The sequence below is a fragment of the Oreochromis aureus genome, linkage group 19, assembly GCF_013358895.1.
Source record: "Oreochromis aureus strain Israel breed Guangdong linkage group 19, ZZ_aureus, whole genome shotgun sequence".
Classification (NCBI taxonomy): domain Eukaryota; kingdom Metazoa; phylum Chordata; class Actinopteri; order Cichliformes; family Cichlidae; genus Oreochromis; species Oreochromis aureus.
The window spans coordinates 8,052,745-8,296,025 of record NC_052960.1 but is presented as its reverse complement, the minus strand read 5'-3'; the positions used below and the strand labels follow the sequence as shown (position 1 = coordinate 8,296,025).

At 40.5% G+C, this 243,281-nt stretch overlaps 7 protein-coding genes across 19 annotated transcripts; 3 read left to right on the top strand and 4 right to left on the bottom strand.

Annotated features, from left to right (window-relative positions):
• The first annotated feature begins 282 nt into the window (after positions 1-282).
• On the top strand, positions 283-111,277 carry daam2 (dishevelled associated activator of morphogenesis 2). Of its 5 annotated transcripts, none has more exons than XM_039603454.1 (26): positions 283-459; positions 40,728-41,013; positions 53,277-53,366; positions 64,144-64,218; positions 70,392-70,486; positions 80,334-80,667; positions 81,297-81,407; positions 82,026-82,129; positions 82,559-82,625; positions 82,720-82,837; positions 82,970-83,108; positions 85,834-85,892; positions 86,001-86,185; positions 86,292-86,594; positions 87,368-87,475; positions 88,828-88,857; positions 91,568-91,674; positions 93,514-93,598; positions 94,050-94,156; positions 94,896-94,984; positions 98,068-98,236; positions 99,148-99,255; positions 99,490-99,550; positions 99,855-99,986; positions 106,722-106,892; positions 106,982-111,277. In XM_039603454.1, exons 2-26 carry the CDS (start codon positions 40,846-40,848, stop codon positions 107,192-107,194), a joined length of 3,228 nt encoding a protein of 1,075 aa, XP_039459388.1. In that variant the 5' UTR covers positions 283-459; positions 40,728-40,845; the 3' UTR covers positions 107,195-111,277. The 5 variants fall into 5 exon arrangements, with proteins under 5 accessions (XP_039459388.1, XP_039459386.1, XP_039459389.1 ...); XM_039603452.1 differs by having other exon boundaries at positions 86,289-86,594; XM_039603453.1 differs by lacking the exon at positions 283-459 and adding an exon at positions 26,183-26,426 and having other exon boundaries at positions 86,289-86,594.
• A 3,096-nt stretch (positions 111,278-114,373) lies between these two features.
• mocs1 (molybdenum cofactor synthesis 1) lies at positions 114,374-125,460 on the bottom strand. 5 transcript variants are annotated; one of them, XM_031733433.2, is made up of 11 exons: positions 125,167-125,460; positions 123,651-123,762; positions 123,162-123,329; positions 121,295-121,459; positions 119,863-119,924; positions 118,880-118,991; positions 118,667-118,779; positions 118,183-118,293; positions 116,780-116,900; positions 116,648-116,695; positions 114,374-116,396 (listed from the first exon to the last, which is right to left on the bottom strand). In XM_031733433.2, exons 1-11 carry the CDS (start codon positions 125,359-125,361, stop codon positions 115,327-115,329), a joined length of 2,277 nt encoding a protein of 758 aa, XP_031589293.1. In that variant the 5' UTR covers positions 125,362-125,460; the 3' UTR covers positions 114,374-115,326. The 5 variants fall into 5 exon arrangements, with proteins under 5 accessions (XP_031589293.1, XP_031589294.1, XP_039459531.1 ...); XM_031733434.2 differs by having other exon boundaries at positions 114,374-116,393; XM_039603597.1 differs by having other exon boundaries at positions 123,651-123,759.
• Positions 125,461-154,914: 29,454 nt separating this feature from the next.
• Positions 154,915-156,621, bottom strand: kcnf1b (potassium voltage-gated channel, subfamily F, member 1b). The gene has a single exon (XM_031733412.2). The coding sequence runs from the start codon at positions 156,523-156,525 to the stop codon at positions 155,206-155,208; it is 1,320 nt and encodes a 439-aa protein (XP_031589272.1). The 5' UTR covers positions 156,526-156,621; the 3' UTR covers positions 154,915-155,205.
• Positions 156,622-160,408: 3,787 nt separating this feature from the next.
• Positions 160,409-204,044, bottom strand: LOC116315213 (V-type proton ATPase subunit C 1-B-like). Of its 5 annotated transcripts, none has more exons than XR_005609379.1 (16): positions 203,967-204,044; positions 197,553-197,632; positions 171,896-172,042; positions 171,544-171,715; positions 171,067-171,134; positions 169,264-169,346; positions 168,987-169,049; positions 168,727-168,821; positions 167,550-167,641; positions 167,360-167,455; positions 167,208-167,276; positions 165,424-165,516; positions 165,245-165,332; positions 165,140-165,163; positions 164,858-164,981; positions 160,409-161,398 (listed from the first exon to the last, which is right to left on the bottom strand). XR_005609379.1 is itself a non-coding variant. In XM_039603213.1 (16 exons), the coding sequence occupies exons 4-16, from the start codon at positions 171,673-171,675 to the stop codon at positions 161,309-161,311; spliced, it is 1,191 nt and encodes a 396-aa protein (XP_039459147.1). In that variant the 5' UTR covers positions 171,676-171,715; positions 171,896-172,042; positions 197,553-197,632; positions 203,967-204,044; the 3' UTR covers positions 160,409-161,308. The 5 variants fall into 5 exon arrangements, 4 of the variants coding, with proteins under 4 accessions (XP_039459147.1, XP_031589287.1, XP_031589292.1 ...); XM_039603213.1 differs by having other exon boundaries at positions 165,066-165,163; XM_031733427.2 differs by having other exon boundaries at positions 165,066-165,332.
• Positions 175,175-192,865, top strand: nol10 (nucleolar protein 10). Its single transcript, XM_031733425.2, has 21 exons — positions 175,175-175,328; positions 176,716-176,761; positions 176,858-176,956; positions 178,081-178,158; positions 178,243-178,280; positions 178,396-178,532; positions 179,038-179,103; positions 179,216-179,276; positions 179,764-179,849; positions 180,056-180,134; positions 180,558-180,707; positions 180,812-180,878; positions 182,152-182,204; positions 186,568-186,694; positions 188,152-188,231; positions 188,345-188,443; positions 189,088-189,180; positions 189,325-189,501; positions 190,999-191,315; positions 191,526-191,628; positions 192,118-192,865. Exons 1-21 carry the CDS (start codon positions 175,263-175,265, stop codon positions 192,256-192,258), a joined length of 2,163 nt encoding a protein of 720 aa, XP_031589285.1. The 5' UTR covers positions 175,175-175,262; the 3' UTR covers positions 192,259-192,865.
• Positions 204,045-204,118: 74 nt separating the features above from the next.
• odc1 (ornithine decarboxylase 1) lies at positions 204,119-209,460 on the top strand. Its single transcript, XM_031733424.2, has 11 exons — positions 204,119-204,266; positions 205,064-205,212; positions 205,430-205,567; positions 205,678-205,851; positions 205,997-206,169; positions 206,248-206,464; positions 206,550-206,633; positions 206,750-206,912; positions 207,005-207,120; positions 207,208-207,422; positions 207,516-209,460. The coding sequence occupies exons 3-11, from the start codon at positions 205,466-205,468 to the stop codon at positions 207,652-207,654; spliced, it is 1,383 nt and encodes a 460-aa protein (XP_031589284.1). The 5' UTR covers positions 204,119-204,266; positions 205,064-205,212; positions 205,430-205,465; the 3' UTR covers positions 207,655-209,460.
• An 11,579-nt stretch (positions 209,461-221,039) lies between these two features.
• Positions 221,040-237,673, bottom strand: LOC120434959 (extracellular calcium-sensing receptor-like). The gene is made up of 11 exons (XM_039603644.1): positions 237,654-237,673; positions 237,277-237,571; positions 236,344-237,105; positions 235,347-235,550; positions 235,153-235,267; positions 231,173-231,721; positions 228,755-228,820; positions 222,793-222,907; positions 222,415-222,709; positions 222,217-222,310; positions 221,040-221,109 (listed from the first exon to the last, which is right to left on the bottom strand). The coding sequence occupies exons 2-11, from the start codon at positions 237,535-237,537 to the stop codon at positions 221,051-221,053; spliced, it is 2,520 nt and encodes an 839-aa protein (XP_039459578.1). The 5' UTR covers positions 237,538-237,571; positions 237,654-237,673; the 3' UTR covers positions 221,040-221,050.
• Between the last annotated feature and the right edge of the window lie 5,608 nt (positions 237,674-243,281).

Genomic DNA, 243,281 nt, shown 5'->3' with positions numbered 1-243,281 from the left:
ACAACCTTTTCCAGGCTCTTGCACAGCCCGTGTTAGTTTTACATCTTTATGAAGAGCTTCACGGGAGCATAGAAATGTTGTCCAGTTAGTATATATGGAGTTAAAAACAAAAATTTGAATTATACGATGCTATTGCATTTGTATTATTTTCGTGTAATGAGCAAGCTATGATTTCATGCGGTCGTGTTCGCCTCTCACACACGCACACACCCACACGGATAGGCAGGCAGAGCGCGGTGACTTTAAGACAGGAGGCGTGGTGCTGCTGTTTTGACCGACTTGTCAGTGCCTTCACTCTCCACTATCATTCAGCTGAATGAACCTCCTCGTACTGTCAGCACAGCTCAGCGGTTCTCTGTTTATCCAGCCCGCTGTGATTTCTCTCCCGTCTGCCCGCTGACAACCACACGGGATTATTATTTCCGAGCAGCGACTGATTCTCCGCAACGCGTCTGCAAGGTAAGTTTACGTTTCCTCTGCCAGGCAGCCTGAGCTGAGCTGGAGGCTGGGATGGTTCTGCTTTCAGCAGCCGTGGAGGCAATCGGGGCCATCGGTTTGGATATATATTTATATATCAGAACCCCTGGATGTGGAAAAGGGGCATTTTGATGCTACAGTCTCTGCTGAGTAGGAGAGATTAGAGTTTAATTTTAAATGTGATCAAAGAACCATTGCTGTGGCTTTACCTGACTGCCCTTTTTTCCTGCTCAACATGCCAATTAGGATCCAGCACCTGATCTAAAGCCTGCTAGTTCGCCTGCATTAATATTAAAGGGAGAAAATGATTAATGGCTTCAATTATAACAGATCACTGGTGCCATTAGGTGTATATCAGTGCATTTATATGCAGTTTTGCGCAGGACAGCCAACCCCCACCTATTATCTTTGATCTGTTTGACGGTTTTCTCACAGTGATGTGATAATTTTGAAATAATAATGTCGCTCTGTATTATAATGATGGACTGCAGTGAGTTTTACACGATGCTCTATGCGTTTGACCTCGATATTATCCACCTATGCGTTCACTGGGCCACACGAGCGCTGATATTACTTCCTGTCTCCGCCTATAGAGGGCGCTGCGTCACCTCCACTGCTGTGTCATCACCCACACTGCAAAGAAAGAGCTTCTCATAAGAAGATCTGTTCAAATCAAGTGATTAAAAAAATGGAAAGGCATTTAGACTTGGAGCACAATTAAGACCTCTGATTTTTACCAAGTTATTATAATAAGTAAATTAAATGAAATGGAAAATAATTTCTGCTTGTTGCACCAGATTCAGACTCAAACCTGTCGGGGGACTCCTGTTGATCCATACTTCTTTGAGTGGATAGGAGTTCCCTTTCTCTTGGACTAAGTCTGGCTACACCAGCTGTTCAAGTTCATTAATTTATTCTCTGTTAAATGTATTAATTTTGTAACATTTCGCCGTTTATTGCCCTAAACCTATTTATTTCTACATTTCTTTCAACATTTCTTTTCTCATTCAGAGTTATCTACCATTCAAACTATCATGTGATGGCCTCTTCACATACTTCTTCATTGATATGTTAGTGCAGATATCGACATGCCTTTTATTTTTAGTCCGTTTAATAGGATTTGTGAAGTAATGTGTTTAGTCTTGATTGCTGTCATTTTGTTTATCTTCCATACTGTTTTACATCCAGATGTGTAAAAACTTGACAACCTCTCCATCTCTAACAGAAATCAGGCCATTCAAATGACAGAAATTAATGTGAAGGATAAATGGGAAGTTTTTGTGAATCTTGCATTGCTATTGGAAAAAGAAAACTGCATTTTTATAATCAGGAGATTTAGGCATCCCTACTTCTTAATGGCCACACTGCTTGTCAGAGGCATCACGAGCTGTTTAATCCGTCTGAACATCTGGCAGTGATGCAGCGTCGGCTGCTCTTGGCCAGTGGTTGAGGCTTTACAAGCACAGCACCATGCTAAGCACAAAATGATCCCCTCCTTCTCATCCTCCTCTGCCTCCTCTTTCTCCTCCTTACCCACATGGCTTAGCTTCATTCCTTCTTCCGGATCAAGATTGTGCTGCATCAAATAAAGCCACAGTGATCCCCAACTTTTTGGCCATGGTTCTGAGAAATAAAAAAGAAAAAATGTGTGTGTGTGTGTGTGTGTGTGTGTGTGTGTGTGTGTGTGTGTATATATATAAAAAGGCCATTATTGGTGAAAGGATTGGGGTGGATTATGGCATAGAAATTACATTTTAATCAATGGTTAAGTAAGTGGCTTGGAGGATTTATGCATGTAAAGCTGCTGAAGGATTTTTTTTAAACAATGTGTAATGCACATACGTCACAGGCAGCAATAGGCTGATCGCTGAACCGACAGGCTTGTGTTAAAGGATGTCAGCGATGGATGGATTTATTCAAAAGTCCTGTCGCATATCTCTGAGCAGAGCTGAGCTTTTAATACACTATAAGCTCTTTCACAGGCATGCAAAAATTCACATATAAAGCAGGAATATTTGTCCCGTTTAACCTTGAATCAGACTAAGGTAGCAATTTTCCTGGAGTATTTTTGAGTCCACTGTTTTGACTGTAGTGCACAATCCTTGTCCAGCTACCTGTGTGTTTTTAGAGGAGGTAGGGAAGAAAAACACATGTGTAATCCAAGAGAAACAGGCCCGGTGGGCTGAGGTGCTCGGCTTCTGGCTGTGCCCCTGCTGACTGAGCAGAAGCTGGACTACTTTTGGATGTGTATGTTTGTTTCTGTGGCCAGAAGCATGAGTAGCAGCCTTGCTTAGCTTTGGGTGGTTGTGTGTGTTTTTACCTGGTATCTGAGTTGCCACAAAGCTGTGGACTGTGCCTGGTCTAAGCTAGGACTGTTTGCCAGCTGGGGAAAGACAGGACCATTGTTCCTGATGAGCAGTTGAGGGAGAAGCGTACTCTCTTCTAACACAGCCAGATGTTTTGGTTGGCTGTTTCTGCTCGTCCAGACTGTGAGGTGAGACTGTGGCAGTGAGGATGGGGCAGGAGCGAGCCTGTACTTGGTCATGGGAGAGCATGTCGCTTCTCTTTTCTGCAGCCTGCTGACTGATGATGTGCTTTGTCAGATGTTCAGACTCGATCCAAACTTTAAATAAATCACTGTGCAACAAGTGCTGATCATCTAATCATCTAGAAAGGAGCGACACCCCCTTGTGCACCCTTACAGTTCATCAACAAGTGTTCCAAGTCAATATATTTGTCCCTGTCTCCCCTCATAAAACTTTTCATTTTCCCTCTTTACTCGTCCCTCATCACTTACACACTGAATGGCTGCAGTGCATGCATTAGACCTTCTGCCAGTCTCTCTTTTTGTGTGGTGGAGAGGCAGCGTGCTGACTTACTGTATCTGTGCAGAGTTTCTGGCGCAGAGCTAAGGAGTCTGGGAGTAATTAGCTGTGAGGTTATAATCCAATACCAGACACAGTTTTGGGTCTGTTGGATGCCCACCCGCCCCCTTCCTCTCCTTCCAATCCTCAGGCACAAGTGGTTATGAGACCCCTCTTCACTCCTCATCCTCCCATTTCCTACTTTACTAGACCTTCATTTATGAGTACATGTGAAGAAAGTGGAAGTGGTTTGATTCTGTGATTTGTTTTTACAGCAGGAGGTAACCAAATTTAATGCCATGAATACAGTACAGCCAAGGGTTTCTTCTTCTTCTTCTTCTTCTTCTTCTTCTTCTTCTTCTTCTTCTTCTTCTTCTTCTTCTTCTTCTTCTTCTTCTTCTTCTTCTTCTTCTTCTTCTTCTTCTTCTTCTTCTTCTTCTTCTTCTTCTTCTTCTTCTTCTTCTTCTTCTTCTTCTTCTTCTTCTTCTTCTTCTTCTTCTTCTTCTTCTTCTTCTTCTTCTTCTTTCTTTCTTCTTCTTCTTTCTTCTTCTTCTTCTTCTTCTTCTTCTTCTTCTTCTTCTTCTTCTTCTTCTTCTTCTTTTTTAAAGGTTACAGCTGTACATATGTCCAGAAACATGTTGAAATCCATGCAAGGACACATAAAATGTCCTCTTAGTAGAAAGTTGTGCAGTATCTATGCTTCCTGGAATTTCACACCAGTTCACTATTGAGTTATGCAGCCATCCATCACTACCTGAGGCTCTGCCTATGGTTCCTCTTGAGTTGTCCATATTGTAATCTAGATTAATGTTGGTGGCACAATCTAACCACATTCACTGCAGGTGTGTAGATGTCAGAAAAAGATGCCACACTCCGGTGTTGTCTTTTTTTCAGACTAGTTGATTAGCCTAAATTGAACTTCCTGGGACATACTTGCCTTCTTCCATTGTTTTTTGGGGGCTTTTTTTCACAAGGGACTTGATGAAGGTGACACATGAGTGTGCTGATGATGTGCTGATGTTGTTGGCAAACTTGCACTTTGGAGTGTTTTCCTCCTTAGCCAAACCCTTCTAGGTGCAAACAGTGCACACAGGTTTATACATGTTGTGTGGTCACCTTCACCAACAAAACGAAACCCAAGTTACACCCAAAAACTGCAGTCGTTTACTTCTATTACGTGCCACAGTTTGAAATAAATCAGCATGCTGTTTATATTACTCAAGTAGTTTAGAGCCCATCCAAATGACTGTGGCTGTGGTAAATGGTTATGGACAGTTAATGGATCCTGACCACCCTGTGTGTCTTTCACTGGACAAGCAACATCTACATCATCTCCAGAGAGATGTAGAGATGCAGAGTCTTTGCCATATCATACCACAGTAACTGCATTCATTTTCCATTTAAATTATTATCTATATTATTTTAAAGATGATTTTGGGGGATTTTTGCCTTCATTTGATAATAGGGTAGTGAAGACAGACAGGAAAGAGGGGGGAGAGAGAAAGGGAAGCTGCCCAGCAAAGGGCCACTGGTCAGACTCAAACCGATGCTGCTGCATTCTAGTCATGTGGCATATGGTCTCCTGCTCACCCACTGAGCTAAACCTACTCCACTATTTTGCATTATCTGTTTAAGTAAGCACCTTCTTCAGTGCAATTCTTTACTTTTCTGTCCTAGGTTTGTTTATATATTTTTTTGCTCATGTAACACTGTTTTTATTTTAATCCCAGTCATTTTTATTTAACAGCTCACTGAGCTCAGCAGAAAGCAAATGAGTGCATGAAAGTTGTCAGAATAAACTCAACTGGTGCATCATAACGAGATTCAGTGCTTGACCAAGCATGCGCATTGTTATTCTGAAAGAACTTAAATAAGCATTGAAAAGTATAAGTAGATAAATGCATATGGATCTCTTGCACCATTTGAGATTCATTCTGTTTGAGAGACTCTTTAAGAGTACATGTCTCGTTGACTTCAGTCAAAAGCCTGATTTCAGCTTTTCTAGTACAGCTCCTGGCCACAGAGGCCCAGTGTGCAGGACTTGTTGATGAGCGGTTGCAACAGGCTCTGGTCTGCTTCACCCATACAGTAGTGAGGTTGTTCTCTGCTGTTAAAAACCTAAGTTTAAAAGGAACTCCAGCATAGCAGGAATGCTCCCACTGTGCCAGAAACCATTGGCATTCAACCAACATTGGTGTAACCCGACTGTAAAGGAGTGCTATGATATGATCTTAATACACGTCAGTAATTTACTTTCTCTTTCTCTTCTGTGGATCCTTCTTGTGTTCTCTTTTAATTATTGTGGTTTGTATGTAAACCACTTTAAATGTATTTATAAGAGTTTACATACTTACAAAACCCCCCAGCTTGGCTTCATGTGTCAGACATCTTTGGAGGAGTCTTCACTGTCCAGTGGAATCAAACAGTGCAGGACATGTTTCTGCCTTCTGCTGTTCTTCCTCCTCCTTTTATGTCCTCCCCCTCAAGCTGCCACTAAAGTCTTAATTTCCTGTCATTCTCACTAGCAACAGTCACAAGGTAGAAATGTGGAGTTACACAATCATGTGTTTATTAAATATGGAGGAGACGCTTTGCTTTCTTGACCGTTTTTTTTGCACATTGTGCCATTGCAAACTTGTTTTTGTGCACTAGCGCTGCTATAGTGTTTGTAGTGGAAACAGTAGCCTGCTGCCTTGACTACCTGATCAGACTTGCATGTTTCCACCACTGGTGTAAATTGAAGGCAATTTAAGTTTTGGTTTCACCATATGTTGTTGAGCCTCTACGGAGGGGAGTTTGTCACCACAATAAAGCTGGTATTTTGGGTGATTACCTATTCCATCATAGCAGGACAAAAGGAGCAGGTGCATAGCGAAGATTGCCTCTTTAATGTTCTGAGGAATTATTTTGCCATGGGTGGGAGTGATTTAGCACTAGGGGTAATAGAGGTTGAGAATATCCCCATATTTCTTAACTTACTGACAATTCCCTCCCCCAAATACCTCTCCCTCCTTGGTCTCAATCTCCGTCCACATTACCCTGTCCCCCCCCTTCTGCCATCTAACTCAATGCTGTGGTTGTTTTTGGTCCACTGTCTCTATGTAGTCACAGGCAATTAGATCCCGTCAAAATAGGCTGCAAGAAGGCGGACTGAGACTCGGGCACCCAGACCTTTTGCTCCTGCCACTTACACTTGGCTAATATTACCCTGACCTGCTGAGAAAAGGCCAAATAGGTTTTGTCAGTAGATGGAACAGAAAGAAGGGGAGGGGTATGCACTTGGGACCTGTGCACGTGCTACCTCAGTGAACACAAAGCAGCTCTTTCACTGGGGATCTGGAGCACATATGGAATCATTTATCAAACCTCCAGTGCGTCAGCCCCACCATATTCTCTTGGCTGCAGGTCTCCCCTCACCTCTGCATCTCAGGTTCACTTTGCCTCTAAAATTATGTTGAAAAGTGGCGCCTGGAGATGTTCCTCCTTCGCTCTCCTTGGTAGTCCTTGGTAAACCATAAATACACTTTGATTTGCAGTGGCTCGCCATGTAAAGTCCTAAAAAGGTTGGCAAGCTAGCCTTGGCTTTCAAAGGCCAGAAAGAAAGCAAAATGCTTTAAAAATGACACATATGGAGTTTAATGTGGTGTTTGTGTTGAAATATTGCTGGACATTTTTCGAGATTATTGACTGGTGAACTCCAGTTTTAAGTTAACACTGGTTAGTTTCTGTTGGTGCTGCAGGGGAGTTGAATGAGACATTGTGGCAAGGATCTCAGGAGCAGGCACATCTGCACATCTGCACATCCATGACCCGAATCGCCACATCCCAAAATTGCTCTATTGGATAGCAATCTGATGATTTTCAAGGCCACTTGAGTACAGTGAGCTCATTTTCATGTCAAAGAAACCGGTTTAAGATGATTTGAGATTTGTGACATGGCATGTAACAGTGCTGGATGCAGAAGATGAGTATATTGTAGTCATAAAGGGATGGATGTTGTTGGCAACAATACTCGCATGGTATGTGGTGTTTAAACAATGCTCGACTTGAACTAAAGGGCCGAAAATAGATCTCCCACACCATAAGATCACCACCAACAGCCTGAAGTACTAATTCCATGCAGGATAGATGGGGTCGACTTAACGATATCTGCATGCCTGAATGCATGTGATTAGCTGATTAGATATTTGCAGTTGAGCCAATGTATCTAATAAAGTGGCTGCCGAGTGTATATAGATCTCTTTCAAAGTGATGCATTTGTTCATGCCAATCTTAACTGATAGTGATAATTTTATCTTTGGGTGTTTTTCATTCAGGTTAAGGTTGTATGAACTCAGTTCAAGGTCTGTGCTAACCTTGAGTTAGGTTCACACACAGGGTTTGTTGGCTACTACTTGAATGAATTAGTATCCACTCTAAATTATAAGGACAGTATTTTAACAGTAACCCAATGCCAAAGTGACATCATCTCCAAGGATTGGGCTCTAAACTGCACAGCTGGGTGTAGATAACGGAGCAGCTTGGATGTTTATTTTTTTCCCTTTCTGCATTCCAGCTTCTTATTTATAATGGCTTTGATATCCAGCTCTGGGGGCTACTTCTATAAAAGGAAGTTTGAAGACTTTTACCGACCCACTCGAAAGGAGGCTTGCATGCCACATTTTCGTAAGATGTAACCTTTAGATTTTCATTAGAAAGTAGACATGAATCACACAGGAAAAGAATGTCGTGTTTGGCTTTGGACAAAGCCAGAAACCTAAAAAGCTATCAGCGCCCTGAGTCGGTTTCTGCTTTTGTGTCATCCAAGAGTGTCTTCAAAGTATTTAGTTGTGAATGTTTGAAGTTCGTGATTGTGATTGCCACACCTCTTCATATTACAGGTCAAACTTATGGCTTTGTTGAAAATATACTCCGCAGAGTTTGATGATAGGTGACCTTTGACCTGTGACCTCATCCCACTGCTTCGCTTGCCCTTCAGGAAATTGATTTTGTTTACAAAGGCCTAGCCATTTTGTGCTTTAGATTGAATTTTCCTGTTGCATTGGATAGCTGAAGTTATCAATATCCACGTCTGTAGCTTTGTTTTGACTGAGCTGTAATGACAAAGTTAACCCCGTTCCTGTTTAAAATGGGAATATCCTCTGTTTGCAAGCTGAGCAGATTTGATCTCAGTGGCCAAAATGATGCTAAATCTCTTGGTCTAGATTGTCAGTCTTGAGTTTTTATCTTTATGCTGTTGATTCTCAAGTTCAAACGGTGCCTAAATTAGCCTAAACTTTTCAACGATAGCAATCCAGATGTCCTCTGTGGCTTGACACCCTGTTTAATGCGTAGCAGATGGTATTTGTAGTGGTGGATTGTGCTGAAAACAGATTACCTTAATGAGGTCATTTACCAATGAACTGTGCAGAGGCGTGTCGAAGCCCTCTGGGTTTCTAAAATTTACTGAAGGTTACCTACAGGTTAAACATCCTTGGAATACTGTTGAGACCTCACTTGGATCACTGAATATTCTTTACAAAGCAGTGCATTCTCTTTGAGGGGCCTCTTTACAAGAGATATGGCCTAGCATGTACTTCTATGGGTTGTGTTATTGTAACCATCAGCTCTTTCCCTCCCTCCCTCTGTCTCCTTGGTGGACAGGGGTCCTTCTCGCTGCCCTGTGCGGCTCTGTTTGTGTTTGATTGTGGGAAAATTTCTCAACTGTCCGTGAGAGTCCCCCGCTCTCTGGACCGGCTTTTCCCTTGGGGAGGTGAGGGGGGGTCCTCTGTGCTCAGAGATGCTGAGCCCCAGTACTCCTCCAGGACCCATCTTGCCTCAGCAGACCCTAGTGGTAGAAGTGGTGGCAGCATTCCTTTGCCCAGTTTTTAGATTCCCAAACTGGACTTATTTGCATGATCGTCAGGCTCAGCAGTAGGGTTTATCTTATCAGGTTTGGTGGATCCGTCAAGCTTTTCAGCACAGTGATGAAGAAGCCTGGTAAAAGAACTCACTGCCAATAAATCACTTCAGATGGAGGCCTGAGATCGCGACGTGGATCTTGATGTGACACAGAGTTTTGAGAATGGGCCGGACTGTGGCGGGTTTACTTTGGCTACCCATGCAAAATATGTTCTGGCTCCAGGGTTGGATATTGAACCTGAAATATGTAAAGTTTATAGCTTGGAGGTTGCTGGGTTTTTTGTTGTTTTTTTTTAAAAAGAGACTTTTCCTGGTTTGTGTACAGAATGTGTCATTTGGCTGGAGGAATTACCTCATTAAACTGAGTTTGTGGCTTTTTATATTTAGATTTTGAATTTCAGTTTTCATTTAATGCATTCAATTGCCGTTGGCAATGATTTGTTTCCACTTTTGCATATGGATAGTGATGCAGTTTTATTTTCACATTTGCTTTACGGGAAATCCCTGAAACACAGGTTTTGTGTATTTATTGTCATGGTGACATGCTTGTTATGTGTTTCGCTTGTGTGTGTGGCACTTTATATTGACCAACAACAACAAGATATGACAGGCTGTCAGATAGCCAAGCCTCCTACCCTAATCCTCAATTCAATTTAGTCTACTGTAATTCACTTTGCTAGTGTGACAAATGAGCTTTATTGAAGTGATCTAAGGCTGGAGCATCTTAACAAGATTTAAGAAGTAGCTGAATCACATTTACCCCTCTTGTTTTCCCCCTCTGATCCATCTGAATAATTCTTATCCTATCCTCACCTGCAGCGTTTGGAAGCCATAAGCCTATAAATAGTCTGACCTGAGGAAAAAATATGGTTCAGAGATACAGTATCAGACCAAACCTCCCCTGTGATGTCACTTTGTTTAAAACTAAAGGCCATTACTAAACAGTAAAACGTTTTATAAGCTCAACGCCATCATAAATCTCGGGGAGAGTCTTGGATTACTAAATTTGGCTTCTGTATTTTCCCATGCATTTCTTTCTAATCATGTAACGACTTTATGGTGCACTTCAAAGCTCCTAAGCAGAATAGAAAGCTGTGACAGGCACTTTTACTGTGCTCTACAGCCTCTCTCCCAGGCCCTAATGCATCATCCAAGCTAACTGCCATCTTATTGTGTTTGAGCTCTGAGATAGATGAGCAGATGCAGTCAAGGATCCAAGAACAGTTTTGTCCCTTTGCTACTGAGTAACTAAACAGACAAACAGAATCCGAACAGTGGACCTGAGCCATAGATCCTTCATCCCCGGCGAGTTCTTTTCAAAAACTCTTTTTCGCCAAGTGACAAACCGCGTGGTTGGCAACAACTAAAGCATTCAGAGGAGGAATGAATGGGGTTCTGTCTCTGGAGAGGCCTGTTGAAATGGGGTCTTTTGCTTTTATCCCTCCGGAGAACAGATTGATCTTGCGCAGGTTTGCGCTGGCACTGCACTTCAAATGGACTGTTGAAAGGCAGGAAGGCAGGACGTTTATTTGTGCTGTGTTATAAACTGTGTCCTTTTTCCAGATTTTAAGATTTTGTGGGTGTTCTCCATCGTCTAAAAACACTACCAGGCCATCGCTCGCTCCCCGCACTTGTGTTATTCTTAAATTCACCTGTAACTCTAACCCAGACTTTCCCTCTCAACCTGCTCTGTGGTGTTTTCCATGTGTGCTTGCCATAAGTGACAACAGCATCCTCTTCTCATCTACTCTGCTTTGTCCATACTGATGAAAAACACAGGTACTCGTGTAGACTCTGGGTCCTGTTTTATAGTTGTGCAGATGGAGAGGAAGCCTCTTAAAACAGATGTCATCCTCCTCTGATATACGCTCCATCACTCCCCTGTGGTAAAAATCACATGTGGACATCAGGTGACCCTCTTTGTGCCGTTCACTCTGTGAGTAAGATACTCCCTTCCTCTTCATGCACCTCCTCGTCTTCCTCCTTTGCAGAGAGTGTGCTGGTTTTCTTCTCCTTCCACTTATGTAAACTAGGAGGTTGTCTGCCATCAGCATTCAGGAAGTGTGGGGATAAACAAACGACAGAAGCCAGTAGGAAAATCTCAGATGACCCAAGAGTGTCTTAGTAACTGTGAAGAGGAGGTTATTTTTGGTTAGTGACTGATTCAGCCACAACATTAAAACCACTGTCAGGGGAAGTGAATAATATCAGTCATCCCATTATGATGAAATGTTCTGCTGGGAAACCTACAGTCGCGGCACTCATGTGGTTACTACTTTGCCATGTACTAACCACCTGAATGTTGTGACGGACCAAGCCAACTTGTTTGTGCACTTGTGAGATTGCATGGTTTGGAAAAATGACACTGTGATGTCCTGACATTGAACATTTAGTCATTATAACTATGTTCACTCCCATGTTTGAAGTTCTTTAGTTGTGTGGTTTTGTAGCTCTGTGTGGTGTTTTTGCTTTCCACACATCTGCTCCAACTGGTGGCCATTAGGGTTGAGAGACTTTTAGTATTATTTTCCTGTTCTTTTTTGTACCACCACAGGTTATTTTGAATGTTTCAATAAACAGTGGCAATGTGGAAGTCCCCATTTCCTTGTCTGACAAACTAAGTAACATGCTAACATGTAGCATATGTAGGTAAGCTAGCTGTATTTTTAGGTCTTCGACCAATGTAAACACACATTACAGGTATCTTTCATTTGCTGAATTTTGGTCCATCATAATGTAGGTTTGTCCGATTTGAGGGTGTTTTCTCACACCTGTGCTGTGTCCATTTAAATTAAAAGTAAATTTTCCTACTTCGCACTCGGGTGTGGAACCAACCAGACAGAGACTCGCTAGTTTGTTTATGGTGAGATCCGACCTCATACTGACCAGATGATGTTGCAAGTTTGAGCTGAATGTCTTCCTGTAGCCAGGTATGCTTTGCATGCTGGGATGGAACAGGGTACCATAGACTAGCCCATACAGTTTTGGCTGATGTATTTCCCAGATAAATGCAAATGTTAGGAATATATCAATTAGGTCCTGTATTTGCTTTTGTTGCTCCAATCACAGATTACACAAAACAGTTTTTTGTACCAGACAGTAAACACATACACTTGGACACTTCAACATGCGAGTCTGTGGAGCGCCACTCAGTTTTGGAGCCAGCTTCAAGTGGCCGTTAGAGGACCTGCACTGTCTCATGACGTTTTAATTCAGCCCTGGATGTTTCAACAGCCTTCTGCCTTTATATTAGCAAGCGCTAATTATTAAATGTTTGTAAAATTTGAATGTTGTCCAACCATTGTGTCCGTAATGGTGCGCCTTTTTAAAAGCAGTTTTGAAAACACGAGAATTTATGTGAGAGAGACGCAGACCCAGAATGCTAAAAGCTCTTGCAAATGTACGCGTGTGTGTGCACACATGTGTTGAAGGGTCCAGGCTGTCAGCAGTGGAGTGATGGAGAGATAACCCATAAGCCAGTGCTCTGTGTGCCAAGCCATCTGACTCAGTGCAGGAGTTGGCCTGCATTAAAGCTACTGGAGGCTGATATATTTTCTCTCTGTCGCTCTCTCTTCCTGCAGAAGCTTAGATGGGCTGCCCATTTTCAAAGTCTTACAGCCTGTATTATTTCTTCAGGCAGTGATCCATCTAGAAAATGGCTTCTTAAAGTCCAGTCAGCTTCATCCTCTTCTTTACCTCCTCACTGGTCACATGGTCCAGGAGCCACAGGGATTAACTGTGCCCTGTAAAGAGGAGACTCATATTGTGATTATCAGAAGGAGAGAGCGAGGTGAAGAAGGGGAATAGGGATGCTACTGGACTGTAACCATGCCCTTGACTCTTTTGGGGTTGAAACTAGTAGCAGGGGGTGGATTAAAGGTATTACTCTGACAACCTGGACAACTGGTGCAGACATAAATGCTGCTATATCAACCCATGCACACATCACTGCCCTCACAACTCCCAGCACCCACCCTGCTGTGCTGACAGACAAAATCCCCAAAGTGCACAACTAACTGCGAGTGACCGTGACTATTTCAGCAGTACGGAGATTAGCTTTAAAGAATATAGATGTAACATTTGTAAGTTGATTTTTAGTGGCTGTGGGAGGAAGGATATTTTAGACAAAACCTGCACTGTTTTTGCTGAAATATTTCCAGAACAACGATTCACATTAAATTAGTGAGAATTAAATGGGATTTTCCAGTTGACCTGAGGGAGGTGGGTGGGTTTTGAACCTCCTAATTGAAAAAAAAAAAAAAAATAGGACTGATGTTCCTGTAATTGTGAATAATCTGTAGTGCAGAAAAAGTGTGCTGTCTCAACTTCATGCTCAAAGATGAAAGAATTGGAATAATAAATATATTTTATGTTGATACTTTTGTTATTTTTCACCTAATTTTCTCCCTCGCTCACTTTTCCAGTCCTTGGATGCCTGCCTCTCTTGTGCTGTGCCCTCATTTGCTGCCAGGTTTCCTTGACAACAAGCTGCAATACATAAACTGGGCTGCGTTCAGGGAACGTAGCACTGCAAAACAGAAAGTCGTTCTTGTTATCTCTCATCCCTTGCATGGTGCTCCAATGGTCCTCAGCTAGGAGCAGGAATCTCACAAGCAAATGGATTGTTTTTCAGTTTACATCATTTTAAATCAGAGAGAACAAAATCTTCATCCACTCATTTTTTTTCATTCAGTGAGATGATGCACTTGAACATAGTTTCAATACAGAGCATGAAGCTGATGGGCTGCATACAGAGTTTAATTTTATTGCTAATTTTCAATCCTACATTTTATGGTCTTCAAACTCATAAAAAAGAACACACTCTGGATAGAAAACTTCTATAAATACAAAATAACAAAATTACAATGAATAATGTCTGAACAACAATTTCTGCAAATGCTGAGGAGAGGATGAAAGGTAAAAAAATAAGTGAGGAAAAAAACAGTAGTGTATTATATATTAATTTTTAATTGAAACAAAATAACTAATACATCACTAATGTTACTTAATTACTCACTAGAGTAATTTGTTACATTACATTTGCATTACTCCAAAACATAATATAACAATATAAAACTTAGGATACAGTCTCACACATGAAGACATGCTCAAGATTTTTTTCTTCACACTTCACACCTGATGGCTCATCACTTCCTTTGTTACCTGATGAAGGTCCTGGCTCTTAGCTGGGGTGAGCATACGCTCAGCTTTAACATCAGTCTGGGTTCTTCAGTAGCTTTGTGTTTGCACAATGTCTTTGCACGTTTTGCAGAGTTCTGGCTGGGCACAGTTTGCACTTTGTCGTCACTTTCTTTCCTGCAATAAAAATGACAGCAATATTTATATCTCCACTCTGCAAGAGTTGTGCAGCAGACTGCTCGAGTACTCTCCTTCCTGCACACGTACGGAATCAGGTGATTGTAGTGCAAGCTTGCAGGAAAAAAGGTGTGTTTGATTTTTTTTTTCTATTCACCCATATTGATGCAAGTAACAACATAATTGCTTACTGTAATATGATTAGTGAACTTTATACAGCAATGTGTTAAACTGTTACAAAAGAAAAAAGTTTGGGGTCACTTAGAAATGCCCCTGTCAGACTTCTGGTAATTTCTAAGAGTATGAGTTCTTTTATGTCTCAGAAGAATTTTGTTTGTAGCCATCTGGCTTCTTAATCAGCACAACAGTTTTTAATTGTTCCAATATAATCTTCCTACTGATCAACTGATAAACTCATATTAGTAAACACAACATGCTATTGAAATATAGGATTTATACTTGCTGAAAATGCTAATGGAACTGCGTTGAAAGCATAAAGTGACCCGAACTTCTGAGTGGTGTTGTACATGAATGAACACACACACATACACCCACCGTACCTGATGTGACCTTGCTTTCCTGACATTCCTTCCAAGGTCTGGGGAAGAGGAAAGGTATCTGCTGATTGGAGGTCTGGCCCATGAAACTGAATGGATGGAAGAAGCCCTGCTGTGATTCATTTGCACACACAAACTCTGTTAGAGTGCCACTGACAAAGTATTAAAACAGGCGGTGAACATAAATCTGTCTGAATTCGTTTGGCTACTGGTCAGTGCTGTGCAGTACATTTCCCAGACTTGCCTTCTCTTCCTTTTAATCTTCATTAGAAGCAAACCTTCAGACATGATGGTGCATCAGTTAGTTTTACTGTAGTGCATTTTTAGCTGTGGTGTTAGACATTGCAAACACCTCTCTGGCTTGCGTTCCCTTTTTCACAATTGTTTCCTATTGAACTAGAACACTAGGCCAAAGCCTAAGCTCTCCCACAGAAAAAGCCTTTAAACAGGAGGCTGTTGACAGGTGAAGTCCTTTACTCCCCCCCTTCATTGATCGACTCCATCCTTCCTCTCATTACATTCTCAACAATCGATGCTCATAATTATTGAAATGGCTCCTTTGGACTGTGTTTTTAAAAGGTCACCGAGTTCTCTTATATCACACCCTGCATCGCACTGAGCGGGCAACTTGAGGTCTGAGTGCTCCACAGTGACCACCATAATAATGCCAGTTCTCACTACACGTCCTGCTGCCGTGGAAAGAAAAGAAAAGTCAGACTTATTGTTCTGTGAAGGAAACTCAGATGCAAGGAGAGGAAAGGCTGCAGGGGAAGAAGTACTGACCCACATTTTTGCTACAGCGTGCAATGGGATTCGAGGCCCAACCTGACCGTTTAACTTTAATAGCACGTAATCGGAACAATGTGTGTTGATTGTATGCCGCCGGAGCAGATTAACCCAGATTTGTACTGCAGGGGTCAAGGGTTTGGGTTTTTTTGTTTTCCCCAGTAGGTTTTCATCCCATTGGTGCCTGTGACTCAGACACCTGTATATTGTGTGAGAACTTCTCTTTACTTATAACTTGAACCCATATATCTGCAGTGATATACACTAAGGAATGAGTGAGGAAACATCTGGTTTGAATTTAAATAAATACAGTGACTTGGTGATGACTATAGTTTGTCAGTGTTGGTGGATGCTACATATGACTACAGTGAGGATGGGCCTGACGCTCAGGGAGCTTAGATCTGCTGAACACTTCTGATTGTGTTCATCATTTCTGTAACTGAAGGCAATTTAACAGTGAAGGAAAAATCCCTATAAGAACTTGTATCAAAACTAGCAGAAATAGTGCTTGCAGCATTGGTGGTGTATTGGAGAATCCGCCATCAATACCTTGCAGCGCATGTGTGTCCACTCCAAGGTCAGAGGTGCAGAGAGACCTCGGACTGCAGGATTTCCTTTTGATATCTCTACGTGAAGACCTGTCGTAGGTGACACCCCGGCACCAGTTGCTCGGGATTGTTGGGAAAAAGTCTATTTCCCCAGTGGTAGGTAAGTAGCTGGTGGAAGTAGTTGGCAGTTGCTAGGTCAAACTGGTCACAAAGAACTTTGTGGTACTGCTCAGCAAACCTTGTAATTGGTTTTCAGATTTCTGAGGTCACCCATTGTTTGCATGGAAGATGATGACTTGTGTGCAAGCACTCATTAAGTACTAAAGTAAAGTTGTGCCCTTTGAAACATGTTGGTTGCACCAGTAAGGCCACTTGGAAAGTTATCAGACTTTTATGAAACACATTATAAACTGTGAAAAGCTTGAAACAATTTAAAAACTTGCCAAGTGCAGTGCAGAAAATTTGGACATTCAAGCTGTACTTAATACAGTATGTGGCATCAAAGAGTTGGTAAGGTAGTGTAACTTTGAGTTAGTGTAAAGATTGAAACTTGAAAGCTCTGTCCCAACCAACTTTAACATGAAAATGGCTGGTTGTAGACTTGTAATTCCAACATGGATTAAAAGGGTTTGCGAGGTGATCCATCAAGCATGTATTTAGAACCATCCTGATCCCTTTAGCTGGGATTTACACCAAATAAAAGCCCTTGGTGAGGATTTGTTGTTGAACATACAGGTGAAACAATATAGGTTACAAAGAAATTAAACACTAAATCCATCATTTCTTTGTTCTGTCGAATATGGAACCTGTTAGAATAGAAGAACTGCCTCTATTGAAATGTATGAAAGGACTGCATATTCAGACTGAACGTGGTCTCATTTTGTGTTTTTTGTTTTTTTTTTCAAGCAAAAGGAATGAATTTAATCACTGGAAAGTCCTAATCAGCGTCTATGTGTAGAGTGGGCAGATTACAGCTGATGAGCATTGTAGGGAAAGACTTGTTTGTTAGCTTGATTTCATAAGCATGGCGGGTGTTTGGGTGTGTGTTTGTGTACACTTTTAGCTGCAGAACATAAAGCACGCAGTGCTCGATGGTAAGCATGTGTTACTGAGAGACCAGATGGATTTCATGGGCACATGGGGCTGTGCGTGTGTCTTCTGCTACAGGAGCTACCCCGGGCTCAGCTGGCTTTAATCAACACAATCATTTGGCCCTCGTGCGGGCAGTCGGTGCACGTTGGAGCCCCTCAGCAACACTCCCTTTCACCTCTGCTCTCTCAACATCCCTCTGCACCACATGGTGTGATAGCATATATATTTACATTGTCTCTCTTGTGCACACAGCAGTAAGAAGATACACATGCGCGATTCTACACTCATTCTCACTCTGTTCATTCACTCAATCCAAACACTTACACGGCTTGTAGTCTATACTCAGCTCCAGGGATAATCAGAGGTTATTATAACTTTACGGAATCACTCATAATTTGTGCATGTTATAACCATCTAGGAAAAAATGCTGAATTATTATGAAATTATTAGGAAGTTGGAGCAAAAGTGAGTGCATCCTGTAAGACAAGTAAAGCCATAATATTATTGCTATTATACTCCTACAAAGCTTGCACACATACCACATGATGTGACCACACAGTATTAAGATGTATCCATAATTTAGTTATTATGCTGCTACGCCTTATTAACTCCTGACCATAAGTTATTGATCCTGTAATTTTTTCCACCCACCAGATGATAGCCGTGACGCACCAAGATCAAATGTCGGTGTCTCAGGATAACTAATAATAATTAATACTGATGTGTAATAAACAATTTTGGATTGCTGTTTCCTATTTAATGGGCTATTTGGGATTTTTGTGGTTGAACACTGATTTGGATGTTGAATACTGGCTGGAGTTTTGAAGCTTCAGTATGTTGCTTAATCAGGCTTAATAGTAGATTCAGTGATTCATTACTATAGAAACAAATGACCAATTCAACTGTTTATAGGTTTCAGCTTGTACCAGATTTTAATGTTCTAGGCTGCATAGCACAGTACTGAGAGGGTATGTAGGGTGAGACTTTTATTCTGCAGCCACAATATGTCTTTGTCCGCTGTTACATAGATGGGAAAGAATGGAGTGAGAAATTAAGATTGGGTTTTTATCATTTTAGCCTGGGTGTAATCTCCTCTCACTTGTTTGTATATGTCTCATAGCTTCCTGCGGACAGGGCTGAGTGTTGCTTATCAGCCGAAGCACCAGGACAGTCCCGACCCAGCCCTGAAGGTATGCATCTCAAGGACCCTTTGCCTCGGTATCTAAACCGCTAAAGGATGTAACCCACTGGACAACAGTGTAATCCATGTGACCGTACGCTGCAGGATAACTTTTACGGCACCCCCTCTCAGCTGGGGGACAGGATGTTGCAAAGGAAGAGCTGCTTGATTTAGGGGGGGAAGTAAATCAGTGTTACAACATGTCCGACCCTTCCCACCATATAAGAGGCAGCTGGACAGGGAGAGTGACTGTGTGGCTGGATGTAGCATGAGGCACGTGTGGTTCACTGACGCTATATAGTTCTCCACACAGACCTGTTGGATGCTTGTGGAGAAAAATCCTTAAAATCTGGTGCGTGCTTGCTACCTTTTATCCTCATCTGTCCATGGATGTGTTGACAGGTGTTCTGCTGCCTCTTAAATTTGCTCTTGCTTCTTGTTTTCTAAAGCATTAAGACGTGATAACCACTGTTATTTGTGTTGGAATGAACAGTGGCTCAGAACAGACTGTTCTAACTTACTGTAGTGATAAACAGGAAGTGTTTGTTATTACTCTCTTATCCCGGGAGAGCTCGGAAGATGGTTTCACTGTGGTATAGTGCAACACCCAGCTGGGGCGTCATTCCAAGCATTACATTAAGTAAGAATGAGAGAAAAAGTTTTAAAAATGTCATTTATTCTCAGCAGCGGATCTCGGAGTAAACTGTGGCTTTAGCTTTGTTGGAGCCGTCATGGCGAGCCCAGACCAAAGGCTTTGAGAGTAAAATTGGTGGGCTATTTTTAGGCAACCCACTTCCTATGGTTTGTGATTAAAATCTTTAGAGAGAGGATGGAACTTTATTTGCTTGGTCACTTTGGCTTCAAAGGTTTGGTCAGTTGTTGCTTTTGCTGTCACAGCATGATGCAAGTGCATAATTACAGCAGTATTTGATTTATGCGTGCACCAATCATTGCAGATCCTTGGGCACAACCTATTATTAGCTAATTAAAACATGGAAGCATGCTTTCTGTTTGTTTGAAGCGCTAACGTGATCACTGCCACCTTCGGTCCAATGCAACGTGACCTTGGCTGATCAGACAGCACTGTCTGTGTCCAGTGCTGCCGGTGGGTTCAAAGAGTTCCCCAGCCTTAACTAGAGGTGAAGGGTCAAGGAAAAAGGGTATGAGGCCTCGGATGCAGACACGCACCTGTTCACAAGGGGCCTCTGTTAGGCGAACAGATGACTCCCAGATGTTTTTATCCAGACACTATGACAGTCGTGACCATGTATGTCTGTGGGGTCAACCCCTTAAACTGCACTGTTTAGAATTGGACTTATGGTTTCATTCACATGACTCTGACATTCACCGCCATACATGGGCCTGTGCAGAACGTTTGAAGCGTGTAAAAGCCTTGATTTATGTTGCTTTGAATGGATACTAAGAAGTGACATTAAGGCACCTGGAACAGCTCAGGTGAAGGTATTAGTTTTGGGTTCAGTGAGTGGTCAGATTTGTGCTTTTTTTTTTTTTTAATTTTTATTTTTTATGAATGGCAGGATAAGGAATTTTGATAAATTGTAATGTCATACAGCCACAGGAGGAAAGCCCCATGTTGCCAATATAACAGCAAGAGGAACATATAAAATTTGATTTTAAATGGAAGCATCTGGAAAAAGAGCAAAGGCCTTTCTTGTCTTCTTTTGTCATTATTTTTTACTGACAGCCTGTATTCTCACTTTTACAGTTCACACACCTGGACTCATTTTGGCAAAAAAGAGCTGTGAGAAGTGAAGCCGCCTTAAAAGCATGACCTTTTATGCATCTTTATATTTTCCATCTCATATTTCTAAAATTGAAGAGATTTGCTTCTACTGATATGGACTCTTATAAGCTGATGTTTGGCACCAAATACTAAAAAGTAATAATATAAGCAAGTTGCTTAGATGGACTGTACATCCTTCCAGGTAAGAGAGGGGGTAGAAGTCTTTTCTGGTTTCTGCTAACATATACTTGAAACATAGTCACGTAAAAGCACATTAGGGTTAGCAGATGTGTTTTTTAAACTAAATCTTTCTGTAGTGAACCGTATTTCACGTAGAGACTTCCAATGTTAACCTGGAAACTTTGCAAGCTTGTTATATAAAGATGTCATAAGATGTGCGACTTATTGCAATATCTGATACATGCCTTCAGCAACCTTCAGGCTATTGATTGTGGCGTGAAACCAATCATTTGCTTTGGGGGGGACAAAGTGTTGGTTGCACACTGACGTCAGTGTGAGAGGGGCTAGAAATTCACAGATGGTTTGCAAATAGATGTCTCCCATGTTTTTTACCCAAACTTCAACATCTAAAGTCTTGGTCACACCTAGAAACTAGTTTTCAACACCAGATGGTAGGGGAAAAAGTGCATTTGCAAAGAGGTTGGTAAGTGGTTGCTGGAAGTTGCAAAAATTATAGACTGCCAGGGGGTAAATGGCTGGTCTAAATCTGTGAGACTGGGGCTTAACATCCTGCCCATCATAGGAATTGGATAAAGTAGAAATAGCAAGGCTAATGATCTCACTACTCAAAAGGTACATCCCTCTGGTTATCAGAATGTCCATGGCTCCAGGAGTTCTACTTCTTCTCTGGTCCAGTTAGCAGTGTCCTTTCTATCCTTGGTTAGTTTGATTTAAATTTGAGACAAAACAAATAGAATTATACAAAAAAAAAAAATAAATATTAATTAAAAATTAAATAAGTAAAAGGGAAAAAAATTAAATGCAAAAAGTGAATGAACCTACCAGCTTAAATTCTCGTATTTCCAGAGAAAACAGCTGAAAATAGTAACCAGTCAAGAAGAAGAAACACGCCATTGGCGCATTTCTTTATGGTTCCACTATGACATTAATTTATAAGTTATTCAAAGTCCAGTAGTGACGGCCTTCATGCCCAGAGATCAAGGTATTACATCATTGGTTAACAAGATGAAGCTGTCATGAGTCAGTCAGTGGAAAGCTAGACCATTGTCTAAACATGACAGCATGTAGCTGGCACATATCCAAGCAGACACTAGAGCCACTGTGGAAGCAGGCAGTTGGTTGACCTTTGACCCTGCCCAGTCTGCCTTTTAAACAAAAGAGCCATTCAGATACAGACTGCTTTTGCAGAACACAGAGGGGAAAAAAAGCACTTGGTACAAATGAGAGGTAATTGTGTTGAAAAGCGTGTTTACGCTCATTTGAAGTTGGTAAAAGCAGGTGGATTGTCAAACATTTGTGATGGAAAGCCACAAAGAGTCGAGCTAGAAGAAGAAAGCATGAATTCATGCAACAGGGATATAAATAATAAGAGCAGGAACAAATGTCACCATAAAAACAAAGTGAGTTAAATTAGATTTATGGTTGACTGCTTTGCTGTGATTAGGTTGCTTTTGTGCAGAGGCTTTTGAAAGATGGATAGTATACCGTTCCCCTGTATCATGATTTATAGCTAACATACAATTACACCATGTATAAAAATGTGCACTCATATTTATGCTGTCAAGAGTTCAGGTTTTTGAACAGCAGAAGTATTTTTCTCAGGGGCAATTTATTTCTGCGTGGGTGTGAAAGAAAGTGCAAAGTGCTGTCATAAGGAATTCCTCGCCTAAACAAAATACAGTTAAATGAGAGCTGCCTGGTCAAAAGAAGCCCTAAATAATACATTAAGGAACAACACATCGTAAAGCATGACTGTTTGCCATGTTAGCTCTGGCAGCTGCTGGCTTGGAGCGCTGCACCAGCCACTTCTCTTCAGTGACAACCCTGGAAAGAGTCCTCCTGATGCCAATATCTGTAATTTCAAATGCCTCTTTACAGGCTTTCCTCTGGCTGTTATCAGGTTTGACTGCTGCTGCGCGTTAGAGGGGTCTGCAGGAGAAAGTGTGGTTTATGAGCCTGGAGGAGACCACCTTGGGTGACCCACTTCTTCTCGTCCAATATTCCATTCACCTTTTGTCCAGCGTAAGACCAAGTGCCAAGTTCCCTTTTTTCTCTCTGACTAAATTTAGCACTTGTTAGCCAGGCTGTGACTGTTTCTGTGATATGATGGTGAATTCTTTCTTATAATATTACTTCATGAATGCTCCACGTGGTGGGCACAGAAGGGTTTAGACCAATGGCTTCTGATTTTAATTGTTAGACAGACTTTTGACAAATTATTTCAACCACTGTTTCCTTTTTGAATCAACATTCAGTCATTTCAGTCTCTATAAATTCCTCAGTATGCAAATTTCTTCATTTCCATTAGTTATAATTATCTTGAATGAGCTAAACTGTCATTTTTAATTCAGTTGATTTCCTTCGATACTTGAGATAATTTGTCCATTAGCTCCCGGTCGTGCATTACCACTCCCTGGGGTACTCCTAGCTGGGAATCACTGATTTGGAAAGCAGCTCAGTAAGTTTCGCCCAACTGACTGACTGACAAGTGACAGGCAGGTTGTGGAGAGCTGTGTGTCTTTTCACAGCACACAACCCAGCAGAGGGGAAAGCTCCCTGCCTCTCTCTTTGCAGCTGGTTTATCAGTCATGACATTTGCCATTCACTGTGGGTAAAGCCTCACCCTGCTTGAGTTGATATGAATATCCCAGGGTGAGGTTCACTGAAGCCAAGTCAGTAGAAGCTATGATCTGCAGTCATTTGTAAATGTGGAGGTACACATGAGTGTCTAAGCCCCTCTTTTCTTTCTTCCTGTAACATGCGTGCTATTCAGGGGTACTGAAAATCAGCAAACCCTAAAAAAGAAAAGGAGAACAGATGGAACAGAGAGCTTGTTGGATCTTTCGCCCTCTCTCCTCTTTTTTAAAGACCATGATTTTTATCACATGCATGCCAGGCCCATTCCATTTGCGTCAATTATCAGGCTGTGATGGATGATACAGGGGTTACTGGTACACTCAGCTATACTGGAGCCTGTGCTTACCCCACATAACCCCTGAGGAATAGGCTATCTTCCCTTATTTTGGTGATGGAGAAGTTACCCTCTAGAGAGAGAGAGCGAAAAAGAGAGAGAGAATGGAGAAGTGATGCAAACTAATGTCACTTTGACATTAGTGAATATCATGGAAACAAGCTGGTTCTGGTGCTCAGCTGGGTTAATGGATGTGTCCCCAGGGCTTGCTCAGGAATGCACCCAAGCATTACCGCCAGCAATTTGGTGTCATCTGTCTTCTGTCCCTAGAGAAAGATGATAAATGTTATTGTGACTGCCCCTTTCTCCACTCTTTAGCATATCAGTGGCTCCAGTTTGAGTGTGTGAATGTCTAAACAATAGTTTCAGTGGGTGGTGGTTCTGTCACACAGAGTATAATAAATATAATAAATGAATAAATATAAAAGTATAATATAAAAAGTATAAAAAGCAAATGTGCTGGATTTTAAATGTGCCGATTGCCAAAAATGTATCTAAGGGTTCAGTCCTGTAGGCCTAGAGACAGGATGGCGAACCCTTGGCAACCACAGGTCGCAAGGGAATAGACAAATGGTTGCTGAGTATTACAAAAAAACTCCCTTTGATTGTTTTGGTCCCAAGCTACAACCAAAATATTTCAAACTATGCTTGACTACAGCAATCTGCTAGTGACCAAAGCATTGGCAAGGAGGTTTTAGTGCAGCACCATATACCTCTTTTCAACTGTTTCCACACAGTGATTACCAGCAACCACTAGGCAACTGGTTGGGGACCATACATTACATCTCTCCTGATTGACCTGTGGTTGCCGGGGGTTGCTGACTGGTCTCTAGGCCAGCACTTTATCACTAAACCTAAATATGTTAATTTTTTCCTAAATCAAACAATGAAAAAATAGATGGGGGGGAAAAGTATTTGGTATACTCTAATGGCCCCAAAGTAACAGTCCTTGTTTAAAATGTGGTCAGTTGCTCTCATTTACAGTATATGCATGCATTTATACTGAAGTCAATATTAGAGACAAGCCAATACTTTTTCCAACTTGGTCAGCAGACAGGCAGTCCCATGAAAGATAAGACAACATCATATGACCTCAGTCAGCATGACCCGTGCCTTTAAAGTTACATCAATAGTATTGATCAGTCAGTTGTGGTCAGGAAGCTGTCGATGTCTAAAGATTACGACTGATATGTAGATGTTTTTTCAGACATATTGATCACTTTAGAATGCTCATACTCAGACACTATTTATTATACTAGAAAAAGACTTGATATGTCTTTAGGAAGACTTGTCACTGATGACGAAGCATACCATACTTTATCATATAATTATCTCTACAAGCGATGATAGTTTGCTAAATGGATATCATGCTGCATACAATACAGCTGTTTTGTTGAGGTAAATTTTCCAGTTAGCTGCAGTGCTTCTAAATGTAATTTTAGATGTAATATTATTTTATTTATTGATTTATTTTTTGCAATTAGAAGAGTGGCCCCCTGCTGATAATTAATGAAACTTGGATTTTTGTGGTCATCGACTTTATTTTCTGGTGTTAATCTGGTGCCAGAAGCATTGGAAGCATAGTTGGTGATAGGAAAGGGCGGGGCAGGGTGGCCATAAACTCTGATAAACTGCTGCATAGGTGTTTTATTTTGTCTGGCTGAAGGTTTGGGTGTAAGGAGGGGTGGAGATTAAGAGATGATGGTGTCTGTCTCTCCAGACTGGTGCACAGGGAGTCTCCGGTGTCTTGAAGTTTATGTTCGCACTCTCTTGCCTCTCATATTATCACAAGTAACATACTCCACTTCTTTGAACCCTCTGGTGTGGCCCTCCAGCTGATTTCCTCCCCACCCCTCAGCTCCTCTCCACCCTTCCACACATTATATTTGGCTGAGCTTATACTGCGAACTTGACCAAGCCAAGAGATCTTTGTGTAATCAAGGTTTCTGACTCACCTTCTTCTCAATGAACACTGACGACTAAATCACAGGGAAATCCTTTTCCTGTCTGTGTCAAAGGGGTAATTCCTAATGGACAACGCCATATTTGGCACGTCAGTGTATGGGCGTGTGTGCTTTTATGCATGTGTTAAAGATGAGAGGACGGGGCAGGAAGGTGGTTTCCTTTGGGCACTGTGTGTGATATCCCTACATCGACTGCTCATTGAGACCTAAATGTGTTGGGTGGAGTTAGGATTGCGGGCAGACATGGGAAGCACAGGCTGTTGAGGGTCATTTCCTTTTAGCTTGCCCTCTCACACCAGACACGCACAGATACTATACTATAAGGTAAATGCATTTATGGTATATTCACTGAAAATCCATCACATTTTAGCTGACATCCACATGGATGCTGTCATATGCTGGAGCTGGAATCCAGAAGGGGAGGGGAAGGTAGATTAGTGATCCAAAGACAGAGAGACAGCGAGAGAGAGAGAGAGAGAGAGAGAGAGAGCAGGAGAGGGAGGGGAGAGAGTGAGAGAGAGAGAGAGAGTGGGGACAATGTCAACAGCTCAGCTCCCAGCACAGTCAGCTGAAATCTAGAGCTCAGCTCAGAAGCTCGGAGAGGGAAGCAGACGAAACTAAGCAGCGTCTGTCAAACTCGGCAAACCCATGGAATTTGGTCATGAAGCTCCAAAAAGCAAAAACGGTTGCGTAGAAGCAGAAGATGCAGGATTGCTTTAAATTTTTCCTGTAACTTTTTTTTTTCTTTTGTGGAGTGCTTTTTTTCATTTGCTAGTGAGGCAACACAGAGACGGTTCATCTCTTAGTGCAACCGGTCTGAAGTGGGTAAGTAGGCGATACTTGATCTGGATACTGATACTCTTAACCCTTCCCGGTCATCGTGAGTATTAGCTATTCCGTAGTCTTGTTCACCCATGACAGGCTACAGATGCTCAAGCTGCGTAGTCCAGGCAGGAAAACCGAAGATTTCTGCAGGCAATAAAATAAACATTAGGTAGGAGTGCTCATAGAGCAGGAGGGGGGAAAAAAAGACCTGGTGGGCAACAAGGGCTGCTGTTCCCCTGTGATAAAGTTTCCACATTTTGTGCTGTTGTGATTGGAGGGAAGGGCAGTATTTTACAATCCTTTTTCACTACAGTGGCTTTATAGGTCATAAACGGGAGCAAAAGTTGGGTTGTGAAATGAATGTGGTCTTGATGTTTGGGCTTGTTCTCCAACGGTGCTGACAGGACGTCTTGCTGTACCCACATGTGTGCTGTTACACTGTATAAGCAAGAGTTTTGACCTAATAGCGATGCTTTTGGGTTCAGTTTTGACACTAGATGCTAGAAGTTTTGAGTTTTGGGAGTTGCATGATTTCATGGATGATCGGAGGTTCAGTGTTATTGCTGCTGCTGCAGATGTGAGTTGGAAGACATCCACATCTAGTTTAAACCAAATCACATTACAAGATGTCTAACATGCATTTCTGTGGAACTGTTCGCATTTAAAAGACTGAAGGATGATGGGATATTATCATATGTGAAATGGACCCTATTTTGGGACCTAGATGATGACTGATCACACATCTTCATCAATCACACAGTCATCTTCCATTCCATATTCCTCCCAGCCAACCTATTGTAGACACTGGGGGCTGAGTATGTATGAAAGACAGTTCTTTTTAATTGACAAGGTTTCCTTAAGGGATGCCAGTACATGGCTACATGGCCCCTCAGAGCAGTGAAAACGCCCAACTTTACTCTTTTTGTGTCCGTAGGCTTCTATTTCTCAGTGGAAGCACTGCTTGTGCTGGTTGAACGTCTGCCAGCTGTAAATCCTATGCATGCATTGAAAGCATGGGGATGGGAGTTCATTCACCAGCCCTCCAAATTTCCACCTATGAAATTGATTAGGGATCCCTTCTTAGTCTCCCTCAAGGTTAAGGTTAGGACTAGGTGTAGGTGTGGGATTTGTTAAAGCTTTACCCCCTTTTTTTAAATAAAATTTTCACCTGTTTGGAAAACTCAAAATGAAAAACGTGCAAGAAACAACTTGTCTTACGACGTGTAAGATGTCATTTGAAACCGGCTATTTAGCATGTGGCTAAAACAAACTTGACCCTAACCTTAGATGGATTGGTGGTGACATGATGGATGTGAAGAGGTTAGGGTTTACCGAGGCACAAGTTTTATTTATGGAAAGTCTTCCAACTAGATAATATAGCATTTTAGAGTGATGTTTTCTTTTCTGGAGACTTGGCTTTTATACAGCTAATGCAGCAGTAAAACCAATATGAAAAAACACGAGACACGTGTTATTTCTGTAACACTCATGTAATTCATCCCTTTCGGTGTTTTGCATTTTAAGGTCACTGAACCAGAGGCAAAACTCATTTATACAGTCAAAGGGCCGTGTGTGTTTTTCTTTGATGTCTTTTTGCAATGTGAACAAGATAGTATTTATTTCCACCACATTAAAAGCTTACTCTGCAGTCTGCTGGAAGACCTACATCCACGTGCGCTGGGGGGCAAACAGAGCGACAGTACTAAAAGATTCAGCGTGCCGGGAGAGCATTAACGAAAGTGTACATACACACCCTCTGCTGCCGTCAGCGCTCTCGGGGCTTTTCATATTTTATCGACCATTACGGATGCATGAACTGCTCTCTCAGGCTAAGCGGGAGTGTGAGGGGGAGTTATTAAGCAAGAGTTGGCCTTTCATCGCTTCAGCCCTGCTGCTGACTGGCAGCTCAATGTCCTGCTCATTAGGATGGGGACAGAGAGAAAAAAGAGATGAGCTCTGTAAAGCTGCTTGGACGTCAACTATCTGATCTTTTGGCCAGGATCATCTTCATGTTGCATTCACATTAGAGTAGTTACAGTGTCTGGGGGACAAAAGCCTGGAAGATTTTAGGAAAAATGCTGCTGGTCCTCTCCCCCCTTCACTGGAAGTCCCCACACAGTGTGTGTGTCAAATGCTGCTATTGTATTTGTGCCAGTGACACACTTTCTGGGGCTTATGATGTGTAAGCATATCTCCTCTTTACAGTGCTTCAGTTCAGTACAGTATTACCGCAGGCTATTTTAAAAGATGCTCGTCACTTTGGAGAGCTGTTCCTGTCTTCTTTGCTATAACTGTCCCAGCGGAGCATTCCAGACATTACCCAGAAGGCCTGTGTCCTCTATGCTGCAGCTGTTGACCTCTCACCCAGGCAAGATTAGTAGCCATTCACATTGTAGTGCAAAGCATGAGAAGTCAGATAATGGCAAGGTGTCAAAGGCACATCTACTTAATCAGAGAGCGTAGTTGTGAGCTGTAACATGTATGAAAACAAACTGGTTCAAGAGAATGATCTCTCTCTGTTTTAATGATGGAGATCGCTCATCCTCTCAAGAAGACACGACTGTGGGGTGTTTGAGGAGCACAGAGTCTCTGAGAATTTCTGCATCTTTTCCCTCTTGAGAGTCATGGTAACTAGCTTTAAGATTTTACTAGTGCCAACTTTTTTCCCGCTTATAATAACACATCTTTAGCTAGACTGGGAGCTCGTGACTCTGGAACGTTCCTCCCAGATGAAATAAGAAAGCGATTTGACATGGCAGGATGGCGTTTTGGAGTTTGAAGGGAAGGGATGCCAAGTATTGGATTTCATTCTGAGCCCTGTTAATATGTGGGAATGTTGAGGCCTTTGGAATGTGGCGTGGCTGACTTTCTTCTCATTCCCAGTATTAATAGCATAGATATCCCAGTGATCCGGTCTATTTGATGAGCAGAGATGTGCCCATTGGCTTTTTGTAGAAATGGGTCAACAGCATGGCTGTATTTTCTGATGCTGGCCTCTGTGCTTGATAGAACCTTCACCCGGAGCCAACATTAACATCTGCATTGTTTGAGTTCCACAAAACAACTGGCAGACTGATTTTTCCTTGTGCAACGTGGATGACTTGCAGAATACAGTTACTAATCAGGGTTGAGCGACTGGATAAATGTATCTATGAATGTCAGTGCATAGCTGTTTTTATTTTCTTTTCCTCTGTATTTTTTCATTAATTTTCTTTATCATTTTTTTGGTTTGTCTTCCTGGGGTGGGGGGGGGGAGCACACTGTCAAAATGTCTTTGAAAAGGATGCACTCTTCCAGTATATATGTTTGTGGTGCTAAACTAAAGTGATGCAATTCTAGTACAGAACACCCAACAGTAAAAAAAGACAGGACTTTTGGGTTACCTGATGTAGCTTACCATCTTTGTTGACATGGTTGATCATTTTGTAAGTGCTGTCCTTTATGCCTTTTGGTATTAAACACTGAGGGGAAAAAGTCTTTTTCTCTACCAAATCTCCAAAACGTGCAGACAGGCTTTCAAAGTCGTGTTAATCCCTTGTTAACGTGGCCCAAGATGTCTGTTGCTGGATGGCTTCTTATTTCAGGTTTCTTTTTTTTCTTCATGTAACCCGTGTCTGTGGTTCGTGGCTTCTGTGAAGGGGTTTACCATGTTTCTAATAATTTGCTTCAAACTGGAACTGTACATGGTTGGGTGCTTAAAGGGCGCCCTGCACTGCTCTATGGAGCTGCTAGATTTGTTTTGGTTAAAGCAACAATTTAAAAGCATAGTTGTAACAACCCCCTGGCACTTTATGTGGCCTGCACTGTTATAAATGTTCCTTGCATCAGGAAATTGCATTTTTTTTAATGAATCAGACTAAATGAAATGGCTATTAATGACATCCCTGGAGGATTGGAAAAATCTCCTACCCCCTCCCCTTTTTCCAGTGGTTGAGTTGAGGCATTTCCGCTTAATGGGTGAGATGGGTTACTGTGCCTCATGGCCTTGTTAAAACCAACTATGCTTATATGTTTGTTTTCAATGAGGCTAGAAGCCAATAGGACCTCTGAGAATTTCAGCTGTTAGCTATGAAAGAGATTAAAATTTACAATGTGACGGACTGATTGATTGGTAACGTGGCACAATGTGGACACCATGGGTAAGTTTGACGATTCTATTGTCTAGAATAACCAATTAACAGCATCCGAGTCCTCAGTTGACATATAGATGTAAAACGTAGGCTGCTCTAAGATGGTGTGTCTGGTTCATGTACATAACCAGTAAGGACTCTACAAACATGGGCCAAATCCATATAATTACCCCATCCTTGCATTGGCTGTCTGACAGAGCTGTTTGTAAACAAAATAAAATGAAAAATGCCTCTGTCTAAATTTGATTGCATTTGCCTTGGAGACAGTCTGGAAATATTTAAGCAACACTATTAACCACAAACTATTAAAGTAATTAATAATAATTGTGGTTGTGGGTAGTTTAAGTGGAGGTACTTTGTTTTTTTGAGGGGGTGGGTTGTCCCTATATTATGTGTACTTCTCACTCTATACTGTATGGAAGCTACTTAAAGATGCCTGCTTTGTGTTGTTCCGTCTTTGTTAGTTTGTTGCATCCATGGTGAGAAATGTGAGGGCGGCCATGAAATTCTTTGTACTTGTGGGTCATGTGTTTCAGACGTGTTAGTTCACTACGAATTTTCCCAGTGACTCAGTCTTGAGCCACGCTACAGTCATGTGAAAAACGAAGTCTTTTGGGGCAGTGGGCCAAAAATGACCAAAGTTGGTCATAATACAAACATCACAACACAGCACATTATACTAGCTGTCAAGCACATTGGTGGAAGGTTGACAGTTTGGGCTTGTTGTGCAAACACGGGACCTGTTCATCTTGTATTCATTGACTTGATCATGCATTCTACTGAATACCAAAGTATTCTAGAGTCAAATTTGAGGCAATCTGTTTGACAGCTAAAGCTTTGGTGAAATTGGGTCATGCAAAAAGACAATGATCCCAAACACAGAAGAAAATCTGAAGCAGAATAATTGATAAAAAAATGAATCAAGGTCTTGCAATAGATTCCAGAAATTCCAGATCTGTCCAGTTCAAATGCTGTGGCAGGACCTTAAGAGAGCTGTGCATAAATGAATGCACGCAAACCTCAATGATTGCTGCTTAAGGTGGGTCTACATGCCACTGAATCATTGGGTGTAGTTCACTTTTTACATAACTGCATAGTCCTGTAAAAACTTTCTTTTTCACACGACTGTATGTCCTGGCTGAAGACATAACATCATTGAATCAGTCATCAGCTGTCTTGCAGCTTCCCTTATCTGATCGCAGGACAGAAAGGAAGTGACTAAAGGGAGGACTTAGCAAAGAAATCAAGAAGGTTGTGAAGGAATTAGTTAAATTAGTAGGGGGTGAAGGGAAGGGTGGGTTTCCTATCTTCCGATTCTGAGCTCCTTTCCTGAAAGATGCACGTAGGCATACCAGCACAGACAACCCTAATCTGTAATGACCTTAAACTCTTGATGGCCATGTGTAGATCAAGGCTTGACTGTAACATTGTAGAGTCCATGAATCTGGCTTCAGTATTGTGTGAGTTAAAATGTAGGAAGACTGTGTTGCTATCAAAAGTCACTCTTTATTTCCTTGTTCATTTAGTTAGCCATGGTAATCAATGGGGATTTAACCAACTTTTTGACACTGTGGGTGGGGTTTTTATTCACACTGTTTGGAACTACTCAATGTATATATAGTATGATCAAATACAAAGTGATTTTTTTTTTTTTTGTATTGCACAATTTCAGTCTAGGCAAATAGACAACAGTAGAGGCAAAAAATGAATATCTGTATGACTCACAAAGTCAAATTTTGCAAAAAGAGAAGAAATTCTTTTGGTGCTGAGTTGGAAGAGTTTAGTGGCTGAGTTTTTACCACAGAGTCTTGATGCCTCTGATAGTCAGACTTCACTTTTATACAAAGCCAGAATAAAAAAAGGAAAAATGTGGTCAAAAGGTGACCAAAATCATGGACTTCCTGCTAAGTTCTGAAAATATCCAACTGGGAATTAAATCAGCTAGTGGGTGTACTCTGTTGTTGGTTGCAGAATAAACTAGTCATTCTGTTGCTTCTACTTTTCTCTCTGAGTGAATATTTTCTGTAGCCAAAAATACAGTACAGTCTCCATCTTTAAATTCCATGGTGGTATGTGTTTGGTTATCTCTATCAGGTGACTTCTTCAGAGCCCAAAACATGCTAATTAAGGACAACCGTCCTAATAGAAAAGGCCATTTATACTGGACAGGGAGAGCATGCTGTCATAGCTAAAAATAACTGTCCCCTTGAAGATCAGATGCACATTCACTGCAGTCTTCTGACGGAGACTGCACTAACCTACCCCGTTGGGCCCCAGCAGAATTGTTCCAACCAAATCTGACCCATTGTCCAGGTCCACATGAGAAAGCCACTCAGTGTACAGACTCTCATGAAAGCGCTGTTGGCCAACATGAAATCCCTCGCAGAATGTGTGCTTTCAGAACAAGCACAGGAATGCAGCGCATGCAAATGTGCCGTGAAATAATGGCAGCTCCTCTGCTGTCAGCTCTGGTCATTTGTCAACTGAGGCTCTGCTAACCATGGAGCTCTAAACTGGATTTAGATGGGTGATGTCATGCCTCGGGAATGCATGTCACAATGTGTGTGGTGTACTGTGTATTTCTAATTTACAGTTTACGTTATTTAGATCACCAGTGGATCCTGTCTGTTATTCATGCCAGTTGTTTCAGATTAATCATTATTTATTTCTATAAGCTGACCACCCATGGTGCTAATCTGCCTGTAATTGAGGAAGTGATGCATTAATAAGATGACTTTGTTCTTCCTGCCAACAGAGATTAAACTTACATTTACGTGTTTGCATGTATGTCTCTTGTAATGGAGGCGGGGGGGGTTTCTTGCTTATATGTCACTGTTAAGTAAATGATTACACCATAACCCCTCACTCTAACAGAATAAGATGTATGTGGTGTACATGCCCTCCCTGGGGCAGGAGCATGGGCCGTGGGTGGGCCACATCCTTGAGAAAGTGAATTTTCAGTGTCCCAGGTGATTTGGTTTGCAGCCAGTGGTTTTAGTGTGGGGAGAAAAGAATCAAAGGGTCGGCCCATTAGTCATAGGACAAACAGGCAGACGATAAAAGGGGAGAGCAGGGCATGCTGCAGAGGGCATGTCTGGGGCAACAACAGCCAAGGCTTTATTGTCTTCAGCGGCTGGGGTGAATCGCTACTTCCTGTCAAATTAATGAGCATGAATAGTTCACATCCATAGGACAGATGCAAGTTTTACATATGGAAATATGACTACCAAGAAATATGGAGACATGCAGCTAGGACAAGATTTCTGTTGCATTATCACACTTTGTGTTTGCATGTCCAGTTGACTTTTGTCAAACATTTGCTCTTCATTGTCAAGAAATCCAGTGTAAGGATTTCTTAATTTCTGCTTATCTAGCCAAGTCTTTTCTTTTTTAGAAAGATGGAATTTTAGGATTTTCTGTGTGCAGCCGTCCCATTTGCTGATTGTTCTTGGAGCTAACCTCAAGTGGTTTCTTTCTTTACTATGATAAGTAATCAAGATGAGGTTGATTGAGCCATGTTTACTACCTCCCAGTAGATGATGCATGTCATTTCCAACACCAAATGGGAAACTATATAATTAAAATTGTAATTAGAGTACCACTGGAATTGAATCATGGGTGTTCCTCAGCATTTATTAGTGTCACTACATCAAGTAGGACAAAGTAAAAGTTTAAACCTAATCCCACCTTTCCCATCTCTGTCCCTGCAGCTTGTTACAACAATGCCACTTTTTCAGTCAATGCTTCATCTTGTTCCTGTCTGTGCCAGCGTGGCACTGCTCTCCCATCCCTGGTACTGGCTTACATAAGCCCGCCTCCTGCATGGCCCAGCACCCCGAAGGAATGGTCCTCATTTGTGGGACCCAGAAACAATATGTGTGCAGAATAAATGTGCACCACACGCTTCCCTCTGATCTTTTATTCATTGCCTCTGTAAAACATAGTCAATGGCCTATCCTGCTTGTTATTTGTCTCGACTAGTTTTATTGTCGCTTTTTTTCCCTCCTCCACCAGAGCACATTTGACTTCCATTCTTTCTCTCTAAGTATCTCAACTAGAATTCATGCATCCATCAATGTATTCACAAGCAAATGACAAAGATACTTGCAGATGCAGATGTAAAGGTGGATAGAGGAAAAAAAAAAAGAATGACAGGGGAATGAAAGAGTTGCAGGAACTGACTGCAGCATCTTTAAGGAGCGTGTATTGTGCAGAGTAAAAATGACCTCTAGGAGTAAGTGGATAATTCAGCTTTTGATATGGAAGAGGAATGGGTGAAAAACAGATCTTGATTTCGATCTGATTTTGCATTCAGTTCGGACAGCTTTGTGTTGTTTGGCAGATGTTGTGGAGAGAGTTGAAATTATGCAGGCACAGATGTTTGATCTCTGCACAGATAGCCAGTGCTTCTCTTCTTCGGTCTTTTGCACACACAGAAAATCCTGCAGCAGCAGCAGCAGCAGCAGCATGTCTCTGCTCACTGCATTCCCCTCCTCCTCATCTTCCTCTTCCACTGACCTACTTCCCAACACTGTGGATGAAGGATGAGGTAGCAGGCTCAATGAGAAGTGGCAGCAATAGTATCTCCCTTCTTCCTCCCTTCTTCCTGTCTTTCCTTCCCTTGTCTCCTTCCCAGCTCTCTCTTTCTGCTCAGACCCTTCAGAGATAGGGGAGCAGGTTTCTCACTCTCCTTGACATCTCTTGGTTTAAAGTATATGCTTATATTTGAATCTTATATTTGATTTTATTACATGAGTGTCTGGCTATATAAATGCCATACAGCAGAATATGTCTATTTTCATACTTTTTACAGACATGTCTGTGTGCGTACAGAAATTCTCTATCTTGACAAGCAGTGACAAATCTCTGCGCACTTATTCCCATTTCGACACAGATGTTTTGAGTCCGTAGAGGTCCACAAACTTTTTGCTCTTCAGTGAAAGCTTCCTTTTCCATACATGCATCTGTTTCCCAGAGATGAGCAAAGGCGTGTAAGGAAGTCTCTGTGTGATTTTAGGGTCGACATTTCTGGTACAGCTTCACCTGTTTCCAAGAGAAGAGCATGGACTCTCATAATGTTCTTAATAGTAAAAGTGTATCAAATATTTGCTTATTCTCAGTTTACTTTTATTCATTCTTTTATCATTTTAAGCTGCATGTCTCCAGGTTATGCATATTTTTCCGCTCAGGTTTCTATAGTTTAGTTCTAATTGCAGGCACAGCAATGTGGCTTTAAGCGACATGCCCATAAGTCTAGGGCATCCTTGTTGGTACTCCACTGGTAGACGTTTATGTGGATGTATAGGAGCTGGTATAAAAATAGGGAGCACAGCAAAAGAAAATAAATCTTAGATGATAATGTTTCTTTTTAGCCAACCATGCATTTAAATAGATAATTCACTCCAAAAAGTTCATATTTTTCTGTTTCACATATTCCTTTCTTCCCTGTTGTGCTACATATTGGCTGCCTTCTCCTACCAAGCTACTCAAACCAAAACCAGCGAACAGACTGAGAGCAAGAGAGAAGCAGCTTCATTCTTACCAGCTCCTCTAAAACTGCATTGTTTACATTTCCTTTCAGCTATACATTAATAAGCTAAGCAATAAGCTAAACATTTCCCGACTGTTGCCCAGAAAGAAAGTAAAGTGTACATATTGAGAGATGCTTCCAGGCAGAAGTAACAGCTGGTCAAGGATGGAAAGCATTTAAATGGAAGGAACAGAAGAGCAGAAAATGGGGATTAAAGATGGACAGAGTAGATGGTGAGCAGTGGCAAGGACAAATGACAGATGTTACTGTCAGAGGGGGGTTGATGAAGGGACTCTGTTCACCCTGAAAGAGAGGAATAATGGGAGATGACAGGGAGTGAAGAAATGAAAAGCTGGGGGATGAAGAGGGGCTCTCAGGTCACATATGGCAGTGGACACGGTCAATTTGGATTGTGTTTGTGTGGGGACTCCTTCATACAAAGCATAGTAAAGGTTACACAAATAGTCATGGGTATATTCTTGGTTCTTTGTATTTGCCATACAGTATATACAATATTTTTTCTGTGTATATAATGTATGTGTGTGTTTGGATTCCTTGGCCCACTTTCCCGGGGCACAGGCTGGAAGCAGGCCAGCAGACCTGGTGCTGAGTGAAGACTGGCCGCACGTGGGGCTCAGTGGGAGAGTGAAGATAGAAACACTGGACAGTGCATTTTGCTGAATGGCTTTAAAACCCCTGTAGAGCGGCCTCTTTTCCATTAGGCTCAGCCAGCTGTCGGCAGCAGCTATAACTAACTCCATACAATAAAGCTTTGGCACTGTGCTTATATCTTATACTAATAAAACTGATAACAAGCTGTCACTGTTACAGTCTGAGGTAGACCAATCTCCTTGATTTATCTCCCTGATGGAGCTTTTATTGAAATTCTGCCACCTTGCTTTTTTTAAAGTGCTGTTCTCTCCCATTTTTCCTCCTAACTCGCCACAATGGATTCTCATCTAAGTCCATATAAGGTGTGATCAAAAAGTGCTTGTAAAGATCATCATCTTGTGCAGCTCTGGACCATTTTCTGTGCAGCTACTATTCTTCTAGTCTTTTTATTCCCAGTTGTATTTGGGCTTCTCTGATATGTCAAAACGTCATCATTCAATTTGATTTTCATTTTCAGGAAGTTGCGGGGAGGAAAATATGGCTAATAGGGCAGGTGGCGAACAAAGATTGTGTTGATGTGGGTAGAAAATAAAGTTTTCAGGCCACTCACAGCTGGCACCACCACATTTCAGGACATTTCCTGTGAATGCTCCCCCTCAGACGTTGCAGTAGAACTCCACATTGACGGTTTCCCCCTTTACAGTACACAATCCTGTGATGAGCATGCCCCTGGCTCACATCATGTGTTGCCTTCAGGCTTAAAAAACTCTGCACTCTTCAGGTTGAAACAGAAGTTGCTTTTTCCTCTCAGTGAGTTTGCAGAGTGCTCAGTGTAAGCGGTTTGAACAGTATGGAGGACCACAAGAGCCACGCGCATCGATGTGGTCCTCCATAGAACAGGGCTTCCAAGGAGCAATCTAAAAAACAGCAGTGGAGCTGAAAGCTGTGTAGACATGACACAAATTGCACAATAAATGGAAATATTGTGAGGATATTCCTGTTCCAGTGTGTGGTGACTAACACGTCTCTTCTGTTTTGTACACTTTACTGGCAGAGTATTACAGGTATTGTTTGTATGTTTAGAACTGTAGCTTTCTTTGTAATTATGCATATCATTCCATGATGTCCTTCAAAGTAGGTTGTTTATCCCTGAATGTAGCCTGTTAAAGTATCCCTCGTATATGAAATATATGGAATCGGCTCTTGCAAATGTTTTTCCAACTGTGCATCTTAGTTGTGTTCACATGGTGTGTGTAAGTGCAAGTGGAATTGTATGAGAAAGCTTCAAAAGTGCATTTTGGGTGAACCTTAAATTTGAAACATGGTGATTGGACTGGTTCTTATAGTGCTTTCCGACTCTACTGGAACATGCAAAGCATTTTATACAACGCGCCTCATTCACCCATTCTCACCCATTTATACAAGCACTTTTTTCTATGCCTAAGTGCTTTTTGTCCAATATTCATTCTCCAATAAGCATAAAGCAACTTGAGGTTCAGGATCTTGCCCAAGAATACTTTGGCATGCAGACTGGAGCAGCCAGGGATTGAACCACCAAACTTTGAAATGAATGGATGGACTCTTTTTAATGTAGTCATCTTTTACTATTCTTGAATTTGGTATATAATGTACATAATATATATTGATTGGACATATCACATCACTAAGGGGATTTTGGCTTGGATTGTGACTCTTGGAGTGGGTGTAAAAAGCATTTGGTTGTTATATAGGATGATCCAAACTGATCGAGAATAATGAATGGGAGATATCAGAGGTGAATAGGTGCACATAGCTCATTTTTACCCTTGAGCCAAGTTCAATCCCCTCCTGATTTGAGGGGCGGTGCACTCGGGGATTGTCACCTCGGCTATCATAACACACATGCCGCTGTGGAGTCAAATATACTGCACACACAGGCACACGCATACAAGATGCCACACATCCTGGAATTCACATTCGAAGTGCTGATGCAATGACTACAAAACAGTCCAACTACTGGAAGGTGAATTACATGGAATAATTCTGAAAATAAGCCCACTGTTGGGCACACAAGCATTTCCATGTTCAACAAACCAAAGAAAACTTTAAGTTGCTTTTTATTTAAAATAGCCGCCGGTTCATTCGTAGGTCTGCTCCTTCTGCCCTGAGAAGGATGACAGGTTCAAGGAGGCGGAAAAAAGAAATGAGCAAAAAAGACGAAAAGGGCAAAATGGAAATGTGGTGTTTTCTCTCTTCATTTTTTCCCCTTTAAGCGCTTGTCATGGGCCCAGGGCATTCATAAAGAATTTACCATGTGGCTAATTTTAGACCGTGCAGTGAGAACTCCTTCACTGAGCAAATCTGCATGTGAGAGAGTCATGATGTAGTAGATTGTGGCTTCTTCTGGAAACTGAGGTCATAAAGTTTCACTGCCATATTGAACAGATGGGTGCAGACCTCCAGATATTATTTAATGCTTGTCAGGATATGTGAGAATATCAATAGAAGCATAACACATGGGAGTAGTTGCTTAAAAAAAAATCTGGTCCTGCTTCTGTTTTCCAAACATCTTGGACACTTTTTGTAGTTCCCATAAATGGCTCCCAAATTGATTTCTTGGTCAAATGTTTCTGCTGGATTTGCATGCCTAAGGGTTTTGCACAACAGGCCTGAGGTCCTTTCATTCACAAATGCAGTTAACTGTTACATAAAGAAGCGCTCTGCCAACTGTGTGTGCATCTGATAGGACATAATACAGTGTAAAGAGTGTGTTATTCACACAGTGAAGACCACCCGGATTCTTTTCGTAGCATCAAGGAAATCCTCCAGGATGTTTTACACCATTCGATCCTCGCTCATGTTGGTAGAGGGTGTCACTCACTGTTGTCTAAGGGGGGGAAGGCACTGCCGGGGCACAAAGACACACATGCACACAGGCAACAAATACCGCACAGTTGCTATTGTACTCATGGACAAGAGCTTTCTTTGTTGTGGCATAAGAGCAACTAATGTCAAGACTCCTGGTGCCACACAGCGAGAATATCTCTGCAGTCCTTGGGACATGTTTTTAAGGACACAGTGAAGGCAATTAAAAAAAATCTGGATAGAGAATAGGCTTGGATAAACTGTAAGTTAATGTGCATTTCCAGTCATTCTATCAGTTTCTGTACATGGAACTGTATTGTTTATTTATGTGGTGGCTGTTGCTGCTCATATCTTCCTGTATTTATGCCAAACAAACAGGGCTCTGGGAAACATAAATGGCTTCACTTCCTGTGCACTACAAATAATTTCTTTGCAAGGAAACATCAACAGGAGACACAGGGCGTGTAGACCATCATAAGGCCTTCAAGATCTGGGAACATCATGAATCTTGTGCTGTATTTGACTGAGAATCAAATCAATAATTTATTGTGTGGGGAAATGTCATGCACACTTGTCTTAGCGTGTTATAAATCTTGAACTGTAGGAGAGCAGCTTTACATGATTCACAGCACAGAATAACGGTTTTTGTCTTATAAGATTTAGCATCTCGGTTCCTTCTTTGACTTAGACAAGCTGCTTTAGCTCCCTCAGCCCTCACCTGTAGTTTGAGCCAACTTTATTCTGATTGGCTGCGTCTTTAAAACAGAAGATTTGAACAACAGGCTGGTGGGGTTCCTGTGGTCACAGCCGCAGATGTATTTGAGGAGTGAGATGGAAGAAAGTGCATTCACTGTGTCGCAGATGTTGTAGGGGTACCAGAGAGTTAGGAGGTTTTTGGGGTTAGGGATTAGGATTAGGGATTGATTTTAAAAATTTATTTTTCCCCATTTTTCCCTGTTTCAATCCAAGAGTCGAATAGTTTGGAATAAATTATTATAGATTAAAGGCACTGCACGGGCCAGTGCACATCACTTATAACTTCCCAGATGCTGTGTTGCTCACCAGAGGTCACATGCTGTCCATCATTAAACTTTTGAAGTGTGTTAGTTAAAATTCCAGGAAACTTTAAATCCACTTTAAAGTAACTGAGAGTCATTTGCTTTGTCCTCTCTCTCTCTTTTCCAGATGATGCCCCCTAGATAGCAGCCTTGTCCTCTGCTCCACTCCCCCTCCCTGCCCCTTGGCCCCTTCCTCTATCTTCCTGGACCTGCACCGCTACTGCCACCTGGTTACCACAGCCATCATGCCCCCCAGGAAGAGGACACGACAGGGCCTGGGCTTCCTGTGCTGCTTCGGCAGCAGCGAGCCCCCGGAGATCAACCTGAAGGACACCGTGCCACTGCAGCTGCTGGAGTTCAGTGCGCCCATGCCGCCTGCTGAGGAGCTGCATGCGCGTTTCTCTGAACTGGTGGTGAGTAAAGATAGATTCAACTTGATGCATGATTAAGTAAGCTGTTTTAGCAGTGGAGCAGATGTTTTCACACTCACACGGGGCTGCCCTGAACTTTTCTAGGACTTCGTTTTTGATGTTAGTTTTTGTGACGCTGAATTGCGTTGATTTGTGAAGCAAGTAGGCATCACGTGCAGTGCCTCCTGCATGCTATCAAGCCAGCATCCTTATCTAAACCAATATATGTAGTTGCAGGAGTACATCCTGATGATCAAGTGCAATCAAGGAGGGCTTTTCCTCTGGATGCTGCAATACATTAGTCTTGCTAGCATTAAACGTCCAGGGGCTTCAGCAGGGGAGGAAAAATTATGAGTTTTTCATCTCTAAGTTTTTCATCTCTAAGCAGCTTGGAACTGAAGAAGGTTTTTGGATCGGAAATGAAACATCTTTAGAAAACTTAACAAAGTCTAATGTCTTTTTTCTCAAGCTCTTAAGACTACCATAACCTGGATGACTGACAACCTACACAGACAATATTTATCCTGCTTTCAGACTGCTGTGCTCCTCATGTTTGTTTTTTTGGTGGAGTTGAATTGGCTTCTTAAATCCCATGTAAAAACTGGAAAAACAGAGAGAAACACTGCAGACGGTTCATACACCAAATAGTAACATAAACTTATATATTAGTCTCCATGAAAGAGATTTGTGCGCTATTTAGTGGTTTCTCAGTCTCGCGGCTGTTGAACAGAAGCTTGCCCTTCTCCAAACATTTTACAAACTGGATAGTTTAAAGTGAAATCACATCTGTCATACGAATTAATCCAGGATTTGTCCAGCCCAGTTCTTTTCCTTTTCTTGCTGCTCATTATGCCAAACAATACGAGATCAGTGTCTCGAATTAGAAGGGGATTTCTTACAGAGGATGCCTTGATGGTTGGGTGAGGCCATGTCTCAATCGCCACTACAAATTCAGAAGCTCATCCTCTCCAGTATGCAGCCCACCCTTGCACTACAGTCCCTATCGTTGTTGGCAGAGGTTGATGGTCTGGTCTCTGTGCCAGACTAGGATAACTGTACTGACATGTGCCCATGGTGTGGACATGGATCAGGTCACAACTGCGTCAATGGAGAAGGCTGCTGTTGGTTTCAGCTGCCCTGCAAACAGGTCATGGCTTTACAGCTTGGCTGTTTCTGTCTCTCCCTTTGCTGACTTCCAGTCTCTTGGTTGGTTTTGTTCCTGTCTGTCTCCATCACTCTCCTCAGATTTCCTGCTTCTCTCTGTCTCCCAACAATGTGTTGACTGGTGTGGCCACAGGACTGCTTCTGGCACTGCTGAGTGTTTGGGAATGCTAAACTTTACTGCCGGCAGGATATATCACTCCACTGTTAAATTCAATTCAGGGGATCAATGGAACTTCCGTTTATGATAAGAAAATTATTCACTCTTATCAAAGCAGATGTTTCCCCAGTAGTGATTTTTTTTCAAGCTAACTCACAGAATTATACCCTGAATTTGCTCTTTAATAATGCATGAGCCATTAAAGCTTAGCTGCCTGTAGCTGAGGCATATTTATTGGCTTGATTGACGAAAATTCAAGCTTAAAAGCAATCAAGACACTGATTATCTCAATCAGGAGAGAGAAAAGCCTTTCATATTATACAGCTGCGAGGTCAACACAGTAAATTCTGAGGGATTAACAGGTTGCCCTTTGATATGTTGTACATGGCCGTACAAAAAAAGTACTAAAACAAATTAGGCTGTGACATTAACGAAACCTCTTTAATGCCAGCAGAGACCAGTATTTCTGGGGTAAATTAAAAACATGCCGTCATATGGGAGCACTTAGCCAAATCATGGCAGTCTTTATAGTTGAGAGGACTAAGTGATCCACAGCTTATTGTGGGGAAAATATTTCAACAAAAAATGAAACTTGCAGATTGACGTGCTGAATGAGAAGTAGGGACCAAAGATTCAGCCCTGAGTTTAAAATCACTTGACAAGTGCAGAAAGATGATTCAGGGTTTTCTCATCGGACCAGAGCTCGTCCACTTCTGAAAAAACTGTATACAGATAGTTGTTAGAGGTCTACTTTTGATGGCCTGTTTGCTGAGAACTTGGGTTTGTGCCTCACTGTAGATTTCCATAACTAGATGCAACACTAAAAAATGCTTTGTGCAACAATGCAAATTAATTTTTTTATGTTAAATATTTTTAAATTGGCAACACTGGCGCATTAGTTGGGGCTACAACCCCAATTTGAGGCAAGTGAAGTTATAGCATCTTTGAACAAAAGGCAGCAGCTGTTATATGTTAATAAAATAAAAATGTATTTAACCGACTAGCATTTCTGATACCACCTATAAAGAGCAGCAATATTTGAATGCAAGTCGACTACTGTGCAGATCTCTAATTGAGAAAAGGTGCTGGATGATGAACAGAAACTTTACATCCTGGGATTTTCCAGGAACATCTAGCCTATAAAAGTGTCCGCAGGATATTCTTAGGTAGACAGTCAGGGAACACATTTTTTTTTAAGTTACTCTTCACATATTAACAGTAAAGAAGCAATTTACACATGAAACACTTGTTGTAGTTGTGCACACAGTAGCGTTAATATTTAGAATGTCTTAAAATTCAATAAGGAAAAATGATGCTCCAAAATAATGATCCCTCAGCCTGTAATAGCTGGATTCATGTCTAGTCTGACCAATGTACGCACTGATTCTACCTAATAATGTACGTCTGGGTGAGCTATTGGTTCTGCACATCTGTTTTACTGATCCAGGAACCGACATGCTGACACAGATTTAACTGGGCATCCAAAAATCTGTAGTACCAGACCTCTCGGAGTCAGCCATCCTGGACACACTGATTGTTACTCAGGCAGAGAACTGATGTGGAGAGAGGTGGACCTATGTTGCATGGGAGGAAATAAAGAAAAATGAAGAAAAACATAACATAGTGTGTTTCTGTGGCAACGGGCGATGGGGATTATTGTTATATGAAAGCCTTTCCTGAGAAGGAGAATGAGACTCAATGGAGCCTCTGGAGTGGGAGCGACAGATCTGGGCCAAACGGAGGAGTAAACCACCTCCATGTGTCCTCACATTCATAATGGAGTCTTCTGCTGTGTCGAGAGACACGCGGTGCACACTCGGCTTACTCTGTGTGTGTGGAAGGAAAAACTTCAGCTGACTTTTGGACTGCTGTCCAGTTTTGGATGACAGTGGACTAGAATAGATATAACAGACGTATAACTGTGGTGATGAACTCTATTACCTCTTATGACATGTACAGTATTTTGGCCACTGTTGAAAGAAACAATATGAATTTGTGGCATTTCAAACCTACAGTATCCATGCCTGCTTTCAGCAGCAGAATGATATAAAAATATAGCAAATTATGCACGGTTTAATACTGTACATGCTGACGCCTCTAAGGAAATATAATGAGAAAATATTACTAAAAGGCAACTGTACCTATTTTTGCAATATTTTTCCTTTGAGTGCAGAGACTTGTGATGATAAAATACAGTAAATTTTTCAAGTTATTATTAATATTTTTTCTCATTTACAATATTTAAGTCTGTTTACAAAAATATACTAGAAGCTTCTCTACAGTTTTTTATAAACACATGAGAATAACAACTCATGCAAGTACAGTTTAATTTTTGTAAATCCAACGAGGTGCTGGAAACATTCCTCAGAGATTTTGGTCCATAGTGAAATCATAACATCACATAGTTGCTGCAGGATTGTCGGCTGTACATCCATTTTCCTCTTTCACCACATCCTATAGGTGCTCTAGTGGATTGTGGTCTGGGGATTGTGGAGGCCATATAAGTACAAAGTCTTTGTCATTGTCAGTAAACCAGTTGATATGATATGACCTTTGTGACACGGTGCGTTATTCTGCTAGAAACAACCATCAGAAGATGAGTATTGTTGTTGACCACGTTCATCCCTTTATCACCTCAGTATACCTAAGTACAGTAAGAAGTGATGCTGTGATGCAGGCAAGGGTTCATCACCTCTCCCAAAGCCATGTTCAGAGTCACTTACATTACTTTTCTTCACCATTCTGATGCTCAGTTTAAACTTTAGCAAGTGATCTTGACCATGTCCATATGACTGAGTTCACTGTGTTGCTCACATGTGTTTGGCTGGTTAGATATTTACATTAACCAGCAGTTGAACTGGTGAGTATGGCATGTATTGGATGATTATGTCAGTTGTTTTGTGTTAAGACTTTGATGTTGTGTTTGTGGGACTGCCTGCCAAACAACAAATAATCAAGTGAGACAATGGTTCATCAACCCTGGCAAATCTGACTGGGATGTTTCTTACAGTCTTTTTTTTTTTTTTTTTAACTTTATTAGAAGCCTCTGCCAACATTCCTGCTGTTTCATGATAAACGCAGGTGCTTGGTAATGTAGAAAAACACAGATGACATATTGTCTCCAGTTTATAGCTCACTAAGCTAATTTTTGCAGAATAAGCACATGTGGGATTCATCCTTGGTTACCTTGAGTAAACACGGACTCTCCTTTTTGAAATGTGGAACATCTCAACCCGGAGAAAGCCTGTAGGAAAAAACAGTTTCCAAGTCTCTCGTGGAGCCTCCTGTTCATGATGAAAAACTCAGCAAACCCATGCAAATGAACCTGGAAGCAATCCCTACGGATTCTGACACAATAAGTAAAGACCACATCTGAAGGGACTAATGGATCACATCAGTTAAAGTACACATTTGCAGCTGGCTGCACAGTTTCCTGATAGCAAATGCGCTGCAGTCCTGGGTTCTGTTTTTTGGATCTGGGTGCATTTTAAATGGCTTTTTTCCACCAATGCTTTAGGACTCTCACGCATAGTTGATATGTAGGCCATGTGGGATGTCTGGCTGCGCACCAAAAACATTGACAGCTTTATTTTTGTTTATCGGGGCAATTCTCTGCTAATAACTTTTTATCAACAAACTTGAAATTACTCTCGTATTTGGGTAATTGAAAATGGGCTCTCCCTAATCATGTTGGGCACATTTCTCAGTGGTGGCAGTTCACTAAATCAAAATGAAAGTTTGGTTTCTACAAAGAGAAACCAAGTGTGAGGTTGTTTGGGGACAGCTAGACTTGGATTTACAAGTGTCAGCTAATAACAACAAACATTTGCCGTGGAAAGGTCGGCATATGGTGACAATGTGTGGACACATTTGCAGCTACAGAGCTCCACTGAACCACTCCAAAGAAAAAAAATTGAGAAAACCGAGCAAATGCCACTTCATCATCAACATAATACTATTTATTTTTGCATACAAGTTGCAAAAAACTTGCATGCCACTCAGTGTGCTGTTATCCATGTGTTTTGAGTTGAGATGAGAGAGGATATATATACAAGTTGGTGCAACTGGATCAGGTCTACTAGTCGAACATCTGGCGAGTGCAGTTCTGGCAGGGTCAGATTAGTGTGCGTCTCTCTGCCCTCTTTTTGTCTGCTTTGTGTTTGTCTCTCTGTGTGTGGGAGCCTCGTTCCTTCTTTCTCTGTCCTGAGATTTGGGACAGTTTTAATCCAAACCGCACTGATCAGTCGTCCAGCTGTCCGCTGTCAGTCAATACATCTGGATGAACCAGCCTCTATTATCATCCTCTCCATGTGACTCTCAGTTGCTGATTTTAGAAGCAAGTAAATTTCGCAATGGCAAATTTGTGTTTCCAGGAATAGCAGACTCGATAAAACATAAATGCTCTCTCCAGTGTGGCTTTTGAGCCCGGACGCAGATCAGAAATGGATTGCGTAACAGGAGGGAATGGAAATGTTCTTGTCCCTCTGGGCCACTGGGAGTGTGTTTCCTTCCCAGTGCATGCCCTGGATGCACCCTCTTTCCTCTCCTTCCTCCCCTCCTCCTTCCTTTGCATTTCTCTATGGAGCGATCTTCCCAATTCTGATGCTCTCTGTTGTAAAGCCAGTGCTCACTGTCCTGTGCCAGTCTCATTATAAAAGTGGTCAAGCCCTGTTTGTATGAGGGGAGAAGCTGTAGGCTACTAACAGCTACTGACTGACTCATCAAAGCAACGATACTCTGACTCATCTCAGTGCTCCTAAGTGGAGCGAGCCCAATATGTGATGGTTTGTAGAGATGAGTGACGTGACCAAATTAATTTCTCACCACGTCTTAAGACTAAAAAAGTCCATCTTTGATCTTTTCTTTGTTGTTGTTAATAACAGTACTGGTCTTTAGGAGTAATCAAGAGGCTGCGTGTGGTATATGAGGCTGACATACACACACAGGCAAACTCACTGAATCTTGTTTGGTCAATAATGGCAGCTATAGCTTCCTGTGGGTCCCCTTGAGGCCTCTTATAACTTCCTGCCATCTTGCATGTCTTTCCTCTGCCTTCCTGTCTCGCCCAGAGATTGCTGGAGGATATATACGCACTGTACGCATGTGTGTGTGTGTGTGTGTGTGTGTGTGCACGGGCGTGTGCGTGTGTGTGTGTTACACCAGACTAATCCTCTGAGCCAGCACTGTAAGACTTCACATGAGGTAAAGACATTCATATCCACTCTGGAAATGCCACTTCATAGACGCACATGCATTGGAGAGGATGTCATTATTGGATTCCACATTTCCCATTTAGGTGGAACCCCACACACTTTCAGTCACAAAGACACACCCACTCCCACTCCAATGCCAGGCATTCACACATTGTAACTCACTGACCTCTCATTCTTCCTGTACATTTTGCTTCCCTCCGCTTTCAGTGTCACACCTATAGTCCACATGTACACTGGTCATTTTTTTTTTTTTTAAAGCAGAAGAGGTCTGCTTTAAAAAATTTTATCTCCTATTTAAATACACCAAAGTTTCTAATAATGAGGTGAGCATATAATATAGTACAAGTAATTAGCCAAAAGCTCAGACTTGGGGACTTGGGGAACTCCAGGCCTCAAGGGCGGGTGTCCTGCAGGTTTTAGATATCACCCTTACCAGGCCTCTGTTTAAGACATGTTGAGGAGGTAATTTAGCCATTTAAATCAGCTGTGTTGGATCAAGGACACATCCAAACCTTGCAGGAGTTCTTCCACCCCTGCTCTAACCCCCCTTTTTTTCTGTATCATGGGGCTCCACCCACCTGCTCTCCGAGCGTTCTGTTTGCGAGGTAAAGCAGAAGATAGTTGGCTTAAAGTGGGAGGAGCTACAATGTCTTGGATCAACTTAAGGGCTTTACCAAGAGCCAGAATTAGATAAATAGAGATTATTTTGACCTCTGAATAATGCCACAGTACTCTAGAGTGCAAGAATAAAAATATGGAGCTGGAAATGAGCAGACTGGGTCCACTTCAAAGGAGGCATTTCCTCCTCTGTTCTTTGTCCACACGGCACCATGTCGACATGTATACTCAAGCATTAAGAACGTGCCAAACCAACAGGCTTTGATGTAGCCCTAACCCCCAAACCATGCCGGCCTATTAGTTAAAGCACTGACACTATGACTGCACAAGGAATATTTTTAAAAGGTCAGTTGTTAGTTAAAAAATGTCTTTCCTTACCTTTTTTCGCTCCCATTCTCTGATCTGTACCCTCTGCCTCCACTCCCACACTTAATTTCTCTTCACTTAACCTTCTCCCGTAGCAGTACGGCTTTTATAGTTTCATACACAGCTTAGACTTCAATCGCATGACTCATCCCTCTGTCCTATTTTACACTCTTCCCATATGGTGGAGATAAATAATTCAAAGTCCCTGCAGACGTGTTTGAATCATCTGATGCGTGTTATTTCATACAAATTAATTTTATGTTGCTGTAGAAGCCTCAATATGTGCCAAATGTTTAAAGATATCTTCATCATTACGATTGCCGGCAGTATTGGAAAACCTTCTGCATCTATTTGCTTAAGACTCACTTAAGTTTGTGCATCACTCCTAATCTGAAGGGATGTTTTTTTTTTAAAGGAATAGTTGAACATTGCTTTGATTTTTTTTTTCCTTGTGTTGTTGTCAGTTTAAAGTTAGAATGATTTAAATAAAACCTTTAATTAAGTTAATTTGTTCCATTACATGACTGGAATGGAAACTGAGCAGACAGCAATATATCTGACAAGTTTGTCTGGGTGTTTGCAATACACATAAAACACTGAAATCTACTTTACATCCATTTTACACATTACATTTTACATATTTTCTGGAGACTCTCCTCTCATACTGATTCCATAAAATAAAATACTGCTATATTCATATTTTCTGGATGTTTAAATAATGCTGCCGCTGGGGAAATGAAATGATTATTAAAGCAAAGGTCATTGCCTTCATTAGCTATGATTAGTTAGCTAAAAGCTAATGCACACCTTGCATAAAAAATTAATAATAGAAGACCAGGCTACTTTTATATTTACAGAGTAGATCACTGCAACACATATTCACGGTTCAGGCGCTTTTTCCAGGCCTGAAAAGTGAAACCAATGTGGAAGTGCCTGAAAACCTGCAGTCTTGCATTTTGTGGATGAAGGAGGCTACCCAGGGTATAGTCATTGGCCAATGAGCATTCAGTGTCCCTCGATAACACAGTCAGTTCTGCCCTGCTGTCATGATATTTGGATTCAAAGCACCATGATGATGACAGCAAAAACTGTTAGTTTGAGACTTCGCTAACTAATGGGTCACAGCAACTGTGCCCCAGATGTCATGTCACCTGACATCTATGATGAATGAACTGTTCGTTCATTGCACTTTGCTTTGTCCTTTTTATGCCTTGTTTCTATATTTGTTCTCATTGTGCAGCTCTTAAAAATCCAGTTTTCTTCATTTGTATGCTGAATATGGAAATAGTTTTGCTTTGAATAACTGTGTGGGAACTTCCACTCCTCTTCATTTTATCTCAGGACATTTGAGAAACCCAACAGTCTTTAGAAACAGGAAATTGAGTGACAGAGCTATCTGTCTGCATGCCTGCATGACACTCAGAGATTGCAACTGTAGCACTTCTTCAAAAAAAAAATTTTTTTGTCATATTATTAGATAGGGAGCTCAGGGTGAAATATGAAAGAAGGGCTTGGGAGGCCTTAGGTATGTATTTTCCCCTCTCAGACAGCAGGTGTAACAATATTAGCTTTGCTTTTATTGAATTTCCAACTGAAGCTTGCTGGAGTGAGAAGACTGAGGTACATCATGAAGTGGAAAGTAGTTTGGTTGTGTTTTGGAAAAATGAGAAAGGGACCGCATGCTCTTTGGGTGTTGTACTGGTCATGAGGAGATGCCATGTGATGTGGATGTGGTATTGGAGCACGTTTTAAAGGTGATGGGGGAAAAAAACGATGGGAAATTGCATAACTGGAAAGTGAAAAGTCCTCCTTACAGCTGGCATGACATGAACATTCCTACACCCAGTCGATGTCCTCACTTTCAACTTCATCTCTTTTTCCCTTTTCCTTGATTCTGACGCAGAACAGCACCAGCAGAGCCTGAGAACGTCAACATTATCCTGTTCATAAAGTGTTATGTAATCAATGAAATATATTTAAATGGAATACTATTGTAATCTATGCTCTTATCACATAATTTCTTTTCATATAAGACCTTAAACTGAGAGGCCTGAGGAGTCTATACAGAGAACACAAAATAGCACAGAGATCAGCTATGAACTGAGACAGGCTCAGCTGCCATCTGGTTCAAATCCACGGGTCTCATTCTCATGATTTCCCCACCGGCTCTCTGTATTAGCTCCTCCAAAGACCAACAGCTTGGACAGCAGGGCTTTGACCCGGCGCGCAGGCGGCAGGCCAGGATGAGCTGCTTTCTTGTAGCCCATGGTTTCTAAGCCCAAAGATCTTTAGAGTGGACTTTGGTCCAAACCATAGCCAAAATCTGTAAAGATTAAAGGACGAAGTGTCAGAGGTTATCTGCCACAAGGTCGCTAGTTTTCTAACAGCAGATTACATTAAAGGGATTAATTTAGAATGCATACTTCCTTTTCACGCTTCTTTATGTGTCTGCTTAATGAATAAAGACACAAATGGTAACAGAAATATCAATTTATGTCCCATTTTAGAAATTAAAAAATATTTTTTCTTTTCAATTTATGTAATAGCAAATGAAGTCATTTATTTAAATGTGAGTTATGTTTTTTGATTTCGGCTGGGACTCTTTCTGTTTAGAGTTTGTAGTCTCCCTGTACCTGCACGGCACAAGGACATACATATTTAATTGGTGATTCAAAATTGCTTGTAAGTGTGAATGTGACTGTCAGGTCTCCACACTTGTCACTCTGTGACATTGTTCACAAGGTAGGTGCAATTAATCCACCAAATAAATAAACAAAATAAAATAAAAAATACACACAGGTAGAGTGTGCTACAGGCCAGAGGAGAAATATGTAAATTAGATGTCGGGGTGAGCTTCCCCCTTGATACAGCCGGCCTTGTAGACCCACGATGATGAGCTCTGGGTGTGAATCATGCTGCTGAGATGAAAGCCACTTGAACTAAAGATTCTAAGGCTTCATTGTGGTTTCTACTTGTAATAGACCCTCTTGAAATTCACACCCATCGGATTTTCCCTTCTTTTTTTTCCTCTCAAACCCACAATAATGCTACTGCTGGTTAGCCCATTGAAAGGACGAGAAATGATGTCATCCTTCATAGTGTCCGATTCTTGGAATGCGAGCCACCTCAGCCCACCCCGTCCTACTGAAAAGCGATGAAAGCAAACCCTACGAATCTGCTGGTCGGCTTTAAAGGGGCCCCACCTCTGCCACTGGTGGTCATCTTCATTCCGGGGGGCCCCAGGAGGCTCGCCCACTTCTCGTTGACGTCATCGTAGCAAAACTATTATGGTGAGATTAGCCTGAGCCAGAGCACAAAGCCCTGGTGATGTAGCCTCTAGTTGTCTCTTCTGTGCCAGCCCATTTCCAGAGCCACATAGCCTCCGGGTCTCTAACCCGAATGCATTTTTCTTTCTGCGTCCTTCCTTCATCTGACTCCCCTTCCTTTAAACTTTTCCTCCCTTGGCACACAGAGACTCATTTCCTGGGCTCATATGCATTTCAAAAGGTGCAGGAGGCTCCTTGTACTGAGCTGAAGAATTGAGTAGAGCAGCAGGGTGAATATTAAAACACTTGTCTGTGGGAAGGAGATTTAAATGTGGCTGTGTAAACTCGACTCATTGCTTAAATGTCTGTATTGTTATAGGGATAAGGAAACAACAGGGCTTCTAGGAATGTGTCCCGAGGGACGGGTTGATTATATTATGTCAGTCTTTAAATGCTACTGGGCTGTTATGTTTGTTTATTCTTAATCACTGTTTTTCTGCACATTTATTCTTGACGAGCTGCAATAAAACATGAGCCTGTTTTCAGAAATGTTGGGATGTGTGCTGTGGTGAATGTTAAAAAAAAGAATGCAATAGTTTGCAAATCATTTGAAAGTTGTTGTTTTTTCTTAAAGAACATCAAATGTTAACACTGAAAAAAAATTGCTGGCATATTTTGGAAAATATTTTCTCATTTTAAATGTGATACTAGAAACAAATCAACAAGGCAATAAAGGCTGGAAATGTCTGTATTGCAAACCATCACAATTTATCACTACATCCACAAATGCAATATCAACCTCTTGCATGGAAGCTCATTTGAGGCTCGTTTTGGGCCTGAGCTCATTTGAGGTGGAGGCCAAGTGGAAAACTGTCCTCTGGTCTGACCAACCAGAATCTTAAATTCTATTTGACAGTCAAAGATGCTGAAGAGGAGCGGAGCCTTGTTGTTGGCTTACAATTCAAAGTGTACATTATGATGGTATGGGGTGGGGGTGGATGTTTATGCACACTGAATGGGTAACTTGTAAATGTGCGAAGGCACCATTAATGCTACATGGCAATATAGGCTGCCATCCAGGTGATGTGTTTTTCAGGGATGACATTGTGTATTTGTGACATTCTGTATTTTACCAAGACAATACAAAACCTTCTGCTTGTATTCCAACATGCATGGCTCTTCATTAAAGGAATTTGAGTTCTAAACTACTTGCAATCCAGACTTGCTTGTAAAAAGTCTGGCTAAAAAAAACTGTGATAAAAAGGAGCAGCTGAAATACTATGTCAAATAGAATGGGGAAAATTTGGCTAAAGAACTTCAGCAAATGGTCTCCTCAGTTCCCACTCATAGGGTATTATTACAAGAAGATGTGATGACATGTAGTGGGAAGCATGCCACTGTCCCTGTTACTGAAATATATCCGTAGCATCAAATTGAAAACAAAAACAAACTTTTTGTTTCCTCTGTTTTTGTTTTTTGCAGGATGAGCTGGATTTGACAGACAAGAACCGTGAGGCCATGTTTGCTCTGCCCGATGAGAAGAAATGGCAGATCTACTGCAGCAAGAAGAAGGTGAGTTGGCCTCTGCCGTTCTTTTTCGTACATCGGCTCTGATCTTTGGCTGGCCCTATATTGACTGGCTGCCCGATCCCACAGTTTAGAGCTAAACTGTCAGCAGTGAATGTTATTGAAGGCAGCCTTTTAACAATTTTCAATCAGCTCAGCCACACAGGCCACCTCCTTTCCAGCTTCTCATTTCTGCATTGACGCAAACATATGGACATATTATGCCAGCTATAGATTACACAATATTTTCTGCAGGTTGTGGTTACATGCCACAACTTTTTTAAGACCCTAATTCTCTATACGCAAGCAAGCAATTTCCTCATGCTGCCTATGAATTGTCCTCATACCGTAGAGCACAAGAAAAAAATGGTTAGCCCTCTCTTTCACCCCTTTCCCCTCGCCAAAACAGCGCTCGTTTTCTTCATACCCTTCAGCGTGTCTCTCCACAACAACTCTGGTCTCACTTTGTGGTTAAACATCCACCAGGAAATTACATTGTGCTTTAGGAGAATTCAGCCCCATCTCCATCCCTCAATAGCAAATTGAATAAATAGTTGTAAACCCTCTCCTGTGTTATTTTTTTTTTTTTTTTTTTTTTTTTCTGATTTGTTTTGTTGGCTGAGCGTTTGGTGTTGGAAGCAGAACTAGACCACTCCTTCCACTTTCCTGGGCATGCAAGCTTGACTTCGCTGATGTGATATGCTCTGACAACCTTTTTTAAAAGGGGTAAACACACCGCTTTGTGTGTGTGTGTATCTGTGTGTCTGTCCGCACCTGCGTGTGTAAAAGTCTCTGCTTGTATTGAGTTTCTAGGAAAAAGAAGAGTAGTGGAACTGTGGCGTGTTCAGAGGGATGTCAAGGCGAGGATGGAAACTGGAGCACCGCGACAGTTTACAATGAAATGAAATGCCAGTTAAATTAATAGCAGAAGAAGTGGTAATCTTTTTATTTTTGTTATTATAGTTAAACCCTAATAAAACCATATTAAAGCCTTTATGAAATCATGCCAAGGGACACTATCTATCTATAGATGGAAGAGGCATGTGTATGTGTTATCATTAGGTTTATTTTTGGCACATTAACATCTTCACATTAGTAAGGGCCAGTCAGGAACTAGATCTGTGGCGTAGGCATGGGTTCGGATCCTAAAGGGTGCTAATCGGGGAATAACCTGGTTTGCCCACATCATCAGTGTAATTCCCCCTTTTTATTTCATCGATTGAAGGACCGATGAGCTAATGCCATGGCAAAGCATCTGTCATCTGTCCATTCTGCCACAGTTCACAGTAAAACTTGCGCACACTGATCCCCTAATGGGTCTTCATCCAAACTGCTCTAGGTCAAGGTTACATCTCTCTTTTTATGGCCACATTTCCATTTTTTTCACAGGAATCAATACTCTTCTTAGAGTATTGGTCAGATTTTACTGAAACTTCCACACAATGATCATCAGAAGAATAAAATCATGCTCATAAGTGTTCACTGAGCTGGGAAAGTATTAGATATGAAGTTTGAAAAAGTGATACAGAAAATGAGATATACATATGATTTCTGTTACACGTGTATGAATCCAGAATCGAATTGTGTTAGTGGTAGCGGGGCCATCAAGAAGAAGCCAAATTACACAAGAAGAAGAATGAAATCAGCAGCAGGAGGTCTGAGGGATTGATAATACAAATGTGAAATTTTTGGTTTGTTGGAGTACGGAGGATGTAAGCAGAGAGGTACCACAGTAAGTGTGTACAGCCATCTGTAAAACATGGTGGAGTCTCTGTCGCGGTTTGGGGGCTTCATTTAAGTCAGTGGCATTTGAGATCTTCTCAAAACTGATGGAATTATGACCATCAGATTTTAAGCCACCATGTAATCTGGAAGCATCTGATTGGCAGCAGCTTCATTTTTCAGCATGACAATGATTCCAAACACACTGCCAATGCAGTAAAAAGCATATCTGAATAGAAAAAAACAAAGGATTAACACTTTCACTGCGCAACCGGGCTCCCCAGAGCTCAGATCTCAGCAGTATTGGAACAGTGTGGGATCATCTTGACAGAGAACAGTACAAAAGGCAGCGGACATTCAATAAGCTTTGACTGTTCTTCAAGAACCCTGAAGAACTAGTCCTGAAGACTGCTTACAAAAATCAAGAGGATTCAGGCTGTGTGGAAGAATAAAGCTGGCCTTAACAAACATTTCAAGCTTCTCAGAATTGACTCTGTTTTTCTTTATTGACTGTATATCCATTTATGTTGCACATTTTAATAAATTGCTGGTCGTATTTTCCCAGAAAAAATATGAAGATACGAAGACTTTTGCACTGTATTGTATATCAAATGCAGACTGTAGATCAGTGATGCTTAGGTTAAAGGAAACACCCAGTGACATATATTTAAAATGCCATCTGAGTAAAACTGTAAAGATATGGGTGGTAGGAGACCTGACTTGATTGATAGTAGGTAGATCTACAGCAGTTGCTGTGCTATGATATCATATAGGATCTCTGATATAACCTCAGTATGCTTTGCACTTTAAATACCCTTCATAGTAAGGAAAGATTTGAATTTCTGGCAGAATGTGAACCCACATAAAAGTTTAGTAATCCTCCGTATCAGTTATTGAATATCTCACAGAATAGCCACAGACATTTATAAGGATTCACTGTACAGTTGTAGAAGGCAGTGGAAACAAAGTTTTGGCAACAACCTGGGCATATTGGAACTCAAATGGTTTGCACTGTGCGGGTTCAGATGTAGGATATATTAGTTTGTCATTCCTCCCCCATCTCTGCTAGTCAGAAATCATTTCCTTTGTGAAGCTAAGGTAAAAAAAAAAAAAGAAACAAAAAGAAATCAGCTGTGTATCCAGGCCAGGAAACAGAGAGCAAAACCAGGGTAACACTGAACAGCGGAAAGCCGGAGGAAAATCCAAACAAACCCTTTATTCATGGATGGAGGCGGCATAATGGAGAATGAGGGGAAAAAACAACTGGTGTGCAATATCAGAATAATGACCTGTGTGTGTATGTGTGTATGTGTGTGTGTGAATGCTGCCCTCACATGCACGCAACTGCACAAACATGAACCACCATATAGCAAGGAAAAATTGCATGTTATTCAGACACAAGTACAACATACAGCGTTGCCTCTGTTGCAGAGAATTACAGCATGACAGTGATTTGAATGGAGAGCAGCAGCGGACAGCAGAATTTCCCCTCAGTCTCCTCTCTGAGACAAACACTACTCCCCTTGTTTCCTCCGGCCAACTGTCGGATCCAGTTGTTGTGGTTAGATAACACTTGGAGGCAGCCACTGAGGGCACAACAGACTAACTTTGTTCACCTGCAAAACAAACCGGTTAACACATTTACAGCAAACTGTAATTAAAAGTTCCATTTTGACACAGTCTTTTACTTCAGCTGAAGAACTGAAAGCTTCTTTGTGGGATAACAAATGCGACTACAGGTCTAATAACAACGACAGATAGTCATGGATCACTTTACTGGGAGCTCCTGTGCTACAGCTTTATCATGCCGTTATCTAATTGGGCAATCATGCGACAGCAGGGCAATGCCTGTAATCATGGAGATGCAAGTCAGGAGCTTCACATAATTACTGTTATTGCCAAATATCAGAATGAGGAAAAACATAGTGTTGTGGATAAATTTGACCTCTCCTGATGGCAGAAGCTCAGCCTGGTATCAACCTGCTGGCCTGTAGTTCGTCTAATGGCCACTCAAGGCTAGCTCCAAAAGTGAGTCACTCCTCCTAGGCTGTAGGCATCATGGGTGGTGTGACACTGAGTGCTATTTTGACATGAGAAAACACATTTTCTCAGCAGCAGTGTTGGAATTGATGGCCTTAACGCGACCCTGTGAAATAACATCATTGTTTGTTGCTAAATTTAGGGCTATTCATTTAAAGATAAACTCAGTTTGTTATCACAGATTTCATCATAAATGCTCCTGCTGTGTAAACAAAGAGCTGAACGAGATCATAAAACAGACAGCGCCAAACTTTTTATGGACTTGGAACACTTTTGCCGTGAAATAATGAGATATATAAATAATGGAATTCAGAACATTATAACACAAAAATTTGGATTAATGCAACCTTAGCGTTAATGTTAGGTAGTTAGACACTTCTCCTGTAACAGGAACGTGCAAACTTCATGAGCAGTGATCTAAGAGAACTGGACGTAATTATGGTCTAGTGCAGAGTTCATCAGGCTTTACAACGATATCTGCGCTTCTGATCTCAGCCACCCAGTTGGCCACAGCTGGAGGTGCTCGGCATTTATCTGTGTGTTTATCTGCAAAACATGGAGAGAGGGATTTGTTTTTGGTGCTGAGTACAAGTGAAACAGAAATGGCATGTGTAAATCCTTATATGAGAGTACTGCATTCCTTGCTTATAGTCGGATTTGTGTGTGTATGCTTGTTTTTGCAAGCCTGACTTGTATCCTGCAGCCCTCAGGTACAGAACACGATGTAATATCTAATAGCTCCTGATAAGCGTTCAGTGCTGGGAGCCAAACAGGGTCTCCTGACTCCTATTAGTTGCACTGCACTGACACACAAACACACACACACACACTCATGCTGTGTTTTCAGCTGATGATCACACAACAAGTCCCTTTATCGGGGGAAAAACTAACAAAAGTAGTTACAAAACTTCGTTTGTTAACAAAACTGTCCTAAATTTCCATTAAAATAGGCTTTTCTGTGGGTTCCCCCAAATCACGCAGCTGGATGATGTGCTATGACCCCATCTCCTGAAATGGCTTCCCCGTCTGTCTCCAATTATTAGCCACATGTGTTTTATCCCCATCACTTAATGTGACCCCAGGCAAAGAATTTGGCTTACTCTTAACGTTTGCTACCTGCAGAAGTGTTACATAATCTTTCAGAATTCAATATCCTGTCCGTTTCCTGCCTCTCTAGGTGAGACTTTATATCGCGGCTTCCACAGATAAATATTCCCCTCGGACAACCCGGTTCACTGGAATGTCGGACGATCCTCTCTCATTCCACAGGCGGTAACATATTGTAATGACAGCTGGAGGAGAAAATATGGAGAAAATATTGACTCAAATAACTGCTGTGGATAGACATGTAGGCATTAACAAAGTGCCGTTGTAGTTACTGGGCAGCCCATCACTTATGTCCTCTACGGTACATTACAGGAGGTACAATGCAAAGAACTCAACACATGCACTTTTTTAATAACACTTCCTGCACAACCTCTGGGAGTGAAACGGTGAAGTGATGAGTCTCTTCCCGTAGACATCCATGTCCACATGTCAGCTTTTACCGTCTGCATTATTTTGACTGACCTGCTTCCTCTAAGCTACCTTGTCAGCTAGTTGGAGTCACTGACCTGGACCTCTCGGTGTTGGTGCCGTTATTATGACTTACTGTGCAGTTGGTGAAATTCTGGTATTGTATTGTACATCCTTATAATCTATTGATGCAGTTTGTTAACTTGGCACGTCACCCCCCCAAAATGATGATGCACTAGATGAAATGGTCAAAAAGACATATAAATGTATATTTGATTCAATGGATATGTCTTCGAATCTTGGATTATTAAGTTACCAAAAAAAACCCCAAAACGTTGCAAAGAAAAAAGAATATGAGATGGTGGAGGCAGTTTGGCATAATTAATTGATTATCAGTTTATTTTACTGAACACTTGAATCGACAGAGCTCAGCGGGATGGCCCTGTCCAAAGCAAATGAATGTTTTTGCTAATGTTTTGTTGCAAAAAACGCATGCAGTGTTTTGAAATCAGTCTTCTGCAGTGTGCTCCTTATTGCTTATAAAGTTGTCTTTGAATAAAGGGTATTTCACTCAGCACAGAGCTGCCTGCTGGTGCTGTCGGGATTTTGGATGGCTCGTGAGAGTCCCCACATTACAGCCAGGGTCCCCCAGGGCCTCTCTGAGCAAATGGGAACAGAGTGTGAGGCGCCTGACAAGCAGTCCAATCGCCAGAGAAACTGGAGACCTCGTGGAAACATGTTAGCATGTCTCTCTGAGCCAATCTATAGATTCTGGCCCTGTCTCAGACCCAGAACAGTTGGACTGCATTGAAATGAGTGACTGTGCCAAGATGGTTGCCAAAGCCAGGAGAAAATAGTTGGAAAATGTGAACGTGCAAATGTGCTGTTGTCAGATGTGTGTTGGGCAAAACATGCTAACACGAGTGATGTTATCAGTGAGTCTTTGTAGCATGGTGTTATTTCTTTGTACCTTCCTTCCACACTCCTGCTTATCTTTAAAAATTAAGAGCATTCGGTATAAGGTTGCCATTACACTTCAAAGTGCTTTGGATTTAACTGTGGCCAATTGAGTTTTTTGAATTCCACCCCCTGTTGTATGTGAAGTTGTGACTTGAAAGGTATATGTGCATATAAATCAGTGAGCTCAATTATCATCGTCAGTGAAACCTTTTTAAGGGGTTTGAAATCTTAAAGACAGCTCGTTACATGACAGCAGGGAGGCTGAAATATGTAATTTCATCCTCTCTTTCAACAGGTGCCTCTGCAAACAGTACAGCCTGCCAAACAGACAGGGAAATATTCCTGAACGCTGGCTTTAGGCGGGTATTAGGGCCTTCAGAGAAACGATATATACCTCAACAGATGGTTGTAACAAGAGGAAAGGTTTACAGATACATACCTGATACACTGTTGGGGATTCCTGTCCTCGTGTGCTTCAACCTGGAGTGTAAATCATAGTTAGTGTCACCAGACGTGGGTAATGTGTAGTGTAAGTGTGCAACTGCTGCAGCAGAGTGATGGAGTTGACCTTGAACTACTGCAACTGAGTACACGACTGGAATGTTTTTACCAAGGAGGGGACCAGAAGATCACTTGCATACAAAGATGTGCACTTACTCTCAGGGATTTGGGGTCACTTAGGAATGTTGTTGTTGAAAGAAAAACATCAAACTTGCATGTTTTTTGGCTGTGGAGACCTAAAGGAAACCACCGCAGTCACAGGGAGAACATCTGGTTCAAATGCAGAACCTTCTCAATATGAGGGAACAGTGCTAATACATGATTTTAATGACATATGTAGGTAGATGTAAATATAAAAAGTCCAGCTGAAATCTTTGCTTATCATCTCAAATGACCTTAAAGGTCATGAGACTATTCTTTTTCTAAGAAATGAAAACTATTCCATTCATTAAAAAGACCAAATAACACAAGCTTTGTGAACACAATGTGCACTACCCACTTTACAGAACAGCATAAACTGGCCATTACTGATACAACAAAAAAAATTGAATAATTGAACATTAGGAAAACCTTAAACTGCTTATCTATTTTTCTCCACACAATCATCTCTAGACTTTACAGAGGATGGTCCAAAACAAAGTGAGTGACAGTTCTCAGGCCCTACTAACTGTACCAACTGGGTATTGTTAATAATCACTTTATGGCCACACCGTGCCCATCTTCCGATGGCTGCTTCCACCAGGATAACAAGTCACAATGCTCACGTCGTTTCAAACAGCCAACTAGAATGCAATCCAGTAGAGCACCATTGGGATGTGGGGAAACAGGAAATTTATATCATTTTTGTGCAGCCAATGGACCAAAATCTTAGGGGAACGTTTTCAGTATCTTGTTGAATCTGTAGGTGTATTTGACTGGTTAAATGTGTCTGTGAAATCAGCACAGTGAACTTCAGATGACTGGATGCCCAACAGTTTCCAGCTTTTTTTAAAAAAAAAAAAAAAAAAAAAAAAAAAGCATAATTAGAGAGTAATTTAAATGTGTATTAAGCGAACTTGCATTAGGAAAGACAGCATGTCACTGGAGCCCATTAGTAATGCATCCAAAAAATGGGCTTATGGGAGTTTTACATAAACGATTTATGATGAATGACCTCAATAAACATTAACAGCAGGTTTGATGATTTCTTGCTATATTTGTTTCAAAGCAAAGACATTTAAAATTGACCCCAGACTTTTTAGTAGTAGTGTAATGCAATAAGCACATTCATGCAAATGTTTACTCATGAAGACAAACACAATCTTCTCTTTCATATCCAGAGCCTGCTGTTCGCGCCATTCAATTGTAATGAGCACCAATCTAGGAAGTCTGGCTTCTTATCACAAAGTTTTAAACAGTCATCAAGTGTGATTAACTTCCAGAATGATTTGATCAAGCATACAGAGCACAAGAACAAACTTACCATCGCTTCACCTCTTAGAAATGTCGTTAAAAGGGCAGAAAATTGAGGAAGTGTGTGCACTGATATGACTAGACTGGCAGAAACAAACCTCATGCTGTCACTATTTTTCATTTGTCCAAAAACACGACGCAAATTATAGTACTTTACTTCAAGCTCATGAAACTGCCAAAGTAAATGTTACATTGGACTGTTTTTGAGGGTGTGTCGACGACTGTTACTCGGCTCGAGGGTCAGAAGGAGGCAGTTAAGTTGTTAATCTCAGCGTCAGGATCTGTCTGGCATCGCGTCCCGAACGTGTCAGCAGAACTCTGGAAAACACAGTCTGAGTAGCACACTGAGTGCTATTGTTTTTGTTTTACCCTAGCTTTAAATCGCATGTTGGCAAAGAATGCTGGGGATCAGAAACAATGGTTATTATGAAGGCTGAAATCCACTTTGACCAAACTTAGACATAAGTATAGCTGCTAGAGCGTATGCGATTCATAAATAAGTGGAAATGCTGATTCTGCAGCTCTTTTTTATGCCCACATTTGAGCTTCAATTAGTTTCTGTAGATAATAAGAGGATTTTATATCTGGTGCTGGTCCCAGAAAAGAGTTTTTGTGGCTTAATCAACAGAAATGTGGCCACCATGCAAATATTGAAGCAGGGAATGGGTACTATAAAATATTGATTTTTTTTTTTTACATCAGGAAGGAACACAGAGACAACTGACTTCTTTCTACTGCAAGAATGCCCTTGAAGTTAATAAAGTTAGAGCAAAAACAGACAAAGCATTAACTTTTTTAAAAAATTAGGATTTATGTCTTAAACGGATTTACGGCCTTGTAAAGTTTTATTCTTTTGTATTGGATTTATGCAGGTTTAATACCTTAATGTGCAGAAAATCTGCCTATATGAACCTCTCTAATGCAGTGTTTGACCCTGCATAAAAAATCATTAAAAACATTTTTCCTGAAATTTGCAGCAGAAGGAAAATTCTAATATGTATGTAGATATTTAAAATATACTTTAACCTTTGGCAAAAACTTTACTTTATCATGTAAAGCTGTTCAAATTTGAGTTAATTTGGCACACTTTAACTTTCCAACTATTTTTGGCATACACACAGTAACAAAAACAACAATAATGCTCCACCAGTACACTGAGCTTAGGCTAAATAAGACCAGATGTGAATGAGGAACGTGGTCTCTGTACTCCCCCTTGTCTTGTTTGTTTGTGGCATCATGCATCCTCGAATTGTCCAGGACAAATTGATCTCAGGCAGAACTATTTGAAAACGATTGTGCTGCACACTTCATTCCTCTGGGCAGTTCTTCTTTTGAATGAAGAATCTGAAATGTTGTAACCTAATTGTTATAGACTGGCATGCCTGATCTATTTAGTCTTTATGTGGATGTTGACGTTTGGGGCCAAGGTAGAAAACAAAAGGGAGGGGTGGGCACAAACAGGAAACATATGGTCCAAAATAGAAAAGTCTGGTCCCCAGTGTGATGATGTCTTCTGTGCAAAGAGCACATGATTGACAGAATCTCATAATCCTCATAATCTCATATTGCATACCCTATCCAATAGGCTTTAGCCTGCCAACAGTTGTTGGGAATATGCAAGCCACTTTACAACCCACCTCCACCCCGGCAGTTTCTCTCTTAATTAATGCCATTTCTGTTGTGTTTAATGTCAGTTTTAGCTGCTCAGTTGGCAACATTAATGAGTGGAAATAATATCTCACTACACAGAGTATCTGTCTAAGCTACCTGTCTAAATCTCCTTTCCTGACTGATGGAAAATGATATTGATAGAATAGATGTATTTCTTCATAATGCTTGTCTTAATAATCCAATTGTGGATCTAATAAATAAACTGAACGTTAAAACCAGCTGAGGTTACTTCTGCACCCTACCAGTATCAAGCTTTACTCATAGCTGTTTAGACTTGTTGCTGAATATGAGGCGTTTTCAGATGTTTTGTGCTAATTTAGCAGAGCCAACATGCTTAAATGAAATGCATTTGATTAGTGATTGTAACATGTCTGTTCAGAAAATGATGGTTTGTGTTGGTAATTGTCATAACCGGTCATTACCATTAGTGAGTTGGCTGCTGCATTTGTAAACACCAGCTGCAATTGTCAAAGTAACAAAGGGTCTGTCTCCCATGGTAACTGGAAAGAAGATTTCAATTCAATTCAATTCAATTCAGATTTATTTATACAGCCTAAATCACAACATTTGCGTCAAGATGCTTTATATTGTAAGGTAAAGATTCTACAATAAACGGAAACGTTTATCATCTTGTTCTGTGCTTTACATTGCAATTTGATGCAACGTGGATGAATAAAATGCATCAAATATTACCAAGCAACTACCATTAGCATACCGTCAATGCTTTGATAACCCAGGGTCTACTGTAGGTGGTCAGGCCAGCTGACTGACATCTGAAATCTTGATAAAAGGAGCAAGAACCAACATGCTTAATTTTTGCTTCATAAAAAGATATGGTATTTCTAACTGTGATCAGCACTTTTGCTTTTTGGAAAAGCAAATATTTTTTGTATTAAAACACTTTCTTTATGTCCATGTGCAGGAGCAAGAGGACCCCAACAAGCTGGCCACCAGCTGGCCTGACTACTACATCGACCGCATTAACTCCATGGCGGCTGTAAGTTAAACTGATTCTCCACTACTTGTAACAAAGATAAGAGAAGACATATTCTGCTTTTGCTTAGTTTGCATCGTTTAAGTACCATGTACTCAAACATCTGTCATAAAATGCCATAGGAATGGTTGTATGATGGCCATCTCAGGAATGCATATTACCCTAATAACTACTGTTCAAGCATTGTGTCTGTGAGGGGCTAAATCTGCTTGTTTCTGACAGTGCATGAAAAATATGGAGGGCCTATTAAGGGAACATAATAAGTCCCCTTTACATGGAATTTTTTTCCTCAACAGCTTCAGGAGCATTGATGGTACTGAACTCTAGTTAATGCAGGCCCCACAGAGGTCACTGTTCGCTCAGCCGTTCTCTCTTAGATATCTTGGCTGGCGTTTTATCATCTCCCTGCTGACTGCTTGTTATATTCACACGAGCACATTCCTTCGCTGTGACCCCAGCATTCACACACACTGCGATGACAAACAGGCCATTTCGGCGCTCAGCAGTTCAGTCAGTGGGAAATGCTGTCAGACACATGGAGCAAAGCCAGGATGACAATATTCATTAGTTCTAGCCCGTGTGTCTGCCAATAAAAACGGTGTGATACCATCGCAGACTTCGCTTCTGCTGTGATCCCCGTGTCGTTTTAGACAGAAGTGTTGTTATGTGATGTTGTATTATATCAAACCGGCCGGTTCGTGCCAGCAGCCTCTCACCCCGAGTCCTTCTGTGAACGACAAGCTGCCTCCCAAATGTTTTGAAATCTTAAAACATGACATTTTAAGCGAGTCTCTTGAAAGGTGACACATAAGCACAAAATGTAGAGACTAGCCAAACCGTCCAACATGTTTGCATTCATAAATCTTTCCAGTGTGAGGTAGAACAAACGGTTCAACCTTAACATACCATAAACACAGAGCTGAAACGTAATGGCATTTAAAATCTGTTTATTGCCGTGCAGTTTGTCGAGCGTAGCTGTCGTCGGTTGCAATTTTTGCAGCTGTTTTTGTTTACTGCCTCCACTCCAGAGACGAGAACTGCTTCTGAACAGCACACCGCTACCTGAGCTGAGCGTAGAGGTCTGGTCTGGAGAAACGATTTTTCAGTCTCTCGAAGGCTCAGATGCTTGACAGCACGCACACACACTCACACAAACTGTATTTTAAGTAGAGCAGGGAGAAAGTGCTGATTTGTGAGTTGCCAAGAATTTGAAATCCACCAGGGCTGTAGTGGAGCCGCTGTGCTATTAGGTGTCAGACGCTCTGTCAGAGTTATGTTTCAGATGTTCTTTTCCTTTTTCTCCTGCAAAACACGGTGAGTTTAAAAAGTCTACTGTACAGTACCAGAAGTTTTAAAAAGTTGACATCTATTAAAAAATGCTGCCGCCCTTGCTTCAGACTTTTACAAAAAATGTGTCTGGAATAATATCAGGGACAAACCTGGTTTTAAGCACAGTAGAGTCAGCTAATATTACATCACTGGGTGACATGCATGAAGAAGATTTTACAACTTGTAGCAGTCTCCTTTTTGCACAAGCAGACCTACTTTAAGCTCCATTATTCACAGTTCCTCAGACTGATTTCCTCCCCTTCCTCTCCGACTGCATTTGGTCCACCACAGAGCTCCAAACGATCTTCAACATCATTTTAAAATTTGGAGGCGCTCCACTCTACCCCGTGACTTCATGTCTTGGCTCCGGAGCGATCTCACCGGGGTCGGCCCCTACACAGTAGCTGAGTTATTGGATGATCTCATTTTGCCGCCCGGAGAGATTACTGTACAACCGGCATCTTGATGTTCATTCATAAAATTGTGTCAGAGCCCTGAGGTTGTTCGTGGTCCACCGCGTGATAACTCAAACGTCCTTGTGACTCTGACAGGACTTTCTGTAGCCCCGCTGTGCCCGAGTTGTGTGCAGAGCTTCAGATCTCCCAGCTGGATCAGTTTTTCTGCAGAAATAAAGAAAAAGGAAAAAGTATGAAGGTCTCAAACTTCTGGAAGTAATCGCAAGACTGATTACTGGGATGAGATGAACTTTGATATGAACTGAGGTTCTGTGCTTTTTAGCAGGTTGATTAGGTGACACATTTTACGATGTACAGTATTAATAGTATTGCAAATAAACTGCATCGTGTTTTCATAATGTTTCGATTGGAAGCTGTTTATCTTTGGAGCCATTCAGAATGATCTGTTAGCTAAATCTCTTTTATTGTATTTATTTCTGGATATGATTTCATTTAAATATTATAAGGACACTTCATCTCACCATCAAATGTACACGTGTTTCCTCTGGCCTGTAGTGCTATTTTCCAAATACTGTATTAATGTGAGTTGCTCAGTTTTAGAGATCTTTTTCCAAAAGTATTTACAAAACAGTCACTCTAGCTCTGAAAAGTGGAGCCAAAGCAGAAGTACTTTAAACTTGCATGCTTTCTAGTGACCAGCAGGGGGGCTATTCTAGTCCGCTTTCAAAGAAGCGTATGAGAAAATGACCCTACTGCTCACATTGCCGGTGACTACGGCAAATGCTTACACAATTATTTATTTTATAAATTATGGTTCTGTTTACATCAACTAAGATGATAAAGATGTGATTTAGGGTCGGCCTCTTTTGTGACTGACAAGTCGCTACCATGTGAGCGTGCAGTGTCCCTGTTGTCTGATGTTAGATATTAAAAGAAAAACAGTCACTTCACTGCTTAAATAGGCTATGATAAATTACAAGAAAAAATAATCGTATTAACTTAGAGTCATAAATTTTTAGTCTGACGAGATATGAAACATAAACTTATAAGTTTACTAACTTTTTCTGCTGCTTTTTTCTTTTCTTTTCTTTTTTTTTTTTAAAGCTCCTAAACAACTTGACGTAAGCCTTCCAAATATCATCTGATGCTGGAAGATAAAATGGCAGCTGGATTTCACTCGATTATTTTGTTTTAGTTAACAAAATTTAGTTTGTCTTGGTTTATATTAAACTCATCCTTTTTTTTTCTTAGTTGATGCGTCAATGATCCACATGGTCCACATTAAGACTTCGATTAGTAGCATTCATCTTTGTTAACGATGCTCTTATGACTAGCTTAAAGGCATAGTTCTGGTTGGGGGGGGGCACTTCCCATCATAAGGATTTAGGGAAGTACCGTCTGCTGGTTTACCAACTGGCTCTAATGATATCCTTATGTGCATGTTGGCCACAGGTACGGGTGAGCTTACTAATAGCAGATGTAGGAAGGAGCCATTTGGCTAGACTCACTGACACGGTGAACTGGCTCACAGCACGACCCAATCATTCACTCAGCCCAACACTTGTTGTGTCCAACTTCCCATTGACTATGAACACGCTCATTTAGAGCAACAGGAGCCAGAGCGTTTGGCACAGGGCTCCTGAACCATCTGTACTTGAGGCTAAGTCGACACGATGGATGTTTTGAGTGTACCGTTTCTATATTAAACACTCGCACACTGGACAGATCTGAGCTCTTGTTGGAAAATCAAACATTGGGTCAGGATTCAGTTAGATATGTCATGGTAGCTAGTTGGAAGTCTATAAAATCATTCTACAAACAGCTGGTGGGGGGGTTGTGTGTTACTTTTTAAAAGGACAGTTCACCCCCAAATCAAATTTACATATTAGTCCTCCAGACTTTTATTTTTGCCTTAGTCTAAGTTGTCCAATTCATTTATCTATGACTCCTCAAAGCAACAAAAAGCTGCATTAGTAGAACCAAACAGCAGTGTCTCTTTCCAAGGTCCACAAACCTTGTTAATCTGCGCTTTCACATACACTCACACATCTGGGACAATTTGAGGCTAAGCACGACTTACAGACTGGAGGAGGTGGGTATTGAACCATCAACCTAACTTTTAGGTTGATGGTTGATGGGTTTTTTTATTTATTTTTTTTGTAGTGGCTTGATCATCACAAGACAAGACTTATTTAGAAATGAATGAGCGACCTGCATTTTAAGGTTTAAAGTTTGAAAGCAATCGCAAACAAGTATCTTTTGAGGGAAATGAATGGGCAGCACTGTGACTGGCTGAAACATGCACTGTTTGGCCTCGGTGCTTGGTAGTGAGCTGCCATGGAAAAAGCCTGGAGATGCTAAGCAGAAGGCCCGTGGCACTGACTAATGAGAGCATGACTGCTCTCTAATACTGCAGACAAAATCACTGAAGTGATGCAGAAATGCATTATCACTATTACTATTCTTTTTAGGTTGATTAGAGCTGATTGTCGGCACAACTTATTTTGGTATGTTGTGTAGCTTCAAACACAATCTGTTTGAGTTGTGGTGCCAGAAGCATAAGCCTGCTAATGAGTCTCTGATTGTTCCAATTAGTCCTAGTATCATATATAATCACACTAAAGACACTAAATGTGTGGTTGCAGTCATATTGCTGCCAAATTAAAATTAATATTCTTGTGTTAAAGCTCCGAAAAGATCTGACACGGTGTCTGTGGATAACGCTAACCCTTAAAGTGTTTAAATATCTTAAATCAATCTGACCTTAAAATTTTAACAAACATAAAAATAACATTGCATAGAGCGAGAGGCAAAACACACTCTGGTCATAAAATGGAACATTTCTTAAATATTGGAAACATACATTTTAAAAAAAGAAAGAAAGATTTGTTTTTTGTATTATCAAGATCAGGAAAGCAGCTTGACTGAAACTGGTCCTTTTAGAAATCATCTCGTCTCTTGGGAGCCGTCTTCACAATGTCTCCAGTCAGATATTAAATAGCTTTAATCTAAATATCTAAATTTAAAGGGGAAAAATAAAGAACCATACATATACAGCAATCGCTGCATGTATAATAAAACTGCATGAAATTTCGCACAGCACTAAAGCTATATACACAATGTTCGCAATGAACAGAGCTGAAGTGTAATAGCAAATATATCTACTCATAATCCTTCCAAAAATATTCAAAAACAAGCATTTTTTAGGCTTGTAAATAAAGTTAAATCATTTCTGCTCTTCAATACTTCAAAATTCAACTCACACAGACTGTCACTAAATGTGACAAATTGCAAAACGCCTGGTTATGTCATCATTAAAATCTCTGTAACTTTGCTGTGTTTCGCTTCAGCAGCATCAGTCTTTGTACAGATAATGTCAATATGTTGATTCATGATTTTGTGGAGTTTATTGTGTACCACAGCATATGTCCAAAGGCGTTATATGGTATAAAATACAGGAAAAAGAAAAGAAATTAGGCAAGGAAAAAAATCTGCTTATTTTTCTATTTTCCATCCTCAGCTGCTTTGACAAACTAGAATCTGCTGTAATATTTACAACGCTGATGAAGTCTCACAAGTGTTCGCTTTATTTTGATACCAAGATTGTTTATACAGAGTTTGTAATTGCAGAGAAATACTCTACTCATTTTGGGCATGTCATTTTTGAGCAGGAACCTCAGAATAGGTGCTTGAGTTCAAGGCAACTGGACTTCTTTTTTAGGTTCTTGAAGAAGCCCTACATATTTAACCTCTAGTGGGGTTGTCACCTTAGACCAGCTTCATCCTCCACATCATCTTTTAGAACCAAAGAAGCCTTTTGCATGAGAAGTAAAATGTCTTAAAAACCTCAGAAAGAAATGCAGCTGCCTTCAGCTCAAGGACATAAGATCAGTCATTTGTTTTGTTGATTGGCTCTTTGCATTCAAGGTTGGGAGAACCACATCCTTTGCCATTACAGAATTTGAGTTGTTTAAGTCCGTATTTCTCTATTGTAATGTCTCATGTCAGGTAACATACAAGTCATGGTGTATTTCTTGCAGAAAACGTATGCACAATGGTAATTGAGAGTGAAATCTCGTGCAGTGTTCCCAAAATTGCCATGTGGTTGCGTGCATTTTGGTCTGGATCAACAGCCTACATAAATTAGCTTGTTGGACGAGAGATTCGACTGAACCACAAAAACCAAACATCCCCAATCAGTTGATGTTGTTTGTCTTCAGTTTTTGGTTTGTGTGAAATTGATTTTAAATTTTATTCTGAGCGGCATTAAAAAAGTCTTAAACCCAACTTTCCTCGGGCTGTAGGAACGCTGCCCTAATTAAAAATGAAAAGTACCAAATCAATACCAGCAGGTAGCATGTGCAGTTGGAACTGAACTCTATGAATCTGTTATTTTTCCAGTGAAATCTCCATTTCTCTTCTTATCTGCAGATGCAGACTTTGTTTGCCTTTGACGAGGAGGAAATGGAAATGAGGAACAAGGTGGTGGAAGATCTGAAGACTGCACTTCGGACTCAGCCGATGAGGTGAGTGGATCTTAACTCTTCCATGTGACCTTCCCTTAGGCTGCACACAGCGCTGAGCTCTGCGCTCCATCCCTACAATTTAACTTGTTGAGGTTATACCACACACCGTAATCTGATTTAATAATGGATCTCGTGCTGTCTGTCTCTTTTCATGCTAAATGAGCCTATTCTTTACTTCAAACTGAAAAGCGATTAATTAAAGATATTTTCTGCCGTCCACATTTACTTTCTCTTCTCTTACCGTGGTCATTAGCGGCTTTTGGGCCTCACTCGTCACCACAAAGAAATATTCAAGGACACTGGGCATCCCCCCAGCACAAACCGCCCACGTCTCCCAGTCAGCACCTCCTTTGGAGCTGTCCGTCAGCCCGTGCCAGTCTTATGAAACAGTGGTCTGCCCCAAAATGGGGGTGTTGAGTGTTCTCAAGGACGGCTATAAAATGACAGGCCTCATGTGCAGAGTGACAAAAACTCAGGACAGCTCTCACGTCTGGGTCGCGTCTGGGTTGTGTGGGTGTATTTGTAGGCCAAGTGTGTGTGGTTGTGTTTGCTCCATGTGCAGACATGCGGGGATCCAAAACAGAACAAAGCTGGTGAGAAGCAGACTCAGAGGTCTAGACAGAAGACAGGAAATCGTTTGAAACTTTCTGCTTTAGACTTTCTGGCCTTGAATGTGGATCTTTATTGGAATATTATAAGCATACCAGAAAGTATTGTCAGTTCCAATAGCAGTGAAATCCCACTACTGATGATATCATGTCTCAATAAAACAAGTCAGACCAATTTAACTTTAACAGATCTAGACCTCTGACTTTTAGCTGCTTAGATAAATCTAATGTCTATTTTTTTGTCATATATAATCCTAATTATGAGGCACAGATGGAACAGTGGAGCTATGCTGGTAAGCTGGCACCAAATCAAGATAAACGGGGTTTACAAAGAATGATTTAACCTATGGTATTTCCTTATTAGTGAATGTACGTTGACAGATAGCAGCTGAACAGGTAAAACATTACAACTGCCTGTTTTATCATTTGCTGTTTTAATTTTTGTATTTAAAAAAAATCTTCTGCTTAAGTTAGATGGGTCCTAAATTTTTTTTCTTGTTTATCGTCATAGCCTAAATCAGTATTTATATGCAAACATACGAACTAAATGAATAAATAAACAAAGTCTCAAAAAATCACTGTGGATGAATATGGTGTTTTTAACATAATGTAAAAACAAAGAAGCGTAACTTAATGTTAAAAATATATTTATAAAATGGACAACAACATGCTATAGTTAAGTAATTAGTGGAGTTTGCAGGTACTGGCAAAATTCTGGTAATAAAAATCATTGAGATTTGTGATATGATGTTTAAAATAATTTGTTGGCAGCTAAACAGGACAAATATATTAGTTTTATGTGCTGCTGAATGAAGAAATACAGATACATAGTAAACACTGTGTGACTTCTAACTCGTACTTACTGACCACACAAAAAAGAAAGTAATATGAATACAAAGGTACGCTCGAAGGTTCTGGATAAGTAAGGATTTATCATATATTTAAGGTCAGAGTTACACGTTTTTTTCAAAGGTAATTAAATAAGATCAGCCCAGTTCATGTGGTAGACCTAAGCTGTATGTAGCTGACAGGGGCTTTGAGTGTGCTCATTAAAGCTGATTTACAGCCTAAATCTGCTGTGATGATCTCACCCTCATCCCACATGGGGACTATGGATGCTCTCTGTGTGCTCAGTGAAACTGAACTGTGAATACAGTTTCAGACACTGATAACCAGAAAAGAAAATCCTAATTAGTGGAAAAACTTTGTGCTGAGCTACATGTACTTTATGCTATTACCTGCTGTTGTGGCAAACAACATATCTGAATATATTGTCACAGTTTTCCTCCTTTGACATATTCAGGGAAGCAGGAATACTTTCTGTGTAGGAATACTTATCCGAATCTGAGGAGACAGGATTTGCACATTTGTGAAAATGCCATTTTAGTGCCTCGGGCTAATTTATTGAAGAAATTTTAAAGGGTTAGATGATGCAGTGCATTATGGAAGGAGCAAGTTTTCCGGAGGGGTTTGCACAGTTCAAACTGTATTTGCAGTACATGATGAAAAATGTTGTAATTGTAGCAGGATGAGGAAAGCAGGACAACTACTTGTACATTAAAATTTATTTCAACATAGCCATCTCACCAAAGTGATGCTTATCTAGTCTCACAAGCACTTGATAACGTTTATCCAGTGTTTATTTAGGGAAGTGCAGTTAAACTACAATTTTACTACTATAGTTTCTCTAAAGGCCAAATCCCAAAGTATTTGGCGCTTGCAGAGCAACTCAATCCTTGAGAGGCCAAGTTAGGTTGTGATCTCTCTGCCATCATTACCACAGTGTTGGTGCTGAGTTATTCCAGGTCTAAACTGGCCCCCTGCTGGGCCTAAGCATCAGGGAGGTTTTTTTGTATTTTTACGATGTTTTTAGAAACGAGCTACAACTAGCTAATGAATGTAATTAGCTTGGTGTTACCGTAAACTGTTTTTACACACATAAAGCAGCCTGAAAGAATTAGAACAACAAAGTAGAAAGAAGAAGACCAGGTAAATGTTATGACTTAACAATTTTTAATTTGCTCAGTCCACTTTTCCATGATAACAGTAGGCTAAATGATTCCCTGTTCGCTCCCTCTCTCCTATGCCAAGCAACTGTTGTACCTTTGCCACACAGTATGTTACATAAAATAAATGTAGATTTTTTTTAAAAATACATGTATTCAGTGACACCCCACCTGATACCCCAGTACAGTTCCACATTCTCCTGTTTTTATTGTACCTAATTTATAGTTTAAGGTTTTTTTATATGTCTCTTTGTCTCTATTCATTTCCTCGTAGTGTTGTATTCACTTAATTTACCTCATCAGAGGTGACTTTGCCAACACTATTCAGAGTCCACCTGCTCCCATGCTGTTCACAGAGTGAGTTATTGCTCATTAGCACGCAGATGTTTTAAAGTAGTGGAACAGCGATGTGGGCAGCAGGTGTGTCGCACAGAATATGAGTGTTCAGGGAAATGTCCAGCCAAACGTGGGCTTTGTGATGAACGGGCAGTTAAAGCAAAATGATGACTTTGTGCTTTGCTGTCTGGGATACATAAAGCAGAGCCTCACCTGTGTTATGTGTCATTTACTTGTCCCGTCGTGAATGTATAAGGTTTTTACGGCCTCATCTTGTGAGACACGGTGGTGTCTGTGCGTGTCCAGCTTTGATTCATGCCCGGCTTTGGATGCCTGCCTGAAACTGCCTCGCTCCCTCCCTCCTTCACTTTGGAGAGGCAGCTGGGCCTGGTTGTGAAGAGGTGCCCTTGTTGCTACTCATGCTGCTCTGCGGGGCCACGGGACCCAAACACATGGTAGACATGCAGGGTGCCAGGCAGAGCACATCATCAGCAGGCCACCCACTTTCACTCACAGGCTGTTTTACTGGTGACATGTTTCAATCAAGTGTTTGTTTGTGTGTGTTAAAGTTATTTTAAGATTTGCACATTCTTTCTTCGTAACATTGCTACTTCAAGAGGACAGAATAATCTGCAAGGGTCTTTTTGATCCTGGTTGATTTGGCTGTAGTTTCTGTTCCTGGAACAACAAACATGGATTTAATACTACAGGCCACAGAATTTGAGAGCAACAAAACAAACTGTTGTCGTTTTAATAATGAACTCAGCCTAACCGCAGCCGTAATCTGATTTCACAATCTGGAAATGCATCAGCTCGTCTGCTCACTTAAGGCTCTTGGGGCACCAGACAATTTTTGGGGGGTCTCTGTTGCAGCCAGCGGGTATCCATGCCAACATTTCTGGCTTTTGCACCAGTCATTGTTTACCAAGACAGATAATTTGAAAATGCCAGTAATCACTTAACTCATCATCAGACAATAGTTGATGATTATCCAGTGCATTTCAGAAAATGCCATCCCTGCTTTGCTCTTCATGCAAACTGATTTTCTACAAGAAAATTCAATGCAGAAATCTTCTGGTGCTTAAAATCTTTGGTCTCTTGCCTTCAGACTTTACGTAAAATACACAAAATATGTTTAGATCACACAGTTCAGTGGAGGGAGTTTGTTAAATGGGTAAGAAGTTGGTGTAGACTTTCTTGTTTGATGATCAATAACGACCAATAGTGGTAAACTCATTAGCCAATGTGTTGTGTAGCTACAGAAGAAGAAAGTATATTTTTTGGACGAAAGCTGCCAGAGACACACTAGCTGATAATAATATACGAATATATGTAAATAACCCAAGGTTTCTGGGATGTAAGTGCTGGAAATGGAGGAAGTATGAGATGATGGTCTAGTAGATGTGGTTGCTAGAGCTTGGTGGAGGTTTGTGGCTTTTGCTAGACGTCGTTCTAGATCTCATTAAGCGCCAATTTCCGATGGACAACATGCACTTAAATAAATTCCTAAATGTGAATTTTGGACTTTTTTAATTCCACAAAATCAAACGAGTGGAAAGATGAGGCGCAAAAAAAGAAAAAAATGATCTATGCATAAGTTTGTCCATGCCTTAAAATGTCAAAGGCATAGTGTTTATTAAACTGAAATTGGTAGGCTGGTGCAAGAAAAATGAAATCACTCAATAACAGAACAATTGGACTGTATCGATGCCTCCCTGTAAGAGGAGACCGCAGGCGAAATATTCTTTCCCCTGTGAGTGATGCTGCACTTAATTTGCCATTTACCAGAAACCTTTTTTTGATGGTTGGAAACTAATTTAATGGCCCAGATGTCTTCATTCAAATATAAATGTGATTATTTCTAAGCAGCCATAAAAAAAAAAGCAGGCATTTTGAAAATGATTTCTTCCCCTCGACTTAGCAGCTTATCACGCGTCCATGCCGGTAGTTATTGTTTTGTTTACCAGCTGTCAAATGGAGCTTGAAGCATCACACTGCGGTTGTGTATTTACTCACGTAAAGCTGAATCTCAACTCAAGTGGGCATGTGAGGGTAGATAGGCAAACACAAACTGCTGCAGCTATGTAGTTAAATGAAATATACACAATCTGGTGTACATTTCCAGTTAGCTTCCAAATATTTGAATGTTTACTTGTGGTATTTTAACTATGCAGTTGAATATACTTTCATAATCACTGTTGATTTGTTGAGTCATCTGCACATCTGCACTGATGTTTATGTTCGTGTTGATGAGCGTGCTTTGCGCTTCTAAGACGTGACCCTCCTCCATCATTGTCATTTCCGTTGCGACATGACTGCACGAGGACAGGAAACTGAGCTATCGTGGAGGTCACTGGGGCCATTCTGGCCCACAATGCATTGCACTCCCAGGCTCATGTCAGCAGAGCATTGCAGTGCTTCCCAAGGCGGCTCTCTGTGGACATTGTTTCTGCAAATCTGTTCCAGCAAGAATATTTACTCGAGTCGACTGCAGCCTTTCACCCTGCTCTTGTGTCAACAGCTCTTTGGATGTTTCGCTGCCATCACATGCAAATATTATCCTTCAAAACATTTTGCCGACAGATCTCTCAAAGGGTCCCGCTCAACAGAGGGTGAACTTTATATCTGTTTTCACATATTACCAAATATATTAGTGGGGGAGTAGAGTCTCACACCTTTAAAGAGTCTCAGATGGAGTGTTTGCTTCTCTTAGAGCGCTGATTTCTCTGCTTTTTGGTACTTAGTAGTTCAACAGGAAATGGAAAGAAACGAGTGATGGCCAGGTGAACCATGCAGGCAGGTTTGAACAGATGGAGAGTGGGAAAAAGTGGAGTTGAGCACAGGGGTTATACTTCACCTTCACTTTAATCCTAAATGGCAACCTCATGGGTTAAAGCCAAAATGGAAAGACAAGAACTGAACATGCTTCTGCTCTTAGTGGCTATTTTTAATATAGTTATGGTTTGCTGTCCAGTTAAATGTACAAGCAAACCATGCAAGAAGTCTGTACTCTAGTTTTGGTAAGTGAAATTTCAGTATTTTATATGCATAAAAAAGAAAAAGTAGTTGAGATCATCTTTTTTGCTAGCAGAAACCACATCCTCAATTAGATTTGACAGCATTTTTTGTAAGATAATAGCAGATAGAATATGAGGCTAGGGTCTGGGGAATGCCTCAGTGAGAACTGGTGGCTCTTGGGCTGGGCCGATCCCCATGTACTAAAAAGGGGCGTGAGGGAGGGCGAGTGAGGGTGAGTCACAAAAATGAAAACAAGTCTTCTACAGTGCAGGAAGGCGTACATAGCTGGAGAACCGGAAGAGGAGTGTATGAGGTATGGTCCCAGTGCTGAAATTGAGATAAATTATCTTCAATATTTATACTTTATAGTTAATTCCCATTAGGTTTCCATGGAATTACCCTCTTTTGACCTACAAATACAGAGCTAATGTCTGTTAAAGAGAAACACAACCAATGTTACTTTTAGAAACCTGTTTGTAAGTCTTGTATAACTCCATTCTTTCCCCTGGGCAATGCTGGGTCTAGTCCATTAAATTACCCCACATGATGCCATTTGAGACATCATCATTAGTTGGGGAATAAAGGCTTCAACTCTCTGGGTGAATTAGAAAAAAACAGTGATCTTATCTGGTCGCCCTAGAACACTCCTCTGGTGTGGTCACATGATTTGTACTTGACTCTAATGACTACAGTCATTGCCTCATATGAATTAAATGTCAAGAGAATCAGTTTAGACAGTTGCTTTTTCTCACACATGGCATAAAGCAGGAGATAGTCGGGTACATTTTCACAACTGGAAATACTCCTGCTTCATGTAGGCTGGCTGTGGTGCCCTGGTAGATTTAGGAGGTGAGACAATGATGCAAACTCTCAGTCATACACTAAAAATCTCCCAACACATCAGGAACATCACACTGACTTTATACAAGAAATCTTTGATCTGTATAATTTGTAGAAATGTTTGTGTGTGTAGAAAAAGTGACACACATATATACATGCACACACCACCAGTAAACCATTCAGTCATGATATACTATATATGTACAAATCACAGGTGTGCACCTCAGATAGGGTTTGTATTGTAACTTCTATCTACATATGTGACAGTTTTATGCTCGACCCTTCATTTACCACAACGAGTAAAATGAGAGTCATGTTGATTATCGTATGACTTCTCCTACAAGCCCTGCAGACACATTGGTCAGCACGGTTTAATCAGCACCTCTGGAGAACCTCCCGGGCTCTCGTTCTCTTTGGAGACCTTTTATAGTCGAACACAACGTGTGAAAATGTGTCTGGATATAGGTGAGTGGGTGTCTGAAGGAGATGGTGAGTGTGCGTGTGATTAAATGAGGGGTAAACGAGAGTTAGAGGCACATGATCACTTGAGTTTGTGTGTGTGGAAGCGTTGGCCTTTGATAAGTTTGTGTGGTTAGGCTTTGAGGCGAGAGCGAACTGTCGGCCAAGTGTCTGCCACACACGGGTCATCCACAGTTCAAAAAGGCAGAATGTCTTGCAGCGAAAAATACGTTTGGTTGGAATGAAATTTAAATTTGAGCATCTGGATTAGCTTTCCACACCGTCCTCTGCCTCTGGCTGAGGGGTTTTTATGCTTTTTAGATCAATACAGATACAAATTACAATGTTGTTTTAAAGATAGCAGCACTGAAACTCATTTAATAATGTAAGATAAAGCAAATATCTTAGGGCTTTATTCAAATTTGAATCCGAGACTTTACCTTTGACCATCCAAGGCCTTGACTTTTTCCTGCTCCTCTGTTGCTTTTGTTTAGTCTTCTGTTCCAAGTTTTACTTCTTGCTTCTTTCTTTCATCTGCGTGAAGACCCATTTGTGTGTGTATGTGTGTGTTTGGCTCAGCGTCAGTATTGTTCGGCAGCTCTGCCTGTGCTCATATCGTATGCAGTTGTTGAGCTTTCACTGCGGGTTTTGAAGTATGCAGCGGTTGTTCCAAGAGCAAAAGGGGGAGAACAGAAACCCGTGCGCGCCAGTCGGCTGAGCGTGAATGTCAGTGGAGAGGAGAAGACAAGAGGGGACTACAGAGTCAGAGGATATGGGATCCATTGATTCAAGTGCTCACTGGAGAGAAAATAAAGTGAGGCGGAGGAGGAGAGAATTGTTGAATGTCAGCTTACTAGGTTTAGTAACGGTCCAGAGGATTAGTCACTGTTGAATGTTTTAAAGAGACATGCATGTATATTTTTACATGTATCTGCTTAAGCGCCTGCACGGGCATTGCTGCAAAGGTTATGCTGGTGCATACTGGGGGGGAGCGAAGCGAAGCAGGCAGTGAGCGAAGTCTTGAATCTCGTCCACTCTTTTGAACCCAAACTCCAAGAACAACATCTGTCACCCTCAGCTTTCCATACATTAATCACAGCGATGTTCAGCTTAATTTCTCTTCCACTATGAAAGCTCTTTCTCTGAGGTGGGCTCTCGGTTCGTGGACAGGCGCGTGGCCGGCCAAAGGCTTGTCACTGATATAATGTGGAACTTAAAACAGTTGGCTTTGTTCTGACTGCTCTGCTTCCACTGTCTGTGCTATATCTGACTCAATTCATATCTCATACGTTGGATTTCTTTTTCGTCACCGTGGTGCTGAGTGGAGACTGCAGCGTCTTTGCTCAGACAGGAAGGTCTGCTGAAAGGTTGCATGAGTGTTCTGAATGCATTGCCAAGAAAGGCTGACTGTATGCATGCGTGCATACTGTATGAGCCTGCTGGAGATCAGAGGATGATATCTCTTTAAGAGATTTACTGGACGTGCCAGGTTGAGTTTGTGTGAGTGCATCTGCTGGAAATCTGGGATTAATCATGTGTGAGCAGAGGAAGAGCTCTGGCCTCGACATAAAGGATAATAAATAGATTTTTCGGCATTATATTTTTTCACATTTCTTTGTGCCAAGACAGCAGTAGGAGGGGAATGGTCTGCATACTTCTAAAAGCGTCAAAACAATGTATTTGCTACAATGAATGGTAATAAATCTCAGCTCTCAGCACCCTCTTGTCAGACTCTCGCTCTCTTTCCTCTCTGTCCCTTTGTCTTCTCGACTCCATGCTTCTTTCCTCTTCCTCTCCCCTTTCCTTTCTCCTTACAATCCCTTGTTTGTTTGAAGTAATTCATGAGGCCTATCAGGAATCTTAGCGAGTGGGAAGGTCATTTACAGTCCAGCCCCCACTGTGCTCGCTAGATGTGACATCCCCCACTGTTTACATGTCCTGCCTGCCACTCAACCAGTCTGCTTCTCATCCACAGTGGTCAATAGCTCACTGCTCTCTAATTAGTTCAGCCACTTGATGGTCAGCAGGAGAGAAGTGTCAAAATTGAGGATTTTTATCCCCTTTAAATGAGATAAATGAAAAAGGGGGAAGTCCAAAAAGATTGACGTCCATAGTGAATCCCCAACTTTTTTTCATCCATCTGTGAGCACAGAGGCACAAACACTTTCACTTTCATTTTATTTGTCCAGTGCCAGTTCACCACTACTGGCCTCTAACAGAGTTTTATGTTCTATGGCTACACTAGAGGGAGAAAAAAACCTAAAAGATCATATGATCCCCACTTGAGAGTTTGCTGTGAAAAAGAAGAGAGAAAACAGGAGCGCAGGAAGACCGTGGTTAACAAAAAGAAGGCAAAAACACAAACTGCAGGAGGGAAGACATGGGAAGTGTATCTCCAGTGTATCTCGGAGAACTGTGGAAGCATAAATTTCACTGTGTTGTTTAAATGTGGGTTAGGTTACAATTTTAGTATGAACCTTTGTCTTTATATTGTGTGTTGGTTGTAAACTAGCACACTGGCTCAACTCTCATTCAAAGTTCCAGTCTTTACCCTGCGCTTTTCCTCCTTTCCTCCATTAGGTTTGTTACGCGTTTCATCGAGTTGGACGGCCTCACCTGCCTCCTCAACTTCCTGCGCAGCATGGACTACGAGACGTCGGAGAGCCGCGTCCACACCTCCGTCATCGGCTGCATCAAGGCTCTGATGAACAACTCGCAGGGCCGCGCGCATGTCCTGGCCCACCCGCAGAGCATCAATACCATCTCACAGAGCCTCCGGACAGAGAACATCAAGACCAAAGTGGCAGTACTGGAGATTCTTGGGGCGGTGTGCCTGGTGCCAGATGGACACAAGAAGGTGCTTCAAGCCATGGCACACTACCAGAAATACGCTGCTGAGAGGACTCGCTTCCAGGTGAGAGAAGCGTTTTTTTGGAAGTATCTGAGGTTAACGCAGGGGCATGTCACGTGCCACATTCAGGCTTGAGGAGCCTTTGCTGACAGTGTGAGGCAGACATAGATTATGGGTAAAGGCAGACAAATATTTCTGGGTAATGCTAAAATAAATCAAGCTGCGGTCATTTTGATAAGTTGGAGAATTGTGCTTCGGTGCCTCAGACGACTGGCCTTGGGTTACGTCAACACACATGCGTTATTAAAGGCAGGTGAGGACATCTTAAGTTATGGAGGTCACGGTATGTGTAGTGCTTTAGTGAGTAGCAGGACTGAATCAACAAACCACATCTCATACATCCCCTGGGGTGTGTGGTAAATCATGCCACCTTGGCTAAGCTAACACCACAGGAGCTGAGTGATTCAAACTTACGAGGGCTTTTAATGTTTCTTTGAATTATGATTAAGATACTAAAGCGTGCCAAAGGTCAGTTTAAGAAGCAAAAAAGGGGGCAAGAACTGAGAACAGCAGCTCTGCGCTGCTTGCCTGTTAAATTAAATACAGATCGAAGTTACTATCCAATTAATTTCAATTTTTTTTCGATCAAACGCACTTGCTGACTAACTTGACCGTCTCCTCTGGTCTTCCAGACGCTGCTGAATGAGCTGGACAAAAGTACAGGCCGCTACAGAGACGAGGTCAACTTAAAGACCGCCATCATGTCTTTCATTAACGCCGTGCTCAACGCTGGGGCTGGAGAGGTCTGCATTCACAGCCACATGCCTGTTAAACACACTCTAAACAACTGTATACAAAGCTTAATGAGTGTAACTCTCATGGAAAGAGATTTCTTAAATACTTGTAAGAATAGTCATTGGGAATTTGTACGTTTATTTTACTTCTTGTTGAAATAAGCATTTTACCTAAGTCTGTTTTACCTAAATTAGCCACTTCTGCCTGCTGTGAATATTTCAGTATCACTAAAGCATCAGGAGAGGCTGTTTGTTTTTTATGGTTCACAAATAATAAAGTTTGTTTCTTTCTAAGCTTAAAGGTAAATTGAGTGAAATACATGAAGTGCAGTCATGCTTTGGCTATGGATGAACAACACAGATGGTGTTTTCCTCTAAGAACTGTTGACTTTTTAGTTAAAGATTTTGTACTGAGTAAACAAAAATAAAAATCAGAACCTGTTAGAGAATTTTAGAGATAGCGGTGGGCTTTAGAATCAAAGTCTTCTTTTTGTAATTATGCTAAAATGTTGTTTAAAGATGATACATGCCAATGCACATGTAATACTTTTTAGATTATGAGGACTTATACATATGGATTTATTACAGCTTCGTGTCCTCTCTTATTGTTTGATCCTTTATGTTCAGGACAACCTGGAGTTTCGCCTCCATCTAAGGTACGAGTTCCTGATGTTGGGCATACAGCCAGTCATCGAAAAGCTCAGAGAGCATGAAAACGCCACTTTGGATAGGTGAGTCACCGATGAAGAAGTGAAAAGTTAAATCCTTGATGTGTTTTTAAGAATAATAAAACATCCCAACCTTTTCATTTAATTTTTCTACCATGGAGTATCACTGCGGTACTGTTGTCTCAAACAGGGTTTATATGTTTATATGCTTGATTAAGATAATAGACGGGAGATCAAATCAAGACCAAATCAGATATAGTAAATCATGCTACCCTAGTACACTCTAGGAATAGAAATAAGGAGCTGGAAATGAGGAGAGTAAGCCCTCTTTAACAGTGTGAAACTCTACAAAGAAATGCATTGTCCCCTTTTCATTAACCCCCAATGTTCACAAGCAATTATTATTAACAAGTAATAAAATTATAAAGGTAATTAAATAAATACAGAAGTTTGAGATCAAATGAGGGAACAGTTTTTTATCTCTCTGCTCAGGCATTTGGATTTCTTTGAGATGGTGCGAAACGAGGACGACTCTGAGCTGGCCAAAAGATTTGATATGGTGAGTTTTCCCCTGTTAGATATCAGTGTGTTCCTTTTAGATTGTAGGTAATTAAACAGCTGTTTGGTACCGATTCCTTTTGTTTACTCAACAGACCCATGTAGACACTAAAAGTGCTGGTGCCATGTTTGAGCTGATCAAGAAGAAGCTGAGCCACACAGATTCGTACCCACACCTCCTCTCCATCCTGCAACACTGCCTGCAGATGCCCTGTGAGTAGTCACATTTACCTGGGGAGAAAAAACATCAAGTATTTCTAGGCTATACTTTGCTTCAGTGTTCATCTTTTTATATTGAGCTCATTGAGCTTTTTATTCATGGAAAAAAAAACAACCAAAAAACAGATAAGCGTAGTGGTGGCACCCTGCAGCACTGGCAGCTCTTAGACCGGATCCTCCAGCAGATCGTCATGCAGGACGACAAGGGAGAGGACCCCGATATCTCCCCTCTGGACAACTTTAATGTAAAGAACATCATTCGCATGTGAGTGAAATCTCTCATAGATCCGCAGTGGACACATGATCGCTAATGAAGCTTTTTACTATAGTAATGTATTTATATGACAGGATCTTGATTGATACCCTGCCAGGGCTGCTTGTACCCCACGCCCACGAGGGGAAAAAAGTTGGGAATGATTGCTGCAAGTAATGATTCAAGTCAATCAACCACTCAATGCCTCTTTCAAAAGCTTCTCCTCATCCCCCAATACTGTAAACACTCCAACTTTCTGAGAAACTCTTGCGGTTAATGCATCTAATCAGCATCACTAGCAACAGAGATCAAAGCCCTGATATCATGTGTTTCTTCTATATCAAAGATTGGGAGAGATAAACACTGGAATATGGTGCTTTAGTACAGAGGAGCATATACATATACAATAAACCACAGGGTTTTGCAGGCTATTGTGAAGGAGCACGTGGTAAAAGGGAGCAGGCAATGTAATTTTACAGGAAGATGAGGTGATGTGAAGGTGGCAGCAGGGGGTCTTGGACTGAATCGGAGGAAGCCTTGCTATGTGTGTGAACTAGCATGGAAGTGGAAGCCAGAGATCAAAAGGAAATTGTTCTAATCGCATTAGGAGGGCTGTTGGGCCAAGTCAGCCATGTTCAGGTGCAGCGAGGCGGACAAGAGGGGAAGCATTATGCCCTGGAAGGAGAAGTTTTGCACAGCCAAATGATCATTGCTAAGTCAGGCTCTAGGTACATGACAAGTGCACATAGACTGAATTCAGAGCTCTGTCTTTGCTGTCACTTGGTGCTGTCATTCTTCTCTTCAGTTCTCCTCATTTTTGTTATTTTAAAAGCAAGCTTACCATAACAGATGAATGTGTTTAGTCTTTGTGGTGAAAGCACCATAAAACATGTAGCTTGGTGAAGTATTCACCCACTGTTGTTAGTGCAATCAGCACGCTTGAGCAGAATTCTTTCCAGTAGCGATTAGAATGCAAACTTGGATGCTGCATCTGAGCCTGGACGTCCATTGTTGTCCATTGAAGATGCATCAGAGTGGTTGAAACCTTCCCCTCACTTTACATTTACTGCCAGCCTCTTCATGTGTTTCCATAAACTCTCTTAGAATAAATGTTGCCTGGAAAAAGCGTGCATAAACTGAGATTTCCTTACCGGATCGGCTGCACGCCAGAGGTCCTGACGGTTAACGGGTGAAAACGTACGACTCGTGCCGTGTTAGCTCAGATGGTGGAGCGCACGTTAAAACAACTGTTAAAACAGCCGGGAGACAAAGTCATTCATCATCTGTGGTCACTATGACGACGGCTCTGAATACTCACACGTGTGCCCGACCCCAGAATTAACGCTCTCGTACAAATCACATTTTTCCACAGCCATGCAAGAATGTTTATTTGACCAGTCAACAAAAACTGATTGTGTCTTTTTGTTTTAATCAGTTGGATCCTTTTAACATTGCTTCAACTATAAATGGAGCAGCATTGACTCTGTAATCAGCTTCTCAAACACGACCACTTTAAAGGCCCCGAAACTGACTAATGCCCAGTTTGCTTTCCTGGTGTGAACTGATGCCTTTAAGTGTGAACCATCATCACAGTGGTATTACTGTCCTCAGTGGCAGCCATGCTATGGAGGACCAAAAGTGCCAAAACTATCCAAAACTTCCAAAACTATGAAAACAAAATAAATAAATATATAAATAAATTACAATTTACAAGTACTATCTATATCTTTACCATTTTTTTTGTTTTTGTTTTAAATAAGTATTTACATTTATATTTTATTTATTTTTGTGTTTCGCCATGATTTGAATATCTAAATAAATAAAAATTAAATTATTGAATAGATTATAAAAAATAATGAAAAATAAAGGAAAGCATTTTTTTATTTATTGTAACTTTTGTATTTTATTATAATCATAGTTACATCTATTTTCTTAATGTATTATTTACCAAGTTAAGTTTAAAAAAACAACAAAAAACAAAATTTAAATGGGTAAATTGATAAATTCACATAAATAAATCAAAACACAGCAATTAATGCGAAAATAAATTTCTTCTTTTAAAAAATAATTACGTTTTTAATTATATTATTTATTATTACAATCCTATTTTTGGTGCATTAATTGTTTAATGTTTTATGTATTTAGTATTTATTTATTGACTTTTTTCAAGAAGGCTCCTTGTTAAGCACAGCTTTCTGTGAGTAGTGATGATGCAACATGTTTTTCTCTCAACTCTAGCCAAAGCTACCAGTGGAGCTCAAGGTTTCACTTTCCAATATTTCTCCTACAATTTAAAAAAAATCCTACTAAATACACTATATTTATTAACTTACACTTATATCTCATATTTGTGTTTTTTGTTTACATGTACAATAATCGGCAATGCGCATTTCTTACCTCCTTTAACCTTACTTTTAAAACTAAACATAACTTTAACCTCAATCTGAGCCAAGAACCAGCACTTAGAACTCATAACAGATAACTGACAGGTTTTATTTGAGCACTAATGCTGTATAACGATGCTTAAAAGAGGAAACCGCAACAAACCGGTCAATGCAGGTAATAAATCTCAATCCCTCTCGCAAAGATGAAGTAAAGCAGAAGTAACCCTGATCAATGGGTTTCTCAAATGTCTTGTATTGACATGTTTGGGCTGAAGTTTCCTCTTGTATGCAAGAATTCTTTGCAGACCAGTGTCCACTTTCTCTGTGCTTATTTTTGTCTGTCTGCCTCACAGGTTGGTCAATGAAAATGAGGTGAAACAATGGCGAGAACAAGCAGAGAAATTCAGAAAAGGTAAAGCTAAAGTTCACCAGAACCCATCATGGTTTTATCTTTCTTCTGGTCTGTATTCACTGTTATCCAAATCTGCTAACACAGGCCTCCACCACTGTTTGATTTTAGAGCATGCAGAGCTGCTAGCTAAACTGGAGCGGAAAGAGCGGGAGTGTGAGACCAAAACGCAGGAAAAAGAGGACATGATGAAGACTTTGAACAAGATGAAGGATAAACTACAGCGTGAAGGTGTGGAGCTGCGCTCGGCCCGGGAACAAGTGCTGGACCTGTCGTCGCGCATCAATGACATCGCTGTGAGCTGCTAATGTTTATGTTTAATTTATTCATGAATTTAAAATTATTTTTAATCACTTTATTACGATTTATTTAGTAACTGATCTTTCATTGGACCTCCAGCAGGGCGGAAATGTATCCTTCCCACCTCCCCCTCCTCCTCCTGGTGGCCCTATGCCTCCACCTCCACTACCTATGACATGCGGCTTTCCTCCACCCCCACCTCCTCTACCATTCAGTTGCCCGCCTCCCCCACCTCCACCTCCTCCACCTGGGGCACCGCCTCCTCCACCAGGAGCCCCACCTATTTTTGGAGCCCCGCCTCCTCCCATTCCCTCATCGTTTAACTTGATGAGCAGCATGCACTCCAAGTCCATCCCTCAGCCTTCACATCCTTTGAAGTCCTTCAACTGGGCCAAACTAGGAGAGGTGAGTGAGCATGGAAAACTTTACATTGTTAAACTGTTGGGTGGGGGTCTCTGAAGCCATGGTTGCCTAAAATGTAAGTGCATTAACATAAAGGGTTGAACTATTGTTTGTATATAAAAGGTGAACAAGCCCAGCCATTAATTTGTGACATATATATGTCAATGTAGTGAAAAAATAGTCAAAATTAGAACATTTTCCTCTGTAGTACTTCTAGTAATACTTCTACTACTGTGTAGTAGCAAAAAAATAAATAAATACGAAGTATAATAAAACACAAATCAGCAGTTAAAGTGGACCTATTGTGCTTTTTCAGTCTACATTATGATTTTTGGACTCTTCTGAGCATAGACTGTATATAAAAGATGGAAAGATGGCGTCTTACTTTGAAGCCTCAACTTTGGCGTTCTGGTAACCTGCATATCTGCTTTCTTTTGTCCTTTTTTATGTTAAACTGCATCTTCAGTTCAGTTCAGCTTCAGTTCATCATCTTCTAGGTCTCATCTGCCACTTCACTCAGCTTCTGTGCTCACAGCCAAAGCTGTCTGCCTCAGAAACCATGTAAGGATGTCCCCACTCTCCTCAGAGGAGAGGATGAAAAAAACATTCGGAAGTGGAGTGTTTAGAGCAGTCTGAAGCCTGAACATTTGGCGCGCAGGGATTGTTTGTACATATGCCGACCTCATTATTTGAACTGTAACAGTTTTAAAATGAGCAATTGTGAATGAATCAGTGTATACGCATGAACCTCTTATGTCACTCCACCCTGTTTTTAGAACATGATCAATGGCACCATCTGGAGCGACATCGATGATCTGAGAGCTTTCAAGATCCTCGACCTGAAGGACATAGAGAAGATGTTTTCAGCATATCAGAGACAGCAGGTTTGAATTTGTTTGGAAGCGGCTTGTAGTTTTATGACTTGGAAGTGAGTGTGAGAGTGTGTATAAGCGATTGTTTTGTGTGTGTGGAATACGATATTGGCCTAGATTCTTGAACTGTGTGTATTAGTGAAAGTGTGTGTGACCGGCTAAAGGGTGGGTTGTGTAAAGAGGAACTCTTCAGAGTGCCAAGGTCCAGCTCCGGGCTAACATGAGCAGCTGTTCACTGCTGAATGCCTTATTGTAGAGATGCCACAGAGCTGCTGCTTTCCACTAGTGTCTGCAGAGCATTTGTGTGAGAGCTTGACTGGTTCTTCATGGGCTCATGAATCAGGGCGACACGGAGGAAACCGCTGAAGTCACGAGGAGTCACGATACAGGAAACTTTTTTACCAAAGCTAAAATAAAGAGGGCATTCACTAAATCATGGCACTAACTAATAGGATAATTGTCTTGGTGGCAACACCATACAGTGCGGCGCAATTACACCCCTCTGTGCCACAAACTAATTGCACACCACTTGTCATGTGGTAATATTGGGTGCAATTACACAAACTGATATATTGCACAGATTTAAATATGTTTAAGTGGAATGTTAATTTGCTCTAATTAGTTGGCTCAATGCAAAGTCTCTTTTGAAGCATTAGCATTGTTGAATTCCTTTGTAATGTATTTTACAGTGTCGCTTAAAAGCCTTCTGACAGCCTTAAGCCCATCCTCTCTTTGCAGGCTTTTATTAAAGAGGAATGGGTCACTTGAGGTTGTTTCTGACAGTGATTTACTGTGGGTATTTATTTATACAGAGCAGGTTTTTATTGGCGCAGGCCAACGGTTAAATTCAGATCTCTATGGACGTAGCCACATAAAAACCCAACATCTTCCTGGCTTTGACAACTCGATTCCATTTGGCTAGATTTGATTCAGCTGGACAGTATTGCAGTGTTTATTCATGGCATAATTACTTATTTTAAGCTTGTCACTGGTCCTTCTTTCAAAATGGGCTTTTGTTTACATTTGCCCTCGGTAGGATTAGTTACCGCAGTCATTTTTCATGGTTGTGTTTTTCCACGTCAGGGCAGATGTAGATGCAATCAAAAGAATTCATTAGAACAATCACGACCTCTTTGAGAAGACAGAAACCAAATTTATGCAGTACAGAGAGGTTTAGATTCATGAGCCCCTGATGACTCGGACGGTAGATGATTTTTCTCACAGAGGGCTTCCCGGCTTCAGCTTGTAGTGTGCGTAGTTATATTTCTTTGCTCTAGCCACCACCTTTTTCCTGCTTGATGTGCTAATCTTTGCATGTGTTTTCAATTTTTTTGTCTCTCTGCACTCTTCGACTGCCTGGGCAGGAGCTGCTCACTAACCAATCCTTCAAACAGGTGAGTTAAATTCTCCAGCTTCTCAACCATCTTTATTCCTCTGTTATCTTCTCTTCTGCAACAAAGAAGCAGCCAGCCAGCCAGCCAGAACAGTGTAATGAATGGGTTTGAATGTATGAACCTTGATCGGCATACCTTAGCATCAAGATTTTAAATATTAATGATAAGTCATACAGTGTAAAGGTTATGACATAAAATTATCCTCTGACTGTGCAGTTTCCTGATGCCAAAGCATTCTCATAGCTTAATGACAGAACACATGCATTGCAGCCCTTAACAGTTCTCAACATTATTATACCTAAATATGTTAGAACAAAAACATCAGTCAAATCAAATATCTCTCTAGCATTGTGTGGAGTTGATATGCAAAAACCATAGACTGTATATCAAAGATGGATGTGGCCATAGTGATATCACCTTTTGGGTTTGGGGACATTTTAAAGCTGTAAGATTAGCATTTCCATTACCACCATGCTAGCTTTTAGTTAATTTAGGTGACAGTGGAGTAATATGTTAGCAGCAAATGTTAGCTTGTTTGCAATAGACAGACCCACATATCTGCTAAATTTGCTAACAGACTAACGAAACATTTAAACCAACCAGAACTGCTGTATGGTCCATACAATTGCACATCCAACAACTCATATTAATTCCTAGATATTTGTATCAGAAATTATCCAGAAGGCACCAACTTCACAAACATAGTGTAGCAAGACGGCTATAAGCATCCATTACCTGTGTGGGCATATACCTTTCTAACAAAGCAGCCAGTATCCAGGTGGAGGATTTATTAAAAAAGAAAAGAAATTTTGTTTACCAATCTGTACATATGTTTATGTTTGCTGTAAACTTAAATGGTTTAACATGCAAGTTTTTTGCGGATTGACACACTATGGGAGCTAGCGGCCACTAGTGGCCACTAGAGGAACTGCAGTTTTTGTGTTGGCTTTGTTTTTCAGCTTAAATGTAGGCTCTAGTGCTACAAAGAGGCAGGGGGCATGGTGTTGGTCCAAATCAGATAAATGACTTTTAACCAGGAAACACAAGTTTGTGTGCCATTTGAGATCTTATCTTTATTACTTTTTTCCATTCTCTGTTTGGTGAGTTTAGGCACCAAAGTGGTCACCTAGTATAAAAACCTATTGTTTTTTGGGGTTTTATTTATTTATTTATTTTTTGCTGAAACAGGCTTACCGTTTCTTTAAGGTAATTGTTTTGGTTTTATGGCCCATGGTTTTGCAGTTTCCGTTCAATCTCACTGCCTCGTTAGCACCATTTCCAAGCAAAGCTTTCTTTACCAAAAGAGTCTTGATGAGTGGAGTAAAACCAAATTTAGCAACAACATTAACCGGTGAGAACAGTGGAGAATTTGGAAAAAAAATTCCTCAGAAAAATTAACCAAAAGTGCAGTCTTTTTTTTTTTTTTTTTTTTTTTTTTGTATTTGAAGCCAGTTGTTCTCAGGTTTCTCCTGGCATCTCTCTAGAAGTGCAGAAAACTTCCAGCAAACTATCTTATGTCATGCACGCTTCATAAATCAGATTATTTTCCACTGCTTTAAACTAACGCTAATAATTCTCCAGTGTTAAAGATATGATTTTCATCACTGGATAATATAATGGTGCCAATACAAATGAGTAGAGGGTCCACATTAATCCCAATCATCAATGCCTTATTACTCCTTATCTTGCCTGTTTGTTATTGTGTTGATTACCATAATTACAATAATCATCTTTAATTTCTTTAATTATTCATTATAATCTGAGCAGGAAAAAGCCTGAATATGCAATTGTAAACGCCACATTTACATCACTGTCACTTCATAGCTGTTAGAAAAGATAAAGTCTCCAGTTACACTTGGTTAAGTTGGCACAATAGCTTTCACCGCTTGTGCAGAGAGGGCTTTGGCAGTTTTCAGTGAATGGGAGTTGTCCCCCTAACCCGGTGCCAACCTTAGTTGGCTGCCAGGCACCTTGGGTCAGCACGGGCATGGAAAAACGACACTTTCTTTACAAGCCACATCTGTTTTACAAATGTCATACTCAGCGACCTCAGGAAGAACGTTTTCTGGCAGGGAGGAAAGCAGATCGGACCATAAATAGAATGCGTTTAACATGCAGTCCTCTCAGACATGTGTTCTTTCCCCTGGTGCATTTTAATACTACATTTGTGCAGAGCTTACAGAAATATCTGACTGGCTTGCATCAAGCTATCAGCCATGTTTCCTGTTGCTCTGCAAGGTTTATAGGTTTGCCTGCATCGGATTTGCAATGGTGACTCACCAAAAAAAATCTCCTCTCCCAAGACCTGCTGTAGAGTTTATTATTATTATTTTTTTTCCACAGCTTGTGTCACATGTTTTCATGCCCCTTCCCATCCTGAGTCAAGGAGTTTATAATGTTTAATGGGATGTGCGTTATGGCCTCAGAAAACTGCAAAAACAGGTCGGGGGAATGACTAAAGTGTTTGGCCAGAGTGCAGCCTTTTAGTCTGAGTTTGATAAATGATTAAACAACTGCAACAAACTGGCTTTGGTAGTTTAAAGCAGAGATTCGTGAATCTGTTCTAAATTATCACATTGTTAAACGCTCAGAAGGGGTCGTCTCTCAACCAGCTAAAGATGTCATGCAGATGCGAGGAAAAGACGTTACATCGTGCACGCTTTGCATTTTATGTGAGCAAAACTTAATCTGTTTTTCTGTCTTTCTGCAGAAAGAGACTGGCTCGATGGATGACATATACGTCAGCACGCGGAAGGTCAAAGAGCTGTCAGTCATTGATGGCAGACGTGCACAGAATTGTGTCATCCTGCTTTCAAAGTAAGGGGCCTCGGCTTGAATGACTAATCATAGTGTATCGCACCATCAGTAAACGGCTGATTAGCATCTGCTGTGAGATCTTGATGCGCTGCAACTTGCAAAGCTCCCCTTTGAGTCACTGTTACACGAATTACACTAACATATGACATACATGTGAGTCTTCTGTAAATGCTGTAACAAATTGTAACTGTTATGCTAAAAAAGACCAGCTTTATTTTTCATTTTTCTCTTGAATTAGACTTATAGATCACCTGATCTCAAAGCTAAAGGTTTTTCCTTCCCTTCCATATACCATGTATGATAAGTTTGTCTTCCCACGTATACATGTATCGCTGACACCGGACTCTTCTCAGCATTCAAATCTCATATGAAGAATGTTGGCTTCATATTTGATTATTCTCTTGAATGTGACGGCTTTTATTTCTTTATTTTAACGAGCTTGAGAAGGTCTTTCATGCTTTTATTACATCCAGTCTCCACTACTGTCTGGAGAGATTATTGGTTTTATTTTGAAGTGTGCAGGCTTATTTCCTGATAGTTGAGAAGTAAATGGAGGAATTTCTTTGCCTATGGTGACAGTGTTATATTGGATACCTCCTCATTAAATTAAGCAATAATTTTATAGAAAATATTTTAAATATTATAAAGAAGTGAAACGTATAGCCTCAGGTTATTTGTCGGACCTGGAACACTCTTAAGCTTGGTTCACTTCGGTCATTAAACCAGTAGCTTTTTAGTCCTCATATCTAGATTAATGCCTAGTGAAACTCTAACAGGACCTTTTCACTTAGGGCTTTTTAATCTAATCACATTCAGATCTTCTCTGGAAACCTATCTTTTCCAGTTAATTCCTTCAGCTTAGGTCCAACATGTCTGTTTCCAAGAGTTTCATAGCTGGGTTCTTTTTTTTTTTCTGGACTACTTGCAGCATATTTGTTGTTTTTATTTTAATTTTTTTTTTTTTTTGCTTTGTTGGATTTGCAGTGGCTGGAGCTCACTCAGTCACAGTAATTATCTGCTAATTAGTTTTATAGTGCTGAAGAAATGGCCTCAGCGCAGGCCACTGATAAATAAGTAACATTAGGTCAGGGGTTAGAGCACTAACTGTGTGTGGGAGCTGCTTGGTATGATGGCTTCATGCATCTAGAGCCAGAAATGTGTTTTTAATGGACACCTAGGCCATCTGTGAGTGTAACTCAATCCATACATCTTTGTCTGAAAGCATTATATAGCTGAAGCAACATCTTGGAAAGTAATGTTCTGATTTCTACTGTGAAAATTTGGTCTATTATTACACATTCAGCTACAAGCAGCCTCTACATTGAGTCGCTTACATTATATTAAGTCGCATTTATTCAACCCTAGTCCCCCACCCAAGGGCTTTTGAATCCCTCTGCATCTGAACCCGAATCAATTGTCATCATTTAAGATCCACTTGGCAATATGGCTCCTATTTGTCTGTCTCCTAATAGCACTGGTCCGAAGCCCTTGTGAGAATTTAAGCTCTACCCCCCTCTACAGATCAATACACACGCTTTCTGAGCTCTTTGTGTGTCTGACAAAACATCAGCGTGGTCCCTGAACTCCTTTTCGTGTCAATAGCAAATGACCCTGGGCTACAGACTAGACCCAAATGGGGTCAGCAGTTGGTCAATAAGGGTTTGCTGCACAGACTAACAATGCTGTTATTGATTGCAACCCGGCTCAGTGATCAGATGCAGTGAAAACAGCTGGCAGTGTTCCCGGGGTCTGTCACTGGTCCAGGCTGGTATTATGAGCAATGAGTATAGTCCACTAGTAGTTCTTTTACTGTAATAAAGATTTTTTTTCTCTCTTCAGATTAAAAATGAGCAATGAAGAAATCAAGAGGGCAATCCTGGAGATGGATGAGAGAGAAGAGCTTGCTAAAGATATGCTGGAGCAGGTATGGTTCAGTGACAATAAGCTTTTCTGGTTTATTGTGACTGGTTGGGTCAAAACTATGTCCCTATACTTGCTTTATTATGGAAAGAAGGATGCAATAGTTAGTAAATCTTAATGATATATTTATTTGGGAATGGTGCATTATGTAAAGTAAAATAACAAGGTGAAACTTTTTGCAAAGAGTAGAAGTAAAAAAAAAAAAACGAGTTGTTGTTCACTGCATGGAGTTTAACAATAATGTGTCTAAATGTAACATAAAGAAGAATTTGCAGATTATCTACAGTTGCTAATTTCATGATTAGATTAAGAGAAATCTCTGGACACAAGGCACAAAGCTACAAACTATTGTTAAATATTGTTGCTGCACGGCATTAAAACAGACCCGATTCTATCGTTTAAAATGCTGCCAACAGTCTTTTGTGTGAATTTTTGGATTCTTGTTGTCTTTCTAGCTTTTGAAGTTTGTCCCAGAGAAAAGTGATATCGACCTGTTGGAGGAGCACAAACATGAGCTGGAGAGGATGGCCCGGGCTGATCGCTTCCTCTTTGAGATGAGCAGGTAAACATAGTGTGATACTCGGCTTCAGGTAACAACATCCGTGCTAGGTGAGGCGTATAATTCATATGTTTCACTGCAGTTTTAATTTACTAATGTTAAAGGAACTTCATTTCTAAGAAACTGCAACTGATTTAATGCAAAATGAAAAGATCACCCAGTCAGGGAATGGATGCTAAATTGGTAGCTTTCAATGCACGGAGACAAGGGTGGAATGCCAAACAAGCCTCAAGCTTGGGTGTGACTCATTTTTTAGCTGAAGAAACTAGTCTTGTTTTGACAACTGTAGTAACACCAGTGCCTAAATCAATGCCTTTTTCCTGGATGCTGTTCTTGTTCTCAGAACTCTTTTTTTCCTGACAGATAAATCTATTTGTTTCCTTTTAATGAAATATCACCTTTCTACTTTGTTTCCTCTGCTACTACCCTTTTGACCACATATCCGCTGGTCTGAGGAACACATCTGGGAATTAGTTAGTTCCTTTTTTTTGCAATTTAATATCCTGAGTCCCTCTTTGAAATCCCCCCCTCCCTCCTTTGGTGAACTTTTGAGCAAGTTTAACAAATCCATTTGTCAACTCTCCATTTTGATAGGCGCTTATTGAATGATAATGCAGTGAAAACTGCGAGAGGGAGTTTTGTATGGTTGAGTGACTTCTAGCTTTGAACTTGGACTCCCCTGGAGACAAATGTAACTCACCTCCCCCTTTTTCCCCTCCTTTCACTCTTTCCTCCTCAACAGAATTGACCATTACCAGCAGAGACTGCAGGCTCTGTTCTTTAAGAAGAAGTTTGCAGAGCGTCTTGCTGAAACAAAGCCTAAGGTTGAAGGTAAGGACAAACACCTCAGAGGCCACTATAAGGTTACTGAAAGGGATTTATTAAGTATATATTATACAGTTTTATATATGTAAACATGAACTTTGTTTCTTTGATCCCCATTTTTGTATAAAACACATCAGTGACAGTTTCACTCGTGCAAACGGGAATTGACCTCCATTTGTGTTCCCCTGCTCAAACTTGTGCCAATGTACCGTCATTGCTTTGGCTTTCTATGTGCATGAAAATTTGGCTTCATGTTTTCATCATGGCTTTTCGTGCTCCTTCTCTCTGCACCATAGCTGCACACATGTGCGCTGACGTGAGGGAACCAAATCCAGTAGGGATTTCTTTTTTTAAATTTTGTGGCAGTTAAAGGAAAAGAGAAATATGGTTAAAAAAATTAATTATATGAACAGTGAAAAGCAAACAGTGAAAAATTAACTAGATTATTTGCCTTTTAAAACAGAACTGTAATCCCAGTTCCCCTCAGTGCTGCTGCTGAGTAATGAGAAGAAAAACAAACACACACAGTGGCCATAAAATGGAGCTATGTATTTGTGACCTATTTTTACAGATTATGTTGAGCAAGAATGGAGCTTGCAGCTGATTGCTTCAGATGGGGTGGAGACAGTCATAAAATATTGCATAATGGCAGCTTTTCCTTAGAAAGTCAGAAATATTAGTTGACCTTAGATTCGATTCATGCATCAGAAGTGTCGTCAAACAGTCTTTTGACGCGGTTTGACAGAAAAATGGAAAAGAAGATTACATTTTTGAGCGCTTATTTTCTTTTTAGGGCACACAGTTACACACCCAGAAACAAAACAACGTTTCCCACACTAGAAATGTCATCAGCCGTGAACACCAAGACCAAAGCTTTTTCACAATCCTACCTTTGTGTAAAATGTGTGTGTGTGTGTGCATAATGAGAGAGGGCAGTCAACTATGTATGGGGTTTTTTTCCCATCAAGCCAGCTTTCAGGTTACCAGGGAGGCTGTTTTGGAAAGCTGGCCCATGTTAAGAGGGGAGAGCGTCTCTTGTAAATGCTGCAGCTAACTTCAAAGAGTGAGGGAAAAGGCTTCCACTGAGGTTCATAGACATGTGTGCATGCACGTGCATGCACAGGGTGTGTCGTGACTGAGTCTCTTTGAGCCAGATCTACTTTAAAGACACTTCTCTGCTGGCCTGAATGTTTTTTCTGGCCTTTGATGAGCATCACATCACTTATGAGAGCAACGTTTTATTTGCTGACTGGTAGTTCAGCTTGTGTGTGCTGTGGGACATTTGTCAGATAGTCTGAGAACAAGTAAAATGTTACAGCTAATCACCAGTGATTGAAGTAGGAGCCAAAAAGCAAAAAAAAAAAAAAAAAAAAAAAAATTTCTTTCAGTGTAGGTCTGGACCAATAGTCAAACTGCTGAACTTAAACCGTCAATTGACTTAGCTTTTTCTTTTTTTGCAATTATTTTTTAGAAAGGAATACTTTTTTTTTAAATGGCCCTGTTTTTCTTTTTTGTTTTTTTTGTTTTGTTTTTTTACTATTTCCTCATAGTGGCGAAAAATGCCTTAAATAAGTAGATTTGACTCCTGTCTGTAATTACTTGCACAACTTGCAGAGATTGTGTTTTATGTAGCATTAACACACATAATGAATACTGGTAAAATGCTTTTATTACACTGCAAAAACTCAAAATCTTACCAAGTATATTTGTCTGATTTCTAGTCAAAATGATCTCATTACACTTAAAATAAGACACAATCAGCTACAGAGCAACATTTCAGTAAGATATAGGAACATGTTTCAACACAGTGAGTCTTGAAACTGGAGAAAAACTAGAGAATTTTTAATCGTTTAATTGGCAGATTTTTTTAACTTGATACAAGATATTTTAGCTTGAAATAAGTGAAAAAAATCTGCCAATGGAACAAGTGAAAATTTTTCTCTAGTTTCAAGATTCACTGTGTTGAAACAAGTGCCTATATCTTACTGAAATGTTGCTCTGTAGCTGATTGTGCCTTATTTTAAGTGTAATGAGATAATTTTGACTAGAAATAAGATAAATATACTTGGTAAGATTTTGAGTTTTTGCAGTGTAACCACACATACAGCGCGTGTGTAACACTGTTACTGTTACTTAAGTGACATTTTTTGCATGTCATGTCCACAATATTTATTCACTTTGGTCACATTCTAAAAATGTCACCGGTGTAGTAAAACATGCTTTTTAGTCATAAACAGCAGCTTCACTTCCGGTCCAGATCTCTCTGGATACAGACTTTATTTGTTTGCTTTTTTTGGATCCCCACTTCTAAAATGAATTCGGCGCCTCTGCTTCTGATCCCTCGATGGACTGGAAATAAAGTACAGGCATCCTGTGAGTTGGTGGATCCACTCAAACCTCCAGAATCCCCAAATATTTGCAGACCACAGTCTTTGTGGATGACCGTAATAAAGTGTTCATCCCCTTTTATTATTCATGTTGCTTTGTCATATACTCTGCATGGGTCTATATTTCCCTGGACCACCCAGCAGGTTCAATAGAAGCCTTTCAGAAGACAGCGCAGTGTTCAGCCAGCAGAACCCTGACAGCAGAGCCAGAAGACTGATTCCCATGCTGCATCACAGCACAAAGAACTGTAACAATAACAAGATGAAGCTTGTTAATGATTTTCACATTCACACTGAGGTTTCCTCTGTGGAGACAGGGAACCACCTGCACTTTGCCAGACCTTGCAGCTCTCTGGAGGAAAGAGGCTGACACTACAGAGTTATGTTTGGAATATTCCCTCCCCCTGCTGTTTTATGGATGGATGGAAGGACTCGATGGGTTTCCCCACCGAGCTGCCCGGTTGTTTTGGGAAATATTGATCACTCATCATGAAGGATGTTAGAAATGAAGGAAAGGATGGTGATTTTTAGGTTGTATGCGTGTCTGTGGGTTTGAATAGAGTAACAGAATGGAAGGAGATGGTGAAAGCCCAGAGTGTTATGTAATATGAAAAGCTGAGCGTGCACACATATCAGTCACCAGCTAAATGATGTCTCCAGCTGCAACCTTCTCTCTCTTTCTCCCTCCTCATTTTCCTACAGCCATCCTGAACGCGTCCAAGGAGGTGGTCCGGAGCAAACGTTTGACTCAGGTCCTGGAGGTGGTGCTGGCCTTCGGCAACTTCATGAACAAAGGCCAGAGAGGCAACGCCTTCGGGTTTAAGATCTCCAGCCTCAACAAGATCGCTGACACCAAGTCCAGCATAGACAGGTGGGCTGTCTTCAGTTAACCCACTTTGTTACAAGTGTTGACTTGCGCTGCGGGCCTGCTTGTTTATTTGAGTGACTATATTTGGATAAGTGCTTTAGTTTATTTGGATAGGTTAGTTGACAGTTTTAGCAATCTCGGTTAGCAAGTTGCTTTTATAGGACTTACGGGTGCATGAAACAGACAGAAATGCTGAATAAAATCCAAGAATTTCACTTACCAAAAGCTGACAACAGACTTCTTGGATGGTCTGTCAGTACAATTACCCTCACAGCAAGCATTAAAAGTTGTAGGTGCATTAAAAATTCTCTAAAGAACACCAGCAGCACAAACATGCTCCCGAGGTCTAGTTCAATGATCTAAAAGGCTGAGCTGAATCCTAGCAGGCAGCAAGCAACCACAGCTGGCTGTGTTTCCATCTACCTGTCAGTCAAAGAGCCCACCGCCCTAATAATTCAAACCTTAAGCCCTAATACAATTGAAACAAGTACATTTGTTTACTTTTGTTAGTTTACTTTACACCTTTGCCTTAGGATTAAGTATCTCAGCTCTCTCATTTTCATGTTGCTTATCTTTAAGTGGTAAAAAAAAGCTCAGATACTGATGTTGATTGTGCAAAGTTATAGTAAATCCTAACTCAAGAGAGCCACTGCTTGCATCAGTTGCATGCACAGAACCGTGCCATGCTCAGCAGGTGCACTCACTGAGCACATCTATCAGTTAACATCATGTACTGCAACTCTTGTGCCAGTGCAATTTCTGTATATGTTGATTTATCTTATAGTTAGTATGGAATTAATAGCAAAGACCTGTGTTTTAAAAATAAAGGAGACTATTCCTTATCCTTCCATGAATTACTTTGGTTAATTCTGTTTTGCTTGATTCTATTTTTCTTTTTATTTATTATTCGATAGGAACATAACCATGTTGCACTACTTGATCATGATCTTTGAGAAGAACTATCCGGACACGCTTCACATCCAGCAGGATCTCGGCAGCGTACCAGAAGCTGCCAAAGTCAAGTAAGTGTGCGATATTTCACTTGAGGGAAAAGAGCATTTCTCCTTCTGACTGCATGTGGTTAAAGTAGGACCGTGTCAGCTGTTACTTGAGCTGCTACTTGAGTAAAATTGTTTATGATTTTTAATATGTTGAGGAAATTCTTGATAAAAAGAAACAGACGATGTGAGTTGTGACACACATAAATAAACAGCTAACAAATTTTGTCTTCATATTTGTCTTTCCTTCTTCTGCAGTTTGTCAGAGTTGGAAAAAGAAGTGCATAGTATCAGAAGTGGACTGAAGGCACTGGAGGCGGTAAGTTGTTGTGCGTTTGTGTCACGCTCCCTCCCATTGGTTCTTCTCCTGCCTGTAATTATGTTTTCGAGCAGTGCGGAGATGGGCAGCAGGGCGAGGTGTTTAAATGCTGGTAATGTTCCACGCTCTGCGACACAGAAAGCGACATGTCATGTTTTCTGCCACACGCGAACACGAGCGCTACAGCACAAATACACACATCCAAGTTCCAAGAAAGCTTAAATGAAACTAATTGTGATGAAGCATGCTTCAGCCTCAGAGACCGACCAATCACACGCCTCTCGTCTCGTTTTATCCGCTTCAGGAGCTGCACTACCAGCAGAGCAGGACGAGGGAACGAGGGGATAAGTTTGTGGCCGTGATTGGTGACTTCATCACGGTGGCTGGCTTCAGCTTCTCTGAACTGGAGGACCAGCTGAGTGAAGCCAAGGACAAGGTAACCGGATATTTAACCGCTCATACTTGGGTCGTACTGTAAGTATAAGTTCATATGAGCGTGTGGGTGGCGAGGCAACTTGCCAAGCTTTCATGTCAGAAAGACAGAAGAGCAGGAGAGATGAAAATTACAGAAACTGATGGGGGAAAAAGAAACTTCTGAGCATCCCTCTTTGTCCAGTGGGATGACTTTAGGCAGGTCGGGGAAAGCCAGCATTGAAAGATGACCCTGTACTCCCCCCACGTCTTCTCTTTGTGTCTGTCTCTGAATGTTAGTGTTTTAAATCCACACACTTTTTTTTTACCACTGGGACAAATGCCTTTTGAACCATGCTGTCTCATGTATTGATGTATAGCAGGAGGTATGTAAGTTGAAGATATCAGTGGGACTTTGAGAATCCCAAAGTGTTGAAAAGATTTATGTGAACGCATTATTTAATTTCCAGGCCTTCGGGGATCTGCTGCACATTTAGCATGTCGATCCTGGCACGCTGAAACCTTATGAATCTTAGTATTAGCATATTTTAATATCAGAATTGTCTTCAAAAAGCCAACAAGTGGCATCACATTGTCCATTTGCATATTTTATATACAGTCTATGCCATGAACCAATTGAAAGGACGTGTATTTCAGGTTGAGCCTCGTCTTTGCTTAATTATTTGTTGAAGGAGGTGGTCAGTAAAAAAAAAAAGAAGAAAAAAACTGGAGGGAAAATGCTCTAGTTGGAACGTCACTGGAAGAGAAGGGGAGGATTTGGGCACCGCTGTAAAACAAAAGGACCTGTGTTCACCAGCCCAGACTGTGTCTGTGTGGTTGTTAAGTGGGGAGTCTGACACACTGATTCAGTGCTTGTCGAGGCCCTCTGACGCCCTGTTAAGTTTCCAGAGGAATAAAAATATGGAAGTGTGGGTGTACGTTTCATCCTCAAGAAGGTAGAAAACGACTAAATGAAGCAGGCAGCCTGCTGAGGCTCACACAGCATCCATGGCAACAAGCATGTCTGCATGCATGTCAGCGATGGAGATGCACACAGTGGAAAAATCACTAGAAAGGATTACGGTTGTTCTTGTGATTTATAGAAAGAGACGTTTCAAGCGGAGGGAGTGGAATTATTTCAAATCCAGAAAGCTGGATTGGTTTATATTAACAGTCATAGATTTTATATAAAGATAAGCATATATACCCCATTTCACCTTTCTTTCTAACTCTAATATGGTCGTTAATTTACAAAACGATCATGTTGTGTTTAGTAAGACTTGAAACTAGCAACTGAGACCTTTTTAACTGTTAAATGATCTTACAGAACAAGGTACATTTTCCTAAAGGCTTCTACACGATCAAATTTTTACAACCTGATGAGACACCCCCTGCTGGCTGTTAGAAAGAATGCATGTTTAAGAAATTCAGCACGTGCTTACATTTTCAGACCCATAAGTTGAGAATCAAAGCTTCATGTTTTGTCAAGAAAAAAAATCAGCTAAGGTCAGACAGAGAGAACGCCAAGTGGACTGGATGAGAAATCAAAAGATTAAAAGACTTATGAGCAATAGTGGTAAAGGTGGCCTGTAGAAAAAGTTCAAGAACTAAAGTGAATTTGGCCTCCAAAAAGAACATTAAAAACAGCACCTGTGTGTGTCATCAATTTGAGCTTTTCAAGTCACACTTTCATCGTTCATACAACCAAACGAGAGTCCCTGGATGTCTGGGTCCATTTGTTTTAAATGATGTTTTCTTTATACTGCTGCCAAACTTACTGAACTGTAGTTTTAATACAGTGTGTGTTTTGCCACCTAACAGGCACTTATTAACTCTGTCTATTAAGTCTTTAAAGATCAACATAATGACCACCCTGTAGAGACTTGATCAAATTAATCCATCACAGCATTTGTCACGTTTGCCTGTTGTTGTTATTCTTCTTCTTCTTATTATTATTATTATCCATCCATTCTCTATTGCTTATCCTTTTCAGGGTCGCGGGGGGGCTGTAGCCTATCCCACCTGTCTTAGGGCGAGAAGCAGGGGTACACCCTGGACAGGTCGCCAGTCTGTCTTAGGGCTAACACATAGACACAGACAACCATTCGCACTCACATTCACACCCACAGGCAATTCAGAGTTTCAAATTAACCTATCCCCACTAACTGCATGTCTTTGGACTGTGGGAGGAAGCCGGAGTACCCAGAGAGAACCCAGGCAAACATGGGGAGAATATGCAAACTCCACACAGAAAGACCCCGGCCTGATGGTGGAATTGAGCTCAGGACCTTCTTGCTGTGAGGCAACAGTGTTAACCACCGTTATTGTTGTTGTCGTTGTTATTGTTCAAGTTAAAGGGTCTGCTTAAGCTTAACTTACCAGCTAGAAGACAGATTTTGCTCTATGCAGTTCTGTTAGAGCCTCTGACTATTTTAAACAGTTGCTAAATTATTTTGAGACTGACTGGTTGCAGATATAGCAGACTGAAAATCAGAAGCATTGCTCAGATTGTAAGCATATATACCAAAATGGCTGAAAGTTCTCTAGAGCCTTTACTCATCTGGAAATACACCAGAAGACGTAACACTAATGATCTTGCTGCAAGTTTAAGCTGGGAACCTTTATGTGTCATTGAGCTCTTTTGGTGCCTACATGATCTTAGGCCAGCAGGTTGTTGTGGCTGATCAGTACTTGGGTTTTGGAGTATCTGAGGTTTATGCATATGGCCAACAAACTGAGGTGTTTTGTGCAAAGCAAGGATTTAATTAGTGTAGTACAGCTGAAAAAATACATTATGATGCATTTATGCAGGAGCTTCTCACCAAAAACAAACAACAAAAGTTTGCTATATTCTGTTTGTTCACACTTTTCATTTCAGCTGAGGATTAATTTCCTATTTCCCTACTGCACACTTTTATTACCACCTCACAGCTGTTAATGGTCAGCTACTTTATCCATTACGCCATTATTCAGTTTGGCAGCAGGACCCACTTTGCTGTGAGGCAGCAACTTGGGAGTATGTGGTGCTTTTGGAGCCTGCCTCGAGTGGACATTAGAGGAAGGGCAGTTTTCGGGGTGTTATTTTTCCTAAAGGCTTCCTTCATCGAGGCTGGCTTAAATTTTCAGCTCCAGAGGCTGACGCTTGAGACAGAGCCAGCACTCTTTTTGAGTAGCCAGTTTTTCTCAGAAGTGATGTTTACTTTCTAAGTGCCTCTTTAGCTTGCTTGGCAGCATGTTCGTATTAGCCATTGCCTCCAGACAAATGACTTGGTGAGGCTGACTGTGCATGTGCATCCTCCTCTCTGTCAGTTGGGGCCTTTTAGTGTGTCATGCTGTAATAAATGCCTCCATTCAGCAACTGTACTTACCCTGGGATTTCCTTTGACTATTTTTGTAATTAATTAATTTATTTTAAGGTGCATAAATTGCCTCTAAAGGCTGAGTACTGACAGGATTTATCACTTTTTGTGAAGCTGTATCATCTGCTTCTTTCAGCTGCTACCTTTAGGGCAGGGGTCCCCAATCTCAGTCCACGAGGGCCGGTGTCCCTGCAGGTTTTAGATGTGTCCTTGATCCATCACAGCTGATTTAAATGGATAAATTACCTTCTCAACATGTCTTGAAGTTCTCCAGAGGCCTGGTAATGAGCTAATCATGTGATTCAGGTGTGTTGACCCAGGGTGAGATCTAAAACCTGCAGGGACACCGGCCCTCGTGGACTGAGATTGGGGACCCCTGCTTTAGGGTTTGCCATAGTGGACCGTTTGCCTCCATCTCAACCTATCCCTAGCATCCTCTTCTGTCACACCCATCCGCGGAAATGTCCTTTTCACTACATCCATGAATCTTCTGTGTGGTCTTCCTCCTTTCTTTTTACTTGGCAGCTCAATATACAACACCCTTTTTGCACTATATCCACTATCCTTTCTCTGCATACAGCCTTTTCTCCCTAACTTTGTCTTCAAACTGCTCAGACAGAGCGGTCTCTCTGATGTACTTATTTCTAATGTTGTCCAATCTGGTCTCCAGACTCTCCTCCCTACTCTCACTAGAGATCATAATGTCATCTGCAAACATCAGAGTCTAAAGAGACTTCTGCCTGACATCATCTGTCAACCTGTCCATCACTGTTGCAAACAAGAAGGAGCTTAGATCCCCAACGTAGTCACATTCCCACTCTGTCACTCCTAACATACACTTGTCCTTATACATGTCATTCCCCAGTCTCACCTAACTTTCTCATATAGCACAATGATTTCTCCCCTGGTACCCCAGCTCTAGATCCACAAAGACACAGAGCAACTGTTTCTGTTCTTCTCCATCAACATCTCATCATCTCCCAAAGCAAAAATTACATCTACGGTGCTCTTTCTCAGCATGAAACCATACCGCTGCTCACTGATCATCAAAATATGATTTATCTAGTTTGTAAACAGATCAGTCATATAGGTTTTCATTGAGTGTTTTTGAACAACAAACAGGGTTTTATTAATTTTTTAAAAGAAAAAGTCATAATCTATTATTAATAAAATAAGGCACAATAAATAATCAGAGAATGCAAAGAGATAATTGGCTCTCTCACAGAGCCTGCCTGTGTTTATTTTAGTGGTTGTGTGAAATGAACTCCACAGTGTTGCAACTTCACATTGTTCATTTTATTGTATGTGCAGGAGTGTGTGTGTGTGCATGCGTGTGTGTGTGTGTGTTTACTCATTTAGCTCAGACCCGAGGGGACGAGAGGAAACAGATTTGACCAGACACATAATTACTAGGAGAGAGAGAGTGATGACGGTGGGGTTGCCATGGAGACTAGTACCATAATGACAGGATGGTTTTATCACAACACGAGGACCACTTACAGTATGATGCTAACCTCATATAAACTAGAGTCATGTTTACTGTCACTGAACTCTCCCTGAAAATGAGACAGAGGATAATAGCACAGTGCAGAAGAGAACAACAGAGGCTGTTTTTACCTGGAAGTTTTAACATGTACCATTTATTATTTATTGTATTGAAATAAATCAACCAAAAAGTAAATATATGAAGAGTCTTTGTCAGTGATCTGAGATGAGATATATTTTATTTGTCCTAAAAGTTGGGAAATTTTCACTGCAAATGTGGCTCTGTGAGAATAGGAAGGAGTGAAACAAAAATGAATATGAGGATCAAACTTTAATTTGCTGATAAAACTTTTATTAGAAGCTGGATCAGATGACCCTGAACCATCCTTAAGTTATGCTGCTATTGGCTCAGACTATTGGATGCTGCTCTTGATGCACAGAAAATTTTCAACTCTCCTCTTTTCGCTCTCTTTGTCTTCAATATGGCATAAATAACATTTGGCTGCTTCCATAGTTTGATTTTAGTCTTTGTTGTTTGTGTTTTCTCTGCTCCTCTTTTCTTTTTCCCATCATTTCCCAACCAGTCGGGACAGATGACTACCCCTCCCTTAGTCTTGCTCTTCCTCCCCACTATAGTCAAATACTTACAATAAAAAGCACCGTGAGATGGTTTGGTGCTGTATAAATAAAATAAAGTTGAACTGAAAATTAATGAATGAATGAGAGAGAACGCTAATAACTAAGCTGAACTGGATTTTGGCAAATCACATCCATTTCCTTCAGCTGAGATTTCCATGGTGCCTTTAGGGATATCTAGGAAGTCAGAGGATGGATAAATACTCCTGGTTTGGGTTTGGAGTGTTTCTAGGATATCTTGTTTTCCTCCGATTTTAAAAATGCAATGGGTTCATTCTCCTGTGCCCATGATCATGACCTGGGTAATGACTTACCCCCATGTGGCTTTTTAGGACTTGCTTCTCCTAACACTTGGGATGCTTTAAATGGAGAAAATGATTTTCCCAATGGAGATAAATAAAGAATAACTACCCAGCTTGTTCTGTTCCATCCAAATGGCCAAAAAAACCCAGCTTCAAATGCGTTTTGCAGATCGTGCTCAAATGTAGCCTCACCCCGAGTGTATTTTGAAACTTTATTTTTGCAAAATTTATAAAAGTGCCCAAATGTTTTGTTTTTTGTTTTTCAAATGATAGAATGAACAGCTGCTACCTTTTTAAAGAATACTGACTGTCACTTTCACTCTTTCAGTTTGGCCTGTTTATTGTCTTAAACGAAATACATGTGTGACAGTTATGCTTTATGAAATCCAAATTTTTCCACAAATAACCTATCGCACGTTATTTTGCAAAACTGGTCAGATGTGTTGCTAGTATCTGCCTCAAACCATGGCCTCTGCACAGTACAGACTGTATCTTGTTGTGTTTTAGGACTGTGGCTGGGCCTGTGTGTGTGTGTGTGTGTGTGTGTGTGTGTGTGTGTGTGTGTGTGTGTGTGTGTGTGTGTGTGTGTGTGTGTGTGTGTGTGTGTGTGTGTGTGTGTGTGTGTGTGTGTGTGTGTGTGTGTGTGTGTGTGTGTGTGTGTGTGTGTGTGTGTGTGTGTGTGTGTGTAGTGCTCTGTAGTACTGCAGCACAAAGCTGAGTGTGGGAATGTAGAGCTTGTTTGGCCGCAGGCTTTGTCCTGGCACAGAGCACCGAACAGCTTGAACAGAACTGGGTGGACATACGGTGGTCAAATCATGGAGTCATTTCTTACCGTGTGTGTATTAATTTCCAGCATGAATGGCAGTAGATGAATTTGAAGAGCAGGCTCACATGCTCATGTCCAGCCTGTATAATGATGCATTTGGTTTCAATCTGTTTAAAATTGTTTATTAATGATGGTATATGTGTTTTGTGCAGTTTGCCAAATCTCTGAAGCACTTTGGGGAGGAAGAAGGGAGAATGCAGCCGGATGAGTTTTTCGGGATCTTCGACACCTTCTTGCAGTCGTTCACCGAAGCACGACAAGACCTCGAGAACATGCAGCGACGCAAGGACGAGGAGGAGCGGAGGGCCCGGATGGAGGCGATGGTGAGACACACAAGCAGAGAATACACCTGAGGCAGTGATGACAGTTAATATTTTTTTTCCCAATAACCCTGTATTCTATTCCTCTCCAGCTTAAGGATCAACGGGAGCGGGAACGACGGGCCAAAAAGAGCGGCACCACGGAAGAGGTCGGCGGGGAGTTTGACGACCTGGTTTCAGCTTTGCGCTCCGGCGAGGTCTTCGACAAAGACCTGAACAAGTTCAAGCGAAATCGCAAACGCTCCGTCAATCAGCTGACGGAGGGTGGTGGCCGGGAACGAACCGTCACCAAGGTTAACTACTAGGTCAGGGAACAGGAAGAAAAAAAAAAACGCCTAAAATCTGCCATTGCGTTGAGCTTTTAACACCTTTAGTCCAGGTTGTGGGACAGTGACCGCTGACATTGGAGAGGATGTAAATAACGGCTGGATTGGACATGCAAGAACGGCCGAGCCGTGTTGAAGGATGCAGCGCTCTCCTCTGATTGGTCTTGTAAAGCTATTTCCACTCCGTCTGTTCTGGATGTTACCAGGATGGACAAGTGGACACACCACTGTGACACATTAGCCCATGTCATTTGACCATATCCTTTAACACTGTGCTCAAGGCTCTCACTGTCTATCACCCCAGTCTTTTTCACTTTTCTCCCCCATTCACACATCCTCTGCAAGCTCTCCGGTGCTGAAAAAGCCCTGTCATTTAACTATTGGGCTTTAAAGCACACAGGACACTGGGATCGGACAGTCACACTGTATATAGTCACGAGGCAAAGACAAAGGATTGGTAAAAGGACTATGAAGCATCTCCAGGCAGATTTGGAAAGAAGAAGCTGACGGGAACTAAACAATAACCTCGACCATCAGGTGTTCCCCAGAAAAGAGACTTCTCAACCACAGAAAGTCAAGTCGACACGTCCCAGAATGATTTGTAGGCTTCTGAAAGAGTGAAGAAGGATCCAGATTCATACCAACATTCTCCGGGAAGGACGTGTCCATCCCGATGTGCTCAGCTCTTCTCAAGGAAACTTCTCAGCCCGATCCACCTGATTTAAAACATGACTGTGCCACATGGGTCAGGCCTCACCTTCACTCTGACCAACATCGTTCTGGCATTAACAGTGCCAAAGGAAAGAGGAAACTAATGTAAATGTATTAATACAAAACATACTGCAATTAGGCGTTGATATATATTTATATTTAGATGCAGACAAGCTAATTGCAAAGAGGTCTTTTTTTATGTTTTGGGATTTTTGTACACGCAATGCATTATTTGTTGGTGTTGCAAGTTGGCGTTGAAGTGAATTTCTATACATTTTGTGCTTTATGTAAAAAAAGAAAAAGGAAAAAAAAGAGGTAATCGCTCACCCTTTTCACATCTGTACGTCTTGTTTGCACTGCAGCTTTTCTGAAAACTTTACACTCAGAAGTCCACAAGCCAATGACAGCGTCCTCTATGTTGTCAGATTATCTGTAACTAACATAATGAAGGAATGCCATGAATTCATTTAAAGGCACAAGCTGCAGTTTCTTTACAACATCACCCTCGCTCTGCAGTAAGGTTAAATTCTCACTCTGTTCAGCATCTCTCTGCTTTTTTATTTTTATTTTCTGATTTTCCATGGTAGAGATGGTAGAGTTACACCGCACCATGTGACGAGTCTCTCATTGTCATGTCAGGGTACAACAAAGCACTTAAAGAGGGTAGGTGGGACACACACAGGAAAAAAACATCAGAGCACGTCGTAGAAAAGAATTTGTGCTTTCATCTTTTTCTCCAGTTTGTCAATCAAGTCAGTCAAATCAGGCCCACAAAGGGAAGCCAACCTCCTTTTTTATAAAGGTATTTGAAATATTCAGAGCAGTAGGAGTGAGGCTGCAGTGTAATCAGTATTAACATCTGATTCTTTTAAAAAATATATATATATAGCAGTGCACATAGACTGTATTAAAAGATGGATGTAGCCACTATGATGTCACTCATTGGTTTTTGAAGTCCCATTATAAAGCCGTCTTGTTTTTGTTTTTCATTTTGTTTTGTTCTTTTTGGGGGTTTTTTGTTTTTTATTTTTTGTACCAGAAGTGACCATATTTGGATGAGAGGGTGGAGTGCTAATTTTTTAGTTAACATTTGCTTTAATTAGCAGTTATCTGTGTCTGCTAAGTAACATACAGGTAAAGTACCTAGAATTTAACTAGTTACCAAAACTGGAGCACAGATAGTCTGTATGCAATTAACCAGACACCAATCAATGACTTCAGTTTCCGGAGATGAAGCCTGCCAGACATCTGTCAGTAAAAGAGGCCACGGACCTGATAGTAATTATATGTTTAACTTTTAATAATGTTTAAATGGGGGAGTTACACAAACAAAATTGTTATAAAGTAAGAAAGTGGCTAAAAAGACCAAAATTATGTTTATTTTTGCTTTAAGCTGGTCATTTTAACATGGGAGTCTTATGGAGATTGACTCACTTTTGGAGCTAGCCTCCAGTGGCCATTAAAGGAATTGCAGTTTTGGACACTGTGTTGGTTTGGTTTTGGCTTTAGCTTTGCTGCAGAATGTGTTCCCACAGAGAGGGCTCTAATCGTGGGGTGTAAAGTCAACATCAAGAATACATTTACATGTTAACCATCACATTCATTCAGAGTCAGAAGAGAGATCTCGACCCACCATGTTTGTATTTCTAACGGCAACTTCCCCAGTTTGTCCTTTCTGGAGTTTTTCTGTTCTTGGTTGTGTAAACGTTCAGTTTTAAGTGCCTCTCATCCTGTTTTCACGTTTGTATTTGTGGCTTCCAAAGCAAACTTACAGAATTTGGTAGGGATATGGCGCCATCTTGTGGCCGAGTATAGTGCACTTCACTGACCTCACAACCTGTCAAAAACAGCTCTATCCAGTATCTCCCAAATAACTTCAGCAGGTGCACTTAAATGTTTCCTCAGAAAGGTTTGGGGTTATGTGTTACCTGTGCACAGCTAAACTCACTCACTTCCTTTTATGAGTTCTTCCACACTTATAGTTCATTTTCTTCATTTCCCCCCTCTGAAGCAGAGAGGAGCTGCCGTGAGGTTAAAAAAACATGACGTGAGACAGGAATTGTATCCCAGAGATTAACCAGTGAACCAAAATCACTTAAAACTTTCAGACACTTTTAAAATTTAAAAAGAGGATATTACATGATTTCCTCTCCTTAAACTAGCATCTTGTGTATATTTTAGTCCTTTTGTTTTCTAGCCTCTGACCCTTTTTGAGTTATACTTCATCAGATTCTTTAAACCCTTCATTCAGAGCTTTAACCCATGTTGTAGTGCAGACTATTTCCTGAGGGGTATTGTCAGTATTAAAACCTTTGTGTTGTTACATGGTTGGATGTCTATTTGGCCATTGACTGGCTGATGATTTTTTTTTTTTTTTTTTTTTTTTTTGAGTGTAAAGATGGAAATGAGTAGCTTGTTTCAATGCACTTTGATGATGGGACATTTCCATTTGCAGCGAGGGCTGAGGTCCCTCAAGAAACGAAGGGTGCAACGAAAGTGTGGTGCAAAATAAAAATAAAAAATTTAAAAGAAGAAGAAATTAAAGATGGTGTTTATAGGAAAGGGAGGAAAGTGAGGCTGAGTACTCCGGCTGGGCCGCTTGGAACACTTTAAGAGTCTGTTGAATGGCAGAGATGGGATTTGTGGGGAAACTAGGAGGCGACTGTGGTACAGAGCAGGTCCTGTCTCCTGGTTTGGTGAGTCTGGAGAAAAAAATTTAAAAAGAGGGATTGGGGGCGGTTGTGGGTGGGGTATTTTATGTCAATACCACATTTCTGTCATTACATGGCGTTGAGCTGCATGCCTAAAGACGGGTGCACAAAGTGTGAATTGTTTCTCCTTTCGTAGAAAACTGCTTGCAAACTGAAACACACCTGTTAAACCACAGCCTGTACTGCCTGAGAAAAGTTGCACCCATTCTTCGAGCTTGTATAATTGTGAGGAGTCAGTATTTTTAATGTTTGGAAGAAAAAGAAAAACGTATCCTCCACCTGAAAGATGTACAGTTGGAGAAATTAAAAAAAGCATTTTGTACACGGTTGTTGATGTTTGAGTTAAGATTTAAAAAAAAGATGAAAACATGAGGAATGTTCCATTTTCCTGTAAATTGTACCTCTATTTATTTGCCTTATTTAGTTTGCTATATTTTGTATGTACACAACGCATTACGACAAATGTTATATTAAAAATCAGAATCATTAAACTGTGGTCCGTGTATGATGGATAGTTCTGACACTTGTATGAGAACGAGGAGCTTTTCTTTTGGTTTGTTTTTCATTTATTTTGTTTCGGTTTTGTATTTTTTTTCTCACCCTGTGTCTTTTGTAGGGTTACAATAAACTTTTGTCCCTTACAACAGATTGTTTTTTCTTTCCTTCACTCTCATTGGTAATGTCAAGCGTTTGGATCAACTGCTTATAGGAGGATGATGAGGAGATGCTTGTATTCATTTTGAGTTTAGTGGCAGCCATTCAAATCAAATTTCTGAAAAATGTCTGTGGTTTTCAAATTAACTTGTTCCAATGAGCTTAATGTTCTGATGGGATGTAGGAATGAAGTGGCCAAGTGTCTTAAGAAGATGGATGGATGATTTAAATCCTAAATTGTGAGCTTAATGAATACTCTCTGTGCATCTACATCATCCTGAGGAAAGTATTTGGCTCTAGTGATGAACAAATAAAGTGGCTCCATCCAGGAAATGGTTATTTGTATGTTACTTTATTTATGCACAGGTCACAGCCTGCCTATATCTTCCTTAACTGGAGCCAAGTTACAAGAGGCTATTGGACTGCAACTAAACTACAACCAAAACATTTTCCAAAGCACTCTGCAAACCCCAGTTTGTGCCTCTCATTATGAAAAAGTGAAATTATTTAAGGTAACAAATGTTCCATTTTTAACCGCTGATGCTGATGAATGTTTGGTTTTTACCCTGATTGATCTTAGTTCTTAGTTTCAGCTTTGGTTACTGGTGCTGGAATTAAATTGTAAAAACATTCTGCATAAGCTGCGTGTTTGAACCAATATTCAACCCATTTCTCGAGTTATTTCAGAGCAGAGCAGAACGTGTTGTATAAAATGATGGCATGGTGAATTACATTTCAAAAAGACTGATGATCACCTCTCACTGAAACAGATGACAGGTACAAATTTTGGGGGGCAAAGTGTGAGGTTTGCTCTTATATTAATCATTGTGATATGGTTGTTTTTGACGAGTTATTTAATACTAAAAAAAGGGCGTGTGTTACCAAGACTTACAGAAACATAAAGTCATCTGGAGACCTCATTGCATATACACAGTTATGGATGAAAAATTCCATCATCCTATTCACGTAGCAGCTCGCTATTTTCATCTCTTGCCCACCGAGTCTCTGGTTCCTCAACACCTGATGTGGACCTTGTTGGAGTTCTTTCTCTGTGTTGGGCTTGGTTAGCGAGGACCTTTACTAGATACAAACAGCGCAGGTGAGAATCAAACCTGCAACTCCTATTCCAAAGGCATGTAGTTTTACCGCTACACTATCCAGCTGCTTTTATTTCTGTTTATTCATATTTACACACACATATACTGATATATATTGTAACAGGGAGAGTGTATGAAATAAGATCTGCCTAAATAAAATGGCATATGTTACATTAAAAATAGAAAAGATGTGTGATAAAGGTAGGCCTGCCTCCAAACAGCTGAGAAAGAGGGAAGGCAAAATTGACACAACACAGACAAGAGATTATAGTAGTGTAGAGACTAGAGTAGTGGGTAGACTACACGCCTTTGGAGCAGAGGATCCTAAGTTTGATTCCCACCTGGGGTATCTGTATCCAGTAAGAGTCCTTAGGCTAGGCTAGACTAGATTTCCCCCGCGACCAACAAGGTCCACTTCAGGTGTTGAGGAACCAAGGCACCCTAATGAGAAGAGTGGTACAAAATAAATGCTACGGCAAGGGGGAGCCAGGACGCCAGGTCAGGGGGTAGATACCATCCCCCCCACCCCCATATTGGGTGTGCTAGATGTTGATGTGGCACTACAGTCTGCAGCCACCATTATTGAGACAGCAGTAATTGGTGAGATGCTTGGCTACAGTACTGTCCATGGAGAAGAAGGCTAGAGGAGGGAGGTTACAGAAATACAGGAACCTATTCATACATGAAGACCGCCAAGCAACGACTACACCAGAGAGCTTGAAGGCAGAGCCAGCCAAGGTGTCAACAGTACCACCAAGGCTGGAGACTGAACAATACTGGGAGATGAATGCAATGCTCATGGCATTCATCCAATATGAAGAGCTGACCCAGAATGGCAAACCGGCAGGCAACATGACAAGCGCATCTATATTTTGTGGCCAAGCATCTCACTGATACTACCATATTGTAGATCAGCTTGTTAGTCTCCGTAGTTGTCCTAATGGTATCGTCCATAGTATACGGGGGTGATGATATCTCCCCCCCTGACCTGGCGTCCTGGCTCCCCCTTGCCGTAGCATTTATTTTTGTACCTGTCTTCTTGTCAGGGTGCCCCTGGTTCCTCAACACCTGAGACTGACCTTGTTGATCCCTTAGCGTGGGGGCGTGGGAGGTCTAGCCTAGCCTTGCCTTGGCACCCTCAACTGGATACAGATATCCCAGGTGGGAATCAAACTTGTGATCTTCTGTGCCGAAGGCATGTAGTCTAACCACTACTCTAGTCTCTACACTACTATAATCTCTTGTCTGTGTGTTGTGTCAATTTTGCCTTCCCTCTTTCTCAGCTGTTTGGAGGCAGGCTAGGCCTACCTTTATCACACATCTTTTCTACTTGAAATGTAACATAGGCCATTTTATTTAGGCAGATCTTATTTCATACAGTCTCCCTGTTACAATATATATGTATATATGAATAAACAGAAATTAAAAGAGAAATAAAAGCAGCTGGATAGTGTAGCGGTAAGACTACATGCCTTTGGAATAGGAGTTGCAGGTTTGATTTTCACCTGCGCTGTTTGTATCCAGTATAGGTCCTTGCTAACCAAGCCTACCGCAGAGAGAGAACTCCAACAAGGTCCACGTCAGGTGTTGAGGAACCAGAGACTCGGTGGGCAAGAGACAAAAATAGCAAGCTGCTACGTGAATAGGATGATGGGATTTTCATCCATATTGACGGCGAAATAGTAATTGTAGCTGCAGTGTTCCAACATTCGGAAGAAGGGAATGAGCTTGAGATTGACGAGATACAACATACATGCTACGGCAAGGGGGAGCCAGGACGACCACTCAACCCGAGATTGGGTACCAAGCCATGTACAAGATGAGCTTTGATATCTATGCAGTCAGAGAACCCAGACTCCTTCATTTTAGTTAGTCCTTCTAAACCTGCAATTATTGTTAATAAGCAGTAAGGCATTAATTTTTTTAATTAATTTTAATTTTTTAAGCTGTGAAACATGACTTTAAGGCCAAAAATACCAGGACTGTCCCTTTTAGTGTTTCTTTAATTATCTGAAAAACATAGTGGAACAAGCTGTGTGTTGTAACCAGAGTGGAACCACCCTGTGAAGCCTCACATTACTCATTGTTATATCCAGTGCACGAACGTTATGATATAACCGGAGAACACTGCCATTCTCTGAGGGGGAAATGAACACAAAACATGCCATACTTCATTTAAAAAAAGAGAGATGTGTGATGATATGAAGTGAATGCACAGTTAATGCAACCAATAAAAATCATAATCTTCAAAAACAAGAGAAAACAGCTGGTACAGACAGCACAAAAGTGGAGGGAAGTTACAGGAACACAGACTTAAACAACACACTGAGCAATAATGGGTTCACGTACTGTGTAACGGGTTATTTGTGTTATCAGTCATTTGATACGTTTATTTTACTAGCATCCTCTACTTTCATGTAGTACAAATCTAGTTTGCAGTGCACTACAGAGGTAGGTAGAAAAACATCAAAACTAACATTTCATATTCTAATTATCTAAAAAAAAATGCAAGGTTAAAACAATCATAGTGGTAGTGTTAGTCACTGCAATAAAAAGCAAGTTAAGAAAAAGAGCAAGCGAGTATGGGTCTGACTGGAATATGCACTGAAACGTTTGCTGCTCTGTTCTTTTGTTCATGTTCAGTTTTCAAGTTTCATAAATGAAATTCTTTAAAATTTAAAAGCACATCATCAGTGCCATCTGCAATCAGTTTCTTCTTCACTCCAAAAACCTCCAGGGAGGACTATAAATGTAATACTTGTGCACCCTCTAGAGGGAAAAACAGGAATTAGTGACACTGAAAATATTGATGAAACTTCAGTAAATTACATATTAGACAAAATGATTCAGAGTAGGAGGGATAACTGCCCAACAGGATGTGTTTTTCATTGATGGCACAAAGTGTAATTTGTGGAAAACCATAGTGCAGTCTTTGATCTCATTCTTCCTGTTTTGAATGACGATGAAAGTCCTTTTTCCCGCCTGTCTTACTGACCAGTTTTATATCCGTGATGATGATGTCATGGCTCACCGCCTTACACATATCGTAGACGGTGAGCGCTGTTACAGAAGCGGCGGTCAGAGCCTCCATCTCCACTCCCGTCCTGCCCGTGGTACGACATGTCGCTGTGATGATGACGGCGTTAAGAAGCTCATCGAGGTGAAATGTGACGGAGGTGTGGTCTAAGGGTAAAGGGTGGCAGAGGGGGATGAGGGTGGAGGTCTGCTTCGAAGCCATGATGCCAGCCAACTGCGCCACAGTCAAGGCGTCGCCCTTGGCCAGCTGGTTATCTCGAAGCAGGCGGAAGGCGGTGGGGCCTAAGCTAACGGTGGCGCAGGCTATGGCTGTTCGACATGTGGGAAGTTTCCCCCCCACATCCACCATGGTGGCTCGGCCCTGGGCGTCTGTATGTGTCAGCTGAGCTTTGAGATCTGTTGTCTGGTTGCTCTCAGACTCTTTACAACTGGCGTCCTCGCTGGAATTTTGACTGTGGCAGAATCTAACAGGGTGGTTTCTCTGATTTATTTTGGCATCTATCAGCAGTGTGCAAAAAACAGGTGCTCCTGGGGTCCTGGGCACGTGGCTCGTCAGAACATTAGGACTCCGGGCTCGTGCGTTCCTGAGACCGACTTCATTAACATAGCTTGTGACATTTGTGCGTGTCCTGAAACATTCAGTCTTAGTGTGACAACTAATGTGATAATTACCAATCTCTGCAGAGGGAAGGGATGCTACTTCATTGTGGTTAGGTTTTTCTGTGTTGATATGCATCTTAACATGGGTACCCCCACTCATTAAGGTTCCAGAGCAGCAAACACTGGCTTCCTGTGTTAAGTTAGTGGAGTCTGAAAGGCACAAACAATCCTCTCTATTCAAGACTTTCCTGCTGCCTAAATGATGAGTTGTTGCTGGAGAGAGGAACGTGTCATTTTTAAGCTGGGAACTGATGGGGAAAGCCCTCTTGCTGTCTTGTAGCTTTGGCAGGAACGTCTGAGATGTGGTACCTGCTGGAAAACATTTGAAACATAAAATAAATGAGTCAAGAATACTGACATAACTACTTTGCTGAGCTGCCAACTAGTGTTTTAGAAGTGGTTGCAGCCAGTGTGAAGTTCAGCCATAGCTCCAGACTCTTTCTGATTCAACATTCCCTGATCTTTAAGAAGGGAAGTGCATGGATGTGGATTTGTTCCGATCCTAATACAAAACATTAAAGAAACACAAAAGAGGTCTTTGTACGTACAGCTGTGTCACCCACCAATGAGGATCATAGGCCTGTTCTTCATCTGAGAAATACTGAACATGCCTGAAGAGAAAAGAGGGATAAATTACAAATATTACAACAATCTGTGTGCATAATCATAAAACTGTATGATGTATTGATTTCTACCTGCATGCTGTTTCTTCTTCCGGCCCACAGCGGCACCAATAATTTGCAGCAGCTCTTCATCGGACGCACCAGAGCGTAAGACATCTCTGAGAGAGACCTCTGAGTTACCAAACAAACACACCTGAGAGAGGAGATGGACAGGAAAGAGTGAAAAGCTGTATTCACAAATGCAATGCAGTCCAAATCCAAGATTAGACACCAAACAGATATTAACTAAATGGCTCCCTGGAGTCTGTGTGTAAAAAGTTCACTTTAATATCAAAAATTGCTTAAGAACTTAATAATAGATCTGTAGAGATAGTGGGAGAATAACCCACTAAAATTCAATTCAGGTTTATTTTTATTAAGCTAACGGCAGCAATAGCGTGCTTTATTCTGTAAGGTAAAGACTCGACAGTATTCTTAGAGAAAACCTCAACAATCAAGTGATTGTTGAAGCGCTTTTGAGATGACCGGAAGGTAAAACTTCCTTTTAAACAGGGTCAGGGAGAGGCAGCCATCTGCTGCTGTGACCGGTTCTGGGGTAAGGGGAAAGAGAGAAGAAGAAAGAGAAGATAAAACAGAAAGAGAGCAGAAATAAATCAGGACAAAACAGACTAAGGGAGAGATTAGACACAATTCAATGACATGCTGTAGTGGAATATAACACGTGGGGATATAAAAGAGGTGAGAGGTGAAGAAATACTCAGTCTATTACATTGGTCTTGATACAAACCCAAACAAATGTTGTATAATTTAATGAATTCAAATGCATCATAATCAACATTTCCTCTACTTTGGTCTGTAGCTGACTGTGGCTAATAGAAGATACTATCTTCTGCCATATTCAGCTGAAGGCAGAGATGGCCTGTAGCTGACCTTACAAATAGAAAGAGATGCCATCTTCCTATTGGGTAGACAGGCAGTCATCACAGCTCACAGTGGTCAAAGTTACATTCTGCTGAACTTTGACCGTAGCGCCTGCAAGAGCTCTGTAATTGTGCTTGTATCCTGTTGCTTGGCACAAACCACTGAAATCAGTGTTTCAGAGTGAAGTGTATGCAGCCTCCTCTACACCTTTAGTGTATGTTGATGTTAATTAGTTAAAAAATTTGTCTCAAAAACAAAGGGAATGACCAGAATGAGAATCGAAGGACCTTAATGGTGAAGAAAAAGGGACACTGATACATGAAGGTTAAGAAAAATGTATAAAAACAATAAGATTCTCATCAAAATTATGAAAAACTCAAGTAACAGCAAAAGATTCTGTTACTTATTAACAAATCACAAACCACCCTTTTTGCTCCACAACCTGCCTCCCACAAGCTCCACCCATCTATAAGTGCACACATGCATACATGGTCATTTGTGCAATAGGACAATAACAGACCTCATGAACAGCTTTAAAGCTTTATCAGCTTTACCTTTAGGTTGCCGTCTGCCGTGATGCGTAAGCGATTGCAGGAGCCACAGAAATGGTCAGACATGGAGGTGATGAAGCCCAGCTGACCTTTGAAGCCTGGGACTTTAAATGTCTGTTTCAGAACAGGGAAAAAAGTGTGAAATATACTTCCAAATTTTACAACCAGTGACAAAAAGTGCTTGATTTGACTCTGACACCTGAAACTTTGTTCACTGTGATGTTTTATTTTAATGTGTTTAATTGGGTTGTCTTCTTTTTTGCTTTTTAGTTATAATCTTAGTTATAATCTGATGATGTTTTAAGCAGAAATACAGAAAAATCCTGCAGCTCTATTTGATCAGAGGGACTCGGATGTGTCGGAGAAAATGCGCAGAGGAACACAAGAAACATGACTTTTTATTTTTCAGTATAAATATAATAATTAATCAACCATCTTTGTCAGTGTTTCATCTCCAAAGTAATTTAGTACAGTTGGAGACACTGACCTTGGCGGTGTCTGTCTGTCCAGCTTGAAGCATCTCCAGGTCGGGCCACTTCTGCCTGATGCGGTCCAGCATCTCCTGGTAGCTCACCATCTTCTTAAAGTTCCACTTGTTGCCTGCAGAGAGGAGACGAACCAGGCAGTGTGGGTTTAAACAATGGATGTTTAAAACGTTTGCACGAGCATTTTAAACTCTTCAGGGGGCGTGAGTACTTACCATCGAAGGGCATGTATTCTATAAAGCGCACCTCCAGAGGCTTCTTCTCTGTCAGTGCTGCAAAATCAAGCAGCTCATCCTCATTCAGGCCTCGCATGACCACGCAGTTGATCTACGGAGAGAAGTGAACAACAATAAGCCACTGATTACTGAGCCATTATTTTCCTAACAAGCTGGTTATGTAACAACCTAGAGGAAACGACTTACTGAAGATGTGTGGGCCAATGTTTTATTATGTAACGCAATAATAACAGCCTTATAAGACTTTGACGAAATATACATGACAATTCATCCAGTGATGTTAATGACTGGAATAATTCGCTATATTTTTAAAGTCTAAATTTTTCAAAAGGAGACCTGTCCACATAAGCGTTTTCTTGCCTTCTTAAACAGTTGATAAATAATGTGAAAGTTTAAAACAGCATCATGTTTTATTTTAACTATCGAGCAGATTTAATGTGACTCATTTGATGCTTAAAGATCTACAAATGAAGGTCCTTCACTGACACAAGGCTGAGGTCTGAACCACAGCACTTCTTGATCAGCTTTTACTTGCTTAGGTTCCAGTGCGTTTGACTTCTCAGGGCCACCGTATGATTGATCTTAGATAATTAAAAATGCCGGACCCCAAGGCTCCATCCTCAGCCCCTTGTTGTTCTCCAGTTCCAGGCTTTCACTCTGACGCATTATCCAAAAACACCATATGAAAGTCATCACAGGGAATTCACCTTTCCTAACCGTGATTTTATTGTTGTCTCTCACTGATATTAGCCGATTATCTGAGAGTTTTAGGGCGCTCGGCATTTTAATTTGCTACATTTCTGCAACTGTGAAACACTTGTCCTGCAATTAAATCTTACCCATTTTAATACTTACATATAAACGGCAAAAATGTTAAACAGTAACAAAAAGGAAGACATTGAATCGTAGTGGGGATATTTTCCATAACAGAGACTTAATAATGAATGAAAATGAACAAATACCTTCACAGGACTGTAGCCCAATTCAATGGCCTTTTCAATGCCCTCCATTACTTTGTGAAACCCTGGAAAAGGCAAGTAGACAATTGAATGTGACTATGATTAACATTTTACATTAGGTGCATTAGTAATGCTACTAATAAATAATAATAGTAAAGTTTCTTTAAATTGTATGTTATTAAACTACAACTAAAGTTGAGAATGGTGTGTGATTGGAGGCAGGTTTTGAGAAATAAAAATGCACTCAATCACACAACAAAAATAAAGATCAGAACTAAGCTTTATGGTTTCTGAAATGAGGGGTGTTTCCACACGAAAAGCTCGGCCTTGTCTGTTCTCCTCCACCTTTTAATGTCCATAATTCACCACAAACCACTGATATACAAACATGTAATCCCTCCACAGAAGCTCAAGCTTTTTAAAAGCAGACTGTCAAGGTCAGAGTCATTATTTGTTTTCACTTGCTCAAAACCATTAAATCAAGGCAGGATCTTTCTGTAGGATGTGAAGCTTATGTTTTATTTACAGTTTGCATAACTGCAATTTGTACTGAATAAAGAAAAGAAACAAGATTTCAACAGCAACTTCTATTATTACAAACACAAGAAGGCAGGTGCTGTAAAGCCAGTTTTCTTTTCTCCCCTCTTCTTCATGTCTTCATCTCAGTTAGTCCATCTGTGTCTGCCTTTCACGAGCCAACCACCCATAGCTCTGCCCTGCTGTCACCTGCAGTGTTTACAGCTTACAGCCTGCTTCCCTAAGCTTGTGGGATGGACCCACAACAAAAACTACACTGATTTATGCCTACCATACACTAGAAGAAAAAGCTGAACTAGAGAAACACTAAATACAGGAACAGTTTCATATATAAAGACAGTGAGATTTTAGCCACACAGTGTTTAATTTCATCTGAAGCCAGTCAATCAACCAATCATCTGGGCACACTTTGAGCCAGTTAGTGCCAAGTGAGCATTATTTAAACACTACAGCCTGTCCGAGTACGGTTGCTCAGTACCCATCACTTTATCACCACAGTGACAGTGATATCACCCATCTTCTGACCGCTGCTTCCAGCAGGATAACACACCACGTCACAAAGCTCAAATCATGTAAAACTGGCATCTTGAACATCACAATGAGTTCATTATACTCAAATGGCCTCCATCTTCACCAGATCTCAATCTTCTTCATATCTTCTAAAGACGCAGGGATTTAGAAAATATCTCACTGACCATCGGTCCTCCTGTTTTGACACAAGACACTTGTGGCACTGTGGCACACAAGACACTGTGGTTATACACTCCTAAACTACCGCGTCAATCAGCTATAGCCTCGTGATGTCGCTTTTTTCCCCTCCTCAATCTACGCACACTATTGGCGTTTTGATCATATGTCTCACACAGCTGACATTGATATACTGACGACGCTTCCATACCTTTCCGTCTGACAATAAACTCAAATTTGGCAGGAACTAATGAATCCAGGCTGATGTTGATCAGGTCCAAGCCGGCCTCTTTAAGGTTTGGCAAAAGCCGAGCCAAGTTCATGCCATTGGTTGTCACGGCGATAGTCTTGAGGCCCTCCAACTTTCTGAGCTGAGCTGTAGCAAGCAGAGTAGAAATGGAAAGCAAGACAGAATGAGAGAAAACTGATGAATGCAATGAGTGAACTTTATATTATAGATTATAACAGATGGGTTTATCCATACATAAATCAATCATTATAGCATGTAAAGTGGATATCTTTATCTGTTACTATGCAGCGCATGGTGCCACTGTGAGTTCATGTTTTCTTACTTGAATGCCTGTCAATGAAAAAGACTTCTTTAAACAACTTTATGGGTTATTAAAGTCTTTATTAGCCATAACTAGTACAGTTACTCCGGTCATTTTGACATTAGGCAAAGATAATGCAGAATGTACTCACAAACACACACAGCACCACAGTGCAACTGTTTGTATTGAAATGCCCCACTATTTAATTTTAATGTGACATATTCATATACCATACAGTAATATTCAGTCTCTCTTTTTCTCAATTCTGTCATCTGATCCAGTAATATTCTTGCCTGCTGTTAAATTACATAACATTATATCCTGTCAGTCTGTCCACAGAAGTCTATAGAACTTCATCCTTTAGGTCAAGAAGGGCTTTTACCTTCTGAAAGTTGAGAACGGACTGTTTCATCAGTTTTATTTACCTGGTAAACATTTAAAGGAATAATTTAAGATTATTTGAATTTCTAATAATTGCTTTAAATTAGTTTGATCTTTAATTGTACTGATATCTCTCATGTATGAGAAAAAAACCCATCCAGTAAACCTAGGCAACTACCATTACTTGTAACCAGTAGGTCTTTGTGGATCCTGTTTATAACTGTACACGCCACATCAGCGGTTCCGTGAGCCAACAAAAACAACACAACCACCTTCACTGCAGCTTTTTCACCCTCCTCCTGTGAGCCTTTCAGCCTCTGTTCCTTGAGCTTTAAATCTCAGTGCTATTCAGTCATTTCAGACTCTCATTCATGTGCTCTGCCTCCTCCTCATCTCCACCTTTATTCTGGATGCTCAATGTGCCTCATCAAAGTCTCTAACTGCAGTCTCCATCAGCAGTACTGTTGTGTATTTCTTCCTACCAATGTCAGCAAATCATTTATTAGTCAAACTCCGCACTTCAATAAATTATATTCCGTTCTTTCAAGTGATCCTCTTGCTTCCTGAAATAACTAGTGCAACCAAATCCAAGGGATGCATGAAGTCTCATGAGCCTCACACACAGCTACTGGCAATCAGTGGTCCTCTTTCTAAAAGAGACCTGACCCACTAGTCCTGCCACACACCCTCATTCATTCACGACAGGCTTTTTCTTGCTGCAGAAGCTTCACTTACAAAGCTCAATTTAAAATCAGGCTGTAAAATTCAAATGATGCAATAATACGTCATTAGACCAAAAACACAACTGCGGTGTAACAAATCATTTCCCCTTCCACAGAAACCCTTAAACTGAAGGCATGCATGCAAAATTGCTTCTCTTCACTTCAGCTGCAGTCAAGTCAGCAGGGTTAGCACATGAATCATCCATCGCCTGGTTGCCAATGCTGACTTGCTCCTCTGAAAACAGTGTCACTACATCATTTTAGTCATACGGTAAACTGAAGAAAGCAAGTTCATGTTTGCTACAAGCTGATCCCAAGTGTTAAAAAAGTGTGAAATGACTCAAAACAGCTTCCAAGTTGTTTTATTATTGAAAAAAAAAAAAAAAAAAAAGCGTGCACAAACTATTTTCTCCTTGTTTCTTACTGATAATATGGAGCACATCAGGTCTGATGAGCGGCTCCCCTCCAGTGAGGCGGATCTTGTCCACCCCCTCTTGGACGAAGAGGCGAGCCAGGGTCAGCACCTCCGAGGTGGATAGCAGCTGGCCCCGTGGTGTGAGCTTCACCCCCTCCTCTGGCATGCAGTACTGACCTAGAAATGAGAAAGATGAAAGATGTACTTTAGCCTACATTAGCAAGAATTCCTTCTTTCACTACGATAAAAACTGTAGTAACACAACGAAATAAAAGGGAACAAGGGGACAAACCAAAAACTCTTCTGTGGAGGAAAGAAAAACTTTTACTTTCTCCAGTAGGTCAGCAGAATTTGGGCATTTTAGCGCACTTCTGTGAAAGGTTTACTAATTACGATGGTTAACTTGGTCTAACAATGTTGCTCCACTAGTGGGCTGGGAATGTAACAACGTATGTAACGTTTCTTGATAAGAACCACAGAAAATAAACATTTACTCACAGCGGAAGTTGCATTTCTCTGTGAGGGAGATTCGTAGGTAGTTGTGCCTGCGGCCAAAGTTGTCAGTCAAGAATGCTGAAAAGGGGAGTATGCTGTCGTCCCTGAGCCTCTTCTGGGGAGGAAAAGAACCGGGAATAGACACCGATCAAACTATACACCCTGGCTTATTTTGCATCAAACACAACAGCACCTCTGGTAATGATCTGATAAATATGCCTTGTTTCCTGACTCCCATCATGCCAGAGACACAATAACGTCAGCTGAAGCCAAATCTGTGTCCCAGCTCCTGACCTTTGCCCATCACTCATGAGCACCTGCGGTTATGTCAAAAGTTATCAGTATAAAAGCAAACCAGTGACTCAGCAGTTGCTCGGAGACACTCTGTTAATGAACAGGCCGATCATTTAACTCCACTGATCTTTTTAGACCTTCCCAAGTCCCTTCATTGTATTTCTTAAGGTAAAAAGCTTCATATAAAAGCCACTTATGCACACTTTACTCAATTCTTCCCTATTATTGCCCTATCATAATTATTATACTCACTGATGTAACATGTGCCTGCAACCCAGAGAGACACAGCAAGAAGATCAACAATGAATGCTACTCTGTTATTTGACAAGTGGACATTCAGGAGCATGCCTGCTCTGTTAATCATCTCTGATTATCAAGCACATGGATAGAGTACGTATGTATGTATGAGGCAGAAAAAATATTTTAAGAAGTAGACTCTCTATCTCAATAACACCCTCTTAAACTGTTTGTACTTAAGGACTCCAAACGGTCCAAAAGATCTCCAAAAGATTAAAAATCTGTATCATCTAAAGCACAACTATTACTTTTACTTTCAACCAACCTGCGTAACAGACTCTCAGAAACACCTGCTGAACTAATGCCTGCAAAGGACTGATTCAGAAAAAGCATGTTAGAGTTTTATCATCTGTTTGCATCACAGTTTAGACTGTACGCTCAGAGCCTGGAACAAAATCTCAACAAAAGATTAGAAATCACCGTTCTGGCGATCAGACAGTGACTGTGACTATATATACCTCAGACAGACATTTGCAACTCTTAGATAATCTCTTTATGGTGGTTCTAGTAGTTAGGCTTTTCAATAATCAGTGTTTTTATTAGTTTATAGCATATATAGTTTATAACAATTCTTTCCCTACTTGTAACATGCTGGCTATTACATCTATCTTATCACATGATATCAAGTATGTAAAACTACAAAGCAGTGACAAACGTAAGGCAGGTGAGGTGTTGTTTCTCCCTCTCTGATTGGTTCTCACAATCACGCCAAAAATACACCCCCATGACCCCCCTTTTATATCACATGGATAACCATTTGGTTTAATATTTATTCCTTAGTTTAGTGTTTCCTGGGCCCTGAACAATGAGGTTATAAACTGAACCAGCTTCTCACCTTTACTCCTTAAACCCAGCCTGCGACTCAACACAGACAGGACAATCTTAGCTGCAGGCCCGGCTTGTGTCACTGTTTTGGAGGCTGACTTACCTGTGTTGCCCTGGTTTTGAAGTTGGAACCAGCTATAGTCGAGTCTGTGAGTTCAACTTCATTTTCCTCGTGCGTAGCACCGGAACAGCTCCGCGCAATGCTTCTGTTCACGCGCCGTGCAAACAGTTTCCTAACACGTGTCAAAGCGCCGTTTCTGTCAAACAGACGGCAGCACATGCTAACAGGAGCAGCCATAGTTCAACCATTTGGCAACTCCGAGGTCCCCTGTTTGCTCTTTCTCTCCGACCTGCAGTTCAACAACGTCTCTAACCAACCGGGACCAATCACAGTAACGGACGCATACCATGGTGCACTATGGGTAGTGTAGTCAGGGGTAACCAAAGATTTTATTTATTTATTTATTTTTTTTTACATAGAAACCGCCAATGGAGGGCAGCACTGAGACAGGTTATTTCAGGGGACTAAAAGCAAATTAAAACTCGGAGTGAAAATAAAATTAAAAATAAAAAGTCGATTTTAGACAAATATGAAAGCTAGCTTAAACCTGCTGTGAGTTAACACAGCAAAGTTGTATTACCTCTTATGAACTTCTTAAATCAGCCATCCTGCTATTATATTAAAAGAACAACAACAACAACATTTTTTTTTTGAATAAAACCTAAACTAAAAAAAGAAAAACTAAAAACTAAATATATTGTGTACTTGGACACAACTCGGATCTTGGACAGATAATACTGACAGATTATGTCCCCGGACAAAATAAACAAAAGCAGCCTGTTGCAAGACAAAGTATCTCCCTCTCCTCTTCTTCCCATTTCTCATGGGTGCTGGTGTTTAGTGACCCAACTGAATAACTGCATGATCCTCTGAACCACACAGAACTTTAATTTAACATGAGTGCCATCTAACTTATAAATAAGCTTTCTCCTTTAGGAAGGAAAAGAGTCTTGAAGGAAGTTAGGCTCAGGGCAGGTCCCTCCAAATCAGGTCTGGAAGAACCTCAGAGCTCTACAGTAATGATCTAAACTCAAAATAATACCTAGTACTTAAAGTACTTAGTCTGACCATGGTTTGTGACTTAGTATTTCTTAGTATTTCTAGTGCCCTGACCTTTGGTGGATTCTCAGATATACTTTACATCTCAGGGTCTATTTGAATTTTATTATTCCTATTTTTTTCCCATCCAACATGCATATCTTTTATTTGTTTGTTTTAAACAAAGCTTAAGTTACACCTAGATGAAAACAAAATAAGTAACATCTTCATGTGTGTTGACTTGGCAATTACATTATTTAACAAGAAATACTGAGAGTAATTCATTGAAAACAAATTATAATACCTAACAGCTGCAGATGATGTGCTGAACTCTTGCTTGGTGCATAGTTCTGGTGTTTTTCATAACATCCTGTAGCAATGTGCATATGCATTTGGCTTTTTCACCAGCAAAATTCATCCAAAAAATTAATTTAGTGCATAAAAATTCACCAGAACTCTCAGCTCAGTGCATGAAAATGATGTGTTGGAATAGTTCAAACTGAACTAAACTAAAAGTAATATTTAACTGAATATGCAACAAACTAAAATAAATATTGAAAGTACTGTTTTGCATTTTTTTATGTTTGTTTTCTTTTAACTATTGCAAAGTAAGAAAAAAAACAGGAAGCATCCTGCGGGAGACTTCATTGTATAAACTACTGGAATCAGTCAGCAGTTCACACCTTGCCCACTAGATGGAGATGCAATCACATGCGGAGCATTTAGGTGTTCAAAAGTGAACCTGTTGGCTTAATCAGATAAATTAAATAGAAAAGGGAACATTTTGTGATTGGATTCATCTTTCAGACCTGCCCTCAGTATAATCTGCACAACTCATACACATCATGACACAAATAACAGTTTGTGACTAGCAAATATTTAGTGTAGCAGGGGATATCAAGGTGACTTTTCTGGCTCCGAATACCTGTAAATCAACGCCTTTTAGCAAATACAACTGCAGAAATACATTTATGTGAATTTTAAGCTCTCAGGCAATCTACAGCATAACTGTGAAAATAATAACTCCCTCCCAGAGCTATAAATAGTAAGGCCAGCTGTTGGATCTGCAGACTTTCTGTTTCCCTGATGAGGGCTATTGTATTGCAATCAAGACACCTCGTTTGGACTACAAAGTTCTTTGTCTGCAGAGTATATTTCTCGGCACCCCTGCTGAGTTCAACCCTGCCAGTAAATACGTATTTCCACAATACAAGTATATCTTGAAATAGGTGTGAACATACCGTGTGTTTAACGCTCTGTTCCTATAAAACACAGTTATACACCATGCAGTGCAATACAAGGAGAGCCTGCAATAACATAAATATAGATACACACACACACACACACACACACACACACACACACACACACACACACACATATATATATATATATATATATATATATATATATATATATATATATATATATATATATATACATATATGTATATATATATATATATATATATACACACAAAAGACCGAGCTCTGCAGAGTCTCATTTTGTTTAAATCACGTCAGTGAGATGACACAAAATCAAACCTACCTGTCTAGTGTTCTCAATGTCATACCCCTTAGATTTCCTTCTCAACAAATTTTCACTAGCTCAGTGCACACAGTGACAGTGAATCCATGCAGGTCATCAAGGGGTGATTTCAGGTATTAGTCTGTTGGGTCAGTGCACACAAATTTGCCTTTAATAGATTCACATTTTCATCAAAGCCTTATTTCATTTGACTTTGAAATGCTACAGGAATATAGTAACTTGCAACTCAAGCATGTTTACTTTCCACCAACCTAAAGATGCAGACTGCCGCCTGGGAACTATTTGAGCTCTGCAGTGAGCAGATCCTCAACTAATCTAAAGGTTGTGAATTTCTTTTGTGTTTGTTGTTCTGATAGAGGCATAAAAACCCTTACCTGTTTGATTCAGATCTTTATGGTCCAACCTGGGAAAGTATTCTTGCACTAAGCATGAAAACATGTTTTAGCTTCTCTCTCTGAACCTAAATGTGTTGCAGATGGACGATTCCTGATTATGATTTGACTTGCCTTGATAGTATTTCTCATCTGATTCTCCCATGTTTTAACATTTCCCAGTGGTGAAAATTAACTAAATTAGTCAATAACTGTGTTTCAGTACAGTTTTAAGGTATTTAAATTAAAATTTTGCACAACTTTATCCTTCTGTCCTTTTATTTTTATTTAACAGCTCTATTCACTATATTATTCAGTTAAATGTATCAGATCAACAGATCAAAATGTATCTGAATGAACTTTTTTCCCCAATTCATTGAATACTCTGGGGAAATGTAGCAGGAATAATTCCTGGAATTAAAGATTGTAACTCCTTATACACTATATGGAAAAAAACATACTAGGCCATGAACACATTTCACCTACAGGAGCTGCTCAGCTATGGAAACACATGCTGTGAACTTCCAGCACACAGGTTGTGTGCTGATGTTAATGCCAGAGTTCTTAGAGCTCTGCAGTCATCAAGTCAGCAGAGGTTGGCGACCTTTACACACTAAGCACCTCAGCAAACCCCACGCTGTAACTTTATGTGGTCTACCTCCTTGTGGCTGAGCTGCTGTGGTTCCTAAGCACTTCCACTTTGTAATACCACTTATAGTTGATCGTGGAAAATTTAAGAGGGAATACATTTCACAAGGTGACTCGTTGCAACTGTGGCATCCTGTTACAGTGCCATGCTCAGTTTCAGTGAGGTCTTTAGAGGACCCATTGTTTTACAAATGCTTGTAAAGGCAGTCTGCATGGCTAGGTGCTTGATTTTATACACCCGTGGCAATGGGACAGAAAACACATGAATTCAAAGAGTTAAAAGTTGTGGCTTAAACATTTTGTTCATATAATATATAATGGAAACAGACCAAGAGCAACCTTTTAAATAAAAATAAGACAAAAATGAGTATAGAGACAGGATCGCCATCTATGTCAAGAATTGATAGTCAGATATTTCATCTGTTTAATATCTATCCAGTGCATGTAAACGTTGTGGGAATGGAAGCACGCTTAACATCACAATTAATGAAAGTGGATTATAAGGAAATAGACCTGGAACAAGCTAACAGGGGGTCATTGTAAAGTTCTGATAATCACTGCAGTCTTGATTTACCATTGTTGATGAATATTTACCTTTGCATAAAAATAGGCAGACCTGACACTGAATATTCAGTGTTATGAAAGGTTTTTATCTCCATTTATCTCCTTATTTTAGTGATCAGATTTTTTAAGCACTGCAATGCAAAGCACATTTCTACATTGGCTATTACACAGGTTTCTCGTCTCTCTTAGCACCTGAAATGCATCCAGTTTCACAGACCTCTTCAGCTGGGCAGAAATCGCAGCCAACCAACAATCCTGTGAAACATGCTGATTTCTTCAGTACTCAAGAATATCACTAAAATGTACCTCTCTTTTTTCCCTAACTCCTTCTTTTTTCTTTTTTTAGCTCTTTCTTTACCCAACAGGTGACCATGCATGATTTTATGTTTTTTGTGTCTCTGGATTTTTAGTATTTGGAAACATCAGTCGAAGCTCAAGGTTGGAAGAATTTGACAGGATCTGTATTTAAAATGCAGGTTTTGCACACTGCATTCATAATGTGAGCAAAAATGTGCAACAAAACCCATGATAAGTGCATCAGTGTATTTATTAAACACAGCTAAAGGCTGAATGACTCTAGACAAAAAATTATTCATCGAATTTCAAATGATGGCCATTTGCATCAGAGAAAAGCTGTGAAACGCCGCTTTTTAGCAGATGCACAGAAACTTGTCAGAACCCTTAAACATCTGACACATGGCTTGTGTTACTGCTGTGGTCTGGCTAGGTGTGAGGAGTGCATTAGCACTCAACCAAAGCTGGAAGGGATGCACTTTGAAGCAATACCTTTTCCTCTCTTTGAATGTCTATGCCACTATTCTATCTTTCTAGTTAATGTTCATATTATTTCAATCACTATTTTTCCACCAAACAGTAACCACAATTCCCAACAGAATCGTGGCAACACACCAAATAGTGTTGTGCGGTCTGCAGGCCTGTTGATGCCCTTGAATGGTTGGTAATTATCCTGTCATGACACAGCAATTAAACGGTGGTATTTAAAGCCAGTGCACAACGTGAAAGAGATTCCTCAAATAATAGGCTCACTTCCCACTCCCGTCCAGCAGCAATTCTCCTGCTCCGTGTGGGTGTGAGTTACTATTGAAATAAAGGGAACATGAATTTGCATATGGCTAACACCAAGTGGTTTAATGGCTAATCTCAGGAGTTGTTTTTCCTGAGCGCTGTGTAAGAGTTTAATGTACTCGCCTTTTCGTTTAATTTATTTATGAAAGAAATAAAACCTACCTACTACACCAACTATTTGTGTGTAGTGGAATAAATATATGATTGCTTTAAACATAAATATATTATAAAATCTTAACTGATATATCTCCTTATAATGTGGATACAGTGCAGACGATAGTCAAGCCATAATTTCTTTCTAGGAACTTTCTAAATAGAACTGAAAGATGGATAAATGCAGCCAAATAAACAATCCCTCAGCATGATGATATCACTGCCATGCATCATGTTGTGTGTTTGACTGTGTTAATTGTTTTTGCTTCATTTATTATAATTTGATGCCCTCTTGGTCACATTAGGTACTCTGGAAGGTTTGTAATACCCAGCTAGGACTAATAGCGAGCTAATACAATTGCATAGAGGTACAGTTTTAACCAAGTGAAATCTTGGCCCAGGTAAGCCTCTGCTATCACCTTGCTATTGACTCAGTATGATTTGAGTATAAAGTTAAGTTACTTACTAGTTCATAAGCTGTGTAGCTATGAATTATTTGTAAGTATGTTTAATACTAGCGAGGATAAATTAGCATGTATATGCTAACGTGTTATCAGGAATAATGCTACTTCACTGAATGTTATTTTGGATTTATTTAGGCTACTTTGGGATTTATATTATTGCTATTTATGACAATGACACTCAGTCTCAGCTATAATGTTTATGCATGTTCAGTCAATGAAAAAACCGCCCCCCTCACTCCCAAGGCGTAATATACCGATGATATGTCAAGTCCCGAAGCGTTCCTGAAGAACACGAAAAGGTGACCTTCCGCGTTCTTATGCTACACGCCGGGTTATGGATGAAATCCAGTAGAATGATGCTACATGTTCCAGCCATGTATTCCAGCCCTAACCATAACCTTATCCTTAACCTTATCCATCACTTTAGTGATGTTAGTGTTTTCCAAAGCGATTTAAGTAAAAGAACGTAAATGTGTAGATTCATTCCAAACGGTTCCAATGTTTCCTCATTTTTCCAATCTCGTAATATAGGGACGTGTTAGGTGCCCGGAAGCATAATATATCAATGATTTGTCACCTAGCGTAAAATGTTACGCTTTAGGAATGAGAACGTGTTGGAAAAAATATTGATCTGTATTGATGTTTTGTGTTTATTTAGTTTTACAAAAAAAATGAATCCTGTCCCTCCTAATGTTATATATAAAAACAAATATGACTTTTATTATTAATTAATAATCTTTAGTAATAAACTGTATTATGGCTCTGGTTTGACAACACTGGTAATGCAGAGCTAATTGGAACACTGTGTCTAAATTATAGTTTAAACTATTGCACCCATACAAACAGGAGGAGGGATGGGATCACTTTTGTATATGAAAACATTTTTAGTTGTAAATCTGTGTCGTTTAACAATGATCTCATTTTTGAATAAATAATGAATTACAATCCACCCCCGCCTATTCACGGCTCAGTGTTTGATTCACTTTTTCTTTGATTTTTCTGTGGAGCTCCAAATTATTCACAGAAAATTGTGTTGTATATCTTTATGTCAAATTAGTTGTAATTCCTCAGTGTTTAGCCCTTTGTTCTTGTTATCCTTTGTTTTCTCTTTCTGTTTAGTGTTTCTAGTTTCAGGTATTCTTAGTTTTTCCTTACCCAGGTTCTGCTCATTTTAGTTATCATGCTTCCCCTGTGATTGCCAAGCTTTCATTTGCAATCCTGTGTTTAGTTACTTATAGTTTTATTTTATTAGTCCTTCGTTCCATGTACACTGTGTCTAGTTTAACTTTCCTTGTCTCATTATTGCTGATTGTTCCTGCTGTGTGTCCCACCTGTTTTTCCCTTCGCCTCATTACCTTCTGTATGTCTGCATCCTCCCCTCGTCCTTTGTCGCATCCTCCCTCCTTGCCGTGTGTTCCCTTGGTCCATGTTTCTCAGAGTTATGTGCTCCGTTGCTCTGTGGTTTCCTCAGGTATCAGCTAAGATTAAAGCGAGACAGTTATTAGAAAATACTGATATTTTCTAACATTTAAAAAAAGCATAAACTGTGCAGAAAACCTCCCTCAAGTCAAAAACTCATGTTTTCTTTTATATCTTTATTTTTTTCAGTAATGGAAGCAAACTGCTTTGATTTGCAAGTTTGCAATCACCTCACAGACACAAGTGGTAGACAGAATTTGAGATTTAGCTCACAATCACAAAACATCTAGCATATAAAGAGGCATTTCTGTGAATTTGTACCATACCACATAAAATCAACATTCAGCTTTTGAGAAGGTGAGAGATTCTGCTTTATCAGCGACTATGACACAAGGACAGATGTGAGGATATTGCTGGAAAAACTGTGATACTTAAGGTGGCATCTGTGGTGTGATGGTTGATCCAGCCTTGCAAATTAAAGCAAAAGGGTGGCATGACAAAATGAACACATTATTCCTTCATAACTGCTCCACTTCAAGAAAATATCTATATTTTCCTTGTAGAAGGTTCTTCTTAGAATAGAGCCTCAAGTATATATTTTTTTCTGTCCACATTGGCCTAATATGCTATTACACTCTCTGTATAAGCTTCAGGAGAAAATAACTACTTATTTAGCTGCTAAAGGCTGCACTGTGTACGCCAGTCTAGTTGCAAGCTTTGTGTTTGACATTTGCTGCTGGGCTGACAGCATGCTGCACGTTCTGAGGCTTTATTGTGGATTAAAAAAAATGGAACAGGTAGAAAGTCTCTGTCAACAGCACCGATAGAATAGTTATTACGTTATTAAGAAATACTGATTAAAGCAGGTTTAACCTTTGCTTCTGTGTTTGTTATTGTTTCCTTTTATTTAACTGTTTCCTGCCAAATCTTTTGTCATATTCATAGTCATTCATGTGTCTCTCCCAGTTTTCAATTTGAATATAGTCAGTGAGTCCAGTAGCCATCAGAACTCATCAGAAAAAAACCCTGAAACTCAAATTCTGAAAGTAGTAGTAAAGGAGTTATTTTTATATTGTGATGAATGACTGGTGAACGGCTTGGTTAAAAACCTCAAATGCAGAGGCAGAGTATAGACCAGCAGCAACCACAGCAAAGAAACAGGCAGCCTCGCCTTGCTCGTGTCTTAACAGGGATGCTTGCATATCATATTTGCATATAATATGTATACCATAAAAAGCTACACAAAAACCAGTCAAATATCTAAAATCCACAAGCTACTTGTTGAGACTCTGTTTCTCAAGGAACCTTCAAAGGCTGTTCAGAGCTCCGTAGTCAAAGGTGAAGAAGCACTCCACCCAATTCAGTTAACGCTGCACTTATAAGTTCAACACAATAAGTTGAACCACACGATCTGTTTCATTCCCTACGGCTAATATAGTCGCTTACAGGATCTGTCAACCACACACAGAATAGCTGCTCAAGTGCGTGAAAGACAGAAGCATAGACAAATCATTAGAATGTTTAATAGACAACCAATAAATATTTCAGAGTTCTCGTGTGCAAGTTTATGCATTGTAATGTGCAAGTCTTTTTTCTTACAGTGCAGAGTGTTCGCTGAAGTGCAAATGTGCCTAATGTTCTCTAAGAGAGAATAGATTTTATTCGGGATCAGTAACAAAATACTTCTTCACTACACGCATGAAACTTCTTTTTCGAGGTTTTGTTTTTGGCACAGCTCTGCTGAAACTCGCGTCTCCTACAGAACAGGTGGATTTCCAACAACTTGCTGCAGGGTGGCAGTTAAAATCATTCTGCCCTCAAGCAAGATCTCTTTGTGTTTCTGGCACCAGTGATCAGTAAGCAGGTGGTGCAGGTCTATGAGGCTATTTAATCATTAGTCATCAGCATTTGTCATGCCATTTGGGATGCATGGAGCCTCCACAATTTTTGCTTTTATGGTGCAGGAAGTCGGGCATCCTCCTGTTCCCCACTGATTGGAACCTGCCAGGTTTGGAGCTTTGATGCATACATCTCACTGAATGCCAGCCCAAAAGGAAAATGAGATTTTTAATGGTGTAAAATAATGATAATAAGAATAAATCTGTTCTTTCTGAAGCATAATGACTCCAGGCGTAGTTTTGGTTTTGGTCCTTTTAAAGAAGCTCTTTCACCCAGCCACATTGAATCACCTTCATCCATTTGTGTGTAATTACCTGCTTTTAGGCTCTCAGAGTAAAACCATATAATATATCATTCTCCTTGGCCTGGAGTTTAAATGCATGTCAGAAATGGCAGAAAAAGGAGCTGTGTCTTTCTACAAGCTGCTCACGCATGGCAAATTACTTACTGAAATATTTCAAGCCCTTTAATGAGGAAAGGATTTTGTAGAAGATTGTGGGAGGCCAGTTATTAACATGTCACAGTTCAGGCTTTTTTGTCATCTGCCAAGAACACCAGGACAAAAACATGACAGCTGAGATGTTATGATGGAAGATGACTAGAGACAATCTGATGTTTTTCAGTCTCCATCAATCTAGCTGAGTAATGGCACATGGCATTGTCAACTCATCACCCATTACATGCCCACAAAGTACCTTAAATTATTGAGCGTGTTGCTTTTTAACGCTGGCGATGGCAGCGATGACAATCAATCTGCAAGTCAGGTAACGAGACATATGCACTTTAATTTTGAGGAGGCCGACAGTGCTTTCCCCCGTATATAAAAAGGAGGGAGGACAGATTAAGATGACCATTTCCACAGCTGTATCACCAATGAAGCATCCACCAGAAGATGCTAAGGTCACTGGGACAACGACTGGAGACATATAAATAGCTTCTGAAATATTGTGGCCTATAGCGAGATGCTATCATGCATTTTATAATACTATATGAATGCCATATAACACTTTATCACTGCAGAATGGCTGGAAGGTGACTTTCTCGTTTATGCTCCTAACGGCACCATCAGTCTGGTCTCAGAAGGAAAGACTGCTGAGATAAAAGTGCAGTAAACTGTTTTTTGCCCTGCCAGTGAATCCACAGCTTTTTAAATATTCTCCCTTTTTTACAGTTTCATAAAATTGGGAAAACGGTTAATTACAAAAATACAACATACATAATAAATAGGTACACTTTGCTATATGTGTCTAAATGTGTATTGGCATGGAGCGCCTAGTTAAGAATGTGATTGAACAATTCCACGTCATTCACACATGAGGGCTATGCAATATGGCGAAATATATCAGATGATAATATTAAAACATCCATCGTTTCCTATTATACTCAGCATATATTCCTTGCTGTCCCAAAATACAGTTTACTGCAGGGGTCTCAAACTAGAGTCCTCGAGGGCCGGTGTCCTGCAACTTTTCCATGTGTCCCTGTTGCAACACACCTGAAGACAATTAGTAGGTCATTAGCAAGAGTATAGAACTTGACTGCATGCTCAAGTGGCAACTCAGGTTGTTAAAAAAATATTATTTATTTAGTTTTCATCACGACCAAGCACTCGAACATTTTAGATGGGTCTTTTACGTAATATAAGTTTATTGATACATGTGAAACTTTCTTTCTTTATCATTAATGACTATGGAGAATAAGAGGAATGGTAAAGGAATGGTAAAATTAAAATCAATTGCTGACATCTGGAGTAACTCATAGGAGGTAAAAACAGGAGGGTATACATGAAAAAGGAGCAAAACATAGACGGCAGAAAAGTTTACTCAAGTAAATTTAAGTAAATGTAAGTGTTTGGAAAAATGTGCTTCTAAAAGTATTTTTATTGCACCATGTTCATTCACTCATGAGCTGCTGTAACATGAATCAAATGGCTGAATTGCCATCTCAGCATGCAGTCAAGCTCTATAGAGTCTTGCTAATGACCTACTAATTGTATTCAGGTGTGTTGCAACAGGGACACATGGAAAAGTTGCAGGACACCGGCCCTCGAGGACTGGAGTTTAAGACCCCTGGTTTACTGCAGTGTTTCTTAGTTTATTTAGATGAGGCTTGCAGTAGTCACCATGGCACCACAGAAGGACCATCAAAATAAACTGAGGTGCTCATTCAGAAATGAGGGGCTATCTCTGTAGTTTATAAAATGTTAAAATTATGCCACAAACTGCTCCCCACCACAGACACCAACACAATTAACCTCTTCTGCCATCTATGCAAGAAAGAGTGTGGAGAGAGTTTACGAATGAGAAGCAAAAAGAGCCATCAGCTGCAGAGTCAAATGTTAGAACGAGCTTTTGCCAGCAGTACACCATATAATTAAGACTCATAAGAATAATAGCGGCCATGACAACTTCTATCAATAGATATATGGTTTTGTGCACTGACCAAAACACTCGACTCTAGGTATACAATGACCAACCAAAAACATCTCTTACAAGTCAATTTGCCTTGTTTATATTACGACTGTTAGGCCAAAGTATTGAAGGAAATCTGCAACATAGCATACTATGCTGGAACAACAGATAAGTGAATGAGTTTAATGGTGCAATTTCTCAGAGACTGGACACAGTCATTGTCAGTCAGAAAACCTAGACTACACTGGAATTTAGAAGAAAACAGACTGAACACTGCACACACATGAAAAAAGAATGACGACAACACAACAAAGACCAAAGGGAGATTCGGACAATATACAGGGCAGAGGGGACACACCTGGGGAACATGGCTGAAAGGAATCTAGCTGACAGGAGACAGGAAGTAAGGCAGCACGTAACATGCATGGGTCAAAAGACTGTCAAAACAGGAAACACAACACACTGAGAGCCAGACATAAAAACTAGATAAAGGGAGAGAGTAACAGAACACAGACACATGACAGGGACCACAGATGAACATAACCAAATATACCAACAGAGAGATATGACAGAACACAAACAGACCCACAGACTAAACCTGACATGGGACTGTAAACTACACTCGGCCCAAAGGTAAACAAGCACTGAGACCTGACAGGCACAGAAACACAGACTGACACAGAGACGGAAAAGTAATCAAACATGGAGACATGACTGATTTCTACAGAGGGTGCATGGAGGTGAGACTAGGACAGAAGAGATGGGGACACAGCTGGAGGGACAGGCAGGAGTACAATGCAAGCAAAACTCAGACCAGGACTACATAACAAAACTTCACAGCGTCCACCAACAGATATTAAACCCTGTGTGCATTCATATACTTTATACTATTTTGTACATTTTAGTTGTCACGTGTGAAAAGGACAGACCATGTGCACATGTTTTTGATGAGTTGTAGGATGACATATGCGAAGATACACTTACATATGGACATGTGCTGTTTCCTGTCAAAAGAGCTTAACTGCCAAAAATGTCTTTTTGCAGCCACCTACATTTTCTTGTAAGGGTACAATTTAATTTTAACAGAAATTTTTCCCCTTTCTCGGCTTAGTTTAAAAAAAATATCTAAAACAGTCATACTGTCTCCTTCACAGAAAATGTCCCCATTAAAAAAAGAGAGAACATAATTTCTCAAAGTCCAAACTCTTACCGGAGTTTTAATCTGCCAAACGCAGCTTCTTTTTTTTCCTCATTTTGGCTACTAATAGTCTGTCTCTGCACCATCGACCTTGTTACAACTCAGCTGGAAAATCAGTCTTTCTTTATAATTAATAGCTTTGTAGGTCAGGGGAAGATATCTCTATTGACAAGGGATAAGCACACCAATCAATATCATCCAGAGCCGCTGTTCTTTTGACTCAGGGACACCCCATTGTTCTTTTTTTACTTAAAGCTCTAGCTGTGGGACCCGAGGCCTCCTGGCACATGCGGCGCATCTCTGAAGTTAATCCCCAAGCTGTTTATCGGTTCTCAGCCAGAGTGGGTGTTAGCCACAAGAGACCCCTTTGGAAAATGCTGGGACATAAAGATGTTCAGAGGCAGGCAGCAGGACAGCTGTAAAATCATCATTTGTCAAACATCAAATGATAAGACCGGTTTGGGATGGAGGATTTGCCTTATGATGCAGTGCTGCAAATGCACATTGATTACAGATCCTGATTCTGTAATCACATGGTTCCCACTCCCAGGCAGTGGAGAGGTTAAGGCGATCATGCCGACTGAGCATTGCAGTCATCAAACTTTTATATTGTTTTCCGTCTGCTTTCAAGACTTTACTTTTTTTTCTACACTTTTTTTATTTTGACTTTTTAAAACTGCAAGGAAGTTGCTGGGAATGCAGTCCCACAGCATGAATTGTAAATTAAATTTCCCGAGATACTGCATAAGAAAATGTCTTGTACAACACTGTAGAAATCTTATTTTGAAATATAGTTAAATGGCTAGTACTGCTTTTACTGTATTGATTGACTGATTGATTGAAATATGTGGACAGATGTGAAACATTAAAGAAGACCTATGATCCTTTTCCTTATTTGCTTATATACAGTATGTTCTATATATTCATATATATTCTTTTAGTAGTGAATACTCATATTAAACATATAATGTGGTCAGATTATCTACAAGAAATTCCTGTGAGGCAGGTGTTTCAGAAACTAAGTGAGGGGATATCATCCATATGGTCATTTAAAAAAACTGGCATGGTTGTGCCGGTCCATTTGGATGACCATGCAGAGTTTTGCAGACCACTGTCTATATGTTATAGGTTATCACTAGGGTGGAGTGATAAAATATGTAGAAAAAATAGTAATGTGGGCTTTTGCTTAGCCTCTAGCTTCAAGGTTAAGGGTATACTCGCTGACTTATGGCCTACTGATCCTCAGCATGCTGCTTCGTCCCTTTCCCATCCTTTTGCATCTTTACAGGAGCTATTATTAACTTCTGCAGAGGTGAAGCACTTTCTAGTTCTCAGAGATTAATGAAAAGGTAGTCAGCATGTGAATAATTTAGGTTTGCCCTCTTCATTCATTGCTGAACTCAGTTTTGGACATATTTAACCCCAGAGTTTCTCCTCCTTTCATCTGAGAGCGCTACAGGAATTTTATTTTAATTTTAGTGCACAATTTTAGAATCAGAAGCTGTAAACAAATGAATAAATTATGAGTAAAAACAGAAGAATATGGTAATTGGAGAGAAATTTAATTTCTATGAATAACTGAACTTTAAAACTGCCAAGCCTCAGCAGCTAAGCTCCGCTAAAAGCTGCAGTGGAAACCATTATTTGACATTTGACTGTCAAATTTCTGCTTCAAACCATCACTAAATATAATTTATAGAAATGCTTGGAATGCAGTTATGGAAATATTTGTAAGCAGTTCAAGCATCAAGCTTTAACTTCAGCACTGAGAATATTCTTCGCCAGTGAAAATACTGGAGTGTACTCAAAGTTAACTTTGGGTCTTGCCTATTAGGAACTTTATTGTACAGCCATCAGTTTCTAGAGTTTTCCCAGTTCTTAAAGTTACAGCAAGTTTACACACATCATCTCAAATGACAGGAAACATCATGGTTTTGGATTTTGATGTAGTTTTGCTTCTTTTTTTTTTAAATTTTGTGGCTGACCAGTCAGTTTTTTGGATACTAAATGAGGGAAATGACTCTGCATGGCAACCATAATGAGCTGCTCTAACTCTTTAAATACTAAGAAAAGGGGTTTCCTTTATTACACATGTAAACAGAGAATGCTTCTGTAAGAAGATAATGCTGCCCCATTATTCATACTAACGCACCATTTGCACAAACAAATGCTCAAAATATCTTTTATGTGATGCTTAAAATGTAAAGGTTAATTTGTAACCTGCATATATATTCTAAGCCTTCAGCTACAGGCTGTTAAACTCATCGCCAAACTCTGAACCTCATGCTGCTGTGATAAAAATCTGCTTCTTATGAAGTTGCATAACATACAGCATGTGATGCCAATTCATCTGAGTTGACTAATTTTCTGTCTCTGTGAGCACCTCTGAAGTGGGCTGGAAATGTTTAGCCAAGGGTAAAGAAAATGTTTTTGGGGTCATGGTGTCACATGGTGTGTGATTTGTCAAATGAACCTTTTTCTTTTAGATTTAACATTTACTTATAATCAGACTTTAACACTATTAAGATATTGTAATTGAAAGAGTGCAAACTGTGTTTGAAGCCCACACAGAATTCTCTCCTATACAGCCTCTCCTATTCTAAACACAACAAGCAGCTGTTTCCCACAAATAAGCCACAAAATTAGCTTACAGCTTGATATTAATACTTAATGCATTGGGCTAGTGTGTGTTTAAATGTGGTGTATGAGAATGTGGATGTATTTAACCCAGTGCATGATGCAAAATGTGCAGGGAACAGCAGGAATTCTGCAATGTAGATTAGAGAAGAGATTTTGACTTGCTATACAAAGAAAAGAACAAGAGTGCTAACGAGTGAAGAGTGTGTACTGAGAAGGTGGAAGGAGTTCTTTGAGGATCTCATGAATTTAAAAACATGAGAGCAAGGAAAACAGATAGAGGAAAGTTAGTGAATCAGGAAGTGAAAAGGAGGAAATGAGGGCAGCTATGAAGAGGATGAAGAGCAGAAAGACTGTGGGTCCAGATGACATACCTGTGTAGGTATCTGTAGGAGAGAGGGCACTGGACATTTTAACCAGATTATATAACACTTTCCTGGAGAGTGAAAGGATGCCTGAGGAATCGAGAAGATGTGCACTTTTCAATTCACAAATAGGGGTGATGTGCAGAGCTGTTGTGAGTAGAGAGGGATAAAGCTGATGAGATACCATGGAGATATGGGGAAACAGTATTAAAATGAGCTTAAGAAGAGAGGTAATGATCAGTGAGCAGCAGTATGGCTTCCTGCTGGGAAAAAGCACTACAGATGTAATTTTATCTTTGAGAGTGTTGATGGAGAAGGATAGAAAATGTCAGAAGGAGTTGCACAGTGTCATTGTAGATCTAAATAAACAATATAATAGGCTGCCAAGAGAGGAACTGTGGTACTGCTTGAGCATGCTGCAGGACATGAGGACTGTGTGACAGTGGTGAGGTGTGGAGCAGGAGTAAAAGATGGGTTCAAGGTGGGGGTGGGACATCAAGAATCAGCTCTGAGCCCCTTCTTATAAGACTTCTTCTTCCATGATCAATGAATAGCCACTAAATCTTGATGCCATTCTCCAACAAGGTGGAAGCTAAGGTGGATATTTTAGAAATGGTTTGATTAAAATGTAAAAATTTGCAAAAGACATAGTGGGACTCCCTAACATCATCACCTTACATCAGTTACCCATGAAGTGGTACCCATTGAGGTGACTAGTTATCATAGAGAATACTGGTATTTTGCAGGTGATTAAAAAACAGATTTTTTTCTGCTTTTTAAAAGTTTAATTTTATCATTCAGTGACAAAGGTGTTCTTGTTCGGTGTCTTTGTTTTTACACTTTGCCGTTCCTTAAAGAAATGTGGCTTCTAGGTTCAGAAACAAACCACTTCTTTTAAAAGCCATGTAATAAATCTTTGCAAATGAGAATGCCTCTCTAGTTTATACTGGTGCTTTTTTCTACTATAGCATGTGAAAATGTTATACAAATGCACAGCATGCAGGCTCCGGCTCTGAGGTTGCCTGGGCAACTTTTGCACCTCATGTGAAATGTACTCATTTCACAATAATAAAATATGAGAATATATAAAAGAACCCACGACCCAGAAGGATGTGGAAACTTTCTGCACACTCTGGAAGGAGGATATGTTAATGTAAAATGTGAATATAGAGGTGGTATCTCAGCAGGAGAAACCTTCATCTGCCCTCAAGGAAAGAACAAGCTCTATCTCAAACCGTCCCCTTTTAGTTGTTCGTCCCCTGGTGTTCAGAGCGCTGGAAATGCACCGATGTACATACAGCCCAAAGTACAGCATGGAATAAAATATTCCCATCCTTCCCTCAAGGAAACATTTTGCATGGTCACAGCAGCTCTGCAGCTTTGACATTTTAAAGAGCAATTTGCAAGAAACGGATGTGAATAAAAAGTGAGCTCAACCATGTGATTGAGTTTCCCTCCTGTCCCCAACGATATTTAGAAAAGCTCAGCGCCCAGAACAGTAGAGCTCAGAACATATTATCCTCAGTCGGGTTTTCTCAAGAATCACAAAGTTGTGTGTTTGCCATGGCTGAGGGAGTGCTAATTTCTTATAGGATGATTAACAAATGCACAAACGGATGATAGCTCCTTAACAGCCTTACTTAACTGAGGATCACCAGCCAAAAAAATTGTCATCCTATGAGAACAAAAGGCAGGGGGAACCTTTATGATGTTATATCTGCTTCATGGGAGGAACACAAAGGAGCAATGACAACTAAAAAAGCGTTTAGTGCAACTTTTTAAAGTGTGGCTTTGTCCTAATGGCAGAAAACTGTTTTCTATCACTTACTTCTGTTTGTATCATGCATCAGCTTCTAATTTGTCCACATTTTGAGAATGGCGCATCTTCTGTTTACAGCATCATTTTATTTTTTGCATTTTCAAGTTCTTCTAGTTCCTCTTCTTCTACTCATTTTAGGCATCACCTCAGCATCACGTGCCTCCCTAACATCACCCGACATTCGTCTCCACCCACTCCATCTCTCTTTTTCGTCTCTCTTTAATGCCAGGGATGACATTAAATGTGTATTAAGGGTGAGAGAGAAAGAATCACAACACAACCAGCACAAAAGCAGCTAAAACTGGTAAACTGAAACAACACAGAAATTTAGACTCTAAGAGAATAAAAATACCTTAAACAACATATTGACTCATCTCTGTGAGATAGAGGAGGTTACACACTTGTGAGTAAATTTTTTGTGTCGTGCTTGTTGCCTCTGCGTTTATAGTTGAACACCTGCACGCTCTGACAGTGACAGCAGTCTATTTCTCCCTACCTCTGTGTGTTGTTACGTCTGATCAGGATGAGAGGGTGAGCAGTGCGAGAATTTGGAGATACTTGTTCTGCTTTTTGCACTAAAATGACTTTTCTTTACTGTGATTTGGGTGGCCAAGACAGCCTGCGTTTAGCTGAACCTAATTAAGTAGTATTTAGTGCATAACCTAAGGAGCGATTCAAAATAAAAGTAAGAAGGAAAAACACAGAAAATCTTCTGAGAGCAACGGGGGAACACAAAGGAAAATAAAGAGCAAACCACATATGTCCCAAAGGGACTCATTCCATAAACACCCCTTTGGTTTCCGAAAGCTTGGGTTTTATTGCTCTTTAAAATTGGATACTCAACGCACGGTATCTGACAGAAGAGCAGCATTTAACACCCTGGCATGAAAGCATTTCAGGAGGTTGTCTGATTATACCAGCTGCCACTTTATGCACACTTCTCGTCTTGCTCACCTGGCAAAAACGTATTTTGCAGAATCCTCTATGTCAGAAAATGACAACAAAGTCTTGGTGCATTAAAATGTGATGCAAAGGGGCCCTGACCCATGTGACAAGTTGACAGTAGGAATACGTTGGACAAGTACTTTTAAGGGTTTGTCAGAGCTCTGCCAGGGTGTGCCGAATATTAGAACATTACACATGTCAGTCCACAGCCACACAGCACAGCGGACAACCTCTCAACCCCTGCCAGCATTGGCATTTCCAGAGAGAACATGCATTATTGACCAAGAAGTGCTTTGCAAAACTAAAAAAGAGAGGCACAAAGAGTCTCCAGCGTCAGCACTTGAAAACATTCTCTGAAAGAGGCGAGCTGCCCTAAAAAGTAGACGGGGTCACCAGCTGTGAGCAAGTGGGGTCCAACGAAGAGTACAAAGCAGTTATTGAGTGGGTAAGGCTGAGTGCTCTCAATCTGTCTGAAAGGTCACCATCCTGCCGCTTTCACCGATTAAAATTCTAAAGATCAATAATTTAGCTGTCAGAAGGAGTTTTGAATCAAAGCAGTCTCCACCTCAAAGTTACATTTTCCCCTTTAAACTGAAGCGGTTTTTGAGAACACCAAAGTCGAGTTCATCCTGAAAGATTCTGAAACTGAATAAAAGGAACATGTGATTCTGTTTCAATGTGCTGGTAATAAGCAATAAAAAGAGAGGCTGGTAAGCTGCACACACACACACGCACACACAGCAGCAAAGACTCAAATGAAACTCACAAAAATAACACACTTGCACAATTTGTGTTTCCCTGAAAGACACCGCCAGAAATACATTAACAGCTTGAGTCACTCCACAAGTAATCCAACACTGGTGAGTCTCCCTCTGTCGCCTCGAAGCACATCTAATGTCTAGCAGTTCTCCCCAGTGACACCAGCGTGCTACCTGTTGTTTGTTAAGGTTGACTGACACAATTAAAACCTAAGTGCTTGGTGTTAATCTTTAAAATGATCAAAACTACAAGAGGCGTCTTAAATCTTTCATCAGATCAAATGCCACTGGGCTGTAATACTATTATTCTTATAGGACCAGTGGATGAGTAGGACCACTTGCAGAATATAACTTAATACATTTATTAAGGTACTTTACAGAAGAACAGACTGAGTGCAATTGTACTTTATTCATAATTTATATTTTATTTAAGTATTTATATGTTAAGCTGCTACTTTCTGCTTCGACTCTGCTATTTTGAGGCCAATTTGTTTAATTTTTAAAGATTAAGATATTTGCATATTTTTAATATAAATGTATTAATATTTTTAAAGCTACTAATAATCATATTGATGTTATCAGAAAGAATTTAAGAGAGACATTAGGGCACACATAGAATCCTACAAATATAACTTCCTAATAGGAAAAAAACTTTAAAAAATCCTGTTTTGAGGAAAAGTGAAAGTTTTTAAACTTTTTTTTAACCATGGAAATTTGATTTAATATAAAAATAAAATGCTGCCTAGATATGTGTCTGCAAAATCAGAGTTATGAGACTTGCTTCTAGTAGGACCTTGATATTATGCTGTTATATTATGAATAACTCTACTCAGCAGTATGCAAGTAACTACAGTCATCTTCAGTAAATTCACTCCAAGGTCAGACTGTGCAGTAAAAAGTCTGACATCTCATACAGAGAATTTGCAAACAAATTCAAGAGCTACATTTCAGACTCTATAGGGTTAGTTAATATGTTTAATGTTAAAGTTTAAAACAGTAAAGTTAGGATGTTTAACCACAATGCACAGCGCCATGTTTGGAGAAAACTCGACACAGCACAAACTCCTCATACCAGCTGTCAAGCGCGGTGATGGAGGGGTGATGATTTGGGCTTGTTTCTAGCCACAAGACCCTGAAACTGAATGAAAGGGATTTGGAGTCAACAGACAAACTCAAAACATCCAGGATTTATTGAACAGGCAACAAGAATTATTTGACAGGAGGTAAGAGGAGTTTAAACTGACTGCTGGTACACGGGCATCCAGACAGGTGAGTTGGATGCAACAGGGCAGGCAGGTGAAGTTAACTGGAGATTTCAGCAGAGCTCCTCTGAAATGCAAACAAGTGAGAAACCAGAACTGCAGGAAGGACATGGACAGGCAACTAAGAGGCAGATGGAGAAATGAGGTTAATGAATGTAGGTAAATGGAATATGAGGTTAACAAAGACAGAGCCTAATTACCAGCATGGTTAGCATAATGATCAGGTAGAGATCATCAGCTGTGGTAAAGATCATAGCTGATAAAGAGGCTTGGAACAGAAGTGAAAGGACATCTGAAAGAGATTAAACTGAGAATGGACTTGAAAAATGAGTGAGAGAGAGAAATAGAGGAACTAAAACTCCCAGCCTGCCTGGACCCGTATATCTGTATCATATTCTAGAGTCACATGAGTGACCATCTGTTCAACTTCAGCTAAAACTTAGCTTTAGTTAGCTGAATTGAATCATGCAATGGAACAACAACCCCATGCTCACGAGGAACTCTGCAATGGCCCAGTCAAAGTCCAGACCTCAGCTGTGCTGGGACCTTAGAAGAGTTGTGCATAAACAGTGGCCCACAAATCTCAATGAATTGAAGAAACGTTGTAACAGTGCATTAGATTAGGTAAAAATTGTTCAAGATGTGAAAAAAAAACAGATATTTCAAGTATTTAAATATTATTGTGTTAATTTTTTAAGCAGTCAAAACCTCATATAGCATCACGAATAGCACACCAGTTCACCACCCTGGTCAAAATCAGCATTTTCGGCAGTAATTTTGAAATCAACACAGCACAATCAACAGTGCTCAGACTGCAGTTTGTTGGTTTTATATATTATGCATAAAATGTTTGTAATGTGAGGAATAGTGCATTGTTTATACTGTGTAGGTGAGAAAAGGAACCTTTATCGAGTGCAGTTAATCTTTTAACATTAACCAAATCACTGGTGCAGTTGTGTTTTAGCCTTCAGTGCCTAGTTTTCAGATTTTACCTTTTCAAATACCCTCTAAGATGAACCTAAACCCAAGTGGAAGCTTCTTTCATTTTTTTGCATTTAAAAAAAAGGTTCTAATTGCATCCAAAAGTATAAATGATCTTATTAGCCAAACCGTGCTCATTTAAACACCTGTGTTTCTCTTCCCCATCAAGTATCAAACACTGAGCACAGGTGTAGCACCGGGGAACCTTGACATTAGTTTAACACATAGATAACACAGATCCAGATCATGCTATGCATTTACTGCTTGTGCCGAGGCACTTAAAAATCCTGATGGGAATTTGAATAAAAGTGTGAAATAAGCATTGCTCTTCAGATGGTAACCTGTCTCCCAGTGCTGATATCTGATCAAGTGGAAGGAATCTTATTACACAGAGACTTGGTTAGATTTCAAGTAATACGACCCTGTTTCCTATTTTCATCTCCAGCTCAGTAACACCTTAAAAATATCTGTAATGATTCATTCCTATGACGTGCATTAGATGGGGGAAAAAACCCACCTTGATGCTTTATTAAATCTATTACAATAAACTGCGGAGTGCATTCAATGTGGGAGTCCAGTCTGAAAGCAAAAAGCTCCGATGAGGCAGAATAATAAGAGCAAGACTGTTATTTAAAGACTGGAGCCATGACAACAGAAGACCACTGCTGGCGAAGGAAATTAGTTGTCCTTTTTTGAGAGTGAATTAAGAGCAGATGGGTACGTGATGCTCTAATGTTATGCATGATATTCACTAAAGGACATAAGGTTTACTTTTAAATTGAGTACAATGAACCCGACTGACACCAACACTTATTTTCTCTGTTTTGTCTCACTAGACAGCAAAATCAAAGAGCTACATGTTTAAATCGAACAACCCTTTAAATCTGACACATCGGAGTCATATTTGCAGGAAGACACCCCGAGGCAGAAGTGTTGCTGCAGACTGGTGAGAGGGTCTAGGATCTAAGATGCAAGAGTTGGCTGTGTTGAGCTGATGTGCTATTATTATAATGTCAAACCCAGAAAAAGACATGCACACTGCAGAGCCTAACAGGAAAATCTAAGATTTGCATAGTTGGGATTGGTTGTTTTTCTTGCACAGTTTTTGTTTTCCCACATGCACAATGGAGAAGAGAATGATTTCTTTTGTTGGATCAGTGTGTCATGATGTTGAAAATACACATTTTCTTAACACTGTAGTTTCAGGTATTTTCCACACACCCCTAAAAATGAACTGTTCAGAGTAGTCATACAGTTTTTATAGCAGTTGTTTTAAGTAGTGGTATACTTCCAAGAGTTCAGGCTTGATTTACAGTGTTACAGCCAGGGAGCAGAAAGACTCAAACATCTGGGTCGTAAGAGAATGTAGGAGGAAAGAAAAATATCTGGAACAAAGTTTATTAGAAATTTTTAGAACAGTTTATACTACCCAAATTGATCTACAGGTTTTTATAGCTGTGCATTCACTAAATTTAAAAAAAAAAAAAAAAAAAGCCAAAAAACAAACTCCATAGCTGAAAAATGAAGCCCACACTGAAGTGCCAAAGATTGCAGTTCTTCTAATGTCCACTTGAGGAACAGGTCAGTCACCACAGACTGTGGATTTCTGACTTTATATACACACAAAGTTTGCGCTATTAGAAGAAGAACGTTATGTTTTTGGTAGAGTTTGCATGTGTGCGATTCTTCCTTAAATCATAACTGCTCAAAACCACATAGAAGCCTTAAATTAGATAGATTTTTTTAAATGTTCTGGTGAGTTTAGTGTAAGATCAGAAAGGACTCCTTCAGTTTTTTTTCTAGGCTAACAATATATTGTGTTCGGAGAAATCAACAGATGATAGACTTGTGCACAGCTGTGAACTCAAGTAAAGGAAACTCCAGTGTACACCAGGGATGTCTAGATCATCTCCATTTATCCATAATGTATTTAGCAAGAACAAAAAAAGAAACAAATACAGGCTCTTTTGTTTCTTGTAAGATTTAGTTGCCACGTGAGCCTCATTTTGCTGAATTATATTTCTTTAACTCTAAAAGTACCTGAAAAAAATGAGCATGGGAAAATTCAGCTACCTAAACCCACTCCTATATGCATGCATTACTAGATTACTGTTACCAATGGGAGCTAATTAAAAATGGCAACTTTACCATCAAGATCCACATGGTGACTGAGGTTGGGGATTGTGGGAGATATCTGGTGTGAAGCATCAAAGCTCCCTGGGGCAATCCAGGTATCGATAAGGAGGCTCTCGAGTCTCTGATGTTTGTTAACAGGTTGCCAATGATCAAACATATCTGAGGGGAAATAGATGAATTATATCCTCCTGTTTAGAGCAGATTTTCTGATCCACCTTTGAAGGTCGCTGCAGACTCTGGTCAGCAACTTGTAAATCAAACCTGAATGTGTCCCTGCCATGCGGTGGGAGTGAGACTGAGTCATCTGTAATGGTTGCTGATGCATAACATATTAAGTGCTATATTTGGCTGAAGTCAATGTCAGCTAAGTAATATCAATTTCCCTTCATCCTTACACACACATTGTGATGAACAGTTAAAAATTTACCTCCAAAGTCCAGCACACATTTAGAAAAAATCTGAAGGTGCAAACTTTTGACTCAAACGCCCTGAAAACATGACAGCACAAACATTTTACATAGTGCTCTCTGAGCCAGTGAAGCTGACAGATCATCATCTGAGACGGAGGATGAGGAGGTGGAGGCAGGACAGTGGAGTGAGAAGGAGACGGAGAGGAACAGCGGGTGGGGTGGGGTGATTTTCAGCACTCAGTGTGTGTGTGTGGGTGTATGTAGCTTTACTTTGAAGTGTTTTCCCAGCGGGGATGGCAGTTTCTAACAGACCACTGTTTCGTGTCAAATGCAATGCACAAGGAGAGATAAGCACAGAAAACTTAAAGACCAGCATGGAGATGAAGATCCAGAAAGGCAGCTAGATGTACACAAAGGCACACACACACAGCTAGACAGACACACACACAGGATCAACAGTTTCATTGATTTATATCACAGAAAATACTGACCCGTTCCTGCACATATCCTGCACCCACTCTCAGTGGTAAAGCATTTTTTGGGTCTGGCTAATCAAGCAGTTATTGTTATATTTCCTGTGCATGCCTGCAGGAAGAAACAAACAATGGGAGCTTAAAAGCAGCAGCTGTAGGACTGTTTAGAAATCAGCAGAGAAATTTGTCAAGGTCTCAGAGGCTTGCATTTTTAGAACCTTAATTTTGCAATTTTGTTCTGTTAAACTTTCTTTACTTCATCATTTTTGGCATCTCTGCTACTCTGTGTGTAATCTGTGTGAATGGATGTGCCATTTTTGCAGAGCTAACCCTGTTGTGGTTCAAATGCACAGAAACTATGTGATATACTTTTACTGAATATGTTTCACTTGGGAGGCTTTCAGTGCTTGTACACTTGGAGCCATGTCACCAAAAGATGTCAGTATGAATGGTGAAACATATTTTGTGTGGATGTTTTAAGGATTAAACCTTTCCTCTGTTTTTCCAGCACATTACTTGTTTGGTCTGACTTCTTTGAACTGTGCACTTGCAGTCTTTGTGTTCCCTTTACTCTTTTGTCTATTTGTGTTCTTTTAGATTTCTGTTTTTCTTGACTCAGTCCTGTGGACTTTGTGTGCCAGGTGGTAAGCTTCCATCAGCTATCAAAAGTTCCTTTTTATTGTGTTTGTATGCCTCATGTGTCCTGCATTTGGGTCCTCGGTCTTAAAAATCAAAACAGATGCACTAAACACATAAATAAAGATTGTACATAAATGATGGACATAATAATCACAATAATAATTTCTGTCCACTATAAAGGAGAACATCACAGCAGGCCTGACAGCAGCAGGTGTATCACTCCTCCTGTTTTTTTTTTTTTTTACCTGGAGACAGCAGTCACCTCATTGTTCTGACACACAACACCAAAATATCCAAAACGCTACACACTAACTACACAAGACAACACATTAACTACACACTACAAACACGCTAAACATCACAAATCTCTCACATCTCAAAACTCGCTCTCTCTCTTTTTCTGCTGTCTTTCTTTCTCTCTAACTCTCTCTCTCTCTCGGTCACTCCTAAAACTTCCCCCTCTTCCTAAACAACCAAATGTCATGTCAAAAAATATCATTTTTTGACTGGTCTACATGGTACACTTTTCCACCAACACGAAAGTGCTGGGGTTTTTTTGCACATAAGCAGAGAGTGCTTGCTAGCGCTGTCCTTAGACAGTAAACGTGACGAAACTATTCAGGAAAAAACACGTAGCCTATATATTGTTTATCATGACTCTGGTTTTACGTGGCCTATCAACTCAATGTAAAAACTGGTATATATCACCTTGCTTTGTAATCTTGAAGTGGTCATGTGATTGGCTTACCACGACTACTTTATTCCTCCTCAGTCAAACAGCAGCACTCATGCGATTATTTTACCCCCCCTTAGCTCCAGGTGTTGCGCCAAAAAGTGATCGTCTGCCAGAAAGTGATAGCCGTCCACGGGAGCGTGCAGCTGCTTAAAGCTGTAGCGCACAGATTACTTACAGCTACTTCCGTGCAACTGATATAAGATGCGGTAAGCTGAACACAGCTTCAGCGGTCTGTTTGTTGAAAAATAGTAACGCGACCGCACCGCATTTTGTTGTTAGTGACGGTAACGGCGTTGTAACGATAGAAATAGTAATTAGTTAGATTACTCGTTACTGAAAAAAAGTAACTGGTCACTACCCACATCATCCACTTCACAGCCTTGATTTCCTTTGATTTCGATTCCAACAGTCTCTATCTAGGGAAAGTTTGAGGGACTGAGGGCCACTGCACACTCTGGCGGTAGCACTTAGCTGCAAGGTAGCCACACCCTAAAGCAAACCCTGCTTTTTGATTCTAATATGGCTATGATTAATAAAATGAAAAGCATGTTGCACTGAATAAGAGTTAAAAGCAAGAGCTGAAACCTGGAAAATGTTAACTGAGGTCAAGTAAGGCCCAGCTATCTATCTATCGATCGATCGATCGATAGAGTTGGTCTCTTTTTTTTTTTCAACCAGAGAAGCCACTGCATATGAAAAAGAATTTAAGTTTAAGTCATTTTTCACACCCAAAAACTGAGTCTGTATGTTTTATATACAATCTGTCAGTACTTTACACACCATCTTTTGTTTATACTCTTGTTTCCAGTTCTTGTATCTGGGCCAAGCTACAAGAATTTATTCATCTACAATCACCTTATCCAACACTGCAAGCATGCTACCAGACAAAAATATGATGCATAACATCTTTAAACCCGGATTGTTTCTCCTGCAGAACTGAATCATTTTACCCGTGAGTTGAGCAGGCCTAGTTTGCATGAAAATTAATTAAAAGCGTCCCTTTCCATCCTGTCAGCCCTTGCAACGTGACAAGGCCATATGTGTAATTACAACACAGCCTTCATTGAGTGAAGAGGCAGCCCGCTACGATTGAAATGGATGCAGCATTTGTTGTGCTTCATTTCTGTTGCATCAAATCTGGACATTTGGAGTTGCTGTTGAGAATTTTTAGAACAGGCTCTGTAACGTCAGTCTTTACTGAGTCATTGTTAAAGGGATGTTATTTACTGGAGCTTTTCAAGTCTCACTCTAGCCTGGTGATCGAACAGAGGGAGAAATTTTATTTCAAAATTCTCCCGAGTATCTCTGATATGTGGAGCCTGTGGTTGTTTGGTTCTGCAGAAAAGTTGTTGAGCTGTTAGTGACAGAATGTAGGAAGGTTTCCTCCAGGCGAAACCTTAAAAAATATTGTATAGGGCTTAAAAATTATTTGCACTATGAATTCAATTTTTTTCATCCAGAAAAGGAGATTTATGTCCCTGCGAAGTGAGTAAAACAAGCAAATTTATACATCTAATCAACTACATAAATAAAGTCATGTTAGATTGAGAAACACAACAGACAGAACTGATCCAGTTTTAACTAAAGTAAGTGTCACTATTGTAAACCTCCTCTTTCCCTCTTGCTGCTATCCTTCTGTCACAAATCACCCCTGACACTCGTCTCCACCCACTACACTCTCTCTTCACTCTCTTCTCCACCTTTCTTCTTCACTACTCAGTTGATCCCAGTTATTTAAACTCATCCACCTTCACTATCTCTGCTCTTCCCAGCTTCACTATTACATCCGTCTCCCTGTCATTCACACACAGGCATTCTGTCTTGCTACTACTGACATATAATGGAATATAATGGAACTAAATAACACTTCCCTTTCACTGCTCGAGACATCAGAGAAATACGTTTTGAAAAACTCAGAAATTTCTCTTTTCAGAAATCATGACCTGACTCAAGAAAACCAAGTTCTACTTTTATTCTAGTAATTTAAAAATATATTTAAAAGGTCACCTGAGCACCAGTATAATGAAAATGTATAATTTTTTACGTGTTTTCCTCTTTTTTTTCCTCTTTCTTTTGGAGTGGCTGGAGGTCAGGAGTTAGAATGGTTCTATTCCTGGTTGTATCCTTGGGACTGAACCTCAAGCGGCTCTCTGTATGTGTGTGAGTGTTAGATAGAAACTGTGTGAGTGTTAGATAGAAAGTGCTTAGGTGTAGAAAAACAAATGCTTGTATGAAAGGATGAATAACGTATGTTGTATAAAAAGCTTTGAGTTCTCAAGTAAAGTAGAAAAACACTCATTTAAAACCATATATCCCCCAAACGGTGAAACGAACACTAAAATGATCTAGCAGTACAGGCCAGAGGAAAATATGTGAATCTGACTTTTGGTGATAAACTGTCCATTTAAAACAGGTGTCAAACCTACAGTCATAATAGCCCATCATTTCAGGCCACTGAATGGTTTAGCCAATGGCAGAAATTGCAGAGAACCAGGCAACAATTTTGGACATCTGCTGTATTTTGCATCAAGGAGCATTGTGTTGCAGGTCCTGAAAAATCAATCCATCATGAGAGTGGTCATCCAATTTTGATCTGAGTCAGAGGTCTGAGTCATTGTCAGTTTTCGATCCTTCTCGCTGGCAAAGATTTTAACCATTACTTGCCATTCAGCACTGAGGTGAGATCACCGCTCCAAGGGGCTGTGCCTTGCCTCGGTAAACTGACTGAACGTGGAAAAGCTCAGATTTATTGCTTTATCTTTCTTCCCCAGTTTTTTCCTATCAGGATCTTTATCAGGCGTTTGATGGCTCTCGAAATGTGAATGTTTTCAAAATTATATTTCTTTACAGTAAAAGAAAGGGGGAGAATTGGAGGTTTTTGAGGTTGTAAAATGAAATTACACTGTGCTGGATGCAGCCCATGAGCTTAAATGATGTCTATTAAAGAACAGGTTCACATTTTAACTTTGATTTACACAAATTGCAAACAGCTGTAGAAATCAGTATACTAATGTGATTATATTTTCTGATGATATGGTCATTCTTAGTCTGTTAACCAAAGATTCAGATATTGCTATTTACAAACATTAGATTGAAAGGATTGGTGTAAGAAGCACAGCCTGATGTTGAAATGAATAGAAAACTGAGGAAGCTATCTTTGTTCCAAGATCTGTTAGAGATCACAGTCTGACTTTAATTAGAGGAGAAAGGGCTGAACAGGTGACAGCATTTAAGTATTTAGGTGTTCACTTTGTTGTCAGTTACAGTGGGTTGTATGTGTGTGCATGAATTAGTCAGTGCTTGCATTTTTTAAGAAGGTTCAGGGTCCATAGCATGGATAAATGCATTGTGTTACCATTTTATAGGGCAACTGTTGAATCTATTATATTTTATAGCACTACTATAGGCTTTGGTAACCTTTCTACCGAGCTCAGATCCCAAATTCAAAATTGGATTAAAAGGGCTTGAAAGATAATTGAACTGCTCCTTTCATCTTCCCTCCAGGAGATATTTGAAGAGTCAGTGATAAAGCAGAGTCTGAAAATCACTAAGGATAAAAATCACTTCCTTTGTAAAGAACATGAGTTGATGCCCTGAGGAAAAACGTACAAGGTACCAAACTGTAAGATAAATAGGTACAAATTTTCTATAGTCCTTTTATAAATGTAATTATTCTCCCAGAGACAATAAAAGCTAATCTAATTGTTTGTCATGTTGGTATTTAACTAAACTGAGTGTATAATGAATTGATTTAGCGTTATTCTCATTCATATTGATGTAATGATTTTCTGAGGACATGCACAATATTTTTTCACATGCAGAAGCTTTAATTCTGTAACAACAATCTTCACAATGACAAAAGGAGATAAACGGGCCACAAGCGAAAGCAACATATTGAAAATGGCCCAAAAAAGCGACAGAAGACTAAAGACAACAATTATGTTACTCAGTATAGGCGTTGAGTTCATAAAAAAACAATTATCTGGAGGTCTTTGATATATTTACTAAATATAACGAATTAATGGATTTTCTTTTCTTTAATCTTTTGTTTGGGTCACACCTCAGTTAATAAATTCCTGTTGCAGTCTCTTTCTTTTTTCTTCTCAGAGTTTTTCTTTCTCCTAATAGCTATTTCTCCTGCGCGTCTCCTTGCCCGACTTTAGCTCCATCAGCTCCACTTCATGCTTCGCCGCCGTCTCCAAAACTTTCTGCTTGTTGTAGAAGATGACAAAGTTGTTAATGATGGGGTGGATGGGCAGCGCGATTGCTATCACCCCGCACAGAAAGCTCACGGCTGCGTTGCACTTGCCCAGAGTGGTTTTGGGGTAGATATCGCCATAGCCCACTGTGGTCATTGTGATGATGGCCCACCAAAAAGATTGCGGGATGCTCCGGAATAAAGTCTCCGGGTGGCTTTGCTCCATAGTGTAGGCCAGCGCTGAGAACACGAAGATGCCCACGCCCATATACATAAGCAGCAGCCCCAGCTCTTTGAGGCTGTTCTTCAGCGCGTAAGTCAGAGTTTGCAGTCCAGAGGAGTGGCGCGCCAACTTGAAAATACGCGCGATGCGCGTGATGCGGAGCGCCTGGACAGCTTGCTGGACGTTTGCCAGCTCCATTATGGATGTGGTGCCGAGGTAAGTCAGGGCCAGGACCACGTAGAAAGGCATGATGGCCATAAAGTCTATGATATTCATGATGGAGAGCGCAAAGCGCAGCTTGTTCGGTGACGAGGCGAGGCGCAGAAAGAATTCCGTGGTGAACCACAACATGCACACCGTCTCGATCGCCTCCAGAGTCGGATGCTCCACCAGTTTCCCTTCAGCGTCCATCACCTGGAGCTCCGGGATGGTCCCCACACACATCACCACTGCCGAGACCAAGATGAAAAGGAAGGATGCGATGGCGATGATGCGCGCCGGCAAAGAGGAATCCGGCTTCTCCATCAGCCTCCAAAGGAACCTCTGGCAACGCTGGGTGCGCGTGATGCACTGATCCACCTCCATATCCTCCAAAATGACTTTAACTTTGTTTGCAATTTCTTTCAGCTCTTCCTCCTTCTCACTTAAGTAACTTTTACAGCATTCATCTAAAACATTTTGGTCTATTTTCCAAAACTCCATCTCTTTGATGAAGCAGATGGGGCAAATGCCGCGTTTGATGTGGATTTCATCAAAGTAATAAACGTCGATGATGCACTTGAACGCGTCGGGATCTCGATCAAAGTAAAACTCCTTTCTGCCCGGATCGAAGTCATCGCAAAGTGTCGAGATAAGTTCGGAATTCTGAGATGAGCAGTTCACCAACTCAGCCAGTCTGCTCTCCGGGTAGCGGTTCAAAACATCCCCGAAAAGCACCACTCTGACTCCGCCGATGTTCACAGCAATCTCCCCTTCGGCGCACAAACCAGCTCTGTAGTTTGGCTTCGGAACTGTCCACATTTTATCAACTGATCGATACTTGTTGATCCTAAAATGCAAAAATGAAGCTTACTAACCGGAGTTAATGCCCATCATGCCGTGCGCGTAAAATGCTTCTCTTCCAGACTGTTTGGTGCACTGAATGGCACAGTTAGAGCAGCCAGCTTTTTCTAACGCTCTCTCTCTCTCTCTCTCTCTCTCTCTCTCTCCCTCTCTCTCTCTCTTTTCACACACACGGACTAAGAGAGAACAACCTCAACACCTATCATCTCTATCGCAGGCCTCCCTTTTATCACTGCAGTAATTCAGTAAAGCTTTTGGCCCTAAAGACAACTCAGAAACAATTAAACAACACAATTAACTATTAAACACACAAACTCTGCATAATGGCTTTATATCCTTATTCTTCACTTCATACTTTTCTAAATTTAAAATTTCCACACTGTGCATCAAAGAGTGGAATTAATCCACCAATCAGCTGCTGTACTGTCTCCAAAGGTAATCTTGCAGCAGGAAACATATGGATCAGATATTATTTATATCAGAGATCAGATAAAATGGTTGATGCACACAGCAGAGACAGTGCACTCTCTGGTGACCATGTACTGAATAACAATTCAGCTGTAGAAAGTAACTGAATACATTTACTCAAGTATTTCATTTAAGCACAATTATTTTTTTGTATCACTTTCACTTGACTATTTACAATTTATGCTACTTTAAGGAAGCACTTTGTATTTAAATCTACTCCATATGGACTCTTTAGCTTTTATAATATATATATTTTTTCATGATCCTAATGTTTTTGTCTTGTGATTGACTGCAAAAACCAATCAATTAATTAATCAATAACAAAAACCAGTATGTTCCATAGGTGAGATCTGCTGGTGCACTCGTATGCATTTGAGTGACTTTGCGCTTGAGTGGTTTTTCCTTAGTATCCCAAGGTACATGCATGTAAACTCCAAATCTCAGTTTCAGAAGCTGGTAAGTCCTTACTCTGATTAGGTTTTACCTTCCCTGTGCTCATGAGTGTTTTCCTTTTACAGGTGTAAACCAAAAGAAGGAGACTTCTCTATTTCAAATTTTAGCTCCTTGTGTGGTGTTTTGTATTTTTACTTTTCTTCACTGTTCGTTTTTCATCCTTGATATTGTTTCAGTTGAGTTTAACCACACCTTATTATCCCACTTCCTGGCGTATACGTACATATATAGTCTGTGCATTCTCTTTCAGTCAGGATGTTATCTAATTTTTCTCCCTTTCTAATCTTTCCTGTGTTTAGTTTATTTGGTTAGTTTATTGGATTTTTCTTCCCTCCAACTTTTGGCTTTCTGTATTTTCTCATTGCAGTTTTTTTTTTTTTTTTGTTCAATCTGACTCAAGCCTCACACTGGTCCACATAAAACACCATATAAGACAAATACCATAGCAAGTAGATATCAAATCCAAGGCCAAACGAGGATTACTGATAAGTTCAACAACAAAACATATGCATGTGACAAAACTATATTTTCTTCTTTGGTGTGCTGCTAATCATCTTAAAAAACCTGCAATGCAGCTTGTGACCCTTGTTAGCTCATGTTAAGAACCCCTGAAGTAAACTAGTACTGCTATATACTACTAGTGGTACAAAGAGTATTTTGTACCAGTTAGCAACATGTTTAAATGACATTTTTTCTTCTTATTAACACATTAAATACATGCAAATGTCCTCTTTATTAGCACTACTGCAGAGGTACATGCTGCTGTAGTATGCATACAATTATGTGAAACTTCATATTTAATTCACACTGTGAATGTTTACCTTCTCATACCTGTTGCAGCACAAAATTTACCTTCTGCATCACAGACGATACTGAGTTCCCAAACGTAATCTTGCAATAGGCAACATATGGATCAGATATTATTTATATCAGAGAAAAACTCGTGGGCGTGCATACTGCTAAATGCAACCAGTTGCATTAGGATATCTTGGCATCTTAGCAGTTGCTGGCATATTGCATTTCACATATTTGTTACTGGGGCATATGAAATCTTAGTAAACCATACGAAATCAATCAACATACTAAACAGAATGATAGTATTGGAAAATTCATCACTGGTCTCCAGCTGTTGAGCAGAGTTGGCAGCAGATGTCTGTTAAGCACTTGGTCACAGCCCACTTTAAAGCCTAAGAAAACCTAATCAGCGTTTTTCACACACTGCATGTTGTAATAGCAAAAATCTCAGTACTGCTTTAATTGGCAACACCACCTGGTGATCGTACCGACTATAAAAAAATATACTGGCTAATCAAAAAAAATACTGATTAGAAATATTACTTTGAAAATGCAGGAATTTTTTTATTTTATTGAAAGGGACGTGTGAAACGCTGGATATCGGTTGTTACAACATGGTGACTACTCTTTTTTTTTTTTTTTTTTAACCTGTCCCGTTTGGTTCTTTTGCCATCAGAATTATTGTCTAAAGGCGAAGAAAGATGCCCAACGGATTTATTTTTTTACAAATGGACCATCCCAGCCTTGCCGTAATGGTCCATTTGATTCAACTTTTATTGTTTATTTTATTTTCACTTGCTGAATACGGGACAGACTTGACTGGAGGAGAGAACGTGGAGAAAGAAAGAGGGAAAGAAAAAAACCTGAGAAGAGGGACGGGGAAAAAGGGCAAAAAACAAAAACCAACAGAATAAGCAGACAAAAAATACATATATCGATCACCTGGATCACCTGTTGAGAAAGAAAAAAGAAAGCAAGCAGAAGAAAACGAGAGTAGTACAGTAAATACTAAATATTACACATTATTGTGCAGCACGTGAGATCGACAGCGCACAGTGTGCTTTGAGGTAGGAGCCAAAAAGGGTGTAGTTTGTGTGTGTGATCAGCCGTGTGTACACCTGTGAGCATGAACGCTTGTTTTTTTAAAAGGTTCCTTCATGTAACGATCTGCTAGAGGGTGTGGGGGGCCACTGCCCCGACCTCCAGGGCATGAAGCCGGTATGGAGGAGATCAAGACTCCAGACATCCAGAGGCCCCAGAACACAAGAGACCAAGGAAGACCAACAGAGGGCAGCCGCGCCACTATCCCAGAAAGAGCTGAGGAGAGTCCCAGATGAGGGGTCACTCAGCAGCCGCGAGCAGAAGCCAGGGGGTTGCAGTGACGTGCCCGTGAGCTCCGCCGGCAGCCAGCTGTGCCTGAGTGGCCGAGCCCCGGGCCGTGAGGCCGAGGGCACCCCATCCCCAAAGTGGCCCGAGCGAGCCCCAGGCTCCAGGCCCCAATAAGCAGCCGCCAAGGAGTGAGCCGGTGGGTACCTGGGCGCCCACCCCGGACACAGAGAACCACCAACGCACCGATGTCTGAGGCGTCCGCCACCGGCAGGGGAAGTGGTGGGGAGATGGGCCTCAAACCTTGGAGGGCCTGAGATGTCCCCAGAGAGGTGGCGTCTGATACCCAACCTGACATATAGACACAGACAAACAGGCACACACAGATACAAACATCTATTCCCACCCTCATGCTCTCATATACAATTGCTCAACACTCACCCAACGTGGAGACAGACATAGAGAGACACTGTACACACAATCACACTCCCCAAGCGTACTCTAAGCCCCGAGTCTAGGTACCCTTGCCCCTGGAGGGGGAAACTGCACCCAGACTCAGGTGGTGTAACCCTTTTCCCTGCGGTGGGGAGAAGCAGACCGCCCCGACTCCGCAGCAGCAGGGAGGCCCCATACACCAGACCCCAGTCGGACGGCCAACTCCTCCTCCTAGCCCCCCCGCTCCAGCAGGCCGCAGAGAACGGGGGTGTAGGAAGACTCCAAACTACTTTCAAAGTGAACCTGTTTTGCTGTTCTTTATTGTTTTTAGATACATGTACAGTTCCAGTGGTGGATATTCATAGTGAATGGCAAAAGGACACACAGAGCTCTTTTCTCACCCTTGTATTAGTGTGATATCACTGAGGGGAAACTCCAAATATGGTCATTTCAGGCACACAGATCTGGCTCTGAGCACAGCAGCCTCACTCACCTGCTCTCAAAGTTTCTATTTATGAAAGGCAACCAGTGAGAAAAAAGCTGGTTTAAAAAGGGAGGGTGGGCTTAAAGGGGGGAGGATCTAAGAAGCTGCACCAGGGCCTGATATAGCATAGGTGTGAACTGTGAATCATGCAAAAGTACTTTATTAGAATCCAGAAAAAACACTATGGAGTTGAAAATGAGCAGAACAGCACTTTAAGATTTTGAGACTTGCAACACACGAACATTCTGATCTAAATTGGGTCACAAGTGATGTTTCTATACAGATTCATGAATCCATTCTCTGGATAATGCATTTCTAAATGTATTAGGCTGTCTTGCAGAATAACAGGCAATGGTGCATGAAGAAATCCATTTTATTAGTGCAAGCTGTAAGATTTCTAGAAATAATGTGCTCACCTAAAATGTTTGAAGCCAACATTAATATTTACAGTACATATACTTTTAAAATGAATCCCTGAAAAAAAAACATCCCTTTGATATTACACATATTTTAAGGTTTTCCACAATTCCACGCACAGCACATGACAAACACAGGACACGTGCAGCTTGCTTTGTGGCGAAGACGACCCGAGGATTATTTACACCTTCCTGTATTTACACCTTACATCTTTCTCCTTTAAGAGAAATGTTGAAAACAATATATTTTTATTCTCCGGTTTTATTTTAGCGATCAGGGTCTTTATGTTTCTGGCTGTGAGTGACTGAATGGGAACAAACCACAGCTTGTGTGTGCTTGCTCTTTCAGTCTCGCTGTTGACAGCTAGCTGATGTCCAACACGTTGGTGCTGATATGAAAGCAGATGTAGGAGAAGTACTCCTGCTGACAGAGTCCTGGGATGTCACAGCTCACCTGTTTGGCAGATCAGACACAGAAAACAGTCACGCACACACTGAACCAGCAGCAGTGTTTCACTAAATTCAGCTTGAGTTTGTATGTTATTATCATTTCCTTTTTCTCTCTGTTGTCTCGAAGGTCACGAGTGAACTTGACTGAGAGATATTTTATATTCTGCTGGCTGCTGACAGGTTCTTCCTCACTCAGACATCAACAATCTGGGCAAACACTTCACTTGTTGGTCTGTCACTGGTCTTATATAACGATACCATATTTGCCCAATAAACTATTTGCAATAATCCTGTCATGTTCTTGGGTCTTTTGCTGTTTTTTGTGTTTTTTGGTCATTTGGGGTCTGCTGTTGTTAAATATCTTCAGTTTATTTCTTATTTTGTTCCCGTGTTTAGTTACTTCCTGTTTTATTTTATTGCTTATTTGTCTCTTGTGCTTTGTATTAAGTTTCACATCCCTTGTCTCGTTGCCTCAGTTGGGTTCAGCTGTCCTCCCAGGTGTCTCTTGTTTGCGTTAATCACCTTGTATCTATATTCCTTCAATTTGTGTGGGGTCTTTGTTTTGTCCTCCCTCATGGTTCTGTGTGTGGCCTTGCTCTGTTTCACTAGTTATTGGATTTCTCATTCCTGTCCAGCTTTTATTTTGTATTTTGTATCAGTTCAACATTAAACCTGTTTGACTTTATTCCTGTCTCCTGTGTTTCTGCATTTGCATCCAAATCCTGCCTGCAGCAGATGCACATGACGCACAATTCATTTGTAAAAACATTTAGTTCTCAGTTGCTTGTTGTTGCTTGAGTCTTGATTGCAAAATCTTTAGTATTTTTAACCTAAAAAAAAAAAAAAAAAAAAAAAAAAAAAAAAGAAAAAGAAAAGGCTATATGAAAAGGTTCAGGTGAAAATTAACATTTTACATCACCAAGCAGCAAAATAACTGTGCACACTGAGGAAAGTGCTTACAGTCAAACCCAGAGAAGTAAAAGCTGTTAAAACAGTTAAAAGTGGTCCAAGAGTACACTACGAATGTTCCACTGTTCAAAAATGTAATCTCATACTTCTGTCTGTGCTACTTTTGTAGAAACACTCTTACAGTGGCTTGCAAAAGTATTCGGCCCCCTTGAACTTTTCCACATTTTGTCACATTACAGCCACAAACATGAATCAATTTTATTGGAATTCCAGGTGAAAGACCAATACAAAGTGGTGCACACGTGAGAAGTGGAACGAAAATCATACATGATTCCAAACATTCTTTACAAATAAATAACTGAAAAGTGGGGTGTGCGTAATTATTCAGCCCCCTGAGTCAATACTTTGTAGAACCACCTTTTGCTGCAATTACAGCTGCCAGTCTTTTAGGGTATGTCTCTACCAGCTTTGCACATCTACAGACTGAAATTCTTGCCCATTCTTCTTTGCAAAACAGCTCCAGCTCAGTCAGATTAGATGGACAGCGTTTGTGAACAGCAGTTTTCAGATCTTGCCACAGATTCTCGATTGGATTTAGATCTGGACTTTGACTGGGCCATTCTAACACATGGATATGTTTGGTTTTAAACCATTCCATTGTTGCCCTGGCTTTATGTTTAGGGTCGTTGTCCTGCTGGAAGGTGAACCTCCGCCCCAGTCTCAAGTCTTTTGCAGACTCCAAGAGGTTTTCTTCCAAGATTGCCCTGTATTTGGCTCCATCCATCTTCCCATCAACTCTGACCAGCTTCCCTGTCCCTGCTGAAGAGAAGCACCCCAGAGCATGATGCTGCCACCACCATATTTGACAGTGGGGATGGTGTGTTCAGAGTGATGTGCAGTGTTAGTTTTCCACCACACATAGCGTTTTGCATTTTGGCCAAAAAGTTCCATTTTGGTCTCATCTGACCAGAGCACCTTCTTCCACATGTTTGCTGTGTCCCCCACATGGCTTGTGGCAAACTGCAAACGGGACTTCTTATGGTTTTCTGTTAACAATGGCTTTCTTCTTGCCACTCTTCCATAAAGGCCAACTTTGTGCAGTACACGACTAATAGTTGTCCTATGGACAGATTCCCCCACCTGAGCTGTAGATCTCTGCAGCTCGTCCAGAGTCACCATGGGCCTCTTGGCTGCATTTCTGATCAGCGCTCTCCTTGTTCGGCCTGTGAGTTTAGGTGGACGGCCTTGTCTTGGTAGGTTTACAGTTGTGCCATACTCCTTCCATTTCTGGATGATGGCTTGAACAGTGCTCTGTGGGATGTTCAAGGCTTGGGAAATCTTTTTGTAGCCTAAGCCTGCTTTAAATTTCTCAATAACTTTATCCCTGACCTGTCTGGTGTGTTCTTTGGACTTCATGGTGTTGTTGCTCCCAATATTCTCTTAGACAACCTCTGAGGCCGTCACAGAGCAGCTGTATTTGTACTGACATTAGATTACACACAGGTGCACTCTATTAGCACTCATCAGGCAATGTCTATGGGCAACTGACTGCACTCAGACCAAAGGCGGCTGAATAATTACGCACACCCCACTTTTCAGTGATTTATTTCTAAAAAATGTTTGGAATCATGTATGATTTTCATTCCACTTCTCACGTGTACACCAGTTTGTATTGGTCTTTCACGTGGAATTCCAATAAAATTGATTCATGTTTGTGGCTGTAATGTGACAAAATGTGGAAAAGTTCAAAGGGGCCGAATACTTTTGCAAGCCACTGTATTTAAAAAGTAAACTACAGCAAGCTTCCATTCAAATTAAATAGCAAATAATTCAACTGTTATGAGATTGCATATTGTTGAAAAAATAAGGTTTGAAGTTTTTAAATAATGTCTACCTGGAAAAAGAGTTATGACTGCTAAAGTTTAGATTAGGATTAGTTCAGGCAGGCCATCAAGTCAAGCAGTCCCAGCAAATGAGCTCATCTGTAACGCCGCGCAGATCAGATTCTCTTACATATCCATTTGATAAGCTGATTTAACCTGGCCACAGTTGTTGTGAGCCACCTTGCAGCCTACCTCTACCCAAACTCATCCTTTTGAGGCTCTGTTTGATTTCCTGAGTCACACAAAAGCTTCACTTTGGATACACCATAATGTTTCCCATTTGTGTTAACAGTTTTTTTAAAGAACAACATTAAGGTGGACATTTCATCTTTTACTAAGGAAAGTATTATGGGTATGTTTGCAAAAGACAACACAATGAATACCGTACAAAATGGCCCAGGTCATCCCTTCCACTAATTTTCAGATATCTGTGTCTGTATGATAAACCTATGCAGCACACAACTGACGAGGCCAGCATTAGATGACAACTCGGCACTTCATTCTTTCATCCATATATGGTCCCTCCCAGCTTCAACAAACAAGATGTTAGTTAGTTCAGTTAAATCCCTCAACTTGTGGCTTTTCCAACTAATGTTGGTGCATCCATCTTCTGTATGTCTGTGCTTTACATTAATATAATGATATAACATTATAACACTGTGGCTCCTTACATCAGTAATGCTGGCGGTGGGGTCCAGATGCACAAACAGTGAAGCGAGTTCTTCTTTCAGTTTCTTCGAGTGCTTCCTGTCAGTCTGCAGTAGAAGAGCCTGATAATTGACAGGTAACCCATACCTGAAAGGAGATATAATCACATGAAAATCAATCGCGAGCCTTCTTCACGAAAAAAAAAAATCACCACTGTCATCAGGTGCCGACCTCAGCACTGATTCCACAAACACCCGCAATGCTTTCAAGTGAATCCAGGCAACAAACACTTCACTGAAATTCACCTTCAGCCAGCGTACAAAGATTCCCTGTGAAAGAGAGAAGCGCATTAATAATACACCACAACATAAAAAAAAAACTTCAGAGAGCGTATGTAATGTTTGACTCACATATTGCTCCTTTTTGTGAAAACTAAGCTGCGTAATCTCCCGCTGCTTCTGCTCCTCCAGATCAAAGCTGTAGTCGCGCACGAAGAACCTGTGTGGACCAGAGGCTACACTTTGGTAATTCAAACAGACAACACAGATTTGACCTTATTGGGTGTTTTCTGTCACACCGTCCTGCTTACTTGCTCTCCTGGGCTTTGGCTTTGAATTCACACACAGCTCTTTTGAAAAGTGTCACTGAGAAGACTCCCCCCTCTCCGTTCTCATACAGCTTCCTGACAGTCACATAAGACAACAATAGAAAAGATGTAGCAACAAGGTAAAAGACAACAAGGAGTAAGTCAAGTAGTGTTTGTTACTTGCATTTGAACTTATTGCTTATTGCTATTTTCAAGTCGGTGTTTATTGAGCCAGTATAAAGCGCCTTGAAGCAACTGTTATTGTGATTTGGCGCTATATAAATAACACTGAATTGAATTATATGGAATTTGTCATGAGTCCTTAACAGAGTGAACAGTATGTAATAGCAGATTGCTGGGATTTACATGGGCGAAATCAGGTTCACTGTAAGAAAAACAGAAAAACACTCATCGGCCACTTTGTTAGGTAAACCAAGTAGTAGGGTCAAAATTTCGCATAAACAACATGAAAGCATGGATCCATCTTGCATTGTCATCAGGCTTGTGGTGGTGGTGTAATGGTGTGGGGCAGGGGTGGCCAACTCCAGGCCTCGAGAGCCGGTGTCCTGCAGGTTTTAGATATCACCCTGGGTCAACACATGTGAATCAAATGATGAGTTCATTACCAGGCATCTGGAGAACTTCAAGAAATGTTGAGGGGGTCATTTAGCCATTTAAATCAGCTGTGATGGATCAAGGACACATCTAAAACCTGCAGGACACCGGCTCTCGAGGCCTGGAGTTGGCCACCCCTGGTGTGGGGGATATTATCTTGGCAAACTAACTGAGTATCATCTGAACACCTGGTTACTGTTGCTGACCATGTCCATCCCTTTATGATCACAGTGTACCCATTTGCTGATGGCTGCTTCCAATGCTTGCATGACAGGGAGTTCACTGTACTCAAATGGCCTCCACAGTCACCAGATCTCAATCAAATAGAGCACCTTTGGGATGCGGTGGAATGAGGTTTTGCATCATGGATGTGTAGCTGACAGATCTGAAGCATGTGCGTGATGCTGTCCTGTCAATATGGACCAAAATCTCTGAGGAATGTTTCCAGCACTTTGCTGAATCTACACCAGTACAACAAGTTGTACCTAGTAAGTGGCCAGTAAGTGTAAGAGTGTTACAAAAGTGTTACAAAAATTAAGATGGTATGTGGAGTATTATTTTCTAGAAGTTAAGTTATCAATTTAGCTGTCTAGGCCTTATACTGACAAAAGAGTGTCTTACAAGTAATAATTTCTTGGATCAGGGGTGCCTCCAAGGGGGGGCGCAGAGGGGGCACTGGCCACCTCCCAAAATTTGCCCCCCCCCCAGTGGCCCTTCCTGGCAAGACTGTCCTATGTTGATAACTATTTTGACAAACATGAGCACAAGTGATAGGAAGACACCCTACATAGAGTTGAAACATTAACTTGCTATTTATTTATGCATATACAATTTTTGTCATTGGTATTGTGTCACTTGGTATGTCCCTCACGATTTCCCCTTCCTGTTTTGGATGAAATTTTTTTTAATAGAAATTGGATTATTTCCTGCACATCAGCTCTGACAAAGTTATTTTTTTTCATGTCAACTTTAACATTTTACGTGTCAAAAACAACATTTTCTTTTCGCTGCTGTGGATCCAGGCCAAAAGACTCTTACTTTCTGCCGGTAATGAAACACCTGCGGTTACTTAGCCTGACCTTTTGGATGCTGAGAGCAGCTACCGGTGCACTTGTACTTGGATCGAGTGGAATTGTTTGTCTCATGGCCAAGAGTGCATAAAGACAGCTCACCTGCTCGACCGCGGAACCACAAATTTTGACAAGGACTCGTAACTCCTCTCCCATTGCGAGTAGCTCCCTCTGTGACCAGAAAATATGCACAGAAACAAACATTTTAACAATAAGACTATCCCAGAAACACACAGACATGTTGTGTCACTGACCGGGCCACCACTACCAGCAGAGTGGTGAGGTACTCTGAGACCACCAGGTCTTCTTTCCTCATGACATCATTCAGACTGCAAGTTTGTAAATTGCCACTGCAAAAACAGAAATTCCACTTTGGTATGTAGATATGTATACGTGCATATCTATAGATAATGTAGGGATTTATTTCATTTTAATATAACTCACTCTAGTTTGTGCTCGAGGTTTTGCAAGCTCGCTTTCACACTGTTGTACGCTGCAGAACGAGATTTTAACTCTGCCTCCACCTGCGAAACTTCCTGAAACACATGCAGGTGTTAAAACTTGGGTAGGCAACATGTTTCTGCCATCTGAGAGGGAACTAGCATCCTGTAGCGGCTTCGGAATTTGTTTTCAGCCTTTGGAAAAGCTAGCCTGAAATGTGAGGTTTTTGCCAAACGTCTTTTCAGAGTTTATAATTAGAATAAAGTGTTGCAACTGGTTAAAAACAGAGGACTTTGAAGTGGAGGAGCAAAGTCTGAATTAAGCGTGATGTCAAAATTCAGCAGTGACTCATTCTGGTGGACAGAGCTTAAACAGGAGAAGCTGTAAAAGTAGTGCTCACTTTCAATTTTAGGAGTATTTTTTCTGCCTCGTAGTATTTAGCTTTAACAGCACACACACATCAAATATGTAATGCATGTACTAAATTGCAGAAACAATTTTGAACCAATGTAACCTGCAAGTTCATCTTTATTCTAGTGATGTCAATGTTAATCTCGTTAAAATGACGTTAACGCCATTACCGCATTAACACGGCAAATCTCCGTTAGCGAGTTAGCGCATATCGCCCCCCGCGTGGGGCTGCATGGCGTCAACGCATTAGTGTGGTTAGCTCGTTAACGTGTTAGCTGACAGCACTACTTTATTCATTTCAAATGTAACTGAATTTAGTGAAATTACAATCTAGTGAAGTTTACTCTGCCATAGGTAGCATTTCTGTGACACACTGTGTAAAGAGTTGTTCAATATCTCCTGTAACTCTGTCCTGAAAATCTGAAAATGTAACAGTTTGTTGTGATGATCTTTAGCTGTGGTTCATTTATAGCCTGACATTGGCGTTTTACTTCTAATGATTGCTTTTGTGCTTCAAAAATCAGAAAAGTGAGTCAGTTCATTAAGATTATGAATAAAATATGTAAGTAACTTTTAATGTAAACATTTTATATCATCGCCCAGTCATATAAAACTACATATGAAGGTATGCTAACAGGTAAATATGTTAGCATGTGAACTGTGACTTTGCTGTATTTTTTGTGTCTATAAGCTTGACAAGAGTTTAGTTATAAATTGCTGTCATATTTATGTCATTAATTATCATCCCCACTTTTTTATGAGGTTGTACCTTGTTGATGATTTCTGCCAGGCTGGAGAGAGGTAGAGATGTAGGATACTTTGCTTTGTCCCACTGAAACTTGATCATGAAGTTCATCAAGTCAACTGAGAGAGAGAGGAAAAAACACAAGTTGTGTATCCAAATGACACAACTTTAAACACACCGAGGGTTTGGTATGTCTTTAAAAAAAATCAAGCAGATACTACAGATGTGGTTTATAATAGGAGTCACACAGAACTGCACTCCAGCTCAAAGAGCAGATAAAATACCCCTCAGAGACTTGAGGTAAGCTTTCAGGGGTGACAGGGCTGCTCTCTGGTTCTTGCTGTGGTCTGATGGGGGGAGAGTAATCAGACATGCTGGTTAGCCTGGTCTGCTGTTGTTCTCTCCTACAGCCTGCAAGCATTAATCTACAGTAAAAGCATCAGGCCTTTAATGGAGTTTTTCAGTAGCTGTTAGTCTTAATAGCAGTGTGTATGTGGCCTGTATCCAGTTTCTCTATGAGATAATTAACACTCTCAGCGTGTGTGTTTGTGTGTGACTCACCTCCATTGGCCAAAGCATTTTCCAGCACTTTGTCACTAGACTCCAGCACCTCCTTCATACACTGGCATGTTTTTTTGATCACACTGACCAGGCGACAGGAGAAACACCATCATTACACAGTGTTTACATGTTTTGCATAAAGTTCCTGCTACACACAATGAACTACTGATGTGGAAACATCTCAGACTGAAGAAAAAGTAAGGATTAAAACTAAAGAAATCTTTTTGAATTAAGACCACCCCTGATGGTCTGCTTGCTTGCTTGCCTAACTTGTCTCTGTGCAGATCTCTACACTGTCCAGAGCTCCTCGAGTGTGACGTAACTGTTTTCTGTCCTTGGGTCGCCTGTTGCCTCTTTTCAAGCCTCTTATATAGCTTTGCAGTTGTACCAGTTGATCGAGTGAGCTCGGTTTCACCAATGATTTTGCTCACTTAGCTTAGTTTTTCATAAATTTTGCTGAGGTGTTTCAAGGACACCTGCTTGCTTGCCTATATTACATATTTCTATTCTCCAGTAAGTCAGAAACAGACCGTCACAGAGAAGTGTTCCTGTTAGATTCTATTATAGATGGCCGTAGTTTCCAGGTCTGGAAAATGAAGCCAAAACGGAAGTGCTTCGCACCTGCATTCTTTCAAATGGCCAGCTGGGGCTGACTCCACTGGTTGCCAAAAGGCTTCTGGTAGTATAAACGTCTTTGGGAAAACAGTCCAGTCCACAACTCTCATCCTCTGGGACCCCAGTAAACACTTTCCTGATCACTTGATGGGCTTAATGGCTAGTTTAAAGTCTTTATGAATAAAATGCTAATTTGGTACATTACTGTAATTATTTGAATCAGATAGGAGGGTTATTTATGTTATGAATTCACTGTAAACAGTAATACACATACAATTACATCCAGATTCTTCCAGTGCTTCTGCAACTGTTTAATTAAATGTCAAAATTATGAGATCAAAAAAGTCCGAGCTCCACACTTCATATTAAGACTTCAGTGGATGACATCACCAGGGTCTGTCTGTCCATCCATCCATCCATCCATCCATCCATCCATCCATCCATTTTCAAGGTTTTCAGGGTTGCAGATGGCTGCATTTACCAGCAACATAAGTTATGCTTACTTTTTTACTTAATGAAGTTCTTTCTTACATTTTCATTGTGCAATTCAACATTTCAACACCTGAAAATACTGACTTCCACACCTCCTTGGGTTTTTTTGTGTTGTTTTTTCCATGATCCATGTTTTCCATGTAATTCAAACTGCATTTCTTATATTTGAGATTTTAGTTTTCAATAGATACAAATTAACGATTAACTTCTTACTGTTTTTGCTAGCAAGAAATTAATTACTGAGTAGTGAATTATAAGCTTCATATCTTTAATGAATGCAACTAGTCTAAAGTATCTGCTGTCATAATGAAAGTTTTATTATGATTTTCACTTTTCCTAGCATTTAAATCTGTTTTTCTGGCCCATGTCCTGCTTTTCCCAGTTTGTTTCCTTATGTTTTTCAGTTGCATAAGTAAATTTTTAACCTTTACTTTAGGGTGAACTGTCTCTTTAAAGTCTGCACTGTGTCAGCTCAGATGCACCAGCAGTGAATTTAAAATCAGGAGGGAAAACTAACCGATAGCTGCCCCTGACCATCAATTAATCATGGCACAGACCGCACAAGAGCTCAGAATCATTGGGTCTTAATGAGGAACAAAGCTGCACATGAAAATGCAAACATGTGATGATTATTGAGACAAACGTATTCATTAATCAGCAGGAACAGATCGAGAGCAGCACATTCAGCTTTTTTACCTTTCAGTCAGCGTGTCGAGTTTGGAAAGATCATCTGACACGCTGAGCAGACTGTCCAGTACTCCCACCTGAGGTCACGGCACACACAGCACAGTTAATGTTACTGCAACCTGCGTTTAATAAATCTGACTTCATAAGACCCTGCATTTACAATCACTACATCTAAAGCTGCTTAATGTCTGAACTCTTGATGATACGGAAATGCGTTTCCTGGAAGACAAGATGCTCATTGATCACGTTGAGTGAAACGATTCAGATGGAAATTTTGCCTCAAACTGTAGAGAGCAACCCGAGCCTTTACCTCTTCATCAGAGAAGGACACCAAACACCATCACTCTCCTGTACTGCTACAAACACAGAGCTAACACACACTCATGGCGCTTACTCTTTGTTTTTGTTAGCGCAGAGACGCCTTTTTATCTCACCCTGTAGCACAATATCATTTTTTTTTATCATTCAGATGATGCACATCCTCACCTTGAGATCTGGAATGGAGAACTTGCAGCATGAGGAGGCCAGGTTGGTTTTGGCAATGGTGCGTTTGAGTTTCTCTACACTGGTTAAACTTGTTTTGTCCAGTGGAACAGAAATCAGCCAAAAGTCCGTCATGACTCCCCACAGGTACTGCCTTTGGCACCAAACTGTGATCCTGAGCAGACAAACCTATAATAATTAACTCTACCACTGAAATATGTTGAGTTTTATTCTAAGGCAGATTTGTAAAATGACATGATGATTTTTCACCTGTGCTCAGGATTTTGTTCTTTCAGCTCTTACCTTGATAATGCAATAAAGGAAAGAGGAACCTCTTTTCAGAGCAGAGGCTTACCTTCAGGTTATCTTCATGACCGTGCTGTGCCTGTCCCCGTGTGAGTGTTGGAGAGTCTGAGCGGCAGCTCCACCTGAGACTGGCTGACAGCCAGCCCACTGTCCTCTGCTGTCTGTCACCAGAAGCAGTTACATCACTCCAGGTGATCTGAGCACAAAACAAAATAGTCGCCATTTTTGTGAGTGTTTGTGTGGATGGGCCGACTAATAGATTGATGAGCGCGAAGAATATAAGTACAATTTGTAAAGATTAAAATGAATCGGATGGTTCAAGAATGGTTTGATCTTTTCGATGCCAACATATAATCTCTGTATAATCTCTTGTACATATTTCTAATTTTACAACAGAAGTTTGGCTTATATATACAGTTGAGGTAAAAAGCTGAAGTACTTACCAGAAACATAAAAAAACATCATCCAAAAGGAAACCAACCTTTATTACAATAAACCCCAAAACACTGAAGCAACATTCATTTCCACCCATGATAAGATAAAAAAGGAAAAAGCTGCCAGTATTATTAAAAACATCAAGTCTTTAAATGATACGGTCCAATTGTATATGTGAAATAGTCCATTAGCCTAAGGAGTGTGTCACTGAACACTGGAGCGCCGTTAAATAAATGACCTGACCATTCCTCTTAAAACCATTTCTGTTCAATAAATATATCACATTTCATTTTGCAAAAATGATCATTTAGATATGTATAATTATAAATGATAATGATAATAAGAAGAAGAATAAAATAGGCTACATTATTCAACTGAAATATGAAATGTATAGTGCTTAAACTCTTACAAAAACAAGCAAAGAGTAAAGAGTCCACATGCTGGACTCTCTGCTCTACAGCTAGATTTTTATGAGACTGTACATTTTGGCATTAAAGGAAATGAAACTCCAGCTAAGGAGCCACAAAAAGCATTTTCATTGATTTAGTTTTAAGCTTCAGACAGAAGTCAACAATATAATCAAGTAGAAATTGAAGGAAACGTGGCGATATAAAGGGGAAATAGGTAAGAAAAGGATGATGGTTTCACAGAAATGGAAGGAAAGGAGAAACTGGGATGTATAAGAAGGAGTATAAAACAATAAACTATTATCAAGACTCATATTTGAAGACATTGGATTAAACTTGACATAATTTATATCTATTTATAGCTTTTTTTTCCCTCATCTTTTTTCTACTTCTTCTTCTTTCAGCTGCTCACAGGGGTCACCAGAGCAGATCACCTACCTCTATGTCACACTACCCATAGCATCTTCATCTGTCACTCCAACCCTCTACATGTTTTCCTTTACTACATTTATGAATCTTCTCTGTGCTCTTCCACTTTTCCTCCTGCCTGGCAGCAGCATATCTTCAACATCTGTTGTCCAGTATATCCATTATCCCACCTCTACACGCCCAAACCATCTTGGCCTCGACTCTCGAACTTTGTCTCCAAAATAGTCGACCTAAGCTGTTCCGAAAAATCTTTTTCATTCTGATCACTCCCAATAAAAACAGATCTGCCACCTCCAGCTTGGCCTCCTGTCTTTTTGTTAGTACCACCATCTCCAAATCATACATCACAGCAGGTCTCACTACCGTCTTGGAAACCTTTTCTTTCACTCTTGCTGCTACTCTTCTGTCACAAATCACCCCTGACACTTATCTCCACCCACTCCTCCCTGCCTGACTCTCTTCTTTACCACTCTTGTGCACTGTCTATTGCTTTGAATTGACCCCAGGTATTTAAACTTGTCCACTTTCTCTACCTCTACTTCTAGCAGCTTCTCCTTTTTACCTGTCTCCCTCTCATTCACACATATATTCTGTCTTGCTTTTACTGACTTTCATTCCTCTTCCGATCAGAGGATAGCTGCAAATCTCCAGACTCTTTCCCACCTGCTCCCTGCTCTCACTACAGATCACAATGTTGTCTTCTAACATCATAGTCCATGGAGACCCCTGCCTGACCTCATCTGTCAGCCTGTCCATCACCACTGCAAACAAGAACGGGCCCAGAGCCAAGCCCTGATGTAATCCCACCTCCACCTTGAACCCATCTGCCACCCCGCACACCTAACCACAGTGTCACTATCCTCATACATGTCCTGCATCGCCCTCACATACTTCTCTGACACTTCTGGCTTCCTCGTGCAGTACCACAGTTCCTCTCTTAGCATCCTATCATATTATTATTTATCTAGATCGACAAAGAAACAATGCAGCTCCCTATGGCCTTTTCTATACTCCTCCTTCAACACTCTCAAAGCAAACATTACATCTGTAGTGCTTTTATTCAGCAGGAAGCCATACTGCTACTCACTGATCGTCACCTCTCTTCTTTAGCTTGTTTCAGCAACTCTTTCCCATATATCCGTGGTATGGTTCACCAGCTTTATCCCTGTGTAGTACATTTTTGTAAGTACATTTCCATCTCTGTCCTTAATCACTCCAACCTGTTGCACATTCTTTTCAAACTGGTCTTGCTGCCTTTACCCAGTCAATATAAATCATTGTCTCCTTCTTTAGTGTCCAACCTAACCTCACTATAAGCCATTTCCTTTGGCTTCACCACCTCTCTATTTGTTGTGCCTAGGTTCCTAGTACACATGTCTTCTTTCTTCATCTTCTGGACATCCTTCCTTTGAATAATCTAAAAAAAACGACTGGACTTCCTTAAGTGTTTTCTTTCCAAGCTCCTTAGATTACCGTGGCCTGGATGACTGAGAACCTACACAGACATCCTCCTTTGAATTCTTTACTGAATACATTATTCATAACAGGGCAGCAAATTACAGGAGAATGTGACTGGGCTTTCTCTTTCTTTTGAATCCAGCAGTTTGTTATTTACCACCAACAAACAGAGAAGAAGAAAACTGGAAGAACCCTTTCGCTATACGCTATTGTTTTATTTATTTAAAAGGGACAGTGCAGTTTAACATAGTCCAATTACAAAACACTAAACTGATGTAACGCACATAAGTTTATAGCTATTGCTAATTTTCAACCATTGTCCCTTGTTGGGCTTACAATCACAATACATACATTTTACAATTATTTATAATGCTTTGTTTTTTCTTTTGTTTTGTAATCTATTTTTAACTAAAGCTAAACTATATTTTAAATTAAACATAGCTAGTTAAAACAGGTATATGATACATACAAAATAACTATATATGTGTATTAAATAGTAAAAAGCAACGTCGCTAACTGGTCATTTTTGAACCTCTCGGAACTTTGTGTAGTCTGTGCAGTTTCTACTCGGACCCGTTTCTCTAAACTCACCTCCACTTCCTGTTTTTGCTCCTGGAGTAGCAACGTGGGTTCAGCACAGCTCGCCGGTGTGTAGCAGCAGGATCAGTGTTATGCTCACGTTCTACAATGCAGGTTTCCAGCGTGAATGATGTGAAAATTTACAATTTAAGCTACGGGAAGTCTCTTCCAGAGGTGAGAAGCACACTTCCTGCTCCTGATGCTCTTCATGTCATACCTGTGAAGTTACTGCTTGCCTTCAGCTTAGCCGGCTAACCAAGCTAGCCGTAAGATGAGTGTTCTTAACACTGTATTAATGAAATGTCATAGCTGAGTCCATACTTATTAACACCGCAATTTAAATAAATAAATGGAAAAAATCTGCCGCTGCTTGGAAGAGGTTCACTGACGTAGATGAGGTCATACTCAGAAAATTTAATGAAAGTGTATCTGTATTTACAGCAGCGATAGTTGTTATAATTTGGGTATTATCACGGATCAAAGGTCTAACATTTCAGATACTACATGAAAATTGGGTAAAAATTTAAAATGTCTATTTAGCAGTTACAAACTTTATTTATAGGCATCTTTCAGGCAGGTTAGTGCAGGTCAGTTTGCTCCACAGACACAGTAAAATGTGGTAAAACTGAGCAAATGATAAATTAAAAAGACAAAAGATCATAATATAAAATAAAATGCTCATTAATTAAAGGAGCCTGTTGAAACGGTTAATGTATCTGATTAGGATGCTTTCTGGATACAATGAATAAAGTCCACCTTTAGTCTTCTTTTAAGTTTTCTTCGACTTGTTGAGAACAAAATACAGCCGGACCACCTCAACCAGGAATCAGTAAGAGACAAGGTTATGTGAATGATTGGCTTATGCAGTGGCACAAAGGCTAATTTTAATGTTCATGAGGCATTTATGTTTTTTAATGTGAGTAATATTTTCAATGTAACTTGTAAGCATCTTTTGTTTCCGTTATCTGAGTGATGTGGCTCTCTGCAAAAAGGGTTCCCAACCCTGTGGTACAGTTGAAAGTTTTTTTTGCAGCAATCTCGTTTCATAATTTCGTGAAATTGAAAATGCTGTCAACAATCAAAATTTTTGGTGGGGAATAAAACGTGTGATGAGTCTGAATGCTATATTTCATTCAGAAATACGGACAAGAATACAACTGAGATGTTGGTGTTGTCTAAGTGTTGATGTCAAGCTCATTCTGAGAAAAACAGAATTTTGAGATAAAAAAAAAAAAAAGAGCAGTTAGTTAAGTCCATACATATGCTTCTTTCCATATTCAAAACAGCCGCGTCCTTGTGTTTCCTTTTTTCGATTTCTGACAGTCTGCTCGCTGAGGCAGATTCTCTATTAATGGGTTACCATTGATGTCACCTGACATTTGCAGCTCCGTTTTAGATCTTTCCTACCATTGACCCTGTTAACTATTTAGGTTACCTTTTTTACCTTCTATGTAGCTTTATTTTTGTGACCTGCCATCAAACTAAGAGAAGAGGAAGCAGCTGTGTCGTTGAATGTTATTCTTTATGCCAAATCCTGATCACCTTTGTGTTGTTAACACAGTGGCTGTCAGACAGGAAGAAAAGACAGTTGCAAAAGAAAGATGTCGGTGAGTTGACAGCTATAATTACAGTTTCACACACGTATTGATTTCCTTCTAAATGTTTGTCTTTACTCACACGCTTCTGTTCTTTGCATTACTCAGAAATTCAGCGCAGGATTGAACTCATCCAGGACTTTGAGATGCCCACAGTGTGCACCTCCATCAAAGTGTCCCGGGATGGTCAGTTCATCCTGGCAGCAGGTAAAAGATATATAAAGCTACATTTTCACCTAAAAGTCTTTTATTCTCAAAACTCTGGAATAACTGTAGAAGTCAATGAATTCATCAGAATCAATCAAAATCAGAATACTTAATTAATCCCTGAGGAAATTATGTAGTTAAAAGGCCGTTGGTAGTCTGCAGTTCTTAAACAATTCTTAGGCAAATTAATTGGCTTCATATAGAAAAACAAAATAAAACAAAAGCTTTGGTCTTTACTAGTCATCCTTGTCTAAAGCTGTGTCTTGATTTCAGGGCTGTCAGAGCAGAGAGCATTAATTTCACAGTCTGAAAAAGCTCAGCTGAGCTAGCGCACTTCAGGTAGCAGATTTCTCTGATATTGCAATAAACGTGACAGTCCTCTGCTCAAGTTGCAGTGCCATGATAGTAACGAGCAGTTTCTGCAACACACTGAAATCCCTGAATAAAGCATTTTTTGTTGCTAATTGACAGACATGCTCCTGTATCAGAGGCACACATCCTGCAGAAACTGAGCAAGGAGCCTGAACCACTTGCACAAATAAGGAAAACAGTGGCCAAGGTGATGGTTACGTTAAAAGGGCAAGGTTGGCAAACAGCACTCCATGACAAAGCTGATGTCAAATTGACATCACACCTGCCATTTCTGCATGTTGTGCACCTCTCGATTTTATAACCTGGTGTGTTGTGACATTGCTGCGAAAGCTGGCAGTGTCGTGAGTCTACGATTGTGTCGGTTTTTACTGCTGTTTTAATAATACATCAGTACAGATGGTCAGAGATTCATAAGTTATGCAGGGGGAGATGTTGCAATTGTTAGAAAACATGGGACTTTGTGGAAACTGTATGTATGAGTCTTAATTTGAAATTTAACAATGGTAATTAAAAAAAAGCCTATTTACCATGAGGCTAAAACAAAGCTGAAAAACAGGTTGAAAGTTAAAAAGTTAAAGTGATACATCTTGTCTTTTTAGTATCCTTATAACTAATGTCACAGCCAAAGGTGTCAGAGAATCATTACATCACCCAAGTTCATGCAGCAGAACTGTCACTTAGTGTCAGCTTAAAGTAATACTGCCTGAGTCCAGGGATGCCTACGGGGTCAAATCATTTTTTTTTTGTTCTAGGCACTTACAAACCAAGGATTCGCTGCTATGACACCTACCAGCTGTCCCTGAAGTTTGAGCGCTGTCTAGATTCAGATGGTAAGTCTTTAGACTCCGGCTTTGCTCAGCGTTGTTTACTGGACAGTGACTAAATTTCATTATTCTCTTTTCTTCCTCTGAAAGTCGTGGCCTTTGACATCCTGTCTGACGACTACTCCAAGGTGAGGGCGGCCCTTTTGTTTTGAAATGTTGTTTTTTCAGCATTTTTAAATTCTGATAGTTCAAAGCTCACTCTGCTTTTTTGTTTGTTTGTTTTTTTCATTCTTCTCTGTGCAGTTGGTGTTTCTGCACTGTGACCGCTATGTAGAGTTTCACTCTCAACATGGACACTACTACAAGACTCGTATTCCCAAGTTTGGCCGGGACTTTTCCTACCACTATCCCTCCTGTGATCTCTACTTTGTGGGGGCGAGGTGAGAATACAGTCGCTTTAAGAGTCCTCGGGTGCATGATTTAGCAGTCAGCTAGCAAAGTCAAACTATTATAGGGTTCAGCATTTGCAGTAATCCAATAGTAATTAAAGTGCCGAGTGCAATGTTTGTCTTCCCTGTTACACCAGAGCTCTTTGCTTTACAGTGATGATAAAAGATTTAGTGGTAAAAATGTATATCAAAATATAAATCTGGCAGTTTTAGGGTATTTTTTAAATTTATTTCTGTCTTTCTGTAGCTTTATAGTGAATTATTATATTACTGCCAGAATAAAATAAACATAAGGTTAATTTTCCTCATTTCACTTTTATTTCTAAAGCATCAGCTCACAATAAGTCATCTGAAGATACATTTATATTGTAAGGTAAAAACTGGACCGTGAGGCGCATGGTGACAGCTCTGACAGAGCGAGGCAAATTAGTCAAGCAAGCATTAATATTTTAAAGAGTAGTGTGCAATAAATTAATGTGGTTGTTTTCACTTTCAGTTCAGAGGTTTTCAGACTGAACTTGGAGCAGGGACGTTTCCTTAACTCTCTTCAGACTGATGCTGTGTAAGTGTTTTCTCCTTCAGTGAAAAGGTTTTATGTGCATCGGCACTAATCCGGTGTGATCCGATGTTAAATCCTCAGCCAATATTTTTTTTTCCCTGGACTTCTCAAACAGGGAGAACAACGTGTGCGATATCAACCCCATCCACCATTTGTTTGCCACAGGATCCTCTGAGGTAAGTGTGAAACGGTGACTGTGTCTCCTTTTAGTGCTAATATAAGGTTATTATTTAGTTATTTATATTGTTTTTGCACTTTAGATAATCTGTTCTCATTGTGCCACCAGTGCTTGGACTTACTTACATTATTTGTTTCTCTTTTCAAGAGGTCACTAGCTACAGTAGAAAAATTAGCTCCATACTGAGTAATTTATTTATTTATTCCCTTTTGAATTTCTCAGCGGTAGATCTTTCTCTTCTCTCCTCTGTTCGGTATTGTTTGTTAAAAAGAATCACACACCAGCTGGGCTGACAAAAATAAGTGTTTCACATGATTTCTGGGTGTTAAAGTTCAAATCGTTGCCTCTCACATAAAATTTAGAGCTGCCCACGGAAGAACTTGCCTATTATAGCTTTTCAATAGTTTTAAAGTTGTTTAGTTAATTAGAAAATCTCAAATTTGCACTTGTGCAACTCTCTGGCTTTTCTCCTGCCATCTCACCAGGGACGGGTCGAGTGCTGGGATCCCAGAGTCCGTAACCGTGTGGGCAAGCTGGACTGCGCCCTGAGCAGCCTCGCCGAAGGAACAGAGTAAGGAGCAAACTGTCACGCTCAGAAAGCTGATCTCAGCCTGACGACGCATATGCAGCCACATGGCACTTTTCACCACGGCCTGCATGAAAAACAAGCTGCAAGCTGTGTGTCATTATGCCACAAAACAGAATTATCCAGCTTCTTATCCTGTTTCTGTGCGTTTTGCCCCATCTTTAAACGGTATTCTCTGAAATTGTCGACAGAGTTCAAGCTCTGCCGTCCATCAGTGCGCTGAAGTTTAACAGCTCCCTCACCATGGCGGTCGGCACCAGCACTGGTCAGGTGAGCCTAAACATTCATGTTACCCGAAGGATAGCTTCTTTTTCTTTATCTATGTTATTGCTAATATCAAAACAGCATTTTGATATTATCTGTTGAGCAGCAGTCAAAAAACAGCTTACAGTTCTGTGGCTGCATTCTTCTCCGCTTCTTTTGTGTTTGTTGTTGTGAGCTGTCAGCTCCCCACAGGCTGCGAAGTTACTGTGACTAATCAGCTCACAATTAGGTGGCTGATGTCATGCAGTTTGCTAACAAGTTAACGCAAGTTCAGTTTTCAGTAAAAGGTCAAGGGATGAGCTTTTGGTTAATCATGTAGATGCTTCCTCATGCCTTTAATTGCACTTCTCTTTGTTTTGGTTTTTACATTTGGCAGACAGCTTCATCCAGGATTCTGACAGCTTTCTTTACCTTTCTGATCTCTTGCAGGTGCTGCTGTATGACCTGCGCTCCAGTCAGCCGCTTCTAGTCAAAGATCACTTGTACAACCTGCCAATCAACTCCCTCAACTTCCACAATCAGCTGGACTTGGTTGTGTCTTCCGACTCCAAGATCATAAAAATCTGGAACAAAGACACTGTAAGTAACAGCCATCAGTTACAGATCACTGTGCTTTCACTATCTGGATCACAAGAAACTCATGCTCACTCTCGTCTTTCATCCATCTCATATGTTTTCCACAGGGGAAGTTGTTCTCCTCCGTACAGCCTCAGACCAACATCAACAGTGTTTGCGTCTACCCAAATTCAGGTGAGAATTAAGTTGTGGAAGCTGGAAAGAAAGTTTGAGGAGAGCAGCCGCAGAACATCAAGAATGCATCTGCTTGACCTCTACATGAACCAACACTGCAGACATAGCACTGCAGAAATATTCAATAGGATGTTTCCCACAGAGTTAGATTCTAACTGTGGCTGCAGCTGTGGAGGGTGGTCAATGTCAGTTCAGTTCAGGGTGCTTTATTACGCTTCAGGATTTCCAATTAAGCAAGAATGATATGATTATTTTAACATGAAGTTGATATAATGATTCATTTTGTGCAGTGGCTGCTTTCATATAGCGGTGTACTTGCTGTCCTCCGTGTCTCCATTTCTGTTCTCTCTTTGATCTCTTAAAGTATTTTTCTGGTTTGGTCAAGCATTCGGCAAAAAATTACTTTTATCATTTTCCACTTGCATGACCTGTTGATTTTTAACTAGCAGCTATATCCAGATTAACCTCATCGCCCCAGCTATATTTACTTTAATTTGAGGTTATCCTCCCTAACTCAACTTCATGCATTCTTAATATTACAATATCAGATAACTGCACATAAATATGCAGCAGTGATACGTTCTTGAACTCCTGATCAATTGTTATCTGGAATTGGGTTAAGATGCTGTGCTTTTCATTAAATTAATACATAAGTAGAAAAATCACAGGTGGTGGTGGGTGGGTGGCTGCTGTGTTGGGCCCCCACTTAAGCTTTGGCTGTCTTTTAATATGCCTGCAGGTATATTAAAATACAGCCAAAGCCTTAACCCACCTAGAAACCCACTGAAGCAAAAACAGTGTGGAAACTCTGCAGTGTGTTGAAGCGCAACCAGCAGCTTTTATGCATGACTAAATAGGCCTATAAATGAAACCGTAATGATTCCTGTAAGTTAAGCTGGTATTTAAAACCAGAGTTTTTCGTGCAGCTCCACCTCTGGATGGCGCCATCTTATTGTAGAGCTCCCACACTTTTACTGTGAGACAGGCAGTGTGTACAAGGGGAATAAAACCTCAGATTTCTATATCTTATAGTGATGTTCTCTAAAGCTGTTAAAAATCAGCACCAGCTTCTTGAGTTTCTTCTGTTTTTGTTCGTTTTGGCTGCCTGAATGTTTTTTTAACTCGTCGTTATTAGAGCAGAAATGGGTTTTGCCATTACGATATGAAAATTCAGATCCCAGACAGTCTTTCATATGTCAGTGCTGAAGGAACTTGACCTATAAATTACTAGATGAGGTTTTAATTGTTCCTCTGCTCTCTGGTTCATGAACAGGTATGCTCTTCACTGCCAATGAAGATCCCAAGATGAACACATTCTACATCCCAGTGAGTACAGAGACATTTATATTCTCATACAGCAGTCACATTTATATTTACAGTACACCAAAGAATGATTCATGTTTCAGCTTTTCACACAGCTTTGCAATACAAGGTGACCTTTAGGAGCTGGCCAAAGAGTGCGCACGTGCCATTTGTTTTCTGTCACTGAGCGAGTCATTGTCAAACCTGTGGGGTGGGGATGAACTGCAGGTGTGACACACACAATGATGTGAAAAATAAGAAGAAGCAAACACGAGTTTGTTGATGGTGTTTTTGCTGGTTTATAAAAATCCTGATGTGAGGCCTGTTAACTTTTTCCCAGCTTTAAAAATGAAGCATGCCTGAAAAAAGCATGGGATCAGACTTCTCACGAGGCCTCTGCTTAATGAGTAATTGTTCCTATCAACAGTCTGTTCTGGGACTGATATGATCTTACCTCATGTGATATTGTGAGTGCATGCACGCGCATCTGTGCGTGTGTGTGTGTATATGTGTGTACAGTCAACCAGGGTTTGCTTTGTGTAAATGGGTTCTTTCCAGCCCTGATTATCATGCATGTGGTAAACTTTGGTCCTTTTGTCCTACGAGAAAAGGTGAGTCTGTCATTGTTTGAACATACTAGCCAAAAACTTTACCTGATTTAAAATTAGCCGACCTCCCATTCAGTATCATCTTCTAAAGCATGTCCTGACAGTTTCCAGGACAGCTGCTGTTTTTAGATTGCACCGTGAAAGTCCTGTTTTGACCTCTTATGCTGAACGCTCGGTGATTTCACCACAAATCCCAAACTTGGGCAGAGAGCAAAGATCAATGTCGGTTTCAAACTGGCCCAAAGTTTATATCAAATATCATCCCTGGTAATGAAAACTGGCTCTCTAGTTAATGCAGAGGATTTTTTGTCCCCAGATTCCAACTCTGCAGCAGAAAGACTCTTCCTGTAATGTCCTGAGATCTCTGATGGAGAACACTCATTGGAAACGATCAGTTTGTTTTGTTTTTTTGCCCACATCAACACAATCTTTGCTCACCCCCTAACAATTTTCCCCCCTCAAGATCATGATCCACCTCACTGAAGTCAACAGAGGAGATATAATATGTACATAAATGCAGACATGCGAGAGGCTACTTGTGATCACACCTGTCAGCTGCTCAGGCCAGGCAAGTGATGCCAAAATCACTTGATTTCTTAAAGAGGTGGTATTGCAGAAAAATTGGACCTGTAGCTGATTTGGAAGAAAATCTGAAAGTAGACTAAAACATAATTGAAAAAGATGATGTTTATGAAAAAGCAGATCTGAGTCACAGATTAGCAACAAAAAAAAGAATATGGGATACTGCCTGCAGCGTCAATCAGGTCATTTCATGTTGACAGAAACTGTTACAAACCTAAAACCATTCAAAATTAAATTTTAGCCAAAGAACCGATGTGCAACATGGGCAGTATGTCCTGATAATAAAGCAAATGTTTGGACTCACCATGGATGCACAGTAGCTTCAGATTTTAGGCTTTTTGAAAGGCACACAAAGAAATATTAGAAGGTTTCAGTGTTTCATCTTTCAGTTAATTAAGGAAATAATTATCAGATAAATAAAAATGTTACAAGTGGTAGTAAAAGTGGTAATAGGTTATATTTGCTACCCCATCTGGATAAGTGGATCTGAAACAAAGGGTTTTCGTCTCCACATGTGACCCTTATGATCTCTGTTAGCTTTGTTAGCTCAGCAGTGATGTAACTAAACAATGACAGGGACACTGGACTTTGACCTCAGTGGTGTGACATCATCGGACTGTCAATGAAAAATGAGCGAAATGCCTTCTTTCACTATCTCATCTTTGAATCAGTTACTCCTTACTCAGCATTTCGATCAGCGTTCTCCAATCGAAATATTTGAACTTTGAGAACTCGGTCATTACAAAGTGAAGGAGACGTGCCTTCAGTTTATTGAAGCAAGTCCGAGTTTGAAATGTACACATGTGACAAAAGCAGAGCTTTAAAGTAAGCATTTGGAATGATCACCCTTATAATGCCACACAGCCTGCACACTCAGCTTTCTTGAGTTCTTTCTTGTAAATTCTTTAAGTAGTTTTCAGGAGGAGTTCTCCAGACTTCTTCAAGGATATTCAAAGCTCTTCTTTGGATGTTGGCTGCCTTTTGTTCTGCTCTCTGTCAAGATGATCTCACACTACTTTAATAATTTCGAGTTCTGGGCTCTGCGGCGAACAATCCGTGACTGATAGTTTTCCATTGTGTGTTTTGCTATCCTGGTGTTGTTTTACTGCACCGGCAGTGTGTTTGGGATCGTTGTCATGATGAAAATTGAAGCTGTTGCCAATCAGACAAGCGGTTGCCAGTCAGTTCAGATGGCAACCGCCAGATTTTAACATGGTGGGTTAAAATCTCATGGTACTTTACTGTGTTCATAATTCCATCAATTTTGATCAGATTTCCAACACCGCTGGCTGATAAAAAGCCCCAAGCCACAATCACGGTTGCAACTCCCACCTAACCGCCTCCATAGATATTGACAACTTTCTTTCTTTTTTTCTTTGTTTTTTAGATTTGTTACTTGTTTTGTCCTCAACTTGTCCGGTTTCATCATTCCTTTTAAGAAAATTACAAAAACTGTTATCTTTTTACAGTTTTTTGTAGATTCTACTAAAGAAATAGAAACACAGGGTGTGTTTTTACAACAGGCTGCTAAACTCCAAAGTACACAAAGATAGAAAAGAACCAAAGTAAACTCTAAGTTGTCTATTATGTGTAGACAGGGCACTGAATCATCATTTGAGTTACATGCCTTTTTTATGCTTGAATGATTCATAGGTCAGTATTAAGTAGTTTATAAATCAACAAAACACTCCTCTGAATATGATAAGTCACAAGGACTGGACTGAAAATCGGTGAAAAAGCAAGACCACTTTCCAAAATTTAAAAAAGTCTGGCTCCTTGGAAGCAAAATGTAAAGAAATGAAGGGTGGCTCAAATTTTTTGCACAGTACTGTATGTCAGAATCTGACAGATTTAAGTGTCCACATTAGATGGTGAGCGTGGGGCTCTGGGCAGATCTCTGTGCCTGCAAATATTTTTTTGTGATTTGTGGACTTTTCCTTAAAGTGCAACAATACAGTGCATCACTATGCGTGTGCCCTTTAGGCAAACTTTAAGCAGATCACAAAAAAAAGCAGGACTGTGCATCTGTGGCATCTGCAGCTGTCCCTGCTGTATACTTTAAAAGCTGGTTCCTGGAGGGTGTTTTGCATTTTTGCCTAAAAATAACTGCAAGGAATGATCGGGTCTTATTTGTAACTCCTGCTGACCTTAAGCTCTTTAGGTTGTTCGTAATGTTAGTTGTCTGCATTTGAGAAAAGTACAGAACAATGCCCAGTGAATTTTGGAGTGGTCACATCTGTTTGCTGGTCACCATCATGCTCTCCTGGCTGGAAGCAAATTTAACCTTAAGTTATATAATATCTTCAAGAAAACCTTGGTTTTCTCAACTCTGGTGTCACACTTTTGTTGTGGCTTATGGCGCTTATGAGCTGGTTCATAGTAAAGCAGTTCTGCATGTTAGTGACAGTACTGTCAATTTCCACTTTTTGGATACCAGGAAGTTTTAACAAAAGGGGGCTGTCTGGTATTTGGACCCTGAGATTTCAACCAACATATATGCTTTAACCTAACCTCAGCTCTAACTGATTGTCGTCAAGATCAATATTTATGAAAACTTTACTGAGACATGCTTGGAACAGAGTTTCTGTGGTGGAGACACATAAATCCATCTTCATGGGAGTCACAAGCTAGTCTACTCCTACTGCTGGTCCCAAACTCAAATAACTGACAAAGCTGTCTCCGTAAGGGCATCCAGTATAAAACTGGTGCCAAATTAAGGTGCGTGTCCACACGCTGTGGCAACCCCTCGGGGTAAGAAGGAAGCAACTGGTTCTTAGTGCTTTTCTATTCTAGTGGAGCACCGATTCATACACTGATTTTTTTCTATACCCAAGTCCTTTCTGTCTAACATTTAAAAAAGTTCATGCTCACATGACCAACTTGGGTGACTTTGTTTTTTTCTTCTTCTTTTTTTTTTTTTTACTTTTGTGAACACACAAAAGGATTGTTTTTAAAACTACACACTCAAAAAGCGAATGCTCGACCTTTTGCTACTTTTGCTACTCTGCATTTCCCGTATCACCAGTGTTGCATTGCAGGTCGTTACAATTCCCTGAAAAACAGTACAGGACATTTATTTTCCGCTGTAATGGAAACATGACCTGACTGAGTTGGGCTATTTTTTTCTAACAACAAACAGTACTCAACAGTCTAAATCTGAACCAAGCGGGTGGATGTGTTTTTGTGTGTGTGTTTAGGCTCTGGGCCCAGCACCTCGATGGTGCTCCTTCCTAGACAACCTAACAGAGGAGCTGGAGGAGAGCCCGGAGAGCACGGTGTATGATGACTACAAGTTTGTCACCCGGAAGGACCTGGAAAATCTGGGTGAGAACTCATTACCTTAATTGTACCTGATGAAACTGCAGAGCACTTGGAGTAAATCAGCCCAAATTTGAGCACTTTTTAAGCAAAAAAAAATCCTCAATTCAAGTGTGCAATTTTTGCTTTGGCTCTTTTGGTTAGAAAGCAAAGAGAGCTCAAGAGATCTTTACACAAAGAGTGACTTTAATCCCAGCCCTGAAAGTTATATCCAAAACTATGAATCAGTGTGAGCCACTTCGCCGCCTCGGGGGGTTAGTTTGAGTGGCTAGACTGTCTAAGTAGAGGCCACGGGAATGATTGAAATGCTTTAGGTAAGTGAAGTAGGGTGTAGGGGTAAGAGAGGGGGAGCACGAAGGGTCAAGGGAGTGGATGTTGGATGGGTTGAATGAACACTGGAATGCAGGCTCAGCAGGAAAGAGATCAAATGACAAGAAGTAGAAAGATGATTGGCTGATGTGGAATAAAAGAAGAGGAGGGAGTAGGCAGGGGAAGAGCACTGTTGGTATACAGGAGCCATGTAATGTGGCCCTGTTATGTAACATGTCCATATTGAGTACAGCACACTTGTGGAAGTTTCTGAGAAGAGCAAGTTCCTCATCATTCAGCTTGTAAGAGCGTGTCTTTGGCTACGCACGCTATTACGCACTTCCTGTGCTGTAAAGGAGAGTATTTATGCAACTTTTAAGGTGAAGTCAGGCGTGGAAATGACATCAATATTGACTATTTCATATTCAAGTGTCATTTATTCACATGTTCACTGGGGTCTGAAAAATCTATTGAGACGTCTTGAAATGTGACAAACCCAAAATGTTTAGATATATAATTTTATGAAGTAAAAAGATGTTAATGTTTAAAAAAGGACTAAAATGCAGATATGCTTTAATCATAATACAGAATAATATAGAGGTAGGTCACAAAGGTTATTGCAGTTTATCCTGAAGGGAAGATGAATGTGTGAAATTCGATCCAGTACCTGAGACATTTCACTGATCCACAAGTTAGGATGGGGTGGAAGCATGAATGTCCTCATCTTACTACATTTAGAGCCAGTCAGTGTTACAAATATTAAGATGGATGGGGGCGGGAGGAATAGACGTATGTCTTAACTAGTGTTTGGGTAAACAGGTGTTGTTGTTGTAAACACATTTAAATTAAATTTGACCTTTTTCTTTTGAATTTCTGGTTTGTTTTTCTTTTTTCTTTTCTTCTCACGTTCAGTAAAATCATTTGGGTTCATCTTCTGGACACCATGAACGTGTATTTACTGAAACACTTCTTACTAAACCCCAAAGTTTCTCCTTTTGATGGTGACATAGGAAGTCAGTCGATGACTCACATCATTATAATTCATGTGCCATTCAGTATATGGAATATCGGTACCCATATATTTTAAACATTACATTTAGTAGATGTAGATTGCAAAATATGTGTGTGTTTATTTTATTTTATTTCATGTCCAGGTTTGTCTCACCTGATCGGATCATCCCTCCTGAGAGCCTACATGCACGGTTTCTTCATGGACATAAGACTTTATCACAAGGTATCATCCTTTTTGTGTACATCTCATACTTTTGTCAGGATTTGTTCAATTCAAACTGATCCTAATGTGACACACTAAACCTAAACTGCACATGTTTATTTGCTTGGCCATAGGTTAAAAGTATGGTCAATCCTTTTGCGTACGAGGAGTATCGCAAGGATAAGATTCGCCAGAAGATCGAGGAGGCCAGAACACAGAGAGTTCAGGTTAAGGTGAGAGTTTAGGTTTTCTGCTAGTTGCTATGGAAATGTCAAGTCTCATTTTACTGGCTTTTTCATGTTCAGTACTGAAACATCATAGTTAGAAGATGAATCAACAATCAGCATTTGCTGTCTAGGAAACAGCTATAGTCTCTGAATTTCATTATGGTCGAGCAAACATTCAGATTTAAGTCCATTTAGTCCATATTTGACTGGTTTGGTGCAACGGCTGTAGCAGAATAAACATAATTCATCTGCTTCTTACTATGTCAGCGTGTGACTCCTGTGACAGTCTGTGTTTATCTTTTCCCTCCATGCCCTCATCCAACACTTTTCTGTGTAATATTTATTATGATCAATCTGCTTTTGAAAATATGACCTGAATAAATAAGATTCAGAGCCAAAAATCCCGACAACCTGTTGCATCAGCTACATAAACAGAATTCCACAGAGTTAAAGTACCCATTAAACTGGATTGTACTGGATTGAAGTTCAAAACTACTCACATCCTGTCACACTGATTTCAAAAGTGGAAAAGCTAACAAATGGTACCGGTAGGTTAATCTGAGGAATGTGTGATTCACTCTTCAAACCAATTGGATCATTTTCTCTCCATTCTCGTGTGAGGTATGTACAATTTGTTCTCTCTGAAACAGAAACTGCCGAAGGTGAACAAGGAGTTGGCTCTTAAACTGATGGAGGAGGGTGATGACGAAGCAGAGGTGGTTTCCAGGAAAAAGAAGGGCAAGGTAGGAAAACAAGATTACAACATCAATGTTTTTGATTAATTGTGAATGTACACGGTGTATTCAGAGATCATAATGTTCCGCCGGTCAGCTTCGTAGAATTCATGATGTCATTGTTCCTCTTTGTTGACTTTTTCCAAACCGCAGGCTCTCCCCAGCATCCTGGGAGACGACCGTTTCAAGGTGATGTTCGAAAACCCAGACTACCAGGTGGATGAGCAGAGCGAGGAGTTCCGCCTGCTCAACCCCATCGTCTCCAAAGTCGGCCAGAAAAGGAAGAAGAAGCTGCGGCTGATAGCTCAGCAGGCTGCCGTTTCCGAGCAGGTAAAATGGTTTCTCAGCAGGTAAATGACGCAGTGTTTTACTGCATGAGTGGGTAACACTGCATCGTTTTACTGAGACGGGATGTTCTGTGTGGAGGCCACAGCCGGCACATTTTTTTTGACTTGACCAGTTCTTATTTTAGTTTTTACCCCTCAGCCATAAAAGGCTGACAATACCTTGTCAGTCAGATGGGTGTGCGACGTGGACACCCAAATTTGTGAATGCGATAACTGGAGAATGAAGCAGCCTAGGAGTTTCAAGCACCACGAGTGCATCTACTAAAACTTTCAAACGAGTCTGAATCTCGGTGACCTTGACCTTAAGGTTAGAGGTCAAGTTTTTTGAAAATTTTGTGAATCCGATGACTCAAGAACAAGGTGATATAGGACTTTAAAATTCATACCATAGGTACATTTACTAGGAGGCTGAGGGTACCACTGACTACCTCCAGTATTTTCTAACTTTGGCTTACCAATTATTTATGTTCACAATAAAAGTTTAACTATTTAACAACATTATTTCTAAAATAGGTTAAAGGGCTTTTTTGCACAGTTACCAAGTATTGATCTGATAACTGTGTTCAATTTATTCCTCACTTTAAGGATGTCAGCATTTGGCTCGACTTAAACAACGGTGTCCTAATTTATTAAAATAAAATATACCAAAAGGTCCTTTTATTTATGATCCAACTGATTGCTCCTTGCCCTGCTCTCAGGCTCATTATAATTACATCTTAGTACTCATGGAGTACACACACACACACACACACACACCTGCTTTGTTGCAGGTGTAAAATACCTTAAAAACCCTGAACCTTTACTGTTAGCTTCCTCCATGCCATGTGGCTCTCTTACTGATGACATGAGGCAATGTAAAGACACAACATAGACCTGCTTGCAAAATTAGAGCTTTTACAGCAGGAATGGGACTGATATCAATTTCAAATATCAGACTTACTGGTCGTATGCCATGTTTACACAGGTTTAGGTGGTTGTCATGTCTCATTTGTTTCAATCTGCACCACAGAAATGTGATTCAAACTCTTATAGAAGTGCATGAGAGCCGAAAGGATGGGCTAATCAGATGGGCACAAAATCAGATACAGCTATGGCTAATTTGGTGTGCAACAATGGACGATCAGCTGAAAACCAGCTGATCCCAGTCACCAGCAGACTGGTGTATGTGTAGTGTTCAGCCCTTTTAGAAAGCAAGTATGTGCTGACACTTCAACACAAAAGAAAAGGGGGGAAACAAGTGATTTGGGCCAGCAGGAAGAAGTGTAACTAAACAGTGGCTTTTCAGATTTATTTCCATTATTGGAACCGGCGCATTATTAATCCCTCCGGAGATGATCACATGTTTTTCTATTGTTTACAAGCCTCACTGAGCCAGCTGTGTATGCGCATGCTGTGTTTTCTTGATATATTGGAAGATGAGGGCCAAGGAAGCAGATCACATCAGTGATTTTTTATTTTGCTGTGCTGCATCTCCTTGCAGGTGCCTGAAGATAACGACGAGGAGCCAGAGGGGCGAGCCAGCTCCGAGGAGGAGAGCTCTGACGACGACAAAAGCTGGGTGGAGGAGGTGAGGGAGCAGCGGAGGTTGCTTCGGCAGGAGGACAGAGACCGCCGGCGGCAGGAGAGGAAGGACGCAGACCGCAACACTGTCCTTGTGGAGAGGGAGCAGAACGGAGGAGAGGAATCATCAAATGTGGCTGAGAGCAAGAAGACGAGTCAGCCGCAGTTTTATCAGATCAAAGCCGGCGAGGAGTTCAGAAGTTTTAATGACATGGCCCGCAAGCAGAAACTACAGAAGTATGTCTTTGGAAATGTACTCTGTGTTAGATGACTTATTGTTTGAGACACGCTTTGAAACCCAAATTGCTTCAGGGTTTGCAGCTGTTAAAGGCAGAGAATCGCCCCACCTGTAAAGTATTAAGAGTCGGTCTCCTAATGCTTTATGACAACGCTCTGTCTCTACTGTTTGGTATATTGTGCCTGACGATCATGTGTTCCTTCTTCTAGGACTTCTCTGGAGGAGCGGCTGAAGTTAGAGGAGCACTCCGAAACCAGCAGCATGGCTGACACCGCAGTGGGCAGCAAACAGCTGACCTTCACTCTCAAAAAGGTACAATGCTTACTTGATGCTTTGCCTCGAGTCTTTTCTTTAAATCATCACAATCACTCAAAAAGCAGCAAATAATGGAGACACTTACGATGTCTCCAGGAGTTTAAATCTTTAAATTTTCATAAGAGCAATTAAGGTCAGAGGAAAAGTTTTTTTAAAACTCAGATTTAACCACTGACTCTAAACATTTATCTCCCAGTGAAATAAATGTATAAATGTAAGGTTACTTAGATAATCCTTAAGAATAACTGCATCACTTTGCATCTTTACATGAACAATCACTCTTCTCAATTGAACATTACTTAATGTCACCCACATCTGGATGACAATTCGCTGGCCTGAAGTCATCTCAGGGTCAGACAAAGCAAGCTAAAGTGCTTTTCAATTGGTTCTTCACCTTAAACAAGTCAGTAAATACATCATCAGTCTGCAGGTAGAATCGCAGTACTTGCATTTGTTTAACATACGTCCTCCTGTCCTCCTCTGCAGTCGGAGCAGCAGAAAAAGCAGCAGCAAGCGGAGCGAGAGCACCACGAAGAGAGGAAGAAGCTAAGACGCTCCGCCGGACACTTGAGCAGCAGCAGAGGCCGCGGGAGAGGCTGGGGCGGCAGAGGACGAGGCCGCCACTGACTGACGCCTAACTGGCAGAAACCGTGCCCTGAAGTCAGAGTTGAATAGTTTGTTCCATTAACTCAGCTCTGGCAGTCGTCTTCAAGAGTAGAAGTATTGTACTGACTTTAAGCTTTTAATCAGTGGTGGGAAGGCTGGAGACGTGCTGCAGAGACTGGTACTGCTGCACAGACGAGTCCGTCCCTCTCCTGGGTGGTCTGGGTCATGTGTTTACCTGCTCTCTGCTAATTCAGAGCATATTAAAAAAAGAGAGATTACCCATGTATGAATATAATGCCAGGCCATTATCCATAAGTACCCTGACTGCATATATTTTAGCAGGAGGGCCCAGGAGGAATTAAACACACAGAGCTGAGAGGACTTGACATGAGCTGCTTTCTGTGGCGTCTAGTTTCTTAAAGTGGCTCCTCGGTGGAGCCTTTTTCAGTTAAAGAAGAGAGGAATGTGTAGAATGAAAATGTAATTGTTTTTTTATTAATGCAGAAACATTGTTAAGCCAACGCTGGATTAACAACATTTATATTATATTATATTATATTTGGTACATTTTCCTGTCTCCATTGTTTTTACTGTTGAAAATCCAAATATAAAATAATCTGCCACAAAACTGGAGCCTCCGTCCTTTGCAGCACATTACTCCCTACTTGTGTAAGAGAAGAGGAGAACGAATGAATGAGGAGACCTTCTTCCCCTTCCCCAAATACAACTGCAGTTCTTGGAAACTGGAGGACTTCCCGTCAGTCCTTCCCATCCCCCAACCTGCTGATGGTGTGAACCCCCTCTGCTCCAGCAGTGGCTCTTTTCAAATGTGAAGAAGGGCCGTTTTCTGAACTCAGCGTAGTAACCCCAACCATTTGATGTTACCATGCCTCTGCACCACAATCCATCAGGTTTGTGACAGCGTGGAGAGTATCTCATGAAAGAGAAATCCAGTAAATTACCATTTCAGACACATACTTCACCCTGAAAAGTTGCTTCAGAAGCCTTGTATTCTGTACTCTCTGTATAGAAATAGTTTAAAATAAACAAAAGGTAAGTGAGAAGAACCAAACCTAAAACATTATTACTGTATCTACATGATTAAAAATAACCTGGAAATTGTATTTACTCAGGGTATCTTTGTCTAATAATACAAAGTGCTTTTTTAAATGAAGGGAAAAAAACTATCCAAACCTACCTGGCCCTGTGTGAAAAAAGTAACTGTCCTCTAAACCTAACAACTGGTTGTGTCACCGTTGGCAGCTAGAACTGCAATCAGGCGTTTGCGATAAACTGGAAATGGCTCTTTCACATGGCTGTGGAGGAGTTTTGGCTCACTGTTGCATGACCTTAAACATCGTTTTTAAGGTCAAACCAAAGCACCTCAATCACTGCTCCTGCATAACTGAAGTGCACTTGAACTTTAGGGTTCAAGGGATGAGTTCTCAGGGATCATCGAGATGTTTTTTGGCAAATATGACAGAAACTTTTGTGTTCTTTGTGGTCAGCGGTGGTTTTCTCCTTGGAACTTTCCTATGGGTGCTCTTTTCGACCAGTTGAATCGTGACCTTAACTGAGGCAAGTGAGGCCTGCCGTGCTTTAGATGTTGGTCTGGGTTCTTTTGTGACCTCCTGGGTGAGTCGTCGTTGTGGTCTTTGAGTGATTTCTGTTGGACGGCCACACCTGGAAAGGTCCAACAAGGTTGAAAGTTTTCTCCATTTGTGGGTCATGGTTGTCATTGTGGTTCACTTGAGTCGCAAAGCTGTAGAAATGGTTCGGAAATCCTTTCTAGACCTTTCTTTGTGATTTAATAAGGGGGAGCAATAACTTTTCACACAAGGTAAGGTAGGTTTGGATAGCAGTTTCCCCTTAATAAATAAAATCATCGCATTCACAAAATGATCTTTGTTTAATATTAAAATTTGTTTAAAGATGGCAAATATTTAAAAAAGAAAAAAAGAAGGACGGGGACAAATACTTTTCACAGCTCTGTAGCCATGGACGTTGGACCTCTAGTTGTCTGTCACCAAGGTGGTGGTACAGGATGGGGTGTATGTGGATCGGGCTTGTTCAGAATCTGGGTCAACATCCAGCAATTCGTTTCATTGACTCTGAGCTTTTATGAGCAGTTTTTCTGCTGCAGACGAGCCCTGGAGAAGGAGGTTGAAACTCAATATTCGTTGTTGTTGTTTTTTACTGTTAAGTCAAACTGCATATGAATTGTTAATATGTCTAGAGGTGTTTTAAGGGTGTTTTTATGCCTTAGTATGGAGATGAATTTCTTTTCTCTACGCATATGACAAATTATATCATTGTTTTCACATCTAACTCCCTGCCATACCTCCCCAAGATATCAAATTATGAATTTAATCTTGTGTTCCCTTTACTCAAAATGAGGACGCACTCCTTTAATCCTCTCAATTTGTAAATAAACCTAGGTTTAATATACTTATAAAACTTTCTCAGGTGAATGGGAAGCTTTAGGCCTGTGTAAGTGTGTAATAAAGGCCTGGTGACGAGCCCCCTTTGTTTGGGGACGCTGCTGATGTTTCTAGTTCAACAAATAAACATTCTTAAAAATGTCATCTGGTGTAGTACCAGCCAGATTGGCCTCCTTTTCGTTCACAATGCTTTGGCTTCACCATGACTACTGGCAATTAGGCCACAAGAACTGGGTCAGCCAGTGGCAGCAGAAAGAAAAAAGAACCTGAATGTAAGATGAAACATCATGCAGGTCATCATGAGGTGTGATTTGAATTTTGGGTATTTTTACATCTGGTAGAAAAGTTATATGTGGTTAATTTTTTTTGTGCCTATTTAGCTGTATAGAAAACAGAGAAAATATTTTAAACTAATCTGGGGACTTCATGCATGTTGTCAAGGGACTTTAAAACCCCAGATTGCTCTGGTTTTTCCATGTAATGATGAATGATTAGATTGATTGTAGAATGGTGGCCCCTTTTTTCAGATTTAATTTACCCAGTTTAATTAAATTTTCACCCCTCTACTACAATGGATACACAAATATTTATCAAAGCTCAATTCCTACTTTCCTTCTACTGACACAGCTGTGGACTTTGCTGCTTTGTGAGTAATTGTGACAATCTTGAAATTCTACAGAGGGTGACTGAAGGTGGTCTTCGGGATCCTTATAAATTGCAGAGAAATCAAACTGCAGTAGGCTAAGGTGGTTAGGGACAGCAATGGAAAGGTACTAATGTGGAGAGAGTGTTGAGAAGATGGAAGGAGTTCATGAAGAAAATGAGAAAGGAGGGTGGATCGGGATTACTAAGGAGGAATTGAGGGCACCTATTAAGAAAAGTGTGTATTCATGCTAAAAGCCATATTTACAGTCTGTATCAGTGGACAACTCAAGTTAAAAAACTACTGTCTGTCAGTTTCGTTATTAAATGATGTGAACATGAGCATTTTTACAGCTCTCATTATTGAATATGTATTTGCAGGACTTTCCCTCTCAGACTGCAAAACATTTTGTGAGGAAAGTTGAACCCACAACAAAGAAAATCATGTTATATTTTTCTCCTGACAGGACGGTACTATGATCGTTGATTTACTAGTAGTGGGAGACGGGACTGCTCAAAGCTGTGACTGCTTTGCCAGACGATATCTCTCTGTATCCTCACCACAATGTTTAGAGCAGAGCCCCAACATGTTTCTAGTCCTCAGTAGTACTTTTTATGAAGCAGTGCAGAACTTAACATAGAGCAATGGATGAAAGGGAAGAATATTTGCCCAAAACAAGATTCATAGAAGCCATGGATGTATTACATACCATAAACTTACTTTTCACCCTCACCAGAGGGCTTTGTAGTGTTTCAGGTTTTCAATTACATTTTCACAAATGGTAAATGTACTCATTCTCATAACACAGTCTTTTACTCTACCTGTGCATTCATACAAGCATTTTTTTTCTATATTTAAGTGCTTTCTGTCTAACATTCATACATCGATTGATGTATCGGAGAGCAACTTTTGGTTAGTGGCTTGCCCAAGGATATTTGGCATGCAAATTGGAGGAGCCAGGGATCAAACCACCAACCTTCCAGTTAGTAGATGACCTGCTCTACCTCTTCAGCTACAAATACCCAACAAAAACACTGCTCCACAATGAAATCTACAGAGAGTACAAAAGCCTCAAAGCAGTGTACACACAGAGCTCTGCAACATCACAATTTAACTTTTATGTATAATATTTTTTTTATACTCTATTATTATTGACCTTCTTGTAGAAATGCAGCAAGTAATGTGATGCATGTTAGAATAATGTGTAAATCTTACCAATGTGTAGTTAAGGATTTTATAGAAATCATTGTTGCACAGGTAAATGTGAGTCAGACTTGTTCCTTCACGTACCTGCATCTTCATGGCATGCAGTACAAATGTGTGCATTTACACATGCAGTACATGTGACACAGTAGCATTAACTTCACTAATTTTCTGATTATTAGGATTTGATAATAAATAATGTTTTGTGTGGTTCTATAAATCCCACGTGTCAGGTGTTGGGCACAAATTAGTGGTTTACTATCACAGGAGTTTGCCCGATTATTAAAAAACTTAGAGAACCTGACATTGATCTCACTGACATACTGTTTCTGGAGAGACATGCATGTATAAAACCTGCACTTGTTGCAGATTACTTGGGTTCCTTTTGGGTCTTTTTGACTCAATAATTTGCATTCCTCTTAGTGAACTGTGTTGGTCATTATTTAAATAAACTGGCTGTACCTGTGGCCATAAATTTGCACATTGTTAGTAGATTACATGCAAAACTTTCTGCTCTCATCCACACTTTTTTGCGGTTCTAGCATATCAGTAACTTGACCTGCTTAGTAAATTTGGCCCTGAGTAGTACAGTGTGTACAGTTAGGTATGAAATCAACTTCTAGATCCTGGTGCATCCAGTTGTCCATCTTCACCAAACAACCAAGGCTTCACAGTACTAGTTGCAGCCCTTACACTGCAGCTCTTATTAGGTCAGCGGAGATGTGAACATCAATTAGATGTGCAATAGTGCCACTTTTCTTTAAATTCATTACATGCGAACTCGGTGTGATTCTGCAAGCCTCAGTAGGTGGCTTATTATTTATGCAACGTTTTGCACTTTCATCCTAAGTTTCATAGACTAAATAGTAAAACTGTGACGCCTGAAGTGTAAAGCTTTAAGCCTTCTCTTCAGTCTGGGACTTTTTCTGCAAAAGGATCAAAGGAATGAAATGTGCTGATGCAGCAGCCTGTTCGCCGAGCTTCAGGCCAACCCAGGACGCATAAAAAAAATCTTGCAGTGACAATACCTTCACTCTTTTTTTCTTTTCTTTTTTTCGAGGTCTCGGTCCTCACACCACCATGTGAACAAATGCCGAGCAACTCAACCCTGAAAGAAGTAAAAATGATGAGTCAGCAGAGAACAAGCTGGAACAACCCACTGACAAGTGGGCAAGTAGAGCATAAATATGTTCAAAGGCTAAAGGCATGATAATAATGTTTTTATTGCACTTGATTTTGAAATTTGATTTGAAATTATTTCTTTTAATTGGTTGTGGTAAATTGGTAAATTTGACATGTTTAAGATGAGAAATGTCCCACTCTTTGTATTCCAGAAATCAAGAACAGCTCTGATTTTACCACACTGTTCTCATTCCTGGTCCAAATAATAATGTTATGTCATAGCTGACAGTGAGACTAAGTTAGGCACAAGTTATTTGGCTGCTGCGCATGATGCACTCAGCTATCCCAAAAATGACACATCACTATAACTCCCGACTTGTCTCAACAATGAAGCTTACTGTTATAAGGACATGTTTTACCCCAAACCACAGTCTTCCTGGTTGTCTGAAGCTAATCAGTGAGTAAAATTATAACCCACCAAACATTTTGATATTGCATTTCCTGCAGCTTGCTGTGTTGTTTCCATGCGTAGTCATGTACATAAAACATAAAGCAAAAACATGTTGCACCTTCTGCATAATGGTGACATTTAAAGAACAACGTGTGACACTCCACACCAAAACTTAAGTTATATTTCTTTTTCTTTTTTTTTTTACATCACAGCTGATTGGTCACTTTTGCATCAAAAGTACTTCACACTGCTGTGCACACATAATTTAAAAGATGGAGTTTGTACCAGACATACACAACATAGTTTTTGACAAAATGTTTTAATAAATCCTCTCTGCTCTTTGACTTTTTTACTTGTATAACACCAAACATCTCCCACTGTATGATGGAAGGTTTTTGTAAATTCACTGTGACCTTAAGATTAAAACCCACACAATACAATGAACACAGCATGCTGATTTGTCTTCACAAAATTACATCCACGCAATATTTCCTCACAGTATGTCACCTATTATCAAGTGGTGTCTACATTTGGCTGTGAAACAACTTCACTTATCTGTGGTGTGTATGAGGGGAAATGTCATATAGAGATGTCAAAACGCTTATTTTGTGAGACTTCAAAATACAGTGGACACGGTCTTCTTTTATATACAGTCTTTTGCTGTGATGTGCCAATGCGACAACCCGACATGTCATTATTTTATGGGGACTCTGCAAAACCATCTTCCCTCCTTGTGTGTCTTTCTCACATACTTCCAAGTTAGAGATCCACCTGTCCTTACTGGATTCCTATCAACTAGAACTTCATGGAACAAGCAGCTCTGAAAAGACATAACAGTCTTCCTCTTTCACATCACTGTTTTCATGATTGTTTTTTTTACTTCACCACCATTTGAATCATTCCAAAATTAACCTGCAGTTACAAATTCACTGAGTAATGTCCACTAAAAACTATTAAGATTTAATCTCGAGTACATTCATCTATGAGTTGACACAGCTTGCCTGGAATGCAGGAGTAGGATCACATCAGTGATCCTTGTCAATGAACAGCCAGTCAGCAAGCACTCACAAGAACAAACCTTTAATTGACTCTTTTTTTTTTTAAGGTATTGTGGTAACATGCCTCACTTTAAAGTCAAACCTAAATTACAAGCCTCTCAGTGCCTGTGGATTTCATGGAAATGCAAATCTTAACATTTAGCTCCATTCTTTCACTGGAATTTCTTAGTCATACTAAGTACTCTCATTCTTGTTTTATCTTGTTTTATTTCAGTATGCAATAATGTAATAAAACTAGTTCTGACAATAGGGTGTGTAACCTCACTCCTCCTCTAAGAGGTGCCTAGTTGTGATGCAATCATTTTAGCTCAAGGCAGCAGTCAGGTTGGATTCTGTGGTGTCATCTGAGCTTTAAGTTAACTCAATTATCTGTGTGTTTAGTTGCAAGTCACACTGTCTAATCTGAAATGAAGCCATGTAAACAAACACCGCAGGTACCATCCACTGCACCAAAAGGTATGCAGGGAAACATTAAGATTTCCGGTCTGAGCCTCAGTCTGAGCCGGAAAGGCCGAGTCCATTTAAATGGATGAGTGAATTAGCTGTTGCTTTAGACAACAGATTTATACAAAGTGAATGTACATTTGCTTGTTATCATGTTCTTTATTTTTTTGTTTTTGTTAAGTCATAATTAAGAACTGCAGCTGCAACTCTGGTCAAAGCTCAATAGACAAAAACAGTTCAAGCATGACCTGAAAGAAGAATCATTTGTTATTCCCACAAGTAAAATATCATCCCCAAATAGGGGATGATACACTGACGGGAGATTGTAAATTCAAGGAGTCACTTTCTTTTTCTTGTCAAAAAAAATAAAGTTATATATTTTGCTTCAGGACCTAAAAAAGTACTTAGGCAAGAGCACAGAAGGCAAAGTGATGGACGGCTAGAATTAAAATATTCCAGAACTATGAGAGCAGCTAGTAGCTCAAATTCTCGACTATTGAGAACTACTGAGAATGCTTGCTGGCAAGGAGACAAGGGGGTGGCCCGTCCAGCCGTCACGCATCAATAATATTCATAGAACCAGCGTTACGTCTAGTAACAACTTAATTCAAGTGGAACTTTGGAACCTTGGCGACAGAAATAGTTCCTCTTAAACCTGTTTCTCTTAAACTTTGGGCAAGGGGCAGGTTACACCCAGGACAGGTCTCCAGGTCTTTCAGGTTTTACGTTTTTATTTTATTTAAATATTATGTTATCTTTATTAACTCTTCAATTTTAATTGTTGATAAAGCTTTAAAGTTTTGTATTTTCTAATTAGTTTTTATTTATTTATTTTACTTTTTGTTTTTAATTCAGTTTAACTTCAGTTAGTTTCCAGAGTAGATTATCTTATTTCAGTTTAGCTTTTATTAGTTTCACTGTTAATTTTAGTTTTTTTAATTATTACTGCATGGAGGGCATGTGTCAGAGGCAAGATTTAGGTAACTTAGTATAGGTGTTACAATAAAAACATAACGTTTTGAGAGTGGTGGACTTTCCAGTAGACAGTAGATGTCCAGTCTCTATCAATGACTCATCAGGCAAGTTGTAATACATTTTTTTTTTTACCAAACTGACAGATATTAGAACTAAAATATGTCCTTTACATTTGTTATGTTATTTTGTTTTTATCATTTATATTAAAAAAATATATTTAGATTTATCTTTATGGCACCCATATAAAAATGGCTCCCTGTAAAGGATCTAAATGAACACATATGTGTGTTGTCTTGGCCTTTTTAATAGAAATACGCTCAAACTGTAACACTGGTTCAAACCAGAGTGCAGTCCACTCTTTTGAGAAAAGTCACTGAAAATTCTTTTCTTATTGTCAACTGCTGCAGAAACATACACAGAAACTCTAAAACTGTCAGTTTCTCAGCTAATCTGTGCACAACGAAATGCAAAAGAAATGAAGAGAAATACCAAAGCCAGATACAGCGATCCACGCAGGCACCAAGGCCCCTAACACTGAGCTGTATCTTGTGGGTGGCCAGTAACAATTATGCTCCTTGTTTTTGGTAAGGCCTTGGAAATGTGGGGGAGAGGCCACACTGGTACACAGGCGTGCTAACGGAAAGTCCAGACAAAGCGAGATACAGACATTACAGGAAGAGGAGAAGGAGAGGGGAGAATCATGGGCAATTTGTGGAAAAAAATGACAAGAAATGAATAGCTGGAATGCATGGAAGTAGTTTGCTATAAAAGTTGCTTTAATGTTTTTTTGTTTTTGATCTTGTGATTTTGAAGAAGCTGATAAACATCTGCTGAAAATTAATTTGTCCCCATGTGTGCCCACTTCCTGCCTGACAGGCATGGGGCTGCATACGACGTGAGGCCTCCCTGCATGCCTACTGGAAGTTCAGATTCAGGGCACGACTATAAGGAAAACTGCAATGTATGAAAATAACTGGAGATTATGTCATCATGCAAGGTTGCTGCTAAACCTCACTTTAACTTTCTGACCAATCCACAAAGGGCTTCACTTTGTAGGTTTTTGGAATAACTTACATCATTCACCAGCCCTGTAGAAGATTTGAAAGGAAACTCTGTAGTGCAAAGAGTAAAATACTGTCCTGATTACAGCCTCAAGACCTGGAAAAGATATTAACTTAAGCCCACAGAAACAGTATGTGGTCCTCACGAACTCCTAAAGTTTCCTGCAAAATGCCTGTGCAACATTTCCACATGTACTATTGGGTCACACTAACCAAATCCTTCGTTTTCCTCCATTTAGTAATGTCTGCTTGCAAACCAAATGTCTATGAAAGCAACCTTTGGACTGATTAGACTGTGCAATGAGGGGAAAATGTCTGGAGTCTGGCTAAAAAGCATTTTACTGCCTTAAAGTAGAAGCTTCATGAAAGTTTTCTTTTCAATCCTGAACACTATTTTTAGTGGGATGTGTATTTTTCTATTCACAGAAATTTTTTTCTGAACTAAGCTGGACATAAAAATGTGCCATCATTCTGTGAAAATGGGGAGATTACGTAAACAGCAGCTGTAATTACACTGTTACAATTACCACTGTGGCGCTGTACAAAGGGAAAATTACACAAATATTGTCTCACTGTCTAAATACTTATTCACCCAATTGCATATATATATATACACACAACACCTGACTTCACAGAGCTGCTCTGGCATCTGTGCTTGTGTTGACACTTCTGAGTCATCCTGTGATCTCCTTTAATCTCATTATACAGGTCAGGACGTCAGAGTGCGACTAAGCAGACTGCTGTCAGGTCACGGTCTGAGATTGTGCTGCCAATGAGACACAACACACTTCTGCAGTCTGGCAGCATAAATGAGCATCTCTGGGATTAACACAAAATCCAGTGTACGATATATGCCAAGAATATATTACTATCTCCCAGTATCAGTTTATTAGTATATTAGACACAGAAGATCAGTAACTCATCGGCCTAGCTTGCCTTATAACTAATAATAACATTAACAGTTAAGGGATGATGCGAGTGGATTTGTTTATTTTGCTTTTATTGTTATTCATTCCCCATTTTGAATAAAAAACCCCCAAAGATTTAAAAGTTTTTTAAATACCAGCTTGCTACATTAGCACTTTAAAACCTTAATGGCTAACAATTTTACAATTGTCAACCAGTGAGTACACCCAGGTTTATCCTGCTTTGATGGACTATAATTTACAAAATTAAAAGCATGTTTTAGTCAACGTGACCTAATATTAGTGATTGAACCCAAAAAGTCATCAGAAAATTGTTTACCTAGCTCAAAGATGAAGAGAGCGGAAGATTTGTTTGTTTTTTACAACTGAAAATCTTTTGGAACAAGATGATTCGCCCACTGCCTGCCAATAAAATTAATACAGATTTAAGGCGTCACTTTTAAGACCTCAAATCTACATCTGTCAGTTATACTGTCTTTGGCCTATGCTCTCTGGGCCCTGAAGGTGTTACAAGGCTTTCTTCTAGTAGGGACTCTTCCAAAAAGTCTTCTAAAACATTTACATGTCATGATGATGCCAAAGTCCTTTTCACTTTATTAAAAACATTTCTTTGGCACAGAATGAATCATGGCTAAATATAAACCGGTTATAACAAAGCAGGTAAAAAGGAGACCTTTTAAATGCTATAACTTGTTTTGACCAGCCACTTATCTCATGTAGTGATATGACACTTGAACGTTTACTCTTTTTTCTCTCCAGTAAATCATTATGGGAATCATTAAAAAACATGGGTTACTGTAGAACATTCAATTTGCTGCTTAAACTGTGATCTATACCATGCAATTGATGCTCAGAGTTAAGAAAAAATCATGCTGAACAAAAAATTAGAATTTGCCTTTGGGCTAGTTGTAAAATTGATTTGGTTGCACTTTCTGACAGAGCTTAAATATAGATTTTAACCCTGAAGATTTCAAGCACTGTACCTCATAAGTTATTTGGGACTGAAAGTGCTGTAAACAAATAATAACATAGAAATAAAATAAATGGAGGGTTACAATGTGCCACGTTTTGACACACTGCAATATACTCTGAGGTCCTGAAACTTGTAAAATATGAACATTTCATAAAAGAAATTACTAAATTGTTGTACAAAACAAACAAGCAAAACAGCTGCTTCTGATGAGGTTGTTTGTTTTCCCCCAGATTTGACATATTTTATGTGGAACGATCCAGTAAATTTAAATTCGAGGTTTAATTCAAATCTATTGTGTCTTGTGTCTAAATCTATATAAGAATTAATTTACCTCTATAGTTTTCCCTGGTTGTGTGTTTTGTTTTTAATGTCTCATGGAGAGGTTATTTAATAGATCGCATATATGCACACTATTACAAAAGCTTTAGTTACCTTTGTTAATGATGTGTGTGTCATAAACCTGGTTTGTCTTTCCCACCATGTGGATGAAGGGGACAAGACTAAACCGGTTCCTATGTGGATGCGAGGCCGGTTCCAGCTGGCTGCGTTGCCGCGGTAACGCGCGCTCTATAAATACTGCCGGGCTCTTGTACCGGCTTACACTCAGTTCCATCCGTGTTTGAGAGGTTGCACTTCTGGCAACGGTTTCCGTCGTAAAGGGGAACTGCATTATTTCTTTTTTATCCCAGCTTTTGGGTCTAATGGACAAACTCTTTGTAAATGCTTTTTAAGGTAAGTAAGGATTTTTTGGTAAATTATCCTTCAATCGAAGTCTTTTTTTTTTCTTTGACTAAATACTCGTTATCTTACATTAAGTGGCACTTAATGGCATTCGTGAACACAAGAACAGTTTTAACATGTTATATATTCATACGTTCTTTTATATTAATTGAAATGTTGGTTTAATTCAAAACTGTGTCGCTGTGGATCGTGGAGTGTTACCAAACAGCACTACGTGGCCGGTTAAACAGATGGGGGTGGTTAGCTTGTTAGCATTATCCTTTTTTGTGTGTGCGTGAACAATAAAAGTACCCGCCTAGAGGTTGGCTTGTGATGGATGTTTTTGGGGTCCTGTATGTTTGGTTGCGTGACTTTAGGTGGGTAAAGTTAAATTGTCTTGTCTGTTATTCATTTGACAAAGCGCGGTAGATAATGGTAACCAAAAATTGCCTCATGGCATGAATGTGTCTAAGCGGAACCGGTGTAGTGACGTCGGCGTTCAATGTTAGTCGCTGATTGGCTACTTTTTGTGCTCTTCATGTAACTTGGAAGAGAAACGTTTTTGTAATTGGGTAAATTCTGGAATAGGTGGGACACTCTGTTCTTTGAATGACTTTTTTCTGTGCAAATGTCCTGCGTTATGAAACCCAGTGCCATTAGAGACTAAAGTTCAATGCGTGTATTTTAAACATGCCTGAAGTCTCAGAAATGCTAGTTTTAATAGAGTAACTGGTAAACTTGTGTTAAACTAAGTGTCATAATTTAATTGATGGGCTTTTTGTTTAAATGTCAACTGCTCCTATTTGCAGAATCTTCACTCAAGGAAATCACACACTGGCTACTCAGCAGGCCCTGGCCTTGAGTCTTATTTGAAAGGGTTTAACTTCACTGGTGAGCCACCTTGGCTTCTTTGCACCTGAGTGACAGCAACACCAAATTCCATTTCTTTCATATCCAAGTAAGTGTCCCATAACTGGTTGTTTGAAACTTGATTTAACACTGCACTGTCATCTGGGCATGACTTTCAGATAATACGGTAACAAAAATACCCGTTCACTTGGTGCTTTGAGAATTATTTATCTGTGGGATATGAAGGGGACTTTAGTAACTGAAAACACAGAGGACATGGTGTTCTCAAAGTGGCATGTAATCTGAGTATGGCTTCTTTTTTCCAGTTCATCAGTGACCAATCTAAAGAACTCCTTGCAATCATGAACACTGCCACGCCCACTGACTTTGACTTGTCTTTCCTCGATGAGGGTTTCTCTGCTCGTGACATTGTTGAGCAGAAGATCAATGAGTCGTCCATGACGGTAAGCATCCTGTACTGGTACTGATGTACTAATATTATAAGTACCGCTGGTTTGTTGTGTCATTGATCATGTATTTAATTTTTCTTTTCTTTTTTTTTCACCTGTTACAGGATGATAGGGATGCCTTCTATGTCTGTGACTTGGGGGACGTGGTAAAGAAGCACCTGCGCTGGGCCCGGGCCTTGCCTCGTGTTAGACCTTTCTATGCTGTCAAATGCAACGACAGTCGGGCTGTGGTGATGACACTGGCGACCCTCGGAACAGGCTTCGACTGTGCAAGCAAGGTAGGCTTTGAAACTGCTTTCATAGCATTAGATGATCTCACAACAATGCAGTACAAAGCACTCCTGAAGATTAGCTGAAATTGCATTGGCAGCTTGTATTTTTAAGTTGGCACTTTGTCTCATTGTTGGCTTTGCTGCCCTCTAGACGGAGATTCAGCTGGTTCAGTCTCTGGGAGTGGATCCAAGCAGAATAATCTATGCCAACCCCTGCAAGCAGGTTTCTCAGATAAAATATGCCTCTGCCCACGGGGTCCAGATGATGACCTTTGATAGTGAGGTGGAACTCATGAAGGTGGCGCGCTGCCATGACAATGCCAAGTAAGACCTTTTCTGTCTCCAACAAAAAGTCTTTGTTGTTGTTTAATTATTTCTCACTTGTTAACTCTTTGTGTTCAGGTTGGTTCTCCGTATTGCCACAGATGACTCAAAGGCAGTTTGTCGTCTGAGCGTGAAGTTTGGGGCCCCTCTCAAAGCTTGTCGAGGTCTCTTGGAGCGTGCCAAAGAGCTGGGGCTTGATGTGATTGGTGTCAGCTTCCATGTTGGCAGTGGCTGCACCGACCCAGAAACCTATACTCAGGCTATCGCAGATGCACGCTGTGTGTTTGATACAGGGGTAAGTTTTGACTGAAATGCACACACAGCTGCAATTATGTGGATTTTCATAGAGCCGGCTAAACTCTGTCTGTTGTGAACTCTAGGCTGAGTTGGGCTTCAACATGGATCTCCTGGACATTGGAGGTGGTTTCCCTGGGTCAGACAATACAGAGCTTAAATTTGAAGAGGTAACTGCGGTATTATAATAAATGGAACCGGCCACATTCATGCATACGAAATGTTTTAAATGTCATGATTGAGAAAATGTTGAAGTCTAACATGCAGATGTGGCTACTTCTTTTAGATCACAGGAGTAATCAACCCGGCCCTGGATAAGTATTTTCCTGTTGACTGTGGTGTTAACATAATTGCTGAGCCAGGGCGCTTCTATGTGGCCTCTGCTTACACGCTGGTTGTGAACATCATTGCCAAGAAAGTCATCATGGATGAGGAGTTTGCCTCTGATGGTAAAGATTGTGCTTTTTCAACTAAGATCATGTTTTCTAATCTGTTTCTTATGGTTTATACTGATGTCATGACATGAATTTTGCCCCCATAGAGGAAGATGAGGGGACCAGTGACAGGACTCTGATGTACTATGTCAACGATGGCGTGTATGGATCTTTCAACTGCATTCTTTATGACCATGCTCACTGTCTGCCAACCCTGCATAAGGTAAATAAAAGGCATTAGTTCATCTTTAAATATTAAAAAAAAAAAAAAAGGTGAAACGTGTGTGACACGTCCATATTCCTGTTTTAGAAGCCAAAGCCAGATGAAGTGATGTACCCCTGCAGCATCTGGGGCCCAACATGTGATGGTCTGGACCGCATTGTCGAGCAGTGTAGCCTGCCTGACATGCAGGTGGGCGACTGGTTGGTGTTTGAGAACATGGGCGCCTACACAGTGGCAGCCTCCTCCACCTTCAACGGCTTCCAGAGACCCGACATTCACTACGTCATGTCACGTCCTACCTGGTGAGTCGATGTCACAGGGGCTCAAAGTGTGGTTAAATGATACATAAGAGGAAATTTTGCATCTTTAAGGGAACCTTTCTTATTGTCTTTCAGGCAACTCGTGCAGCAGATCTGTTCACAGGGCATCCCAGCACCTGCAGAAGAGTCATACCTGATTGAAGTGCCTGCCTGCTGTGGCAGAGAGAGCAGCTTGGATCTGCCTGCTAAGCCTTGCCAGGCCCATGTGATTTAAATATGCAGTATGTTTGTCACATTTAGCATCAGTTTATGGACAAGGGTTCTGTGTATAAGGGTTTTGTTTTGTTTTTCTTCCCTGTTACCTAAAATGTACAGTGCTTAACAAATTTATCACACCACTAGTCATAAAAAAACAACCAAAAAAAAAAACAAAAAAAAAAACACAGATCTTAACTCTGTCACATTTATCAGGCAGAGACTGGCACAGTGGAATTTTCTGAGTCCGAGGTAGTCAAGCCTAATATTCAACCACTGAAACCTTTCTGTTCAGGAATTCAAGTGAATGACATTTGGCATTTTAACAGTATAGGGTTTTTTTTGTTTGTTTTGTTTTTTTTTTTTTTTTTTTTTCCCCCTCTTCTCCATGATGGCAATAATTACCTCTTGGCATTAAATATTTTAATTAAACAGCATACTGGTAGATTAAACATTACAGAAACAAATGATCTTTGGTACTTGCACTACTGTTAATTAGGGCAGCTGTGGCATAAACCTTCCACTGGATGGTGCTCTAAACTTTTTAAGCACTGTATGAACTTTTCCAGGCCAGTTACTTGACAGAATGAGAGGGATGTGTCGCAGAAATTTCAGTTCTTTATGGAAGCTCGAGATCAACCCTGAATGAAATGAGGCTGAATCACACTCTGTGTTTCTGTGGGTTCCAGGTACAGTGAGAAGCTCTGTACTTGAATTTGCTGCTGTAGGTTTTCCGGCAGAGTATGTAAGCGCTTGAGTACTGTAGTTCACAATGAAACTATTTAAACTGGAATAGGGATGGAATTTGTATGGACTTGCAGCACTAGAACCTGATTTGGAAACAGATTTTTGAGCAGACTTGACAGCACAGTGTAAGAAGGCAGGTTTATTAAAGATCCAGAGGGTTGGCTTTGTTTTGTGTGGTAATTATATTTTATATCCTTTTGTGGGGTTAACTGGGGGAAATTTATCCTAGAGTGAGCCCTCTGATAGCCTTTCTTTCTGTAGTACTCAAATACAATCTCTGGATTTTTGGTATTCAATATCAAGTTCTCATTTATTTATTATATTTATAAGATGTCAGGGAATGTGCACCCTTTTGTTAAACTGCTGTCCTGTCCACAGCTGAAGTAACATCCTCAGCTGGTAACTTTCACAGAGGCACAATGGTGTGTGATTTTTAATTCCTCAAAAGTGGCTGCTATATTATTTAACGTTTCCATGATCTCCACTTCTATACAGAACATGCCACCCACCACCACAAGAGTGTTAATCCTCAAGATGACAAAGCTTATTTATTTGTCAGCAGTTATTTAGTGCTTGTTCTATCAAAGCAGATTTCAATTAGAATATGTATTTCCTATATGAATTTTAAATAGTTCTCACTTCATACACACACATATATGTGTATATATATACACACACACACACACACACACACACACACACACACACACACGCGCGCATATGAATCATACTCTGCATGTTGAAGCAGCATATATACATATATATATATATACATACATACATACATATACACAACAGACATTTCAGAGACTGCCGGAAGCCAACAACAATCTTAAAGATTAACACTCGAGCACAGGGACTCAAAGCAGACTGCCCCTCTCCTCTTTCTTTTTTTTTTTTTTTTTTTCCAAATATATGTAATTTGTTGTCCAGTCATCTCATTGATAAGCAGAAGCAGTGTTTTAACTATACATTTGAAATGGATATGAAAGAGATGGGAATGCATATTCATAACGCTTTCCTATGGAAACTGAAGTTTTGTATTTTTTTAAATAAATAAATTACCAGGTGCAGAGACTATTGTGTTTGTCTTTTTCTTCTCCTTTTGCACAGCGATAAATTAAAAACCATTTAGTAGCTGAGGGGGGGAAAATAGTGTAACAATTACACTGTTAATTCCTAAGGGGTCACTACAACTTGATTTAGGACAGATTTTAAATCAGCTACGGCCCTCCTACTTTGGACCAACATGTATGCAAGTTTACGAGCTGCTGGGGCTGGAATATGGTCTTTTGTTTTCTTAGTTCTTTGCATATTTGTCACATGTAAGAGATCATCAAACTAATTTTAATAGTAGATGAGATTTTTAAAGATGATTTAATTTATTAAGGAAAAAAATACAGCATCACTGCTATCCAAACCGTACGGTTACGGTGTAACCTTGGTTCTCTTAGTGAGAGACTATCTCTCCACACCGTTACATATTCCATATGTACAGGGGTACGACTCCCCTTGGTCGTGGCATGTGGATATTTCTTTAAGACCACTCCGGCACGCCCGGCTATGTCCCACAGCTCACATATAAAACAGCTGTGCAGACGTGACACTGGTGATCGTTTGATCGGAACGCAGGCCTGCGTAAGTGGAGGGCTGAGCAACGCGATGACCCGAAGGTCCACCCCCAGCACCATCACCACGTGCTTGTCCACCGACAGAGGAGCCCCAAGAGTGAACTTGCAATGAGGCAAGCACCAACAGGGAGCCAGCATTGCAGGCTGGGGACCTCTCACTCACTGGCCGAAATGTCAGACATAGCGAGGTCTGACAAGCACAAACCCGCGGCATGTGGCTGGAGCGACGGAATGTCAGAAGCACGGGCGATCGGCTAGGACAGGGGTCTGCAACCTTTTACACCCAAAGAGCCACTTGGACCCGGTTTCCACGCAAAAGAAAACACTGGGAGCCGCAAATACTTTTTGACATCTAAAATGAAGATAACACTGTATATATTGTTTTTTATCTTTATGCTTTGTGTGAACAACTAAGGTGTGTTGCTTATGAAATCCATGAAGTGCTACAGAGAAAATTAAATTATATTTATGTAATCAACACATTTTGAACTCTTAAAGAAATATAACAAAAGCAAAGACACCCAGCTGAACTAAAATGATCCATGTAGCAAACAAAAACTGTTGTGAGCACCACCCTTATATCGCCTTTTGGGCTTTTGGAGCCTTGACCTGACTCTTAAAAATAATTGGAAAAAACCACTATGCTGCTGAAAAATGAAAAATAGATATTTGCAAAATTCTGCCTAAATATGTATTTTACCTGGTCAATGCGTGCGGCGGGGCGTGGTTTGCAGCGCCGCTGCAGGGGAGGCGGACGCACCTGAGCGACACCCGCAATCACGCCTCGCTGCCTTTACGTCTGCGCTATCTGTGCTGTGCTCTTGGTGGTGTGTGTCGGGCTGTGAGCTGAAAAGCTACAGCCGGCTGTATGCGTACAGCAACCGTGTGTGAAAAGTGCTCAATAAAGAGATTCTCAAAAGCATGCTCATGGAAACATCGTCGGGTCTGCCGTGATTTGTTTACAATGGGACTTCTGCTCCTTAACCTCTGCGCACAGAGTCCGCAAATCGGGGCTATACGAAGTCAGTTTACGCAGGACTGTAAGCTGTCATCTGTGAGGCGTGAGCGGTGTTTGTCTTTAACATAGTTCACGGTGGAGAACAGCTGCTGACATAATGTGGATCCGAAGATCCATAATTGGCCTACCTGGGGTTGAAAGTCTCGATAAATGCACGGCGTTTCAAGGGGTATACCGGCTTCATGAGTGTGACTCTTATTTTGAGCGATGAAAAATAATAGAATATAATTTTATTTTTACATTTCAATATCACAATAATCTTCCAATTTAGAACTACGAGTTAAAAAGAACTAACATAAATAAAATACGCTTCAGCTAAATACTTCTAATTTATTTTCCCAAACCAGGCGGAGCCGCACTTTAAGGACTAAAGAGCCGCATGCGGCTCCGGAGCCGCAGGTTGCCGACCCCTGGGCTAGGACGAGCCCGTGTGTATGCTCCCCAAGGATCTCCAGCTGGAGCCTTCGGTGCCCAGGGCCCGAACCTGGAATCCCAGGAGCAGAGTGAGGAGAGGAAGCGTAGCTCACTGAGCCGCTGAGTGGGGATGCTACTGGGTGCGCAACCCTGCAAGAAGCGGGCAACGCCAGACAGGGAGCCAGTACCGCAGGCTGGGGAACACTCACTCGCTGGCTGAGGCATCAGACACAGCGAGGACCGACTGGTGTGCAAGCTGGCGAACGCGGCAATACGCCGGGGAAACACAGCCTGCAGCCGCAGCAGCCTATATGCCAGACAGAGACTGGCTAAAAGAGGCTGGAGAACACACATTCGCTGGCTGACGTATCAGAGACAGTGAGGTCCGACTGGCATGTAAGCCGGTGAATGTGGGCAACACGCCAGGGGAACACAGCCGACAGCTGCAGTGCAGCCGCTGGAGAGGAGGGCCCAGCTAGGGACGCGACCCGCAGGTTGCCACAGGGCAAAGTGGCTGCAGAGTGCCGTCCATAGACAGGGGAGCCGCAAGAGTGAACTCGAGGACGAGACACTCGGGTACAGCCGGCGCTGCAGGCTGGAACACAGCACACTCGCTGGCTGGCGTATCAGACACAGCGAGGCCTGGCTATCGTGTACTCGGTGAACCGCCTGCAGGGAGCCTGGCGCTGCAGGCTGGAGAACACTTACTCGCTGGCTCTGCACCGTCCGTAGACAGGGGGCCAGCAAGAGTGGGCTGGACGAGACACTGGCGGACAGTCGGGAACTGTCAGCCCACTGAGCGGGCACCTGCTGGCCATGTGACCTGCGACACAGGGGCAAAACGCTAGACAGTGAGCCAGCGCTGCGTGCTGGAGAACACTCACTCGCTGGCTGACGTATCAGACACAGCGAAGTCCAACTGGCGTGTAAGCCGGCGAACCGCAGCCTATACGCCAGGGGAACACAGAAGCAGTACAGCTGCAAAGACGAAGGGCCAAGGCAGGGATGCGACCTGAAGGGTCCATCCACACAACCACAGAGCCACCCAGCCGTCCGCAGATGGGGGGAGCTGGCGGTCTAGCCCGCTGAAGGCCAAGTGGGGACTTAACCTGAAGGTCTGCCCCAGGGCTGAGCGGTCACTAGCGCTGTGCACAGACAGGGGAGCAGCAAGAGTGAACTTCAAGAACGAGACACTCATGCACAGCGCTGCAGGCTGGAGACACTGACTCGCTAGCTGAAGAATCAGACACAGCGAGGTCCAGCTGGCGTGTAAACCGGCGAATGCGGGCAATACGCCAGGGGAACACAGCCAGGAGCTGCAGCAGCTGATATGCCAGAAAGAACCCGGCTAAAATAGGCTGAAGAATTCTCACTCATCGCAGCGAAGTCCAACTGGTGCGTAAACCGGCAAATGTGGGCAACACAGCAGGGGGAAGACAGCCTGGAGCTGCAGTGCAGCCAGGGATGTGACTCGCCAGGGGTGTCAGTTCACTGAGCGGGCCCTGCTGGCCATGTAAACCCGCAACATTAGGGCAACTTGCCAGACAGAGAGCCGCTGGCCGAGCCGTCAGACACAGTAAGGTCCGACTGGCGTGTGAGCCGGCGAACCGCGGGCAATACGCCAGGGGAACACAGCCTGGAGCAGTGCTGGCCACTAAGCCCAACTCAAAGGATGGTAAATTGAATGGTAAATGGCCTGTATTTGTATAGCGCTTTACTAGTCCCTAAGGACCCCAAAGCGCTTCACACATCCAGTCATCCACCCATTCACACACACATTCACACACTGGTGATGGCAAGCTACATTGTAGCCACAGCCACCCTGGGGCGCACTGACAGAGGCGAGGCTGCCGGACACTGGCGCCACTGGGCCCTCTGACCACCACCAGTAGGCAAAGGATGTCAGAAGGGAGGAGGGTGGCTGGAGGACAGCAGAGCCTAGGCTCCGAGTCCTCCCCGCCTCACCTGAACACGGCCGTCTCCACACACCTGCATAGGCCCCTCAGCACAGCGAGGTGGCCGCAGGGTAGACAGGCAGTTCCATCAGGCAACCCTGGTCGTCCGACTGGAGCCGAGTGTCATAACATCAACCTCCTGACAATCAACCTCCACCAGCCCAGGCTTCACAGAGGCGGGGCCATGGGAGGGAACGCTGTGGGAGGGGCCCGGAATCAGGTCACCCAGACATGGGTTCACCCGTCTGGGCCCCACTCCAGTGGCAGCCAGAGGGGATGGAAGCTTCTTCAACATCCACCTCATGATAAGCAACCTCCACCGGCCCAGGCGTCAAGGAGGCGGAGCCATGGGAGGGAACGCTGCAGCCATCATCCTCATTTTAGCCTGAGAGGCACAGGATTGGGGCGGGCTCTCCATATTCCCAGCCTGCCTGCAGCTGTCATGTCAAGCTCCATCGCTATAGAGGGAGCGACAAATGACCACCAGCAGGGCAGGTGTAACCCTCACGCCCCTGTGAGGGCATGCCGCCCTGCCCAGGGAGGGCCCGAAGGGGCATCCGGAGGGACCAGGGGCGGGACTATCGGGGGAGGGGCCAAAGGCTACTACTCCCGCCATGCACGGAAGCAACCAACTGTGGGCAGGGGACCATAAATGCTGGGAGACAGGGCACAACTGCCTGCAACCAGACCAATCAGGCAGCAGCGGCACCTGAGATAGGAGGCGCTGTGGCTGCGTGATAGCATCAACCTTGAGGCCAGCAGTGAATCAGCAACAGGTGTGGGAAGGAACTCAGCCCATGGCCTGCTTATCTGGTGTCCACAGCAGTGGCAGCCATGTTCCCCATAGTAGCCTGCTCTCTCATTTTTAGAGGCAGGGGAAGGGGGAGGGGCGGGCCATTTAAATGCTTCCAGAAAACCAAGCACGGTCTGCCTAGTCAGTGCTGGCAACAAAGCAGTGCATGCAAGCGTCAGCTTCTTTAGCCAGCACAGCATGCTCTGGACTAGGGCTGGGCCATATTACACCGTTCACGGTAATACCAGTATAATGTTAGGCAACGATAAGAAAATAAAATATCGCGATAGAATATGGGTAAAACGCGCATGCACAGTGCCTTTGCACATGGCCGAAAAAGCATGGCGGCAACGGAGAATGAGAAGGGGGAAAGCGGATTGTTGAGTGAAACGGATGAACCAGAATTGGTTTGTAAAAATGGTGCAAGTTCAGTGATGCAGAACTGGTTTGGTGTTTGTCCGTCAGATACCCACCAAAGCACATTTTTTTGTAGAACATGCAAGCGGGCTGTCGTTATTGCCGTATTTGTCAGACTAAGGTGCTCGTAAATCTGGGAGTAATCTGGGTCCAAAACTCTGTCCGCTTCAGGTCTCAAAGTCAAATGAACACTGCGGCACATTGAGAGTTAAAAACTGTCTAATTTCTTTCATCTTTAATAAAATGATCAGCATTGCTGCTATATCAGGTGTAACAATTAAGTTTAACATCCAGGCATCCATGAAAACAGAATTTATTACATATAACGGAGTTAGAAGTTAGCAGGAAGTTAGCGGAAGTTAGCTCGCTAGTTTCACTAGTTACCTAAGCATGATATAAGCATGGTATATAATGATACCATACCATAATGAGGACGTGATCGCTAGCGACACAGCTATGTTAGCATAACATAAACAGTGAAGCTGCAGGATGAACGCTAACATTTTTCCACTCAATTAAAAGTTAACGTGAGGGTTCCTGATGGTTAGAGACAAATGCAATCGCATGGCAGGATGCTGTAAAAGGACCCAACTTCAGGAGAACAACTGAGATAATCCATCCACAATACGAGGTTAGTCATTAATATACTGCAACAACATGGGAATAGAGCAGCTGTGATAGAATACAGCATTAATGAATCAATGGTACAGGAGTGGAGGAAGCAAGAAATATGAGTTAAATAAAGTTTCATTTATCTGACTACTTTGTTTCACTTAATGTGCCTTATAATCCCGTGCAGCTTATGGTCCGAAAAATACGTATTTGACTTTTTTATTTGGCACACTCCAGTTTAATGTTGCAAAGCACCTCTTTTTAACTTTAGTGGATATTATACATGGTTATGCTCAGGATATGTCAGCCCATTTCTACTGGAAATGCCCTTTGGTTGAACTTTCAGCAAGGAATTTGCATTTGCACTGTTACATTTTTATATAGCTTTAATGCACATAAAAAAAACAGCTGCTTGTTTAAGTGAAAATAAATGGGTTTTTTTGTGCTAGTAAAGTTGTGGAGTTGTATTTTGTCTCCCATCAATTATATCGTCAGTTATATCGTTATCGCAAATTTTCAAATATATATAGTGATAAATATTTTTGGCCATATCGCCCTACTCTACTCTGGACTGCTTTTATATAGGTATTTATATTATATTTTTCCCCCAGGCACATCAACACTGCTCGTGCCCATCGTCAAAAGGCAAAAATGCCATACACAGACATGTTTGGGACGTGTGGGCTGCCATACTTCTGCTACAAGCAAGGGGGCGGGGCCATACGCTAACCAGGAAGTGCTAACAAGTAGCCGGCACTGGCCGCAACCTGAATTCCCCTTCACTGTTTATTAGCTTCTGCGTCACAGTGCTGACAGGTGAAAGTGTATGCTTGGGACTCTGACACATTTCCCCAATGTAGCTGAGCTACAGGCGGAGCCCTGCTGGCCGCGTTAACCCGCGAGTTGCGGGCGACAGGCTAACCGGCTGGAATGCTACTCGCAGGCCGGCTAACCTCTTTTATTAGCCGGCACGAAACGTAGCCTAATTCCTCTTTCCACTGTTCATTCCCCACAGTGTTAAACAGGCCAACAGCGAACGCTTGGAACGCTGAAGCCGTATCTCCTCTGTGTTCACATACATCGCAGCCGAGCTGCACAGTGCCCAGGCGACAGCGTATGCTTGAACGCTGAAGCCGTGTCCCTGCTGTGTTTGCTCACCGTGGCCGAGCTACTCGCTACCGTGGTCTGACCGGCGTATAAGCCTATTATTCGAGGCGATAAGTCGGGGAAGGGAGACCAACCAAGGGGAAAGCTAAGGGATACCAGGGCATACCAGGGGAGAGGGAGCGCCCACGGAGGATGCCGAAACACGCTCCTGACCGACACACATACATACAGCACTCTCAAGGCAAAGCACCAAGACACGCAACACAGGTGGGGATCAAACGATCACCCATGTCAAGTCTGCACAGCTCTTTTATAGGTGATCTGTGGGGCGTAGCCGGGCGTGCCGGAGTGTCTTAAAGAAATATCCACACGCCATGACCAAGGGGGGTCGTACCCCATACATATGGAATATGTAACGGTGTGGAGAGATAGTCTCTATATGCTAGAGAACTTGCATTGGGTGGTGGTCTAACAAATTTGTTAAGGACTATATTTACATATATATTTACATAAACACACGTGTGTTTATACAAATATTTGAACATCATGGTAATGTACTTTTCATTATTTCTTTAAACAGTTCCTTATGATTGCACAGCATACATCTTTAATGATTGTAGAAAACAAGAATTAAGTGCACAAATTGGAATTTATTTTGGATTTTTAAGGAAAATAGGATCAAAACTATACATTTAGCCTATAAAATGGCAACTATAAAAACTCATCCATTTTTAGCAGATTTTAAGAGCTATGATTTCTTCACCCAAAGTTACCAAACCTAAAGTTTTCCTACTAGATGTATGTGAGTATAGATCTAACAACAAGTCAAAAAAAACCCCCAACTGTTTGAGTTTTTTTCCTTAGTTCTGCAACATTTTATTGGCCTACACCACAGGTGTCGAACTCCAAGCCTCGAGGGCCGGTGTCCTGCAGGTTTTAGATGTGTCCTTTATCCAACACAGCTGATTTAAATGGCTAAATTACCTCCTCAACATGTCTTGAAATTCTCCAGAGGCCTGGTAATGAACTAATCATGTGATTCAGGTGTGTTGACCCAGGGTGATATCTAAAACCTGCAGGACACCGGCCCTCGAGGCCTGGAGTTCGACACCCCTGCCCTACACAGTGAAAACTCCCCTGTGTATGTGAATAAGATGAAATACTTTATTTCCATCCAACCAAGAAAGCTATGATTTCATCATAGGAGGACAGATTCTTTTGCAGATCAGTATTATTTATAACTCCTACACGAAAGTGTGAGTCTATGACTGTACCACAGATATGCCCTTCCGTTCATAATGGTTCCTAATGTACTCAGTGATGGCGTTCTCATGATTAAGCTCTTTCCTGAACAACATAATATAACACTTGGGAGCCAAGTGACAGCCGAGAACACTGAAGCATGAAGTGAGGATGGCTGCACTTTGTACTGCTGGTTTATACTTCCCTGTTAAGGTCAGATAAATTGGGAGGAAGATAATCCAGATGACCACAAACAGCAGCATGCTAATGGTGATTAAAGATGCATTTTTGTACAAATCCGGCAACTGTTTACCTTTGAATGCGAACACAAAACAAATAAAGCCCAAGAAAGCATTGTAGGCTAACATTGCTATAAAGTATTCAGGGGATTGTGTCTCACACTGCTGCAGAATGGTCACTTTCCCTGGCGTCTCTTTAGGAACTGGTGGTTTTACGATCAGCCATGAGACAGACAGGGCCACCTGGATCCCAGAGACAATAGTAACTACCAACAGCGGCTTATTCAGCTTCTTTATCCAAGACCCTACATTAAGGTCAAAGTTGAAAGCTACCAAGATCTGAAGCAAGTTAGCTAGAATGCAAGAGATACAAAGGGTGAAGGATACACCAAAGAGAGGCACACCTACACAGTGAATCTTCTCAGTAGGTTTGCCTATGAAGGTGAATGTAAGACAGAAGCCAGCCACCAAGGAAAAAAGCTCCAGAAAGCACAAATAACCTCCAACTGCCTTCACAATGGGAGTTTTAAGATATACTGCAAACAGAACAGCAAAGACAACGGTAACAATGATCCCAACGACTGCAAGGAAGCTCAGAATGACTGAGAAGGGATCGGTCCAGAGGAGAAATTCATCCGTTTTGTTGAAACACTGATCCCTCTGTTCAGCAATTGAATATTGGTTGTCAGTGCAGCGCTTGCATGCTGAACCTGCAGAGGAAATACAAACATAAATAGCACAAGGGAAGAGGAAAATATTTTCTGGCTCGATGTAAAGAATAAAATCATTTGAAAAGGAGGAAGGGGGAAAACCCCTACATTAAGAAAAATGTGCTTTTACGTGTGGAAGGACCAAACTACAGTATCACAGAGCAGCAGCGTGAGAGAAAGATCAGGGGATATTTGCAAATTAATGCAAAACTGGCGTTTGGATATTTTGGGAGAGAAGACAGACAAGAGTATATGTGTCTAATAAGTACAAAAGTTATTACATTTTTAGTATATAGACTTTTTAAATTGTCAACTTAGCAGGGTTTTGTAGGATTATTTATCTCAGAATATGTGACTGATCTTTGCTGAGCTCCTTCTCAGTGAGGGTCAGAAAACAATTCCAGAAAATCAAACAAGAAGCATCTCTTTTTCACATGACTGTAAGTGCAAAACAGGTGCATTACAAGGTTTTCAGTCAGATTTTGTAAAGTGTATTTACCTTAAAATTATGTCAAAGTTTTTACTTTAATATGTATTATTTAATCTTTGTCATTTATTTTATGAGATTTAGGTGTTTGCAAAAATAGATCTAAGTATGCTAAAGGTGATTTAAGTTATTGTTATCCTTTCTTTGGAACAAGCTGCCTTTTGATCATCTGTAGATAGATTTGAAAACAGACCTTTTATCCACACTTATTAAGTTTTTTAATTTATATATATATATATATATATATATATATATATATATATATATATATATATATATATATATATATATATGAAGGACAGGCCCCTGCACGGTATGTACCACCGGCAGATAGAGGAGGTGGCTGATATCCAGAAATCCTACCAGTGGCTGGACAAAGCTGGACTGAAAGACAGCACAGAGGCACTAATCATGGCAGCACAAGAACAAGCTCTGAGTACAAGATCCATAGAGGCTGGGGTCTACCACACCAGGCAAGACCCCAGGTGCAGGCTGTGTAAAGATGCCCCAGAGACAATCCAGCACATAACAGCAGGGTGCAAGATGCTAGCAGGCAAGGCATACATGGAACGCCATAACCAAGTGGCCGGCATAGTGTACAGGAACATCTGTGCCGAGTATAACCTGGAAGTCCCGAGGTCAAAATGGGAGATGCCCCAAGGGTGATGGAGAATGACCGAGCTAAGATCCTGTGGGACTTCCAGATGCAGACGGACAAAATGGTGGTGGCTAACCAACCGGACATAGTGGTGGTAGACAAACAGAAGAAGACGGCTGTAGTGATCGATGTAGCGGTTCCGAATGACAGCAATATCAGGAAGAAGGAACACGAGAAGCTGGAGAAATACCAAGGGCTCAGAGAAGAGCTCGAGAGGATGTGGAGGGTGAAGGTAACAGTGGTCCCCGTGGTAATCGGAGCACTAGGTGCGGTGACTCCCAAGCTAGGCGAGTGGCTCCAGCAGATCCCGGGAACAACATCGGAGATCTCTGTCCAGAAGAGCGCAGTCCTGGGAACAGCTAAGATACTGCAGGGGACCCTCAAGCTCCCAGGCCTCTGGTAGAGGACCCGAGCTTGAAGGATAAACCGCCCGCAGGGGCGTGCTGGGTGTTTTTTTTTTATTTTTATATATATATATATATATTTTTTTTATTTTATTTTTTTTTTTAAATTATATTTAGTTGTTTTTGCCACGTTAAGGGATTGTAAGCCTACATGGGTTTTAATATTTTTGTATTCTGTTAAATGCATTAAGTTTAGATGTAGATCCGTTGGGCATCTTTCTTCGTCCGTTGGGCATCTTTCTTCGCCTTTAGACAATAATTCTGATGGCAAAAGAACCAAACGGGACAGGTTAAAAGAAAAAAAAAAAAAAAAAAAAAAAAAAAAGTTTAGATGTAGAGAAGTGTTATATATAAATAAAGTTGCCATTGCAAGAAAAACTATTTCGTATAACTTGCCCACATTAAGTTGAAATACTAATTTTCAGTTTGAATTAGCTTTCATATTTGAATTTTTTCAGCAAAAACTTCTATATTTTAATTTCTTATCTAAAACTTAATATGGAAACAAACTCTTCAGCTGTCAATAAATAATATTTGTTTGCTACATTACTATGAGAATGAGCTGCTGAAGTGCATACAATCAATTTTTGCCTATATAATTGAACTTTATCAATATTTGTAATAAAAGACTTACCGTTTCCAGGGGAAAACGTGCCATCAGCACATGAAACGCAAACTTTACAACAGATTTTTATCTTCTTTAGTTCTTGTCCTGGATCACATGTTTTCGCGCAGTTGTACACCGAGCCCTTTGGAGGAAACAGTACACATACATGATGCTCATAAATTATTTTGGGGAATAAATGAATGTTGAAATTTCATCTCACCGTCTGATTTATCAAGTGTACAAGAAACTCTGGGACTTTTGTAATTTTTCCATTTGGAAGGTATTCTCCAATAGTTTGTATTTGTATAGCCTTGTTGAATTCAGACATGTTCCAGTATACAATATCGTATCCCAAACTGGGATCTCCATCTCTATTAAAAAAGATACGCGTGGTTCCCACAGTAAAGTTTACTTTCTGGATTTCTGAGAGAAGCTGTGGAAACAATACGAATATAAATCAACCAAGACACTTGTTTAGACTGTACAAAATACAAAGAATAAAGAAAACTTTTAAGGGGGTATGTGTTGGACTGTTTCTGTGTTGGAAATGATGACTTGCTTAATTCTACACTGTGAAGACATTACCCATAAAATTAGTAATTATTAAAACATGAGACACAAAAAGAAGGCAAGCTGTCACTTTTGTAAACTGTTGGCAATTCCATAGTTATATTATATTTTAAGCCAAGGTCATCAACTCCTCGTCAGCATTATACTTTGACAGATATAAAAAACTTGGCAAATGTCTTAAATTAATCAACAGCAAAAACAAACAAACTAACAAAAAAACAATTAAAAAACTTTTAATTCTCTTCCTGTACCTCTGATGCTGTGAATTTGGAGCTACGTTTACAACGATGGTCGTCACACTTAAGCAAGTGTCTGAACCCCTCACCAATGACTTGAACAGCTAAATAAATATTATAAGATTCATCCCTGTCAATGCAATTAGCCAAGAAGCTTGTTCCCAGACATTGCTCAGATTCCAGCTGATTGTTTGGCAAGCAATAATTTACTTTTACTTCTTCAGACTGATTTGAACAAAGTGGGTGCTGCGTCAGGTGATATTTGACAAAGGCGTTTTTTTGAGTTCCATTAAACATCGACATGACATAGTCTTTAAAGCCAGGCACCTCTTTCTGCTTAAATATGAACCCAAAAACTTGTCCGGCAAGTTGGATGCCTGGGATTGCAGAGATCTTTGGAGAGCTAGACCATGAATCACTTGCAATCCAAGTTCTGTTGAATTTATGTCTAATAGCTGCTTCCAGGATGATTTCAACATTACTCTCCTTTGTGAAGAGGATGATGGCCTCAGCAGAGGAGTTTTCGATTTTTTCCAGTAGTTTAGTCAGCTCAGTTTGGGTCTGAGAATCACTTTTATTGAAATGAGCAGACAAGATGTGAACAAATTCAATGCAGATATCGGTTTTGCTGAAAGTTTCCACAAGGCCATCACTACCATACTTCCCGTACTCATCATCACTTCCTACAATAATCACTGTTTGCCAATAAAATGTCTTCACCAGCTCAACCATACCCCTTGTCTGATATTCATCACTAGGCACTGTTCGTAGAAATGTAGGGAACTTGTATTTCCTGCTGAGCAGCTCACTAGTCGATCCGTAACTAATCTGTTAAAAGACATAAATAAGGTAAATTCACCAATATTCATACCAGTTTAGATTCTCAGATTTCTGAGGTTTGTAGGGCAGTATCAGATAAAGAAAAAACCAACCTGGGCAATTGATGACAGAGCAACAAGTCGTGCAACAGCTATCGATACTTCTGAGGTCCTTTCACCGATCACCACCTTGGTTTTGGGTTCAGGTAACTTGGACTGAGCATCTGCTGGCACTAAACAGCTTTGTGGGTCTGACTGATTCTTCAGCAGCTGGAGAGTCGCTCTCAAAGCGAGGCTGACATCTCCACAAGTGTCATAGATGTCGTATCCTATGGTGATGTTAGGTAGGTTGATTTTGCTGATGGCGTATATCATCACTTGACTACGGAGGAACATTTGTATGTCATAGCTGCAAAAATGGACAGAAGACAGATTAAATTCATGGATTATTTATTTGACACTAATAATCTGATGAACTAAAGCAGTACTTACTCCCGACAGGAGAGAGGTCCAGAAGTGTTAGTCCTATTGGTTGTTAAGTGAATGGGGAAAAGTCCTCCAATGATGATATTCCCAGGAGAGTATGCACGTAGAAGACCATTCTCTCCTAAACAGGAATGAAATGCGCTCATGACAAATAACTGTAATAAGAACATTGTGGATCCGCAGAGATACAGGTGTGCATTGGTTGTTTCTGGTGAGTATAAACTGGTCCACAAACATTAGCTGTCATAAGCTTCCCTTCATGGATTATTTGCATGGTCAGACAGAGTCTTTGTAACTCGATGCAAAACAGTCTGTCTTCCTTAATTCTTCCAAATACGAAAGCATTGAGATGATTTGAATCACTCATAGAAAAGGACTCATTCGTGGACAGGCCTGAGTAACGGTTTATTTGTTTTTAGATTACAGAAAATAAGCAATGTTAAGGATCAATGTCAAGGATTACTATCTAATTGTTTTCAGCCACAGTTGGTTTTGGCTGACCAAGTTGTGAGTCTGGCTGCTGCAACTGACAGGGTCACCTATTATGTGCCAGAGGTTAGATGTCAACCTGAACCTTGGTCCTTTTATGGTTTTAAATTCAAACGCTGTTGTTAAACTATGGGATTATAATTACAATTCAACAATCAATGTCCCACTTTTGATTATATCAACTATAAAATGATTTTTACATGTAATTAATTTTTTTCAAAAAGATTTTAAATATTTAAACGGTATTCCTAACTTTTTAAAAATATCTGGAAAATGTTATTGTAATGACATTATACTGTTTAATTACATATCTTATCTCATACATGCAGATGAGACTCCATATGCAATTATGTGTATTTAATGGGTATGAACATTGAAAAATAACTTTGCTGTATAATATTTTACCAAGCACAACTCTTTCAGTCTAGATGCATCTGACACCAGACAAAGTCAGGTTCACTGTGAAAATGATGAAACAATTGCCCTTCCTCAAGGAAACATCTAGGTTTTCACTTTGCTAAAGTCTTTGCTACTACTGCTAGCATGAGAAGGTGCAAACTGTCCACTCGGGTCGCATGCAAAATACGAAATGTAGTATTCAAATGATGATTTCCCTATATTAAAGGAAGTGTTTTTGTAACAACTCAGCATTTCTAAACATGTAAAAACAGGATTATTTCAGACCAAAAAACAAAAAACAAAACTTGCCTTCATACAGTGAACACTCTCGTGGAAATGAAATGAGAACGACTTTATTCCATATTAAGAAGCAAGACAGGTAAGATAAAGCTAAAATGGATATGATTTCAGCTCAGGAAGATGCATTTCTCTGGGTTTGTACTTCCCCTTCAAGGTGAGATAAATCGTGAGAAAGATGATTCGGATGACCATAAAGATCAGTATAATTATGTGGATTAAAGAAGCATTTATTTTATTTTATTTTATTGACAATTCTGGCACCCGTTTACCTTCGAATCAAATCATGAAATACATAAGGTACCAGGAAGCATTGTAGGCTGACATAGCTATCAACAATTCGTATCACGCTCACCCTTGCACTGGCGCAGGACAGTCTTGTATTCTTGCATGCAAGGGGAATTGCTGGGATGAAAATTAACCATGACACAGACACTGCCACCTGGATCCTGGAGACAAATGTTACCTACAGCAGTAATTGAATTAGCTTCTTTATCCACGACCCTACCTGAAAGCCAAACACGAAGTCTACCAGAATCTGAAGCAAGTTCACCACAATGGAAGAGATGCAGAGGGTGAAGGATATACTAAAAATAGGAAGGTTTGCCGATAAAAGGGAATGGGAAGCAGAAGTCACCCGGAAACACAATTAACCTCCGACAGCCTTTACAACAACAGAAGTTCTAAGATAGACTGCAAACAGAACCACAAACACTACAGTAACAATGATCCCAAGGACTACCAGAGAACTCACATTTATTGGGAAGGCATCTAACCAGGGCGAGAAATTCGCTGGTTTTGATCAAACACTTATCCCTTTGTTTGTCAGGTGAATAATGTTTTTTCTGCAGCACTTGCATGTTTAAGCTGTAGGAAGAAACATAAACAGCACAGAGAAAGAGAAAAATATTTTCTAATTCACTGCAAAGGTTTATTAAACTTTGAAGGACAGCAAAGAAAAATTCCCATATTTAAAAAATGCACTTTGAAATGGGGAAGCACCAAACCACAATATTTGATCACAGAGCAGCAGTGTGAGAGAAACCGCAGGGAACATATGCAAATTAATGCAAAACTGGCTTTGGATATTTGGAAAGACAAGATAAAAAAGAGTAACCAAACCTGGACATCGCATTCATTACACTTCAAATAAATACAACAGTTTTACACTTTTAACATCTAAACTTTTTAAATATAAAAAGTTGTTGGGTTTTTTTTTCCAATTTGAGGGGTTATGTAAGGTTATCTGTCTCTGAATGAGGTATGCTGCTCTGTAGAAATCCTGGTCAGTAAGGATTGTAGTCCTTTGAAAAAGAACTTTTTAATAGAGCTGCATAAAAAAAATGATCAAAACTCTTAATGCTTCCACAGCAATTAACAGATTAAGTAGAAGCCAGGTGTTGTTAAATAGAAACAGAGGCAGAAATAAAATACAAAAGCAGAAATTTTGGAGGTTTCCTGTTTTTAGAGCCACAGGAATGAAACACATTCATGACAAATTACCACACCAAGATCATTATAGATCATTGGAGATACAACATGTGTGCATTCATTGTTTTTCTTGGTTAATGGACAACAGCTGTTATAAAACATTATGACATTCTCTCCATTGTCAGACAGAATCTTTCTAACTTGATTGTTCCTCTTCCTTAACTGTGATCACTTCCAACTTGATAGTGAAATTTATTAATGTAACAAAATGTAGCAAATATAATACTTTTATTTCTTGAGGCAATTCAATTGAATATTTATATAACAAATGGCAATAGAACAATACCTTACATGGAAAAACGCACCAAAAAAATAAAACAAATAAAATAAAACAGAACAAAAAGAAAGACTGCAAATCAAAGCAAACTACAACTTCACACACAGCTAATCTAGTTCAATTCATTTAATTTAGAGAAAAGCGCAATACTACAACAGGCAAAATAAATAGAAGCTGGCAAAACATAGGCAATTTGGTTTAAGATAAAACAAAACACATTTGAACAAGGAAAACATAAAAGTTGTGTTTTGTTTGTTTTTTGTGAATAGTAATATTAATAATAACAAAAAGAACAAAAAAACAGTTCTGGACTATAAAGTTATCAAGTTTAACGCATTTGTAGTTAAAATTCAGTTATTGAATCAGGTAAATTCAGACCATGATATTGATATTGACATTGATTGTTTTTAAATGTACTTATAAATAAATTGACTTGACAGTTTTCAGGTATATTTGAAAGACACCCTGACTGTGCATTTTAGTTTTTTATAAGCCTTGTCAGTGCTGCTGAAATACACAGAGATGATTTTGAAGCAACAGAATTCCACCAAAATCCAGCTACAAATCAAAAAGGGCAGAAGGAAGGTGAACTGAAAGGTAATTTTGAAACGCTAAAAGAAATAATTATAATTTAAACTAAAAATATTCTACATAAAATAAATGACTGACTTTTCAGAAATTATTTTTTAAAAAAGTGGTGGTTGTTGCATCTTTCCCTACACTTCCATGCTGCAGCTTGTTGTCCGTATATTTATATATTTCTGAAATCACATTGTAGTGATGTATACTGAACGCAATAAATTCTCGGTGTGGTTACTCCTCTTCTTCGATCACACTTGGTAACTGCATCTTCCCCCCACCTGGTGCCCTGGCTCCCCCTTGCTGTAGCATGTATGTTGAATTACATCAATCTTCTTCCAAGCATAGGAACACTGAGCTATAGTTTTTTCACCATCATTTTTTCCCACCTGTTATCTTTAATTCCCATGCCTGTCTACATTTCACACCTTTCAGCAACTACTACTTTTGATGGATCTTCAGCTTGTTCGGCTTTTTTCAGCTGACTGTTTTGCTTGATCAATATTTCTACTAATTTATTACAATTCTGCAAAGTTTTTATGATTTATGCAAGAATTCCCACCTGTTATCTTTAACTTTTTTTTTTCATTATAAGTTGTAAACTATGGAACACATATCGGCAAAGTTATGTGAGATTAGTGATGTCAGTTCTTAAATTGATTCATGTTATAATTGGTTTTAAAGCCTTTAACAGCCGTTTAGAAGTTGACTTTAATCTTACAGAAAATGTGACGATTTTATGGCTAATTAAAAAAAGTAATATATCCACAAACAGTACAAGCTGAAATGTATAAAGGATTTGAATGCTGCCTAGTTTTGAGTCCTTAATATTGCGGGATTTATAGCACTGTTAATGTTGACTCGGTTATTTTGCTGCCTCTGTTCGGTGCTGTCGAGCCTTAGTCTATCTGCTGGCTGTTCTTTCTTGCCTGCCTAAATTTTCTGCCAATTTTCTCACTAATCAGCAACAATTACTTTTGAAGAAACTTCAGCTTGTTCATTTTTTTGTTGACTGTTTAGCTTTTTCAATATTTCTGCTAAATTATTACAATTTCAACAACTTTTCTAATATCAACTTCAGCTTCTTCAGATGTTTTCAGTAGACAGTTTCAGCTATGCAACATTATATATAAATATATATTACATAAATCCCTCCTCATGTTCTCTGCACAATGTCTATCTGCTGTACATCTGGCACTCAGGTTGTTGCACTCTATTTATTGTATTATTTTATTGCTTGTTATTCTTTTTTGTTTAAAAGAAGAACAAAAAATTATTTATTACCTTTTAAAAATTCTGTTTCATCGTCATTCTGTTTCTTTTCACCCCGGGACCGTGTGTACATAATTTCGTTCCACCTCATGTAAACGTGATGCGAATGACAATAAAGCTCATTGAATCCAAGCTCCTTAGACTCCTTGAATCCTTGAATCTATGTAGAGAGATTGGCAGCCTGTTTTACGTGTAAAGAACTCAGTCACCAGGTCCTTGGTGTTGTTGTTCAGGAGAAGACAGTTGTTATCAATGCAGTCAGTTAAATATATCTATGACAAAATATTATATTGATGACATGATGAAAATGTATTTATAACTTTTAACCATTATAACTTTTACTATTACTTTTAACCAGCCAAGTATGATGCTGATAGCCCACCTACTTTTCGAGTTACACAACATTTTGTAACACCAAGCAACTGCGGTTTTTGCTTCTCATCTATTCAGTTATGGTACACTTCTGAAATACATTGCAGCTCAGATCTGTCTGTGTCTGTGTGTAGCCGTGCCCCAAGTCATGGGGAGGGGGCTGGGCAACAGTCAGGAGATGAAGGCTGTTCCCAGTAGACATTCTCAAACTGTGGTATGTTGGCTCCCTCTAGTGGGATGCCGTAAGAGTCCAACGTTTTTCTTTCAGATTAAATCATTGCTTCATACGGAAGAGGAATAGGGCCACTGGAAAAAAAAAGTGGGCATGTCTTTTTTTTCCCTTCTTTTTCAGAATTCTGAGAAAAAATTCAGAATTCTCAGACTAAACTCAGAATTCTGACTTTAATCTGAGAATTCTGACTTTGTGAATTCTCAGATTAAAGTCAGAATTCACATTTTTAATGGTGTATAGAAAGAGTTGAGCGTGCAGGGAGCAGAGATGTTGACAGCGAGAGCGACACATTGAGAGCAGGTTCGCAGATGTCTGTCAGCACACAGAGCAGGGATCTGAGCAAGAGCAAATGCCAACAACTGAGCGAGAGGCGCTGTTATTGTGTGTGTATGTGGATAATCGCAAACACTGAAATACATTTCTTGCACGCGGCAATTAATGTTGTTCGCTCAAATTAAGATTTTCTTCGCTTAAAAAAATTTCTCCTCAAAATGCAACATTTGTACTTGCAAAAATTATTTACGTGCGCTCAGAATAGGACTACAAAAATAATGCCATACCAGAGATGGTTATTTTCTGCCGCTCCAGCCAGCCAGAGGATCCTCCACCGCTCCGCCCACTCCTCCCTGTCAGAATCAGAATCAGAATCGTGTTTATTGGCCAAGTATATGTGCAGACAAATACAAGGAATTTGGTTCCGGTAGATGGTGGCTCTCGAGCACAGCAATGTAAATCACACACAGACACACCCACACACCCACACACACACGTATCTATATATACATTACACATGCATACACATACATACACAAAGCTGTGTAAACCAACTATAAATAACTAATCTAAACGTATATACATAAAATACAGAAATGATATGAGGTGGAATGAAGTGTGCAGCAAGCAGTCAGCAAAATCAAGTCAAAGTCAAAATCAGCTTTATTGTCAAAGACCATATGTACTGATCATACACAGGAATTTGAAATAGCAATGCTCCCACGGCCCTCAGTGTACAACGAACAACTTAATGATAAAAATAAAATAAAAGTCTTATGTACAACACAATACAATACAATACAATCTTACATAAACAACAGTGTCCGACACAGTCAGAGTGCTTGTGGGTGAGAGTTCGTGGTGTGCAAGTGGGGGTGAGGCAGTCAGTGAAAGGGCGATGTTCAGAGTTTTGGATGTCTGGGGGGGTTCAGAGGAAGAGGTGAATGCAGGTCTGGAGTTCATGTGAGAGTCGTGAGGCAGCAGCAGTTGACTGCCTTCAATGCTCTGAAAGCACATGTGCTTTATTATCCACAGAGGCCACAAGATGGCAGTATTTGAAAAGATGGATGCAAACAGGCAAGAGCTTACAATAGGCTAGAGCACAGGTGTCAAACTCCAGGCCTCGAGGGCCGGTGTCCTGCAGGCTTTAGATGTGTCCTTGATCCAACACAGCTGATTTAAATGGCTAAATGACCTCAACATGTCTTGAGGTTCTCCAGAAGCCTGTTAATGAACTAATCATTTGATTCAGGTGTGTTGACCCAGGGTGTTATCTAAAACCTGCAGGACACCGGCCCTCGAGGCCTGGAGTTCGACACCCCTGGGCTAGAGAGATAATTTTCACTTTGGTAGGTTTTAGTTGATGTTCTTGTTTACTTCACAAGCACTGCTGCATTGCTTGCCCTGATGGGATAACATTAATTTACTGCTAGCCTAGCAGCCTAGCACAGGCCACTTTTTCCCTTTTCAGGGATGTGGCCTCATTGAGAGACAGGTGGGAGCTAGCTCAGGTTGCTCTATCTGCTGGCTGTCTGCTGGCTTTCACTTCATTAGAGTCATTGAACTGAACCTCCAGGCCATGTTTTTGCTGTTTGTGCCCTCTGAAGCATTTAACCGAATTATCTGACAAATAATATGAGTGGCTGTGCAGATGATTGTACAAATACATGGCTGAAAAAGTCTGTGCCCCACTTTGATGAGAGAATTTCTATGTTTTAAATGACTCAAGAGGAAGATGATGCTCAGATAAAGATTTATTGACTTTCCAATACAGGTAAGATGCAGCTGTTGTTTAGCTCAGCAAATATTGAACTTTTTATTTAAAAGCTTTCCCGGGCTGGATTTAATTGACATGAAAGGTATCTTTTTGTGGGGGAATTGCACAAAATACACGTAATTTTATTTAATTTTTTAAGTTTGAAAGGTGAAGCAATTGTGAAAGTGCCACCTTTATTTTTTTGTTGAGTGAAAATAGTTCATGTTTCTTTTAATCCAAAATCTAAATAAACATTGTTCTTATGAGTCTAAAGAGTGACTGCTAATTTCAAGATTTGCTGAACACAATAATAGCTCATTTTGTAAATTACATTAAAAAAAGGATTAATCAGAATGGTGTTAGCCAAAGAGACACTGCCTTCCCAACATGTGGTTCCCTAACTCAGCTGGAGGCTTCACAACAGGAATTCACTAACCAGTAGGTGATGTCGCAGTGTCTGCATTCATCCTTTATATACAGCCTATGGCAAAACCACATATCACATCACATCATCATATTACATCATCACAGGAAGATTCATTCCTTTGCAGAACAATTTAAGTGTGACACTACGAGTGCACCACAGAAATACCCTTTTGCTCATAATACTTCCTAATGTATTCAGCAATGGCGCGCTCATGATTAAGCTCTTTCCTGAACAACATAATATAACACTTTGGGGCCAAGTGACAACCAAGGATGCTGAAGCAGGAAGTGAGGATAGCTGCACTTTGTACTGCTGGTTGGTATTTCCCTGTCAAGGTCAAATAAATGGGGAGGAAGATGATCCAGATGACTACAAACATCAGCATACTGATGGTGATCAAAGAAGCATTTTTGTACAAATCTGGCAGCTCTCTACCTTTGAATGCAAACACAAAACAAATAAGGCCCAAGAAAGCATTGTAGACTAACATGGCTATAAAGTATCTATAGGGCTCAATCTTACAGTTGTATAGGATAGTCTGATCTAAAGATTTATTGTCAGGATGTGGTGGTTCTTTGGTCAGCCATGACACAGATAGGCCTAACTGAATCCCAAAGATGATGGTCACCACCACCAATGGCATATTCAGCTTCTTTATCCAAGACTTTCCCTTAAGGTCAAACTTGAAGCCCAAGAAGATCTGAAGCAAGTTTGCCAGAATGCAAGAGATGCAGAGGGTAAAGGCTATGCCAAAGAGAGGCACACCTACACAATGAATCTTCTCAGTAGGTTTCCCTATGAAGGTGAATGTAAGACAGAAGCCAGTCAGCAATGCAAAAAGCTCCAGAAAGCACAAATAACCTCCAACTGCCTTCACAATGGGAGTTTTAAGATATACTGCAAACAGAACAGCAAAGACAACGGTAGCAATGATCCCAACAACTGCAAGGAAGCTCAGAATGACTGAGAAGGGATCGGTCCAGAGGAGAAATTCATCCATTTTGTTGAAACACTGATCCCTCTGTTCAGCAATTGAATATTGGTTGTCAGTGCAGCGCTTGCATGCTGAACCTGCAGAGGAAATACAAACATAAATAGCACAAGGGAAGAGGAAAATATTTTCTGGCTCGATGTAAAGAATAAATGCATGAATGCATAATGCATTTTGCACATTTAGGAACACGAGACAGGCAATAAAAATTACATCTGAACAATAGATTTAATACAGTACTAATAATTGTTGTGACTTAGAATCATTTTAAATCAATGGACTTGTGGTGGCTACCACAATACTGCAATCTGGCAGGCATACTATCATGCCCCCAATTCTCTACATAAGAAAACAAATGAGTTTCTCAATATCATTAAATAAAAAAATAAAATTAATTAAACTGCATATGATGAAATAGAATGGAAATCATTTTTAATGAACAATAAGATAATCCCTATTACAACATGTGTTTTTTAGCAAAGGTTTTCATGGAGTAATTTGTGTTCTTTATTTGCTATTTCATATCTTGTTGTTTTGTACTTATTTCTAATTCTGAATATTTTTGAAAAATTGTAAGCATAAAGTTTTACATTTAAGTTAGACCTCTTTAAGTTACTACAATAACACCATTTAATTAACTTACCCTTAAATACTGAATATGCAATAATACTATAACCCTGTTAAGTTGCCATTGTTTAACTTATTAAGGAAATCAGTTTGCAGGATTTTTACAAAATTCTTTTTCATTTGTGCAAAAAAACTACTACACAGTAAGTATATCCTACTTAGCTGTTTTTTGTTGTTGTAACACTTGCAATATTTGCAAATTACAGCACGAATTACGCAGTGATATGAGTATATAAGATATGCAACAATAATTAGTTAAAAAAAACACTGCTCAAATAAATAAATTGAACAGTTAAACAACACAATGTAACTCCAAGCCTGATTTTGATGTGTTTTAACCCTCTACAGCATAGCGTTGCCCTGAGGCAACAAACCACATTTTCATGCCTTACACTGGCCCTTCAAAAGAAAAACACTTTTTTTTTTTTTCAAATAATGCTACCAGACACATCTCTTTCCAATAAAATGATGAGTTGAAGGTGGTGTGACTTTCATTTTTGGGGAGGACCCTTTCTGCAAGCTGCACTACATGAGAGACATCTCCATTAGGAGGCAAGAAAAGATCACTATTTTACATGTTTATAGTAAAATAAATGTATAATAAAAATACTTGTATGTGCATGAATATGTTAAGAAGCATATTTGATTGTTTGTTCTACTTTTAAAATTTATTTATACAGTAAAACTGTTAATTTTCATTCGTTGCCTCAAGGCAACACTGCGCAGTTAGCCCAATTTTTTTTCAGGCAATATAATGCATTTGCATATGTGTGTACAGATGTGTTTGTGCATTTATATGATCATAGTATATGTTTTTACTTTACAATCTACTCATAATTACAGGACATGGATGTAAATACCTTTTATGGAAGGAAACCAAGGAATGTGCACTTTCTGTCCTCAGAAAGTGAGGACAGTGAGCTTTCAGGGAGTGACAGTGAAGTAGAGGTGGATCCCTAAATGAGGTTTGAGGGACACTTAGGAGCTCAGGGGTCAGGGGTCAGTTGGTAAAGTAACTGTGCCTGTGTGTGTGTTAGTGCCCACATAGCAAGCAGGTCTGGCCAGGATCTGGTATCAAGTCGGAACTGCTGGCTGACTTCTGGCATGATAAGACGTATGTCATCCAGATGTGGGCCAGGCCTGGCATAGATGGCACTGTCTATGTGATGGCATGCCATATCTGGCTTGATTGTGGCTTGGTTCATGTGCCCTAGGCCTACAGAAAACAGGTCTGGCCCAGATCTGGCATCAAGCTGGCACTTCTGACTGACTGGTGTTTTGGCAGAGTGTATGTCAACCGGATGTGTGCCAGGTCAGGCAATGACGCCACTGTTTAGGCGATGGCATGCCATATCTCAGGTTGTAGAGCAGGTTACAAACTAATCGGAAGGTTAGTGATTCGATCCCTGGCTCCTCCAGTCTGCATGTCAAGAGTGTGAATGTGTATGAATGTAGTTAGGAAGCACTCAGTTAAGCGAAAGTGGGTGAATGTGGCATGTTGTATAGAGCACTTTGAGTAATCTGGGAGAGTAGAAAAGCGCTGTCAGGCCATTCACTGTCTGAACAGAGTTTCGGCATGTTACTTTTGCACTGTTTTGCATGTTCTGGCACATGTTGTTATTGCATGGCTTGAAGGTACACATTAGGCTGACATTTGGGGCCAGAGCTGAAACCGTTCTGGGCCAGCACAGGGCCAGCAGTGTGTCTACAACTGGCCTGTGGCTGCACACCACCTACAGATGGCCCACATACCGCAATGAATGACGGCCCTTTGGTGGCCCAGATCAGGTTTGCCAGAGGTAATCCACACATGGGCCAGCACAAGACCACCAGTGTGTCTGAAACTGGCCTTGTGCTGGCCCATGTGTGGATTACCTCTGGCAAACCAGGTCAGGGCCACCAAAGGGCCGTCATTCTTTGCGATATCTTGGGCCATGTGTAAGCACATTGTGTGGGCCTGATCCGGGCCATACCAATTTTGCTGTGTGTGTGTGTGTGTGTGTGTGTGTGTGTGTGTGTGTGTGTGTGTGTGTGTGTGTGTGTGTGTGTGTGTGTGTGTGTGGTCGTGTATTACTTATTGTTGTGGGGACACAAATTTCTTTACACACGCACATTGTGAGGTCTCGCCTACTTAATGGGGACAAATTGCAAGGTAAATCATCAATTTTAGGGTGAAGGCTTGAGTCAGGGTTAGGGTAAGGTTCAGGCAGGGGCTTGTGATGGGTAGAGTCAGGATAAGTCTCCAGGAAATTAATGTAAGTTAATGTAATGTCCCCAAAAGTGATGGAAACACAACACGTGTGTGGGTGTGTGTGGGTATGTCTTGTGTGCACATACATGGGGTTAGGGTCAAATGTTGGATGTATTTTGGTGTTTTATTGTTCTGTGAAATGTTTACATTGTTTATTTGTTGTTTATTTATTTGTTCATCCTTGTTGTACTAATACAACTTATTATAGAATAACTTGGCATTTTACTACCCTTGTCGCACAGTGTTGCCTTGAGGCAACAAACCAATATCTTTTTGGGGGGGGCAGGGTGTCAAATTTTATGATTGATATATTATTAGTGACCCTAAAGCTCCCCCAAAATAGGGAGAAATATTTTTTTCCCCCAAAATTAAAAAGTCACGCAGTAGAGGGTTAAGGACATTACATCAAGCCTGTAGTGTGTTTTTCCGCTTTAATTTTGAGTGTGACTCCAAATCCAGACCTCCATGGGTTGCTACATTTGATTTCCATTGATAATTTTTGTGTGAGTTTGTTGTAAGTACATTCAGCTATGTAAAGAACAAAGTTTTTAATATGAATATTTCATTCATTCAGATCTGCGTTACCTTTATTTTTTTGAGCAGTGTAATTTAGATTTGCAATAAAAGACTTACTATTTCCATCAGAAATCTCTCCACTTGCACATGGAACACAAACTCCGCAACACTTTCCTTTTAATGTAAATCCTTGTCCTTGTTTACATTTTTTTGAGCAATTGTAAACAGAGACCTGCAAAAGAAACAGTAGCATCAGTACATGATTTATAAACCTTAATGGGAAATAAATAAATGTTGAAAATTCATCTCACCGTGTCATTTATGAGGTGACTGAAAAGGCCTGTTGGGACTGTAATTTTTCCTTCTGGACTGTATTCTCCAATAGTTTGTATTATTATACCCTCAGACCTGTTCCAGTATACAATATCATATCCCAAACTGGGATCTCCATCACTATTGAAGTATATTTGTGTGTTGTTCTCAGTAAAGTTTACTTTCTGGATTTCCGATAGAAGCTGTGAAAAAAACAAAACATCATAAAGGAAGAAAGACATTTTTTATGAAATAAAATCATCACCAACTGCAATATATTCGAATATTTTAATGTTTAACCTTTTCTAAGAAAAACTGACATATCTACCAATAAACAAGACAAATATGGATAGTTTTGCAGTGGGTGCTTTGGAATGTGTAACATAATCTCTGCCCAGAAAAAGGGCAACATTGTGTAAAAGAAAAAATTGGAAAATTTGCAAATCATTTAAAATTTAAGAAGTTAATATTAATCATTGTTGTTGTTCTTTTTAATCTGTTAGCTGTTTGGAGGTTATTGAAATTGTTTGTTTGGACTTTCAGCTGAGATTTTGACATTTCTGTAGGGACCACACATGTCTATATTTAAGTAACAGAATAATAATGAATGATAATGTTAATGAAGTTATCTCGCAGGCCGGATATAATTGTATCTGGCTTGCGAGCCGTATGTTTGACACCCCTGGTTTAAATGATTAAACATTTGGACTGCAGGCAAGACAGCTTAGCACCTGGGTGTTTTTACTAAAGTGCCATGCTGCTGAAATACGTGCAGTTTGACTGAAAGAGGAAGTGAAAATGAAAACGTATGTTGTTTGTACCATTCAGCATAAATGATTTCCTGGCAATATTATAGTTGTTTTTTCTCCAAGAATATCAATTTCTGGCTTAAGTATCATATTTTCAAGACAGACAAAATTTCGCAAACTTCTTATGTAACTGAAAATATTTGTTAAAGACAAATAATTAATAATTGGCAAGCTATCTTTACTGTACCTCTGAGGCTGTGAAACTGGATCTTCGTTCACACCGATGGTCGTTACACTTCAGCAAGCGTCTGAGCCCTTCAGCAATGACTCGAACTGCTAAATAAACACCATAAGATTCATCCTGGTCGATGTAAGAAGCCAGATGTTGCGTTCTTTCTTCTTCAGACTGATTTACAGAAAGTAGATGCTGCGTCTGGTAATCTCTAAGAATTGTGTTATTAGTTCCATTAAACATCGACATGACATGGTCTTTAAAGCCAGGCACCTCTTTCTGCTTTAATACGAACCCAAAAACTTCTCCTGCCAGCTCGATGTCTTGCATTGCAGCGATATTTGAAGAGCTGGACCATGCATCACTTGCAATCCACGTTCTGTTGACTCTGTGTCTAATAGCTGCTTCCAGGATGATTTCAGCATTAGTGTCCTTTGTGAAGATGATGATGGCCTCAGCAGAAGAGTTTTGGATTTTTTCCAGTAGTTCAGTCAGCTCAGTTTGGTTCATGCTATTATTGTTTGTCGTAAAATCAGCAGACAAGATGTGAACAAATTCAATGCAGATATTCTCGTTGTTGAAGTTGACTTGAAGGCTATCACTGCCATATTTCCCATACTCATCATCACTTCCCACAATAATCACTGTTTTCCAGTGGAATATCTTCACCAGCTCAGTAATACCTCTTGTCTGATATTTGTCACTAGGCACGGTTCGCAGAAAAGTGGGAAACTTGAACTTGCTGCTCAGCAGCTCACTTGTGGATGCATAACTAATCTGTTAAACAGACATAGAGATATATGAAAACAGTTCATTAAAGATTTTTCAACACATAAGCATGGAAACCTAAACACAGATTATATATTTGCTGATATTATTGATTTTCATCAAATTTAGATTCTTATATTTCTAACTGAGCTTTGTAGGACAGAAAAAGAGAAAACAAACCTGGGCAACTGAAGACAGAGCAATAAGTCGTGCAACAGCTATCGATACTTCTGAGTACCTTTCCCCGATCACCACCTTGGTTTCGGGTTCAGGTAAGTCAAACTGAGCATCTGCTGGCACTAAACAGCTTTGTGGGTCTGACTGATTCTTCAGCAGCTGGAGAGTCGCTCTCAAGGCGAGGCCGACGTCTCCACAAGTGTCATAGATGTCGTATCCTATGCTGATGTTAGGTAGGTTGATTTTGCTGATGGCGTATATCATCACTTGACTGTGCAGGAATGTTTTTAAACCATAGCTGCAAGATTGACAGAAGACAGATTAAATTCATGAATCATCTATTTGACACTAATGAGCTGATGAACTCAGCCTGTACTTACTCACTACAGGAGAGAGGTCCAGAAATGTTAGTCCTATTAGTTTTTAAATGAATGGGGAAAAGTCCTCCAATGATGATATTCCCAGGAGAGTATGCACGCAGAAAACTATTCTGTCCTAAAGAGGAGTGAAACACACTCATGGCAAATAACCACATTAAAAACATCATGGATACGCGCAGGTAGAACATTTACATGTGTCTGTCTTCTCTTTTCAGTATGACCTGGTTCCCGTACAGCACGTATATAAAAAACTTCTACTCGTTTATCATTTGCATCATCAGACTGTCTTTGTAACGCAATCCAAATTAGTTCCTCTTTAATCTTCCACACACGAAAGCACCAAGATGATTTGAATTCGTCACAGACTTTGATGTCTAGGTTTTAGTTTCAACATGTTAAAATAAATGAAAAACATTTTTTCCAAGTTTTTCTAAATGATAATAAATAACATATTCAAACAGGAGTAGAAATAGGCATAAACGTATTTAGGTAACTAAAAATTATCACTTTAATTTTTACTTAATTTTTATATCCCACGCTGTCCTAAATCCTTATTTACAATTTGTTAGATATTTGGCTTTATAAAATCAAAAACATGTTAAAAAAAAAGGTATACGTACTTACAGATATACATGCTTATACAAACATATACAGACATATGCATACATATGTGTGCGCTTACAGAAAACCAGTTTTGCAATGAAAGCACCAGTTAGAATAAGGAGGTTAAATTTAAAAGTTGTTCTGAAAAGCTAACATTAGTAAGTACTTTATTCATGGACCACCTCACCCACTCACTAACCCATACAGAATCCTCAAACTGTTTCACTGAGGTAAGTGACACACTGTTCTCCATAAACAATAACTGCACTTCATTTAAACTCTCAACGATGAAATAACTATCGCCACCAGGGACAATAATTATCAGAAAAACAACCATACTCAGTCAAAAATCACACTCAGTGAGAGATAATCTAGCCTTTTTTTATATCCCAGAGTTTTGGACCACTCTTAATTCTTAATAAATTAAAAAAACAAACATTAAATGACTTTCTGAAGAAAAACTTAAGATCTCATCAGACACTGTCACTACCTGTGATAGTGTCTGGGACAAGAAAATGTTACAGGCAATGTCTAATACCCAGTACAAAAAGCCCAATAAACAAGGATTGTTTTCAGTTGACAACAATAATCATTCAATAATAATCATTAATCAGTCAAATATTCTGAACACAAAGAACTGGTTTAAAAAACTAAAGGAAGGAACAACAATTAGTTCTGATCCTCTAATCTGCTCAACAAATCCAGAAACGATGGGGAAAAAAGAGAATAAATACTCCACAATAAACTTAGTTTTAAATGGTTGCTGTTAGCATTTGCACGCATTTAATAAAATAAATCTTGTGGATTTAAATGAATGGTATATTTATGGTTTTGGAAAGTAAACTTGAACATGACAAGAACAGCAACAAAAAAAGAGTTTAAGTCACCTCCGCAGTCACCACATATAAATACAATAGGACATCTTTGGGATTTTGTTGAACAGGAAATTCACATCATGTTGACACATCTGCAACAGTTACATGATGCTGCCAAGTTCTCTGGGGAATATTTCCTTGGTGAATTTGTGCAATTAAGTATTGAGGCATTTCTGAAAGCAAAAGAGGTCCAACCAGTATTAGCAAGCTGTACTCAGAGAGCATATTGTACATTCATTTTATAACATTTATAATGTGCTTAAATGGTTGTAAATGAGAACCTTGCTTTTAGTTGTTTTTTTTTTACCTTATTTAAAAAAAGCATCCATCTATGTCATTAAGCTGATAAAAGAAAAAAAAAAACTGGTATTTTGTCACAGGCCTTTTTCTTCTTTAGCATTTTGTCCACCCTTACAGAAAGAGTTCATGCAAAACATTGCAAAGTACTTCTGGGTATTTGTTTCACTTTAATCATGCATTTCCATCCAGGAATTAATTTCCATCCAGGGAGTGGTCCAGGGTGACAATGTCTCGATTCACAGGGCACGGTGTTTACAATGTCTATGAATGGTTCATTCACTGAGTTTGGGGACTAGTGCCAAGTTAAGTAACAAGGACACCTGCTATACCTTCTCCCTTTCATGCAAGCTCAGCATGCTGTGACTGAATGACACACGCATATTGCCCTTTTTTATTTTACAGATTGCACATCCTTGATTCCTCTTTTTGACCCCTCTCCTTGCATTTCAGAGCCTCCTGCTGAGATGGAAGCAGAGGAGGTGAGGAAGATATCCTACAAGAGGACTTGAGGAAACAGGCATTTAACAAAATGAGGCATCTTTGCTTTGTAGCTTCATTTCTAAGTGTTGTCAGTTCAATATGACGTTTGGCACAGTTGTACCATAAACTGTGTTCTTATAATGCAACAACACCTATAGTTGGCATTTGCTGTTAACGAAGTAACAGTTCTCCAAACTTAAAGTCACAATGTATGTATAAACATACGTAAAGTGACCACAATTAGAATCATAATCAAAACACCAAATTATTGAATATATTTAATTCAATTCAATTCAATTCAATTCAATAGTGCCAAATCACAACAACAGTCGCATCAAAGTGCTTTATACTGTAAGGTAGACCCTACAATAATAGGTGAAGGAAGACGGGATAAAAGACATGCTGTGGAAGAGAGACCGAGATTAATAACAAGTATGATTCAGTGCAGAGAGGTTTATTAACACATAGTGAGTGAAAAAGGTGACTGAAAAGGAAAAACTCAATGCATCATGGGAATCCCCCAGGAGCCTATGCCTATTGCAGCATAACTAAGGGAGGATTCAGGCTCACCTGGTCCAGCCCTAACTATATGCTTTAAGAAATAACCCTGTTCATCTCTCCAGTGGTGACATAAATAGAGGCCAAGTGTCAGAGATCACCTGCCTGATTCAGTTCCCTTTTAATAAAGGGATATTTTTACCAACTGTACTTGAATAATATGCAAAATGCATTTTATTTGCATTGTAAATATTTTGAGGAAAAAATATTCATTGGATCGGAATATTTAAATAAATAAATAAATAATCCAGAAGTTGTGTTAAAAATAGATCCGACCGTCCCCTCTTTCATCAGTCTCTGCTCTCCTAAATACAAGCAAATGTTGTGTGTCACTTTTTTTTAGCTCCTTTTCTCATTACTTTATATTTTGTCTATATTTCAATGTCATTCTGCTTCTTTTTCATCTTTCCAGGCAGAGCTAAAAGAACTAAAAATCAATCTTCATGTGGTAAAGAAAATCTGATCCTAGTTTCTGAGACAATGGAGTTTTTCGCAGTCCTTCACATCCGGCAGCATCAGACTGATGCTTAATCCTCGCAGTGCTCATACGTCAGAGTGCACATGATTGTATTTGTGGATGTGCACCCTTCAAATATCAATAGCTGAAATGCAAGCACGGGCACTTTTGTTGAAATCAAACACTGAGTCAGGGAGCTGGCAGAGACACCGTGTAATTTAATCATTGCAAATTAATTTGCTTTGTCTGCAAAGGAAGCTACAACTTTATTTGTGACAGACTCAACTGTGCAAGTCAGATGTGTCCAGAAAAAGACTCGTCGTTCTGATGCATATTTTTGGAACATGTGGCAGCCCATTTTATCTGGTTTCTGTCTTTCCTGCTGCTATCATATGTATTTGGATTAAATCAAGTTCCACGCCAAGATTGGATTACAGTTCACAGCGAATTCAAGACAATATCTTCAGTCAGGGAGAGTGTGTCCTTTATCCTCTGCTCTTCCATTTCAAGAGTACAGCACATCCTTCTTTGGCGTGAATGTGCTGAGTTAGCAGTGATTAAGGGGGAGATTAAATGGGATGGATTTAAATCTTGTGAAGGTAAATTAGAAAGTAGCAAAGATCTAAAAACCTAACAACAGAGATAACAAACATAGATATGGAGATATTGAAATGTTGTGACTCCCTACTTTTAGACATCTAAACACCGTCACTTCAGAAAGTTATAGACAGAAATGCTTTTTAGCTTTTCATGCTTTTCAGATTTCTGTGCAAAGGCAGGCCAGTGCCAATATTCATGCCTCTTTTCACCTCTAAAATATTTTCAAACAGGAAATATCCTGTGTTCAAGTGATGCTGAAAAAAGAAATCAAGACCTTTAGTACTTTGTTTGTTCCTCTATCTACAGGAATCATATTTTGCCAAAGTAGTGAAAAGCCTCCATCATTATTTGGATCTACTGAAATCATCCTATATGTCCAATTGGTCCACGATTTCATTTGTTTTACAGCTCATACAGTTGCTGCTAATCTGCAAGCTGCTTTGAAACCCTGGGTTGAAGAATAAAAATGGTCAAATACTGTATTCTCAGGCTCATTAGAACCATTTAAACTCTGTTTTTGCCTTATAAGCTGTATTTCCATATATGTTTGTACATTTTCCAACAGATCACTGCACCTATTTTCAATTTTTCCAGCAAACTTTAAACAAAATGAGGGGTGACTCAAGATTTTTGCACAGCACTACAGAATAGGTAGAAGAAGGCATAAAGCTTTCCTATTAATAAAGCTTATAGTTAAGGTTGGATGAGGTGATCCTGAACCATCCTTAAGTTATTGGTGCTCTCGGCTCGGGCTGCATGCCATAAACTTTTTGTCTTCTCGCGCTTGCAGCTTTGTCCTCTCTGTCCTTTCTCTGCACCTTTCTGCGGCTATTTCAAAGCTGTGCTTACTAAACACAATTCCCTGTAATTACTCAATACACATTAATAGCATTGTGCTTATAACAACCAGTTTAAAACTGCACAAATACAGTTTGTATTTGTTTAACTGTTTTAACTGTTGGCTTTGTCTGTCTTTGCATCTTTGCATCATTGTGTTATCAGTCTCCCAGCATGTATTGACTTTCAGAGTTTGAATACCATGACAGGACAAAAAGCACCCCTCTGTTCCTGTTCCCAGCTGACCTTTCGTACTGAGGTGACCACAGATATTGCTGACAGTGGTTTCCATTTAGAACAACCTAAGCAATGAAGTGAATTAGATTGCAATACTGCGTGACTTTTAGCGGAAAGGAAAGGCGCAGGAGAAAGAAATCAAGCAGAAAAGGTGACCGTGCTCCTGAGTGCTGATGCAAACATTTATTTAAGTGCTGAAGTCACAGGCTGCTGAGCAATTCTCTGACAGCTGACGGCTGCAGTATGACTGTTTTCAGCAGTCTGTGAGACTAATCTGACTACAGAGCACCACTTCACCACAGGCACTCAGTGATTTGTATTTAAATCAGTCATCTGTATAGTATTGGCAGCATTTGGAGGGCAGCTAGGACGTTTGGCCTGTTTTCATTGATCTTATCTGTGGAAGATTAGGACACATATACATACTAATGATGAAGGTGACTGCAGCGAGAGGAGGAGTATTAAACCGCAACACAATTCAATGTTTGCTCTCACACACAGTCAACTATCAGCTGTGCGGACGTAATATAAATCCTGCTAATGATAATAAACCTCAACACAGTCGTTATACTGTCTCCATTTACAGGCTATCAATACTCATCATAGCATGTACTGTTAATTCAGCTCCCTCCAAGTTCTTTTTTATTGACTCTTAGTCCAGAGACATTGATTAAGAGCTCA

Bases quoted from the DNA above. Each gene is read 5' to 3' on its own strand.
- LOC116315213 (XM_031733427.2), bottom strand. From the start codon at position 171,675: ATGACGGACTTTTGGCTGATTTCTGTTCCACTGGACAAAACAAGTTTA. The intron at 169,347-171,066 runs GTAAAAAAGCTG...TCGCCTGGTCAG, and splicing joins CTCGACACGCTGACTGAAAG to TGTGATCAAAAAAACATGCC. The intron at 161,399-164,857 runs GTAAGGAGCCAC...TCTGCCAAACAG, and splicing joins CCACCGCCAGCATTACTGAT to GTGAGCTGTGACATCCCAGG.
- mocs1 (XM_031733433.2), bottom strand. From the start codon at position 125,361: ATGGCTGCTCCTGTTAGCATGTGCTGCCGTCTGTTTGACAGAAACGGC. The intron at 123,330-123,650 runs GTGAGTAAATGT...TCTCATTTCTAG, and splicing joins AGAGAAATGCAACTTCCGCT to GTCAGTACTGCATGCCAGAG. The intron at 121,460-123,161 runs GTAAGAAACAAG...TGCTTGCTACAG, and splicing joins TGATGTGCTCCATATTATCA to CTCAGCTCAGAAAGTTGGAG.
- daam2 (XM_039603452.1), top strand. From the start codon at position 40,846: ATGCCCCCCAGGAAGAGGACACGACAGGGCCTGGGCTTCCTGTGCTGC. The intron at 80,668-81,296 runs GTGAGAGAAGCG...CTGGTCTTCCAG, and splicing joins CTGAGAGGACTCGCTTCCAG to ACGCTGCTGAATGAGCTGGA. The intron at 91,675-93,513 runs GTAAGGGGCCTC...TTCTCTCTTCAG, and splicing joins TGTGTCATCCTGCTTTCAAA to ATTAAAAATGAGCAATGAAG.
- odc1 (XM_031733424.2), top strand. From the start codon at position 205,466: ATGAACACTGCCACGCCCACTGACTTTGACTTGTCTTTCCTCGATGAG. The intron at 205,852-205,996 runs GTAGGCTTTGAA...GCTGCCCTCTAG, and splicing joins GCTTCGACTGTGCAAGCAAG to ACGGAGATTCAGCTGGTTCA. The intron at 206,913-207,004 runs GTAAAGATTGTG...TTGCCCCCATAG, and splicing joins TGAGGAGTTTGCCTCTGATG to AGGAAGATGAGGGGACCAGT.
- kcnf1b (XM_031733412.2), bottom strand. From the start codon at position 156,525: ATGTGGACAGTTCCGAAGCCAAACTACAGAGCTGGTTTGTGCGCCGAA.
- LOC120434959 (XM_039603644.1), bottom strand. From the start codon at position 237,537: ATGATATACGCCATCAGCAAAATCAACCTACCTAACATCAGCATAGGA. The intron at 231,722-235,152 runs GTAAGTCTTTTA...TTTCCTCTGCAG, and splicing joins AGAGATTTCTGATGGAAATA to GTTCAGCATGCAAGCGCTGC. The intron at 222,710-222,792 runs GTAAGTACTGCT...CCATTTTTGCAG, and splicing joins GGACCTCTCTCCTGTCGGGA to CTATGACATACAAATGTTCC.
- nol10 (XM_031733425.2), top strand. From the start codon at position 175,263: ATGCAGGTTTCCAGCGTGAATGATGTGAAAATTTACAATTTAAGCTAC. The intron at 178,159-178,242 runs GTAAGTCTTTAG...TTCCTCTGAAAG, and splicing joins GCGCTGTCTAGATTCAGATG to TCGTGGCCTTTGACATCCTG. The intron at 178,281-178,395 runs GTGAGGGCGGCC...TTCTCTGTGCAG, and splicing joins TGTCTGACGACTACTCCAAG to TTGGTGTTTCTGCACTGTGA.